Genomic DNA, 246,822 nt, shown 5'->3' on the forward strand with positions numbered 1-246,822 from the left:
CTGGGATAGCCCAGAGAGAGATGCAGTGGCTGGAGGATGTGCACAGGTATAAGAAAGAGCCCCTTCCCCTGCCCGGCGCTCCAGCCCTGTGATTGCCCAGAGCACCTGGAAGTGAGAAAAGCAGCAGTTGGGGAAGGCAAACAGGTGAAAAAAAGTGCCCCTTCCCCCTCGCAGCACTCTAGCCCTGCAAACAGCCAGAGCTCTGCACAGAGAGAAAAGCAGTGGCTAGGGGAAGCACAGGTGAAAGAAAGCACTCCTCCCCCTGCCCAGTGCTCCAGATCTGCTATCAGTCAAGGAATCACACAGAAAGAAAAGGAGTCAGTGGCTGGAGGTGGGGAGTTGCGCACTGTGCTGGGCCCAGAATACGCAGCACCTGATCCCCACCCAGTGGCAGCAGGTGGAAGCTGCAACCAGATTGTAACACTATGCGGAGGCAAAAATCCACGCAATTAAACAGTATGAAAAAATATATTAAATCCTCAGACCAGAAGGAAAGTGACAAGAATCAAGAAACCAGTCCCAAAGGCACAGAAATTCATAACCTAAATGACAAAGAATTCAAAGTAACTATCATTAAAAAACTCAACGAGTTACAAGAAAACACAGACAAATCAATGAATTCTGGAGCATCCTCACAAAAGAGACTGAAACTATAAAGGGGGTCAAACTGGAATTGTTGGAGATGAAAAACATAATGGATACAATAAATAAAAATCTGGATTCCCTAAACAACAGAGCTGACATTATGGAGTACCAAATCAGCAACTTAGAGGACAGAAATATAGAAATGTTTCAGATGGAGAGAACTAAGACTAAAAAGAAATGAAGAAACTCTCAGAGAAATATCTGACTCAACTAAGAAATGCAAAGTAAGGATTATAGGTATTCCAGAGGGGGAAGAGAAGGCGAATGGAGCAGAAAGCTTGTTCAAAGAAATAATATCTGAGAACTTCCCAAACCCAGGGAAAGAGCTGGATATAAAGTGAACGAAGCCAATAATTACATCAATGTAAAAAGACCCACTGCAAGGCATATAGTAGTAAAGCTGGCAAAAGTCAATGGCAAAGAAAAAATACTAAGGGCAGCAAGGAAGAAGAAAATAATTTACAAAGGAACCCCTATCAGGCTTTCAGTGAATTTCTCAGCAGAAACCTTACAGGCTAGGAGAGAGTGGAATGATATATTCAAAACTCTCAAAGACAGAAACTTTCATGTATGAATAGTCTACCCAGTGAAAATATCCTTCAGATATGACAGAGAAATAAAAACTTTCTCAGATAAATAAAAGCTGAGGGAGTTTATGCCACAAGACACTCACTACAAGAAATCCTCAAGAAGGTCCTCATACCTGAAAAAAAAAAAAATTGGAAAGAGGCTACAAAGCCCTGAGCAAGGAGATGAATAGGTAGGCAATAATCAGAAAATAGCAGCTCTCTATCAGATCAGGTTAGTAAACACTTAACTTTAACATTAAGGATAAAGAGAAGGAAAACACCAGAATGAAAATAATCTCATAATTTTAACCACAAACTCACAACACAAGATGGAACAAGATATGACCAAAATAACATAGAAGGAGAGGAAGAAAGGGACAGAGTGAGCATAGTCTAAGGAAAAAAGTGGCTATAAGAAAATGGACAATCTCATCTACGAGATCTTTTATACAAACCTAATGGTAACCACTAAACAATTAGAACAGAGACATATATGGTAAACAAGGAGAAAGTGAAGAAAACTATCATAGAAAACTACCTAACCAAATTGGTAGTCCAAAATACACAAGATGAGAAACAAAGGAAATGCAGAAGAACCAGAAAACAAGCAATAAGATAGCAGTATTAAGCCCTCATATATCTATAATCACTCTAAATGTAAATGGACTGAATTCTTCCATCAAAAGACACAGAGTGGCAGGATGGATTAAAGAACAAAACTCAACAATACGTTGCCACCAGGAAACAGACCTCAGCTCCAAAGGCTTAGAATGAAAGGACAGAAGAGAATACTCCAAGCTAACGACAAAGAAAAGAAAGCAGGTGTTGCTATACTTTATATCAGGCAAAATAGACTTCAAAATAAAACAGGTAAAGAGAGACAAGGAGGGGCAGTATATAATGATCAAAGGGACACTCCACCAAGAAGACATAACACTTGTAAACACATAAGCACCCAACACAGGAGCACCGAAGTACATAAAGCAACTATTATCAAACCTAAAAGGAGATATTAAAGACATCACATTAACAGTAGGGGACCTAAACATCCCACTTACATCAATGGATAGGTCATCCAGACAAAAATTCAACTAGGAAATAGTGGAATTAAATGAAAAACTAGACCAGATGGACTTAATAGATATATACAGAATACTCCATCCAAAAACAACAGAATATACATTCTTCTCAAGTGTGCATGGAACATTCTCAAGGATAGACCATACACTGGGAAACAAGGCAAGCCTCAATAAATTTAAGAAGAATGAAATCATATCTACTATCTTTACCAACCATAATGCTATGAAACTAGAAACCAACTACAAGAAAAAGCTGGGAAAGGAACAAAACTATGGACACTAAACAACATGCTACTGAACAACGAATGGATCATCAAAGAAATAAAGGGAGAAATAAAAAAAAAAATCTGGAGACAAATGAGAACTAAAACAGACCATACCAACTCACATGGGATACAGCAAAAGTGGTCCTAAGAGGAAAATTTATAGCAATACAAGCACACATTAACAAACAAGAAAAAGTTCAAATAAGCAATCTTAAACTACATGTAACCTAATTAGAAAAAGAACAAACAAAGCCCAAAGCCAGCAGAAGGAAAAATAATAAAAATCAGAGCAGAAATAATGAAATTGAAACAAAAAAGACTGTAGAAAGGATCAATGAAACAAAGAGCTGGTTCTTTGAGAAGATAAACAAAAATCGACAAACCCGCAGGGAGACTTACAAAGCAAAAAACAGAGAAAGCTCAGATAAATAAAATCAGAAATGAAAGAGGAGAAATAACAATGGATATCAGAGAAATACAAAGGATTATAAGAGAATACTATGTCCATTTTGTTGGCATATAGCTTTTCAATCTGGAAAAAATGGATAAATTCTTAGACTCTTACAACCTCCCAAAGTTGAATCAAGAAGAAATAGAGAATCTGAATAGACCAATCACAAGTAAAGAGATTGAAACAGTAATCAAAAGTATCCCAAAAAATAAAAGCCAAGGACCAGATGGCTTCCCTGGAGAATTCTACCAAACTTTCAGAGAGGATTTAATACCTATCCTTCTCAAGCTATCCCAAAATACTGAGGAAGACAGAAAAATTCTGAACACATTCTACAAGGCCAACATCATCCTGATACCAAAGCCAGAAAAGGGCAACACAAAGAAAGAAAATTGCAGGCCAATATTGCTGATGAATATAGATGTAAAAATTCTCAACAAGATATTGGCAAACCAAATACAGCAATACATTGAAAGGATCAACAACCATGATCAAGTGGGATTTATACGAGGGACACAGGGATGGTTCAACACCTGCAAATCAATCAATGTGATACACCACATTAACAAAATGAGGAAGAAACACCACATGATCTTCTCAAAAGATACAGAGAAAACATTTGAGAAGATTCACCATCCATTCATGATAAAACCCTCAACAACATGGGTATAGAAGGAAAGTGCCTCAACATAATAAAGGCTATATATGACAAACCCATAGCCAACATCATACTCAATGAGGAAAAACTGAAAGCCATCCCTCTGAGAAAAGGAGCAAGACAAGGGTGCCCGCTCTCACCACTCTTATTCAAAACAGTACTAGAGGTTTTGGACAGGGCAATTAGGCAAGAGAAAGAAATAAAAGTAATCTAAACAGGCAATGAAGAAGTGAAACTCTCACTGTTTTCAGATGACATGATTTTATATATAGAAAACCCTAAGGAATCCATCACAAAACTATTAGAAATAATCAACAACTATAGCAAAGTTGCAGGATACAAAGTCAACTTACAAAAACCAATGGCATTTCTATACTCTAATAACAAATTACCAGAAAGAGAACTCAAGAATACAATCCCACTTACAATCAGAACAAAAAGAATAAAATATCTAGAAATAAATTTAACCAAGGAGGTGAAAGACCTATACAAGGAAAACGAGAAGACATTACTGAAAGAAAGTGATAACAACATAAAGAAAAGGAGATATTCCATGCACATGTATTAGAAGATTAAACATTAGTTAAAACGTCTATAGATTCAATGCAACCCCAATCAGAATCCCAATGACATTCTTCACAGAAATAGAACAAAGAATCTTAAAAGTTGTATGGGGCAACAAAAGACCCCAAACAGCCAAAGCAATCCTGAGAAAGAAGAAGAAAGCTGGTGGCATCACAATCCCTGACTTCAAAATATATTACAAAGCTATAGTAATCAAAATAGCATGGTACTCGTACAAACATAGGCACACAGATCAATGGAACAAAACTGAAAGCCCAAAAATAAAACCACACATCTATGGACAGCTAATCTTTGACAAGGGAGCCAAGAACACATAATGGAGACAGGAAAGCCTCTTCAATAAATGGTGTTGGCAAAACTGGACAGCCACTTGCAAAAGAATGAAAGTAAACCATTATCTTCCTTCATATACAAAAACAGACTTGAAAAGGACCAAAGAGTTGAAGTTAAAACCCAAAACCATAAAACTTCTAGAAGAAAATACAGGCAGTACACTCTTAGACATCAGCCTTAAAAGGATCTTTTGGAATACCATGTCTATTCAGACAAGGGAAACAAAGGAAAAAATAAGTAAGTGGGACATCATCAGACTAAAGAGCTTCTGGAAGGCAAAGGAAACCAAGATCAAAATGAAAAAACAACCTACCAACTGTGAGAAAATATTTGCAAATCATACATACGACAAGGGGTTAATGGGGTTAATCTCCATAATATATAAAGAACTCACACAACTGAACAACAAAAAACAACCAACTCAATCAAAAAGTGGGCAGAGGATATGAACATTTTTCCAAAGAAGGGATACAGATGGCCAATAGGCACACGAAAAGATGCTTCACATCACTAATAATCAGGGAAACGCAAATCAAAATACACTTAGATATCACCTTATGCCCATTAGAATGGCTATAATCACCAAGACAAAAAATAACAAATGTTGGAGAGGTTGTGGAGAAAAGGGAACCCTCATTGCATGGTGTGAATGCAAACTGGTACAGCCACTATGGAAAACAGTATGGAGATTTCTCAAAAAATTAATAGAAATACCATATGACCCAGCTATCCCACTACTTGACAGTTATCCAAAGAACTTGAAAGCAACAATACAAAGAGACTTATGCACCCCTATGTTCACTGCAGCATTATTCACAATAGCCAAGATGTGGAAGTAACCCAAGTGTCCATCAACTGATGATTGGATAAAGAAGATATGGTGTATATATATATACAATGGAATACTACTCAGGCATAATAAAGACAAAATTGTCCCATTCGTAGCCACGTGGATGGACCTTGAGGGCATGATGTTAAGTGAAATAAGCCAGACAAAGACAAACACCATATGATTTCACTCATTTGTGGAAGATAAACAAACTTACAGACAAAGAGAACAGTTCAGTGGTTACCAGGGGGAACAGGGGTAGAGGGTGTGCACAAGGGGTGAAGGGGCATATTTATATGGTGTCTAACAAATAACAATCTACAACAAATTTCACAATGATGTAAACTATTATGAACTCAATAATAAACAAAAAAAGAAACAACAGCAAACCCTGGGGAGGGAGAAAAAAATGATTTCCAGAGTTATTGCATTATGATATTCAAAATGTCCAGTTTTCAACCAAGATTACAAGGCTTAACAAGAAACACTGGTAAAGGTAATGATATAAATAAATATTGGTTTGTAACTCCTGTTTTTGTTTATAAGCTTTAAGAGACAAATGCATAAAATAATTATAAATCTATTTTAATGGGGATATAATACAAAAAGATGTAATTTGTGACAACATAAAGTGGGAGAAAGGATAGAGCTTTATATGAACAGAATTTCTGTACGCTATTGAAACTAAATATCAATTCAAACAACACTGTTATAAATTTAGGATAATTATAATCACGAGGTTAACTACTAAGAAAAAAATTTAAAAATACAGAGAAAAGGATACAAGGAAAGAATTCAAATGGTACCTTAGCAAAATCAAACACAAAAGAAAACAGTAGTGGAAGAATTCAGGGAAAAAAGATGAAATTTATAGAAAACAAATAGAATAATGACTGAAGTAAATGCTTCCTAATCAGAAATCACTTTAAATGTAAAAGGATTAAACAAACCAGTTAAAAGAAAGATATTGGCAGAATGGATTATAAAAACATAATCCAATTATACACTATCTGCAAGTGACTCATTTTAGAGGCAAAGTGACAAACAGATTCAAAGTGAAAGGATGGAAAAATACATTTCATGCATAAATACTCTGGGAAACTGGCATGGCTACTAATCTCAGAAAATAGACTTTAAGTCAAAACTTGCTACAAAAGACAAAAAAAGACATTATATATTGATAAAAAGGTGAATTCATAAAAAAATACAACAATTATAAAGATATACACACCAAACAGCAAATATGTGAAGCAAACACTGACAGAATTGAAGAAAAAAACAGACCCACAATAACAGTTGGAGACCTCAATAACCCAATTTCAATAATGGATAGACAGAACATTAGACAGAAGAACAATAAGGAGGGACAGGACTTGAACAACACTATAAACCAACCAGACCTAATAGACATATACAGGACACTCCACCCAACAAAAGTAGAACACATGGAATATTCTCCAGGATAGACCATAAGTTAGGCCACCAAGCAAGTCTCAATAAATTGAAAAAAGACTGAAGTCTTACAAAGTTATCTTCTCCGACCAAAATGCAATGAAGCTAGAAAGCAATAAACAGAGAAAAGTGAAAAACTCCAAATACGGAAATTACACAACACACTCTTAAAACAGCCAAAAAGTCAAAAATGAAATCACAAGGGAAATCAGAAAATACTTTGAGGCAAATGAAAACAAAACACAACATACCAAAACTCAAAGAACGTAGCAAAAGCAATGGTCACACTTTAACAGCTACATTAAAAAAAGAATGACTGCAAATAAACAAACTAACTCTACACCTTAAGGAACCAGAAAAAGAGAGCAAACTAAACCCAAAGCTAGCAAACTAAGGAAAGAATAAAGATTAGAGCACAGCTTGTCAAAATAGAGTACAGGAAAACAATAGAGAATCAACAAAACCAAAAGTTATTCCTCTGAAGAGGTCAAGAAAATTAACACACCTTCTCCTAGACAGATTAAGAAAAAAAAGAGAATGCAAATAACTAATATCAGAAATGAAAGTGGGGACACTATCAATCTTACAGAAATAAAATGCCAACACATTAGATAATCTAATTGAAATGGACAAATTCCTAGAAACATATAAATTACCAAAAGGGATTCAAGGAGAAATAGAAAATCTGAACAGATCTGTAACAAGTAAAGAGATTCAATCAGTAATCAAAAACCTCCCAACAAAGAAATAGGCAGCAGATGGCTTCCCTGGTGAATTCTATAAAACATTTAAGAAGAATTAACACCAATCCTTCCCAAACTCTTCCAAAAAATATCAGAGAAGGCAAAACTTCCTAACTCATTCTACAAGACCAGGGTTACCCTGATACCAAGGCCAGACAGAGGCTCCATAAGAAAACTAGAGACCAATATCTATTATGAATACTGATGCAAAAATCCTCAACAAAATACAAACAAACATAATCCAAAGCATATTAAAAGGATTATTCACCATGGTCAAGTGGGATTTACCCCAGCAATGCAGGGGTGGTTCAATGTCTAAATATCCATCATTGTAATACACAACAGTAACAGACAAAGGAGAAAAATCAGAGCTGCACCTCCATACAAAAAAAAATGTTTGACAGAATTCCACACCATTTCATGATAAAAACACTCAGCAAATTAAGAACAGAAGGGAACTTCCTTGACATGATAAACGACATTTCTGGAAACCCACAGCTAACATCACATTCCATGATGAAAGATGAAAACTTTCCCCTTATGATCAGGAACAAGACAAGGATGCCCATTCTCAACACTGCTATTCAACATTGTCCTGGATGTTCTAGCCAGAGCAATTAGGCAAGAAAAAAGAAATAAAAGGCATTCAAATTGGAAAAGAAGAAGTACAACTACCTCTATTCATAGACGACATGATCCTATATATAGAAAATAACAAAGAATACCAAAAATAAGTACTAGAACAATAAATAAATTCAGCAAAGTTGCAGGAGAGAAGATCAACACACAAACTTGGTTGTGTTTTTGTACACCAGCAATGAACAATCTAAAAAGGAACTTAGGAAAAACAATTCCATTTACAATAGCATCCAAAGGAATAAAATATCTAGGAATAAATTTAACCAAGGAAACTGAAAAGTATAAACACTGACAACTAGCAAAAATTATAAAACATTGCTGAAAGAAATTAAAGACACAAATTAAAGGAAAGATATTCTGTGTTCATGAATTAGAAGATTTAATATTGTTAAGATGACAATACTACTCAAAACAATCTGCAGATTCAATGCAATCCCTATCAAAATTCCAATGGCTTTTGCTTTTCAAAAAGTCAAGCATTAAATTCTTCAATTTCTTACTGTTCAAAGCGAATAAGTGCAACCCCCATAGTTGTGTTTTCACTATAATACAAAGACAACATTCTGAAGTTCAAAAATATATATTTTACTAGAAGTTACAGGTCATCAGTTAATAAATAGTACTTCAAAAATTCTTGTAGGTTGATGACATAGTTTTTATTTCTTTTAGGAATAGTTTCAAAGTTTGTCTTTACTCTTTCCCCATGATTTGTTGTTTGCTATGTGCAGGCACTGTATTAGGTGGTGAGAGACAGTGATTTCGACATCGCCTCTGTCCTAAAGGAACTTGTGATAGACTTGTTTTTCAGTTTGATAAAATGCTCAAATTAATATTCATAAGGATGGATTCATTCAAGTCATCTTCATTGAGATTAATATGAACCTTCCTGGATTATTTTGGAGTTTAAAAACAAATGTTTATTTCATATGCAACATGAATATAATGTCAAAACCTGTTTACAATGTAAATATTATCATTCATATTTGTAAAACTTTTAAAAATAGCTGTACTGAACAAAAAATATATGAATAAGTCCAATACTACACAGTGCATTTTAAATTTACCTGTTATCTTTTACTAAAGCTTCACCGTCTCTTTCAGGCTTGTCTCACGTCCTTGGCACACAGTGTTAACAACGTACTCCAGCCACATTACTCTATCTCCCTAAGATGTGGTGTAAGGCGAAGAAAATGGCTCAGTCTGTTCTACTTCTGGGAAAAAACTCTCTGCTTGCCTTTGAACTCTTACATATCTGAAAATGTATGTGGTTTCTACCTTTAAAAACATTACAATGCTTAATAACTTAATAAAATGCTTAATGAAAGTATTCTTAATATTATCCATATTTCCTTATAATCAGTAGAGACATCTTCTTTTATTTCCTGTTTTCCAAACCAAGTATCTTTATTTAGCAAGAATCACAGGGTTGAAGTTTGGACCCAAAGTATGGGTCAGACATGCAGTCCCTAAGCATCCTGAGCAACTGTGCAAATGTCTTATGAATGCTGCATATGTTAACTGTTTTTATTGCACTCTCTTGGGTTTTGATGGAATTTTCAAGCCGACAGCTTTGAGACTGGACTCATACACACAGATATCTTGGAACAATGAACTTTTATTGATATGAAACATAGTCATTAAAAAACAGTTTCCCATAATATGGGGATCTAGTTAATGAATACATCCTGCATTATCAAGACTCAAGAGAAAATTATGGTTAATTAGTTGTTACAGAAAACAATATATTATAATCGGCTCAATTCCAAAGTAGGCTTGTTTTGATTGTTTTTGTGCTGCAGCAAAACATATTTACTAGATCATGTATGTGTATACTGGGTTTTCACACACATGATCACTTATTTTTCTTTAAAGATGCAGTTTCTTTGGTTGAATAGATACCATCTGCTGAGAACATAAGGTTTATTTTTAATGCCATAATGCAGTCAGTCTGTATTTATCAGAATAAATTTGTCAAGTAACATAATGAAATATAAGATGAACGTTTTGCTTTTGAAACTGTGTAAGAGCTATACACTACTTTGGGGAAAAACTCCAACGTTCCATATTTCAAGATTATTATTTCTCAAAATCATGCAAGAGTTTCCAAAAATAAATGTTTGAAATTTTCTTCTATTAAAAAGCTCAAAGCCAACCTGAAAACAGTACCAGGTGTGCGGAGGATTAGAGGAGGGGCAGAGATTCCGTGAATGAAAAGGAAGCCATTTTTGTATCCATTAATTTGATCTTGCTGTCTAAAATGCATGTTTCTCTCCAAATAAGGAATTCATTTCAAATAGAGATTTCCTTTATTTTCCTAGAACGGAAAGCTTAGTGCTATCCCTATTATAATACATGGAATTTCTGAAGTTATCCCTAATCTGGGATGCAAACCATTTTTATCTGTCTTCCTGTTGGGGATCAGAGTAATGAAAATAAGTGTTAAGACCAAGGTCTTTATCTCCTAAATACCTTCTAGTCTAGAAAACATACAATGTCAAAACTAGAAGAAAACAAAAGAAAAAAACCTACAAAAATATCCTAAAATATCAAACATAATCATTTTTAAATATAATAAGCCACAATCCTAGCTTTACTTATTGTTATTACTCCTGTGCTGCTAATATAATGTAACTTCATATCAGTTATGCTGTTGGCTTTACTCTCACGGAGTCTCAGTGATGAAGTCTCTGGGTGTTATTTCCAATGTGCCATGACCACCAAGGAGAACACTGCAGGGAATGCTCACACTTACACCATTTATTAAGATAGCTGGTTTATCTAAGTTGTAGCACTTGTAATATGCTATATTCTTGATTTAATACCTGTATAAGCCTGGATATTTATTTTTCTATTATGTCTATTATAACCCTAGCCTAATCTTTGATTATACCTAATCATTCATTCATACCAATATTCACCATGATCTTTATTAAACTCCTGCTAGAAGACTGTATCATTAAACAGATTTCTTTAGTGTGTCAAGAAAATCAGCTCACTGATTGCTGTACATAAAAGTTTAGAAGATTCTTTAAACACTTTCATGTTTTTTATCCACTGACTCTCACAGACCTCACATCCAGGGCTCCCATCCTATCCAAGTTCTGCCAAGGATGTTGGGGTCTGTTGCCTGGTCAATCAAGCACTTCACCTGAGCTTCTTCTGAAAGGTCACTCTCCAGTTCTTGGGCACGGATATTGTGATCTTCGCTTCCTCGTGCTACAGCCACATAATCTCCAAATGCAGCTACCTTCTCATGGCCCAGAAGTAACTCATCACTGGAAAAAATATTAAACAAATATGAAAACACAAACCATGCATCACTTTTCCTTTGTTGCCTCCGTTTCTAGCTGTCCTATCCAAATATTCCCTCTCATCACTTCTAGAATATTTTCTATTACTCATAATCTTGACGTCAAGAGATTTCATTTGTAGAAAAATAGAACATGAATAATGCTGCTATTAACATTTGTCTACAAGTTTTTGTGTAGACATATGCTTTCATTTCTATTGGGTGTTATACCTACGAATGGAACTGCTGGGTCAAATGGTAATTCCTTTTTTTTTTTTTTTAGATTTTTTAACTTTTATTTTTATTTTATTTTTTTGAGGAAGATTTGCCCTGAGCTAACATCTGTGGCCAATCCTTCTCTTTATGCTGAGGAAGACTGGCCTGAGCTAACATCCATGACCATCTTCCTCTACTTTATACGTGGGATGCCTACCACAGCATGGCTTGACAAGCAGTGCATAGGTCCGCACCCAAGATCCGAACGGGCGAACCCCAGGCCACAGAAGCGGACTGTGTGAACTTAACCGCTGTGTCACCCGGCCGGCCCCTCAAATGGTAATTCTGTGTTTAACTTTTTGAGGAATGGCCAGACTGTTTTCTACAGTATTTTACATTCCTACAAGCAACATATGAGGGCTCCAATTTCTCCACATCCTCACCAATACTTGTTATATTCCATTTTTTTATTACAGCAATATTAGTGGGTGTAAAGTGGTATCTCATTTGCATTTCTCTGATGACTAATAATATTAAGCATCTTTCCACGTGCTTGTCATTTGTGTATCTTCCTTAGAGAAATCCCTGCTCAAGTCCTTTCATCATTTTTTGAATTATTTGTAAGATATTATTGAGTTGTAACAGTTTTTTTTTTTTAATATATTCTAGATGCAAGTCCCTTATCAGCTATTATGACTTTCAAATTTTTCTCCCATTCTGTGGACTGTCTGTTTACTTTCTTGACGGTATCCTGTGAAGCACACACACGTTTTTAGTTTTTTGTTTTTTTTTTTCCTTTTTCTCCCCAAAGGCCCCCGGTACATAGTTGTGCACTCTTCGCTGTGGGTTCTTCTAGTTGTGGCATGTGGGACGCTGCCTCAGCGTGGTCTGATGAGCTGTGCCATGTCCGCGCCCAGGATTCGAACCAACGAAACACTGGGCCGCCTGCTGCGGAGTGCGCGAACTTAACCACTCGGCCACGGGGCCAGCCCCACACGTTTTTAGTTTTGATGAATTTAACTATTTTTTTCTTTTCTTGTTTGTAATTTTGCTGTTTCATTCCTTTGCCAGCACCATGTGTTGGAAAGACCATTGAATGCTCTCAACACACTTATCAAAAAACAAGTGACCAGATTTGTCATTTACTATTACTTAATTGTAAATTCCAACTTTTTTCCCTTCTAGTGAATCATTTTCCATAAATTTCTATTTGTTTTAGACCACAACAAGAAAAATTTTAAAAGCAAATCTGAAGGCTAAACCAATTTGGATTCTCATCTAACAAGCCCCTAATGTATTCTCCACACTTCAGTGCTGATACCCACCAAGGTCACCTTTTGTCCTAAAAAGGACAAAAGCAAATTTAAAACTTAAATCTTCTCATGTGTGTAAAAATATTTTTGTAATAGTCTAAGAATGCTCCTGCTGTTCCTCACACTGGTACAGGCTACTCCAGGTAATGACCTGAAGCCTGAAGACTGTGCCAAAAGGGCAAGGGTCAAGTACACAGATTTTAGAGAGAGAGACCTTGCCCAGCCTTGGAGAAGTCAACCTTAAGCCACGCTTTTTTCATTTGTAAAATGAGAATAATAAAGCTAACATCATAAGCTAAATGTAAAGTACTCAGCACTTTATATACCATTTAGTAATTTTTCAGTAAACTGTAGCATATTGGTGTTTTGTGTGTTTTTTCCACAAATAACAATCTTACCAAGTAATAACTGCTGGATTGGCACCAGCTAACTTTCTCTTAGCATAATGTATTTTCTGCCGGGGATACCAATTTTTTTCAGTTACATTTATTTCTTGAATCCATGATCCTCCTTTTTTTAGCATTTTCTGTTCAAAATTCTAAAGGAAAAGAACATGATTTTCTCTGCTTATTATAAAAGTACATATGATCACATTCAAACATTAAACAAGTAATGATTTTATTTATTTATTTTTTAATTAATTATTTTTTTTTAAGACTGGCACCTAGGCTAACAACTGTTGCCAACCTTCTTCTTTTTTTTAAATTCTTCTCCCCAAAGCCCTCTAGTACATAGTTGTATATTCTTAGTTGTAGGTCCTTCTGGTTGTGCTATGTAGGGCACCACCTCAGCATGGCCTGATGAGTGGTGACATGTCCTCGCCCAGGATCCGAATCAGCCTTGGCTGCTAAAGCGGAGCACGCAAACTTAACCACTTGGCCACGGGGCTAGCCCCAAACAAGTAATGATTTTAAAATAAACAAGTATATATAGCTGGGGAGAGCTCTATAGCTTCCTATACAAATTTTAACGGTAGTATACATAACAGTGACAGTGACCTTGAGGGACTGCACTTACTCCCTATAAAGGGTACCATCACTAAGTTTCATTCTTCTGGAGCTGTATTATGAAGAACCTTGAGATTTAGATACGCCATCTCTCTCTTTATGATCAAGGAAAACTTCATGTGGAACAGATTTTAAACTAAAAGCTGTCTCAGAAAGAAATTAGACCCACCATCACCAAGGGGTCCATATTTCCTCTCCTAGTTACGTCTTTTATCTGCTTTTCAGGCCAAATGATCTCAAATGTTAATTTCAGGAAATGCTGTACAAAACAATGTAACTACTTTAGTAAATACAGTTTGATGTATTTCCATTATATAATAGTAGATACCAGATCAATTACTGGTACATTGAAATAAAAGTGAAAAGTGCATATGAATAACCCTACTTTCCAGTCGAAGGAAGGCTCCTTTACAAACACGTCCATGGTGTTAGCAAGCAGGTTGGACTGTGAGCGGAAGGCTCTCAGTGCATGCACCATGATACTGTACATAACACCTGTTTCTTTCATTGGTAACATCAGATTGATAAATTGGCGAGTTAGACGAAAAGGCATCAACTCAGGGACCGGCAGAAACTAAAGAGAAAAAAAATATGTGAACATATGAACTAGAAATCTCAAATAACAGGCACAAACAGAACATTCTCCCATAGGTATTATTCACTTTTAGTGACAATATGCACTCCTCTTTTCTTGAAATCAGCTATACAGAAGTGAATTCCCTGTGCCCAAGAGTAATCAACATAATCATCCCTGCAATGCAAAACCTACGTGTGTAGGACTACACAGCCCGCAGAGATTTAGAAGTGCAATGTAAAACATTCATAGTTTAACGTCAGAGAAAAGATTGGAATCATATCTTGTGGAAGACATTTTGATTATGAGGCTTCATAATTTATAGGAACACATTTTACTCTTAGCTCTGATAATTCATCATCACAGCTTCCATAACCTGTCTGAACAAGGCCAAAATGAAGTTGAGATTATCCCTTTCTGCAAGACTGTCAAATTCAATGACCATGACAAAAGTGACCTAACTGAGATGTCATTTCTTCTTTAAAAATTGTATATTTCCAGAAGGTGGTACAAAGTGCTATGACAACTCTAAACTAGCTGAGAATAATGAGAGCAAGGTGAGCATACCTGAGTAGCTGATCCAAATGCATGTCCAAAGTCGATTCCAATCACTCCACCTGTCTCCATGCTTACCAGGAAATTGTTCAGATGTCTATCTCCAATGCCCAGAATCCAGTGACTAATGCATATCAAAGCGTGAGAGCGGGCAAAGTGTGAGCGGAGTGTCAGGAAGGCCTCAGGGCTGGTACTCATCTTCACAAAGGCCCGCCTAGGAGAGGGGAGACACAGCCTCTGAGGTCTCTGCTGCGCCACCAATGGGTTTGTAAAATCAGAAGTATACTTACTTTAAGAGATCGGCTGGCACCTTACTTTCTCTTTTTCTAAAAGATGTGACTGTTTCAGTACGACTAGCTCCCCTACGATTTAAAATAGGAAACGTCTGATTAGAACAAACTTCTTGTGACTTGAAATTTAAAATTCTTTGTTTACAGTGAAACTCAAATATCAAATAACTAGATTTTGATGATCTCTCTGAGAAAAAACTCTCTAAGAAACTAAAGTAAATACGCAACTTTGAGAAGAAGGAACTAGTCAGTAAGAAGGAAAATCAAAACAAAACTTACTTATACATTAGCATGTAAGCACCAACATCAGATTTCCCAGACATCTTTGTCAGCCAGTCTCTATATTCAAATGGTGGTGCTTTGGGATCGCTAATGAGTCAGAAAAAAGGAATCGGCATTAGGAACATATTTAGCATTATGTGATTTCAGAGGCAAAGATCACCGAGAATTCATTGAAAAACAGTGCAGAGGCGGGGAAAAATAAACATGACTTTAAAACATATTTAATATTTACACTGAAACCATGTTACTCTGGATCTAGAATTTCAATATATCATTATTCAATTTTAACTGCTCCTAAGAAACCAAAGTTATTTCCTATGTAAAAATTCAGGCACAAAACAATCAGATACAATAAATTTCTCAATTCATGCAGAGAGGAACAAGATGAGCTAAACAAGTGTTTACGATTTAGGCGTATGGTTCTAAAGATCTGGTCCCAGAAAAGAACTGTAACAACAGGATGACAGGACTACGTGCAACTTACTGAAAGTAGGCAAGAAAGGTAGTCATATCACTACTACAAACAAAATGCCCACAAATTATTTGTTGAAGACGATTGAGTCTGTTTTTTACATTATTTAAAACAGTGCCACATTCTTTCTTCAACATTTCTAGTATGCAGACACATATAAAATCCATATTAAGTACAATAAAGCATTTTCTTAAACGACAATGGATTTGAATTGAATTTGAGAAGCTGTTTTCAGTAATATTCATAGGCAAAAGGCAGTACTCAGGCAGTTGGAAACGATGTGATATTTGCCACTTTTGGGTTTGTGTCACAAGTTTTAACAAGTTTTCCTACAAAAGAATCTAAAGGGGGTCAGCCCCGTGGCCAAGTGGTTAAGTTTGCGTACTCCGCTTTGGTGGCCCAGGATTTCTTAGGTTCAGATCCTGGGTGCAAACATGGCACTGCTCATCAAGCCATGCTGAGGTGGTGTCCCAAACAGCACAACCAGAGGGACCTACAACTAGAATATACAACTATATACTGGGGGGCTTTGGGGAGAAGAAGAAGAAAAAAAAAGATTGGCAACAGATGTTAGTCCAGATGCCAATCTTAAAAAAAAAAAAGAATCTAAAGATAGAAGAATTTCACATATTACTTGGTAGTTCATTCACTTAAGGTGAATCTTTTCTGAGTTCCTAGGTTAATTTCACAAATAGATGACTCTATCTTCATCTAAATTCTCTCCTAGTTTCAAATGGGATGAAAATTTAGGTTGGAAAGGTGCAAGAAGTAAGTTAAGAAAAAAATAGCAATGATTTTAGTAATAGGGAGCTGGAAGCACCTTGTTTTAAAAAAACAATGGGAAGTAATTTATATAATTCCATATTTGAAAAGTACTTTAAACCCTATTGCTACCTATGTTCACCTTACGCATTTTACATTACTATCCGATATTACAAACAGAGGGATGGAAATAAGGGGAGGACGAGCCACTTGTTCAAGATTCCCGTGGGAGTCAGGATCACTGCTGAGTCAGCACCAGAACGAGATGTGGAATTTCCAACTCCAGGAAGTACTATTCATCAATTTCCCTGTCTTCCAGGGAAAGCAGAAACAATTCTAGGCAAAGGTCTCAAATGATTGGAATTAAAAGTTCATAAATACTGCCCTATTTAGCAACCATTACCCAGGAATAAGAGTTTGATAAGAATACGCCTAATTTCATAGAAATTGTCCCTGACTGATGACAATACTGCTCCTATGTAAACACTTTCAGGAAAGAACGAGAGTACAATGAAGAGAAATAGGCCTTGCACCTATTTATGACCATTTCCTCTTCCTTCATCCTATAGCTAGTCACCAAAACTTGTCAACTCCTCCTGCATAATGTCTCTCAATGTTGTCCTGTTTTGTCTTTATAGAAACAAAAAACACTAAAAAACGCTTCTGATTAAAATATACATGTTCATTGTAGAAAAGTTGGAAAATACATGCCGGGTGACCGAGGATAAGTGATTTAACCTCTCTTGGCCTCGGCTTACTCATCTGTACAGAGGTGATAATAAGACTCACCTTGTGGGTTTTTGTGAAAAATAAATGACTTCATACACATTAAGAACTAAGAATAGTGCCCACAGAAAATGTTTAATTAAACGTTAGCAGCTAATCTTACTATTATTTATTTCCTTCAAGATATTTCTTTTTTTTTCAAAGTTAATACTGTTTTTTTATTCTCCTAAAATACATGCAACTACTGGTTAGATTAGAACCTTCTACTCCATGTACTTGATTCACCCAGCCAGAGGCAGATTAAGGAATAGGCCAGGGTATGGCTGAGGGCTCCAATTAAAAGGGGCCCTAAAATGCCCTCAAGAAGCTTGAGGTGGAGGAACTGAATTTGAAACCACTCTCCTCAGAGGGATGTTGTGGCTGGGCAGCAGCAGGCTCGGGTGGGGCCACAGCTGGAGAAACAGTATTTAGATTCCATGTTACCTTGTACAAGCTGCTTTCTCCTCTTGTGACATGTTACTCAAAAGAAGTTCCTTCAAGGTAAAAGTATTTTCAATCCATTCAATTAGTCCTAATCTGTAAATGAGAATAAATAGTTTATGAACATAAATCCAAACTGCTCTTTCAACACTAGAAAAAAAAGTTATGTAGAATTAAATAAAGTAGATTTCTTGTCTATTCTTCACTTGCTTTCTCTACACTAAGATGAAAATGATAGGTTTAGAAATGTTGATCAGTTCTGTTTAGCTCTCTTTGTGAAATTTAAAACACTGAATTGTCAAGTGACCTATAACAGAATCTTGGTAAAATTAAACAAGACCTTGGCATAGAACTGGATCTTACATTCACATAAATCTACTCTAGAATGACAATGCGTACGTGGTCATACCTGGAGGTCATGGGTATGACCTGGTATGTCTTTAGCTGCATGCTTCTCTGACTACAGGCAGCATCTTGGGAAAGGATGACATTCATGACCTCGAAGAGCTGCTCGATGCGTTGGTCCTGCCTCAGATCTTCACCTCCCTTCACAAGGAAAGGGTACTCTCTCTCATCATGGCCTCGGATGATGATACGCTTTGGTTTTCTCATAGAAGCCATTACTTTTATCTTTAAAAATTTTTAAGAAAACATTTTTAAGTGAAGTCTTAGAAATTGAGAGAATAGCCCATCACATCATCATAAAAAGGGGAGAACTACAGCTGGTTGGTATGCATTCCTCAAAGAAAGACCTCTCCTCGAGGACAGAGTCAGGTGACAGAAAAAAGAAGAGAACCTAGGGCCAGCACAGTATTTGTTACCTGTTTATGCCCTACCGTTGTGCCACAGGAATTTCACATTACTGTTTATAAATAATTGCTTATAAGTGTGGATATCCTTAGTAACAAGCAACATACATGTTAACTTGTTACAATTACTTAATTTAATTCTACGTATATTTTATAATGGATACACATACACACATATATCCTTTTTTTTTTTTTGGAGGAAGATCAGCCCTGAGCTAACCACTGCCAACCCTCCTCTTTTTTTGCTGAGGAAGACCGGCCCTGAGCTAAGATCCATGCCATCTTCCTCTACTTTATATATGGGATGCCTACCACAGCATGGCTTTTTGCCAAGCAGTGCCATGTCCACACCCGGGATCCGAACCAGCGAACCCTGGGCCCTGAGAAGCAGAACGTGCGAACTTAACTGCTGCGCCACGAGGCCGGCCCCCATATATCCTTAAACATAACTGATGTTGAAACATTAGAAACATTATATTAAGAAATTCAGTAAATAACAGGATCAGAAAATTCTTAACGTTTGAGACCAACGTGGGAAGTTGTCTTTTCTTTAGTAAAGACAAATATACCATTCTCATATCTGAAGAACTAAATGCCACACACTAACAATCCTAACTACGGTGACTGGGGTTGAACACATTGGCACTTACCCGCTCATCAAACCCAGCAATTCGTGCATGGTATTCTGGCACTGGTTTTCCCTTGCCATCATACTGACCTAAAACAAACCACAGAAGCCTTACTTAGATATAGCTTGTTACAGAATCCTGTATTTTAAAATATATCTGTTGATGTAATAAAAAAAAAAAAGCTAATCTAACATGGAAACTTTTCGTAAAAAATTTTACTATCTAAAGAAAATGGACTTATTTTTTAATGCCATTATTTCTCAATCTGACTGACAAATGGAAGTTAGCTTCCTATTCTAATGGAGTAGACAAATTCCAAACAGGAAAAATAACGTCTTGAGCTAGAACACTGTATTATTTCAAGGAGAATCAAGCTGCTTATTAGGAGGCTTCGTTTTCAATGTTTTTCTTGAAACTGACTTATGTAAGGCACAGCTGTTAATAATAATAAAGAAGTGTTTCTCCAAATATGTTTTTTTTCTATCCACTGGGATGAGAATATGAGTAACCATATCAATATGTTTTTTTGTCTGGCAAATTCCAGGATGAAGAACATGGAATATACAAAGATCACCTTTGAAAAATCATGCTATGTTCACATCCAACCAACTTATGTGTCTCCATCATCAATATCACAATTCTTTTTCCTGAAGGTAAGTCATTTATCATTATCTCATCACTTTAAATGGGACCACCAAGTACATCCCAGGAAGTGATGTGCATCTATATCTGTATATTTCTGGAGAAAAGTTATTCAGGAGTAAAGCATGGGTATGTTCAGAGGGAATTACCAGTTACCATTATTATTAGATGGAAATCTGAATACTTGTCATAACCAGGAATTTAATAAAATTATAATCTAATTAGTTAGTAAAGTGTACTAATTCACAGTATTTACAGATTTTCCTAATGATGAAAAATATGGCGAAATTTTAAGTGCTTAAAAAAAAAAACTGTCAAGCTCCCAATATCATTATTTTAGAGATCAGAAATTCTTGCTACAGCACTATTCTCCTTAAAGAACAGTTTTGTCATCCCTGAGGGTTAACTCACCAGGAATCTCCAGTTCACTTCTCAAAAATTCTACTTTGAAGTCACTCATCCAGGGCGAGCATTCTTTCAGATTCCCAGGTGGCTTTGAGACTTTGCACATTTTTGAAAATAGTGAGTTGGTAATATCACTGAATTCACGGGGCTTCATTCCAGGTAGCTTAGAACCTCCTCTCCCAAAGTGTTTATCAAATTCTTTTCCAAAAGCCTGAAATTAATAATAATATACCTTAAATATTAATATTTAATTTGAGCTTTGGAAAAGGTTCTAGGCTTGTATGTTTATAAGAATCAAGCACCGAATTACAAAGGTTTTTTTCTGTGCTTTAAGATTTATAGTTCTGCCTTCCTTGAATGTTTCCATACACTAAAACACCTGAAGCCTGCTTTTGTTTGTTTCTTTGTGCCCACTCTCTAGTTACTGACCTAGATCATTATGGTAACAGGAGTAATTAGGAACAAAGTACAAAATAAAAGGAGTCATTCAATAAAAATGAACAGCCTGGGGCCGGCCCCGTGGCCAAGTGGTTAAGTTTGCATTCTGCTTCGGCAGCCCAGTTTCGCTGGTTCAAATCCTGGGCGCGGACATGGCACCACTCATCAAAGCCATGCTGAGGCGGTGTCCCACATACCACAGCTAGAACGACCCACAACTAAGAATATACAACTATGTATCAGGGGCCTTTGGGAGAAAAAGGAAAAATAAAATCTTTAAAAAAAAAAAAAGATAGGGGCTGGCCTGGTGGCATAGCAGTTAAGTGTGCACATTGCGCTTCGGCGGCCCGGGGTTCACTGGTTCAGATCCCGGGTGCGGACATGGCACTGCTTGGCAAACCATGCTGTGGTAGGCATCCCACACATAAAGTAGAGGAAGATGAGCAAGGATGTTAGCTCAGGGCCAGTCTTCCTCAGCAAAAAGAGGAGGATTGGCAGCAGATGTTAGCTCAGGGCTAATCTTCCTCAAAATAAATAAATAAATAAATAAATAAATAAATAAAAATGAACAGCCCATAATTCTTCATTAGGGCTGAAAAGAGAGATATAAGAATGCTGTACTTTCCTTAGTAGGGGTCTTTCAAGCCATTGTTTTAGATCATAAACCAGTATAAACACTATTTAAATAATTTATATTTCTAAAAGCAACTATTATTAGAAGTACTTTATATTGGAACATATCAAATAGTTCTTTGTATTAGTCTTTTCTCAAATATTTATTTAAATTATAATCCTGATGTAAAAAAAAAAACCCACAAAAAACAAAACTCAAATGTATTACTAACAATGACTTAATAGTCCTCAAGATTTACTTGATTGTCTTTAATTAGAAATGTTTTTACCAAATTCAGAACTAACTCCACAACATAAATCTGGTATAAATGAAATATATGCTCTATTTTAAGACAATCCACTATAGGAATATTGACACACATAAAACAAATTTCTTTCTTGATCTATAAGCAGATTAAAAATATAGAAACTATCTGCAATTCTTAGAATACATGGAAAGATTAACTATTTCCCAAACATAACCAGCACTAACAATATATCTGACTGGCATAATGCCCTTCAGGATCCTCTAAAGTAAAATCTGAGGCATTTCTGTTTTGGTAGACAATTACTATTTTAAATAATTAATGCAAATTACGTGTTGATCTGGTACTAAGTAGAAGTTTCTGCATTGATTTTCCAAGGTACTAGGAATTAACCTGAGGACAAATATCATGCCTGGCAGGAGGTGTATGTCTCCACTCTGACAGCATCCCTCAGTTAGGCTGGATGTGCTGTGCTCAGTGGTAGCTAGGAAGAGCTACCGTCTACATTAATAGATTTTCAGGGCAGAGTCTTATGGTATCCAGCATGCAGGGAAAGGAAGTGGCCAAGAGTTCAAAGGGATAACACGCAGTCTTGACTGGGGGCTGCCTAGAATTATTCCACACAAGGCAATGGAAAGGTTTCTGTAGACACTTTCATGCTGGTTTAGGAGACAGACAGATAGCAAACTATAGAGAAACACCCTCCCTCTGCCTGCAGTAGGGACCAGAGCAGACTGGAGCACAAGTTAGATTAGGGAAGGCTGCAAGAAAGAGGTCCTGCTGAAATGATTTCACAGGTGATGGACTACGGACTGGTCCTACTAAGCTGGGAGACCTGATTCTAGTTTCCATTCTGCCGCTCTCTCTGTTTGACAGGGGTCAAGTCACCCATTTTTCAGTTCTGGCTTCTTTGTTTAGAACACAATTTGGCAAATCATATCCAGCAAGTCAGATCCAGCCCACTCCCTGTCTTTATAAGTAAAATCTTATTGGAATCCTGCCAGCCATGCCTATCCATTTACATGTTGTCGAAGGCTGCTTTTGTGCTATAATGGCAGCTGTGGGTACTTGTGCCAGGAGACTAGTGTTGACTGCAAAGCTGAAAATCTGGACCTTTACAGAAAAAGTGTGTAGACCACTGGTTTAGGAAAAAACAAACACAATTTTCCAAATCTAGTATTCTATAATTTTATTAATGCTGGTCCATTAGTTTTAAGTCTGTTTATAGTACATCTATTTCCTGTTCTGAGACTCTTGCATATTCAATGTGTAGCAGTACTATGAGATAGATTTGATATGATGTGGAGCATAATATATGTCATAAAATGAAGTACAGAGGTTTATCTTTTTTCTCTTCACTTTTAGGATACATCCCTGGTCACATTTAGGCAATGGATAGCCCTGTACATTCCTATGTTCATGACTTTAAAACTATCCTAAGTAGGAATGACCTACCAAAATCTACCTCTACTTATCAAAACTATGCCATTCACCTAATTAAAGACGCCTGTCTCACAGGTAGTGGAGAGAAAAGATGAACAAGACAGAATCTCTGCCCACAAATCTAATTCAGGAGGCATAAATTAAAGGAAGAGTTCAAGATAAATATGGTTTTCAACTCCTGAGAATCTCCCCACAAGAACTTGTACCCAAATGTTTGCAGCAGCACTAGTCATAATAACCAAGAAGTGGAAACACCCCAAATGCCCATGAGCTGATTAAAGGATAAACAAAATGTGGGATATCCACACAGTGGAATAATATTCAGCAATAAAAAGGGATGAAGTATTGACACATGCTAAAATATGGATGAACTCTGAAACATTACGCCAACTGAAAGAAATCAGGTCACATATTGTATGAAATGTCCAGAACAGGCAAATCTATAGAGACAGGAAGTAGTTTAGTGGTTGCCTAGGGCTGGCAGGAGGGGAGAATGAGAAATAACTGCTAACAGGTATGAGGTTTCTTTTTGGAGTGATGAAAATATTTTAAAATTGATGTGGCAATGTTTGCACAACTCTGTGACTATAAAAAAGCTATGGTATTGTACACTTTAAACGAATGGATTGCAGGGTATGTGAATTATATCTTAATAAAGCAGTCACTAAAAAAACCCAAGAAGACACACAGATCCCCTTTGCACTAGAGACTGTAGAACTTGAGAACTCTGGTAAGATGAGTACCAGGACTATTTCTTTATGCTTTTAAACTTCTTGAGGTTTAATGAACAAAGACAGTTTGACCAAAATTGAAAAAAAAAAAAAGCAGTGTCATGATGCTAAGAGAGGTGTACATAAGGTGCTTTAGGCGACAGAGAGGAAGGAGTACCTAAGTCTTCTTGGGGACCATTACAAAAAGGAGGTTCAGGGAAGGCTCTAAAGGAGAAATGTCACATAAAGCCAAGTCTCCAAGGGTGTCCGGGGGAGACAAGGCAAACCCATGTAGAGGGAGCAACAAGTACAAGGCATGGCAGTGTGAAATCTGGACATTTGAAGGCTCATTTCAATCTCCACTTGCTCCAAGAGGTTTCTCCTGATTCCCTCAAAACTGAGGTGTCTTCTCTTCCTTTCAGCTCTAGAGCAACTTTAAGAAGAGATCTCGGGGGCTGGCCCTGTGGCTGAGTAGTTCAAGTTCCACATGCTCCACTTTGGCAGCCCAGGTTTGTGGGTTCTGATCTCAGGTACGGACCTACTCCACTCATCAAACATGCTGTGGAGGTATCCCACATATAAAGTAGAGGAAGACTGACACAGATGTTAGCTAGGGTGAATCTTCCTCACCGAAAAAAAAACAAAAAAGATCTCACATTTACCACATTTGCCATTATGCCAGAGTTCTGTATATATAGCATTTGTCAGACAATCTCTTTGAATTCAAGAACTAAGTCTGTCTTCTCTTTGTATCTCCTGTAGCACCCAGGAGTGTGCCTTGGACAGAGATAAGTGCTCAAAAATAGTTATCAACTTATATAAAATACAAGCATTTTCTTGAGCCAATACACAAATCATTCTGAGAATTAAAAATATTAACCTATATGTAAGCCTCATATCTAAGAATGTAAGCATGAAGAACAGAATGTAACAAAAACCCTGAGGCTTTACCTATTGCCCCACCTGCCACTATCTGACCTAAAAATATGCCATCAATAGCTCCTAGAAAGCATCAGATCTAAAGAAAGTTTACAGATTCAACAGACATTTTAAAACCAGAATTATTAACACATCAGCAAATATAAGTATTGATCTTCACAGTGATCCCATTATCATAAAGGCAGGCTGCTGCTCATCCATACCTGAATAAACCTTCTTCGAAAAGCCCCAAGACCTGGAGCCTGTGGGTCTCCCAAGGTTGCATACATCTTTTCATACATCTTTTCAATGTTTTTTCTATCTACAGGGTTTTTTTCTAGTCCAACTTTGATATCATCAGTCCAGTCCTGTGCAGAAAAAGAGAAAAATCAACCTAGATTGCAAGTAGGTTTTATCCAATTTCTACGTTTTATGTGCTAGAAGCTATTATAGTACCTTAAAGAGCATTTCAGGATGAGAGAGCTGTTCTAGGGCATTAATAAAATCTTGAATCACTCCTCCTTGATCCAACTTAATTTTAATCCTATAATAAAAAATTCCCAAGTTTAGCTAATCAAACATCTTCCAAAGATCAAGGCCTATAACTTATATATATATAATTATTTATATTTATATATAAAATTATATATAACCAACTACATAGTCTAGGGAAGGAGCAATTTTAAAATTCTGTCCAATATTAGATGAAGCACAAAGTCTGTCTTCTATCTAGAGATGAGGTTCTTAGACAAGGTAAAAGCAAATCTTTCTGCAAATGATGTCAATATTTTGATATATACAATTTGATACACAGAGTTTCCAAAATTATGAAAGAAAAGCCCACATTCTCGACCCACTTTCAAACCCTTTTCTTTCCTTTCTTTTTTAAAAAATTAACCATGTTGCAGCTGACTCTGTAAGGGGCTGTGGGGTGGGGAGGGCAGGTGCAGTGGCAGGTGGTGTGTGCACAACCAACAAACTGTGACAAAAGCTGTGTCTTCCTCTTCCTTGTCGTCTCAGAAACAAAACACTCTAAATAATGAGGCAAATCAGCTTGTGAGAAAAAAGCTCTTGACAGAGGATGTCAACTAAAATATCACACATTTACAAAGCATTCTTGTAAAAGTAACACACCATTGCTAGTTATGTCCATTAACTGTCTCCACTTACAAATCAACTGAAGAAGTGAGAAGGGGACAGCACTTCAGGGAGTTTACTGATTCCTAATTAAGAAGAGGAGCTTCCTGATACATGACAAACCCACAGCCAACATCATACTCAATGGGAAAAAATTGAAAGCCATCCCTCTGAGAATAGGAACAAGACAAGGATGCCCACTCTCACCACTCTTATTCAACATAGTACTAGTGGTTTTGGCAAAAGCAATTAGGTAGGAAAAGAAAATAAAAGGAATCCAAGTAGGCAATGAAGAAGTGAAACTCTCACTGTTTGCAGACGACATCATCCTATATACAGAAAACCCCCAAAAATCCCCAAAAATCCATCAGAAAGCTACTAGAAGAAATCAACAATTACAGCCAAGTTGCACGGTACAAAATCAACTTACTTAAATCAGTAGCATTTCAATACTCTAATAATGCACTAACAGAAAGAGAACTCAAGAACACAAATACCATTCACAACTGCTACAAAAAAAATAAAATATCTTGGAATAAATTTTTTTTTATTGCGTTATTGATAGGTTACAATCTTGTGAAATTTCAATTGTACATGAATGTTTGTCAGTCATGTTGTAGGTGCACCACTTCACCCTTTGTGCCCACCCCCAACCCCACCTTTCCCCTGGTATCCACTAAACTGTTCTTGGTCCATAGTTTTAAATTCCTCATATGAGTGGAGTCATACACAGATTATCTTTCTCTTGCTGGCTTATTTCACTTAACATAATTCTCTCAAGGTACATCCATGTTATGGCAAATGGAATGATTTTGTTCTGTTTTGCAGCTGAGTAGTATTCCATTGTATATATGTACCACATCTTCTTTATCCATTCGTCTGTTGATGGGCACTTAGGTTGCTTCCACGTCTTGGCTATTGTAAACAGTGCTGCAATAAACACTGGGGTGCACAGGACTTTTGGGATAGCTGACTTCAGGCTCTTTGGATAAATACCCAGTAGTGGGATAGCTGGATCGTATGGTAGTTCTATTTTTAGTTTTTTGAGGAATCTCCATACTGTTTTCCATAGTGGCTGCACCAGTCTGCATTCCCACTAGCAGTGTATGAGGGTTCCTTTTTCTCCGCAACCTCTCCAACATTTGTTGCTATTAGTTTTAGATATTTTTGTTATTCTAACGGGTGTAAGGTGATATCTTAGTGTAGTTTTGATTTGCATTTCCCTGATGATCAGCGATGATGAGCATCTTTTCATGTGCCTATTGGCCATCAGTATATCTTCTTTGGAGAAATGTCTGTTCATGTCTCCAGCCCATTTTTTGATTGGGTTGTTTGAGGTTTTGTGATTGAGTTGCGAAAGTTCTTTATATATTAAGGATATTAAGCCTTTGTCAGATATATGACTTGCAAATATTTTTTCCCAGTTAGTGGGTTGTTTTTTTGTTTCAATCCTGTTTTCATTTGCCTTGAAGAAGCTCTTTAATCTGATGAAGTACCATTTGTTTATTCTTTCTATTGTTTCCCTTCTCTGAGAAGGCATGGTGTCCGAAAAAATCCTTTTAATACTGATGTCAAAGAGTGTACTGCCTATGTTTTCTTCTAGAAGCCTTATGGTTTCAGGTCTCACCTTTAGGTCTTTAATCCATTTTGAGTTTATTTTGGTGAATGGTGAAAAAGAATGGTCAATTTTCATTCTTTTACATGTGGCTTTCCAGTTTTCCAAGCACCATTTGTTGAAGAGACTTTCTTTTCTCCATTGTAGGCCCTCAGCTCCTTTGTCGAAAATAAGCTGTCCATAGATGTGTGGTTTTATTTCTGGGCTTTCAATTTTGTTCCATTGATCTGTTTGCCTGTTTTTGTACCAGTACCATGCTGTTTTGATTACTGTAGCTTTGTAGTATGTTTTGAAGTCAGGGATTGTGATGCCTCCCGTTTTGTTCTTTTTTCTCAGGATTGCTTTAGCAATTCGGGGTCTTTTGTTGCCCCATATGAATTTTAGGATTCTTTGTTCTAATTCTGTAAAGAATGTCATTGGGATTCTGATTGGGATGGTGTTGAATCTGTAGATTGCTTTAGGTAGAATGGACATTTCAACTATGTTTATTCTTCCAATCCATGTACATGGAATGTCTTTCCATCTCCTTATGTCGTCATCCAATTCTCTCAGAAAGGCCTTGTAATTTTGATTATATAGGTCCTTCACTTCCTTAGTTAAATTTACCCCAAGGTATTTTATTCTTTTTGTTGCGATTGTGAATGGTATTGTATTCTTGAGTTCTTTTTCTGTTGGTTCATTACTGGAGTATAGAAATGCTACTGATTTATGCAAATTGATTTTATACCCTGCAACTTTGCTGTAGTTGTTGATTACTTGTAACAGTTTTCCAATGGATTCTTTGGGGTTTTCTATATATAAGATCATGTCGTCTGCAAACAGTGAGAGTTTCACTTCTTCCCTCCCTATTTGGATTCCTTTTATTCCTTTTTCTTGCCTGATTGCTCTGGCCAGGACCACCAGTACTATGTTAAATAAGAGTGGTGATAGAGGGCATCCTTGTCTTGTTACTGTTTTCAGGGGGATGGGGTTCAGTTTTTGCCCATTGAGTATGATGTTGGCTATGGGTTTGTCATATATGGCCTTTATTATGTGGAGGTAGTTTCCTTCTATGCCCATTTTGTTCAGAGTTTTTATCATAAATGGCTGTTGGATCTTGTCAAATGCCTCTCTGCATCTATTGAGATGATCATGTGGTTTTTATTCCTCAGTTTGTTGATGTGGTGTATCACGTTGAGTGATTTGTGGATGTTGAACCATCCCTGTGTCCCTGATGTGAATCCCACCTGATCCTGATGTATGATTCTTTTGATGAATTGCTGAATTCTGGTTGCCAAAATTTTGTTTAGAATTTTTGCATCTATGTTCATCAGTGATATTGGCCTGTAGTTCTCTTTTTTCGTGGTGTCCTTGTCAGGTTTTGGTATCAGCGTGATGTTGGCCTCATAGAATGTGTTAGGAAGTGTTCCATCTTCCCTAATTTTTTGGAATAGCTTGAAAAGGATAGGTATTAAGTCCTCTCTGAAAGTTTGGTAGAATTCCCTAGGAAAGCCATCTGGTCCTGGGGTTTTATTCTTTGGGATGTTTTTGATTGCTGTTTCAATCTCTTTCCGTGTGATTGGTCTGTTCAAATTGTCTGCCTCTTCTTGAGTGAGCTTTGGGAGATTGTAGGAGTCCAGGAATTTATCTATTTCCTCTAGGTTATCCATTCTGTTGGCATATAGTTTTTTGTAGTATTCTCTTATAATCTGTTGTATTTCTGCAGAGTCTGTTGTTATTTCTCCTTGCTCATTTCTGATTTTGTTTATTTGAGCTTTCTCCCTTTTTTTCTTTGTAAGTCTGGCTAGTGGTTTGTCAATTTTATTTATCTTCTCAAAAAACCAGCTCTTTGTCTCACTGATCCTTTCTACTGCCTTTTTCGTTTCAATAGTATTTATTTCTGCTCTGATTTTTATTATTTCTCTCCTTCTGCTGACTTTGGGCTTTATTTGTTCTTCTTTCTCTAGTTCAGTTAGGTGTGCTTTAAGGTTGCTTATTTGGGATTTTTCTTGTTCTTTAAGATGTGCCTGTATTGCAATGAATTTTCCTCTTAATACAGCTTTTGCTGTATCCCATATGAGTTGGTATGGCATGCTATCATTTTCATTTGTTTCCAGGTATTTTTTTATTTCTTCTTTAATTTCTTCAATGATCCATTGCTTGTTCAGTAATGTGTTGTTTAGTCTCCACATCTATGTGCCTTTCTCAGCTTTTTTCTTGTAATTAATTTCTAGCCTTATAGCACTACAATCTGAGAAGATGCTTGTTATTATTTCAATTTTTTAAATTTGTAGAGGCTTGTCTTGTTTCCCAACATATGGTCTATCCTAGAGAATGTTCCATGTGCACTTGAGAAGAATGTGTATTCAGCTCCTTCAGGGTGGAGTGATCTATATATGTCTATTAAGTCCAATTGTTTTAGTTTTTCATTCAGCTCCACTATTTCCTTGTTGATTTTCTGTCTGGATGATCTGTCCATTGATGTGAGTGGGGTGTTGAGGTCCCCTACTATTATTGTGTTGTTTTTAACATCTTCCTTTAGGTCTGTTAATAGTTGCTTTATGAATCTTGGTGCTCCTGTGTTGGGTGCATAGATATTTATAAGCGTTATTTCTTCTTGATGAAGTGTCCCTTTGATCATTATATATTGTCCCTCTGTGTCTCTCTTTACCTGTCTTATTTTGAAATCCACTTGGTTTGATATGAGAATTGCAACACCTGCCTTTTTCTCCTTGCTATTTGCTTGAAGTATTGTCCTCCACTCCTTTACCCTGAGTCTGTGTTTGTCCTTGGGGCTGAGGTGTGTTTCCTGGAGGCAACAAATTGTTGGATCTTGTTCTTTAATCCATTTTGCCACTCTGTGTCTTTTTATTGAAGAGTTCAATCCGTTCACATTGAGAGTGATTATTGATGCATGTGGACTTAATGCTGTCAATCTGTCACTCATTATCTTGTTTTCCTGTGTTTCTTTTCCTGTGTGCTTTAAACTACCCATTTAATACTGCAATTTCTTATGCTGGGTTTCTTAGATTTTTCCTTATCTATGATTTGTGACTCTGTTCTGTACTTTATTTTAGTGTCTACCTTGAAGTTTGTATTTAGAAACTCGTGTATAATATAATCTATTCTCTGGTGGTCTCTTACTTACTCGACCAATACTGATTTAGACCCTTTGCTCTTCCCCACCTAAGTAATTATTTTCATTTTTTATTCCAACTCGTCTTATTAATTTGTAGTTAGAGTGCTAAGATCATCCTTGTTTTGGTAGTTTCCTTATTTTTACCCTAATGCTATAGTTGAATATTTGCTATCCTGTTCTGGTTCTATCCATCGGTCTCCCTAGTCTGTGGATTGTGTCCCCTTTCTCCCTTTTTTCTTTTTTCAAGTATGAGAGCCTTCTTGAGGATTTCTTGTAATGGAGGGCTTTTAGTTACAAATTCCCTTAACTTTTGTTTGTCTGGAAAAGATTTAATTTCTCCCTCATATCTGAAGGAAATTCTTGCTGGATAGAGTATTCTTGGCTGAAGGTTTTTATCCTTTAAAGCTTTGAATATATCACTCCATTCTCTCCTAGCTTGTAGGGTTTCTGTAGAGAAATCCACTGACAGTCTGATAGGGGCTCCTTTATAGGTTATTCTCTTTTTTTTTCTTACTTCCCTGAGTATTCTTTCCTTATCATACCTATTTGCCAACTTTACTATTATGCGCCTTGCGGTGGGTCTTTTTACATTGACAAATCTAGGAGATCTAAAACCCACCTCTACACACATTTCTCCGTTGATCCCTAGATTTGGGAAGTTCTCTTCAATAATTTCGTTAAGCACACTTTCTGCTCCATTTTCCTTTTCCATATTCTCGGGAGTTCCTATGATCCTTATGTTCTTACTCCTCATTGAATCCATTATCTCTCGGAGATTTTCCTCATTTTTTAAAATTCTTAGTTCTCTGTCTTCCTCTGTCTGGCACCATTCAGCCTGTCTGTCCTCGATTATGCTGATTTGCTCCTCTATGTTGTCTACACGGGCATTCAGGGAATCCGTATTCTGTTTTATCTGGTCCATTGTGTTTTTCATCTCAAGTAATTCTGTTTGATTCTTCTTTATGATTTCAATCTCTTTTGTGAAGTAACTCCAGAACTCGGCTTGTTTCTCTATCTTTCTCTCTACCTCATTGAGTTTTTTGATTATAGCTGCTCTGAATTCATTATCACTTAGTTTACCTAATTCCAAGTCCTCAGGACTTAATTCTGTGTTTTTATTGTTTTCCTTCTGGTCTGGGGCTTTTATAAATTGCTGGATGGTAGAGGAGCGGTTTTTTCTCATGGTGGTAGAATTCAGTTGCAGTTACAGCCTGTCGCCACTAAATGGGGGTCGAAAGCGGCATGTTAGCTCTCCGTCTTCGGGGCAAGATGGCTGCACCCACTGGCTTTGTTAGGGGGCAGGGGCTGTTACTCACACGCGCCGGTCTGGGTTCAGATCAGTTCTGTTCTCTGGTCTCCCAAGGCCCTTGATTTATAGGGTCCCCACAGACGGAAGCTTTCCCCCCGTCAGCGGGTCTCCACTGAATCAGCAGCAGGAGTCCTGGATGATCCCCCGGTCGCGCACAGCCCCTCCCCCGCTCCTTCCCGACCCGCGCCGCAGCGATCGCAGACTCTAGGGGAGGGAGCGATGTTCTCTCCTACCGTTCCAGCGCCTCCAAAGGTGTAAAGCTAGGTTTATGAACTCCTCCTTCTTGGTATAGTAGGTCTCTAACGAGCTGGCATTATGTTTATTCTCTGAAACTCAGTTCTTCCAATCTTTTGTTGTATTTTGGAGGGGAGAGAATCCCGGGTCAGCTCACCCTGCCATTTTGCTCCGCCCACCCCTGGAAGAAATTTAACCAAGGAAGTGAAAGACCTATACAATGAAAAGTACAGGACTTTCCTGAAAGAAACTGATTATGACATAGAGAGATGGAAAGACATTCCATGCACATGGATAGGAAGAATACACATAGTTAAAATGTCTATACTACCTAAAGCAATCTACACATTCAATGCAATCCCAATCAGAATCCCAATGACATTCTTCACAGAAAAAGAACAAAGAATCCTAAAATTCATATGGGGCAACAAAAGACCCCGAACTGCTAAAGCAATCCTGAGAAAAAAGAACACAGCTGGAGGCATCACAATCCCTGACTTCAAAACATACTACAAAGCTACAATAATCAAAACAGCATGGTACTGGTACAAAAACAGGCAAACAGATCAATGGAACAGAATTGAAAGCCCAGAAATAAAACCACACATCTATGGACAGCTAATCTTTGACAAAGGAGCTGAGAACATACAATGGAGAAAAGAAAGTCTCTTCAACAAGTGGCATTGGGAAAACTGGAGAGCCACATGTAAAAGAATGAAAATATACCATTCTTTTACACCATTCACAAGAACAAACTCAAAATGGATCAAAGACTTAAAGGTAAGACCTCAAATCATAAGCCTTCTAGAAGAAAAGATAGGCAGTACACTCTTCGACATCAGTATTAAAAGGATCTTTTCAGACACCATGTCTTCTCAGACAAGGGAAACAATAGAAAAAACAAACAGATGGGTCTTCAACAGACTAAAGAGCTTCTACAAGGCAAGGGAAAACAGGATTGAAACAAAAACACAACCCAACAACTGGGAAAAAATATTTGCAAATCATATGTATCTGACAAAGAGTTAATCTCCATAATATATAAAGAACTCACACAACTCAACAACAAAAAATCAAACAACCTGAACAAAAAATGGACAAGGGATATGAACAGACATTTCTCCAAAGAAGATACACAGATGGCCAATAAGCACATGAAAAGATGCTCATAATCACTGATCATCAGGGAAATGCAAATCAAAACGACACTAAGATATCACCTTACATCCGTTAGAATGGCTAAAATAACTAAAACAAAAAAATAACAAATGTTGGAGAGGTTGTGGAGAAAAAGGAACCCTCATACACTGCTGGTGGGAATGCAAACTGGTGCAGCCACTGTGGAAAACATTACGGAGATTTCTCAAAAAATTAAAAATAGAAATATCATATGACTCAGCCATCCCACTACTGAGTATCTATCCAAAGAACTTGAAATCAGCAATTCAAAGAGACCCATGCACCCCTATGTTGATTGCAGCATTATTCACAATAGCCAAGATGTGGAAGCAACCTAAGTGCCCATCAACTGATGACTGGATAAAGAAGATATGGTATATATATATATGTATACACACAATGGAATACTACTCAGCCATAAAAAAGGATAAAATCATCCCAATCACAACAACATGGATGGACCTTGAGGGTATTAGGTTAAGCAAAATAAGCCAGATAGAAAAGACAATCTCTGTATGACTCCACTCATATGTGGAAGATAAACAAACACGTGGACGATTAGTGGTTAACAGGGAAAGGGGAAGTGGGGGGTGGGCACAAAGGATGAAGTGGTGCACCTATAATATGACTGACAAATAATAATGTACAATCGAAATTTCACGAGGTTGTAAATTATCATAACCTCAATAAAAAAAAACAAGAGGGGCTTCCTGGATATTTAAAATTAAAGAACAATTTCAGGAATTGATTTCAAAAAGCACCTCATATAGTCTATCTCAACCAACAGATAACTAACTATGAGCATAAGGGTAGAATGTTTCATGAATAAAATTCTAAGACAAAATGTATTTAAAAAAACGAAAGAAATCCTACAACAAATGACATACTCAGGGAGAGATGTCTAGCACATAGATGTCTAAAATTTTCCATTCTTCAATGACAGCTCTAATTAATTTGAAGACAAACATAAGCTTCCATGCGTTTGCTTTTACCATACACATTTTTTACAACCTGTGGTATTTGATCAACCTAATTTTTCTGTGATATCACCTTTCCACAAACTCCTTATTCTTATAACCAGTAGAAGTATCTTTGAAGGAATAGCTTTCACTGCTTATTATAAATGGGTAGACCATCGCCTGTGGATAGTTATCAGCAATCTCTTCCACTGTGCGATGGACAGCGACAGCTTCCTCTTTGTCCAGTAAGGCCACCATGTGGCTGATCCAGCCAATGAACTGCCAGCAAGGAATGGAAGAAATCTAAAACACAGAGAGCTGTAACTTAATAATGAACAAAACATTTAACATTGTTTTATTATAAAAGCAGTATGTGTCCAATATAAAAAGTATGTAGACATTTATACTCAAAAGTATAAAAAGACACAGAAGTATATACAAAATAAACTCTTCTTCCTCAGCCCTCTCAGTTCCTATTCTATGGAGGCAACCATTCAATTCTTTCAGATGTTTTCTATGCACGTGTACATGTATCCTTTGTTTGCAAGAATGGAATCAGATTAGACACACTATTGCTGGTTTTTCTTAAGATGGATAGATAGATTTATATCTCATTCCTTTCAACAGCTGTATAGTATTCCATTTTATTTAACTACTGCTCTATAATGAATTTTTAGGGTATTTTCCAATTTTTGCTATTACAGGTAATGCTACAATGGACACTCCAATATATTTATCTCTTTGTATGTGTGCTATATATCCATAGGGTAAATTCTTAGAAGTAAAATTCCTATGTGAACATTAACAATTGTAAAAAACATCGCTAGATTTCCTCCAAAAAGATTTTTCAAATTTTCACTTCTGGAAGTATAGTAGATTGATTACTTCCCAAAATCCTTTCTAACACTGGACACAATCACTTTTTCTAATTCACTGTCAACCTGAGAGGTGAAAAATATTTACCTTTTGTTTCCCCTCATTAGTGAGGCTGAAGAGTTTGGGTTTATTTGCCTTATATAACTTAAATCATGCATGCATTTCCTTTGACCATTTTCTACTGGTCTATTTATTTTGTACAGTGGAGACATCAGCTCTCTGTCTCTGTGTTGCAAATATTTTTCTCCCAGTTTTTTTTTAACTTTGTATATTCTTTTCTGCATATAAATATCAAGTTATTTTCTTTTATGGCTTCTGGTTTTTATCTCTTTACTTCAAGACCATTTTCAACATTTGGTCATGCTTTCCTGTAATGCTTATTAAGGTGTTAAATGTTAAGATAAAATCTGATGCACTTAGAATGTTGGCATAAGGAGTGAACTTCAGCAAGCTTCCTAAGCTCACCTGTAAAATGAGGAAAGAGCAGGGTATGTGAGGATAAAATGCACCAGTCCACAGGGATCACAGGGACCACTCAAGAAAAGTTAGATGGCCCATCTCAAATGTCTCCCCAAGTGTCAAAATAACATTGACTGAATACTCCATTTATTTCTTCACAAATTCAAAATGCTACTTTAATCATATATAAATAAAATATTACTTTGGAAAAAACTAAAATCATAGTTTAACTATTTCTCACTTATCTTTAAGAAAAACACATACATGCTGCATTTCTTAATTTAATCTCCTGAGACCTATTGACAAAAACTCCACTATTCCAAATCCAGGAGAAGGTCAGGCGGTGCAGTAAAGCCCTGTCAGGCGCCAAGTCTCCACAGCTCAGAGGCCAGTATTGTTTAAAAACTTACTATGTGAAACTAATAGAGTATGGCCACCTTTTTTGAACGATTACATTATCAACTCAAAGCTTGGCTGTATTTTCTAGTTAAACATCTACAGAAGTCATTAACAAGGCCTTTCAGATGGCCGTCCACTTTTTACAGATGTGGCCCAAATGACAGAAAGGCACCAGCCTTGTGTGGGGTGAGGCCAGCACGGGACATGCAAGCCAGTGAGCAGAGTGTGTGGGGGAGTGCAAGCTGCTTGGAGGCCTCAGGATCCCTGTGGAAAAGGTGCTCCTGGCAGGCACCACAGTCACCAGGGGTGGGATGCCAACTGAAACATATTCCTTCTCCCTGGGCTAAATAATAAACTGAGCATAAGGCACCAAGAGATGTTACAGACTACAGCTTAGTCTTTATGGGCAGCAGACTGTGCTACAGAAAATTCCTGTCTCTATCCCAAACACACTTCGTCCCCTGTTTCTTGGGGCCCTTGTTCAGACACAGCATTCTTACTAACATCGACAGAGAAAAATGGGTAAGCGTGAACACTCTTCTATACAGTTTTAAATTACTACCTATGTTCTTGGAATGAAGCAAACTTCAATGCTGGTTAGGAAAAGCTATAACATATGCATTGCACACATTAATGTGTTTGGATATAAACAGGAACACGTCTTTAAGTTCTGTAAAGTTCCTTTTCACTAGAATAAAGATACTAACCTCTTTGGTCATTAGGCTCAGGGTCTCCTCTGGATACTGTTCTATAATCTGCAGTAGTCTGGGAAACTTCAGCCTGGCTTCACTGGAATGCAGTCTTAAAGCTTTTAACATTTTGTCCACCACAAGGGCTGGATACATCTGCAGTTGTACAGACTCAGTAACTACCGAGGACAGGAAAGAAGAAAACAATGGTCAATACATCCACTTACACATCAACTATAAATTTAACAAATGATTACATTTTCTCTCCTTGGCTTATATTTTGCAGTATGTCCTTCTTCTCTTTTTCACCTACTTTAGATCAACAAACACGAGACACAGTTTTGGACGATATGTTAAAGTTTCTATCTTGTCCTATTAGATTACCCATTCTGCGTGAAGCACAGTTTTCTTCCTGGGCTGGGAACATAAGGGGAAGCTGCTGATTACTGAATTTACTCCAGGAGCAAGAGGCAGGCCACATAAGCCAATAATACCAAAGCTACAAGTAAAATATTAAAGTATAAATTAAGCAAATGGAAAGATGGAAGATAGCCTAACTCCATTTATATGCAGGTCATGTTGCTTAGAGATGTTATTCCCTCTTAAAAAGACAAGATTTCTCTCAGAATATTTATCATTAAAAAAAACCAAACAGTAAACCAAAAGTATCTACAAAATTTTTAAGACTTTATAGTAACATGAGTTGACAAACTTTTTTTTCTTTTGTGATTCACCTGATGAACTCTCTTCCTCCTTGCGGAGCTGCTGGTCACAGAAATCCACCAGTGTCATGTAAGCATCTATCACCCCAACTGCAGGTTCCTGGCCTCTAGTGAAAGGCTGGGCCTCCTCCTCTGCTATCCGCACGGCCTCAGAAAGGTGATGCAACACTCTCTGGTATAGACCTGCGATCACCTAGAATTCAGAGAGATCTCAGAAAAACTTAAGTGCATTTGAAGCTTTCTGGAAGAACTCTTTCTACTTGTGGTGACAAACAAGGAACACTTGTGATTAATTAGCCATAAAATAACACAGAAAGGTGGTTAAATGAAAAAAAGAGAGTCTGCCCTGATTGTGAAAGAGTAAGCAACTCTAGTAAGATCCTCAGCATGTAAAAACCAACCAAGCAAAAAAGAACAAGCCAAGTGTGGGCCAGAGAGTCAGACAGAGCTGCCACCAAAGATCAATGGGGGTCACGCAACTCTGTAAAGAATTTAAAGAGAGATGGAAGTCAGCGCCTCATGCTCAACGTCCTGCACAGATGCTGCTAACATCGTGGAGGAAGAAGACCAGGCTATACAACTAAAGAGAAGTAGGACATAGCGAGATGAGGAGAGGCTGGTAACTATTGAAAACACAAAATCATTTGGAAAAAAGCTAAGCAAAGCAGGTACCAAATGAAAAAATGAAAAAGGCTGATTTGTCTCAAAAGCTAGTGGGATATCTGAATGGCGAGTGGTGGTGAAATTCCATTAACAAGATTCATGGGAGAACCGTCCACATCAATCCAACACAAATTTCTCACTTTTAATATTAAAAAATTTGTATCATTCAAAAAAAACAGGAACACATGGAATATGTCAATTTTCCACATAAGAACCTTGGCTGTGCACAACTGTCAAATACATTCTAAAAGCACAAAGCAGTACCCTCATTATTTCTTTAGTGTAGCCAGAAGGTTGCCCATTAAAGACATACAACACACAAACATAAAAAGTTCACTCTTTCAGTCTTCAGTACCTCTTCTGCATTCTCTAAACTGGATCCAGACAGTTCCAAGATTCTTCTAGCCTTGCTTTCCCCAATTTCAGCAAGGCAAGTTGGATCACTGCTGAGAGCATTAGCTATGATCCTGTAAGTTGTACCCAAGAGAATGTTGTGGTCACGGGAAACTGGAATATTTTTGCTTAAGTAGCTTGATGTGTTCTCATCTGTTGGATTAAAAACACACACACACAAGTGATTTTTTCAGAAGTAAATGAATACTATAAACCATAAAGGAGAAATTCCTAGTGTTCAAAAGTTGTTTTCTGTTAAGAATTAATTAAATCTTGAAAGCATGACTTCAAACACTGGTTAGGGAATTTCTTGAACTCACATTAGTGAAAAATGTTCTTTGTCAGCAGTGACTGTATCAAACCCCACAGAGGCTAAGCAATTAAAACACTGGTTAATTTTTATTCAAGCACCATCATTCTGCATTTTGTCAAAGCACCTAATTCTACCTGTTAGAGAACAGAAAACGGCTCTTTTTCATGTGTTTGTACATATACCTTAATAACCCAAGAGTAGATTTTTAAATTGATCCTGTGACCTATTAGCTAATAAAGCAGCAGAGACTGCTGCATTCAAAGATATCATTCTGCATCTTACTGTGTGGCTCTGAGCAAGGAGTTCATCCAGCTCTGGTCAAGCGCCTGCAGCTTGCAGAGGTGTCAGAAGGGGGCACAAAAGAGAAAGGGCAGTCACCTAACAAGTCGCCTCAACCATACCGCCCTGCTCAGCCACAGGATGACAATTGTTTCAGAGTTCTCTCAGATAAATGATCATAATTGTGTTCTTTACATAGTGCTTATTTCACAAGACTGTTACAAACTATAACCATACCATAACTACTATAACTGTAGAATTATTATTATGATACTAATATTATCTTAATGTCAGCAAACTCCTCCTCCTCTCCCCCAACCCTCGCAAAAAATCCATAAAAACTATTTACGCAATCATAAGGATGATTTTCTGATCCTGGGATCAATATGGAAAGACTGCTTCTTCTATTTGTACTTTTACTGAGGCTGATACTCTGATATAATACCCTGTCCTGATGAGGAATGCATTTGGAAATATGGTGGGAGTATGTTCAACAGTAGTGCTACCATCATCTTTGGACACGGCAACAGAGTAGGCATACCAGATCCAAAACCCACATGAAGAAAGTTGTTTTCTCCTCAGTCTTTATTTTATTTTATTTAAGATTGGCACCTGAGCTAACAACTGTTGCTAATCTTCTTTTTTTTCCTGTTTTTTCTCCCCAAATCCCCCCAGTACATAGTTGTATAGTTTTTTAGTTGTGGGTCCTTCTAGTTGTAGCATGTGGGACGCCACCTCAGTACGGCCTTATGAGTGGTGTCTTGTCCACGCCCAGGATCTGAACCAGCGAAACCCTGGGCCGCCAAAGTAGAGCATGTGAACTTAACCAGGTGGCCATGGGGCCGGCCTCTCTCCTCAGTCTTAAAGCCTACATTATTATAAAAAGACAAGAACTGAGGAGGAAAAAAGCTTTTCATGTTTAATTTTTCACTAGGTAGTTCTTGTATGTAAGCACAGAGTTTTTAAATTAATTAAACTATTAGACCCATAATTTGGCTAAGTATTAAAGAGAAAAATTTTAATTTCAATTACATTTTATAGATAAAATAAAAGCTCCATATGTCATACTCAATAGCGTTACTAGGATACAAAGTATCTTGGCTCCAAATATTTAATAAAATTACTACAAAGAGATAATTCCCAAATGTCAGATAAAGCAGCACAAAGAATAGTTTGAGAGGACATGCAGACATAATATAAAGCAGCAGTTTTAAATTAATATAAATAAGAGCAGTCTAGTACCCAACAAAGAGACTGTTTTCAACACAGTAAGGATCTGCTCAGGACGATTCTGGGTCTGGCTCCGGCTGTGACTGAGTCGACAGTAGCTCTGCACCCATTTCACCAGCCAATCATCTCTTGTTTTTGACTCTTTATGAAGCTCCTTTAATAGTTTCATGGCTAGTGAAAAATTTTTCTATATAACAGAAGAAAAAGTATGATGGCATGTAAGTGATAATTTAGAAATAAAATTATTTTACAAACGAAGCTTTTATTGGCCTGCTTCCCTTTTTGCATGACACAATTCACCTTAAAGCAGCTAATCCATCTCCTTAGCTTCACTTATGTGGATGTCTTTTTATTTATCATAGGGATATAATTTTACAAAGTGTAAAATTCAGCGTCATTTAGTATATTCACAAAGTTGGACAACTATCTCCACTATCTAAATCCAGAACATTTTCATCCACCCAAAAAAAAAAAATCTTTGTCCATTAGCAGTCACTCCCCATTCCTCCTGGCCATTGGCAACAACTATGTCTCTATGGATTTGCCTATTTCTGGCCTTTTTTTATCAATGGAATCAGAAAACATGTGTGATTTTGTATCTGGCTTCTTTCACTTTGCATGGTATTTTCCAGGTTCATCCATATTATAGTGTATATCAGTACTTCATTCCTTTTTATGGCTGAATAATATTCTATTGTACAGATATACCACATTTTATTTATTCATTCATCTCTTGATAGACTCTCAGGCTGTTTCCATCTTTTGGCTATTTCAAATAATGCTACTGTGAACATCTGTGTACAAATTTCTGTGTGGACATATGCTTCATTTCTCTTCGGTGTATACTGAGGAGTGGAATTCCTGGGTCAAATGGTAACTCTATGTTTAACTTTTTGAGGAACTGTCAGACTGTTTTCCACAGTAGCTACACTATTTTACGATTCCACCAGAAGTATATGAGTGTTCCAATTTCTACACATCCTCACCAACACTTATCATTGCTTCTTTGGTTATAGTCATATTGGTGGATGTGAAGTGGTATCTTGGGTTTTGATTTACATTTTCCTAGTAACTAATGATGTTCAACACCTGTTCATGTGCTTGTTGGCCATCTGTATATCCTCTTTGGAGAAATGTCTATTCAGATCATTTGCTCATTTTTCAGTTGAGCTGTTTGACTTTCTATTGTTCAGTTGTAACTATTTCTCATGTATTCTGGATAGTAGACCCTTATCAGATACATGCTTTCCAAATATTTCCTCCCATTATATGGGTTGTCTCCTCACTTTCTTGAGTGTGTCATTTGAGGCATGGAAGTTTTTAATTTTGATGTATACTGTATCTATTTTTTTATTTGGTTAGTTGTTACATAAATGTCTTTTAAATCTATACTTCTAATTCTCTGCTAGGCTTCAAGACACTTTCATCAGAACTCTGCCTTCCTAATTACCACTTTTTCAACAATACGAGGTAAAAATCTGAGTCATCCTCAACTGCACTCTCTCCATCATTCATCATCTCTGGTCTTCGTATATCTACTTACTGAACGTCTCTTACATCGTTTTCATTCCCGCCACCGCTTCTCTAATTTGAGACTTCCATAGTCTCTCTCTTTTTTTTCCTTCAGCAGTCAGTCTTCCACATAGCTTCCAACTTAGCCAGCATGCTTGAAAAACCTTCAATGACTTCCTAAGTCCTACAGGATCAAGACTCCAGTCCTTAGTTCAGCACTAAAATGCTTTCATGACCCACCTCAAACCAGCCATCAAGAAACTCCCACAATCCCTCTGCTAAGAGCAGACTCTGTAATTCCCAGTTTCTCACTTGCACGATTTTGTTTGAATATATCTTACACTTATAATACCTTTCTCTCCTCTCCAAGTCCAAATCCTACCATTCCCATAAAGCCAAGTCCAAATGCCTCCTTTGACATGAAGCCTTCATATCCCAGGTAGACTTTCTCTTCTTCCCTGTGCTCTCCTAGCATTGTTGACATCTCTTTTCTTTGCCCACCTTATGCTATCATCAGTTATAAGAGCAGTTCTTGCTCTAGATAGTGATCATGAGGACAGGGACAGTATCATCACATCATATAATGATGGGTCCAGTTTGCTAGCTACACGGTGATCCCTGTCATTACTCAGAATTTCCTCACCACCAAATTCTTAAACTCAAATCATCCCATTCTGACCACAAACCTCCTTTTCTAGTCACCAAATTTCTGCTGTGAGTGCTTTATAACCTACTTAAGACCTCTGGTAACTTTACGTGCCTTTTTTCTGCTTTCACCTCCTTCCACATTCAAGCAAGCCAATTATTCCCATCATTCTCTTAGCAGTACACTCAGATCATCAGCCTTTATCTCTGTATCACACTCACTTGGCAAAACCACACTCTGGGTTCATCAAAGTGCATGCCTTCTCTGCTCCTACACTTACAGATCCACTGGAGACAATGCCAACCAGGTTCTCAATGCTGTCTGACAATCCTTTTCCAGTATGGGAGTCAGTTTTCTCTCACACAGTCCATAGTACTCTTAAAACTTCCACACTTTTCTCAATTCTCCTTCCTGATCACTGTCTACAGATGACTTTACCTCCCAACTCTCAGAGACAAGAGATGAGTTCTCCTACTCTTCCTCACATCTAAGCCCATTCTTCTTTCCTGCCCTCCATTCAGATAGAAGACTCACCTGTGCCCTGAATCCTGTCCCTGCCAACCTCCACAAAGAATCTTATTTTACCAGTGGTTCCTCCTCTATATATCCAGTCTTTCCTGATTAGTTCTTTCCATTAGGATTTAAACATCCCCAGTATCTTCCACCCTAAAAAAAAAAATCCTCCCTCACCCCACTTGCTCCTCCTTGCCATGGCTTCTTTTTTTTTTTTTTTTTTTAAAGATTGGCACCTGAGCTAACACTGTTGCCAATCTTTTTTGTTTTCTTCTTCTTCTCCTCCTCAAAGCCCCCAGTACATAGTTGTATATATTCTAGTTGTGAGTGCCTCTGGTTGTGCTACATGGGATGCCGCCTCAACATGGCCTGATGAGCAGTGCCATGTCCGCGCCCAGGATCCAAACCAGCGAAACCCAGGGCCACCAAAGTGGAGCATGCGAACTTAACCACTTGGCCACAGAGCTGACCCCTCATGGCTTCTTTAGGAGCAGCCTGTGGTCACTGTCCCCATAGCCTACTCTCATCCATTTCTCTAGCCACTATCATCTCACTTCTTTTCCTCCAGTGAAATAGTTCTCACCAAACTCAACACCAACCTCCTTTTAAATGCAAGGACACTTTTCACTCTTGATACCTTTGCTTTCTTTGGAAACTGACAACGGTGATTGTGGCCCCTCCCCTGGGGTCTCACAGTCTCTGTCTCCTCTAATCTCATCATTTAGGTTCAGCATCCCTGTAGTCGCCTCTTCCTTTGCTCATCCCATAACTGTTGATGTGTTCGGGGGATTGACTTCGGTTACCATATCCACTCCCATGGTCTCAGTGACGATCCACATGCTGATCACATTCAGACCTCTATCACTAACATAACTTTTTCTCCAGAGCTTCAGATTTCTTTTGTATAAATTATCTAATGGAAATCAAAACTTGCTCATCTTAAAGGCCTCACAAATTCAACACGTCTCAAACTGAACGTATCATCTTCCCCACAAACTGCTCTTCCTCCTACATTCCCATCCCCCAGCTACTCAGGTCTGAAAGCCAGCATACCATCTTTTCTCCTCCCAAACAGAAGTAGTCACCATGTCCTATCCAAGTGAACCTGTTCCTTTTTCTTGAATCTGTCCACTTATCTCCATTTCCTTGACCTCTAACCTAGATATGGCCACCATCATCTCTCACATAGATTAATAGAGAAGCTTGCTAATGATTTGCCCTTTCTCTGATCCTTTCTCATCATGACCACCAGGATGCTGTTCTAAAATTGTATATCTGACCACTTTGATCCAAGGGCTTTCTTGCACAAAAGTACACAGCCGTTTAGTAGGGGTTAAAATTCAACCTTCACACCATTCAGGAAACCACATGCCCTGGGTCATTCCTGGGTCTTATATGTTATCCCCTTTACTCTATTTCATCTGTCAGTTCCCAACTTAGACATTACCTACAATTTCCCACAAGGCTGGGTCAGGTGTTCTTCCCACATGATTGTCCTTTAATATTATCATATTATTATTGTCTGTCTACTTTTCTATATGCTGTTCAACACAGTATCTCTAGCACCTAATGAAGTACTTGGTAATGAAAAGAGGCAAAACTCAAATTTCAGTTCTGCCACTTCTGAAGAGTGTTGAAGAGTATCGGTAGGTAAATCAAAATACACTGAAGGTTTTTGTAAACTTCAGATATGTTTCTCTTTCTCTCCATCTCCAATATTACTGGTTTTGAGAGCTAACTGTAACCCACATGTATATGTGAATATATTGTTGAAAAATTGAAAAAAAGCCAATGTGCCATAGAAAGACTTTTAGCTATCTTGGGGATTTTCACATATTTCTAAATAACGTACTCATAATCCATTTCCTTCCTCCTCTTTCATCATGCCCCCCTCCCAGTTTGGAGGAGTTTGAGCAGTAGTAGGGAGCACCTGTTGTCTCTCCAGCTGGGATGAGCACCCTGACTTCCTGCTAAGAAGCCACATGAACCCATCCTCAGCTGTGTGCCTTGAATGACAGGCCCCCCTGCTGCAATAAGAGTATAGAGGAAGTAAGATATGAAACATCCATGGCCATTTCCAACTACAAAGGGCAAGCCTGGAGTTGCCAGAGAGATTCACTATGTAGAATCTGAGGACAAAATCAATATGGTGGAAGAGAGAATCGAGGGAGAGAAAGCAGGTCCTTGGTGATAGTATTTGAAAGCCAGCTCTTCTAGACTTTTCATTTATGGAAACTGATAAATTTCCTTTATTCACTAGGCTGCTCTGGGTTGGGTTTTCTGTTTCTTGTTGGTTTTTTTTCTGCTGAGGAAGATTCACCCTGAGCTAACATCTATTGCCAATCACCCTTTATTTTGTACGTGAGCTGCTGCCACAGCATGGCCACTGATGAGTGGTGTAGGTCCTTGCCCAGGAACCAAACCCAAGCCACCAAAGCAGAGTGTGCTGAACTTAACCACCAGGCCACCGGGGTTGCCCCAGGTTTTCTGTTTTTTGAAACATAAAAATTCCTAACTGATACAACACCCATCTGAAAGAAAAACCTATAAATGAGCATTTAAACTACAAAACAGAAATATTAGTTATTTCTACCAGAATAACATTCTTTGCTTTATGATAGCAATTAATGTAGGGTCATTAAGCGAGCAAGCTCCCCTACAATATTCAAATATGATTTAATTACATATAAAATATGATTTAATACATTTAAATAGTTTATATGCAACTTTTAAGCAAAGCATACTTACATCAAGAAAGGATCTTATTATCAAATGACAGATTTCCACAAACTAAATCTAAATATAATTTGTAACTATCTGGTGAGCACTCATTTTATTAAATAAGATCAAATCTGATATTAGGTTTAACTTCTTTTTAAATAACAGAAAACAATCATTTTGAAATGATTTTCAAGTATATAATAAACTTTAGAGGCTCTCCAGAAAATTTTAAGTAAGTGTTTCTTCAAGTTTACTTTCTTATAAAGAAGAAAAAATACTAACTACTTATCTTTAAGCTTCAGATTTTAAAGAACAGCGAAGTTTCAGAAAAAAAGCTAAGGGCCAGCCTGGATGGCCTAGTGATTAAGCTCAGCACACTCTACTTCGGTGGCCCAGGTTCAGTTCCTGGGCATGGATCTACACCAATCTGTTAGCAGCCATGCTGTGCTGGCGGCCCACATAAAAAATGAGAGGGAGACTGGCATGGATGTTAGCTCAGGGTGAATCTTCCTCAGCAAAAAAAAAAAAAAAAGCTAAATTAAGAAAATCTAGGATACAATAGAGGAAGAGAAATGTTGAGTACTCACCTGTTTCCTTGCACTTTCTATCATCTTCATTTTCATGGAAAACTTACAGCTCTTAATCAGAGAACAAATATCTTCCTCCTGCTCCTGCACTTTCATTCTGTCACTGGAATCTCCATCTCCATCTGTGTTCATACTATGATCATCTGGAGGAAGAGTCAGTTTTTCTTCTATTTTGCTGAGAAAGAAACATCTACACAAAATAAAGAAAAATGAGAACTAATACCAGAGACTCATGAAAGAAATCTTTGATATACAGGGAGCTATGGAATACCATTTAAGACAGAAATTCTACAGTTATTAAATTTTTGCTCATTTATAGACTGTGAATATGCACTTTAGGTACTGGATTTAATCTCCACTTTAATTAACCAACTATTCAAAGATCACCAAGGACATTTCAACAGAAATTTCCAGATATCATTTATTATTTTCACCCCCACAAAATAAAGCATTTAAACTTATAATTTCCTCTCTTAATGAATGGGCAACATATCCTGTGTTGGGCCAAAAGCCATTTTTCTCCCTGTATATCCCAATCTAAGGTCCTGCTCCCCAAAAGGTGAAAGATGTAAAGCAACTAACAGGTTATAATCATTGATAATATTAAAAGATATGGTTGTATTGCTATAAAATTATTTTTATTGGTATCATAATTTGCATATATGACTTTGTTCCAGTGATTTTACTTTCATTGTCAGTAACACTGACAAAGGATCTTAATATACAAAATTCACCCGGATCAATAATCAACTAACTGTCTGTTTATCCAGGGACTAATTCCAATTTTCTTAGAAACATGGTGGCCAGATAAACTAGCATGTCTCACATTATCCCTTTCTTTTGTTTTTTTGGTCATTCCCAAGATACAAGACTCTCTAGTCATCTCTCTGCTTCTGTGTTCCTCGCACCCTATCCAACACACAAGCACCACTTCCCTCCCAAGAGATGCTGCTGTTTTTTAAGCCTGTACTGTTTCTAATTATAAGAATAAACAAGTAAAAGTGGTATAAACTGGGTACTTGATAAGTACTTGAAAAAATATTTAATGAATGAAACATAAATGTTACACTACTAGTATGAATAAAATGCCCTGGGCTCACAGAAAGGGGAAGGAGGATAAGTAGGGGAGGTAGATAAGTTTTCACAAAATGAGACGGACTTTTTCCTGGAGTTAGAAGAATGCATTCAATTTCAAGCAGTAGAAGAGGTAAGGAAGTCCCAGGCAGAAGGAACAAGATAAACAAAGACAGAGAAGTGTTATGGTAAATGAAATGTTCTTGTATCAGATTGGGGAGGATAGAGCCAGGAAAAGAATGATCTGTTTAAAAATAACAGAGTTTTGGCTCTGGTATGGCAGTGTGAGCCCCCTGCTGTCTACCTTTCTGCTGATAACAACCACAAACTCTGGATAAGATGCAACATACAACCACTCAAGAACTCTGAGAGTAAATAGAAGACAGCAGACTGTTTGTACAAGGAAGTCAAAACTAGTAGAAGGTACTGCCATTGCAATGTTTCCTGTTTTTTTTCTTTCTTTTTCCAGTTTGGCCACAAGGATAACTATGGTTGCAGAGTGGTGTGGCAGCCCTAATGACTAAGATTCTGAAAGAAACGCTGTTTTATTGTGCCCAGAGAAACCTGGAAAGGAGTCCAGGTAGACCAAAGATTGTAGTGGGGATCCTGGAAGGTATAGAGCCAGAGAAGGGATCCTCTAATTCTGTTTATGAAGCCACACAGGTCACAGACTACCCCCTAAAGTATGCATGTGCAGAAGTGACTTGAAACAGTGAAGGAAAGACTTGAAAACTGAACTGAGATTTAAACCAACAGAAAGCAAGGCAGAGTCTACTATGCAATCTAACACGGCTGGCTGAAATCTTGCTAAAGCAAAATAATCTACGTTCTCCTAAGAACTATAAAAGAACTCTGAGTCTACACAAGATAATATTCACAATTTCTATGAAAGAATCCAAAATTAATTGATATTCTAACAACCAGAAAAACATCCATTCTTAATGGAAAAGACAGTCAACAGATGTCAACTGTAACATGACCCATATGTTGGAATGATCAAATAAGGACCTTAAAGTAGCTATTTTAACTATGCTCCAAGAGATCAAGGAAAATACACATGAAATAAATGAAAAGGTAGGTATCTCAGTAGAGAGAGAGTATAAAAAGAGCCAAATAGAAATTTTACAACTGAAAAATACAATACCTGAAATAAAACATTCACTAAACAGTCTTAAAGAGGAATGAAGACAACAGAGGAAAACGATAGTGAACTTGAAGACAGATCAATAGAAATGACATAAAGACAAAAAGGCTGAATAAAACGAACAGAGTTTCAGGGAACTGTGGGACAATGTCAAAAGGTCTAATATATGTGTAATTGGCATCCCACAGAGAGACAAATTGGGGCCAAAAAAAATTTGAAGAAACAATGACAGGAAGGCTCCCAAATCTAGTGACATAAATGTACAGATTCAAGAAGGTTAGTGAACCTCAAATAGTATAAATTCAAAGAATACCACACCTAGACACATCATAATCAAACTGCTGATAATCAAAGATAAATTTAAAAAAATCTTGAAACCAGCCCCAAAATATATTACATACAGGGAAACAACAATTTGAATAACCATGACTTTCTCTTCAGAAACATGGAGGCCAAATGATACTGTTGAGGAGGAAGGAGGATCCACCCAGAATTCTACATCCAGAGAAAACATTCTTCAAGAATGACATTAAAATAAAGATAACTTCAGATAAAGGAAAACTAAGAGAATTTATCACGGGCAGACCTGTACTACAAGAATTGCTAAAGGAAAATTTTCAGCTGAAGGGAAGTCGTATCAGAGGAAAATGTGGATCTTGAGGAGCATCATAAATGGTAAGTATAAAAAGACTTTTTTCCTCAAAAGTTCTTTTGAATATGTGTAAATGTTTAAAGAAAAATTATATTACCTATTAGTATTTTCACTATATATTACTTCATATATATGTAAAGTCCACACACACACACACGCATATATACATGTATCAGTATATCATTATTTCGACATAATGATAACAAGGACATTTCATCAGGAAGAAAGAGCAATTATCAATGTGTATGTGCCTAATAACAGAGTTCAAAATATAATAAATAGAAATAGACAGAATTAAAGAGAGAAATGGGCAATTCCACAATCATAGTAGAAGATTTTGAAATCCCTATCTCAGCAGCTGATAGGACGAGACCAAAAAAATCAGTAAAGACTAGAAGATCTGAAAAATACCATCAACCTCCTTGACCTAATTGAAATTTATAAACATTACATCCAAGAACTGCAGAAAATACAGGATTTTCAAGTACATGGGGAATATGTATTAAAATAGATCATATGCTGGGCCATAAAACAAATCTCAATAAATTTAAAAAGACTGAAACCATACAGAGTGTTTATGACCACAATGGATTAATTTAGAAATCAATAACAATAAGAGGAACAGAAAACTCACCTATTTGGAAATTAAACAAAACACTTCTAAGTATTTCATCAATCAAACAAGAAATCACATGAGAATTACAAAATATTTTGAACTAAATGATAATGCAAACACAACATACCAGAATTTGCAATATGTAGCTAAAGCAGTGCTTAGAGAAAGGCATAACTTTAAGCCTTTACATTAGGAAAAAAAAGTATAAAATCAATGATCAAAGTTTCTACCCTAAGAAACTAAAAAAAGAAGAGCAAAGTAAGTCTAAAGTAAGTAGAAAAAGAAAATACTAAAGATGAGACCAGAAATGAATGAAATAGAAAGCACATAAATAATAAAGAAAATTAGCAATGCCAAAAACTGGTCCTTTGTGAACATCAACAGAATTGACAAACGTCTAGCAGACTGATCAAGGAAAAGAATGAGAACACAAACCACCAGTATCAGAAATAAAAAAGCGGTTCCCATCACAAATTCTACAAATAAAAAAGATAAGAGAATAATATGAGCAACTTTATGCCAACAATTTGATAACAAGGTGAAACAGAAAAATTCACTGACAAATACAATTTAACAAAATTGACACAAAAAGAAACAGAAAATTTAAACAGCCCTACATCTACTGAAGAAATTACATACATTATCAAAAATCTTCCCCAAAGGAAAATTCCAGGCTCATATAGTTTCACTGGTGAATTCTATCAAATATTCAAGTAAGAAATAAGAAGGATCTTACATAAATTTTTTTCAAAGAAGAGAGAAACAAGTATGTCCCAACTCATTTTATGAGGCCAGCATAACTCTAATACCAAAACCCCACAAAGACACTACAAAAGAAAAAATTATAGACAGATATCCTGCTTTAACATAGACACTAAAATTCTTAACAGAACGTTAGCAAATTCAAGAATATATAAAAGGCATCATCATAACCACGCAGGGTTTACACCAAGAATCTGTTTCATATTCAACATTTGTTTCATATTAAAAAAGCAATCAATGTAACACACCATAAACACAATAAAGAAGGAGTGACATCATCAAGATGGTGACATAGGTCATTCTTTTTTTTTTTAAAGATTTTATTTTTTTCCTTTTTCTCCCCAAAGTCCCCCACCCCCAGTACATAGTTGTATATTCTTAGTTGTGGGTCCTTCTAGTTGTGCCATTGCATAGGTCATTCTTGATCTCAATACCCCCTCACAAGAGAATCAACTAACAACTATTCATGTATAAGACACCACTGTGAAAAATGTAGAAGAGAGGGGTAAGGCTGAAGCACCCCCCAGTGCCACAGAGACTGAGATGGACCACATTAAAAGGGTAAGAGGAGCAGTGACACATGGCCCCATCCCCAGGCCAACACAGCACTGCACCAAGAGCACCCCCTTGAGCCTACAGTTTCCTCAGTGGGGGGGGAAAAAAAGCCCAAGGTGAACATCCAATTACCCCAGTTTGTGCTTCACTAATCAGGAGGCCCACTTGGGTCTCACTTCACAGGGATTATGGATTATGGTAGAATCTGTGGGGCTTGATCACTGGGGATCAGATTGTGATAGAGAAGAGGGTGGGCCTACAGCAATCAGAGCTCAGTTCTTGGCAGACTGAGTTCCTACCAATAGTGGTAACCAAGTAGAAATCATAACCAGCAGCTTTGCTCATCTGCAGAGCCAAGACAATGGTCCAGTCTGACCAGAGAACTCAGCAGGGCACATGTCTGCCTGATTTGAGACCTCAAGCAACAAGCGTTTCCGGCCTTGGAGGGTGTTCTGCTGCTCTGTCAAGGCAGGGAAACTAATTCATAGCTCTGTCTACTGCTGAGTGTAGCTCCCAGTCTGGAGTGACTAGGAAGCCTGACTGGAGCACATGTGAAGCTGTCCAGCAGCACTCAAGCAGAGAGCCCAATCAGCAGCTCTGTCCATTTGCAGAGCCAAGCTGGTAGCCCCATCTGGCCAGAGAGCTTGGTGCACAGTTCTGCCAGATTTCCTTCTTCTCTGAAATATATGGTTAATATCCGCCTTACAGATCACCCAGGATTGTTATGGGGTGAGGAAAAGATGAGGATATGAAAACTATCTCAGACCTGATAATATATACAATTATGTAATAGAGTTGGGACACAGAGGGGGAGTGTCAAAAATCCAAGTTATAATAATAGAATAATAAAAAATCATTAAGCAATATCTTGTTTGCTGCCATTTCACTACCTAACAATCAGCTCCAAGGCAGACACAGATGGACCACTGCCCCCGCTGCTCCCCTGCCTTCTCTCATTGCCAGAAGCATGTTCATAACCAATCACTCAGCACAAGATGAATCCAATGTGAGTGGGCAGCAATTCCCCCACAGGGGACAAGTGGGGACAAAGGACACACTGCTGACACAGAGTTTTGTTAGAACAACTTAAATGGGAAACTGGCAAGATGCTAAACCATAGTTTGGGAGAAAAACCATTCTGGTAATGTCAGAAAATAATCTACACTCAACCCAAAAAGATGACATCTTACCGATTTGTGATGATGTCATCCCAGATGTTCATTGGGTCCATTTTAGCATCCGGATATCTGTTTGTCCAGGTTTTTAGAAGTCTCTTAAGGGGAATTTGAGATGATAAATTACCTAAAAATAATATTAGAGAATGACTATATCCACAGCTCAATGACAAGACCAACTTATAAAGTGAGCTCCTACAGTAAAGAGAAACTTAATTCAAATTTCTTGTCCAAATTAAAAAATTCTGTCTCCTTTTGCAACAGGAACACAAAGCTACCATATTAAAACTAATATATTCTGACATTAAAACTCAATTTCTTAAGGATATAGAGTAAAGATGTAGAAATAAATACACACAATTTTTACACTTAGCACAGGTCCACAATCCTTCACCCATAATACCAAAATCTAAAAAGCACTGAAAACTGAAAAGTTTTTTTCATAAGATTGCAGCCCATTTTCTCGTTGGCAAAATCTGATCTGAGTCGGCATTAGGGCTACTTACAGTCTTTGTTTATGCCATTCATATGAATGTTTATCACGTAAGCTGGAGACACATCATTGTGTTTAATTATGGAACACTACCCCAGACGCTGGTGAGTGCATAAGGTTACATCATCATAATAATATCCAAAACAATCTGGCCTCAAAGGTTTCAGAAAGGGGATTCATAATAATCCTCATGAAATTTACATTTCACATTGCTAATGTTTAAAGCTTTAGATTTCTCTTTCTGTGGTGGGAAAGCAGTGGGTAAGAACATAAGCTTAAATCAGAGAGTCTTGGGTTCAAACTCTGCATCTTTTACTAATAAGCTTAGGCAAGTTATTTAATCTCTCTCAGCCTCTATAAAATGAGGAGAAAGAATGTACATCTCATAAGGCTGTTTTAAAAGCTAGGTTATATAGAAAAGAGAGATTAACATAACTCCTCAAAGTAGAAAACACAATGAATGATATATCATTAATAATATGTCCTTGAAAAATAATTCTCCAAATTTAAAACTGGGAACAGTTAGGTTGATAGATATGAATACCAATTTTTATTAGTACTCTAAAAAGTGATTTTCGTAATTATTTTTAATTATTTAGGACAAAAACTGAAATTCAGATTTATAACTAAGATATGTTACTATTGCAAAGATGTAATATACTCTTTTCCCTTTGACTCTGGGGGGCTTCTCATAGGCACCAGGACAAAATCCACTCATTGGTGGCAAAAAGACCTTCAAGATCTGGGGACTGCTACCTGCAGCCTCACCTCCCCTCAGGCCAGGGCACCTGGCACCCAGTCACAGAACTTGGGGCACCTCAGGGACACTGCAGGCTTTCTGTCAGGCAGGCACTCTGTGAGCCCCTCTCTCTCTATTCCATGTTCAACTCAGGCCCTCCTCCAGTACTCCTGCATTCCTCAATCGAGGGCAGGTTCTGTGTTTCATCTGGGATCCTATGCACACCTCTGCCTCAGCAGGTATCATGGGTGTCGGAATACTTTTTTGAAGCTTCTCCAAGCTAGGCAATATGTTTTATTTGGCTTTGCATCTCCAGTGCCTAGAATAGTGCTTGACCATTTTAAACATTTATTTCAATGACCTTAAAGCATATACTTGTAGAATGAACTCAAGGTAGTTTCTAGTCCATACATTAAGAAACATGTACTAAGCAAAAAAATCAGATGCCAAAACTCTTCTATAATTATAAAAGAAAAAAATAATGGTAGGTTATAAAAATTACCTTGTTTGCTTATAAAGCTGATGAACTCCTGAATTTCTATTAAAGTTTGTAGAGATTGCAATTTGGTGAGTCTACTTCTCTCTAAAAGGACATCAATACTAGAATAGCTCTAGAAAAAAGACATTTAGTACTGTTTATAAATCAATATATTGCTTTAAATTTTAATATAGTTCTCTAAAACATGAAATATGGCAACTACCCAACAGAAACATCAATTGGTACACAATGTGTCTCAGAGTAGTTAATTAGTACATCATAGAAGCAATTAACAAATGGTTTAAATTTTTTAAAATAGTTTAGGTTTTAAATCACATTTTGGTCCAGCAAAATCAATATAATCAGGCTATCATTGCATCTATTTGACACCAATTTTTTAAAATCACAGCATCCTATAATGTAAACCTGCCAACTACAGAAGCCAATTCTTTCTTCTTCAATAAACTTCCTCTTGAGTGTACTAATCAACTTCAAAAAAGTTTAAAAAATAAAAATAAAGACAATGAAAGACTATGCTTCTATGGTCAATATATGCCAGTGACAAATGTTGTTAATAACACTCTACACAAGACATTGACTTTAAAAACAAACAAACATCAGAGGAAGATTCTCAGAAAAGCAAAAGGAAAGAAGGCATAATTGCAGAAAATGAACAGGGAAGATTAATCCATATTCTTCTCCAAAAAGCAACCAAACTTCTGTTCAGCTACTTCAAATAGAAAAGTCTGCTCTCAAGTGTTCTTTAACAGCGTGAGTAAGATAAAAACCTAAAGAAAAACAAAAACTGGAACTTTTTTTGGGGGGGGGTGGTTGGTGAAGAAGATTGGCCCTGAGTCAACATCTGTTGCCAGTCTTCTTTTCACTTGAGGAAGATTGTCGCTGGGCTAACATCTGTGCCAATCTTCCTCTGTTTTGTATGTGGGATGCTGCCACAGCATGGCTTGATGAGCAGTGTGTAGGTCCACACCTGGGATCCAAACCTGTGAACCCTGGGCCACTGAAGGAGAGCAAGTGAACTTAACCACTATGCCACGGGGCTGGCCCCAAAATAGAACTTTTTAAAACAGAAAAAAGTGATTAAAAAAGCATTAAGACAAAGGATAGAGTGGAGGTATCAGAAGAAACTCGAAGAATAGAAAGAAGGAAATAGGTAGTATCAAATAGTAAAGGAACATTTTTGCTTGTTGATTTTTTATTCATGAGTTTACTGACTTTAAAAAATACTATAGAAATGGTCTATTTCAGATTGGTATATCCATATTACCTGCATGAAAATCCGAATGCAATTTTCAATATAATATTTGGCTCTGTCGACATCATCTTGTAGGATGTAAAGGAGACTCAATTCCTGACTGTAATGAAGCTCTACAAGGACCTTCTGGAGCTCCTTGCTCACAGCTTCATCAATAAACGTCAGCAGGGACTGGTCTCCCTCACCTTGCAGAAGTAGCTTCAGCTTGCTGCGGATCATGTAAGGTAGATAGGTCTCCTAAGGAGAGAATCTGCTTGTAACCTCAGAAAACCAATTGAATTATGCCTAATTATTTTATTACTATAATATTGTTTGGTATAATTTTATAGGTCAAGATTTAGAGCCAAAGTGATGATGTTTCAAACCTAAAACTAAAACTTTTAAAACTAGTTCATTTAAAATTGATCATTTTGTAACCACAAAATATAGGAACACGTCCTACAGAAAAAAGGAACTACTTTTAGTTGAAAGACAACTGGATGATACATACAAAATGAGGAACCTATAAGGACAGCCAACACAGCAGCAGTGTGAGAGGGATCAGGAGAGCAGCCTCGCTCTAGGAGTTGGGTGACCCTGTGTGTGGGGAGCCGCCTTGCTCCAGGAGTTGGGGCATGCCCATGTGTAGCCGGTGATTCAATGCAGAGACAACAGGAAATATTCTTCCATGTAGTCATACCAGAGATGTTAATACATATTTTTAAATGCATCCCATTTGTTTTGAAGGTTAGCTAAAAGTGGTTAGAGAGTAAACAATACTATGGAGTTTGTGGGGGGAGTCAGGTTATATAAATATCCTAATGCTTCACAACTACCTTGTTTTTGAAAAGTTTTAAACAAACTTCATTAATTAGAGAACACCTGACTATCTAAAATATTTATTTCATTGACCTCAAAAATAATTCTACCCACCTGATAAAATGGTTCATTCCACATTTTATTTAAATCTGGAGGGTTCGCACTGTCAACACTGACTGTAGAACAGTATGCCAGTGATTTCCACTCAGCAAGTTGGTTATAACAGTCAAGGGATGCAAGTTCCCAAAAATCCTTCTCAGCTTCCATAGGCTCACCATCTACCCACTCTTGTTTATTGAGAGCCTGGCAAAGAAAAGTTCCTAAGATTGTTTTACAAAGTTGGAAAGAATACGATGAAAGCATCTGTATCATAAGTAGCGTAATATTTATACTAAGGATAATCATTTTCAGATTTATGACAAGGTGAGAGAAAATGGAAAATAGCATTAACAGTGAATAGAATAAAAAAACAAAAGGAACCTTAGAGTAATAAACAAATATAAAAGTCCTTACCAAGATGAAACTATTTCTCTGAGAAACTTACCAGTGAGGCCACTTAATAAACCGAGGACTTTAAATGATCCATAATTTGATTTAAATCAATACTGTGGGTTATTTACTACTTAAAAAGTTCTTAGAATAAAAATTAGAAAATAGGACATTTACAGAAAATTACAGAGGATTTTACAACCCGGATTGCTGAATCAAGAGTCTCATAGCTTACAGACCCTGAATGTCAACTATTTGCTGGACATCTACACTTGGATAGTCACTGGCAACTCAAAACACAAAGTGTACAAAAGTGAACTTATAGTTACCTTCCCCAAACCAATTCTTACCTACTTCTTTATAAATGTTTTACTTACTAAAGGAAAATAATCTACTCAAACAGAAATTATTTAATAATAGCAGATATTGAAATAACATCTTACAGTTCTATAGTACTTGGTAAGAAATGCTTTCTCTTTTATTCAACGATGTTTTCTTAAGAAGAGCAAGAAATACAACAAGAATTATTTCACATTTGGTTATTTTGAAACCATTCCTTTAATCTAAGGAATAAAGCTGAAATATTTTGAAGCTCTAAATCCTAAAGCTGACAGTTTGTCTATTTAGAGAACAAGTGGTTAAGAAACTGACATATTTGCCAGAGATCAATTTTACCTCATTATACTGCTTAACAGCTTCAGAATAATCATTTCTTGCTTCTGCTAATAATGCATTCTGAGTGACTTGCTTTGTTCCTATCTCACTATTAAAAATCCCACGGAGGATGTCATATTCTCCAATTGATCTATACAGTCTATAAAACAACAACAACAAAAGTCCAAATCAGTGAATGCTCCAATATTTTTGAAGTATTTATTCTAATGAAATGATACTAAATCAAGATGTCACACATTATGTTAACTAAAAAAGATATATGTTATTTTTGTTTTATAAAAATATAAAATCTTAAAAATTTTGAAGTTACCATTAGGTTTCATTACTTTGGTCATACAGAAGGCAGAAATTATTCTAAAGTGAATTTAAAGTGAAATCTGAAATTATCATAGGTCTACAATGTATAAATTGTCTCATTAAATAAATCTCTTCTGGTTTAATGCATTACAGGAACACTCCACATTACCTTGGGTGACAGCTTTGGAATCTCTGTCTAGCCCTAAAACCTAGAACGTAGACAAAAATCCAGAAGCAAGTAAAAAGTAATCCCAGTCCTACTGATGCCATGTTGTAATCCATGTTCTATGACCAGCTCAATTCTACTGACAAGTAATTTTATTCTAGATGTAATATTTGATAGAGCATTCATTCATCTCATCAGCACAATCTCCTTGACCCCATCAACAAAACTTCCCCTTTAAGATATGCTCAAGAAAGTTTGTTCCATGCCCCCTGGCAATTTTTTTCAATTTTTAAGTCTCAACATAAATATCATCTCTTCCTAAACCTATAGTCACTTGACGTGCTTCCTTCTTGGTTTTCCTGCAGTTTGGTCCCTTCCCGGGTATGAGATCTTTTATTACATCAAAAGGGCCCAGGGGCTCTTTCTCAGAGCCTACCGATTCCAAATGTAGGTAGAAATCTAACAGATATGGCTCTTATTGCCCTGCTCATAGAGGGCTAAAAGTAAGAAAGTAGAGACAGAGAGATGGGAGGTAGGATAACAACTCACAGCCCAAGAGCCCAAGAGGAAATGGGAGCTAGAAACATTTTCCAGAAATTCAGAAAAGAGATGAGTCTCATGTCCATCTGACACTGGCCTCAAGGTCCCTGGATTATGTACACTATAACATGGTCAAAATGATGATCATGATATATCAAGGAAAGGCTAAATTATGTTCTGAATATTGTTTGAAAGGAATACAAAAATATTATATACAAAAGTATGAGGAAGTATCAAATGAAGTTATAAAAAAAAGTTTAAAGTTTAGGCCCTTAAAAGTTGTGTGCTTCATTGACCCAGGAAAAACACATTATATGAGTTTCTCACTCCCTGGAAACACTATATATACACACAGTGTTACTTGCTGTTCTCTTGTACATCTGAAACAACAGGATAAAGATGGCTCTTGTGTGAATCAGTGTTAGCTAAGAGACAATCTCTGAACTGCCCCAGCATTTACCTTGCCTCTCAGAGAACTCACTACCTCGTACTTCATGTTATATGGTTAGTTAAGCATATAGGTATACATTTCCTACACAAAACATGGCTAGTTTCGTGAGTTTGTGAGAAATGTCTAATTCATATTTTAATTCTTCTCAGCACCTGAAACAACGCCCTCCTCACTCACAGCGCCAATTCAGAAAGGAAGAGAGAAATGACTATAAAAGAGAGAGAAGTGCAAGGATGCCTCACCCTCACCTTTACTCTTTTTTTCTCATAGAACCTGGAGATCTAAAAATCAGTGCTATAAAATCAAAGTTCAAATTAAATTTCAACCTAATCCAACATTCTCCTCAAAATCAGGCATTGGTTTTCTTATGACAAAACCACAGATAAGGGAAGAATCAAGACATAATGCAAACTGGCATAACCACAAAACGGAATTTGTTTTTCCCAAATAAACAAAATAATTGGATTAAATTGTTTCCAAAATTTTAAGTCCTGCTGAAAATAAGTCATTCTCTATTCGATTTAGCAAAGCAGCAAAAACATATAAAACACTAGGAACTGTAAGTTACAACCACACTATGTAGGAAAAAAAAGACTGTAGTACATTTGAAAGAAATTAAAAGGTTTAATTAATGTTCTCTTTCCTTGAGCAATACATTCCTCATCATGACAACTATCCTTGACTCAAGGAATGGTACTCAGGCTGAAAGATTTTTCAAAAAATTTCATAGACTGTTACTATCAACTTGATTTGTTCATTTTCTGCCAAAATAAAGCCAAGATTTTTCTGTATTACTTTGGTTAAATTCACTGTTTTCCCAACAATATCTGCATCACAGAGCTTACTTAGCAAGTTCCATCCATCTGACAAAATCAGGGTAGAGACAGGGTCTCCCTCGAACTCGCTTGGCAGGTGGCTCTTCAGGCAGCAGGTGGAGCAAGGCCTCCTCCAGAAGGCAGACGCCTACAGGCTGCTGCAGACTGGCCAGGCAGCTGGCACTGACAGAAGCTGGGTTGAGGCTCAGCAAGTCTGCGTGTTGGCAACTAATTTCCTGTGAAACCACAAACACATGTAGCTATTTAGCCTGTGGTACTTTGCCCATATCATCACAAGTGAATAAATCATTTTGCTAAACATAAAAGAAAGTTTTGATGTAAGTAGTGATACAACCAAAAGTTTCTCTGTGTAATTCTATTAACAAATTTTCCTTAACATTTGATTTGCTCAAAGGAGGAGATGACCTTTTATTTTTACACTTCTAATCCATGGATTAACTTAAAGCAAGGAAACCACTAGTAAAATATGAAGATTTTTATGTATATTCTATATATCCAAACAACAATTGCAGTTTCCAGGAATATTTAGCCTGAATAGATATGTTTTCAAAGCAGTTGAAACACAAAGATTTCATATCCAATCACCAAAAAGTAGGTACATTCACCTCTGTTATTCTATTCAACATCATTTTTTCCATCTTTTTCCACCCAGGGGCTAACTTATTTAATAATATTGAATACAGGATTTCAGGAACTATTATATTGACCTTTACTTTGTAACTCTCAATTTGAGAGTTCTCTAATTATGAAAATAATGAAAAATAAGCCCCACATCAATATTGAAAACAATATGAATAGTGTGACAACATTTGCACTAAATGGAAGAAATTTGCACTAGACTGGAAGAAAACATGGGCATTCAGGTCTTATGTATGTGTCTGTGCATGGACACACACGCAGATTTCTGGAAGACAGTCATCCCCATACATCCACACCAGCCTTTTCCTGCCATCCTTGCAGCTGTGTCATACAAGGACCCCTTGCTAAGTCTGACCAAGTTACTACCAAGCCAACCTGAGTTTTATATTATGGGTCTTGGAAGAATACAGATTCTCCAAAGTAAGCAAACAAACAAAAATGTTCCTCATTCAGAGAAGGAACTAGAGGTACAGGAAAGAAAATCCAAATAAAATTCTATTTCAATTAATAACATATGAAATTAAAAACAAAGCAATTAATAACATAGTTGAGGTGTCAGCTTTTGAGATAACACCATTCTAATTTGGACAGGGAAGCCCAGGATATTTTTAAAGTTGTCTTTTTTTTGTTGGGGAAGATTCACCCTGAGCTAACATCTCTTGCCAGTCTTCACCTATTTTGCATATGGACCACCACCACAGCATGGCCGCTGACGAGTTGTGTAGGTCCACGCCTGGGAACCAAATCTGGGCCACCAAAGCAGAGTGCATTGAACTTAACCACTAGGCCACCAGGGCTGGCCCAATATATATTTAATTTTCAAGTAATCCCTTCATTATACAAATATTAACTGAATGCCTTCTATACTTCAGACATTGTGGTAAACATGTTGTCCCTGACTGCATGCAGCTTAGGATTTATTCCTATTTGCCCAAGAGAAGTCTTTTGTGAAACGGTTTTAATAAATAAACAACTATTATTGGGATATCATTTCTCTCTATATAAATGTGTGCTCAAAATTTAAATGAGTCTGTAATTCTCTTTTCAAGAAGACTGACTGTTGTGTATAATCTTGCTGACAGTATCATTTTACTTTATAAAGAATGATTTGCTAAGCAAAAAAACTTCAGCCAACCAATTTTACTTCTTATAAATTCCAAAATAGAACAAAGTAATGAAGCCTAATTTTTAAAATGTTGACATCTAATGGAATTAGTAACAATACTCCTTGTTTGTACCTTTATCTCATTGTATTAGGTGAAGCCAGGGGTCATTTCTTCATTTCAAATATTCCATCGTTCTTAAATAGAGATTTGCATATAGAATACCCTCAACAAGTGTTTTTGTAAAGAAAATCAAAATTTTATATAAAGATCAAACAAGCAATGAATAGCATAAATGTAGGGTACCAAATTAATGTCTGTTTGCCAGTCACTAAACGCATCGTGGAAAAACAGCTGAATGGATTTTTCTTCCAATTGGAAGGTTAGAGTTAGGATAGTCTGACAAATACAGGATATACCACAGACAAAACTCATTTGGGGAAGTCATGGTAGGGCAGTGGTATCTCCAAGAGACAGTCATCCTTGCTAAACAAGAAGTCATACGAATGCTATGCCAAACACACTATGATGTCATGGAGAGAGAACATAGTTGTGGTTTCAGATATGAATCATAACTAGAAACTCACAGTAGCAAATGCTGCAGACTGCAGGCACTGACTTACATTCATGCTGCTTTCTTCATGGTCAGTGCCAAATAACAAGCTCCAGGGTGAGGAGAAGTTACTTACAGACTTAATGATGGTTCATGATTCTCCTACACAACAATGGAAAAACTAGTTTTTTAAATAAATATAGGGACAAAACTAGGAAGTGAGATTTTAAAAATCACTTCAGACTACAATGTAAAGAGAAACTTATTTTGAAATACTGGCCAATTCAACACAATTTCTCAAAACTTATCTTTAGTGTGGCTGAGAGAAAAACACTGAAGGAACTTTACTTGCAAATTACAAACCAATAAAAATAGAACTAATACATAATAAGAAACTATATTAATAGTTTCATGCTGCATCAAAAAGAAAAAAAAGAAAAACTAGTACTTCATCTCAGGGAATTATTATCCAATTAGTTGGCAAACCAAAGCTACTGGTAAGTTGTACTAAAGGATATAGTTTTTTAATTACTCCAGGGACATTACTAGTTACAAAAATACTAGAATGAATCAAAGAGATTTTCTATCAGGGACTTTGTAATGATCCATGTTTTGAATGGCAAAGAAATATTTCCAATATGAAAAAAGTACTGCCTAATTACAAAGGTCTTCTCTGATGACTCCATCTAAGTATCTGTAATGGTACATACACCTGACCCCGATCAACAGGCTGTCTCCTGAGCTGTTTCATTACTACCCTACATTACTTTAATACTTCTATATTACTCAAGTTCTATGACACTTACTACTACTTCATGTTATCTTCTGCATTTGTCTGTTTATTGTCTGCTACCCATCTGGACTGTAAGTTCTAGAAGGGTAGGAATTTGTGCCTCTTCATGACTGTGTCCTCATCATTGAGAACAGCAAAGCATGTGCTCAGTCAACATCTCTTGAAGGCAGTCAGGAGGCAGGATAGAATTTGGTGAAACACGACATAAGGAAAAACAGCTAAACAACATGCAGAGTTCAACCAAAATACCGAAGGGACTGGCTTATTAAAGATGAGAACATTTTTATACAAAATTTAATGTCTGATTATTCTGTCATATATAAGGGTTTAAAAAAAATACAGATAAATTACATCTACCCATCTGGGAAGAGGTAACCCAAATAGAGTACATCCATTCTGTTAAACACCTTGTGTTTGAACTTGTGAAACAAAGTTATTATGATGAGAAGGCATATTTTATGAAGCGCAACTTTTACCTGGATACAGGAGATGAAAGGTGGAAAGAAAGAGACAGTGGTGTTAAGAAAATTATTGAAGTCCTGGAGCAACTTCTGAGTAATGTTGTTTTTTTCAGACATGGTCTTATATTTATCCATCTCTTTTATAATTCCAGAAAACAAGCTGCCAAAGAGCTGCTTTGCAATTATTGGGTCTCTCTGTAAAATATTCAAAACAAAGACAAATTGAGATCTGAAGTAAAAATGCTATAATTCACCAATTACTTGAAAATACAAACTGTTGCAGACAATCTACTATACATCTCAATTCTATTTAGAAAGTTTTAACAGGCATTGACAAGGGTAGTATTTGGAATTTAACCAAATATATCCATTTGACACATGCCTTATAAAAGGTTTGATAGCATGGATTTTGACCCAGAAGTATGAATCTAAAAGCTGGCTTAATCACATACGTAACCCATAGCTTAACTCCCGAGTGAGTCCGGGCCTTCAGATTCCTCATCTTTAAAATGGGATAACAGGGGCCAGCCCTGTGGCTGAGTGGTTAAGTTCGCGTGCTCCACTTTGGTGGCCCAGGGTTTTGCTGGTTCAGATGCTGGGTGCAGACCTAGCACGCTCATCAAGCCATGCTGAGGTGGCGTCCCACATAGCACAACTAGAAGGACCACAACTAAAATACACAACTATGTACTGGGGGGCTTTGGGGAGAAGAAGAAGAAAAAAAAAGATTGGCAACAGATGTTAGCTAGGGCCAATCATTAAAAAAAGAAAAAAATTAAAATATAAAATGAGGATAGCAGAACATCTCACAGGGTTGTGGTGAAGATAATGCATGTCAAATGCTCAATGCAGTAATTGGTAAGACCTTGGAGACAAATTAAATTAGATTTTTAGGTATTACCCTCACATCTGCATCATAGTGAAGCTTAAGATAAGTAACTGATGAACTTAAATGCCAATTTTAATTTTCAAAGTTCCAGCATTATGACCCTTTAAACTGTTAAACCATCAGTAGCCATTCTGTGTTTTTCATGTTTGGGCCATTCAGCTGTAACAGCACACTACCTGCCGTATTACAGCTTTAACCCTCACACTCCATGATCATAGAAACATTATCTTTTATTTGTGTCTATGACACCAGGACTAACAACAGTTCACAGCATGCAGTGTCTATTTTTTAAATAAAGGTGTGAATGCATGAATAAACAAAATTTAAAATTATTTTGCTTGATAGAAGTGTCTGAATAAAAGTAAAACTGGATTTGTTCTTTATCAATTTAAAGTAACGTATTTGTCTTATAAAAAGCTATATAAAATTTTAGAAAATATGGATCACGAAAAAAGAAGAAAATATATATAACCTATACATACACTGCATGGAGGCAGTCACTGCCACAGGTTGGTCTTTTACTGACATGCACACTCTTTTATATGGTGTCTATTGTTTGGTAACCTGCTTTTTTCACTTAACATGTAGCAGACAGGCTTCCATATCTACAACTCACTGATTCTTGAGTTTTGTGTACAAATTCCTTCATTTCCCAGAGAGTTCCACATGTTCATTCTCTTCCAATAATGGCAGTGGTACTTAAGACAAATAACTTCTTCAGAGCAATGGGATGCTGCTGCAGGACAGGTCCTGTAATTGCTTGTTTACATGATCCTCTTTACTTCTCTTCACATGAGGCTCATGATGAAGAATGGCACCCCAGGACAGCAGAGGGGGCCTCACCTGTTTTGTCTAACGTGTACCCCTGTGCTTAGAACAGTCCCTAGCATACAAAAGGAGTTGCTCCATAGATAAACATTTGTTGAATAAATAAAGTATTGGAATTTGAAAAATATAAAGGAACACATTCCTGCTTAAAGAAAAGAAACAAATGTAGTCAGGCTTTTTCTTTTCTTTTTTTTTTTTGTAGTCATGCTTTTTCAAAACAATATACACCATCTTTATTTTTTCCAAGCACAAATGAGATGACTTGACTTGGACATAGGTCTCTCAACAGTCTCAGGCTTGCTAACCTGCTACCATCATTATATACCACATACCTCTCCAGCATGGACAGATGCAAATCATGCCTAGGAGTGAAGGTGGCAACATCATTTTTAAGGCAGTGATGTGAGTACATGTGTGCAAGGCACTAGAAAAACTGAGAAACAGTGGGAGCGCAGAAAAAGCACTGGACCAGGTATCAAAACACAGAGGGGTCTTGCCCTTGCTCCACACACAGTAAGACATATGGCTTTAGCCATATTAGCCATTCTTTGCTAACTTTTAATTCTTCATCTGTAAATGTGTCTAACAACTGCCTTTATGTCACAAAATTACTAGGAGAATCTAATGAGAGAAATGTGAAAGCACTCCCTAATAATCAAGGGCTGCACTGTGATGACAGTTAACATGAATTTCTATGTGGAATAAAACTGCACAGAGTCTCACACACACACATGAATGCAGAGAAAAATGATGAAACTGACCAAGGTCTGCAGTCTAGTTAACACTGTCATACTAATGTTAATATCTAGGTCTTAATAATATACTATGGTTATGTAAGATATCACCACTGGGGGAGGCTAGGTAAAGGGTGGGTGGGACTACAGACTATTTTTGCAAATTCCTGTCAAACTATAATTACTTATTTTTTTGTTTTTTATTTTTTTTTTGAGGAAGATGAGCCCTGAGCTAACTACTGCCAATCCTCCTCTTTTTGCTGAGGAAGACTGGTCCTAACATCCATGCCCATCTTCCTCCACTTTATACGTGGGACACCTACCACAGCATGGTTTTTGCCAAGCAGTGCCATGTCCGCACCCGGCATCCAAACCTGTGAACCCTGGGCCGCCGAGAGGCGGAACATGAGAACTTAACCGTTGCACCACTGGCTGGGCCCTATAATTACTTAGATTAAATAAAAAGCTTAAAAAATAGTAAAGGGCCATGCACATATAACCCATTATTATAATCAATATTATAATCCATATTTGTACTAGAAATTTAAGTACAATAAAATATAAAGCATTATATTTTAGTTGCCAGCATAATAATAATACACTATATATATATGTAATTACCATAATATAAAAATAATAATACTCAAATTTTAAAAATTACTTCAATAAAAGTCAAAAGAATCTTACTCAGGCTTTTGGAGGATAAATATCCTGTTTTTGTCAAAGAATTAAGCTAGAAAACTTCATTCACTCTCAATACTTTTATACCCTAATGATAGAAAAATATTTCCAGTCTTCTGCTATTAAGAGAATTAACAGAGAAGGAAGAATACCAACACCACTGATAAACTAATCCTCTCCTGATCCTCCCCCAAGAAAGGATTTTGTATAAGCAATGACTTAAGTGGCTTAGCACCTTAAAGTTTACAATGATGTTTCACACATTAATTTATTCTGACCAACATTATTAGTAAAAAAAAAAAAGATTTCACTCTCTGATTTTATGGATGAAGACACTGTGGCTCAGAGCATTAAGTGACTTGACAAGGACCCCAACTTCAGGGCTATCTATCTTGCAGATGAGTCTAAATCAGAGCCTCACCACATGAAAAGAAGTTTTGGAGCCAGGTAATGGGAGAGTGAAGACTTGGAACAAGATCTTTTAACCAAGTCCATTGTTTAGGACAAATCAACATCTCATTCATGATATAGTGTAGCCTCAATCATTTTACCTTACACACAGTAGGCCCCTGGAACTGTTAAACAGTTTTTATCTGTCAATAGAAAACACAGGTTCAAGAACCAACCTGGGCCACAGCTTGCAAGGGAGTGATCAGGCTGCTGTATTTAATCTGAATGTCAGGAAGGTCTCCTTGACGGTAACTTCTGTACAAAATGACTTGGGCATCGTGCTTCATTTTTAACTCACTCTTGATCTCCTATAATCATTAGAACCAGAGAAGGAAGATTAGAACTCTTATTTAAGAAAATCAATAGTGCATGAGCTAATAAAACTGTTAGTACCTATCTTCAATATAAACGTGAATCGATGACAATTTTTACCCAAACGGTTTAGTCATTACCAGTGTATGGTAGACGATAAATCCAAAATAAAAATCACTATGTCAGACAAGCAATGAAAAGACTATTTAAAGATTTATTAAAAACTAATAAATCTGAATATTTGTAAAATCAGAGAACTTGATTTAAAACTTTTTAAAGCCATAGATCAGAGGGCTATATTTCCTTTTAATTACTCTTAAAAGAAACCTTGGGTATAAGGCCCAGCATGATCACCATAGCCTCACCAACACCCTGCTCTTCCTGGCCCTGCTCATCCACTCACACTGGCTTTCCAGTGTGACTCACTGCTTCTTAGTCAATCCCCCAACTCTCCCCGACTCAGGTCCATGGGTGCTTGTTCATCTCTTTGCCTGGAATGGATTTCTACAGCTTTTCACTCATCGTTTGCTTCCCATCTCAGATCTCAGCTCTTCAAAGAGGCTTCCCTCACTACCTCCTTTAACAGGTCTTCCCCACACACGTTCGTCACTTGGTTAATTTCTGACACTGCACAGGTTATAATCTTAACTCATTCGTTCCTCTTCTCTGTTGTACACACTGGATTGTAGCTCCATGAGTGCTACTATTCCATTCACCTCTATATCACTAGCAAGAGGAATGCCTGACATTGAGCACAACAGTCCAACAAATAAACAACCACAGTGCATGGCCTTCTGATTATCTCCATGCCATTCTTAATGAGTGGTCAGTCACTCCAGACTAGAACACCTGTGTCAGAGGGAATGCATGGCCTCACACAGCAGGGCGTTTAACATTTATTCATCATAAAAAGACCTTCTTTGTATCAGGCCAAAATACCTCCCTGCGACTTCTATCCAACAATTCTGGTTTTACCTCTTCCTTTTGCTGACTAGGTATCATTTCTTCAGGCATGCCTTCTTAGGTTTCAGGTTTAATTAGGAACCCAGAGCTACTTCTCTGAGTGGGCAAAACAGAACACCCTCCAGGTGTGATGGGCAATGAGAAGGGGCATGGGATGACCTTAGGACACTGACTTTGGACCCTCATCTTCAAAAGAATAGTTGTAGTTACAGAGACAAGAAGAAGATGAAAAGTACATATTCTCCCCACAGAAGATACAGTGGAACCATTCAAGCACTTCATTCTCAGACTAGAAGTTAATTAAGTGGTTGAGGATTTAAAATGAATTAGAACAAAGACAGGGTCTTGTATTCATAACCTAGTCTTCCTTTCTTGAAACTTTTGTCATAATTACTGATTTATAAGTAATATTGAAGCTATGGCTAAACAAATTCTTCTATTACTTCCACATTTTGAGAAACGTTTACTATTAATTCATGACACACTTGTGTCTCAAATCACTGCCTGCAGTGGACAGCTCTGGACCATCTCTGCCCTGCCTGCCCTTTCCTCTGGGCTCACTATTTCCTCCACATCTAGGCACCTCCAGGAGAGTGGCTGGCTGTAATGTGGCCTCACCCCTCCGACCACAGTTTATTGGTCCCACAGTGGCGTCCAACCCAAGGTGGGTCAAGGCTCTGGGCTTAAGGTAGGGTGGGGCCAATCCCTTTCCGGCAGGTAAAGTTGTACGATGTAAAATTCAGGAATGATGGGTGGTCAAGTTCCCACCACATGGAGAAAGCCAGTCTGTACAGAGAGGAACAAAGCAAAGTTGCCATGACAGGCTGAGCCAAGTGGCAGAGATGGGGTCCTGGCAGTGCCTGTGAGACTCAGGGGACGGCCCACACAGGCTTCACTCCAAGATTTCCACAACTTCATCAGTGAGTCATGAACACCCTTTACATCTACATTAGTCAAAGGAGACTTTGGTCCATAAATAACTTTAACTCATAAGCACTGCTTCTGTAATTTTGGTTCGTAGACCAATACTGGAAGCAATATCTGAAAGGAAGCTTATTTCCTTACTATATATCTTTTGAAATAAAATAGGTATTTCTGACGAACTGAATTCTTGAAAAAGATACAAACCTTCTCTCGTTTTTGTTCAACAGCACCTTTTCTGGCATAAATCAAACTGAGCTTTTCTCGATCCTTTAAAAATCGTCTCCGTAATCTTAATATTTCTGCCCGATTGTCTGTACCTGAAGAATACAAAGCAGGTTCATCACACATGGCCTATTCAACCTTCACCTCCTTCCCAGAATCCTCTAAAATAGAAGTGAGAATGCTTATCTCCATTTTTTACTTTTATTTAGTTGTTTTTTTTTTAATGACATAAGCCTATGAAGAACAGAGAACAACAGAGGGGAGGCTAATCAGTTTTGGAAGCCAGAGAAGAGAAAGCTGTAAGAGCCTCAGCCCAATCCTAGTGTCGCAGTGGAGAGAATGGGGACAAAGCAATACCAGTGGAGAAGACTTGAAAGGCTTAGGGCCTGGCAGCACCAGGCACCTCCAGAGGAAAGGAGGAAGTGAGGCTGAAGCAGGAGGTGTGGTTTGTGCTCAAAGTGCAGAGCCTAGGGAGTGGACACAGGGCTCATGAGTGGAAAAGGCTAGCAGGATGGAGGCAGAGCCACTGCAGTGACCATAAGGACTTCTGGAACCTGGAGCTACCTCCTCCTACTGGGCCCCAGAGTGCTAGCACCCAGGCCTGGAGCCCGCAGGCAAGAAACTGGAGATTTTGCCTCTGGGTAATAAACCAGCACAAAAGACCAGACAAAGATATTGACACATCAGTGGTTTTATGTCCCGGTCTAGCCTCCCCTCTGCGATGGGAGGACACTCCTGATATGTAGCTATTCCACAGGCCCTTTTAGTGCCCCACCTGAGAATACAAGCAAAAGGCCAAAAATCATCAGACATTTTCAGGAAATGGTCAAATATGAAAGAGAGAAACCAAAATAAATAACAGGGAAAGAGTAATAGCTCAACACAGACCATTCAGGAGAAAAATTTAAAAATTATCATTTATCAGAAAGATAAGATAAACATTACAACCATTGATCAAGAGCTGAAGGGATGTTCAGAGAACAAAAAAGCTCATGGAAATTAAAAATATGACATCATAACTTAAAAGCAAGGATTAGAAGATAAGGTTGAAGAGATTTCCCAGAATATAGAGCAAAAGGAAAAATCAAGAAAATTAGAAGGATAATCCAGAAGGTCTGATATCCAAGCAAAAGGATTCCAAAAAGAGAAAAGTGAGATGAGGAAATCATCAACAAAATCACCCAAGAAAAACATTCCAGAACTGGAAAATATGAGTTAGCAGTCTGAAAGGGCCCACCTTATGCCCAGAAAAACAGATTAAAACAGACCTGCACCAAAGGACACTTCTGTGAAATTCCCTAAAACTGGTTTAAAAGAAAAGATCCTACGAGTGTCCAGAGAGAAAAGATCCAGTTCTTACAAAGGACCAACAAAGAGAACAACATCAGGTTTCTCAACTGCAACCATTGGGAGTAGGAACCCGGATGAGCTCACACTCAGAATCATACAGCTAAATGATCCTTTGGGGGTTAGTGCCAGCAAAAGCAACATACAGCCATCAAGGTATCAAAAAAACTTCCTGCTTCTGAGCCCTTTCCTCAAGAAGCTACTTGAGGAGTGCTCCACCAAAAACAAGGAATAAACCAAGGAAGAAGAATCAGATCCAGGAAGGTTAAACAGACCCTCAAGATAAGGAGGAAATCTCTAGATGACAGCTAAGCAGACACCTGGAACAAGGCAGCTCAGAGGCTCCAGGAGAAATTTCTTTAAGAAGATGAAACATTTATATGTTGGAACACAGTAAAAGACAACCATGCAACTCAGAGGAATTTTGGTGATAAATATGTAGAAATCTAAGCATCTACAGCAAACTAATTATTAATACCCAGGAAAAATTATTGCACGAGAAAGGAAAAATAATCATAGTAGCACCCATGGCTCAATCACAATAGTATTTATGTAGTCTAAATATGAGGAAACTGAATATTGATGAAACCAAGACTAAGACATAACTATATCAGAGGAAGACGGCACAGGCAGAACTCATCCTGAGTGTGTGTGTGACAGATGGGGGTAAGGGATAAAAGGGAGCCAAATCCTCAATATCCATATACAAAGCCAAAAGAGAATGACTCATATTGAAAGAAAAAAAGAGAGCAATACAAAAATACTGTTTAAAGATATGGAAGTAAATACCAAAAACCTGGCTAAAAGGGTGTGAGTGGTTGCATCTGGGATTTGGGAAATGGGTATGGATGGTTGCTGATTCTTCTAACAAGCTTTGGAGAAGTATTTGCCTTTTTAAACTACATGCATGAGCCACTCTGATATAAATAACTAAAGAAAATGGAACTAAAGAATTAAGCAAAATAATGGTTGAAAAGTGATATGTTAATTGTTTTAATTTCAAGTTTTTAAACTGTATTTCCTTTCAAAGACAAAAACAGTATCATAGTAAATGTTAATTCACCATATTTTATGAACTTCCACATGCTCAAGAAAATACACATGCCCCAAAGAAGACAGTATGTGAAATGTTTTAAATCTGCAAAGGTACATGGGAAAACCCAAATATATTAATTGAATTAAAACAGACAGCTATTAGCATTCCTTTTACCAACTAAATTTTATGACTGAGTTTTTTCAAATCTATATAGAAAACTTTTTAAGGAAAACATTAGTTTTCACCTGTTATCTTCCTTAATTTCTTTCCTTTGTTTTTTTTTTGAGGAAGATTAGCCCTGAGCAAACATCTGCCAATCCTCCTCTTTTTGCTGAGGAAGACCGGCCCTGAGCTAACATCCGTGCCCATCTTCCTCTACTTTACATGTGGCACACCTACCACAGCATGGCTCTTTCCCAAGCAGTGCCATGTCCACACCTGGGATCTGAAGTGGAGAGCCCTGGGCCGCCGAGAAGTGGAACATGCGAACTTAACCACTGTGCCACCGGGCCGGCCCCATTTAATTTCTAAACACAGTCCCCCAATTCTACCTACATCATCCATGACATTTTTTTCACTCTAAAAATGTAGAAAGGGAAAGATTATGGAACAATTTAAGTTGTAGATAATAACTGCTATCATCCTCAGCAATTTTCATTTGTTTCTGTGCCTCATCCCCATTCAGTAAAGAAACCAACTTGTCCAGTCAGTCACTAGCAATCACCATAAGTTAACTGAGCTGCACACCACCACAAAGGTACACCTCTCTTTAACAACTCCATGGGAGGCTGCACGTGCCAGCGGGGGAGGAAGGGGTTGAGATGAGCAGGTGTAAAGTGTGAGAGGGACAATTTATAAGCAATGGGAAGGTGATGGTCACTTTGGGACTTGATTTTAACTTGGTGCTTTTATAAGGATGGACACAGAAGGACAGAGAGCCAGGCACTCTTGGTGGATCACTGGTTTGAAGGAGAAGCGGTAGAGGAAGAAGAGTGTAAAAGAAAGAAGACTGGTGAGAAGGAGTCAAGTGTGGAAGAAGAGAGAGAGTGGGAGTGGGGTCATTAGCCCTCCTTCAAAGACTTCTGAACAAAAAGAAGGCTAATTTACCTCTCCATATTAAATTTAGTGAATTGTGTATAGCCATAGATTTGCGACATGAAAGTGTGAAAAGAGTGGTTGGGAGTACAGAAAGTATTTTCTGTGTGTTTTTAGTTCCTACAATTAAATAAAAAGGAACTTACCCTTGCTCCTAATTTTAATTCTATACATCTAAATTCACATGTTGTCATTACCCCAGGGTTCTGTCTTGGGACCTTGTCTCTCTTCGTATTTCCTTCCTCTAGGCTTTCACTCACTCTCAGAGCATTATTTCTCGTAAAGAGCTAATTTCCAAACTGACCTCTACCCCAGCCCTCTCAGCAGTTGGGTCTGTGAGCTCTGCCAGGACTTTTCACTCAGCCCTCTGGCATCTCACCCCACCTTCTTCCTGCCCTGACCTAGGGTCAGGTTATGGTTGCCTTGACCTCTGCCTGCCAGTCCTCCTCAGGCACTCCAAAGGAACCTCCCCAAGGGAAGGTCATTCAGAGACCTTGTGCCTATCTCTGCTCAGTTCATTACCTAAAGCTGTGGTTTCTTTCTAAAGCCACATCCCCATACCCTCAAGCCTGTCTTCTCAGCAGTCTTTGCCTTTGCCCCCAGCATGAGTAGACTGCCACAGGGCCCTGCTACCATAAATGTTGGTTGAGCTGATCTGAGTCCCTTCCAACTCCCAAATGCATCCCACACTTCTCCATCTCTGTCCTTGTCCATCCTCTCCCTTCCCGCATCCCAATCCCCCAAGTCTAGTCTCAAAGGCCACCTCCTCCACCAGGTCTTTTCTGATGATCTCTCCATTCTCTAACTGAATTTAAACTCTCTCTCTGAGACTTAGCTTATTAATTCTATCTCATCGCATGATCACCTAGCTATTGCCTTATCCATCCCAATTTTCCAGAAAGTCACTAAATGAATGGATTGAGTCCAATTTACTCAACAGCTTTTCTGGAGCACCTAAAATCATGATTTCAACATGGCAAGTGCCTAGACAACATTTACTAAATTAAATTTTAAGGGGCTTAATTACAGGTTACAAGGAAGTGTGAATACAGTCAGAAATGTGCTTTCTTCATCTAAGCTACTGCACTAATTTAGAGGGTAGGTCATTTTAAACACATTTCAGCAATCTTACTTTACCTTTTGCTTTGTTATCCACCTCATCCCCTGGAAGGCCCAGCCTTTTTTTCCCAAAATCAGGTCCTACTGACTTCAAGGGTACTCTCTGTGATTTTTCACTCCTCTTGTGAGCAAACAGCAAGGAGGAAGACAAAGAATCAGATGAGGAGGAGACCGTAAAATCCACCAGTGGGTCAATGCTGTTCCCAGTCAGCCAATTGAAAGAGCTTCTTCCATCTGCAAACAGGCATGACCAGAGCATGTCACAGCATGCCCAGCACTGCACAACACTGCCCAGCCCACACCCCATTGCTGCTGCACTTGGGGCAGCACCAACTGCCAGAACACTGCATGAGAGAAGGGGCACATCATCCTTGTGACATCTGGGGCCTCGAGTGCTCACCTGTGACAGTGACTGGGGACAGCTCGTCAAGGAGCTCACCTGTGACAGTGACTGGGGACAGCTCATCAAGGGAAACAGCCATGTCACAGCAGAAAGACACTTGGCTCCATGAGGTCACCAGTGAGTGACCCAAGGCAGCTCAGGCATCCAAACCCAAGCGTCCTCATTTGTAAAATGAAAACACATCCCCTGCTCCTTCAAGCCACTGTGATCATGACAGGAATAAAGCTTTGTATCTACCATAAGATTTCTACCATCAGTGTCATAAAATTTCCATTATAATTATTCAAGTTAGTCCTATTTCCAGAACCAACAGAACGTGAAAAAATTTATATACAGGAAAAATGCTGAAATGTTTATATAAAATGACAGATATTTTACTCTACACCTTGTAGTTTGATGATCAAAGGAAACAGTTGGTCCATTTGAGAAAGAAAAATTTAATAAACTATAAACATAGTAAATGAATTTGTCCTAGCTCTGCTTTGCTTTTGAGATAAGGGGTTTTAAATTTGATGCACTAAACAGATTTTTCTGGACAAAACCAAAACAAAACATACATGTACTCAAACTTTTCCTGTTTTGCCCAGTCAGAAATAATCCTTTTCTTTTTCTTTCATTGTGGTAAAATATATATAACATAAAATTGACGATTTTAACCATTTTTAAGTGTACGGTTCTGTGGCATCAAGTTCATTACCCTCATCCATCTTCAGAACTTCTGCATCTTCTCAAACTGAAACTCCGCATGATTAAACAGTAACTCCCCATTGCTCCCTTCGCAAGCCCCTGGCACCCACCCTTCTCCTATCTGTCTCTAAGAATTTGACTGCTCTAGGACCTCAATCCTTTTCCCTTTTGAGTGACATATCTTTTTGGTAGTTCATATCACTTTTTTCTATTATCCTTTGACTTCTCTTATAAACGATCAATGTTCTTGTAGTAGAGGATGCTTCTACAGGTGAAAGTGCCTGGTACACAGCAGGCAGGCATTTAGGTTGATAGTTACCTGTATTTTGTGTAGGTGTGAAATCATACTGCTGTTGTGTGGCCCGTATCTGCCCAGCCATTACCCCTCGAGCTGAGAGGGATCCTTCCTGGGTCCGGGTCTGCAGAGCACTTTGGGAGGCCTGAGTCTCAATAAACATTGGAGTGAGAACAGTACTTCGGAAACGCCAGTCAGAATCAATAGTATATTCCTGCATGTGAGAGAGTTTCAAAAGAAATAATGGGCTTTCTTTAGCAACACTGAAATATTTTACTTAAAATCCAACGGCACTATCAGCAAATACATACTATGATTTCATATTTCTCTATGGAAGCAGCTGAAGAACTTTTTGGAATTTAAAAGTTTTAACTAAATAATTATTTGCCAACTAGAAAAACTAATTAGAATTGGGGGAGAAAAACCATTTTTCTACTCCTTAACATTCTGCATTAAAAGGCTTAATGCCATACTCAATAATGGCACCACAACAGAACTGCAGCAAGTTAAATGACTCAACTCCTTCCTAAGTACTCACCAGGTGCCCAGCACTGTGAAAGATACTGAAAATACAGGTGGGAGCAGAACAGAGTCAGGCTCTGCTGCCCAGGAGCTCGGGCAGAACTGAAGCGAGCTCACTTGTCAATGTGTAAATCATCACAGTTGTTAAGCCTACCAGGAGAGGGTGCAAACTCAGCATCTACTGAGTGAATGGGAGCAGTGATGGAAAGGGAAGAAAGCATTATGGAGAAAGAAAATTTAAGTGGAGGCTGACAGGATGAGATGTGTGAGCCGTGTGAAGAGGAGAGTGAAACAAATGTGAAGGTTTCAGAAAGGAATGTGTGAGGATTCCAAGTAAAATAAGAAAAAGCCAGTATCACTAATCATCAGGAAAAGGCAAATCAAAGCCACAGTGGGATATCACCTCACACCTGTTGGAATGGCCATCATCAAACAGACAAGAAACAACAAGTTAGTGAGGATGTAGAGAAAAGGAACGCTCGTGCACCGTTGGTGGGAATGTAAATTGGTGAAGCCGCTATGGAAAATAGTGTGGAGGTTCCTCAAAAAATTAAAATAGATCTACCATATGACCCAGCAATTCCATTTCTGGGTATTTACCTGAAAGAAATGAAAATACTAATTTGAAACGATATGTGCAAACCAATGTTCACTGCAGCATTATTTACAACAGTCAAGTCATGGAAACAAACTAAGTGCCCATCGATGGATGAATGGATAAAGAACATGTGGTGTGTATAACGATATACTGTTCAGCCATAAAAAAGAATGAAATCTTACCATTTGCAACAATCTGGATGGACCTTGAGGGCATTATGCTAAGTGAAATGAGTCAGACAGACATAAGAGACAGACAGAGAGACAAATATGATCTCACTTATACATGGAATCTAAAAAGAAAAAAAGAACCCCAAACTCATAGATACAGAGGACAGATTGCAGACTGGTGGTTGCCAGAGGCGGGGGATAGGAGATGGGTGAAATAGGTGAAGGAGGGCAAAAGGTACAAACTTCCAGTCATAAAATAATTAAGTCATGGGGAAATAATGTGCAGCACGGTGACTATAGTTAATAATACTCTCTCATATATTTGAAAGTTCCTAAGAGAGTAAATCTTAAAAGTTCTCATCATAAGAAAAAAAAATTTGTAATTATGTGTAAGTCAATTAGACTTAGTGTGGTGATCATTTCACAATATATACAAATATTGAATCCTTATGTTGTATGTCTGAAACTACTATAATATGTCAAGTATAATTTTTTTAAAAAGCCAGTTTAACACTATTAGAAAATGTTTGTTGACGGGCAGGGAAAACTTGTAAATCTTACTATTACAGGGACAAACACTTTACCTGAAATTCGCATTCTGACAGAGGATGCTCAAACATAGGGTTTGAATAATCTGGGCTCACGCTGGTCATTTCAAGCAGAAAATCTGTTGCTAAACTTAAAAAGTGTGCTTCTATCTTAGGAGAATATAAGGAATTTAGTGCCAACAATCGATCCAAGGTATTTGAAGGTAACCTAGTTTCATGACTCCAGAAATTTCGAATAATTAATCTGAAAAGCAGAGAAGAAGGAAGCATATTGCTTAGATATTGGCAAATGAGAGGATGCTGTAAACTTGGCATCATGTGAAGAAGGTACAGTTTTTCCTCTAACCTAGAGGGAAACCACATTCAAAATTGTATAAAGAGTTTAATCTGAGTTAAGAACAATCACATGCATTAAAGGAAGGGAATATTCCAAAACTTAAGCATATTTAACAAGTGGTGAGAAATATTATTCTCATCTCTATTACCTGGGAAGTTTTCAGTGATGAGTACATAATATTAACTAATTTGAAACTTGAGAAAACATGTTAAGAAATTACATATAACCCTTCACTGCCTTGCTAAAACAATTTATTCCAAAATTAGTTCCACAAAATATTCAAAAATTCGTCAAAAACCAGATTAGGCTTTATAATTTATCAATGCTTATGAGATCAAAATACAATTTTTAAAAGCTCAATGAATTTAAAATTGCAGCAGAATGGGAAATTAATTGACATATAGACTCATACAAAAAGTTTATGCCCTTTCTTTTAGTACTTGATAAAATATTCATATAACTGAGATAGGGTAGGCATTTTAGAGGAGAACAATCACCATTCATACCATATACAAGTAATATAGTCTTCTCCTATTTCTAAGGTTTCAAACTTTTCATTCAATATTCATATGCATAGTGTTATCTCAACTATTTTAGTTGAGTGGGAAACATAATAATTGTCATTACAGATTCTCTTTTCATTTTCAAACACTTTAATTGCCTGTAATAGCGGAGAAAGCTTTATCCACACCACTTTTTCAAAAGAGTTTATATTAAAGTAACTTGTCAGGGTTTTAAAGTCTTAATATGATTTAAAATACATCTTTATTAAACATTATAAATGTAAGAGGCAGAGAAAATGCTAATACTGCAAATACATTTCTAAAACTGCTGAAAAATACTCTATGTTAGTCTAGAAAGAAATATCCCTAAATCTATTTGTCCTGGCCCAATTATTCCAGGAGGAGCACATACTGAAGCCCAGGGTTCTCATCGATCAATCCTTGAATCAACACATCTTTTGCCAACTTAAATATTTCCTGGGAGTCGTCATCTGCTTGACTTTCTGGATCTCTGAGAAAAATAACAAAATGACAAAACATAAACTCTATCACTTTTATTCAACCCTGATAATACTGTCCAGAGTTAAAGTAAAAAAAAATCTGGCTTCTCCCATGGAACTTTAACTTCCAAAATCATAGAAGAACCCACTGTCCCTCGTATGTACACTGACACTTTCTTTCGGTGCCTCTGCAAGCCCAAGTGAATATCATCACCCCCTCACAGTGTGATAGGGCTCACATGCATAGGAGAGAGGCGGTGGAAGGTGGGAGCAGGGCTGCAGAGGGCTCCCTGGGAGCGCTAAGAGGTCCTAGGATGGGCCTAGCCCCGGTGGGAAGTGGTATGATGGCAGTCCTGAAGAATGAAGACATCTAGGCAGAATTTATTTCCTTAATCTTGTCAGACCTCAAAAGAGATAACTATGAAAACATATTTTATAAAGCAGGACACTTACACACTTTTAGCTCAACCAATAATTTCACATTTTGAATACTTCCCACACATAGGTAAAATGAGTTAAAATAAGGATACATTTCGATATGCTAAAATAAACTCGTTTTAATTATTAGTTTAAAAATGTTTTATTTATTATAATCTGTTCCAGATTGCTAAAGGCAGCCAAAAGACCCCTTAATAAATTAATTTAAAATGTCAATGCAGAGCTTACCGATAATTGTCATGAATCCACATGAGAATGTTATACATTTGTTCCCTACACACTGGAGAAGGATGAGAAATGAATTCTACAACAGGATTCAGAAGTTCTCGAAGTTCTACTGGTTTCAATTTTGCCATCATCTTATAAATTATGTCCAAACACACTTTTTGTCTTTCATCATCTCTATAATGACATATTTTTTAAAAAACACAAATTTAACAATTTTTATTATTATACCTTCAGATCTGATATGTAACTTTTTCTTCTTTGTGTTGTTCTGTATTTTAAAATTTGTTATTATAGGTAATATTACACTTATTTAAAAATAACATTCTTAAAAATAATTATTATGGGCTAGATTATTAAAAATAAATTAATTCAATGTGGTGTCCTGAATTGGATCCTGGAATAGAAAAAGGACATATAAAGTCTAGTTTAGTTAACAGTAATATACTAATTTTAATTTCTTAGTTTTGACAACATACTATGATTATGTAAGATGGGAAATTCGATGAAGGGTATGTGGGAACTCTGTACTATCTTTTAACTTGTCTGTAAATATACAATTATTCAAAAATAAAAAGTTTATTATTTAAAAAAACTGAAAAGGTCAAACAAAATAAGCTAAACATAAAGGATTTCGTAACTTAAAAAAATTATTTCAAGTGTTAGGTCACCGTGTCACATAGCTGGGTTAAGTGTAGTCTGGGTCCCAAATGAGGTGCACAGCTATCTCCTTGTTTTGTGTACCTTTTTCTCCTTAAAGTGTCCAGCTTAATGCATTAAACATAGTAGATACTCAGTAAATGATTAATGAAGGATATCAGAACACAATGACATACTTTCTTTGTTACTGGACATTACACATTTATCAATAATTTATCACTATGTAAAAAATATGTATATGTACAAGACTAGGATAGAGTACAGAGAAATAAAAATATTACAAGGGGTCAATAGCATTCTCTTTAATATTTACTTTAACAGTATACTGCAATTCTGAAAATAAATGAATAATTTTCACAAATCATGGAAGCCTCTTACCTGGCAAAATAGATACAGAACTCAAAACCATGCATTTTAAATCTGAAAAGAGCCTTAGACAATCCCTGAGGTGTGGCCTCCCCAAGGTGCCAGGTCAGGGAAGGCAGGAGGGCCAGGCCCACCACCTTTTCTTCTCAGATTCAAACTTCACAAATACACATTTCACAAAAACCTACAAGTTCTTTCTGAGTTGGAGAGACAGCTGAACAAATGAACATTTTATGAGCCAGCTGCATCCAAGAACTTGGGGCTAGTTTTCCACTCACCTATGTCTCATGACTTGAATGAAATCCTTGCTCTTTAACTGTAAGTACAGATCTGTTATTTCCTCTGCACGACACAGCACCACCTCCAGACAGAGAGTCTTCATCACGCCATGAAATTTTGGCAGCAGGAAGAACACGGTGTTCATAAACCTAACCAGTAGGCATGGCCAGTGAGTGGGAGGACAGTCGCAGACCCTCTCCCGCCACAGGACGTTCACTACAACTGACATCCTACCTATCAGCAAGAGGAGGGAAGTTCTTCACAGCTTTGTTCAAGCACACAATAAATTTGTCCTCCATCGTATTCTGATGTTGCTTCAACTGTTTTATGACCAGTTCACACACAGACTCCTCCAGTATCTGAAAAATTAAGTTTCTTTTCAAATACCCAAAGGTGAAAACATGTTAAGTACTTAAAATAGGTTTACCTTGAATAGTTATATGAACCCAAGAAAGTGCTATCATTGACAACAGTGTTTACCAGGTGAAGTGCCAGGAGTGACCCTGGGTCTGTACTAACCACCGGACACCACTGGAGGCTCTGGGGCCTTGAGTTGAGGTGAGCCAGGCCATAACCATGCGTGTTTTGTGCTACTAGCTCTGGCAGAATCCAGTTCAAGCTTCCTTCTGACACCAAAACACTGCTAACAATCATTTGAGAAGCTGAACTAAAATCAGTGACTAAATATTGTTTAAGACACTTTAATGATGAAGTGTTCACATCTCTGATCAAATATTCACACAAACCAGAATCATATGCCCTCTTTAAATTAAAAGTGAGCACTGTATACAGTGGGAAAGAATAAAATACTAATAAATACAGAATGCCCACTTCGGCTTCTTATAGTATAGAGGATCTAAGTACCAAGTGTTATGATAAATCAAAAATGAAAAAGAATAATTTATTTAAGATTGTACAACACACTCACATTTTCTCTCTCAGTAATATATCGAAGAACAAGTCCTAGAACTTCTGCCGCTGCTGCATATACCTCTCTATATTTTACAAAGGACATATTATTGACCAAAGCTTGAAAGTATCTAAAACAAATATAGAAAATAAACATGCATTAAATAATCCATTCTATTTTTTGACACTAAAATATAATTTTACTCCTTATGCCATATTAATATCACATACTGAGAAAATACGAAATCTAAAACATGATGCAAATTATTTGTGTGAATACATATGTGAAGATGTATTTAAGGCTCTGACACTGACCAGGAAGGCATAGTAAATTCCATGTTTCAATTACACAGGACCTGCTGTAGTCAACGCAAAACACAATGCTAGATACTACAAAAACTGTAGTGAAAAAAGCTATCATACAAGATTAGGATTGACTGACTCCCTTTCAAAGCCATGTACTGTGACAAGAGAAGGACAATGAAATGATGAGAAAGAGTGAGCAGGAGCGCAGCGCTCACTGACTTTGCAGGCAGCACAATGTTAACTTTCAGCTCACAGTGGCTAAGATTGTCACTGGGGAAACCAAAGCTCCAAAAAGTAACCTGTCTAAAAGTAAACTGTTTCCCATTGAATCTGTGTTGAGCCACATGATGTCTATGAAACCAGGCAACTGGTATAACTGGTGACTGGGGAGGCTAACCGAGGAAGACCAACCAGATAGAGTAAGACACTTCCAAAGAAACGGGAAAAGCTAGCAAGGCACATGCTGAAATCCATTAAGTAACCATGATGTGAACACTGACTTTTCAAAAATCCTAAAACAACAATGAAGTGACTTTTTGTGATGTTACAAAATAATCTTACTGAAGGTCCTCTCCTTCATGGTAGCGCTGGCAGCCATGCCCACCTGTGAAGGGCCACAACAGAGGGGTAGTGCCACTGCAGTCAGGGCAGCAAGCAGAGGGACAGGCAGCACAGGTCTAGGAGGGTCCCCTATTCATGTTCATAGATTCTAGAGAGATTGGTCTCACAGAACTCATGTGCTTTCAGGGGAAATGCTGAAAATGTCAGTTTCGAAAAGAAAGAAAATAGCTAACACTTCTTATCTGCCAAATGTGCATGAGACAATTACACTAATTTTTAAAAACTTACTTTCTTCACTCACTCCATTAACATATTTCTTTGTCCAAATGACCTCTAAAACCCAACTATCTAAATTTAGGTAGAAATATTTTTAACATATTTTAACCTTAAATTTATCAAAACTAAACCATACTGTCAATCCATTTCAGGTATATTTTAACCTAAAAAAGAATCACAGCAAAAACTATGATACTTACTTTATGCTCTCTATGCCACATTTTGGGTCATAAGGAGGCAAGTTATTGGCCATTACAATGCCTAGTAATTGAATTCCTACTGAATTGTCTTTAGAATTAGGATCTGTACTGGAAAACTTTTCAAATATTAACCTGAAACATAAGCATAAAGGAAAAATATAGATTGCCACATAATAAAATAACCAAGAAGACAAATAAAATTTTCTACAGCCAATTTTCAGAGTAAGAAATACTTTTTCTTTTCCCACATCTAACATCCCTCTTTCTAATACCTTCTTTGTTTGCATCCAGGTTATCCTAGTTTTGGAACATAGGCAGTTTTTTCTTTCTTAATAATGTAATTACTTGCCCAAATTCTCCCTTAGTTGATAGTAAAACCTTTTGAAAGTTTTAGCTTGCCTTACGCTGAGCTATAAGAGAATCAAATAAAATTCCCACAGTTCACCCCTGGGCTGGGACAATAAAGGACAGAGCCACAGCCCACGTGCACAGTGTGGGGGAAAAGCCAAAGGTGAGCTGAGGGATGGAGCGGGGACTACCTGGAGGCAATGGCCTGCCTCGAGATGCTTCTAGGGTCAAACTTTGGAGGTTGTGATTTTATTAATAGCAGTATTATATCCTTATAAATAGATTCTATTTCAAATTATATTCCTCCTCCTATCATTTCAAATAATTAAATTTCATTGTCATCACTATTTACAACATGCTACATTTAAAAAATTTCTAAACAATATTGCAAAATATAGTAAATTTATACCTGTAAGGGATGGATAAACAATCCTTCCAGCATTCAACAAGGGTTTTTATAATTTCGAGGTTGTGTCTAAATACAGCTCTTTTTTGATGAAAAACATGTTTCATTAGGAAATGAAGCAATCGATTTGCTAACACTTCATCTTTAGGGACGCCCTAAAAAGGTATGGAAATTCTCTATTAATATGTAGCATTCCCTTCTGGAAAAGCATTTTTCAATCCAAAAGTCCATTTATGAAAGAAATCTGGCATTCTACTGAGGAGTCTGCTTCCTGACTGAAAACCTACCTGTGATTTTTCAGGTCCAAATACAGGCAATTACAAAGGCTTTACCTGACAGGCCCCAGGAGGAAGCTGCCCTCTCCACACCAGATTTGGAACACAGCCTGTACAATGAAGTCTCAAAAGGCAGTTGTAGTCACACACTCAGGCCCCGACTGGTCCTGCTCTTTCACATATTTGCATTCCTAGTCCAGGTGTCTTCATTCCTAGGCCTCTTTATCCTCCTCAGGTGCCTCTGCTGAGACCTCCTTAAGAGGGGGAGGAAGGGGAACTCTGAAGACACTGTACCTAACTCTGACTCAGTACCCAGTGCTTTTTGACTGCTAGCCCTTTCCTCTTGCAAGTCTCCCAACTCCAAGGTCCCATAAAACTGCTAGGGTCTTTAATTTGGGGCTCCCTCCACTGTGAGAGGAGCCTCAGATCTGTGCTGATCCACCTGACTCTCAACCAGTACATTCTACCATGGAGGAAAATGGAATAGGGGGAGTCAGCGCATTCTCTGGTTTTAGCCTCATGCTTACACCATTGCAATGAGTGATTAAAGCCTTCATTGTGTCTTTCATTTTGGCTTGCTGTTGGTTTAAGTGGCTATTCCATCAACTAGTGGTTTCAGTTCTCTGAAGCTCAGCTGAGATCCTGGCGTTTCAGTCAACTTTTTCCAATGGTTCCTAAATTAAACTAATCATTCTCTTAATTTTTTCATGTTATTAAGCAGACTACAAATTATTTTATCACAATAAAGCTAAGAAATTTAAATTTGGTTTACTTTGAAATGAGATTCCACATCCAGACACAAATATATGTAAAAGCTATATGTATATATATTATGTTTAATAAAGACTGTTCCTAGGATATCCTTCAATGAAAACTTTTGTACATTATTAGTGCTAATGTTTTTAAATGAAGGGGCAAAGCTCCAACACACACGAATCTTTACTGGTGGATGCCATAAGCTTGCTTCAGTACAACACAGTGTCATTCATCTGGCAGTCACTTTTTTAAGAATCTCTACCATTATAGATCACAGTCAATACTCTGGAAGCAGATAAGCTGGCCAAAGAAATGTCAAAAAATCCAGGGGCTTCAGTCACGGCAGAAGTTTTCAGAATCTCACATTCAGGGTCTATTGACATTTATTTTATACATAATTTTAAGAAACCAATTATCTAGGTTCCAAGCTCCTAGAAAGTAAAAGCAACAAATGAAACGAACATCTGATAGCAAGGTGATAAAATAAAAAGCAAGATGAGAGGAATTATCAAAAGCAGACAAAAGAAAACAGAACTAAAGCAGTACAAGGCCATTTAGTAGAGCACCAAAGCAATACGACAATTAATGCTAAAAATGATGACTCAAGACATGAAGAGGAGCCAGAATTATTTGTTGCATGCTCTATTTAAGTATCAGCAAAAGACTGATATATTACTACATAAAAGATGTATCCATCCTTACTATAGGAGTAGCTAATCCTGTCCATGAAAGAATAATAACCACTATCTCAACCACCATATAGTGAATTCCTTCTCCTCCGTTGTTTCCAGAAACAACCAGCTGCAGCAAGGGGCTAAGCCAGTATCTCGCGTAAGGACGAAAGACCTAGGAGAGAATTTAAAAATCAAAGAATTGTTTTGAATACCAATATCAATTCAGAAATATATCCTCCAGCAGCTAAAATTTTATATTATGACTTGACCTAAACCCAAAACAGATGTAAATCCCAACAATTATCCCACTTAATCAGACTAGATTCTCTGTTGAATTCTCTCCTCATGAGCCCCTGAAAGCACAATTCAATGGAAATGGATTTGTTATCGATCTCTTCTTTGCTTAAAACCTTTCCGATATAACTACGCATGTAGAAATAAAAATAAAAATATTCTGTATCAACCTTGCTCCATGTGCATAATATGCAGCTGTAGAGAATTCTACTTTTATTTTATGCAAACGCATAGGGTATATGAAGAATGAGAATCTAAAAATTAGTAGGTATATGTGGCTAATTTTTTTTCATTTCTTCCTACATTATAAAGTCATTCTGTTATAGACCTCATATGCCCAAGATCTCTGAAATCTAAATAAAATGTATCCATTTAATTTATTTTAGAAATTGCAAGAGAATGCCATTTTGATGCAAAAGAACAGATTAAAGTATAAGTCAAACTGTCTTCTTAACCATTGCCACCATTTTTTTTTTCAAATATGTTTTCTCAGAGATTTCTCATCTACTCTCACAGCTTAAATCTGTGTGGTCTCAAATCTTTTCTGATCATGCACTCCACAAGTAAAAAAGGTTGGAACAAGGGGCCAGCCGGTGGTGTAGTGGTTAGGTTCACATACTCTGCTTCAGTGGCCTGGGGTGCACAGGTTCGGATCCCAGGTGCAGACCTACATACTGCTCATTGAGCCATGCTGTAGTGGCATCCCCCATACAAAATAGAGGAAATGGGCACAGATGTTAGGTCAGGGACAATCTTCCTTAAGCAAAAAGAGGAAGACTGGCAATGGATGTTAGCTTAGGGCCAATCTTCCTCCCCCCCCCCAAAAAAAAGTTGGAAAACTCTCCATGTATGTCTTTTGGTTTATTTATAAAACATAAACATAAACTTCTTTCTTATATTATTAAACTATGAGAAACAGATAAATTAAAAGGCTGAAATTTTCAAAACAGATGTAAATACAGGTTCTAACATTTTCTTCCATAAGACAACAGACAGATTGTCTAAAACATCCCCTTTGGAAGCCACTACCCTGATCACTCCCGAGCTCCAGATATGTACACTGCTCCAGGGACATCTCTCAATGACGTCTCAGAGGCACCTGACATCCACATGTATGAACACAATTCAGCATGCTTCTTTGTCAACCCACCTACCCTCACCTAGCCAACCAAGAAATCATCCAAAAAACAAAGATACCAAAGATACCAGATACTTTTCTATCAAGTCAGTACTTACAGCAACATGAGCTAGAAATCACGCGACCCCTGAGTGTTACAGATTGAATTGTGCCCTGCAAAAGGATGTTGAAATCCTAATTCCTGGCATCTGTAAACGTGATCTTATTTAGAAACAGGGTATTTGAAGATTGTCAAGTTAAGAGAGGTAATTAGGGTTGGCCTTAATCCAATGACAGTGTCCTTATTAAAAGTGGAAATTTGTATCTATTGAGACAGATGCAGAGAGGGAAGACAAAGTGAAGGTTCCAGGAGAACATCACTGAGATGCCAAGAAATGCCTGAGGCCATCACAAGCTGGGAGAGGCCTGGAACAGATTCTCTGCCACGGCCCTGGGAAGGAACCAAACCTACTAACACCTTGATCGCAGACTTCTGGCTTTCAGAACCACGAGATAGTAAGTCTCTGTGGTTTAAGCCACCCATTTTGTGTTACTTTGTTATGGCAGCCCAAGGAGCTAGCAATCAAGTGTGATTCTAAGGAACACAGGCCTTGCTGTAGTCCCAGGTTAGCCCTCTCAACCATCTCACAACAGCCTCCCAGCCTTTGGCTCACATTTGCAGTGCTGCCTAGAAGGACTTTCTCTGGGGCAAAGTGGACTATGTCACTCCTCCACTTAGCACCCTTGACTGTTCCCTGCTCCTCAACAACTGAATCAGATCCTTTGTATCAACTCCAATGGCCTGGCCCAGGTCACCTGCCCTTGCACCTGTGGCCATGCCACTCACACCTCTCCTCTGGACCATGTGCCCATAGTCTGTGCAGTCAGTGAGTACGTGCTGGGCTTTCTCACGGGCTATCTCTGTTCACAGTGCTCCTTCTATGCAGAATGTCAACTCCCACTGTACTTCACAACACTTAGCTCAAGAGCTCTCTTGAAAATCTGCCCTAACTCGCACTGGTAGAAGAGGTTCCTCCCTGATGAGGTGCTGTATGTAGATCAATTGATAAATTCTGCAATTCTAAAAGAGTCAGCTATTTTTCATACAGAGTTAACAGAAATATTTTCACTACCTTCTTTGCTACTACAAACCAAGAAGGCTGGCAGCCATAGGAAAGGTACTATACAAAGATCACTTCTAACTCAATAGAAGCTAATTTACATGTTTTAAAAGAAATAATAAAAGAGTGATGTTGAACAAATAAATAAATATGGTTGGCTAATTTACTTAGAGAACAAAAATGTGATGTTCTGTCCCTTTACGTCTTTCTTTGTCGTGGTTTTCTTTTTAAGCATGCAATTATGCATATAATTGCAAAAAATTTTTAAAGAAATAATAAATTACTTACTTCTTCTGTATTAATAACAAGCTTGGCTAAGAAGAGACGGATATTTAATGATATTGATGGATTTCCTAGTTTGTCATGAAGAAATTTCATCCAAGGAGGAAGATTTCTTGGCACTGAACCCTGAAATGATACACTCAAAATTACCGTAAAAAGTAGACTAAAATAACTTCATAATTTGATATTATGAGACCACAATGACAAAGCAAGATATCAGCAACATTATGTTTACTTGATATGGATTTGCTTTAGTCTTCAATATTAAATGTTCAATCTTAACATGATACCAATAAATAGAATTAAGTTAGACAATATAAGATGAGCAGAAAAAGACCTCTTCTTCCTTAGGGAGGATCTGATTTCTCTGCATGTGCTTAATCAGAGCAGTCATAGTTGCCATACATTCGTGTTGATTGAGTTCATCCATCTCTAACTCCAGGATATCATCTTGGATCATGGACTCTTTATGTTTCTAGGAAAACGAAGAATCCAATGATACAGAGTGCACTGTTAAAATTACAGTGTACATAACATTCTGATTTTTTGGGCAATATCAGGAAACACACTTGGATAACAGTGATAATTTGGTGGTAATATCCAACACATTCGTTATGTTTTCTTATTAAACAACTAAAAACTAAACAGGACTCATGTCTTGCTTACATTCTAGGTATGTATTTCCCCTTTGACCCATCTGCATGGTCACTTCCTTGGGGTCACAATGAGGTCAAAGCATCCATGCAGACATGCTGCTTTATACAAACACCAAGCCCTTTCCATAAATGTGTGTGTCTTGGAGGCCCCAGAACCCTCAACACCTTGAGAGCAACAGTTTCTATGATTCTTAGTTGCCACGTTATGGAAAAGGCAGAGCGCTATTTAAGTATCATTAAAGGATAAATTTTTACCTAACTTTTTCTCAGTAATTTGAAAAACTCTGTAAAGTCCTTAATTTGCCTCGAAATTTTAACCAATAATAGAACAAAACTTTTAAACCATTCTTGACCCTACAATTCTGTGAAAATAAGCAGTGACAATGATTTCAGAAGTGTAATGCTGAACTGAGGTTTTATATACATATACAGTAAATTTTATACACACATATGTAGGGTTGAGTAATTTATCTGGGTATTTCCTAGTATAAATCACTTGCAAAAAAGAAAGACTTGACAAATCCTGAGAGGAAATTTTGGACAGCTAAAAGTCAACATGGAGACACTAAGTGCTTGTGGAGATCAAGTAGAAAGAGTAGTAAAAACGGCCCTAGATAAATTTTCTAATTCTGTCTGCCCCAGTGGCAGGAACTATTCCAAAATGTCACTTCCCAAGATGGACAGTATTTAGAAATGCAATTCCTCCCAAAGATAACAAATAATTTCCATAAATCGGGGATTTTAGAAATGATAGGAAGTGGTTTTATGTTTTAGTAACAGCAAGGCTAAACGTAAAATAGTAAATTTTGTATGCAAGCAGGATTATACGAGACAAGAGAAAAAAAAGACACATTCGGTGAGCCATAAAATCCATCAGAGCAATCTTAATGTCCCTTTTTCTATACACGTGGTAAGGTATCAAAGGAGTTAATCACAATATTTGACTGTATTCAGATCTACTTAACACATTTTTATCAGAATCATTGTATCTCAAGATGCTGCTCACAAGGACAAGAGATCTGAAACTGGAGACTCAGGTCATGCGATCAGATCAAAGGAATGAGGAGTGAACCCAAGATGCCTTGATGTAAAAGGCCTATTAATGAAAGATGAGTCTTACTAGACAATGTAACCGTAATAGAACATAGTCACACTTTTCTTACTACTCAGCACAAATGTATGACATAATTTCAGTGAAAGAATTAATGAATAGGATCCCCCTTGAAGCATTCATTAAAAAAAGAGAGAATTCAACCCCAGGGGCAACAAAAAGTACATAAAAAACATAATCAACTCCTAAACATAATCAAACTCAATTTCAAAAACATATCACTCCTACTTCTTCCCTTCTTAGGCAAAAGGCCATTGAGCAGACTGAAGTGAGCCAAGAGGGGCCTGGCAGTGTCGGGGGTCGGGGAGGTAGACAGAATAGGGTATCTGCCTGCAGTTCAGGGCCTACTCCAGGAGGGCATCAGTGTACGGAGGAGGGCAGAGGGGTCAAGGGGAAGAGGGAGTGAGTCAGTGCATGCCGCACTGGAAAAGGCAAAAGCTTGGGAATCAAACGTATCTGCGGGAACTTGTGTGTGTCTACCTACACGTTTCCTATTTCTGTCCATGAGGAGGCTTGCAAGGAGCTTCCTACCACTCTCCACCCACAGGAAGGAGGGCTCACTAGGGAGATGGCCCAGTCCAAAGCTGGGACGGGGAAGAATGAGACCACCTTCGCACGTTTTCTTGTGCTAGCAAGTAAGGAACTGCTCAAAGAATGACATGGATATGTCAAAAGAACACAGGCGCCTGCATGAAGGGATGCCCACTGGCCAAATCTGGGACAATCTGAGCATCAAAATAAATGATAACCCACTGAGCAAAATAAGAATCCAGGAGATCACAATGATAAAAATTAAAACAAAATAAATGGAGAAAAGAGAAAGCTCTTCATTGCAGTAGAAGGCCAACTAATAAATGAAGGAGCAGTGATAGAATTAGAAAATTATCATTCTGCAACCAGCATAGCAATAGTTAACTCAGGGAACAGACATCAAAGGATGTTAAAAACTAGTGGGTGAAAGTGATTTGAAGAAGAGATTTTACATAATCTCGAAAAATCTCCCCAGAAAATGAGGTCAACATCTCTCACAAGGAGAATACAGCATCATCCTGTCATATTCTTGCCAAAATTCCTGGTCTGCTTGAAAGGAAGCCTTGAACAAACACTAACCAAGAGTCATTCTAGTACAAGGACATGGTGGGTGGGTGCACCATGTGGTCCTGGACTGGATGCTCCTGCTATAAAAGACGTTATCAAGACAACAGGCAAATCCTGAGTGGGGTCTCTGAGTGAAGAACACACAGGAGTACTTTGTACTACTTATGCAACTCCTAAATTAGAAATTATTCCAAAATTCAAAAAAAGCATGTCACCTTACAAAATAAAGAATAGTAAGAAAAACAGAGGAAGGGCACACAAACGTTAACCAGTCCTACCTTCCTGCAATATCAAAACAGCTAATTGCAAAGAAGGCTAGAACAATCATGAAAGAAGGTCTGAGAATGATTTCCTATTGGGATGCAGACACGAAAGTCACATATGATAGAAAAAACTTTAAAACATACACAGACTCTGACAGTCTGGTACAGAGAGGTAGAGATGAGAGCCCAGAGAGAGAGAGAGATGGTGAGGGAGAGAAAGAACAGTAGAGGGGTACAAGGGAGGGGATACAAACACACAGCAGGTCTTCTCTCTGAAAGAATGGACAAGAGTGAGATTAATCCAAGTTAAAAAAAAGCTTGAGGTGCAGGACAACTGTACAAGCTGCTGGGACCCAAAAAGAAAAAGACTGAATTTTACCTCTAAAAATAATAATTAAAACCATTCCATACTCCACACCCTTGTCACCAAGAATTTACTCTTTAAGAATTAAGCTATCACTTGTGAACATGGATGCATTCAGTTATCTTAGTTTGATAAGATCAAATATTTGAACAGCTCCTTCATTCCCTCCAGAGAGAAATTGCAACAGTCATATCAGTACCAGCATCTGAGTCTCTATGGTTATTATCTCTCCCACTGGAAATCCTTAAGTGAGGTTCTGATTTAAAACACTAATCTTGGGGAGACTGGCTAATGTGAATCAGCCCTTGGAGAGAGCCTTCTTTCCTGTGCTGATAAAGTCAGATTGCTGAGTCTACAGGATGAAACGCTGGTGCTTAGATCTTGGAAAATTCTCCAAACTAACGCTATTTTCTGAGAACTACTGACAAACAAAGAAGTGGCTTCCCCTGGAACAAAGGAGCCCCCCTTCCTTTACAAATGCCAACGATATTCTCAAATACGTGAAATGTGATCACCTGTCTCCGAAAATGAGCAGTGGTAGATTTAGGGTCTTGGGAACTATATGAATAGCTCTGCACTCCAGTCGAGAAATCAAATTGACTCATTTCCTCACTCAGGCTACTGTCTGCCAAATATGACAAGGAAGATATATAACGAGGACAATCTGAAATATAAATAAGAAGATAATACATTTATTCAAATTAGTAAGAAATGTATTTTTCTAAGTTTCAAGTGATATTAAAATTAAAGAATACTTTTAACTAAGGCTTTCATAAATCCTGTGATTCTCAACTCATTATCCAGATTAACGAAGCAAAAAGGACATGCTCCTTTTGCTTTTGTCATTATTGAGCAGTTATTCTCTATTATCATGGGCAAAGAAATTAAGTTAAACTATTTCTAATTTTTAGATATGCTATTAATAGAATTTCTTTGCATTTAAAATTTTGATGACATACATTTTACCTATAAAGTCTAACATAAACGTGGGAAGAGATACTACTAAAGAACAACTAATCAAAAATATGTAAAGAATTTAGAAAACTGGTCCAAATTTTACTCTCAAATTTTAAAAGAAAGCTATAAAGAAAAATTAGCAAAAAATGGAAACAAGGGGCATGTAGAGGGAGATAGGGTGAATTTTACATAGAAAGGCAAAGGAGAACTTCCTTCAGAAGTTGACATTAAACAAAACCTCCTAAGCCATGCATCTGGGGCCAAGAGTATTCTAGTCTGAGGGAACATCATGAGCAAATGCCCTGGGGCAAACGTGAGCCTGATGCCTACAGGCACAGGCAGGGGGCCTGTGAGCAGGAAAGAGAGTGGCAGGGAGCTGGTTGGTAGCTCATGGGCTTTGGGCAGCTCCATCCTGAGGGAGGAGGGAGCTGACGGGAAGTTTGGAGCAGAAAAATGGCAGGATGGAACTTGTATTTTAACACAGATTTCTACATGTATCTAAATAACATACAAACACAATCTATATGCAAACTAATAAATATCAAGCCAATTTTCACTTTTTTAAAAAAAGCATACTATATCTGAGCCCCCACTGGCCACTTTGAGGTCTTTCTATGCAATTAAAGTTTAGCTAATTGCATTTCTTTAAAAATACAATTCCATTTGCGATCTTAAAAATAAAAATTTTTCAAACTCAATTTCAATGTTTTCAGATATTTAAAATATTTTACATTTACATAACCAATACCAACTACTAGAATCTTTCTCATCATTTTGAAAATGTCATACCTGAATCCCCACTTGCTGCTTCCCTGGCTTCTTTTCTAATTTCAAGGTACTTTTTCTTTCTTTCCATAGGAACCTAATTATTAGGCAAAATAAATACACAATTTAAAACTTTTTAGAATCATGGTCACACGTTTTCTATTTTAGTAGCAATTTGGCAAAAAAATATTAATTTTTAAACAAAACTTTTATCAAATTTAAAAGCATTCAAAAATATCCAGAAAGAAAGACAGGTGGGGGCCCTCAAGAAAAGTTTTCCCCACAGAGTCCCATAGAACCCCACAGAGGCACCTGCCTCCCCTCTGGGCTCTGGGACCTAGTGTGCTCTTAAAGCCACATGCCTGGATTACCAATAGTTTGTACTTGACCCATAAGCCTCAGTTTCCTCAACTATATGGTTATGACATATCAAAGTGCTGTTGTAAAGTTTAGAAGTAACCTATAGCAAGTGTCTGAATGCTTAATAAACTAATGCTATTATTTTTTTGTTTTTTAGTTCTTTGAACGCATGCCTAGGAAAAAGCTTCCAGTCTTGTTCCAGAAGGGCACAAGGCAGGTAGCAACCATTTACAAGAACCCATGCACCACTAAGACGTGGTGAAGTGAGCCCCTGGCCCAGCTCTGTTCTGCAAGGCCATGGTGTTTGAGCACTGGCACTCTGCCCAACTTCCCAATTCCACTGGGCTGTGAGAGAACGCAGTCACAACCTTCCCGCTAATTGCTGAGGCGGGCATGTCGAACTCGGCTTAGCTAACATCAGGCTCATCACCTTTGCCAGAGCGAGTTTTCCAATTATTACCATGATGTCTGCTCGTGGCACCTCCATTATCCTGCCAAATCACCTAGGCAAAGCCACAGGGTCCTAATTCTGTATCTGGATGGATCTCAATTTCATTGACCAGAGGAATTTACTCAGAAAACTTCCGGGATATGTTCAATAGCTCCTTTTATTGGCATTTTCTCTCCTTTACAAGTTAAGCGAGAGAAAAATTGTTATGATGAATTTTTTGTAGTTGCCTGAGATTGTACCTCAGGTTGAACTACATGAAACTGCCTGTTTTTGTAGTTCAAAGCAGAGTTGAATACTGGGAATCTAATATGTTCAGCATAATAAATGTCTTTCTCTAAAAGTACTTGGTAAGTTTTTTTAACTTAGAAACATCATTGAAAAATTTCACTCACCTCAACTTCTATAGGAAACGTGTAGCAGCGCTTCAAGTCTATCAGATTTTCAAAAATAAGCAAGTTCTGTAAATCCAAAGAATCATATAAAAATATCTAAATGGTAGAGATCCTTAATGCTGATGCTACTATAGAATTAATACTACTTAATAGCTCACGGAGAAGCACTTCAGCTTTAAAATATATATGTATATGCAGTACTAAAATAACTATATGTTTAATATCATAATAAGGTACAAATTATAACTTTAACTGATGTAATTTAACTTTTGAAATCCCACAATAACAGCAATAATGAACACTCCAGGAGAGGCCTACCTTTTCTGGTTTTTCAGTAAACAGAAAACCTTGGTAAAATTTTAATTCATTGAAGACACAGCAGACAACAGAAACGGCACAGTTGTATGCAGCACAATGGTAAAGTCTTCTCCTCTCCAGCAACTGATTCTCACCTGCCATGTTCTCTGTAAAGGCATCATAGCACAATCTGCAGAGTAGATTCAGGTTAAAAATTAATTCATATAGCAAGGAAACTGTTGCTCAAGCCCAACAATGCCAGACAACAGGATCTCAACTCAGTTCAGCCTTTTTTGGGTTAGGTTTGTGCCTCGCCTGGTACTAGGCACTGGGAATAGAAGTGCTCAATTAGAGAAGAGGCACCGTCTGTAGATTTCCCCAGACTGTGGGAAGCACAGTGACAGCAACAAGAACAGTAAGTTAAGAGATGGAAGCAAGGAGGATGGACAGTACGCCAGTCTAAGGAGCCAAGAAAAGTTTTAAGCAAAAATAAGTGAATTTTGAATTATACGTTAGCCAAAGGAAAAACATATGTGGGCACTACGAGCCAAGAGAAGAGAGATAAGCCTCATGGTGTGCTCAGAGCATCCCATTCATCAACGGGAAGCAGCAGTGGCTGGCAGCAAGTAAAAGGTGGATAGAGGTGCTTCCTTGAAGAGTTCACCTACCATACTAAGGAGCTGGACTTCATTCTGCAGGATGGGGTCATAAAATCACGCCCTTGTGACCAACTACTTTTGAAAATAGTTTTGCCAGAACATAGACATGCCCATTCATTTATGTATTGCTCACAGCTGCTTTTGAAGTACTGTGTAGCAGTTGCAACACAAAGCCAAAAATAGTGACCATTGGGCCCTTTACAGTGAAAGTTTGCTGACCCCTGCTACTGAAAATGAGGTTCCTTTGAAGGGTTTAGGCAGGGAAATGAAACAATTAGGTTCATATTACAAATGCATTATCATTCTGGCAGCTGTATGAACAGAAATGAGAGCGACACGCCTAGGAGCAGGGAGAGTAATTCTGAAGGAGATCGCTGCAGTGGTCCACTAAAGCACAAGGGATGTCACAGCAAGCCTATAGAAGGGAAATAAAATAAGGGCACTGGTTTCAGGAATACTGAGGACATAAAATCCACCAGATCAGGTGACTGACGAAGTGTGCAGAGAGGTTGGAGAGATGAAGATAAAGGAAAACCAAAATATGACTCCCAAGGCTCTTGTTTATGCCAACCAGTGGGTGGTGACGTCATTCTCTGAGGAGACAAAATAGGAATTAGGGTAGTACTGGTAAGTTTGTTTTGGATATGCAAATGAGACACGGCAATGTCTGTGTTCAATGTTTACTAAGAAGAAATTTCACTAGAAGGCTAGTTTTAGAGAAAACGTATTTGATTGCTTTATGTTTTATAGAACGCCTGCTTAAAAATATTTAACATTCCTTTAATTTCAAATGATATAAAAACAAAATACACTAAATCCCTTCTTACTGTAAATCATATCACTAAAAATATATATATATCAAACTACTGAGGGAGAAAAACGATAGGATAAAACAACAAAATAAAAAAAGTTTTTTTATTTATAAAAGATGTGTATAATAAGCAACCTCAAAAGACACCTAACAGAACTAGAAAAAGAAGAACAAACAAAGCCCAGAGTCAGTAGAAGGAGGGAAATAATAAAAACAAGAGCAGAAATAAACGATATTGTAACAAAAAAGACAATAGAAAGGATCAATGAAACAAAGAGTTGGTTCTTCGAAAGAATTAACAAAATTGACAAACCCCTAGCCAGACTCACCAAGAAAAGAAGAGAGAAATCGCAAATTAATAAAATTAGGAATGACAGAGGAGAATTCACAACAGATACCAATGAAATACAAGAGATCATAAGAGAATACTATGAAAAACTATATGCCAACAAATTGAACAACCTGGAAGAAATGGACAAATTCCTAGACTCCTACAATCTCCCCAAACTGAATCAGGAAGAAATGGGGAATCTGAATAGGCCAATCACAAGTAAGGAAATAGAAACTGTAATCAAAAACCTCCCCAAAAATAAGGGTCCAGGACCAGACGGCTTCTCTGGAGAATTCTACCAAACATTCAAAGAAGACTTAATACCTATTCTTCTCAAACTGTTCCAGAAAATTGAGAAAGATGGAGAACTCCCTAACACATTCTATGAAGCCAACAACACTCTGATCCCCAAACCTGACAAGGACAACACAAAGAAGGAGAACTACAGGCCGATATCACTGATGAACATAGATGCAAAAATCCTCAACAAAATTTTGGCAAACCGAATACAGCAATACATAAAAAGATTATACACCATGATCAAGTGGGATTTATACCAGGGACACAGGGATGGTTCAACATCCGCAAGTCAATCAACGTGATACACTACATCAGCAAAATGAAAAACAAAAACCACATGATCATCTCAATAGATACAGAGAAAGCATTCGACAAGATCCAACACCCATTTATGATAAAAACCCTCAGTAAAATGGGTATAGAAGGAAAGTACCTCAACATAATAAAGGCCATATATGAAAGACCCACAGCCAACATCATACTCAATGGACAAAAACTGAAAGCCATCCCTTTGAGGACAGGAACAAGAAAAGGGTGCCCACTTTCACCACTCCTATTCAACATAGTACTGGAGGTGCTGGCCAGAGCAATTCGGCAGGAAAAATAAATAAAAGGAATCCAAATAGGTAACGAAGAAGTAAAACTCTTGCTGTTTGCAGACGACATGATCTTATATATAGAAAACCCCAAAGAATCCATAGAAAAACTATTAGAAATAATCAACACCTACAGCAAAGTAGCAGGGTATAAAATTAACGTGCATAAATCAGTAGCATTTCTATACACTAACAATGAACTAACAGAAAAAGAACTCAAGAACTCAATCCCATTCACAATCGCAATGAAAAGAATAAAATACCTTGGGATAAATTTAACCAAGGAAGTGAAGGATCTATACAATGAAAACTACAAGACTTTCTTGAAAGAAATTGACGATGACATAAAGAGATGGAAAGACATTCCATGCACATGGATTGGAAGAATAAACATAGTTAAAATGTCCATACTACCTAAAGCAATATACAGATTCAATGCTATCCCAATCAGAATCCCAAGAATATTCTTCACAGAAATTGAACAAACAATCCTAAAATTCATATGGGGCAACAAAAGACCGCGAATTGCTAAAGCAATCCTGAGCAAGAAAAACAAAGCCGGCGGAATCACAATCCCCGATTTCAAAACATACTACAAAGCTACAGTGATCAAAACAGCATGGTACTGGTACAAAAACAGGTCCACAGATCAATGGAACAGAATTGAAAGCCCAGAGATAAAACCACACATCTATGGACAGCTAATCTTCGACAAAGGAGCAGAGGGCCTACAATGGAGAAAAGAAAGTCTCTTCAACAAATGGTGCTGGGAAAACTGGACAGCCACATGCAAAAGATTGAAAATTGACCATTCTTTTTCACCACACACCAAAATAAACTCAAAATGGATCAAAGACCTAAAGATTAGGCCTGAGACAATAAGTCTTTTGGAAGAGAGTATAGGCAGTACACTCTTTGACATCAGTTTCAAAAGAATCTTTTCGGACACTATAACTCCTCAGTTGAGGGAAACAATAGAAAGAATAAACAAATGGGACTTCATCAGACTAAAGAGCTTCTTCAAGGCAAAGGAAAACAGGATTGAAACAAAAAAACAGCTCACTAATTGGGAAAAAATATTTACAAGCCACTTATCCAACAAAGGGTTAATCTCCATAATATACAAAGAACTCACACTGCTTAACAACAAAAAAACAACCAACCTGATCAAAAAACGGGCAGAGGACATGAACAGACATTTCTCAAAAGAAGATATGAATATGGCCAATAGACACATGAAAAGATGTTCATCATCGCTAATCATCAGGGAAATGCAAATCAAAACTACACTAAGATATCACCTTACACCCGTTAGATTGGCAAAAACATCCAAAACCAAGAGGGACAAATGTTGGAGAGGTTGTGGAGAAAAAGGAACCCTCATACACTGTTGGTGGGAATGCAAACTGGTACAGCCACTATGGAAAACAGTATGGAGATTTCTCAACAAGTTAAAAATAGAAATACCCTATGACCCAGCCATCCCATTACTGGGTATCTATCCTAAGAACCTGAAATCAGAAATCTCAAGAGTCCGTTGCACCCCTATGTTCATCGCAGCATTATTTACAATAGCCAAGACGTGGAACCAGCCTACATGCCCAGAAACTGATGATTGGATAAAGAAGATGTGGTATATATACACAATGGAATACTACTCAGCCATAAAAAAAGACAAAATTGGCCCATTCACAACAACGTGGATGGACCTCGAGGGTATTATGTTAAGCGAAATAAGCCAGTCAGAGAAAGACGAACTCTATATGACTCCACTCATAGGTGGAAGTTAGTATATTGATAAGGAGATCAGATCGGTGGTTACCAGGGAAAAGTGGGGGTGGGGGGAGGGCACAAAGGGGGAAGTGGTGTACCCTCAACATGACTAACAAAAATGTACAACTGAAATCTCACAAGGTTGTAATCTATCATAACATTAATTAAAAAAAAAAAAAGATGTGTATAGAATAAAATGTTACCCAATAACATGCTAAATTAAAGTCCATCTAAGTAGTTTGTACATAAGAAAAAAAACTATAAAAATTCAGTATTTAACCAAACATTTATTCACATTAAATACTCCCATAAAAATATACACATAGTAAAAATTAACAAATCAAATACAATCCAAAATTAACTAAAATCTTACTTAATAAGTGTCTTTGTAAGTTCACTTCCTTCTGTAATACACGAGCCATGGAAAACTTGATTAATTTTAGATTCCTTAGAGTGAACATCATCTTTTGGAAGACGAGAATACATCACATCTAACATCTTATAGTAGCCCATCTTCTTGGTGATTTGAGTATCAAAGGCAGATTCATTCAGCTAAGAAAAAGTAACAAATGATTATCTTTGGTCTTATCAAACATGAAAAACATTTTATTGAACATATCAAATTTAATACTCAATGCCCTTTACATAGAAAATAATTTTAAAAAAGATGTTAAATCACTTCAATAAGAGACAAACCAGGATCTAAAATGTGTATATAAGTGTTGATGTATCACATTGAGTGTGGGCGGAAATAATGCATGACGTCCAACAGTGAGCTTAGGTTATGAGTATACGACTTTTGCTGAAAATCTTATTGAAGGCATGATAACAGCAGGTGAAAATGCAGTGTACTAAAAAACAAAATTTTCAATGATACTGAAGTCTACATTAACAATGTCCCATTTGGATATTTACAATGTTTCCCAAGGGGATTATTTTAGGGGCTGACTGATGCTCCCCACCCCCTAAAATAGATATCCACATCCTAATCCCTAGAACCTGTGAATATAACCTCATAAGGCAAAAAAAGGACTTTGCAGATGTGATTAAGGATACTGACTTGGGGAGGTCATTTTGGATTGATCATGTGGGCCCTAAATGAAACCACATGTAACCTTATAAATTATAAGAAGGACGCAGTGGGAGATTAGATAGACAGGAAAAGGCAATGTGACAACGGAGGCAGAGACTGGAGTGATGCAGCCACCAGAAGCTCGAAGAGGCAAGGAATGGATATTCGGTGTTGCTGGGGCAAGCGTGACCCTGGCAACACCTTGATTTCAGCTCACTGAAACTGATTTTGGACTTCTGGCCTCCAAAACTGTGAGAGAATAAATTTCTGTTGTTCTAAGCCAACAAGCTTATGGTAACTTATTACAGCAGATTCAAGAAACCAATACACATTTTGGTTCCAAGAGTTGGGGGCTACTGTAACGAAGTCCAAAAATATGAAGGTGGCTTTGGAATTAGATGATGGGTAGAGGCTGAAAGAATTCTGCCACACATGACAGAAAAAGCCTAGAATGCCTACCAGAGACTGTTGGTAGAAATATCAACACTAAAGGCATTGCTGTTGAGGGGGTGGCCCGGTGGCGCGGGGGTTAAGCGCGCACCTTCCGCTTCTCGGTGGCCCAGGGTTCGCCACTTCAGATCCCGGGTGCGGACATGGCACCACTTGGCACACCATGCTGTGGTGGGCGTCCCACATATAAAGTAGAGGAAGATGGGCATGGGTGTTAGCTCAGGGCTGGTCTTCCTCAGCAAAAAGAGGAGGAATGACAGCAATTAGCTCAGGGCTGATCTTCCTCAAAAAAAAAAAAAAAATTGTTAAGGATAATTAAATCCACACACACACACAAAGGCATTGGTATTGAGAGCTCAGAAGAAAGTGAAGAGCATGGGAGGGAAAGCCAATATTGTCTTAGAGAATATGTCAATCATCATAAACATATTTTTAGTAGAAATATGGACGCTAAAGCAGTTGCTGGTGAAGTCTGAGAAGGAAATCAGGAACACATGTTTGGAAACTAGAGGAAAGGGAATCCTTGTTATACAGCAGTAGGAAACTTAGCAGACAAGCCTTCTGTAGTTGTGGAGAAAGCAAAACTTGTAAGCTATGCACTTAAATATTTAGCTGAGAAGATTTCCAAACGAATTTGCTGAACGTACTGCCTGGTTTCTTCTTTGCTGCTTATAATAAAGTCTGAAGTGCAAGAGATAAAATGAGGTAATAATTGGGAATAAGAATTTGATGATTTGGGAAATTCTCAGTCTCTCCAGATTGTAAAAGGTACTAACATTAGGAGATTCACTGTTAGGAAGTGTGCTCTGGAGAGAAGACCAAGGTTGCGGCTGGACAATCTCTGACTAGTGCTGAAGAAATTAAGCATGTCACTCATGGATGCCCTCAACCATTTCAACAGAATCCAGCAATAGAGATAGAATTATCCAGCAAAGATCTGTGGAGCACCCTCTTATCTAACGGAGTAAGTCTCCAAGACACATGTAGGAAAGCCATAAGGTTTTTGAGAAACACCACCAGCTTGAACTTCCAGCTTCCAAAACTTTGAGAGAATAAATTACTGTTGTTCTAAGCCACGTCTGTGGTAATTTGTTATAGCAGCCCCAGTAAGCTAATGCAGATCCCATGTAACCACAGGTTGCTATCAAAATGTAGAGGTAATGCTCCTTGGGCAAGACAGAATACTTTACTGAACACACAGCAGTTTCTAATGACACTGATCAAGGAGATTTATCAATTCTTATTAATGCTTAATTTAACAATAGATGTATGATACCTTTATAAATCTGGACTTCAACACATTAATGGCTTCCACCACAATTTTGCTAAAAAATTCCCTCAAAGCATTCAAGCTACAGTGCCACAACAGAGTGAGCAGAGAACGGTCTACAAATGCTTGGCGAGTGATATTTGAAAGCAGGTCATCCCTCCTGAACATTCTATATACAGTTTCCAGAAGGCCTAATTGTGTGATACATGAACTCCTAAAAAAAAAAAAGAAAATTATATAAACATTCATAGTTTCAACAAATATTTTATGAGTGCCTACTACATAACAAGCAAAGTAAATACCAATGATTACAAACTAGAAAAATAACATTAAAGATTTTATATATATAAAAATCATGAAATACAAAAATCATTTGCATATGAACCATATTATTTACTCATTCCCAGAAATCTTCATGCCAAATTTAGGCATTAAAATGAAGATTTTTTTTCATTTAATTTCAAATCTGGTCTTGTTCAGAGAACATCTGGAAGGCTTTGGAAGAGTCTCAGGCTTAAAGATGATCACATTTCCAGCATTTGAAACTCATGAATTATGATTTAAAAATTCTCGTCTCTTCCTAGTAATGATCTGCCATTCCTATTTCCTACAAAGAAATACATTCATCTGGCTCTTTATTCTCTTTTTCTTTTTTTTTTTTTTGAGGAAGATTAGCCCTGAGCTAACTGCTGCCAATCCTCCTCTTTTTGCTGAGGAAGGCTGGCCCTGAGCTAACATCCATGCCCATCTTCCTCTACTTTATATGTGGGACTCCTACCACAGCATGGCTTGCTAAGCAGTGCCATGTCTACACCCAGGATCCAAACTGGCGAACCCAAACCGCCGAAGTGGAATGTGCGCACTTAACTGCTGCGCCACTAGGCCGGCCCCTGGCCCTTTATCTTCTCATCTGGGAAATAAGATATTTATCACCTATAGGGTTTTGTCTATAAATGTATAAATTAAGAATACAGGTTTAGGGGCCGGCCCAGCGGTGCAGCGGTTAAGTGCGCACGTTCTGCTTTGGCGACCCGGGGTTCGCCGGTTCGGATCCTAGGTGCGGACATAGCACCGCTTGGCAAGCATGCTGTGGCAGGCGTCCCACATATAAAGTAGAGGAAGATGGGCACAGACCTTAGCTCAGAGCCAGTCTTCCTCAGCAAAAAGAGGAGGATTGGCAGCAGATGTTAGCTCAGGGTTAGTCTTCCTCAAAAGAAAAGAATACAGGGTTAGTTTCCTCACCTATGAAAATAAGAGGTTAGGACTATGTGACCATTAAAAACCCTTTCAACTTCTGAAATCTCGATGCTCTGAACCAGGGTAAAAATATTAGATGCAGAATGTAATTCAGTCATAAAATTTTAAGGTTTCAGGACACTACTAGATGCTACATGGGCTTTTTATATACTCATTTGAGCACTGTCCTAGACTTAAATTCTCTTGAGGAGCTCCCTGCTATTGAGCATAGTAGGGATGCACAGCCCTAAAACATTCAGCTCTTATATAGAAAGATAAAAGAAGGAGGAGAAAAGCAAAAGAGCAAACATCTGATTTTAAAAATGGGCCAACAGATGGTTTACCAAAAAATAAATGCAAATGAGAATTAAATATCTGAATATATGTTCTATTTCACTCATAACAAAAGAAATACAAATTAAAGCAACACTCAGAGATCCTTTTTCACCTATAAAGTTAGAAAAACTCCAAATGTTTGATAATATATTCTATTGGCAAGACTGAGATGGAACATACGCTCTCATAATATAGCCCCAAAAGAAGGGATGTGGTGATTCTAGGAACATTACAAATGCATTTACCTTTTGGCTTACATTTAGGAATCCACTCCAAAGATACAGCGGCAAAATACAAGAGGATATAAACACAGCGCTATTCACTGTGGCATTATTTTTAGCAAAAGATTGAACCCAAAAGTCCATCACTAGGTAGTTACTTCAAAATATTATACTTCCACACAATGAATAATTATATAGTTGTTTAAAAAAAAAGGAATGAGGAAGGTCTCTGTGGAATGATCTGCAGAAGATATGAAGCAGAGAAAAAGGAAGGTGAAGAGGCAGAAGAGAAATAAAAGAGGGGACAGAGACAGAAGCAGGATCCTTAAATATGTCATTATATGCTGATGACTTTCGAATCATGTAAATACCTTACATATTCAAAAAGAAAGTTGTCAAACAAAAAGATACTCTCTAAAATTTGAAGATTAAGTAAAACAAGCATACCTAATTGGTATAATAACCACATATTGAAAAAAACTTGTATCAAGTGATTTTAGAACATAAAATTTGACTATATCTCCTCAGAGAGTATATTCTAAGTAAATTATAACTAAAATGAAAAATTTAAACTTCATCCAGTTGCCACTATTCTAATACTGGTATGGCTATTTTTGAAAATATTTTATGTATACTGTAGGATAAAGCAATTAAATAATGATGGAATGTTATTGAAAACAATGTAAAGGAAAAAAGAATAGGAAATAAAAAGAATAAAAGAAGTTAAATAATAACCCCACAATGTTAAAATTAAGAGGGAAATATTATGTTTTTTCTTTTCCTTTAAAAAAAACTACCCATTCCTTAGTTATGTCAATTGAAAAGGTATAACGGCAATGCAACCCCTAAGCAGCAATAAGTTCACCTAGGACCCAGACTGTGGTCTCTAAACATCATTCTCCATTTTAAAAGAACGAGGGCTCTCTGAAAAAATGGCTGATTTCAAGTCAAGATGAGCCTGAGATGATTTGTTGGGCCAGGAAGCAATAAAAGATATCAAAGATTAATGAAGTCATGTTAAAGTACATAAGAGCCAGCTTGCAGAGACTCCCACTGGCCACAGATGGGACAATTTGAACATCAAAAAGAATAATGACTGTAACTAACAAACATTTTTGTTTCATTTTTAAAAGTTCTAAAAATGAAAACAATTTCAAAACAAATTTAATTTTCACAGAGACAACTGTAGCTTTACAGTAAGTTTTAAAATTGGGATGTGAAATCCTCCAACTTTTTTTCTCTTTTTCAAAATTGTTTTGGCTCTTAAGGGTGTTTTGTATTTCCATATGAATATTAGAAACTGCTTGTCAATTTCTGCACACACAAAAAAAGGCTTGCTGGAATTTTGACAGTGATTGCCTTAAATCTATATATCGATTTGAACAGAACTGCAAAGTTAACAATACTAACAATACTTCCAATTCATGAACAGAGAATGAGTCTCCATTTATTTAAATCTTTAATTTTTTAATTTCCTTCAGCAATGGGTTGTTATTTGCAGTGTACAATTCTTGCACTTCTTTTGTTAAATATATTCATAAGTATTTTATTCTTTTTGATGCTATTATGAATTGAATTATATTCTTAATTATAGTTTCAAGTGTTCTCCGCTCATATAAATACAATAGATTTTTGAATATTGATTCTATATCCTACAAATTTTATATAATTGTTTATTAGCTCTAATAGTTTTTTATAGATCATTAGGCTTTTCTACATCATGCCAGCTGTGAATAAAGACAGTTTTACTTCTTTCTTTCCAATTTGGTTGCCTTTGATTTCTTTCTGTTGCCTGACTGCACTGGCTAGAACCACCAGTACTATGTTGAATGGAAAAGGGCAGACATCTTTGTCCTGTTCCCAAATTTAGGAGGAAAGCAGTCAGTCTTTCACTGTTAAATATTTTGCTGGCTGTTTGTTTTTAGCAGATGACCTTCTGTCAGTTTTACCACAAACGGGTGTTAGATTTTTGTCAAAAATTTACCTGCATCTACTGAAATGATAATGTGACTTTTGTCCTTTATCCTATTAACATGGTGTATGACATTAACTGATTTCTGGATGTTAAACCAGCCTTGGATTCCTAGGACAAATCCCAATCAATTATAGTGTATAATATTTTTTATATGTTGTTGGATTTAGTTTGTTAATATATGTTTGAAGATTTTTGTGTTTATATTCAGGAGGGATATTGGTCTATAATTTTCTTGTGATGTTTCTGTCTGGCTTTGGTATCAGGGTATTACTGGCCTCACAGAATGAGTTGGGAAGTGTTCTTTCCTCTTCTATTTCCTGAGGAGTTGATGATGTGTTGGTATTATTTCTTCTTTAAATATTTGATAAAAAATCACCAATGAAACTATGTGGTCTGGGCTTTCTTTTGTGGGAAGATTTTAAATTATAAATTCGATTTATTTACTTGTTAAAGGCATACTCAAATTTTATGTTTCTTCTTGAGTCATTTTAGGTAATTTGTGACTTTCTAGGAATTTGTCAATTTAGTTAAATTGCTGAATTTGTTGGCATAATGTTGTTTACAGTATTAGGGGATATTGTTAGGGAATAATCCCTATATTAGGGAATAATCTTTGTAATTTCTGAGAGGTCACTGGTAATGTCTCCTTTTTCACTCCTAATTTTCATGAAATATACTTTCTCTTTTATTCCTGGCTTGTCTAGCTAACCGTTTGTCAATTTCATTTACCTTTTCAAAGAACCAATTTTTGGTCTCACTGATTTTTCTCCATCATTTTTCTGATTTCTATTACATTAATTTTCACTCTAATCTTTATTAATCCCTTCCTTCTGCTTGCCGTCAGTTTAGTTTTCTTTTTCTAGATTTTAAGGTGAACGTACATTGATTTAGGATCTTTCTTATTTTCTAATATGGGCATTAAAAGATACAAATTTCCCTCTAAGCACTGCTTTAGCTGCATCTCATACATATGGATATGCTTTATTCTTATTTTACTCAGATTAAAATACTATCTTATTTCCCTCATAATTTCTTCTTTGATCCAAGGGTTACTTAAGAGTGTTGTTTAATTACTTAATTACTCAGAAATATTTTTGGATTCCTCAAATTTCCTTCTGTTGTTGATTTCTAATTTAACTTTATTGTGGTCAGAGAACACACAGTGAGATTTCAATCCTTTTAAATTTATTTAGACTTGTTTTATGGCCTAGCCTATGGTCTATCCTGAAGAATGCGTCATATGTGCTCAAAAAGAATGTGTATTCTCCTGTTGTTGTGTGAAATGTTCTACAGATGGTTAATTATGATATTTTTTAAAATGCAAATAAAAAGGAATGAACTTCTGATTCATGTTATATCATGGATGAACCTCAAAAACGTGCTAAACAAAGAAGCCCAACATAAGAGATCACATATTATATGACTCCATTTTTATGAAATGTCCAGAAAAGGCAAATTTATAAAGACCAAAAGTAGATTAGTGGTGGCCTGGGAATGATCATGTAGGATTTCATTGGGAGGATGAAATCATTTTATGGTGATGGCTGTACCCCTTGGTAAAGTTACTAAAAATCACGGAATTATATATTTAAAATAGGTGAATTTTATGATATGTAAAATAACTCCATAAGAAAAGTTAACATAGATATTTACATATTCAATATAAATAAATGCAAAAAAAAAAATCCTCACTGACCACAATTAAAAGTAGCCATGTCATCAAGCCCTTATTTTAAAAATTAATAATCAAATTTGTTACATCTTTTCCATGGTATTTTATCAAAATACCAAAACTGTATTTTAGGTAACCAAACAGCCCTAGTGATGAGGGCAAGTTTTCATTACAGTATAATTCTAGCTAGTAAATTTAGAATAAAAGAATTTAAAAATTACCATTTGCAACTCCTGATGAAATAACTGATTTGCGGCAACAATCATGAATGGATGTTAAAACCGTTAAGAAAAGGCTACAAAAAGACATGGCTGATAACCTTAGCATCAGCAGAATTGGAACCACCAGACACCATGCACCCTAAATGCCATGAACATGAAGTCTGGAGCTTCCACTATCAAGGAATCTTGCCAAAACTTGAACCTGGATCTAACTGAGCTTTTAGACTTCACTTTCCATTTATAGGAAACAGCAGCTGGAGTAACAAGATAAATGAAAAGAACAGGAAAAAATCAGATAAATCCACAATGTAAGATATTCCCCAAGTGTCCAGGTTTCTTCAACAACAAAAGAAAAATTAATAAAGGGAGGGACTGTTCTAGATGAAGACAGACTTAAGAGACACAATGGTGAAATGCCATGTAAGGATCTTGTTTGCATCAGAATTAAAATAATCCATCAATCTAGAGCATTTAAGACTACTGCAGAAATCTGAATATGGAATTAGTGATACTTTTCTTCAGTTGATCATGGTACTAAAGCTACTCGAGAAAATAGCCTATTTTAGAGATAATGGTGTCAGGAATTTGCTTCAAATTAAAATAACAGCAGCAGAAGAGAAAAAGCTAAAAGGGGTAATGAAGCTGTTAAATGTTGATGCTTGTTCAGTCTGGAGGCTCACTTAAAGTCTTACCTTTAGCTTTGAGTATATTTGAAACTTTCACAATAGAAGTCTTTTTTTTCTCAAAGAAAAACAAAAATACAAAGTAAAATTTAGTTGTAAGAGTTGAGTGCAATTGCCATTCAACTTTTTTTGGAAAAGAAGATAATTTCCCACAGAAATAAAATGTATATGGTTCCTGGGATCCCAGACTAGAAAAGGATGACTTACTTTCTGGCAATCTTTTTGAAAGTAGATTGAAATAATTCTTCCATAACATGTTGCTGTTCACGACAAAGAATTTCTGTCATCAACTGCAACAACATAGGGCTTTCAGATAATTCCAATGCATCTAGAAACTAGAAAAAAAAATATAATAACAATAATGATAATAGTAATTTTGATCTTTTTTTGTTTGTTTGTTTTTACCAGTTCTAATTAAAAATAGAGAGAAAACTATAAAAGAATTTCATAGAGAATTAACAAATGCTAATATTTTTGCAGATACAATGAATGCCTGGCATAAATATTTGAGTTTTGATTCTTTTAAGGTTTTGCAAATATATTTTCCCTCTTACACCTTTTAGGATCTTCTCTTTACCCCCAAGTCCTGCAATTTCACACTGAAATGCTTTCACTGAGGTCTTTGCCTTCACCATTCCCAGCACTCTGTGGGCCTTCGTACTCTGGAGATATGTATCTTTTCCACACCACTTCGTTGTATGGCAGAGGTTCTAGGCTGCTCATCTAATGTTCTCATCTTTACTCTCCCGTTTTCCACCTCAACGTCTGTTTGTTCCACTTTCTAGAAGATATTCTCAATTTTATCTTCTGTTCTGTGAAGTCTTTTTTTAAATTTTGCTTTTATATATTTAATTTCCAAGAGCCCTTATTTGTTCTCTTTCATGGACACAGCACCTTCTCTCATCTCTGAAGCTACTCTGCAGTTTCTTTGACGTGTTCTTATCTCCCTTTGTTGACTCAGTCCCATCTGAGTTCCACTTTCCAGTTGGTTTACATCTTTCTTAAGCTGGAAGCTTTCTTCAAATGTTCAGCGAATGTTTGCACTTAATTTTACATTAATGCATTTACATTAAGAGAAAGCACTAAAGATGCACTTAGAATCTTTGTGGATGTTAACACCCCTAGGGGACAGATTGTTGGGGAACAGGATACTTAGATGCACCAACATGACAGTGTCACCCCATCGATTACTTGCTAATTGCAGAAGAAAACATACCATTCAACAGAGAGATGTGCAGTCACCACCTTAACCAGACTTGAGGTCACTAACAATGGGACAGTGACACTATTTGCTCCTGCTATGCTATTGTTGCCAAAAAGATGAGCATAAGTCTCATGACCAAGCTTTAAACCTAACTTCCAGTACAGAGGAAATACAGAGGATGCAGGAGAAGTTAAAGAACATCTCAAGGAAACAATCAGACAAATAGGGGACTACATCCAAGAGAAGTACTCTGGTTTCTTCCAAAAGCTCAATGTCATAGAAAAATAAAAGGGATATAGGGGTGAACTAGTTCTAGATTAAAACTAGAGACGTGGCAATACAATGCAATCATTAATTTGATCCTGATTTGAAAAAAACAAGCTAAACATGGGGATCTTTGGAGAAATGTACTGTGGACTACATAACACATGGTATTAAAGGAGTGTTAATTTTCTTAGGTATGACAACAGTATTGTGCCTATTCTTAGGACATGTATGCTGAAGTATTTACAGGTAAAGTATCATGAGTCCAAAACTAAGTTGCAAATGGTTCAGCCAAAACACACACACACATACATACATATGCAGATAAAGAAAATAAATCCAAATGTTAACTACTGAATGTAGGAGATGGTCATATGGATGTTTGTTTTACTATTCTTTCAGCTTTCTGTATGCTTGGAAAAAATAATTTAAAAAGGATGGGGAGGAGAGAATCTGTGTGGATGGGTGGTATTTGTAAACTGGCCTTTCCATGTGGCTGCTTGGCTTTCTTATAGGATGGTGACTGGATCCCACAAACAAGAGACTCAGGAAAGAGAAAGCCAGGAGGAAGCTGTAAGACTTTTATGTCTAGTCTTGGAAGTCATGTAGCATCACTTTCACTGCATCCTTTTTGTTATGAGTGAATCTTTAAGGCCAATCTATACCCAACAGGAGGGAAATCAGACTTTGTCTATCAATGGAAAAGTCACAGTGTAAGAAGGACGTGTGGGACAGGGTATATCAGTACAGCCATCTTTGGAAAATATCATCTGCCACACATACACCATGTGTTTATCTTTACTCTAGCATTTATTACAGTGTATTTTAATCATCTGTTTCTTTCTGTTTCTGTTTACTTCCTTGCTTTACCAGAACCTCCCTGAAAACAAAGACAATGTCTTCATTATTTTTGAGTATTCAGACATTAGCCAGGGCTTAGTCCATCACAAGTATGGTAGATGACTACCCATCTTTTAATGGTCACTCTCTTATTTTTTATTTAGTGGTTGAACCCCCGAGTTTTAGCTGATTATACTGTTGCCCAAAGCAAGAACATTCATAGCCTTGCTTGCAGATGTATGTGGCGAATAGGATGTCAGCATAATTGATTTGTACAGTTCTGGATTAAACCTTTACAGGGAAGGGATATGTTCCCTACTTCCCTTTCCTCCCTCTTGTTGGCTGGAAAGGAACAAGACGGCAGGAGCTGAAACAGACAGACTGGACAAGACAGAAGCTATGTACAGAAGATGACAGAGAAAAAGGGAAAAGGAGAAAAGGTCCCTGTTGACTATGGAGCTACCCTAGGTCGCCAATCTAGAATCGTACAGAGGAGACAAATAATCTGTCACCTTGTTTAAGCCAATGGAATTTTAGAGACCTTCAGCAGTACATTAAATAATATAGGTGATAATGACCAAATCTTTCTCAAATAACCACTACTTAATTAAATTTTAGTAAGTGAACTATATTGGTAATATTCTATTTCTTCTCTCTTTTGGGAATTATTCTTCAAAACTCATACGTTATGCATAAAAATATTTTTATGCATAAAGAATTTCACAATTTAAAAATGGGCAAAAAATGAATTACAAAGGATTCAGATATACATCTGCCTCCACAGCAACCGGCTTTCAAAATGAATTAAACTGATTCTTAAAGTTAGAACACTTCTCAGACTCTAAATATTTCACTTCTTCTCATCAAGAAATACAACAGAAAAACACCTAATGTTTTGATTTTACTTGGTACTACTAAAAACTAACCTTCTTCATGCAGTCCACATAATTACTGTACTGCAGAGTTCCTGGGGGAAATTCTTCAGATTTCATAGGAAAATTAGAAACGATGAGGTTTTCAAGAACAACCTTAAGGTCCTCAAGGCTGCCTCCAGTAAGACTGGTGAAGAATGGAAGAAGAATTATAGCTTGGCCCTGTGGAGTGATGCAGACATATGAAATTGTACTAGTTGTAGCTTATGAATCTTACAGAATCAATTACATTACTGCTTTCTAAAGACCTTGCAGACAAAGCACTGTGTGGATTCAATGAGAACACCTTCTGGATTACATCAAAAACCAACCTGAATGCAATTCTATACCTCAGCTTCTACTCTAGAGGTCAGTGGGCCAACTCAGGGCGATGTACATGTACATAAATAGGACACTCTGTGATGATTCTGTATGGGATTTCTCCTTCTGTAAACAAAGATTCTAGTAGAAATATACTGGATAAGTTTTGTGTGGAAAGAACATCTTGAATAACCTATGGGGTAATTTACAAATATTCCTTGAAGAACTCGCCCAGAACTTCACACTGAGCTTAAAAGGAACTAGGTGTTGTTTCCTATCTCCTTTGTTTGGCAGGTGAGTTCCAAGACTCCCTCATATTGAGAAATGAGAAATTTGATTAATCACATACAGCACAAAATTCCATAGAAATATTCTCATGATCTAGAAAAAAGACAGCTTTCATTAAAGCCACATTTTATTAGAGTATAAAATCTAATTATTATAGGACTTTAAAATGACAATATTTATTCAGTTCTTGAACCTAAAAATTACCAAGATATTTGTATTATTTACTAATAGAAAAATGAGTAATAGATTAGATTGTGTCATTCTTTAATACAGCGATTCTCAAAAAAGCTAATTTAAATCATATATATGCAAAGATAAGTGTTACTTCTTCTAAGTATAGTAATCCCATTGCAGTTATAGTTATCTTTTGGAGAGACATACTAAAGTAGGTACAGATCAGATAACACGATGCCAGGGGTTTCCTTCAAGGTGATGGGTGGGAGTGACTGCATAGTTGGAACAAACATGCCCACAGACAGATGGCTATTGAGTCTGCGTGATAGGTACACAGGGGTTTATTGTGCTAGTCCCTCTGATTTTGAGTATGTTTGAAATTTTCCATAATAAAAAGTAGAAAATATCACAAATATGCAAAAATATAAACTGGGAAAGTAACGGAGAATGTAATCTGAAAAAAAATCTTTTTTAATCACTTGCCTTTAAATGCAGATCCAACTTTGAATCAGCAAGTAGACTAACATATGTTGTAAAGACTTCAGGGAACATGCAGTGATTTGTATTAAAACATACAGATGAATCAATCTAAAAGAGAAGAAATAAAAACGATACATTTCTATACTATGCCTCTAATTTCCTTTAACATATTTTTCAAATTTTTAAATTTCAGAAATGACCTATAAATTTGTTCTTGGCCTTCAACAATATTTCAACAATTCTTGTTCTGAAATATTTTTAAACTATCTGATAAGACAAGCATAAAGGCACACTAAAAAGACAAAGTATAAGAAATGATAATGAGTATAAATGATCACAATGTAAAATCATGGAAAAAGTGTAAAATTTAAAGTAATCAGCAATTACTCAGTTAAAATATCGTTTTTTTTATCAAACCAATGTTTTTTTCAGGAAACCTCCATCAAATTTTTAAAGATCCAAGTTACAGAGTCCAAAATAACAAACACAATTGCATTTTTAATATCTCTCAAAATACCTGCAAAATTTTTGCCAACAAGGTAAGCACTGCCATTTTACTTTCAGGAGCAGAATCTTTGGCCCACCATGAATCACACTTCTTCCAGTTTTGCAGAATTATAGTTGCAAGTTTCAGTCCTTGGTGTTTCTCACTGGTTCGATCCCTGAAGCTCTGATCTAACATACCATTCAAAACATTGCTCACCTGAAGCAATTGGGTGGTGATTAAAGAAAAACTCTTAATATCAAGACTGACAAATATCTAACAGAATTTACTTTCATTTCATATGCTATTCTTGAAAACGGAAGATGCTGTTTCTATAAGAGTTGTTTACTTCACAACTCCTCAAACTTGAGAACAGCCCTTTAAACGTACAAATTTTCCCATAAAAGTATGAGATGTCTCATTTATGAAATCACGCTCAACCTGCTATTTCTTGTTTTCTTAGTTGGGAGAAACAACTGACTCTCTTCTGTCACCATCACCACCATATGCCCATGTGCACATGTAGACATACACACATTCACACACCCACACATCTGCACAAAGGCATACACATACATGCTTGTGTGCACAAATGTCCTGTCCCACCACATTTCCAACAGAGATATCCTAATTTTGGTGAGATTTATACCCAATGTTCCTATCATTATGACAATGTAAACATTTTTCACAGATGATCCAAGTCATATGCTACCCATACTTTTCCTTTCTTGCATAACATTTTGATCTCACTAAAGTTAATACTCATCTGCTTTCTTTGCTGTTTCCAATGTGCCTATCATTATTTGTCATCAAAAGTTCCCAAATTAATTAAATCTCCTCAAGACATCTAAAACATCAGGAAGTCTATCAGCTCCATCTCTCATAAGCTCCATCTCTAATAACTCCTGCTCTGGAATGGCAGTGACTGCTGCCCCCTGGGTCTCATTTCAGCACCTTCTGGGAGACTCGTCCACTTCTCTGTGTTCGGGCTGACTTCCCAGATCCAACATCTTCCTCTTTCTTGGCTGACTGCCTTATTTCGGTAAAGTATTTACTCCAGTAGCTTCCTGACGAGAAGTGCACGTGAGATAGATTCCTTTGAGATCTGGCATGTCTGAAATATCTGCATTCAACTCTCACACATAATTGATAATCTGGCTAGAGTCAGAACTCTAGCTTGGAAATCTTTCCTGAATTGTGAAGAAAATTTGGCTCACACTCTTCCACCATTTACAATGCTGTTGCAAAGACAAACATCATCCAATTTCTACATCCTTTTAAATGTAATCAGCTTTTCTCCTGTAGAAATTTTTCAGGATCTTTTCTCATGGTGAATCCCCAGGGTTCTGAATTTTCAAGAAATTTGCTCCATGGGGAGCTGTTTTCATATACTGTGCTGGTCACTCAACAGCCTTTTTCCATCTGGAAACTCAAGGCCTTCATTTCTGAGAGATTCTCTTAAGGTGTATTATCCATGAAGGCCTCTCCTTGGGCCTATCTTCCCTCTGCCGTGGAGGCCCTGGTGCTGCACCTTGTAGATGGATCCCAAGTTCCTCCTCTTTTCTCTGCCATTTTCTAGTTTGTCTTTTTACTCTCTTCTCTGTGAGAGTTTCTGAATTTTATCTTTCAACCTATTTATTTCATTTTTAATTTCTGATGCCTATGCTTAATTCCCAAGGATGCTTTTTTGTTCTCTGATATTCTTTTTCAGTAGCAATTCTTATTTCAGTATCTTCTCTCATCTCTCTGAAGTTTCTTGTTTTTTCTTTTTACATTTCCATCTCACTGGACAGTCTCTGCTTCAAGTGGTTTTGACCCTGTCAGAGGCCCTTTCCGCGGGTGCTTCATGCTCCTTGGTTGTTGGTACATAACGAGGAACTGAGTCAAAGCACTGTACAGTGGGCAGGGATCGCTGGCAGTGAGGATCACTGTAAGCTGATCTGACTGGGCAGTGATGACAGCATCTTTATTTTCTCTTAGGCTTGTCAAAATATCCTGATATCCTGCCTGGGGATACATACCTGGCTGACTGTATTCTGGGAGTCAAATTAGGGGAAAGTGGCTAAAAGTCTCAAAGTTCATAATTTAGGCACACTTTCACTTAACTTCCCTGTATTTAGGAAAGTATCCTCACACCACAGAAATACAAAGGATCACAAGAGACTATTATGAACAATTATATACCAACAAGTTCGACAACCTAGAAGAAATGGATAGATTCCTAGAAACACACAACTTACCAACACTGAACCATGAAGAAATAGATAATCTGAACAGATCAATTACTAGTAAAGAGATTGAATCAGTAACAAACAAACAAAAGTCCAGGACTAGATGGCTTCACAGGTGAATTCTACAAAATATTGAAAGAAGAACTAATATGAATTCTTCTGAAATTCTTCCAAAATTTAGAAGAGGAGGGAATACTTTCAAAATCACTTTATGAGATCAGCATTACCCTGATAACAAAACCAGACAAGGAAAACTACAAGAAAACAAAATTGCACAGGAATATCCCTGATGAATATAGATGCAAAAATCCTCAACTAAATATTAGCAAACCAAATTCAACAATAAATTAAAAGGATCATACACCATGATCAAGTAGGGTTAATTGCAGGGATGCAAGGATGGTTCAACACACACAAATCACTCAATGTGATAAACCACATTGAGTAAAATATCTAGGAATAAATTTAACAAAGGAGGTCAAAAGACCTTTACACTGAAAACTGTACAACATTAATGAAAGAAATGAAGACACAACTAAACGAAAAGATATCCCATGTTCATGGAATACAAGCATTAATAACGTTAAAATGTCCAGGGACTGGCCCTGTGGGTCAGTGGTTAAGGTCATGCGCTGTGCTTCAGTGGCCCAGGATTTTGCTGGTTCGGATATCTGGGTGCGGACATGGCACCGCTCAACAGGTCATGCTGAGGCGGTGTCTCACATGACACAACTGAAGGACTTACAACTAGAATACTATGTACTGGGGGGCTGCTTTGAGGAGAAAGAAAGAAAAAAAAAAGATTGGTAACACATGTTAGCTCAGGTGCCAGTCTTTAAAATAACAAAATAATGTCCAGACTACTCAAAGCAATCTAAGGATTCAATGCAACCACACCAAAATTCCAACGGCTTTTTTCACAGAAATAGAACAAACAAATCCTAAAATTTGTATGGTATCACAAAAGACCCCAAATAGCCAAAGTAATCTTCAGAAAGAAGAACAAAGCTGGAGACATCACACTCTCTGAAGTTAAAGGTTAAAGAAAATACTGGGGTGGAGAAGGCCTTTCTAAGTATGACATGAAAGACAAAAACAATTAAAAAAAAGAAGATTGGTAAATTTCACAATAAAAAATTAAGTACTTCTGTATGGAATAAACATTCCAACAGATTGAAAGAAAAAGGGCCAGTGGGAAAAAGTACTTTCTGCATACATGACAGACGGCTACAATTCTTTTTTTTTAAATTATTTTTTATTGAGTTAATGATAGGTTACAATCTTGTGAAATTTCAGTTGTACATTATTGTCTGTCAGTCGTATTGTAGGTGCACCCCTTCACCCTTTGGGCCCACCCCACACCCCACGTTTCCCCTCCTGGCCACTAATTTGTTCTCTTTGTCCACATGTTTAAATTCCTCACATGAGTGGTGCCATACAGAGATTGTCCTCTATTTGGCTTACTTCACTTAACATAATTCCCTCAAGGTCCATCAATGTTGTTGCAAATGGGATGATTTTGTTCTTTTTTATGGCTGAGTAGTATTCCATTGTATATATACACCATGTCTTCTTTATCCAATCATCAGTTGATGGGCACTTAGGTTGCTTCCACGTGTTGGCTATTGTAGATAATGCTGCAATGAACATTGGGGTGCATGAGACTTCTGGAATTGCTGACTTCAAGGTCTTTGGATAGACACCCAGTACTGGGATAGCTGGATTGTATGGTAGTTCTATTTTGAATTTTTTGAGGAATCTCCAGACCATTTTCCATAGAGGCTGCACCAGTTTGCACTGCCACCTGCAGTGTATGAGGGTTCCTTTTTCTCCACAAACTCTCCAACATTTGTTGCTATTTGTTTGTTATTTTTGTCATTCTAATGGGTGTAAGGTTATATCTTAGTGTAGTTTTGATTTGCATTTCCCTGATGATCAGCAATGATGAACATCTTTTCAAGTGCCTATTGGCCATCCATATATCTTCTTTGGAGAAATGCCTGTTCATGTCTGCTGCCAATTTTTTGATCAGGTTGTTTGATTTTTTTGTTGTTGAGTTGTGTGAGTTCTTTATATATTATGGAGATTAACTCTGTCAGATATATGCCTCGCAAATATTTTTTCCCAATTAGTGGGTTTTCTGTTTCAATCCTGTTTTAGCTTGCCTTTAGGTCTTTGATCCATTTTGAGTTTATTTTGGTAAATGGTGAAAAAGAATGGTCAATTTTCATTCTTTTACATGTGGCTCTCTGGTTTTCCCAACACCATTTGTTGAAAAGACTTTCTTTTCTCCATTGTATGCACTCAGCTCCTTCATCGAAGATTAGCTGTCCATAGATGTGTGGCTTCATTTCTCGGCTTTCGATACTGTTCCATTGATCTGTTTGCCTGTTTTTGTACCAGTACCATGCTGTTTTGCTTATTGTAGTTTGTAGTATGTTTTGAAGTCAGGGACTGTGATGCCTCCAGCTGTGTTCTTTTTTCTCAGGATTGCTTTAGTGATTCGAGGTCTTTTGTTGCCCCATATGAATTTTAGGATTCTCTGTTCTATTTTTGTAAAGAATGCCATTGGGGTTCTGATTGGGATGGTGCTGAATCTGTAGATTGCTTTAGGTAGAATAGACATTTTAACTATGTTTCTTCTTCCAATCCATGTACATGGAATGTCCTTCCAACTGTTTATGTTGTCATCCATTTCTTTCAGAAAAGCCTTGTAATTTTCATTGTATAAGCCTTTCACTTCCTTACTTAAATTCACCCCGAGGTATTTTATTCTTTCTTGCGATTGTGAATGGTACTGTTATCTTGAGTTATTTTTGGGTTAGTTTGTTATTAGAGTATAGAAATGCTACTGATTTATGTAAATAGATTTCATCCCTGAAACTTTGCTGTAGTTGTTGATTACTTCTAAAAGTTTTCCAATGGATTCTTTAGGGTCTTCTATACATAAGATCATGTCGTCTGCAAACAGCGAGAGTTTTGCTTCTTCCCTCCCTATTTGGATTCCTTTTATTCCTTTTCCTTGCCTAATTGCTCTGGCCAAAACCTCCAGTACTATGTTAAAGAAGAGTGGTGAGAGAGAGTATCCTTGTCTTGCTCCTGTTTTCAGGGGGATGGCACTGGTTCTGCCCATTGAGTGTGATGTTGGCTGTGGGTTTCTCATATATGGCCTTTATTATGTTGAGGTAGTTCCCTTCTATCCCCATTTTGTTCAGAGTTTTCATCATAAATGGCTGTTGGATCTTGTCAAATGCTTTCTCTGCATCTATTGAGATGATCATGTGATTTTTATTCCTCATTTTGTTGATGTGGTTTATCATGTTGATTGACTGACTGATTTGCAGATGTTGAACGATCCATGTGTCCTGGTATGAACCCCACTTGATCATGATGAATGATCCTTTTGATGAATTGCTGAATTCGGGTTGCCAAAATTTTGTTGAGAATTGTTGCATCTACGTTCATCAGTGATATTGGCCTTTAGATCTCCTTTTTTGTGCTGTCCTTTTCAGGCTTTGGTATCAGTGTGATGTTGGCCTCGTAGAATGTGTTAGAAAGTGTTCCATCCTCCCTAATTTTTTGGAATAGCTTGAGAAGGATAGGTATTAAATCCTGTCTGAAAGTTTGGTAGAATGTCCCAGGAAAGCCATCTGGTCCTGGGGTTTTATTCTTTGGGATGCATTTGATTGCTCTTTCAATCTTTTTCCTTGTGATTGGTCTGTTCAAATTGTCTGCTTCTTGACTAAGCTTTGGGAGATTGCAGGAGTCCAAGAATTTATCCATTTCCTCTAGGTTATCCATTTTGTTGGCATACAGTTTTTTGTAGTATTCTCTTATAATCCGTTGTATTTCCGTGGAGTCTGTTGTTATTTCTCCTCTTCCATTTCTGATTTTATTTAATTGAGCTTTCTCTCTTTTTTTCTTTGTAAGTCTGGCTAGGGGTTTGTCAATTTTATCTATCTTCTCAAAGAAACAGCTCTTTGTCTCATTGACCCTTTCTATTGCCGTTTTTGTTTCAATAGCATTTACTTCTGCTCTGATGTTTATTATTTCTCTCCGGCTGACTTTGGGCTTTGTTTGTTCTTCTTTCTCTCATTCAGTTAGGTGTAGTTTAAGATTGCTTATTTGGGATTTTTCTTCTTTGTTAAGGTGTGCCTGTATTGCAATGAATTTTCCTCTTAACACAGTTTTTGCTATATCCCATATGAGTTGGTATGCCATGTTATCGTTTTCATTTGCCTCCAGGTATTTTTTGATTTCTTCTTTAATTTCTTTAATGATCCATTGCTTGTTCAATGGCATATTGTTTAGTGTCCACATCCTTGTGCCTTTCTCAACTTTTTTCTTGTAATTAATTTCTAGCTTTATAGCATTATGATCAGAGAAGATGCTTGTTATTATTTCAAGTTTTTTAAATTTATAGAGGATTGCTTTGTTTCCCAACATATGGTCTATCCGTGAGAATGTTCCATGCGCACTTGAGAAGAATGTGTATTTTGCTGTTTTCGGATGGAGTGTTCTATATATGTCTATTAAGCCCAAGCAGTTTAGCTTTTCGTTTAGTTCCACTGTTTGTTGATTTTCTGATTGGATGATCTGTCCATTGATGTGAGTGGGGTGTTGCAGTCCCCTACTATTATTGTGTTATTTTTGATATCTTCTTTTAGGTTTGTTAATAGGTGCTTAATGAACTTTGGTGCTTGTGTGTTGTGTGCATAGATATTTGTAAGCATTATTTCTTCTTGATCAAGTGTCCCTTTGATCATTATGCATTGGTCCCCTATGTCTCTCTTTATTTGTTTTATCTTGAAGTCTGTTTGGTCTGATATAAGTATTGTGACACCTGCTTTCTTTTGTTTGCTATTAGCTTGGAGTATTGTCTTCCACCCCTTCATTCTGAGCCTGTGTTTGTCCTTGGAGCTGAGGTGTATTTCTGGAGGCAACAAATTGTTGGATCTTGTTCTTTAATACATTTTGCCACTGTGTGTCTTTTTATTGGAGAGTTCAATCTGTTTACATTGAGGGCGAGTACTGATGCATGAGGGCTTAATGCTGTCATTCCATTGCTCATTTTCTGGTTTTCCTGTGTTTCGTTTCTTGTCCTGTGTGTTTTAGCCTACCCATTGACTTCCGCAATTTCTTATGCTGGGTTTCTTAGATTTTTCCTTATTTATGTTTTGTGCGTCTGTTCTGTTTTTTAGTGTAGTGGCTACCCTGAAGTTTGTATTCAGAATTTCGCATATAACATAGTCCATTTTCTGGTGGTCTCTTACTTCCTTAGCCTTGACTGTTTCAGTCCCTTTCCTCCTTCCCTCCTAAATTATTATTTTCATCTCTTATTCCAACTTGTGTTGTCAGTTTGTGGTTAGAGTGATAAGATTGTCTTTGCTTTGTTGATTTACTTCCCTTTATCCTAATGCTACAGTTGAATATTTGCTATCCTATTCTGATTCTATCTCTTTGTCTCCCTACACTGTGTTTTGTGACCCGTTTCTCACTTTTTTTCTGTTTTCAGATATGAGAGCCGTCTTGAGGATTTCTTGTAGTGGAGGTCTTGTGACTATGAAGTCCCTTATCTTTGTCTGGAAAAGATTTAATTTCTCCCTCATATCTGAAGGATATTTTTGCTGGATAGAGTATTCTTGGCTGAAGACTTTAACCCTTTAAAGTTTTGAATATGTCACTCCAATCGCTCCTAGCTTCTAAGGTTTGTGTAGAGAAATTAGCTAGAAGTCTGATAGTGGTTCCTTTGTAGGTTATTTTTTTCTGCCCTGCTTCCCCGAGTATTCTTTCTTTGTCATTCATTTTTGCCATTTTTACTACTATATGCTTTGCAGTAGGTCTTTTTGCATTGACAAATCTAGGGGATCTGAAAGCTTCCTCCACACACATTTCTCTCTCAGTCCCCAGATTTGGGAAGTTCTCTGGTATTATTTCGTTGAGCACACTTTCTGCTCCATTTTCCTTTTCCATGCTCTCAGGAATTCCGACTATTCTTAAGTTGCATTTTCTCATTGAGTCAGCTATTTCTCAGAGATTTTCTTCAGTTTTTTTAATTCTTAGTTCTCTTTCTTCCTCTGTCTGGAGCCATTCAGCCTGTCTAACTTTGATTATGCTAATTTTCTCCTCTATGGTGTCTACACGGGCATTCAGGGAATCTGTATTCTGTTTTATCTGATCCATTGTATTTTTCATCTCTAGTAAAATTTCTGATTGATTCTTCTTCATAGTTTCAATCTCTTTTGTGAATTAACTCCAGAACTTGTTGACTTGTTTCTCTATATTTCCCTTTCCCTCACTGAGTATTTTGATGATAGCTATTTTGAACTCATTTTCACTTAGTTTACCTATTTCCAAGTCCTCAGGACATACTTCCGTGTTTTTATTGTTTTCCTTTTGGACAGGAGCTTTTATAAATTGCTGGATGGTAGAGGAGCGGTTTTTGCACTTGATGCTATTATTCGGTTGCAGCTACAGCCTGTCGCCACTAGATGGGGGTCGAGAGCTGCGTGTTCTGAGCCCTCTGCCTTCAGCTGCAATGGCAGCACACAGCGTGGGTTGGGTGAGGAGGAGGGGCACTTTCTCTTGCCTGCCGACCTGGACTCGGATCAGCTCTCGCTCTTTGGTCTCCTGGGGCCCTGGCTTGCTGGGGTTCCCCCATGTGAAAGCTTTCCCCCGTTAGAGAGTTTCCACTGCACGGGTGGTGGGAGTCCTGGATGATCCCCAGACACACGGCCCCTCCCCTGCTCCTTCCCTCACCTGTGGCAGCAATCCCAGTCTCTAGGGGAGGGAACAAAGTTCTCTCTTACCCTGGTTCCTGCTCCTCCAAGGGCGGCTCCAGCCTCTCCGCCCTCCATCGTTTGGCTGCTGTGGGTCTCTGACAATTTCTATTAGGGTTTTTTTTTTTTGGTTGGAAAGCAGTTGCTCTTTTTGGTTGTAATTTGGAGGGGAGAGAGTCCCAGGTGAGCTCATGCCGCTATGTTGCTGACGTCACTCCCAGAGGTCTACTATTCTTAATATACAAAAACCTCTTACAAATTACTAAGAATGGACACCCCAACAGAAAAATTCTCACTAGTGGAATAATAAAATGCTTTTGTTATGGTGCTGAGTATTTCAAACTTTACTATGTTGCTTAAAGAAATACTTGTGTTATATACTGAATGTGATTCCAATCTTCACTAAATGTCTTTCCTTAAAAAAAAAAAAAAGAATGCTACCCTTACATTCAAGTATGCCTAGGGTCCGCCAGTGCAGAGACAGTTCTCCTTTCTGGAGAATGAGTCGCCTCCAGTCTCCTCAAGTTGGGAAGGATCAGTCCCCTGATAACATGATGAGGCCAGGTGACCTGGCAGGGAATGGCTAATCTTCAACTAATCTTCAATCTCTCTGCAGACTCTCCTTCACACCCTGCTCTCTGTACTCCAAAAGCCTGGGGTCTCCATTGTCTGACCCCTTTCTGAGTTCTGTAGCACAAACTGGCTGCCCATCTCCCCATTGCTATGTCACATCACAGCTTTACTGGACTCTGAAGTCTATCACCCCTTGTCCTTTTGCTTTCCAGTTTCCAAAATGTTGTCACTCTTCTCTTTTCTCCTTAATCTGTGTTCTTTAAGATTGTTTCTTTTTTTTTAAACCCTGTTTCTGTCATTTTAGAGGGATCTGAGGGGGAAAGGGAGGTGAATGCATATGGTTTTTATCTATCACCTTTACCAGAAGATTGAATAGTTTAAAAAGCTCAAAATGCTATATTTCCTGAGTGTCATAGGTCTACTACAATTCTATTTCTAACTTTAAAAAACACAAATTCATAGTGCAATCTACCATAAAATATTTCCCTAAAGTAGACAACAAGCACTGTTTGGAATAAAAGCTTAACTCAGTAGGAAATTATGCACTGTCTCTTAAAATGGTCATTCCAACAGTTAACAGTTTCTAATTGTCTATAGACCAGGATAATTTTGAAAAGTTTTTAAGTTTAGCAAACCAAAGTCAACTATGTATTAAATATATTCATGTCCAAAGTTTCAATGTGAGGGGGGAAAGTGGGCTACAGCAGGAACATGCTCTCAGTATGAAGACATGAAAGAACCATGACCACAGAAAGGACCACCAGAATGCACAGGATCAGCTCAAAGCTGGTGGAAAAGCAAAGGCAGGCACAGGCCTCAGGACAGGTTATGAACTCCAATGCCAAGTCTTGGCAAAAGTCAATATTCTACACAGCTGTGCCTCATATTAGGCCTAGAGATTTTGGGGGAGTGAGGGATTGGGGGAAAAAAAAACAATGTTTCAACACCCATTAACATTATTAACTATTCATAAAGGCTGTGTTTTGTTTCCTTTGGTTTTGTTTTTAAACACTGGCAAGAGCTTTAAATATTCCAGGAAGAGATCTTTTTTGTTTTAATGATCTATTTCAGGAATATAGCAATCCTTTAATGAGCACTATATAAGAAAATATTTACTGAAAGGAAAATTTCAATACCATTTTGGGATTATCCACAGATGATTTCATGAGCTCCAATACAGCAAGATCTAGATTTTTCAACAATTCTGTGTTGATCGTTTCTGAGAACAAGCTATAAAAATACTCTCCATGAGAGAAGCTGATGATGTTTTTCTGGGACCCTCCTCTGGATGGCATAGACAACACTGTCGTGTCCAGGAGAAGACTCACAAGGTGCTCACACTGTGAAGAAGAAAGAAGTGTGATGACAGGAGTAGAAGTCTTATGTGTTACAGAAAGACTCCTGGGATAGCTGTGAACCTGGAAAGTGGACAATCAGAGTAAGGTCTAAAGGTGCCTGATATCTGAAAGCCTGGTTCAAGCCTGGGTTCCAGTTTAAATTGTAAACATTTCAATTAGCCTCCATTTTCTAGGTTTCATTTTGGGAAAGAAATCTTCCCTAACTCACGTTTCTCCCAAATTTCCAGAAAATCATCCTCTTGTTGCTTTGAGAGGGGAGTCTAATAAGGGTGAGTATTTTTAGACAATTTAAATATGTAATCTTCTTTCATTAAGTGGACAAACAGGTAAAGAAGAACTTTCTGCTACACGAGAAGAGAAGGTGGGTGAAACGGACTGAACACACAGGACCGGCTGGTCGCTCTCAGCTAGCAGAGACTGCTTGAGGCCAGCACTACACAGTTCAAAAAGCCATGAAGATATTGTTTCGTGGTGCCTCTGGATTTCTCCTCCACAGATCAGCCACTGGAAGAATCAGGAAAGACAGAGGGAGAAGATACCACTGTCAACACAGTCCAGCTTTTTATTCACAAAATGTTCTCTGCCTAAAGTCCTTTTGGAAACAAAGTGGGATAGACAAAAATCTCAATTTAAGAAGACTGCTGTTCTATTTATTTTATTAAAAAAAAAAAACTTTTAGAGAAAAAGTCAGCTCATATCAATTATAGTACTTGTGCAGTGAAGAACTTACCCCACTAAATTCCTGTTTTTAGAGACACACTGCAAATGAGTTATATATTTACATCATTAAGACAGCATAAAATATAACTGTTTTTCCTACCAGTCCTCCAAAAGCAAAGGCCAACTCCAGAAGTCCACTGGCCAATCGCTTACAATTGGGATCTAGTGAAGGAAGGCACTGTTGTTCATCTCCAGGTGCAATGCTTTTATAAACCAACGAAAGAAGTTTTGTGCCAATAGAATGATGCTGATCTGCAGACTAAAATAAAGTCAACACTGAATTATCCAGCAATAACATATTTTATAGGAAAATACAATTTGACACCTTTCATTAATTAAAACATCCAGGTTAGCTAACACAACTGCCTTCCAACTGACAGGAAAATTTTCATTCCACTTTGCTTTCTATGCTATATTTTTCATTTATGTTGCCTAGCTACAAAGGCACAGCAGCAGTTAGCCCTTCCAGAAGACTGCTGGAAATATTCAAATGCCTTTTATTTTCATTTTATATTTATAAAAATATTTATAATTTTTATATTTACTTTCATATTTATATTCTACATGTCTGGAGAAAGTATTTCTATAATTCCCATTTCAAGCCTGGTCTGTACATAAAGGATGTCTAACAAAGAATATAAATAAAATAGACTGGCATAATAAAGCTAAGAGAAACGTAAAAATAAATTGGCTATGGTTACCTGAGATGGTATTATAACACACAAAAACCCCGCTCTATGAAGTTGTTTACAAGCTGACACGACAGAAGCCAGCCTGGCCCTGTCCACGCAAGCATCAGGGCAATACAAGTCAACTGCACAGAGCTCTTCAATGCTGGCCATGCGAGAAAAACAAAAAGAAAACCAGATGAGAGCTGATCTTGTTAAATTATCAGGACACACTGAAAACATGTGTGTGTTCTGTTATAAATGTATTTACTAACTACCTGGCACTCAATTTCATTACATAGCCTTAGAAAGCAAACACAGGCTAACACCAAACAATGGTCCCACGCCCTTATGCGGCCGTGGAAACGAGGGCTGCTCACCCAAAGGCCTAGGGGAGCCATATGCTAACCAGAAAATTTTCAAACAGTTGATGAGAATCTCTGCACCAAACACCCCACTAATTAGATCCTTTATGGAAGAAATGGCTACAGCAGCCATGCAAGCAGCTGCCAGAGCACAGGACACACTACGACCTTAAATTCCATAATGCTGCCCTGGGCACAATCTAAATGCCCACCTCTGTGCTGTTATCTTTTCCTTGAGGTGCATCTCCAGGATGTCTTTGTATGGGGACTTCTTCAGTGCTTTCATCAGGTTGGTACAAACATTGGGAAGACAGTTCATAACTGCGACATCACCGATGTTGAAACCTATGCTTGAGGGCTCACACAGGGTTTTCACTAAGAGTTTCATAAGGTTTGTGTTACACACATCCTTCTCAAGCAGCTGTAAAAGATGATTTGAATAAAAACACATTTATTAGCCAGCACTTAAATTTTCACTAGAGTGTTAGGTCCACGAGGTTGGGAATTTCTGCCTGGCTAGGGCAGGCGTTGGCAAACTTTCTCGGTAAAGAGTCAGACAAATATTTTAGGCTTTGTGGGCCATATGTCCCTGCTACAACTACTTAATTAACTGCCATTATACTGTGAAAGCAGCCATGGATAATGTGTGAAAAAATGGGCCTGGATGTGTTCCAATAAAACCTTCTTTACAAAAGCAGGCGGCAGGCGGGATCTGGCCTGTGGACCACAGTTCTCCAGCCTCTGGCTTAGGTCAATGCTGTATCCCCAGGACAGGGCCTGGTGTACAGTAGGTGCTTAGTATATATTAACTGAATGAATTCTTTGGAGTTCGTTTATATAATAAGCCTCAGAGATACATTTACAAATATTTGCTAATGTATAAACATACATTAAGGCAGATGTTTGCTTATCATATAAAATGCAATATCTAATAAAACTTTTAGAAAAACTATTTTGTACTTTATTCACACAATGAAAATCTGAAGTACATGCAAAGTTTTATTATTTTCAGGAAGAGATAACTCCTACAGTAATGGAAAGTTCTAGGAAAGTTAAAATCACTTCTCACAGGTACTTAATAAGTATTTCCAAATGCCAAGTACTGACTTAAAATAAACAGAGCAGCAGGAGTGAACCCACCTTCCAGCCTTCTGGGGAGGTGCTGAGGAGCGTTGTGGTAAATTCCATAATCCGGACCACAATTGTACATTTGCTATAATTATATCTTTCTCCTTCTTGTGGGCTGGGTCTGTTACCTGTTGCCCCAGTGCCAAAGTACTTTCCTGCTGCCATAATATCATGCATAGCAATGCTTTCTAAAAAGAAAGCCACCGCTTTCCAAAGTGAAGACTGTGTTTCAGTACCTAGAAAAAAATTACATTAAAATATTACCATATGCATCCTTATAACCCCACTAAAATTAATGTGAAATTCCTTAAGTATAGGCATGATATACTTTTAGTCAAAATTAAAAATTAAAAAAAAGTTAAAGCTGAATAAAATGGTAGCTATTTCTTCTCATTTCAAAATTAATATGACTCAAACAGAATTCAACTTTAGAGTCATACAATAAGAACACATTTATGAGAGGTTAGGTCTTGATTCTCAAACACTACCTGTGAGAATATAAATTATTATGATCTTTTTGAAGGGCAATTTGGAAAACCATACCAAAAGCTTTAAAAATTGTGCATGCCTATCAAATGTCAAAAACCTCAGTGTTGAACCAGCATTGAAATTTTATCCTAATGAAATAACAGCAGAAATGGAAAGATGTTGTGACTGTGATTTATAGTAAGAAATATATACGGGCGTCTATCCCCAGTTTCTGACCCAGAACTCCTAAAACCCTTGTAAATTCCTAAGTGATAAGAACACTAGGAGCATCTTTTATTCTAATATTGGGACTTTGACCCTGGTCCTAACACAGAGCCCCTGAAACCCTTTAATTTCCTGGGGGATAAGAGTGTCTTTTGTTCTAATGAGGTAACTCTGGGTGGGCTCTTGGATGGCTCCTGAATGAGGCTGGTTACTAGAAAGACCAACCTGTGATTAGCAGCTTGGAATTTTCAGACTCACCCCCCATTCTCTTGAGAAGGGAAAACGGCCGAAAACGAAGTTAATGATCAATCATGCCTATGTGATGAACCTTCCAAAAGTAAGGGGTCTGGAGAGCTTCCAGGCTGGTGAACACATGGAGATGCTGGGAGAGTGGAGCACCCGGAGAGGGCATGGAAGCTTCATGCCCCTCCCCATAGACCTCACCCCATGCATCTCTTCCATTTGGATGTTATTCTTATATCCTTTATCATATCCTTTTGTAACAAACTTGTAAACAAAAGTAAATGTTTCCCTGAGTTCTTTGAGTCGCTGTAGCAAATTAATCGAATCCAAAGGTAGAGGAGGTCATGGGAACTTCCAATTTGTACCTAAGTCTGACAGAAGTTGTGGGTAACTGAGGGACCTACTACTTGTGACTGGAATATGAAGTTGGGGGAGGCAATCTCATGGGACTGAGCCCTTAACCTGTAGGACCTGAGGTTATCTCCTGATAGACAGTGTCAGAACTGAGTTAAATTGTAGCACACCCAGCTGGTGTCAGAGAATTGCCTGGTGGGGGAAAAACCTCCACACATTTGGTGACCAGAAGTGTCAGAAGTGAAGCGTTCTGTGTAAAAAGTAAAGGAAACACACAGGAGAAAAACAAAATAGGAAAGAACTGGGTTTTCCCACAGAGGAGGTAGATTGAACTGAGGTTTTCCATTACAGATGCGTTTGTAAGAATGTTTATTTTAGCACTGTTTTTAATAATCAAAGAATAGAAACAACCTAAATGTCCTTCAAAGGAGCAAGGGAGAGACAAATTATGGCAGTTGTTTTCAAACAGGTGTGTATGGGTACTGGTCATTTTATGGAATCAATTTCAGATCAACTCCCCAGTGACTTTTTCATAAAACTCATCTGTCTGAAAACATGCCTGTGCTAGTTCTCCCGTCCCATTTCTACTCCTTTCATGATTACCCTTCTCCTGCTTAACAAAAGAAGACAGCTACACCTTTCTCCTTTCCTCAGTCTCACTGTAGTTTACTATGCCAGTGTATAAAGATCTTCAGAACCCCAAACAAAGGGACAATTTAAAATAGTGGTGCACATGTTGAAAGAGTGAGTAAAGGTAATGACTAAGAAACTCTTTGTAAGTCTGATGGTTTCCAATTATTTGTTTTCATAAAATTTAAGGGAAGTTAATCAAACTACCAACTGACAGATGATTAAAAATAATTTTGATGACAGGTCACTATGTATTCAAAGAAGGGAGACAAAATAGATTAAGAATTACATTCTCAAACACCAAATATCCTTGACTCCAACGACCATGGGCTGTATGACAATTCTGATCACAGATACGTTGAAATGTGGAAACAATGTGCATTTTAGAATTATTCAAATATAGCACTTTTTTATGTGAACCAGTTTTTTTAGTACTAAAATCCATATGAAACAATAGAATTCTAATCACATAATTTTACTTTTTATATATAATAATTATTTATCAAAAATTTTATTATATTTATGTTGTGGTGGTGGTAATAAATGTAATGGACACTAATAACGCATATATTGACAGCAAAGAAGAAACTTTAAACACATAGACCCTATTTTTCCAAAGATGGTTATAAGTAAAGACATAAGCAAAAAAGGAGAAAAAAATGTGGGGCTTATGGAATGGTAGCAATAATTCAGAGACTTGCAAAATTTCCAGTAAAGAAACTGTATTTTAAAGCTGATGATGTTGAAAATGAAACTACTATAGTATTTAGGTTCCAATGAATACATTTTCTTCAAATAATGTCAACAGCTTTATATTAAAGTGTCAACATTTACAACACAACAGAAATTATAACTTTTTCAATTATTTGAAGCTATAAATAGGAAAATTTATTCAGTCAACTTTAAAGTTTGAAAGAAGGTACCTTGTTTTTAATGTCTTCCTCCCCTTAGAGGGTAAATGAATAAAGTAGTTTGAAGACTATTTAATTGCAATACATTTACATAGTTTGGCAATATGTGGTCATTTAGATCAGATCAAGATAAATATACTAACATAAAAAGATGTCTAATATGTTAAGTTTCTTTTTAAAAAACAAATTACAGTAAAGCATGAATAACGATCCCATTAACTAAAAAATTAAAATTTAAAAAATAAATATATATTATATGTATAGAAAAAGTTTAGCAAGGTAAATACTAAACTGTTATAATGTTTACCATTAGGGAATGTGATTAGGGGAGAAGGTTTTGCATATTTCCTATGCTTTTTTCCTTGTTTAAATTTTCAAAATGAGGACATATGAGATCTTTTAAAACAATAAATTTAAGGTACTATTTGTAATTGAGTGGCTATTACTTCTGTTTCTAAAGTTTCACAACTTTTTTGACCTATCCTTCTGAGAATCTCATGCTGGAATCCTGCAGAATCCCATGCTCGAGAGTCAGATTTTCTCAGAACAGTATAAACTCTTGTTTTTCTGAACCCTAGCATGTGCACACACACATTACCTTCTCCCCACTATGCCTGACTCTACCATCCTCAAACTAGAAGGAAGATAGCTTCTAGGGAGGAAGGTTCTTTTCTCCCCAATTCCCATAATACAGACTTCATCTCTGACAGAATAAGAGAGAGAGAATGGTAGTTCCTTCAGTCAGCAACCACCTCCACTAAAGAGGATGCAGCATTTATATTAAAAATCATTTAGGGCCAGCCCAGTGGCACAGGGGTTAAGTTCACATGTTCTGCTTCTGCAGGCCAGGGTTCGCCGGTTTGGATCCTGGGTATGGACCTATGCACCACTTGTCAAACCCTGCTGACATGCTTGGGCAGGCTTCCCACATATAAAGCATGTGGGCAGGAGTCCCACATATAAAGTAGAGGAAGATGGGCATGGATGTTAGCCCAGGGCCAGTCTTCCTCAGTAAAAAGAGGAGGATCAGCAGCAGATGTTATCTCAGGACTAATCTTCTGCAAAAAAAGGAAAAAATCATTTAAATAATAGAACATGTCCTGAGTAGCAAGTCTGCACAGCTCAGCCCATGAGAGAGGATTTAGGTGAAACCCCAGAAGACTGAAAATATGCCTGTTCAGACAACCTTGAAGGAGAGAGCGTATCAGTCAGCTGACAGCTCCAGACGCTCTATCCTTAGAGAGACACACCTCTCAAGAGCCATGCCCTGCCTTTACAGGTCCCATTCAGGTCACTAGAAGGACAGAGTCTGCCTTCTTCCCAGCATGGGCTGAGGACAACACAAAACATTCCACCTTTTGCAGACAGAACATTCTGTCCTCTGCAAACACTGTTATTACCATACATAAAAACTCTTAAGGAATAGGAAAGTGTAAGAAAAAAAAGAAATGCTACAGAGAAACAGGGAATAAGATTATAGAGCCTTATATCAGGAAGAACTCTTTTAATATACTTCATGCAAACAAAAATCTCAAAAGGTTATTTTATAAAAAGGTCATCAAGAACCTGTGAACAGGGCAGAAAAGAAATATGGAAATTTGGACAGGTTTTTGTAGCCTTGGTTGCATATCAAGTCCTTCTCCCACCCTCACTGTGAGACTGATTAAAAGTACTTCACACAGTACTAAATGAACATGCTCTGTTATCACCATTGCTATGGTTATTTTCAGACAGCAGTGAACTGTGCAATCAAAAACTTCACTAATCTTTTCCCCAGAATGACTCCAGGCAGATCGGGACAATACTAACTTGGGGAATAAGTTTTACCTACCTAGGACCTTGGGTGCTTCCAGGGTTTTCTCTTCAATGAATGTGTTGTAGCACTCCAGTGCTGCCAGAAGCATGTCCATCCACTGCAGGGCAGCTCTGAGACTGAATGGCCCTTGCAAATGGAAGAGGGTTGGCTGAGCAAGGATGCCTGACGGCCGATCACAACCTCTTCCCCCCCCCTCAAATGTGTTTATGAGAAAGGAAATATCTTCTTTCTTGATAATATCTTTCAGCCATAAAAAAGGGGATTTGTTGCCTTAAAAAAGAAAAAAGATTAAAACACACATATAAATAACTTTCATATAATTAAAGTTATTTAACCTAATCACTGTGACTGATTAAAAATAGCATCGTCCAATAATAAACAAAAAAACCTAAAAGTCTGATCTGTTAAAAACATGTAAGATCAGAACAAGACTGGCACTATCACAATATTTCAAATATAGTTTTCCATAAAAGTCCCACATAAACCACCTACCAGAGCAGTAAAATTTCAAAATGGTACAGGATAATCTTTTTTTTAACTTAAGCACTCGCAATTTGTTTCACTACAAATTACTGCCAAGGAGGTATTTCCACCAAAAGCCATTCTCTTCAGTTTCTTTAAACATTATAAAAATAGTTGGACATCATTTGAATAACTATAAATTTCATACTCTTTCCCTTGCTTTTTGTCTTGAAAATTATTATTCCTTTTTTAAAGCAATAAACACAAAAAGAGCACTGTGACTCTTAAGCTTCTGTCCTGGCTGTGCAACCTCCTCACTGCAGGGATCTGGCCTTGTGTCTCAGTGTCTTCATCTGTAAATGAGAATCATAACAGTGTCTACCTCTGAGGTTGTTACAAAGATTAAATGAATTAAAGTTAATATTTGAAAAAGTACTTAAAATAGAATCTACCGCACAAGTGCAGTGTTTATTAAATAAGAGTCAAATGACCTTTTTAAAAGATATTTTTCTTCTGGATATTAATCATTTTCTATATTAAAGAAAAAACATTAAATTGTATTTTGTATGCTCTAAAATCAGTGGCTCTGAAAAGGTCAAGTCATTCTGACTCTAATGAAGTTAGTGAAGGATCTAAAACAGTAAATTTGTGATATATTAAGAAGAAGAAATCGTTTTTCTATTGTGTCAAAAAATACCTATCACAAGCTATATAAGTAAAAGAGTAGTATGTTTTCAGAGTTTGTTTTATAAAGAAATATTAAACATGCTACAATTTTCACTAAGAATGGACAAAGAAAACTATAATAATGAGTGAAAAATAATAAGATATTTAAATTCTGCATCAGACAGATATCAGCTAAGAGTGATAGAAGTGTAAGTATTGAAAGAAAGAAGTGTAAGTATTGAAAGAAGTACAGACGCCAGATCTAGAGGAAGAACAAAACAAGGGAAGATGAGTAAGAAGAGAGACAGGGCTGAGATGGTAGAAAATCACATTATTTCTCTCTTGCTCGCCTCCTCATGACTGTGGTGTTCTGTCACTCTGGCTTTCTGTCCAATATGTTCCCATTCACTGAGTCTCAGTACTCAGACGCCCCTGACATGTCATACGGACATTCCTGCACCTGTTGTTATGTCCCAACGATCTGGATGTTGATGTGCTCGGCACACCCACTGCATAGTACACTCCTTCAGGATCTAAAGATATGTCTAACACTGTCCCTTTAAAGCCAGTGAGGGTAATGATAAAGAAGAAAGAGAGAAGCAGATGTACTGTTGGAGGATGCAGAAGAGCTAAGTCAAGGAATGCTCATTAATTGTACACAAATTATATGTTGGTAGCAGGTAGAGCTCTGAGGTAGAGCTCTATTTATTTCATTGAAAATATATGAGGTCCTTAGTATAGGCAATTGAGAAGAAGAGCAATAGAAATGTCTGGGATCAGTCAAGTTGACATCATTGGAAATCTTTGTGTGGGCTACAGGAGAGCCCAGCCAGCCCTGGTAGTCTAGTGGTTAAGCTTCAGCACTCTTATCACAGCAGCCTGGGTTCGTTTCCCAGTCGGGGCACCACACCACCCATCTGTTGGGTGTCATACTGTGACAGCTGAGTGTTGCTGTGATGCTGAAAGCTATACCACCAGCATTTCAAGGGTCACCCATGGTGGGCAGGTTTCAGTGGAGCTTCAGACTAAAACGGACTAGGAAGAAGGACCTGGCCACCCACTTCCAAAAAAGGTGGTCGGGAACAGCAGTGGGCATTGCCTGATACAGCACTGGAAGGTGAGAGGATGGTGCAAAAAAGAGAGGGCAGGGTTCCGTTCTGCTGTAACACAGGGTTGCCAGGAGTCAGAACTGACTTCAAGGCACTAACAATAAAATAGGAGAGCCAGAGACCCAAATGTGAGGTACAGTACGCTAATAAGTAGTTCCACCTATGTAATGACTGGGCCTCAGCTTCTTTTAAAAATAAGGAAAACATACTTCACCCCTCTACCCCATCCACTCTTCACTGACTTTATCAGACTGTGGTAAGAATGACTTAACATATAAACAAACTTTGTTAACTAAAAACAGTAAACAATATAAAATACTAAGAAGGTTTTTCAAACAATTCTTTAAATTAAAAATACAAATATAAATTTCTACTATATACATAAAATTATAGTATATTAGATAACTATATACTATAGAAATATAAATTTATATAGTACATATAATATATAGTATGAATACAATTATGATATGTAGTATATAACATTATAATATATTCCATAGTATGACATAGAAGCCTTCTAAGTTTTAGCATTACATGGAGAAATTTTCACTTCTCGTTCCATGACGAAAAAACCCCAAAGTAGCACTCCATCCTCTTTTCTAAAGAGAACTGGCTCTCTCTCTCTCTCTCTCGTGATTTGTAGTACAATGTCACCTTCCTCACCCAGATGCACATGCCACAGCATGTCTTGGTTCTGGACCAGTGCACAGTGCACTTGACAGTGGGAGGCCTGGGCCTGAGTCTGTCCTGAGGCACAGCCTCCCCATGCCTAAGCTACCAAAGCTAGGTTAGACTTACTGCAGAAAGTAGAACAATACATTTATGTCTGAGAATCAAGTCTATAAGTACTAAATTTACTTCCTCTGTATCATTTGACTAACATCAAAATAGCATTTTTTTCTTTCCTTATTTATTAATCTTTAAGAAATGTACAGCCATAATTTATCGCTTGTCATACAAATGATCTGTAATGATTACTGAACATACTTTTTTTTTTTTTTGAGAAAGATCAGCCTGAGCTAACATCTGCCAATCCTCCTCTTTTTGCCAAGGAAGACTGGCCCTGAGCTAACATCCATGCCCACTTTCCTCTACTTTATATGGTGGATGCCTGCCACAGCATGGCTTGATGAGTGGTGCCTGGGATCTGACCAGCGGGCCCCCAGGCCACCAAAGCAGAACATGTGCACTTAACTGCTGTGCCACCAGGCCAGCCCCTGAACATACTTATTTTTTGTACTTATTAGACACATATTATTTGTTACTTCCATCTAAATAATGGAAGGATCACGTTTTCAATAAGTGCACATCTCTAAACTACTGGTAAAAGCAAAACCCACCATTTACAGAACATACCTGGCAATAAAGTAACAAATTTATAAAAGAGTTCTATGGATTTGTGTCGACATTCCGTCTGGGGTCTCCCACAATTGGCTAAAAGCCACTGGACCACATCCAATAAACACAGTGATGTCGCAGGTGGAAAGCCTCTATACGGAGAGAATAAAGTATATTTAATATACAGCCCAGTGTTTAGCATTTAGCTGACCCAAGAATCTAGAAATCGTAAACTCGATTTTGCCACACTGATACATGTAGAGATCTTACTAAAAGACATTCAATTTATTTTTAATATATTATCATTAGAATACAATCAAAATGTCACAGGTTAAATGGGTTCTGCTTACCTTCATTTTTTTTAAAGGGAAGATTAAAAGGTATTTCTTAAAAGAATAGCATCAAGTATTTTCATGTTCCCTTTTCAATGTACCTTAAAACAAAAGGGGGTTTAAGATCTACAGCAGTGTTTCTCAAATTGTGGTCCACGGACCAGCTGCATTAGTATTATCTGTAAATTTGGCAGAAATGTAAATTCTCAGCCCCACCCCAGACCTACTAAAACAGATTCTGAGGACAGGGCCCAGCAATCTGTGTTTTAACTAGACCTCCAGGTAATTCTAATGCATGCTCAAGTTTGAGAATCAGTGATAGAAAGCATAAGTTAATGGTAGAATTTGAAAGACTCAATTTTAAAACAGAGAAAATATTAATATCTAGTACATGGGCCAATGCTTCTGCACAGTGGTGGCCACCAGCAGACATCAGAGTCCCTCAGACACTCTGCACAGATCTGGAAGGGTTGATGCATGGCACACCCTATCCTGTCTGAGAACAAGACCTTGCTGGAATGGGGATGAGAGCAAAGACTGGAAACCACTGGTCAGTAAACCAGCCCTGGTTTTAAGCATCATCATTCCATAATTCTATAATTCTGTATCTGTCAAAATCCTACTATCTCAATATTTCAGTTCTTATACTGAAAATTCACTCCAAAATAGTTTGTATATATTAAAGTCAAATAATTCTACATTAAATTTGTATCCAAAATTAGTGCAGGTAAAACAAATGTCTCAGTTACAAAACTAATTTTCAAATTTTATCCACTATCCCAATCAAAATTAAACTTATACCTTTCAGACATAAAGCTTTTCAACATCTTTGGAAAACTGACTCTTCACACTTCCACACATTCCTTGTTTAGAAAATTAATTCTTTATACTTCCACACATTCCTCCCAGATTCTCCTTTATTAACTATTAGTTTTACGTTAGGATAAAAACAGGGAAAATGAAGCAATACCACCCACCGTGGCAAACGTCGTTTTTTTGCTTTGTTTAAAGAAACATGCTTCTTCTCAATGATAAGACTGAGATGATCAATGGCATCACAACATTGTTGAATTGTACCTGTTCTCAAGTACAAAAATATATTTCCAAAGAAGATATATAGTTGATTATTATTAATAAATTAGTAATATAGGTTTATTGGCCTAGTTTTTTAATTAAAAAGGCAATTTTATAGTAGAGTTAATATCTTTTCACCTCTCAGAAAATTTAAATAAATGACTTACATTGCATGTCCAAAACCAAAACAAAATCCATATTTAAGACTGCAAGATAGCATGGTGTACATATGTGTGCACAGTCACACACACAGCAATACCACACCTAATGAGAAACTGATCCACCAGCCCATCAACCAGCCAAAGAACAGCCTCACATAATGGATTTGAGCTGGAAGAGACTCTGAAGGTATCATGAAACCCACACACCAGGTCAGAGCCTGTGAATCTCAATTTAAGGCCTTTATTTAGGGAGTGTAAGTTCCTTGACCTCCTCTTCTTCTTATGCAGGTTAAACTATACTATAGGTTAAAAATACAGCCACTGTAGAGGGAGAACAGAAATAAAATAGTAAAACCAACCACAGATGTCTAGGGTAATTAAAGAACGGAGCCTTACACCACTTATTTTGACCTCTGTTACCAGGAAAAAGTGTTCTTTCTATGCTTTTTAAATATGGTGGTGATTTTTAAAAGAGTAAAGTTTCACTCATTGAGATAAATAAAGCAATCCTAAGCTATCTGACGGCAAGGACTAAATTTTAAGCATTTCTGCCCATAGCAGGCTATCAACACAAAGAAGAATAGAGCTCAACTTGTCTTTTAAAAAAAAGAAACAGAAACAAAATCTGGATAAGTAAAAGAGATGTTCTGCCACCACACAGCTCCGTGACCTAGATCAGTCACCTACATTCTCTGGCCCCCGTGCCCTGACTAGTATGGAGACTGAACAACGAGATTGCTAAGAAGTCTTCTAGTTCAAAAACTCTATCATGTTCCCAATAGCTTCTGGAAAGAATTTAATTTTAAAGACTATTATTTATCACTCTCTTAGCTACTTTAGCCCATTTCTAACTTAATATCTTTTTATTATTTCTTTAATTATGGTCAAAATAGCTTTATCACAATCTTGTAATGAGACCTATTTCCTACTTTCTAAATTGTCATTAGTGAGTTCAGAGACACTGATCACATCTCACTGGTTATTACGTCCAGCTTTCTTTGTGCAATCTGCACATTTTTTTTTTCTGCTTTATTTCCCCAAATCCCCCCAGTACATAGCTATATATCTTAGTTGCAGGTCCTTCTAGTTGTGGCATGTGGGATGCCACCTCAGCATTGCCTAACGAGCAGTGCCATGTCCCTGCCCAGGATCCGAACCGGCAAAACGCTGGGCCGCTACAGCGGAGCACGTGAACTTAACCACTTGGCCACGGGGCCGGCCCCTGTACATTTTCATATTTTCTGTCACGATAGTAACTGGCTGGCTTCATTAGAGCTACCATATAAAACTGTCCCACCTGCCCTGAGAAGGATCTCTGACCAGGGGTCACGTTCACTGGCCACCTGAGCCCAGGGAACACAGTGAGTCTTTGAGGAGGAGGACATGGAAGACTCTTTTACAAACTAAATTTGTGACACTGGAAGGGGATATTTCCCCTTCACATTTATCACCCTAAATGGGAGATGTGAGAAAAGAAAACACTACCTTATGAGAGAATTATCTGAGGCTTAACCCAAGTGGAAAAGCTCTTAAAGACTGGTAAGGAAAACAGAACTGTCATGCAAACAGAGAGCTTGGATAAGACCTACCTAAGGATTTCTCATCTGTATGTGCTAAGGCCAGACTTTCCATATACGTTACCAAGGCTTCAAACACAAACTGTTCTACCAGAGACTCTTCTTCCCTGTAAAATAAAACAACATTGAGCCTCATCTAAGAAAACAGTGAAGCAGAAACAAGGAAAAAAAGTAATGCTATTAAAGAAGACACACATTAATTAAATTTGCTTTTTAAAAAATGGCTCAAATGCTTTAAAACATAAAACAACCTAAAATACTTCTCAAAGAAGAAAATTTCCTCAAGAGCAGAGCAGAGACTACATAAACTGGAAGAGGCAACATGGGCTTTTTGTCTGTCAACAAGTAGTCTTCCTCTTCCACCTGTGGAACTGCTCATAGCACATGGAACCACAGAACCACTGTTCTGATCATACTTCCACACACCTTATTAAAATTAAACATAGGTGAAAAGAAGAGCTGATACCACATCCACATTCTTTTAAAATAAAGGAATTTTAAAAGTTCTCAAACTATCCAAAAATAAGTCAACACCAATAGTAAATGCTAAGACTTTTACAAGCCTATCCAGTACATGTGAATGATTAATTCAATCAACAATGTCTGTGGACCATCTATTGATAGTATAGAGTGAACTCTGGGTGGGCCAAGGGCAGAGGCCAGATCTCTCACTGGAAAAATCTGTTCCTTAATAACACAGGACAGTAAATGATTAAGTACAAAACGACAGGCACCAAGCCTCATAGCAATTCAAAGAAAACCAAGAGCTGGAGCTTCTAGTTGTGAGATGAAGTGCTGGGTCACTGCCCAACCCCTGGGAAGGAGCACTTTCCCAGAACAAACAGAACTGGAGTGAGGTGTTGGAGGATAGGGAGGACTGCAAGCAAGAACTGCAAACTCGTGTTTGCCTTAGCAGGAATATTATCCTAATTTTTTTTTTTTTAATTTGAATCCCAGTAGGGACAGGGCCTCTCAGGGTTCCACAAGCTCCACACCTCTCCCAGTGCTGCACCCCCCAGATCTCATACTGAAAATAAAAGATATTACCAATAAATGTATGGTGTGAACAGTAAGGGAGGCAAGGCAAAAAACACAGTGTCAGCAAGAAAATTGGCAAAGCTAGAAGAAAAGGTTCATTTGAAAGAGTAACTTCTGATAAGACTGCAAAAGTTGGAGTTTTAAATGTAGAGATCTTGGAAGGCCAGGCTAAGTATAACAGTTTTCATCTTAGGTGCCAAAACCAATTAAAGTAGCTAAGTAGAGAAATGACATGACAAAATGATACTCTAAAACTGTGCTCTCCAAAGAAAGGTGTGCAAAACAGTTCATTAGGATGCAGAAAGGAAACATTAAAACTTGGATTTATATTATCCAACACTCAGGATCTCAAGAAGTTCATCTTCCATGCACTTTTTCTCAAAAAGCCACTTGGAATGTGGTCCAACAAATGATAGTATTCAAGAAGGAAGATGAGAGGAAAAGGAAATAGAAGAGCAAGCACAGGAAAGAAGTAAAAGGAAAGTCTGAGAGGAGTGTCGAAGAGACCCAGAAACGGCAGGCAAGCAGGGACAGCTGTTTCCACAAGGATGCAACAGTATGGGCTTCCAAACTACACAGAAGACCCAGGTTAGCCGGGTCCAAATTCCTCTTAACCTGGCCTACCATGACCATGTGCTTGAAGTTCTTCTCCTGTCCATGTTCAGCCTGGACCACCTGACAGTGTTCATTTATCCCACAAGAAGATTTTGTTTGTCCTGCTCCTGTTAGATGGAGGTACGTCACTGGGAAGCACAAGGAAAAATTAAACGGCAGTCCACACCCTCTGACAACGTTTCTCCCAGATGTCAGTTGCTGGTCTACTTCACACGATTTCTGAAGAGCTCTGCTTCCCAGGACTAAGGATGGACCCTGTCAATCCAATTCCTTGGACTGGGCTCCTGTAGTCTCTCAGGGAAGGTGAAGCCAGTCTCCATTCAGCAGATTCTCCCAGAATCCTTCACCTGAGAGTGAAAACACTGACCCATCCTCACAGAGCCATGTCTACGCTTACCATCCACTTTCCAAAATGCAAGAGTACACCGTTTAGGGTGTACACATAGATAATGAAACAAAAGAGAAGAGCAAAAGAACAAGTAACATAAATGTCAGGAGAAGGATTAACAGGGCAAAGGAGGTTCTAAAATATAACCTAGGTGGGAAGTATGCAGCAACTTGTCTTATTATTATTCTACAAACTTTACACGTTTTTTGTGTGTTTTCTTTTAGTTAAGTATAATTGACATTTAACATACATTAGTTTCGGTGTGCAACATAACGATTTGATATTTGTATATATCATGAAATGAGCACCTCAATTAACTCCAGTTAATATTCATCACCATACAAAGTTACACATTTTTTTTCTTGTGATAAGAACTTTTAATATCTATCCTCTTGGCAACTTTCAAAAATGCAATACAGTATTATTGACTGCAGTTGCCATGCGGTACCTTACTTCTCCATGTCTTATTTATTTTCTAACTGGAAGTTTGTACCTTTTGACTTCCTTCACCCACTTCACCCACCCTCCCGCCCCTCATCTCTGGCAACCACTGATCTAAGAGCTTAAGTTTTTTTTAGATTCCACATATAAATTAGATCATATGGTATTTGTCTTTCTCTGTCTGACTTATTTAACTTAGTATAATGCCCTCAAGGTCCATCCATGTTGTTGCAAATGGTAAGATTTCATTCTTTTTTATGGCTGAATAATATTTCATTATATATTTACTTTTACACAACACATCTTCTTTATCCAGTCATCCATTGATGGACACTCAGGTTGTTTCCATGTCTTGGCTATTGTAAATAATGCTGCAATGAACATGGGGGTGCAGATGTCTTTTCAAGTTAGTGTTTTTGTTTCCTTCAGATAAATACTCAGAAGTAGAATTGCTGGATCATGATACTTTATTTATAATCTTTTGAGGAACCTCCATACTGTTTTCCATGGTGGCTGCACCCATTTACATCCCACCAATGGAGTACAAGGGTTTCCTTTTCTCCACATCCTCACAACACTTATCTTTTGCCTTTTTATAACAGCCATTCTAACAGGTGTGAGATTATAGCTCACTGTTGTTTGGATTTGCATTTCCCTGATGATTAGTGATGTTGAGCATCTTTTCATGTGCCTGTTGGTCCATTTGTATGTCTTCTTTGGAAAAATGTCTATTCAGTTCATCTGCTCATTTTTTAATGAAGACTTTTTGTTTTTCGCTGACTTGCATGTGCTTTTTGTATTTTGGATATTAATCCTTTATCAGATACATAATTTGCAAATATTTCCTCCCATTCCTTAGGCTGCCTTTTCATTTTGCTGATGGTTTCCTTTGCTGTGCAGAAGCTTTTTTTAGTTTGATGTAGTCCCACTTGTTCATTTTTGCTTCTGTTTCCCTGGCTTTTGGAGTTAGTGCCAAAAAATCATCACCAAGACTGATGCCAAGTAGCTTACCGTCTATGTTTTCTTCTAGTAGTTTTACAGTTTCAGGTCTTACATTCAAGTCTTTAATCCATTTTGAGTTAAGTTTTGTATATGGTGTAAGAGAGAAGTCTAGTTTCATTCTTTAGCATGTGGCTGTCCAGTTTCCCCAACACCATTTATTGAAGATATTATCCTTTCCCCATTGTATATTCTTGGTTTCTTTGTCATAAATTAATTGACCATATATGTCTCGTTTTATTTCTGGGCTCTCTATTCTGTTCCACCAATCTATGCATCTGTTTTTATGCCAATATCATACCGTTTTAATTACTATAGCTTTGTAATATAGTTTGAAATCAGGAAGCAAGATACCTCCAGCTTTGTTCTTCTTTCTCAAGATTGTTTTGGCCATTTGGGGCCTTCCATGGTTCGATACAAATTTTAAGATTCTTTGTTCTATTTCCGTGAAACATGCTATTGGACTTTTGATAGGTAGTGCATTGAATCTGTAGATTGCTTCAGGTAACACGGACATTTTAACAACGTTAATTATTCCAATTCAAAAGCACAGAATATCTTTCCATTTATTTGCATCTTCTTCCAACGTCTTACAGTTTTCATGTACAGGTGTTTCACCTCCTTAGTTAAATTTATTCCTAGATATTTTCTTCTTTATGATACAATTGTAAATGGGATTGTTTTCTTAACTTCTCTTTCAGACAGTTTGTTATTACCATATAGAAATACAACAGATTTTGTATATTGATTTTGTATCTTGCAACTTTATTGAATTCACTGATTACTTCTAACAGTTTTTAGGTAGAGTCTTTAGGGTTTTCTAGGAAACCCTATTTATAAGGTTTTCTACATATAGTTTTCCTATATATATATAAAAAACCCTATCATGTCATCTACAAATAGTGACAGTTTTACACATTTTAAAACTCTCTCTTTTAAAACAGTCGTTTTAAAAACAAATAGGTTTCATAATTTAAAAAGCTAAAAACAAATACCGTAGTGGCTTCAAACTGCAGTCAATTTTCATACGAACATGCAAATGCACACACAGATTCCTATCTATCCATCCATCATCCATCACCCATCTATCTATCACCTAGCTAGCTAGCTAGCTAGCTAGCTATCAGCTATCTTATCTTTATAATTGCTCCCCTCATATCTATCCCAACTGCCATTTCCTGAGAAACTATTCTAACCAAACGAGGTCAGGTTCCTCATTATAAGATTCCTTAGTAATCAGGTATCACTACTGAAAGCACTAATTTCAGCTATAAATTTTATATTTATCTATATGACTAATTAATGCTTATCTCTCTTTCTTAAATGCAACCCTCATGAAGGGCTATATCTTTCTATTTCTGGCATTTGGCAGTGCCTGGCATATAATATTCTTAATAAGTAATGCTAACTTAATAATAAAAAAAAAAAAACGAACAAACACCACTACATCCTTAGGTCAGGGATGAATTATCTCTTTCTTGGACTTTTGAAACAGCCCCTTTGCTGGCGTCCTGGTCCTCAGTCTTGACCCCTTCAGATCTACTTTCCATATGGAAAGCTATTGGAAGGTCAATTTTAGGGGGAAATCTAACCATTCTGCTCCCTGCTCCCACTACTCCAGGGACTCGTTGTCACTAGAGGTGACCTACATTTCTTAACTCAACAGACAAAGGCTCCTGACTAGTCTCACTATGCTCTCTTCCAAACCTAAAACTCCACAGTCAAGGAATATAAAATGTCTTTATCTCCTTATATACCATGCTATTTCTTATCTCTATCCTACCTCTTTGATCTGAGATGCTTTGGCTGATCTCCATTAGTCCTTTTAGTTTCAGCTCAAGTATACATGTTATAGGAAGCCTTCCCTACCCTACTCAAACTAGGTTACATACTCTTCTGTGCTCCAAAAGACACTGTATTATGTCTTCTGTTGCATTTACAAGACTGCTGTGGTATTATGTTTGTAAGTATTTCTCAGAAGTTTCTGAGCTTCTTGCATTTCTTGAAAACTGCACACTTTAATTCATTTTTTAATGCCCAGAAAATAGTACAACATCCAGCACATAATTACCAATGCTTGATCTAAGAATACATGGATACATAAACACCAAGTCACTTTTCAAAATGACTACTAAAAATTTAAAGAAATTCTTTTACCCTCGCCCCTACCATGTTGCTTACTTACCTGAATTCCCTGTAGATATTATTAAAAGCAAGTGATGCTCCCAGCCTCTTGAAGGCATTCGGATGAAGTGCAAAGCTATACAGTCGCTTGAAAAGCGATTTGGTATTTACTGGACTTTTTTCCTGCTGCTGTGGTGTCGTCTGCTTAATGGACCATTTAAGGAATTCTTGAATACACTGACCACAAAAATCTCTCAAAGTACTGTCAACAGGGTCCACAATTCCATCCTGAAACAAAGCATAAAATGACAACTGAATACCCTGGTCTGCTTCTGAGCCTAACCAGAGTACGCCATGAAAATTAATTTAGAGCACCATTCAAGAAAAAAAAACAATAATAAAACCAATCTGATTGTCTAGAACCTAGACTCTAATAACAATTTCCTTTTGACATAATGAAAGCACTTTCTTTTCAACAAATTAAAAAACTAAAAAAAAAACTATAAAAAAAAGAGAGAGACTATTTTAATTAACAACAAAGTAGTCTTTCCTTTCCCTGAAGAAACACAATAGCTACATCCTAAGAATTTTTGTTGTTGACTTCACCTCCTAACAGTATCTGAAATGCTTTATTTATTGAGGTTAATGAGAATAAGACCCTTGAAAATTCCAAGGAAATCGTACTGCTACACAGAGAAAAATCATATGTAGATGTGGTTCTGAACATACACCTTTCTGTAAGAGGAGTCTCTATAAAGGCAGTCACTAAGCACCTGAAGTAAACAGCTAAGGGAATTTGAGTGCTTTTGTGTCCCTTTAGACATTATTCCGTCCTCTTAGATCTGTATAAAAAAAGTTTAACTGGAAATAGTACACTGAACACTGAAATAAGGGAGTTCCTTCTGCCTAACATTTGCAGTTATTTGCTACATGCAAAATCTTTGATTACAGTTGTAATCAGAATTCAAGAAGGTAATAAATCGTGGAAATGTAAAGAGGTGGTACTCATTGCTTTTCAGAGCAGAGATAAATAACGTGTGTGTTAACACTAGGGAATCAGCACTTCTTTTTGGGAAACTGATGGCCACTCTCACTTGAGTGCTCTACAAACTTCACCTTTCCTCCTCTCCCTTTTCTTTCCTTAACTCTCTCATTTTACGTTATCATCTTACTCAATTTCTTTCTAAAGCTCTTCCTTACACTACCTTCAAGGATCAAAAGGAGAAAAGAAACAGCTAAGATAGAAACTTCAGAACAGAAACATGAGAATAAATCCATCTGAATGCAAATAAGCCACAAATTAAATTTAATTAAATGTATTTACTATGGGCAGGATTCACTGGTAGACACTTCAGGGAATTAAACCACAGATATGTCACCATCTTAATTAAAAATGTTCAGTAACTCCCACTGCCCACAATGTGGAATCCACTGAGGGTAACTCTTGACAGTGAATGGAGGGCTCTTCATAATTAATACACAACAGGACAGTCCTGGCAAAGCGGAACACACAGCCACTCTGCGTGCCGTGTTCTGCTATCCTGCCCTAACACACATTCTCAGCCCTGGCTCACACAACACTCCCATGCAAGCAAAACTCCAAACAGACCAAATTCTTCACAAACACACCAAGCACCTGATGCCTTTATTTCCTCTGCCTGGAAAAGATATTTGCAAAACACATGGAATTAAAGGACATTTGTTTGGACAAATTTGCGAAGTGTTGAACTCGGGTCTCTGATTCCAAAGTCAGTATATGACAAAAGAAAATTATAGCCTGAAATAGGAAGTAAAATCAAATAAGATGACATTTAAAGGGATCAAATGTAATGTTATCTGCAGAAGTTGAGAAAATTATAATAAAGTGTCAAAAGACACTAAGGCTTTAGCGAACCTCATTTATTCTGCCCTCAGTGAACCAGTGACCAAATCCTAACGATTCTACCTCCACAGTCTCAGGATAGTTCTATGAAAATGGTGAGCTACTGTTTCTAGGGTCCTTTCATTGTTGAATCTGAATGCAGGAGAAAACTGGATAAGCTCAAAAAATTCCTTTTACTTTCAAGTTAACTATCGTACTTTAGATATTAAAAAAACAAAAAAAAGAGGATACTGCAACTCTGATAAAAGTTCAAGGAGATTCTTATTCATTCCTTCCTCCCTCAACACACACACACAGAGCCTTAATGTGAATATTTGCTTGCAGATGTTTAAAAGTATCACTTAAGTAAATAAATATGGCATCCTGATCAATAAAATACCACTTCACCAATTCTCTAAAACAAAAGAAAAAGACAGTATGATCTAGCTAGATGCTACACTTTGATTCTTGATAGGTAATTTTTTTTTTTTTTTTGAGGAAGATTAGCCCTGAGCTAACATCTGCTGCCAATCCTCCTCTTTATGCTGAGGAAGACTGGCCCTGAGCTAACATCCATGCCCATCTTCCTCTGCTTTATATATGGGAATCCCACCACAGCATGGCTTTTGCCAAGTGGTGCCATGTCTGCACCGGGGATCTGAACCAGTGAACCCTGGGCCGCCGAGAAGGGGAACATGTGAACTTAACTGCTGTGCCAGCGGGCCGGTCCCGATAGGTAACTTTTCTTAAAGTTCTAAATATAGATCAACTATAACTAGTCAATGGGAACAGCAGGAAAAGAATCAACCATTACTCACCAATATCGTTTCTAGTAAGGCGACAGTGTCCTGACTTTCAAATTTCTTGTTGTTAGTGAACCAGTGAATCAGTTGCATAACTAGTGGCTCATACAGTTGCCTTGTCACCTGATGACAAAATACGATTAAAGTTTACTATTCTCATGTTAAAGTCATTTTATATTGGAAAGAGTTCCAATGGCAGGGGCAGAATTAAGTGATAATACTACTATGGTTTTATTAGTTTTCTTTTCTAGTTAAATTCTATGATGAACATGTTCTTTCTAACTACTCCTCTCCTTCCTCAAAGTCCAGCAAATAAAAAATATGCATACTAAAACTCACAGTTCCTCTAATTAGGATGACAATTTCGGGTAGATACTATTGGTTTTTTAATATTTATTGTTATTAATTGGATCTTGAGCACGCACATGATGTATTCTGGATCAGAGACTATCATTATTCAATTAAAAAGCAAATAATGACCATGTGGTACCTTACACCCTGATTCACACCCTTTCAGTAAAAAAACAAAAGCCAGATCAATGCCCTACGCATGCAAACTTTGAAGCCTGCATCATAGGAGAAGATATACCAGAGAAACAGGTGGCTGCCAAAAGGAGGAAGAAAAATCTTGACGCCTTGAAGATGGGATGGAAAGGATCCTGAGTTCTCACCCTAACCTTCTAGAACTCCAAGGGCCAGACAGCCCTGTGGTCTCTGGCTATTACAACCCCCTCCCAGGCCTAGGCTCCTCCCTCCTGAAAGGAAATACCCAAGGAGACAGTGTTTATCGTCCTGGAACCTGGGAGCTTAACCTTGTGGCCTAGTCTGGTGTGATTTATGATCATCTTGGGGAGATAAGTTTTATTATCCTTTCGGATCAGAGCAATTACCTAGACAAACGGTTACAGATCTAATCCGCAATATATATGAAGAGTAAAATGTTTGTAGTGAAAGTGAAGGTAAACATTCCCTATCTTTATATCTTATACATTTCTGTGTCTCACAGGTAGGGCTCCTACAGGAGCACTGAGAAATCCAGGGTAGCTTTATTTCCCAACTGATACGGAGCTCAATAATAAAGCACTCTGTTATGTATACCACCTCAAAAACCAAATGTCTCACAACTCAAAGCAAACAACACAGAGTCCTCTTACACTTGGATATTTTTCTCCAAAAGAATATCGTTCTAACTGTTAAAGCAATTCTTAAGATTAACCAAAATAAAAGGGTCTTACCTTTCAGTTTGGAAGTTTAAACTAGTCTTAAAGCATCACTTTTTTTAAAAAAAGAATTATACTGTTTTATTTTTAGTATGTAAGTTATAGATATGTGTGTATACATACACGCATCCCTTATAGAAATTGCAGGAAATCTAGAAAATCATCTACCTACAATCCTACATCCCAAGGGTAACCACTGTTAACATTCAAAATCAGTTAACTTTCCAAATACTTTATTTATACACATTTAAATGTATATATACATATGTGTAAAAATAAATACACATTTTTGTAATGACTTTTCCTGTTAATTTTGATTATTTTCCATATAAATATAAGTTATATCATTATTTTTATTAGCTACCTGCTATCTCATGTATGGATATACCATGATCCAGTTACCTAAATCCTGTTGTGAGAAATGCAAGTATTTCTAATTTATGACTAATATAAAGAAATCACAAGAAAAGTCTTATACACACTACTCTGAGCAACATCTCTACTAAGGATACTGCTGGACAAGGGCTGCAGGTCACCAAGCCTTTTGCTCTGCCCGCAGACAGCCTATGTCAATCCATACTTCCATCAGCCATGACTCGCAGGGCGCTATCCCTACACGCTTCGCAATACCAACATTGTCAATTTTTTAAATATTTGACAATAGCTGCAAACAATATCATTTTAATTTGAATTTCCTTGCTTTCTAAAAAGGTTGACTGTTTAAAAATATATTTCATTGACTGTATACATTTCTTCATTTATAAACTGCCTATTTTTGTTCTTTATCCATTTGCACATTTTTAGATCTTATACCTTCAATAGAAAGTTGCAAAAAATGCTTTGCCACGTTTGTATATGTTAAAATTGTGGGTTTTGTGCCATTCAGTGGTTTTAAATACTCATAAAGTCATAAGCATCAATACATTCATGTTTTCCTACCCTCAATATCTTAGAGGAAAAATCTCCTTTTCTATGCAAACATTATGGAAAGACATGGGAGGAGGCCTATAATATAATAATCACAAAATACATCTAAGTAGCAGAAATCACATTTTGTATATAAAAGAAAGTGTTTTTGAATGCTGTAATCCTACTTTAATAAATAAAACAAAATATACATGCACATTTGTAAAAATGTGTTTTTACAAAGAACTGGGAATCTATTCACCAAGCTTTCTGCAGAGGATAAAGCAGCTTTTCCTGGGGAATGAGAACAGGAAAGGGACGAGGACGTGAAGGTTCCTCTTAGCTTCACAGGTTTCTAGATTAGTTAATGTTTTTATCAATGAAAAAGACTCCCAATCCAAAGATATACCCAGACAGATAGACATGCTATATAATTCATTACATTTTCCCGTAATATAGTCTGTTTCTCCATCAAAATCTCTTTAATTTGAAATTAATTTTTCATGTTACTCAGTTAGCCTAACAGGATTTATTAAATGATCCATTTCCCACTAACTTAAAATACCCCTTCTACCATATGTACAATTTTTATGCAGATGCCTGCATCCACTTCCCAACTACCAGACTGTACCACCAATCTGTGTACTAGTTCGACATTTAACTAATGTGGTTTCTTTTTAACATCTGTTACGGCAAGACTCCCTTCAGTACTCGACTCTTTCAAAATTTTTCTTGATTTGGCTCAAGTAATCATTCTTTCAGATTACTTTTTAGGTTCAAAATGAAACCAATTCGGGGCTTTTGCTATAATGATACCAAATGCATTGATTGATTTGAGGAGAGCTGGCATTTTTGCAATAGTGATTCTTCTAACTCAGGTACATACCATATTCATTTTATATTCATAAAATATATGTTTGTCTGGCATATTGAAGTTTATTCTCAGACATTTTATATATATTTTTTGAAACTTTGATGAACGGAATGCTGTAGACATATTTTCCAAGTGGTCAATACTGATATATGAGATACGTGAGAATACTGATAGATGAGAATTCTATTTTGTAATTCATCAGCTTCCTTTATTAATTCTCAGAGTTTATCAGTTGATATTATTGGGCTTTCAAGATTAAAAAAGTATATATTCAAAATAATAATCTTTTCTCCTTCCTTTATAATGTCCCTGTCCTTAGAATCCACAGCCTGTTGAGAGGCCCAGATACTAACCACTGCAAAGAACTAACTACATACAAGTAACCTATACTGAGCAACCACACCAAGCAACAGGCACCACTCCAGGTAGGTGCTGAAGGTGCCTGTGAAGAGGCCAGCTGTGTGTCACCAAGGGCTTCAGTCCTGGCCAAAGCACAAGGCAGTTAATGCTTCACGACTGGGGATGATTTGACTGTGACATTCAGGTAGTCATTCTTTATCACGTTAAATATAATATTGACGTGTCTTGTCAAGATGGTGGTGTAGGCGGTCTCTGAATTTACCTCCTCCCATGAACACAAGGAGGTTACAACTATTCTTGGAAAAATTATCCATGAGAACGAAGCGAACAAGGGATAAAAAGAACCCCCACAACAAGGGACAGTCCTGACTGTGGTGGAAGAAGCAGAAATTCCTTTCTGGATAGAAAAAAGCCACCTTCACAAGCCATTAGCATCACAGCTGACCAAGCAGGAGCAATTCTAAGGTAGACAGCCTTCCCTGGAGGAGTGGGGACCTGAGGAGTGGCACGTTACTGCGATAAGCATACTTTGGACTCAGCACAACTGAGACAAGTGTCATGATATCTGGCTTTGCTGTCTATTAACTACGATGAGGAATATCCGCAGAAAAGTTACTGGACATAAGTGGAAAAACCCAGCTCTTAAAGAGCCCACACAGATTCACCCATCTCAGAAAGCAAACAAAAATCACCAGAAAGAAAGGCGTACAGTCCTGTGGTGAAAAACACTTACTTGGTAGACTCTGGGTGCATCTCAGTGAGAGGTGAAACCTCTCCAGGAACTTAGACATTGGTGGCATCCATTATTGTGACCTAGTACAGGCATGCTGACACAGATGCTGGCAGATGTCACCGGAGTTCTTCCCCTGTGCTGATAGCCCAGGGTGTGCCCCACCCACTAGAGCACAGATTTAATCTAGCTCAGCCAGGGCAGGCAGCCTGCCCTAGGGACTGGCCCCACCCAACAGAAAGCACTCAGGCTACTTGTAGGCCTGCACAGACTAGGTGCCTTGATCCTCTGCAGGCAGGTGAGTGGGTCCACCACTGTGGGGCAGGGCCTGTGTAACAAGCAGGTGGAGTAGGGGGAGCATTGGCAGAGAGTGTGGGGGCCACTGCATTGGGCCAACTAGGTATACTCCACGGAGTCAGGACGTGTGCATGGGCCAGGACTGCGTTGACTGTGTGTGTGGACCTGTGGGGCTTGGGGCTTATCAGCAGCAGAAGACCTCAGCCTCAGAGCTATGGGTCCCACCTTCCAAAGCCTGAAACAATTCGGTGATCCCATGTCTGAGGCCAGCCCCACTCAGCTGCAATCCTAAGAGAGCTGACAATAGCCTTGTAGGCCTGAGGCCTATAGCAATTGTAAGCCCCTGAGCCTAGCAACCAGCCACGCGTGGGGCCCACTGACTTAACAGAAAAACTGCAACAGGAGTGTGCCATTAGACCTCGCAGCCAACTTGCTCAGGTTCCCCAAAGCCAATTTACAAACAGCTGGCCAGGTGGGAAAGCCTAGACTCCCTGGGTACCTGCAGTAAGAGCAATCCTGCCACAGCAGAAGGACACATGTACCCTACACAAGGGTCACTCCTGGAACATCTGGACTGGTGACAAGGGAAACAAGTGCTGGGCTTCAAAAAGGTGTCTCTTACATAAGGCCGCTTCGCCAAGATCACAAGACATAGCTGACTCACCTAATACATGGATATAAGAACAGAGAAAGAGGAAAAAGGAGGAGGCAAATGAAAACATCCCAAGCAAGGGAACAGGACAAAACCCCAGAAGAACTAAATGAAACAGAAATAAACAATCTACCTGACAAAGAGTTCAAACATACAGTCATAAAGATGCTCACTGATCTTGGGAGAAGAACAGATGAACTCAGTGAGAACGTCAACAAAGAACTGGAAAATATAAGAAACAAACAATCAGAAATGAAGAATATAATACTGGAAATAAAAACTCACTAGAGGGACCCAATAGCAGAGTAGATGATATAGAAGAATGCATCACTGAGCTAGATGAAAGACTAGAAGAAATCACCCAAGTTGAACAGATGAAAAAAAAAAAAAAAGGATTAAAAAGAACAAGAACAGTCTAAGGGAACTCTGGGACAACAGCAATGCACTAACATTCATATTATAGGTGTCCCAGAAGAAGAAGAGAGTACAAAGGAGAAGAGACTCTAATTGAAGAAATAAAAGCTCAAAACTTTCCTAACCTAAGGAAGGAAACAGACATACAAATACAGGAAGCACAGAGAGGACCAAACAAGATAAACCCAAAGGGGCCCACACAAAGAAACATTATAATTAAAATATCAAGAATTAAAGATAAAGAGACAATCCTAACAGCTGCAAGAGAAAGGCAACAAGTGACATACAAAGGAAATCCCATAAGGCTATCAGCTGACTTCTCAGCCAAAACCCTACAGCCTACAAGAGAGTGGCATGATATATTTGAAGTGCTGTAAAGAAAAAACCTACAGTCATGAATACTCTACACAGCAAGCTTATCATTCAGAATGGAGTGAGAGATAAAGAGTTTCCCAGATAAGCAAAGACTAAAGGAGTTTATCACCAAAAGTATAGTTCTACAAGAAATGCTAAAGGGACTTATTTAAGTGGGAAACAGAAGACCACAAATAGGACTAAGGAAATTATTAAAAGAAAAAAAAAAGGAAAAAGGGCAATAAATCACTAGCAAAGGCAAAAATACAGTAAAGGTAGCAGATCAACTACCTATAAAGATAATCTGAAGGTTAAAAGACAAAAGTAGTAAAATTACCTATTTCAGTCATAAGAGGGTAATGGATACAAACACACAAGATAAGAGGTTAGATATGATACCAAAAACATAAATGTTGGAGGAGGGGAGTAAAAGAGTAAAGCTTTTAGAAAGAGGTCAAACTAAAGTGATGATCAACTCAAGAGAGATTAATGAATACATAGATTATTATATATGAACCTCATGGTAATGACAAACCAGAAACCTATAATAAATACAAAACTAAGAGAAAGGAAGTCAAACATATTACTAAAGAAAGCCATCAAACCACAAGGGAAGAAAGGAAGAGAAGAAGAAAGGAACACAGAAGAACTACTAAAACACCCAGAAAAAAAAGTAACAAAATGGCAATAAATACATATTTGTCAACATCTACTGTAAATGTCAATCGACTAAATGCTCCAATCAAAAGGCGCAGGGTGGCCAACTGGACAAAAAAACAAGACCCATATACATGCTGCATATGAGAGACACACTTCACACCTAAAGACACTTGCAAACTGAAAGTGAAGGGATGGAAAAAGATTCTCCATGAAAATGGCAAAGAAACGAAAGCTGGAGTAGCAATGCTTATATCAGACAAAATAGACTTTAAAACAAAAAATGTAACAAGAGACAAAGATGGGCACTACATGATAAAGAGAACAATCCAACAATACGATATGATACTTGTAAATATCTATGCACCCAACATAGGCGCACCTAAATATATAAAGCAATTATTAACAGACATAAAAGGAGAAATAGAAAGTAACACAAGAACAGTAGGGGACTTGAACACTCTACTTACACCAATGGATAGATCATCCAATCAGAAGATCAATAAGGAAACATTGCCCTTAAACAAAACATTTGACCAGACTGATTTAATAGACATATATAGAACATTTCATCCAAAAACGACGAATACACATTCTTTTCAGATGCTCACGGAACATTCTCCAGGATTGATCACATATCAGGCCACAAAACAAGCCTCAATAAGTATAAGAAAATCAAACTAATACCAAGCAGTTTTTCTGACCACAAACATATGAAACTAGAGATCAATATCAGGAAGAAAACCAGAAAAACCACAAGTATGTGGACATTAAACAAAATGCTACTGAATAAAGACTGGGTCAATGAAGAAATCAAAAGAGAAATTAAAAAATACTTGGAGACAAATGGAAATGAAAATACATTATGCCAACATCTATGGGATACAGCAAAAAGAGTTCTAAGAGGGAAGTTTATAGCAATTCAGGCCTACCTCAACAAAGAAGAAAGATCGCAAACAAACAATCTAACAGTACACCTAAAGGAACTGGAAAATGAAGAACAAGCAAACCACCAAATCAGGAGAAGGAAGGAAATAATAAAAATCAGAGCAGAAACCCACAACTAGAAGGACCTGCAACTAAGATATACAACTATGTAAGGGGGGTTTGGGAAGATAAAGCAGAAAACAAAAAAACAAAATCAGAGCAGAAATAAATGAAACGGAGACTAAAAAATAGAAAAAAAATCAATGAACCCAAGAGGTGGAACTTTGAAAAGAAAAACAAAATTGACACATCTTTAGCTAGAGTCACCAAGAAAAAAAGAGAGAAGCCTCAAGTGAATAAAATCAGAAACAAAAGAGGAGAAATTACAACAGACACCTCAGAAATACAAAAGATTATAGGGAAATACTATGAAAAGCTATATGTCAACAAACTGGATATCTACAAGAAATGGATAAGTTTTCAGAATCCTACAACCTTCCAAAGCTTGATCAAGAAGAAAGAGAATCTGAATACACTAATCACCAGTAAGGGGATCAAAACTAATCAAAAGCCTCCCAAAAAATAAAAGTCCAGGACCAGATGGCTTCCCTGGTAAATTCTACCAAACATTCAAAGAAGACTTAATAGCTATTCTTCTCAAACTCTTCCAAAAAGTGGAAGAGGTGGGGAAGCTTCCTAACTCATTCTACAGAGCCAACATTACCCTGACACCAAACCCAGACAAGGACAACACAAAAAAAGAAAATTACAGGCCAATATCAGTGATGAACATCAATGCAAATATCCTCAACAAAATACTAGTAAATTGAATAGAACAATACATTAAAAAAATCATACACTATGATCAAGTGCGATTCACTCCAGGCATTCAGGGATGATTCAACATCTGCAAATAAATCAATGTAATAAACCACATTAACAAAATGAAGAATGAAAATCACATGAGCATCTTAATAGGTGCAGAGAAAGCATTTTACAATATATAGCATCCATTTATGATAAAAACTCTAAATAAAATGGGCTTATAGAAGGAAAATACCTCAACATAATAAAGGCCATACATGACAAACCCATAGCTAATATCATTCTCAATGGAGAAAAACTGACAGCTATCCCTCTAAGAACAGGAATCAGACAAGGATGCCGACTTCCAGCACTCTTATTTAACGTAGTATTGGAGTCTTAGCCAGAGCAATCAGGCAAGAAAAAGACATAAAAGGGATCCGAATTAGAAAAGAAGAAGTGAAACTGTCGCTGTGTGCAGATAACATGATTTTATACATAGAAAACCCCAAAGAATCCACTAAAAATTTTTAGAAATAATTAACCAATCCTGCTACAATAAAGTTGCAGGATACCAAATCAACATACAAAAATCAGTTACATTTCCATACACTAAAAATTAAGTGGCAGAAAGAGAAATTAAGAATAGCGACATTTAAAGGCGGAGCAAAATGGTGGGGTGAGCTGACCCGGGACTATCTCCCCTCCAAAGCACAACAAAGAATGGAAAAAAAAAAAAAAAAAAACCCTGAATTTCAGCTAATGAACCTAATGCCAGGACTCAGAGACCTAGAGTATCAAAAGACAGAAGATGGAGACCCTACTGCCCACCTCGGAGGAGCTGGAATGGGGTAAGAGAGAACATCGCTCCATCCCCTAGAAACTGGGATCGCGCGCGGGTCCGGGAAGGAGCAGGGGAGGGGCCGCGCAACCAGGGGATTGTCTAGGACTCCCGCTGCCAGTACAGTGGAAACCCGCTGACCGCGGAAAGCTTCCCTGCGCGGGGACCCCATAAACGCAGGGCCCCAGGAGACCAGAGAACAGAAGTGATCGAATCCAGATCGGTGCGCGAGAGAGACTGCCCACGCCCCCACCCCGGCAAGGCGCACTGGGCACCGACATCTTGCCCAAAGGCGGAGAGCTCAGAACACGCGGCTCTCGACCCCATCTAGTGGCGACAGGCGGTAACTGCAAGCAAATTCTACCACCACCTGAGAAGACCACTCCTCTACCATCCCGCAATTTATAAAAGCCCCAGACCAGAAGGAAAACAATAAAAACATAGAATTAAGTCCTGAGGACTTGGAACTAGGTAAACTAAATGAAAATGAGTTCAGAGCAGCTATAATCAAAACACTCAATGAGGTAGAGAGAAAGAGAAACAAGCCGAGTTCTAGAGTTACTTCACAAAAGAGATTGAAATTATAAAGAAGAATCAAACAGAATTACTAGAGATGAAAAACACAATGGACCAGATAAAACAGAATACGGATTCCCTGAATGCCCGGGTAGACTCCATAGAAGAGCAAATTAGCATAATTGAAGATAGACAGGCTGAATGGCTCTAGACAGAGGAAGAAAGAGAACTACGGATTAAAAAGAATGAGGAAAGTATTAGAGAGACAGCAGATTCAATGAGGAGAAAGAATTTAAGGATCATAGGAATTCCTGAGAACGCAGAAAAGGAAAATGGAGCAGAAAGTGTGCTTAATGAAATTATAGAAGAGAACTTCCCAAATCTAGGGATTGAGGGAGAGATGTGTGTAGAGGAAGCTTTCAGATCTCCTAGATTTGTCAATGTAAAAAGGCCTACTGCAAAGCATATAGTAGTACAAATGGCAAAAAGGAATGACAAAGAAAGAATACTCAGGGCTGCACAACAAAAGAGAATTACCTACAAGGGAGCCCCTATCAGACTTTCAGCAGATTTCTCTGCAGAAACCTTACAAGCTAGGAGAGAATGGACTGACATATTCAAAGCTTTAAAAGAGAAAAATCTTCAGCCAAGAATACTCCATCCAGCAAGAATATCCTTCAGATATGAGGGAGAAATTAAATCTTTTCCAGACAAACAAAAGTTAAGGGAATTTGTAACCAAAAGTCCTCCACTACAAGAAATCCTCAAGAAGGCTCTCATACCTGAGAAAATAAAAAAGGGAGACAGGGATCACAAACCACAGAGTAGGGAGACAGATAAACAGAACCAGAACAGGATAGCAAATATTCAACTACAGCATTAGGATAAAGGTAAGGAAACTACCAAAGCAAAGACGATCTTATCACTCTAACTACAAACTCATAACACAAGTTGGAACAAGAAGTGAAAATAATAATTTAGGAGGAGAAGAGCAAAGGGACTAAATTAGTCTAGGCCAAGTAAGTAAGAGACCAGCAGAGAAAAGACTATATATAATACACGAGATTCTAAATACAAACTTCAGGGCAGACACTAAACTAAAGAACAGAACAGAGACACAAAACATAAATAAGCAAAAATCTAAGAAGCCAAGCATAAAAATTGCAGTATCAAATAGGTAGGATAAAGCACACAGGAAGAGAAAAGCAGGAAAGCCAGATAATGAGCAACAGATTGACAGTTTTAAGTCCACATGCATCAATAATCACTCTCAATGTAAATGGATTGAATGCTCCAGTAAAAAGACACAAAGTGGCAAAATGGATTAAATAACAAGATCCAACAATTTGTTGCCTCCAGGAAACATACCTCAGCCCCAAGAACAAACAGTGGCTCAGAGTGAAGGGGTGGAGGACAGTACTTCAAGCTACTAGCACGGAAAAAAAAGCAGGTGTTGCAATTCTTATATCAGACAATGTGGATTTCAAAATAAGACAGGTAAAGAGAGACACAGAGGGACAATATATAATGATCAAAGGGACACTTCATCAAGAAGAAATAACGCTTATAAATATCTATGCACCCAACATAGGAGCACCAAGGTTCATAAAGCAACTATTAACAGACCTAAAGGAAGATGTTAAAAACAACACAATAATAGTAGAGGACGTCAATACCCCACTCACATCAATGGACAGATCATCCAGACACAAAATCAACAAAGAAACAGTGGAGCTAAACGAAAAACTAAAACAATTGGACTTAATAGACATATATAGATCACTTCATCCTGAAAAAGCAGAATACACATTCTTCTCAAGTGCACATGGAACATTCTCAAGGATAGACCATATGTTGGGAAACAAGACAAGCCTCTACAAATTTAAAAAAATTGAAATAATGACAAGCATCTTCTCTGATCAAAATGCTATAAGGCTAGAAATTAATTACAAGAAAAAAGCTGAGAAAGGCACAAAGATGTGGAGACTAAACAATACACTACTGAACAAGCAATGGATCATTGAAGAAATTAAAGTAGAAATCAAAAAATACCTAGAAACTAATGAAAATGGTAACATGCCATACCAACTCATATGGGATACAGCAAAAGCTGTATTAAGAGGAAAATTCATCGCAATACAGGTACATCTTAACAAACAAGAAAAATCCCAAATAAGCAATCTTAAACTACACCTAACTGAACTAGAGAAAGAAGAACAAATAAAGCCCAAAGTCAGCAGAAGGAGAGAGAAATAAAAATCACAGCAGAAATAAATACTATTGAAACAAAAAAGGCGGTAGAAAGGATCAGTGAAACAAAGAGCTGGTTCTTTGAGAAGATAAATAAAATTGACAGACCCCTAGCCAGACTTACAAAGAAAAAAAGGGAGAAAGCTCAAATAAACAAAATCAGAAATGAAAGAGGAGAAATAACAACAGACTCTGCAGAAATACAATGGATTATATGAGAATACTACGAAAAACTCTATGCTAACAGAATGGATAACCTAGAGGAAATGGAGAAATTCTTGGACTCCTACAATCTCTGAAAGCTCACTCAAGAAGAAGCAGACAATTTAAACAGACCAATCAGAAGGAAAGAGATTGAAACAGCAATCAAAAGCATCCCAAAGAATAAAACCCCAGGACCAGATGGCTTTCCTGGGGAATTCCACCAAACTTTCAGAGAGGATTTAATACCTATCCTTTTCAAGCTATTCCAAAAAATTAGGGAGGATGGAACACTTCCTAACATATTCTGTGAGGCCAACATCAGGCTGATACCAAAGCCAGACAAGGACGCCACGAAAAAAGAGAACTACAGGCCAATATCACTGATGAACACAGATGTAAAAATTCTAAACAAAATTTTGGCCACCAGAATTCAGCAATTCATCCAAAGGATCATTCATCATGATCAAGTGGGATTCATACCAGGGACACAGGGATGGTTCAACATCCGCAAATCAATCAACGTGATACACCACATCAACAAACTGAGGAATAAAAACCACATGATCATCTCAATAGATGCAGAGAAAGCATTTGACAAGATCCAACAGCCATTTATGATAAAAACTCTAAACAAAATGGTCATAGAAGGGAACTACCTCAACATAATAAAGGCCATATATGATAGACCCACAGCCAGCATCATACTCAATGGGCAACAACTGAGTGCCATCCCCTTGAAAACAGGAACGAGACAAGGATGCCCTCTATCACCACTCTTATTTAACATAGTACTGGAGGTCCTGGCCAGAGCAATCAGGCAAGATAAAGGAACAAAAGGAATCCAAATAGGGAGGGAAGAAGTGAAACTCTCGCTGTTTGCAGACAACATGATCTTATATATAGAAAACCCCAAAGAATCCATTGGAAAACTCTTAGAAGTAATCAACAACTACAGCAAAGTTGCAGGGTATAAAATCAATTTGCATAAATCAGTAGCATTTCTATATTCTAACAACAAACTAACAGAAAAAGAAATCAAGAACACAATACCATTCACAATCGCAACAAAAGGAATAAAATACCTTGGGGTAAATTTAACTAAGGAAGTGAAAGACATATATAATGAAAATTACAAGGCCTTTCTGAAAGAACTGGATGACGGCATAAGGAGATGGAAAGATATTCCATGTACATGGATTGGAAGAATAAACATAATTAAAATGTCCGTTCTACCTAACGCAATCTACAGATTCAACGCTATCCCAATCAGAATCCCAGTGACATTCTTTACAGAATTAGAACAAAGAATCCTAAAATTTATATGGGGCAACAAAAGACCCCGAACTGCTAAAGCAATCCTGAGAAAAAAAACAAAACGGGAGGCATTACAATCCTTGACTTCAAAACTTACTACAAAACTACAGTAATCAAAACAGCATGGTACTGGGACAAAAACAGGTGCACAGATCAATGGAACAGAATTGAAAGCCCAGAAACAACACCACACATCTATGGACAGCTTATCTTTGACAAGGGGCTGAGAACATACAATGGAGAAAAGAAAGTCTTTTCAACAAATGGTGCTGGGAAAACTGGAAAGCCACATGTAAAAGAATGAAAAGTGACTATTCTTTTTCACTATTAACAAAAATAAACTCAAAATGGATCAAAGACCTAAAGGTGAGACCTGAAACCATAAGGCTTCTAGAAGAAAATATAGGCAGTACACTCTTTGACATCAGTATTAAAAGGACCTTTTCAGACACCATGTCTTCTCAGAGAAGGGAAACAATAGAAAGACTAAACAAATGGGACTTCATCAGACTAAAAAGTTTCTTCAAGGCAAATGAAAACAGGATTGAAACAAAAAAACAACCCCTTAACTGGGAAAAAATATTTGCAAGTCATATATCTGACAAAGGCTTAATATCCATAATATATAAAGAACTCTCACAACTCAACAACAAAAAAATCAAACAACCCGATCAAAAAATGGGCTGGAGACATGAACAGACATTTCTTCAAAGAAGATATATGGATGGCTAATAGGCACATGAAAAGATGCTCATCATCCACGATCATCAGGGAAATGCAAATCAAAACTACACTAAGATATCACCTTGCACCCATTAGAATGACAAAAATATCTAAATCTAATAGTAACAAATGTTGGAGAGGTTGTGGAGAGAATGGAACCCTCATACACTGCTGGTGGGAATGCAAACTAGTGCAGTCACTATGGAAAACAGTATGGAGATTCCTCAAAAAATTAAAAATAGAACTACCATACGATCCAGCCATTCCACTACTGGGTATCTATCCAAAGAGCTTGAAGTCAGCAATTCCACAAGTCCTATACACCCCAATGTTCACTGCAGCATTATTTACAATAGCCAAGACATGGAAGCAACCTAAGTGCCCATCAACAGATGAATGGATAAAGAAGTTGTGGTATATATATACAATGGCATACTACTCAGCTGCAAAACAGAACAAAATGATCCCATTTGCAAAAACATGGATGGACCTTGAGGGAATTACGTTAAGTGAAATAAGCCAGTTAGAGAAAGATAATCTCTGTATGACTCCACTCATATGAGGAATTTAAAAATATGGACAAAAAGAACATATTAGTGGCTACCGGGGGAAAGGTGGGGTGGGAGTGGGCACAAAGGGTGAAATGGTGCACCTACAACACAAATGACAAACATTAATGTACAACTGAAATCACACAAGATTGTAACCTATCATTAACTCAATAAAATAAAAAACTACGCAAATTTGAAAGAAAAAAAAGAATAGTGACATTTAGAATTGCAACAAAAAAATTAAATACCTAGGAATAAACTTAAGCAAAGAGCTGAAAGATCTCTGTGCTGAAAACTATAAAACACTGTTGAAAGAAACTGAAGAATACAAAGAAATGGAAAGATATTCCATGCTCTTGGATTGGAAGAATTAACATAGTTAAAATATGCATACTTGCTAAAGCAATCTACAGATTCAATGCAATCCCTATCAATGTCGCAACAACATTTTTCACAGAAATAGAACAAAGAATCCTAAAATTTATACAGAACAACAAAAGACCCTGAATAGCCAAAGAAATACTGAGAAAAAAGAACACAGCTGGAGGTATCACATTCCCTGATTTCAAAATATGCTACAAAGATACAGTAATCAAAACAGCACGGTACTGGCACAAAAACAGACACACAGATCAATGGAACAGAATTGAGAGCCCAGAAATAAACCGACACATATATGGACAAAAGACACATATATGGACAACCAATTTTCGACAAGGGAGCCAAGAACACACAATAGAGAAAGGAAAGTCTCTTTAATAAATGGTGTTGGGAAAACTGGACAGCCACATGCAAAAGAATGACAGTAGACCATTATCTTACACCATGCACAAAAATCAACTCAAAATGGATTAAAGACTTGAATGTAAGATCTGAAACCACTAAACTTCTAGAAGAAAACATAGGCAGCATGCTCTTTGACATCGATCTTAGCAGGATTTTTTCAAATACCATGTCTCATCGGGGAGGGAAACAAAAGAAAAAATAAACAAATGGGACTACAGGAAACTAAAAAGCTTCTGCACAGCAAAGGAAACCATCAACAAAACAAAAAGATAACCTAACAATTGGGAGAAGATATTTGCAAACCATAGTTCAGATAAGAGATTAATATTCAAAATATACAAAGAGCTCATACATCTCAACAACAAAACAACTAACAACCCAATTAAAACATGGGCAAAAGATCTGAACAGACATTTCTCTAATGAAGATATAAAGATGGAAAACAGGCACATAAAAAGATGTTCAACCTCATTAACTATCAAGGAAACGTAAATCAAAACTACAATGAGATATCATCTCGCTCCCGACAAAATGGCTATAATTAACAAGACAGGAAACAATGAGTGTTGGAGAGGACATGGAATGAAAGGGACCCTTGTACACTGCTGGTGGGAGTGCAAACTGGTGCAGCCACTATGGGAAACAGTATGGAGATTCAACAGAAAATTAAGAATAGATCTACCATATAATCCAGCTATTCCACTGCCAGCTATTTATCCAAAGAAATTGAAAACACAAATGCATAAAGATACATTCACCCCTATGTTCAGTGCAGCCTTATTCACAATAGCCAAGACTTGGAAGCAACCTAGGTGCCCATCAAGGCACAAATGAATAAAGAAATGTGGTATATATACATAATGGAATACCACTCAGCCATAAGAAATGATGAAATCCGTCCATTTGTGACAACATGGATGGACCTTGAGGGTATTATGCTAAGTGAAATAAATCAGAGAGAGAAAGTCAAATACCTTATGATCTCACTCATAAGTAGAAGATAAAAATGACAAACAAACACATAGCAACAGAGATTGGATTGCTGGTTACCAGAGGGGAACTGGGGCCAGAGAGGGGCGAAAGGGGTGGTTAGGCACATGTGTGTGGTGATGGATTGTAATTAGTCTTTGGATGGTGAACATGATGTAATCTACACAGTATTCAAAATATATTACAATGTACACCTCAAATTTATATAACATTATAAACCAATGTTATTGCAATAGAAAATTTTTTTTAAATACAAATTAAATAAATAAATAAATAAATAAATAAAGATAATATTGAACTACTCCTAGTTTACCAGGACAAATGCCTTTTAGGCTTCTACAGAAAGAATCACTGAGTCTGAAATCTATTTCTAAGGAAAATTTCCAGTTTTAACCAAAAATCCTATTTAATCGTGGTGCGTCTTAATACATTGCTGGATTGTTTTCATTCAGATATACTGAAGAATTTTCCATCTATATTTATAAATGAGTTTTTCATTTAGTATTCTTTTGTAATGTGCGCACTCTGGTATCAGAGTTGTGTTAGCTTTATAAAATGAATTGAGACTCTCTTTTTTTCTGCTTCATGGCAGCAATGGAAAGCTTGCTCATAAAGTCACCAGTAATAGGCCATTTGCCAAGATTTACAATCTCTCCCATGAATACTGGCCATAGTTACTTATCTCTTCTTCACTCTTTCAAAGAGTGTAAGTCCCTACATGAAAGGGGCGAAAGCTAATTCAGCTTTAGATGCCTAGACTCTCAGTAACCATTTACTAGCATAGTGATTCTCAAACATTGTCCACATTAAAAATCACCAGGAGAGCTTTTGAAAGTCCCAATGCCCAGGTCATATCCCTGAGGAATTAAATCAGAGTCTGAGGGTAACAGCCAGGTAGCAGTATTTTTTTTAAAGATCCCCAGGTGATTCCACTGCGAAGCAAGCTTTGATGACCACTGAAGTAGAACATTTCTTTTAATTTTGCAGAACTGTTTTTTAAATTTTACATTTGAAACTTTGTTTCAGATTCAAAATCATTCATTTACCTGATCTACATCACATGCAAGTCGAAGTAAAACAGGAAAAGTTCGCTTATAGAGCTGGTACATGGGTGGGGAACCCTGACCATCTTCAGGCATCTGAGTGGCTTTTCCCAACATAAACATAACCATGCTATGTAAAAATTCACAAGCTGCAACCTAAAACAGGCAAGGAGTTCAGCAAAGTTTAAGTTTTCATATTTACAAGAAATGTTACTCAGCCCTTTAAAAAGAAAAACTTCGTAGCAGATAGCTATCATACCCAAATATAAAATAACTGGCAGTAGCACTTCTTGTCGTATAACATTAATGCGTCTGTTCACTTTGATCTTTATGCAAGAGTTAAGAATTGAAATTTAAAAGTTTTAAATATTGGGTCTAATACATTCATAAGAAATATATTTCAACGCTGCCATATTACAGAACTGTGCTTCATTTGTTGGCACTATTTTCAACCTATCACTACTTTTAATAAAAATATTTTTGAAGCACTTTGGATATTTATGAATTAACATAAAAACTTGAGATTGTTTCTAATCTCCTAGGTTGAAGAGATAATCAAGCATAGACTGAAAATCACTTTTAAATGTCCTCTGTACTGCATTTTCTATTATGAAGAGTTTCTGATATATTAATGTTTTGCCAGGTTATTATCTATTAAGATGACTTATGATTAACTTTCATTTATCAATGACATGTGTTTCTGATAAATGAGTAGCTTTCTAATTACCATATTACAGAAAATACAAAATTAGTGATATTGGAATGGCTGAAGTATATTATCTATTTCCTAACGAATATGTCTCAAAACAATAGACTCTAAATAATGAGGAATGAAAAATAAAAGTACTTTAGTCTGCCTGTCACTAGCTGAAAGAGCTAACTCGGTGACCCGAGGCAGGAATAGATCCAGATAAATGACAGGCTTCATCTCCATAAATGGTACTGCAAAACGGAGTCTTTTTTCTCTGTCCCATGCCACACACTTCTTCATCATTTCATCTGATGATGCAGCTGTTAAAGAAGATTAAGAGTGTTTTTTCATTCAAAATCTTAGTTTTAATACCAATGGCTCTACAATTCATTAGTGAACACAGAATGCAGTTATACTTTTCAGTTAAGCACTTCACTAACCTTTCCCTTTTTGTTTTGTTTTACCTCAGACATGTAATTACAACACTGGAAATCACTGATATACTATTTCTAAATTTGATTTAAAGTAAAAGTATTTTTAAACAAGTCTAACAGTCTGGAATGTTTAATTTTTAATTTCACTAAGAGTTACTAAATGTATTCTGTGGAAAAGTGAAAAATGAACATTTTTATTAAAAAATTCCTCTTTTACAGGGCCAGCCCTGTGGCCAAGTGGTTAATTTCACTCAATCCACCTCGGCAGCCCAGGGTTTTGCTGGTTCGGATCCTAAGCACAGACATGGCACTGCTTGTCAAGCCATGCTGAGGCGGCATCCCACATGCCACAACCAGAAGGACTCACAACTAAAAATATGCAACTATGTACCGGGGGCTTTGGGGAGAAAACGGAAAATAAAAATCTTTAAAAAAAAATTTTTAACACTTTTTTCCCAATTATAGGCTCTAATTTCCTAAATAAGCAAAAGTCACCAGTATATTTAATGTAAAACTCCACAAGTAAAAATACAGATGGAATTTTTACTAATCAAAAACATTAATTCTTATCAAAAACAACCTAAAAATATCCAAATATAAAGAATATCAGGTTTAAAAAAGATTAACTTTGAATACCTGACACAATGTTTAATATAGAAAAGAATGTCAACTTAAATTCTATTTCAAAGTGGAAAACATTCTTCACCAATCAAACTAGAATATTTTTCCTGCTAGTGTATTGAATTATTCAGATTGCATGAGGACAAGAAAAGTATTTCATTAAGTAAACATTATTCTTTGTAATCTTACTTGAAAATATATACATCATATATAGGAGCAAATGTATGTGATTATCATGATATCAGAATATACCATGATCTATATACAGCCAAATTAAAGTACAAACATACATACCAAGGTTCATTTATGTTAAGGAAAGTTTACCTGTTACGAGATTCTTGTTTATTTGTCCTCCTAGAGAGCCAAGTATCCGTACTACTCTAATCCTCACTTCTTCTAAGGACAGTGCTTCGTTCTGCAAATGTGAACAACTGTATTACATGTGATGATAACTGAGTTAAAAATTAAAGAGAATTATCACAGCAAAGAAAAACTATTTTAAACCCTCTCCATTGTGTTAATGTCGCCCAATGTTCATCATATCCTACATAGTACTGCTGTAATTTTATTGCAAATTTGTGAAGAGAAGTCAGATCTCTTCCAATTTTGCAGTTAGATTCCATTTCCTAGGCCAGCAGTTCCAAAGTTTTGGCAGGGCTTTTTGGACCCATAAAAATACTGTGGATCCCCAAAGAGCTTTTGCTTATTTGGGTCATATTTATCAATATTTATTATATTAGAAGTTAAAGCTTAGAAATTATTTAAATGTTTATTATTTTACTTAAAAATACTAACCCATTACAAATTAACAAGTAAGATATTTTAGGAACAGTGACTGTATTTTCCAAATAAACAAACAGAAAACTTCACGTAAGTGGCACTGTTTTACATACATAAAAATCTCTCTATTTTTTAGTTTACTATAAGACAGCTCCAGTAATACGTTGTTAGGACTGTAGTTGGAAAAGGGAGGAGCATTTTAATAGTCTTTTTAGATAATCATGCTTATTCTTTGATACACTCCAAAAGTGAACATGTAGTAGTTTCTTAAAGGTTAGTTACAATGTGGAATCGGAAACCTTATCAATGAATTTTATGTAGTCTATTAGATTATAAAATACCATGGTTTATCATTAACTTTGAGTGGATTTTTAATCCATCCATGATTTGGTAACATAATATATTGCTCATCTGAAAATATTGTTTCCCTGGGTTATGCAGATCTTCCAAATGTTGGCACGTTTCATTTTATATGCAAAAATCACATTTATTAATATCACCACCAATCTCATCAGAAAAATCTTTAAGTACTGAGAAGTCATCAAGCTCATGGTGATGGTTACAAGTTTTCCAAAATTTTAATTTTCACTTAACTGCTTGAATTTTACCACTGACAACACTCTCACACATTTTCTTTGAAATGACAGGCTCACTCTCTTTATTTTAGAGAAAATGTCTGCCAAATACTGAATAGCTAGTTTGTCTGTCACTTGTTCTTTCAAGTAAATATGGTATTCATGAAAAAAGTTGCTATGTTAACTCACAGCTCAAAGCATGATACAAGTGCTTTTCCTGAAGACAACTGTCATATTTCACTATGCAGCAGACTGCTTTATGTCTACCTCCTGTTTCATCACACAGAATACCAAAAAACATGTGCTCAAAGGTCAAGGTTTAATAAAGTGCTAAGGAACCAAGAGTGTTACCCATTACTACACCATACTACAAATGTCAATGAGTAAAAGTAGTTTTGCCTTGCACCAGGAGCCCCCAGGCGTTCGCACTTCGAACTGCTCTCCTAGGGAATAGGGGTCATGTATCTGTAGAGAAATTTTATTCGAAAACTAGAGAAATGCTCAAGTAATTTCACCTTGCTTTACTTATATGTCATAATACAATAAAACAATTTTAGACAACCATTTCTATTTCATTCAAGTCTCTCAATCGAAAACTGTCAAAAAAATGACACAGGAAAAAGTTACCCTGGTTTGCTTTATCAGTTCTAGACATTAAAAGTGTTTCAAATTTTAGTTTTCACTTCATATATAAAATAGATATTTTCCTTACACTAATTCAGTTTTCTCTATTTACATTATTTTTTCCTATTACATTTTATGCCACATCTAAAAAAACTGGTCTGAAGAAATTATCACTGAAAAAAACACAAAAATTGGCATGAATCGAACTTGACAAAATGATATGCTTAAGATCTAATCATTAAATGAGTCAATCTTACATATCCAAAATATCAGTATTCCAGCTGCCTATTGAATACAAACTGTATTACTTATTATCCACTAAATACATTTGAAGGTTGAGATGAACAGAAAAACAAGATCAAGACAATAGTTAATAAAGTTTACATTTTTACTGCTAAAAATATATTGAAATTATTTCTATATTGTACTCGAATTTATATGTAAGAATAACTAACATTTTAAATGAAGATTTTTACTTTGCACAAGCATTAGAATCTGATCTCTGCATTATTTAAGGTAAAGAAAATGCAAGGAATTTCTTACTGATGAAATGCTCTTTGTCTTTGTCAGATGTTTTAGCACAACTTTATTAAATCCTTTCTGGGCAGCCCGAGAAAGTGCTGACACTTGCCAGCTATTCTTGGTCTCATCTGCCAAAAGGAAACAAAAATCATTTGTAAACAGTATTCATGGGGCCAGCTCTGTGACCAAGTGGTTGGGTTCATGTGCTCCGCTTCAGCAGCCCAGGGTTTCGCCAGTTCAGATGCTTGGCACAGACATGGCAACACTCATCACCCTTATTGAGGTGGTGCCCCATCTAGCACATCCAGAAGGACCTACAGCTATGTACTGGGGAGCTTTGGGGAGAAGAAGAAGAAAAAGAAAAAAAAAGGTTAAAAAAAACCTATCAAAAAAATTTTAAAAATAAATAGCATCCATTCATTTATTTGATGAATACTAGGGAGAACACACTACATTGCCAAATAGAGACATTAAAATCTTAATTTTAATTACAATTAAAAAATCAAGTTTCTAGGGGCCGGCCCCATGGCCAGGTGGTTAAGTTCGTGTGCTCTACTTCAGCAGCCCAGGGTTTCGCCAGTTCAGATCCTGGGCGCAGACCTAGCATGGCTCATCAAGCCCTGCTAAGTGGCATCCCACATAGCACAACCATAAGGACCTACAACTAGGATATACAACTATGTACTGGGGGACTTTGGGGAGAAGTAAAAAAAAGACTGGAAACAGACTTTAGCTCAGGGCCAATCTTTAAAAAAAAAACAAATTATGTTTCTAGAACAAAAAATATTAACAGTGGTTTTCTTGCTTTTAAATACCCTAGTCTACTAAAAGAAGCATGGTTCCTTGGAGAACTGGCTAATTCGAGATTGGGCAGACTTGTACTTATAAGAAGAGCCTGAATCATCTGTGTTGCCAGGAAGTAAGAAATTGCTCAAATAAAATAAGCCTGCTCCCACTTCTTAGACACAAGCCAAATCTCAGACAATCTGAGCACCAAAGTCAGTAATAACAGTAAAAGATCAGACCCAGGGGGCCGGCCCCGTGGCCAAGTGGTTAAGTTTGCACGCTCTACTTCGGTGGCCCAGGGTTTCACCAGATCGAATCCTGGGCATGGACATGACACCGCTCAACAAGCCATGCTGAGGTGGCAACCACATGCCACAACTAGAAGGACCCACAACTAAAAATACACAACTATGTACCAGGGGGCTTTCAGGAGAAAAAAGAAACATAAAATCTTTAAAAGATTAGACCCACAGAAAAAATAAGAATACACAAGTCCCAACTGATATAAATAAATAAATAGGTGAGAAAATAAAGTTATTTCTTACACCTGAATGCCAACCAGTATAAAAGGAATGATGGAGTTTGAAAATCACCGTTTTGCAACTATCATTGTAACAAGTGACTCAGGAAGAATCATCAATGGATACTAAATCTGCTATGGTGAAAGCTCAATGAGGAACAGAATATTTAGTTGTGAGTACCTTCCTATAAATTATTTTTTGAAAACAATCATAAACTTATAGAAAATCTGAAAGTATACACAAAACTTTCCTTTTCTGAATCACTTAAGGGTAAGTTACCAACCTGATACCCCATCACCTCTGAAAACTTCAGTGTGTATTTCCTACAAGGACATTCTCCTACATAACCAGCATGCAACTATCCAGATCAGGACAGTGACCTTGACACACTACCCACATTTAATCCTCAGCCCCATTCAGGTTCCAGCATTGATCCTAATAATATCTTTAGCCCAGAACCACAAGTTACATTTAGTTGTTCTATCATTTAGTCTCCTTGAAACTGAAAGAGTTCTTCAGTCTTTCCTTGAATTTCATGATTTGGACATTTCAAAAGTCATATGCCAGAATTTTGTACACTGTCCCTCTATCTGGGTTTGTCTGTCTTCTCGTGATTAGATTCAGGTTATAGGAACTAGGTGTAACATCTTACTAGTTCCTTTATTAACTATAACGTTAAATAAAATCTTTGATACATGTTCATTTTATATCAGTGTAGAGTCATAACTTATAGCTATGAAGTTATTTTTCACTAGTTCTGGAAATGCCTAGAAAAGTAAGCTGCATTGCTGAAGGACACCTCACAGGTAGTTTAATCCCAGCATGGCTTTTCTTGCCTCCCAGAAATGAACCCCAAATGACAATAAAACCTCACCTCTGCTTTCTGGTTCTCTAGCTCTCCTTTCTAAGATTTTGTGTTTTTGGTTTACTTATGCCCAATAAGCTAATCCCCATGGGTGGCAGCAATGACTGAGAATTTTGGTTTATGGTCTGCTGACCATTTGGTGACCTTCTGTGGGCAGATGTTACAGATCTACTCTTTGATGGGCCAAAGATGAAAGGAGGACCTGGTTTTTAGCCTTTTTAAAATTTTTTGGAGTCCAAGTTAGTTAAGAATTTTGTACACTGGGAAAAACGCTCTTACTATCTGGACTGGTCAGTGTTGTGTCTGTGTGCCTCTTGAGCTATGATTCAAATTGCAGAACTGAAGCTATAAGCTCTCCAGGTGTCTGTGTATCTATGTGCCTGAATTGAGAAAGGCCTTTACTTCTTATGTGTGTAATGTTATCTTATATTTAAAGGGTACTAATAAATTAGATTATAAAGCCTCTTAAATTAAAGGAGCTCTGTTCTGACTTATTTATACAAATAACTAAGTACACAAAATGAATGTTCCTAAAATTCTCTGAAAATAAGGAAATTGCACTGAAAATGCTTTAAATATGCCAGATTTTTTTTAAAAACTTACAGAAACTAACTAGGGAGGATTTCAGGAATCAATATTCACATAATTAAGGCAGATGTTTCATAAATGAGAAGTTTAATAATTTTGGTTTAGATAAAAGAAATGTGTTTTTTCTATCAGTGTTAACTATAATACAAGTGTACATCTTATTCCACTTGGGTTTGTTTTTCCTATACTTATTCAGGCTCACTAAGCCAATAAGCTAACATTATCTTTCATAACATTTTTTTATTGTGCTATAAGACACATAATACAAAATGTATTCTTTTAACCATTTTTAAGTATACAATTAAGAGGTATTAATTACATTCCCAATGTTGTGCAACCATCACCACCATCAATCTCCAGAACATTTCATCATTACAAACAGTCCTACATAACTTTTAAGATTATGAAAAATGTAGTAATTTTATGTGAACTAAACTGAATCATTATGTCAACAAACTTTTTATCTCCCCAGTAATTATATTTTTTAGCATATCGCTAGATGGTAACTTCCAAGGTATGCAGGTAACTAGAAACCTTGGACTGACAGATTGAATTAATGGATAATCATTGGATGTCCAGATATTTTCTAAGTAAAAGAGAATACTAGAACACTGATTACTAAGAACCATTTTAAGTTTATGTTCTTTTCTTGTTTTTATGGGCCACAACGAGGCTGGAATATGGGGTCATGTAAATGAACGTGTGCGTGTTGTCACTGGAGCTGTACAGGGATGGATGTGGTACAGACAGTGGTATCTACTGTGTGTGCTCAGGGCTCTGTGAATCTGGAAACTCCACGTGTATGGCACACAATTCTCAATTATCCACTCTAAGGTTTCTCTGTGAAAGAGATGTTTGGTAATAAGTAATACTAATGAGTGGTGGAGGCTATCATAGAAGTAATAGTGCAGAAATACAATTGTGGGTGTGCTTTTGACTTTCAAGGGAGTAGTGTAGTCTTTTCATAAAGCAGTGAGTCTTGGGCTTTTGGTGTCTGGATCTCTTTGTACAACTCTGATTTACTAAGGACCCCACAGATCTTTGTTTATGTGGGTTAGAACTAGCAACAGTTGCCATAATGGAAACAAAAGCTACATTTTAAAGACTTACAGATTTATTTGAAGGTCACATGTGAACATGTATAACCTCTGAGTATTACTTTGAAAACAGTTTGATCTCATGGACCTCTCAGAGAGAACTGCTGTTTTAAACTTCTTTCAGTTTGTTCCAGAATATGAAAGAGCATAATCAAGGACACAACTTGGAAAGGGAATATCTGAGTCTGAAAAGAAGCTATGAAGTAAGTTATATTTTTAGCAAAACTCACTCAATCTTAAAGGATGCACTTTTACGGTTTACTAATCAATGCCTTTGTCACTAATATGAAAAGTTATTCTCTACTTTCTCTGTAATCTGTCAAGATAACAAAAATTCAGTGTCTTATGAGAATAACTTTCTGAGCTTTATGCTGACTTCATTACCTAAAACAGAAGATTCAGGTCTTGCATCTTTGGCAGAAGTGGCACAGAGTACCGCTGCATCCTTCTCAGCAAATCATATCAGGAGGCATGTGTTATCAATTGGTCCCACGACTGACCAATAGGCTGAGGAGGTGTCTGCCAGGTGTCTCCAATGTTAAGTTGCTACTTTTACCCTTGATAATTAACACACGTTGTGGGGTGAGGTACTTTACTGTGTATACAGTAGGCAGAATTTTAAGACAGCCCTATGACCTCCCCCCTGGTGTTACCCTACAATTGTGTACTGTTATATAACAAAAGGGAGGTTATCCAGTTGGGCCTAACTAACCACACGAACTCCTTAAGAGCACAGGGTTTTCTCAAGATCACAGAAGAGGAAGTCAGAGAGATTCAAAGCATTAGAAGGATTTAAAGTGCATTGCTGGCTTTAAAGATGAAGGAGGCAATATGCAAGGACCAAGGAGAGGCCTTCAGGAGCTGAGAAAAAGCCCTGAACATCAGCGAGCAAGGAAATGGGAACCTCAGATCCTGCCAACAACCTGAATGAGCCTGGCAGAAAATTCTTACCCAGAGTTTCCAGACAAGAGCCCAGCCCAGCCAACACATTGATTTCAGCCTTATGAGACCTTGAGTAGAGGAAGGCTGGGCCCACCTGGACTTCTGACCCACAAAACTGTGCAATAACAGATGGATGTTGTTTCAAGCTAATACATCTGTGGTAACTTACTGCATACCATGGAAAAACACTATGAATCTTCCAATTTACTCATTTCATTTATTTATATTTGTACACACTGAAAATTTCCTATTTAAAAATCAGAAATGGAAGAGGAGAAATTATAATGGACACCACAGAAATACAAAGGATTATAAAAGAAAATCATGAAAAGCTATACACCAACAAATTGCATAATCTAGACGAAATGTATAATTATTAGAATCATATAACTTTCCAAAACTGAATTAATAATAGGGGATCTGAATTAACAATAAATGGGGAATCTGAATAGACCAATCATTATTCATGATTGACATGATTTCCTATATAGAAACCATAAAGAATGCACCAAAAAACTATTAGAAATAATTAATCAATATGGTAAAGTTGCAGGGTGCAAAATCAACAAACAAAACTCAGTGGTATTTCTATACACTAACAACAAACTAATACAAAGAGAAATCTAGAAAACAGTCTCTTTTACAATCACAACAAAAATAATAAAATACCTAGGAATAAATTTAACCAAAGAAGTGAAAGATCTATACACTGCAAACTATAGGACTCAGTTGAAAGAGATCAAAGATGACACAATGAAAGGGAAAGATAGCCCATGCTCATGGATTGGAAGAATTAACACAGTCAAAATATTCACCTTAACTAAAGCAGTCTACAGGTTCAATGCAAGCCCAATCAGTATCCCAATGATATTTTTCACAGAAATAGAACAAAGGATACTAAAACTTATGCACAACAGAAAAAGACCCCAAAGAACCAGAGCAATCCTGAGAAAAAGGAACAAAGCTGTAGGTATCACACTACCTGATTTGAAAATACACCACAAAGCTATAGTAATCAGAAAACCATGGTACTGGCAGAAAACCACATACACAGATCAATGGAACAGAATTTAGGCCCAGGAATAAAACAACACATTTATGGACATACAAGGGAGAAAGAAAAGTCTCTTCAGTAAACAGTGTTGGGAAAACTGGACAGCCACATCAAAAGAAAGAAAGTACACTATTCTCTGACACCATAGAAAAAAATTAACTCTAGGAGTGACGTTAGCGTCATGGCAGAGTGAGCTTGCCCAGGACTCCCTCTCCACCAACATACAACAAAAAGGAGCAACCATATTCCAACAAAAAATATCCCAATAGCACAGGAATCCTAGGAGACCAAAGGCAGCCAAACAACGGAGGGTGGAGAGGCTGGAGCGCACCTCGGAGAAACTGGAACCGGGTAAGAGAGGACTTTGCTCCCTCCCCTAAAGACTGGGATTGCTGCCATGGGAGGCTCCTTGAGTGAAGGAGTAGGGGAGGGGTCGTGCATCTGCAGGATCACCCAGGACTCCCTAGCACCCTTGCAGCCTAGAGGGAAGCCCCCTAACAGGGCCAAAGCTTTCGGGTGCAATGACCTCATCAATCCAACACCTCAGGGGACCACACAGAGAGAGGTGATCGAGAAACCCGGCTCTGCATGCAAGAGAAAGTGCTCCCCGCAACACACGCTGTGCTGTGCCATCTCAACTGAAGGCGGAGGGATCAGAATATGCGGCTCTCGACCCCCATCTAGTGGTTATAGGCTGTAACTTCAAGCAAATAATATCACTATGCAGAGAAGTTGTTCTTCCAGCATCAAACAATTCATAAAAGCTCCAGACAAGGAAAACAATAAATACACAGAATTATGTCCTGAGGACGTGGAAATAAGTAAACAACAATTAATTCAGAATAGCTATCGTCAAGAAACTCAGTGAGATAAAAGAAAATATAGAGAAAGAATTCAGAAAGTTCTGGAATTACTTCACAAAACGGATTGAAACTATAAAGAAGAATCAATCAGGAATACTAGAGATGAAAAATAGAATGGATCAGATAAAACAAAATACAAATTCCCTGAATGCTCATGTGGACACCATAGAGTAGCAAATCAGCACAATCGAAGATAGACAGGTTGAATGGCTCCAGACAGAGGAAGAGAGAGAACTGAGATTAAAACGAAATAAAGAAAATCTCTAAGAAATAGCCAACACGATGAGGAAACGCAACATAAAGAATTATAGGTATCCAAGCAGGTGAAGAAAAGGAGAATGGAGCAGAAAGTGTGCTCAAAGAAATAATAGCAGGGAACTTCCCAAACCTAGGAAATGAGAGAGAGATGTGTGCAGGAAGCTTTCAGATCTCCTAGATATGTCAATGTAAAAAGACCTACTGAAAGGTATATAGTAGTAAAACTGGCAAAAATGAATGACAAAGAAATAATACTCAGGGCAGCAGGGCAGAAGAAAATAACCTACAAAGGAACCCCTATCAGACTTTCAGCAGGTTTCTCTGCAGAAACCTTACAAGCTAGGACAGATTGGAATGACATTCAAAATTCTACAAGATAAAAATCGTTAGCCAAGAACACTCTATCCAGCAAAAATATCCTTCAGATACGCGGGACACATTAAGTCCTTCCCAGACAAACAAAAGCTAAGGGACTTCCTAGCCACGAGCCCACCCACAACAAGAAATCCTCAAGAAGGCCCTCATACCTGAAAAAAGAAAAAGAGGGAGAAAGGGGTCACAAAACACAGAGTAAGGAGACAAATAGAATCAGAATAAGACAGCAAATACTCAACTATAGCATTAGGATAAAGAGAAGGAAAACACCAAAAACAAAGAAAATCTTGTCACTTTCACCACAAACTCACAATGCAAGTTGGAATAAGACATGAAAAGAATAACTTAGGAGGGGAGGAGGAAACGGAGTGATTCAGTTTAGGCTAAGGAAATAAGAGGCCACCAGAAAATGGACCATGTTATGCATGAGATTCTGAATATAAACTTCATGGTAGCCACTAAACTAAAAAAGCAAAACAGAGACACAAAAAACGAGTAAGGAAAAATCTAAGAAACACAGCATAAGAAACTGCAGAAGTCAATGCATAGACCAAAACACAAAGGACAAGAAACAAAGGAAATGCAGGAAAACTGGAAGATGAGTAACAGAATAACAGCATTAAGCCCTCATACATCAAAAATCACCCTCAATGTAAATGGACTGAACTCTCCAATACAGAGACACAGAGTGGCAAGATGGATTAAAGAACAAGATCCAACAATTCTGTGCCTCCAGGAAACACACCTCAGCTCCAATGTGAAATACAGGCTCAGAGTGAAGGGGTGGGAGATGATACTCCCAACTAATGGCAAACAAAAGTAAGCATGTATCACAATAGTTATATCAAACAAAGTAGTTTTCAAGCTAAGGCATGTAAAGACAGACAAAGAGGGTGAGTATATAATGATCAAAGGGACGATACATCAAGAAGAAATAACACTTATAAATATCGATGCACCCAACACAACAGCACCAAAGTTCATAAAGCAACTATTAACAAACCTAAAAGAAGATATCAAAAATAACACAATAGTAGGGGACCACAACACGCCACTCACATCATCCAGAAAGAAAATCAGCAAGACAACAGTGAAATGAAACGAAAAGCTAAAACAGTTGGACATAACACACATATATAGAACACTCCATCCAAAAACAGCAGAATACACATTGTTCTCAAATGTGCACAGAACATTCTCAAGGATAGACCATATATTGGGAAAGAAGGCAAGCCTCTATAAATTTAAAAAAATGAAATAATAACAAGCATCTTCTCAGATCATAGCTATAAAAAATTAATTAAAATAAAAAAGCTGAGAAAGGGACACAGATGTGGAGACGAAACAACACGCTATTGAACAAGGAATGGATCACTGAAGAAATTAAAGAAGAAATCAAAAGATATCTGGAGACAAATGAAAACGATAACATGCCATACCAACTCATATGGGATACAGCAAAAGCTGTACTAAGAGGGAAATTCATCGCAATACGGGCACATCTAAACAGACAAGAAAAATCCCAAATAAGCAATGTGAAATTACAGCTAACTGAATGAGAAAAACAAGAACAAACAAAGCCCAAAGTCAGCAGTAGGAGAGAAATAATAAAAATGAGTGGAAATAGATGCTATTGAAACAAAAAAGGCAGTAGAAAGGGTCCATGAAACAAAGAGCTGGTTCTTTGAAAAGATAAATAAAATTGACAAAGCCCTAGCCAGACTTACAAAGAAAAAGAGAGAAAGCTCAAATAAACAAAATCAGAAAGGAAAGAGGAGAAATAACAACAGACTCCACAGAAATACAACAGATTATAAGAGAATACTATGAAAAACTATATGCCAACAAAATGGATAACCTAGAGGAAATGGAGAAAATCTTGGACTCCTACAATCTCTCAAGGCTTAGTCAAGAAGAAGCAGACAATTTGAACAGACGAATCACAAGGAAAAAGATTGAAACAGCAATCAAAAGCATCCCAAAGAATAAAACTCCAGGAACAGCCAGCTTTCCTGGGGAGTTCTACCAAACTTTCAGACAGGATTTAATACTTATACTTTTCAAGCTATTCCAAAAAACTAGGAAGGATGGAACAATTCCTAACACATTCTACGAGGCCAACATCACACTGATACCAAAGCCTAACAAGGACAGCACAAAAAAGGAGAACTACAAGCCAATATCACAGATGAACACAATGCAAAAATCCTCAACAAAATTTTGGCAATCAAATTCAGCAATACATCAAAAGGATCATACATCATGATCAATGGGGATTCATCCCAGGGACACAGGGATGGTAAAACATCCGCAAATCAATCAATGTGATACACCACATCAACAAACGGAGGAATAAAAAGCACATGATCATCTCAATAGATGCAGAGAAAGCATGTGACAAGACCCAACAGCAATTTATGATAAAAACTCTGAACAAAATGGGGATAGAAGGAAATTACGTCAACATAATAAAGGCCATATATGACAAACTCACAGCCAACACCATACTTAATGGCGCAAAAGTAATCACCATTCCCCTAAGAAAAGGAACAAGACTAGGATGCCCTCTATCACCACTCTTATTCAACGTACTACTGGAGGTTTTGGACACAGCAATTAAGCAAGAGAAAGGAATAAAAGGAATCCAAATGGGGACAGAAGATTTGAAACTCGCTGTGTGCAGACGACATGATCTTATACATAGAAAACCCCAAAGAATCCATCGTAAAACTTTTAGAAATAATCAACAGCTACAGCAAAGTTGCAGGGTATAAGACCAACTTACGTAAATCAGTAGCATATCTATACTCCAATAATGAAGTAACGGAGAAAGAACTCAAGAACACAGTACAATTCACAATCGCAACAGAAAGAATAGAACACCTTGGGGTGAATTTAACTAAGGAAGTGGAAGACATATATAATGAAAACTAAAAGGCTTTCCTGAAAGAAACTGATAATAACATATAGAGATAGAAAGGCATTCCATGCACATGGATTGGAAGAATAAACACAGTTAAAATGTCCACACTATCTAAAGCAATCTACAGATTCAATGCCATCCCAATCAGAATCCCAATGACATTCTTTACACAAATAGTACAAAGAATCCTAAAATTCATATGGGGCAACAAAAGACCCCGAATTGCTCAAGCAATCCTGAGAAAGAAGAACAAAGCTGGAGGCATCACAATCCCTGACTTCAAAACATACTACAAAGCTACAGTAATCAAAACAGCATGGGACTGGTACAAAAACAGGTGCACAGATCAATGGAACAGCATTGAAAGCCCAGAAACAAAGCCACACATCTATGGACATCTAATCTTCAACAAAGTAGCTGAGTGCATACAATGGAGAAAAGAAAGTCTTTTCAACAAATGGTGCTGGGAAAACTGGAAAGCCACATGTAAAAGAATGAAAATTGACCATGCCTTTTCGTCATTCACCAAAATAAACTAAAAATGGATCAAAGATCTAAAGGTAAGGCCTGAAACCATAAGGCTTCTAGAAGAAAAGATAGGCAGTGCACTCTTTGACATCAGTATTAAAAAGATCTTTTCAGACACTATGTCTTCTTAGACAAGGGAAACAACAGAAAGAATAAACAAATGGGGCTTCATCAGACTCAAGAGCTTCTTCAAGGCAAAGGAAAACAGGATTGAAACAAAAAAAACCCACTAATTGGGAAAAAATATTTGCAAGTCACATATCTGACAAAGGGTTAATCTCCATACTAGATAAATAACTCACACAACTCAACAACAAAAAACATTAAACAACCCAATCAAAAAATGGGCAGGGGACATGAACAGACATTTCTCCAAAGAAGGTATACATATGGCCTATAGGCATATGAAAAGATGTCCATCATCACAGATCATCAGGGAAATGCAAATCAAAACTACACTAAGATATCACCTTACACCCATTAGAATGGCAAAAATAACCAAAACAGAAAGTAACAAATGTTGGAGAGGTTGTGGAGAAGGAACCCTCATACACTGCTGGTGGGAATGCAAACTGGTGCAGCCACTATGGAAAACAGTATGGAGATTTCTCAAAAAATTAAAAACAGAGGAGAAGATCCAAGATGGCGCCGTGAGTAGTCCTCTTTGTCTCTCCCCCTTCGACTCTACAATTATTTGGACACTTATCGCTTGACAAAGGATATCCAGACAGCATCTCAGGACGTCTGAGAAACCCACGCGACTATACATCGGAAGGCGGACAGACTTTCCTCCGGGAGGATGTGGAAATAGGTGAAAACTCTCCGACCTCGACCGAGCAGCCTACTACCCGCAAGCGGCTTTCTTCCAACGGACGCCCACAGAGGATCTACACACATCTAGGGCAGGAGCGAGCACACAACAGAGGAGCGACGGTGGAAACAGGTGACCAGAACCCTACCTAAACCCCCCGCAATTACTCCTAAACGCAGAGGGAAACTTTGGAGTTGCACACCTGAGCCCGCGGGGAGAGTCTCTCCCCGCCATTGGCGGGGAGACCCCGCCTGGTGTTCGCGGTGCCCGGAGGGTCCCAGAGAGAGTCGCTGAGGGTACGGAGGTCTCCCAGCTGCCGTTGCCCGCCCCGTGGGACTAGGGATTGCCGGAGATCTCGGAGAGGACTGGGGCTGGGGGAAGTTCCATAGGCCCGCTCTGCGCCCCGGAGGGGACGTTACAGAATTCTGCCCAGGCAGCAGACAAAACTCTCTGTCTGCCATTAGTGAAGGGGCCACGCCCAGCACTCAACTCCGGGAAAGCCCCGGAGAGAATCCCAGAGGGCGGGGCGACCCCCAGCTGCCATTGCCTGCCCCGTGGGACTAGGGATTGCCGGAGATCTTGGAGAGGACTGGGGCTGGGGGAAGTTTCAAAGGCCGGCTCTGCGACCCGGAGGGGAAGCTCCAGAGTTCTGCCCCGGCAGCAGACAAAACTCTCTGTCTGCCATTAGCAGAGGGGCCACGTCCAGCATTCACAGCTCCGGGAGAGTCCCGGAGAGAATCCCAGAGGTCGGGGCGACCCCCAGCTGCCGTTGCCCGCCCCGTGGGACTAGGGATAGCCAGAGATCTTGGAGAGGACTGGGGCTGGGGGGAGTTCCAGAGACCCAGCTCCGTAGCCTAGGGGGAAACCCTACAGGCTCACAGCAGCCTTAGGGAAAGCCTCTGCACAGCACCAGTAGAAGGCACCCAGCCGGCAGCCACAAGGCTGGAAGACCCCAGGGCAAAAGCAGCATAGCTAGGTGAACTAACCACAGACTGTAGAAGATGCCAATAGCTCTCCTGCGACCCATAGAGGACAAGAGAGATTTTGTGGGTGCCGACAGCAACGGAGCAACAAATGTAAGTGATCCCACCCCTGGCCGCTGGAAAAGCCCATAACACCGTTGCAGACCCCAAGGAGGGAGCACATCTAGGTGGGCTGCAACAGTAGGCACCAGCAGCCTGAAGCCCCCCTGTGACGGCCCCCACGGCAGAGGAGAGAATCCAAAGGACCACTGTGGCTACGAGGAGGGGCCCAGGCCCAGTTAGCAACTGCGGACAGGGTTCCTGGTTGGTGCAGTATAAACAGCTGTTCTCCCACCGCAGCAGCTGAAACAAGTGAAAGGAGCAACTAAACTCTATCTCCATGCAGAGGCACAAATCAACAACATCAAGCAATATAAAAAATACATTAAGTTTCCAGAACAGAAAGAAAGTAACAAATACACAGAAAACAATCCCAAAGAAAATGAGATATATAACCTAAATGACGATGACTTCAAAACAGCCATCATTAAAATACTCAATGAGTTAAGAGAGAATTCTGACCGACAACTCAACGAGTTCAGGAGCTATGTCACAAAAGAGTTTGATACGATAAAGAAGAACCAAACAGAAATATTGGAAATGAAGAACACAATAGAGGAGATTAAGAAAAATCTAGATGCTCTGAACAGTAGGGCCGATAATATGGAGGAAAGAATTAGCAATTTGGAAGACGGCAATATAGAATTGCTGCAGGCAGAGGAGGAGAGAGAAGCAAGACTTAAAAGAAATGAAGAAACTCTCCGAGAATTATCAGACACAATTAGGAGATGCAACGTAAGGATTATAGGTATACCAGAGGGAGAAGAGAAGGAGAAAGGGGCAGAAAGCCTATTCAAAGAAATAATGGCTGAGAACTTCCCAAATCTGGTGAGAGAGATGCATCTTCAGGTGACAGAAGCCAATAGATCTCCAAACTTTGTCAATGCAAGAAGACCAACTCCACGGCATATAGTAGTGAAGCTAGCAAAAGTCAACGACAAGGAGAAAATACTAAGGACAGCCAGGCAAAAGAAACTAACCTACAAAGGAACCCCCATCAGGCTATCAGCAGAACTCTCAGCAGAAACTTTACAGGCTAGAAGAGAGTGGAATGATATATTCAAAAATCTGAAGGACAAAAGTCTACAGCCGAGAATTCTATACCCAGCGAAAATATCCTTCAAATACGATGGAGAAATAAAAACTTTCCCAGATAAACAAAAATTAAGGGAGTTCATTGCCACAAAACCTCCTCTTCAGGAAATCCTCAGGAAAACCCTCATTCCTGAAAAATCCAAAAAAGGAAAGGGGCTACAAAACCAAGAGCAGAGGAGATAAGTAGAAGGACAACAACAGAGAGTAGCAGCTCTACATCAGAACAGATTACACCATGGGACGAGAAACAAAGGAAATTGAAGAAAACCGGAAAACAAGACACAAAATGGTAGTGGTAGGCCCCCACATCTCAATAATCACTCTAAATGTAAATGGATTGAACTCCCCAATCAAAAGACACAGAGTGGCAGGATGGATCAAAGAACAAGATCCAACAATATGCTGCCTCCAGGAAACACACCTCAGCCCCAAAGACAAACACAAAGTCAGAGTGAAGGGATGGAGAACAATACTGCAAGCTAATAATGAACAAAAGAAAGCAGGTGTCGCTATACTAATATCAGACAAGGTAGATTTCAAAGCAAAACAGATAAAGAAAGATAAAGACGGACAGTATATAATGATAAAAGGGACTCTCCACCAAGAAGACATAACACTTATAAATATATACGCACCCAACACAGGAGCACCAAAATTTGTAAAGCAACTCTTAATAGACCTAAAACAAGACATCAACAACAATACAATAATAGTAGGGGACCTCAACACACCATTAACACCAATGGACAGAACATCCAGACAGAAAATCCACAAGGAAATAATAGAATTAAATGAAAAATTAGACCAGATGGACTTAATAGATATATATAGAACACTTCACCCAAAAACAGCAGGTTACACATTTTTCTCAAGTGCACATGGAACATTCTCAAGGATTGACCATATTTTGGGAACCAAAGCAAACATCAATAAATACAAGAGAGTTGAAATAATATCAAGCATCTTTTCTGATGATAATGCTATGAAACTAGAAATCAACTACAAGAAAAAAGCAGAGAAAGGTGCAAAAATGTGGAGACTAAACAACACGCTTCTCAACAAACAATGGATCATTGAAGAAATTAAAGAAGAAATCAAATATTATCTGGAGACAAATGAAAATGAGAACACGACATACCAAATCATTTGGGATGCAGCAAAAGCAGTCCTAAGAGGGAAATTCATCGCAATACAGGCTCACCTCACTAAACAAGAAAAAGCTCACATAAGCAACCTCAAACGACAAGTAACAGAACTAGAAAAAGAAGAACAAACAAAGCCCAGAGTCAGTAGAAGGAGGGAAATAATAAAAATAAGAGCAGAAATAAACGATATTGAAACAAAAAAGACAATAGAAAGGATCAATGAAACAAAGAGTTGGTTCTTCGAAAGAATTAGCAAAATTGACAAACCCCTAGCCAGACTCACCAAGAAAAGAAGAGAGAAATCGCAAATTAATAAAATTAGGAACGACAGAGGAGAAATCACAACAGATACCAATGAAATACAAGGGATCATAAGAGAATACTATGAAAAACCATATGCCAACAAATTGAACAACCTGGAAGAAACGGACAAATTCCTAGACTCCTACAATCTGCCCAAACTGAATCAGGAAGAAATGGAGAATCTGAATGGGCCAATCACAAGTAAGGAAATAGAAACGGTAATCAAAAACCTCCCCAAAAATAAGAGTCCAGGACCAGACGGCTTCTCTGGAGAATTCCACCAAACATTCAAAGAAGACTTAATACCTATTCTCCTCAAACTGTTCCAGAAAATTGAGAAAGATGGAGAACTCCCTAACACATTCTATGAAGCCAACATCACTCTGATCCCCAAACCTGACAAGGACAACACAAAGAAGGAGAACTACAGGCCGATATCACTGATGAACATAGATGCAAAAATCCTCAACAAAATTTTGGCAAACCGAATACAGCAATACATAAAAAGATTATACACCATGATCAAGTGGGATTTATACCAGGGACACAGGGATGGTTCAACATCCGCAAGTCAATCAACGTGATACACTACATCAGCAAAATGAAAAACAAAAACCACATGATCATCTCAATAGATGCAGAGAAAGCATTCGACAAGATCCAACACCCATTTATGATAAAAACCCTCAGTAAAATGGGCATAGAAGGAAAGTACCTCAACATAATAAAGGCCATATATGATAGACCCACAGCCAACATCATACTCAATGGACAAAAACTGAAAGCCATCCCTCTGAGGACAGGAACAAGACAAGGGTGCCCACTTTCACCACTCCTATTCAACATAGTACTGGAGGTGCTGGCCAGAGCAATTCGGCAGGAAAAATAAATAAAAGGAATCCAAATAGGTAACGAAGAAGTAAAACTCTCACTGTTTGCAGACGACATGATCTTATATATAGAAAACCCCAAAGAATCCATAGAAAAACTATTAGAAATAATCAACAACTACAGCAAAGTAGCAGGGTATAAAATTAACGTGCATAAATCAGTAGCATTTCTATACACTAACAATGAACTAACAGAAAAAGAACTCAAGAACCCAATCCCATTCACAATCGCAACGAAAAGAATAAAATACCTTGGGATAAACTTAACCAAGGAAGTGAAGGATCTATACAATGAAAACTACAAGACTTTCTTGAAAGAAATTGACGATGACATAAAGAGATGGAAAGACATTCCTTGCACATGGATTGGAAGAATAAACATAGTTAAAATGTCCATACTACCTAAAGCAATCTACAGATTCACTGCAATCCAAATCAGAATCCCAATGACATTCTTTACAGAAACAGAAGAAAGAATCCTAAAATTCATGTGGGGCAACAAAAGACCACGAATTGCTAACCAATACTGAGCAAGAAAAACAAAGCCGGCGGAATCACAATCCCCTATTTCAAAACATACTACATAGCTACAGTGATCAAAACAGCATGGTACTGGTACAAAAACAGGTCCACAGATCAATGGAACAGAATTGAAAGCCCAGAGATAAAACCACACATCTATGGACAGCTAATCTTTGACAAAGGAGCAGAGAGCCTACAATGGAGAAAAGAAAGTTTCTTCAACAAATCGTGCTGGGAAAACTGGACAGCCACATGCAAAAGATTGAAAATTGACCATTCTTTTTCACCATTTACTAAAATAAACTCAAAATGGATCAAAGATCTAAAGATTAGGCCCGAAACAATAAGTCTTTTGGAAGAGAATATAGGCAGTACACTCTTTGACATCAGTTTCAAAAGAATCTTTTCGGACACTGTAACTCCTCAGTTGAGGGAAACAATAGAAAGAATAAACAAATGGGACTTCATCAGACTAAAGAGCTTCTTCAAGGCAAGGGAAAACAGGATTGAAACAAAAAAACAGCTCACTAATTGGGAAAAAATATTTACAAGCCACTTATCTGACAAAGGGTTAATCTCCATAATATACAAAGAACTCACACTGATTAGCAACAAAGAAACAAACAACCTGATCAAAAAACGGGCAGAGGACATGAACAGACATTTCTCAAAAGAAGATATGAATATGGCCAATAGACACATGAAAAGATGTTCATCATCGCTAATCATCAGGGAAATGCAAATCAAAACTACACTAAGATATCACCTTACACCCGTTAGATTGGCAAAAACATTCAAAACCAAGAGTGACAAAAGTTGGAGAGGATGTGGAGAAAAAGGAACCCTCATACACTGTTGGTGGGAATGCAAACTGGTACAGCCACTATGGAAAACAGTATGGAGATTTCTCAACAAGTTAAAAATAGAAATACCCTATGACCCAGCCATCCCATTACTTGGTATCTATCCTAAGAACCTGATATCAGAAATCTCAAGAGTCCGTTGCACCCCTATGTTCATCGCAGCATTATTTACAATAGCCAAGACGTGGAACCAGCCTACATGCCCAGAAACTGATGATTGGATAAAGAAGATGTGGTATATATACACAATGGAATACTACTCAGCCATAAAAAAAGACAAAATTGGCCCATTCACAACAACGTGGATGGACCTCGAGGGTATTATGTTAAGCGAAATAAGCCAGTCAGAGAAAGACGAACTCGATATGACTCCACTGATAGGTGGAAGTTAGTATATTGATAAGGAGATCTGATCGGTGGTTACCAGGGAAAAGGGGGGGTGGGGGGAGGGCACAGAGGGGGAAGTGGTGTACCCACAACATGACTAACAAAAATGTACAACTGAAATCTCACAAGGTTGTAATCTATCATAACATTAACAAAAAAATAAAAAATAAAATAAAATAAAATAAAAGTTTAAAAAAAAAAAAAAATTAAAAACAGAAATACCATATGACCCAGCCATCCCACTACTGGGTATGTGTCCAAAGAACTTGAAATCAGCAATTCCAAAAGTCCCATGCACCCCTATGTTCATTGCAGCATTTTTTACAATAGCCAAGATGTGGAAGGAACCTAAGTGCCCAACAAGTGATGATTGGATAAAGAAGATATGGTATAATATATATGAAATGGAATACTACTCAGCCATAAAAAGGACAAAAGCATCCCATTTACAACAATGTGGCTGGACCTTGAGGGTATTATGTTAAGTGAAATAAGCCAGACAGAGGAAGACAATCTCTGTATGACTGCACTCATATGAGGAAGTTAAACATGTAGACAAAAAGAACAGATCAGTGGGTACCAGGGGAAAGGGGGGTGGGGGGCGGGGAAGGGTGAAGGGGTGCACCTGCAACACGAGTGACAAACAATAATGTACAACAGAAATTTCACAAGACTCTACACTATCATAAACAATAAAAACTACCTGAAAAAAAATTAACTCTAAATGGATTAAAGACTTAAAGGTAAGACCTGAAACCATGAAACTCCTAGAACAAAACATAGGCAGTATGCTCTCTGACATCAGACTTAGCAATATCTTTTTAAATATGTCTCCTCAGGAAAGTGAAACAAAAGAAAAAAATAAAGAAATGGGACTACATCAGACTAAAAAGCTTCTGCATGGCAAAGGAAACCAACAACAAAATAAAAGGGTAACCTTCAAAATGGGAGAAGATATTTTCAAATCATTTCTCTGATAAAGGGTTACTATCGAAAATATACAAAGAACTCATACAACTCAACAGCAGCAAACAAATAATCTAATTAAAAAAGGGGAAGAGAATCTGAACAGACATTTTTCCAAAGAAGATATACAACAGGTACATGAAAACAGGCTCAATATCACTAATTATTCAGGAAACATAAATCAAAACCAGAATGAGATATCAACTCATGCCCATCAGAATGCTATTATTAAAAAGACATGCGGGCTGGCCCCATGGCCAAGTGGCTAAGTTTGCACGCTCCAGTTCGGCAGCCCAGGTTTTCGCCAGGTAGGATGCTGCGCACAGATATGGAGCCGCTCATCAGGCCATGCTGAGGCAGTGTCCCACATGCCGCAACCAGAAGGATCCACAACTAAAACATACAACTATGTACTGGGGGATTTGGGGAGAAAAATCAAAAAAAAAAAAAAAAAGGGCATGAAAGAAGGGCCAGCCCAGTGCCCTGGCAATAAGTTCATGTGCTCCACTTCAGTGGCCCAGGGTTCACTGGTTCAGATCCTGGGCATGGACCTACAGACCACTCATCAAGCCATGCAGTGGTGACATCCCACATGGAAGAATTAGAAGGACTTACGAGGATATAAAACTATGTACTGGGGCTTTGAGGAGGAAAAAAAAAAAGAGGATTATTGGCAATAGATGTTTATCTCAGGGCCAATTCTTCTCACCAAAGAAAAACATTAAAAAGACATGAAAGAAAAAGGCCCAGGGGGTGACATCAGCATCGTGGCAGACTGAGCTCTTCTCTTAGTCTCTCCCCACTAGGATACAATGAAAAGGATACTCATAAACCAAAGAAGGCCATTCACACAACACAACAGACATCTCAGAGTTCCACACAGCCAGACATCAGAGATTGGGGGTGTTGGACACCTGAGGAGTGAGTAGAAGGAGGTAAGTAGATCTTCTGTCACTCCAGAGAGGAAGTGATCTAGGGCACAGGACAGCATGCAGCAGCTGGCATGCAACTCTGAGAGACAAGGGAAAAGGTAGCCCTCTTCAGGAACTCTTTCACTCTTGGAGTAGCCTCCCAGCCCATAAAAATGCTCCACACTGAGGCAGCTTAGTCATCATGGGGGCGCCCCACCAGGCTGAGCAGCCCAGGAGGACAGGCAGTGAATGCAGAGTGGGAGCACATGGGACTGTGAGCACAAAAGAAAGGGCCCCAACCCCCGGCCAGGCACACCAGCTCAGCTGGCTGGCCAAAACAGGGGACACCCACCAGAGCTACTGCGCCTATGTGTGGAAAGCAGCAGCAGCCTGAGGGCAAACAAAGATAGGTCCTGTTGGCAGAGCTTCCGACAAACAGGCAAACTGCCAGGGATCACAGTGGGCTCAGAAAACACAGCTCCTGCCTCCCTAGTGATGGCAGATGGAATCGGCAACCAGATACTACTACTATGGGACAGCAAAAGTACACCCCATCTAATAGCATGAAGAAGTATATTAATACTCCAGACCAGGAGGAAAATGACAAGTACCCATAAATCAAACCTGAAGTCACAGAAATTTAAAATCTAAATGACAGAAATTTCAAAATAGTTATCATGAAGAAACTCAAGGAGTTATAAGAAAACTCAGAAAGACAGATCAATTAACTCAGGAATAAAATTTCTGAACATAGGGAATTCTTCATATAAAGAGATTGAGACTATAAAAAAAGAATCAGAAATGCTGGAGATGAAGGACACAATGATTGAGAAAAATCTGGAATCCTTAAAAAACAGAGCTGATATTAGAGGACAGAACTGGCAATTTAGAGGACATAAATAATGAAATGCTTCAGAGGGAGGAGAGGGAACTAAGACTAAAAAGAAATGAATAAATTCTCGGAGAAATATCTGACTCAATCAGGAAACGCAACATAAGGATTATAGGTATTCCACAGGGAGAAGGGAAGGAGAAAGGAGCAGAAACCTTGTTCAAAGACATGATAGCTGAGAATTTTCCAAACCTGGGGAAGGAGCTGGAATTACAAGTAAATGAAGCTAACAGAGCTCCTTTCTATATTTCTTTTTTTAAATCCATTACTTTAGTGTGAAAAGACCTTCTCCAAGACATATATTAGTAAAAGTGGCAAAAGTCAATGGCAAAGGAAAAATGTTAAGGGCAGCAAGGCAGAAAAAAATAACCTAGAAAGGAAGCCAATCAGGCTTTCAGCAGCTTTCTCAGCAGAAACCTTACAGGCAAGGAGAGAGTGGAATGATATATCCAAAATACTGAAAGACAAGAACTTTCACCCAAGAATACTCTATCCAGAAAAACTATCACTCAGATATGATAGAGAAGTAAAAACTTTCTCAGACAAATAAAAGCTGAGGGTGTTCTTCACCACAAGGCCCCTCCTACAAGAAATGATCAAGAAAGCCCTCATACCTGAAAAAAAAAAAAAAAGAAAGGGTTTACAAAGCCTTGAGCAAGAAGATTATCAATAGACAGACAAAATGAGAAAATTGCAGCTCTCTATCAGAAAACATTAGCTAACAATTATAACATTAAAGATAAAGGGAAGGAAAACATCAAAAATAACCGTAACTTCATTTTACTCACAAACTCACAATCCAAAATGGAATAAGTTCTCACAACAATAACTTAGATGGGGAAGATGAAAGGGATGTAACCTGCTTAGACCAAGGAAATAAGAGGCTATCAGAAAATGGAGTATCTCATCTATGAGATCTTTTACACAAACCTCATGGTAACCATTAAACAAAAACTCAGAACAGAGAAACAAACGATAAATGAAGACAAAACTGTGAAAAGCATCATAGAAAATCTCCACACTAAATTGGCAGTAGGAAATACATGGGACGAGACCCAAACAAAATACAGAACAAATGGAAAACAAGGGATAAAATGGCACTATTAAGCCCTCATATATCAATAATCACTCTAGATGTAAATGGATTAAGTTCCCTAATCAAAAGACACAGAGTGGCTGGATGGATTTAAAAAAAGAAATATAGAAAACCCAAAAGAATCCATAGAAAACCTATTAGAAACAATCAACAACTACAGCAAAGTTGCAGGGTATAAAATCAACATACATAAATCAGTAGCATTTCTATACGCTAACAATGAACTAACAGAAAAAGATCTCAAGAACTCAATCCCATTCACAATTGCAACAAAAAGAATAAAATACCTTGGGATAAATTTAAAGGAGGAAGTGAAAGATCTATACAATGAAAAGTACAAGACCTTCTTGAAAGAAATCCACGACGACATAAAGAGATGGAAAGACATTCCACACACATGGATTGGAAGAATAAACATAGTTAAAATGGCCACACTACCTAAAGCAATCTACAGAATCAACGCTATCCCAATCAGAATTCCAATGTCATTCTTTACAGAAATTGAACAAAGAATCCTAAAATTCATATGGGGCAACAAAAGACCCCGAATTGCTAAAGCAATCCTGAGAAAGAAGAACAAAGCTGGAGGCATCACAATCCCTGACTTCAAAACATACTACAAAGCTACAGTAATCAAAACAGCATGGGACTGGTACAAAAACAGATGCACAGATCAATGGAACAGAATTGAAAGCCCAGAAATAAAGCCACACATCTATGGACAGCTAATCTTTGACAAAGGAGCTGAGGGCCTACAATGGAGGAAAGAAAGTCTCTTCAACAAATGGTGCTGGGAAAACTGGACAGCCACATGTAGAAGAATGAAAATCAACCATTCTTTTTCACCATTTACTAAAATAAACTCAAAATAGATCAAACACCTAAAGATTAGGCCCGAAACAATAAGTCTTCTAGAAGAGAATATCGGCAGTACGCTCTTTGACATCAGCTTCAAAAGAATCTTTTCGGACACCATAACCCCTCACATGAGGGAAACAATAGAAAGAATAAACAAATGGGACTTCATCAGACTCAAGAGCTTCTTCAAGGCAAGGGAAAACAGGATTGAAACAAAAAAACAGCCCACTAATTGAGAAAAAATATTCACAAGTTATTTATCTGACAAAGGGTTAATCTCCATAATATACAAAGAACTCACACAACTCAACAATAAAAAAATCAAACAACCCAATTACAAAACGGGCAGGGGACATGAACAGACATTTCTCCAAAGAAGATATACGGATGGCCAATAGACACATGAAAAGATGCTCATCATCCCTAATCATCAGGGAAATGCAAATCAAAACTACACTAAGATATCACCCTACACCTGTTAGAATGGCAAAAATATCCAAAACCAACAGTGACAAATGTTGGAGAGGCTGTGGAGAAAAAGGAACCCTCATACACTGTTGGTGGGAATGCAAACTGGTGCAGCCACTATGGAAAACAGTATGGAGATTCCTCAAAAAGTTAAGAACAGAAATACCTTATGACCCAGCCATCCTACTACTGGGTATCTATCCTAAGAACCTGAAATCAGCAATTCCAAAAGTCCCATGCACCCCTATGTTCATCACAGCATTATTCACAATAGCCAAGTCATGGAACCAACCTAAGTGCCCAGCAACTGATGATTGGATAAAGAAGATGTGGTATATATATACAATGGAATACTACTCAGCCATAAAAAAGGACAAAGTCGTCCCATTCACAATAACATGGATAGACCTTGAGGGTATTATGTTGAGTGAAATAAGCCAGACAGAGAAAGACGAACTCTGTATGACTCCACTCATAGGTGGTAGTTAACATATGGACAAAGAGAACTGATCGGTGGTTGCCAGGGGAATGGGGGGTGGGGGGAGGGCACTAGGGGTGAGGTGGTGTACCTACAACATGACTAATAATGATGTACAACTGTAATTTCACAAGGTTGTTAACTATCATAACCTTAATTAAAAAAAAAGACCCAACAACATGCTGCCTCTAAGAAATACATCTCAGCTCTAAAGACAAACATAGGCTCGCAGTGAAGGGATAGAAGACAACATTCCAAGCAAATGGCAAGCAAAAGAAAGCAGCTGTTGCTGAACGTATATCAAACAAAGTAGACTCCAAGATTAAAAGGACAATGAGACACAAAGAGGGGTAGTATATAATAACAAAATGGACACTCACTAAGATGACATAACACTTATAAATATATACGCACCTAATGCAAGAAGACCAAAGTACATAAAGCAACTATTAACAGACTTAAAGGGAGAAATTAACAGTAATACAATAATAGTAGGGGACCTCAGCATCCCACTTACATCAATAGAGAGAGCATCCAGACAGAAACTCAACAAGGAAATGGTTCAATTAAATGAAACATTAGACCAGGTGGACTTAATAGATACATACAGAATACTCGATCCAAAAACAACAGAATACACATTCTTCTCAAGTGCACAGGGAACATTCTCAAAGATAGACCATATGTTGGGAAATAAGCCAAGTCTCAATAAATTTAAGATTGAAATCATATCAAGTATCTTTTACAATCATAATGCTGTGAAACTAGAAATCAACTAGAAGAAAAAACCTGGGAAAGTGACAACCATGAGGAGGCTAAACAACATGCTAGAGAACACTCAATGGATCAATGAAGAAATTAAAGCAGAAATAAAAAAATATCCGGAGGCAAGGGGCTGGCCCTTTGGCTGAGTGGTTAAGTTCACACGCTCCACTGCAGGAGGCCTGGTGTTTCATTGGTTTGCATCCTGGGCGCAGACATGGCACTACTCATCAAGACATGCTGAGGCAGCATCCCACATGCCACAACTAGAAGGACCCATAACGAAGAATATACAACTATGCACCAGGGGGTTTGGGGAGAAAAAGGAAAAAAATGAAATCTTTAAAAAAATATATATATATCTAGAGGCAAATCAAAATGAAAATACACCATACCAACTCTGACAGGGAATCTGAATAGACCAATCACAAGAAAAGAGATTGAAACAGGGGCTGGCCCCATGGCTGAGTGGTTAAGTTTGTGTGCTCCGCTGCGGCAGCCCAGGGTTTCTCCGGTTTGGATCCTTGGCGTGGACATGGCACCACCTGTCAGGCCCCACTGAGGTGGCATCCCACATGCCACAACTAGAAGGACCCACAACTAAAATATGCAACTACGTACTAGGGGGATTTGGGGAGAAAAAGGAATTAAAAAAAAAAAGAAGATTGGCAACAGTTGTTAGCTCAGGTGCCAATCTTAAAGGAAAAAAAAAGAGAGAGATTGAAACAGTGATCAAAAACCTCCCCAAAAACAAAAGTCCTGTACCTGATGGCTCCTCTGGAGAATTCTCCCAAACATTCAAAGAAGATTTAATACCTATCCTTCTGAAACTATTCCAAAAAACGGAAGAAGGCAGAATACTTCCTAACACATTCTATGAGGTCAACATCACCCTGATCCCAAAGCCAGACAAGGACAACACAGAGAAGGAAAATTACAGGCCAATATCACTGATAAACATCAATGCAAATATTCTCAACAAAATACTGGCAAACCAAATACAGAAATACATTAAAAGGATCATATGCCATGATCAAGTGGGATTTACACCAGTGATGCAGGGATGGTTCAAGATCCGCAAACCAATCAATGTGATATACCACATTAACAAACTGAGGAATAAAAACCATATGATCATCTCAATAGATGCAGAGAAAGCAGTGCAAATAGGCAAGATCCAAAATCCATTTATGGCAAAAAGTCTCAATAAAATGGGTGTAGAAGGAAAGTACCTCAACCTATAAAGGCCATATACACAAACCGACAGCCAACATCATACTCCATGGGGAAAAACTGAAAGCCATCTCTCTCTGACAACATGAACAAGACAAGGATGCCCACTCTCACCACTCTTATTCAAAATAGTAGTAGAGGTCTTGGACAGAGCAATTAGTCAAGAAAACTACCAAGACAAAAAAGAACGAATGTTGCAGAGGATGTAAAGAAAAGGGAACCCTCATACACTGCTGGTGGGAATGCAAACAGGTGCAGCCACTATGGAAAACAGTATGGAGACTTCCCAAAAAATTAAAAATAGAAATATCATACAACCCAGCTATCCACAGTAGCTATACCACTACTGGGTATTTATCCAAAGAACATGAAATCAACAACTCAAAGAGACTTACCCCTATGTTCACTGCAGTATTATTCACAATAGCCAAGACATGGAAGCAACCCAAGTACCCATCAACTGATGACTGGATAAAAAAGATGTGATATATACACAATGGAATACTACTCATTCATAAAAAAAGACAAAATCGTCCTATTTGCAACCACATGGATGGACCTTGAGGGTATTATGTTAAATGAAATAAGCTAGACAGAGAAAGAGAAACACAACATGATTTCACTCATATATAGAAGATATACAAACACATGGACAAACAGAACAAATTAGTGGTTACCAGAAGGGAAGGGGGTTGGCAGTGTCCATAAGTGGTAAAAGGGCACATATATATGGTGACTGACAAATAATAATGTACAAGTGAATTTTCCCAATGCTATAACGTATTATGACCTCAGTAAAAAAAAGATGAAATAGCACATGTTAGAAAGGATGCAGAGAAAAGGGAACCCTTGTACACTGATGGTGAGAACATAAATTGGTGGGGCCACTATGGAAAACAGTATGAAGATTTTTCAAAAAATTGAAAATAGAACTACCATATGATCCAGCTATTCCACTTGTGGTACTTATCCAAAGAACAGGAAAACACTAACTTGAAAATATATATGCCCCTCTATGTTCATTGCAGCATTATTCACAATAGCCAAGACCTGGAAACAACTTAAGTGTCCATCAATGGGATGAATGCATAAAGAAGATACAGTGTGTTTGTGTGTATACACACACATACACACACATACACACACACAACAGAATACTACTCAGCTGTAAAAAAAAAATGAAATCTTGCCATTTGCAACCGCGTGGATAGACCCTGTGGGTATAATGCTAAGTAAAATAAGTCAGACAGAGACACACATATATTGTATGATTTCACTCATAAGTGGAAGATAAACAAACAAATGAGCACACAGATAGAGAATAGATTGGTAGTTACCAGATAGGAAGTGGGGTGAGGGAGGATCAAATGGGTAAAGGGCCACACTGTACGATGACAGATGGAAACCAGACTTTCGGTAGTCAACACTATGTAGCCTATACAGAAGTCGAAATATAATGATGTACAACTAAAATTTATATAATGTTATAAACCAATATTACCTCAATAAAAACAAATTGATTTTAAAAAACACAAAATTCCTGGGGCTGGCCCAGTGGCGTAGTGGTTAAGGCCACATGCTCCGCTTTGGTAGCCCAGGGTTCGGAGGTTTGGATCCTGGGCACAGATCTAGCACCACTTGTCAAGTCATGCAGTGGTGGCATCCCACATAAAATAGAGGAAGACTGGCACAGAGGTTAGCTCAGAGACAATCCTCCTCAAGCAAAAAGAGGAAGATTGGCAACAGATGTTAGCTCACGGCCAACATTCCTCACAAAAAGCAAAACAAAAATTCTTGGGAGCCAGCCCAGTGGTGTAGTGGTTAAGTTCACTCACTCTGCTTTGGGGGTGCAGGGTTTGTGGGTTTGGATCCCAGGTGCGGACCTATAAACCATGATGTGGCAGCATCCCACATACAAAATAGAGGAAGACTGACACAGATGTTAGCTCAGCGACAATCTTCCCCAAGAAAAAGAAGAAGACTGGCAACAGATGTTAGCTCAGGGCCAATCTTCTTACCAAAAAGCAAAAAAAAATTCCTATTTTATTCAATACAGTATAATCTCTTTCTAGAATAATTTATTGTGATGCTCAAATTATCCCAAATTTTGCCTGTGACACTTGCCCATCATACTCACTTCCTTGATTTATGTTTCAGAAAATACAATATTCTAGGTTCATCTTGTATTTTCTGTATCCCAGGCTGGAATCAGTCATTTTCCCAAGGGGTTCTGGTTCCTTCTAGTGGAAAATGACATTTAGAAACCATGATCTGGGCACTAGGTCTGCTCATTACTGTTAAGGTATCACTACTTCTAGGCAGGCCCTTTCAATGGATAGAACTAGAATATGTCTGTGCTACACACACAAGCTTTCATCTTTATTTCTACATTTATTTACCCACATATGTATGCATATATAATTGTGCATGTCTATTTGTGTGTGTGAGTGAGTGAGTGAGAAAGCCAGAGAGAGGGGGAAGGAGAGAGACAGGGAAGGAGAAAGACAGGGAAGGAGGAAGGATCATGAGTTCACACTGACATATCCACCTCCTATCCAACACCATAGGTTCACTTTAGTTTTTTCTTTCTCTTTTTGTAACTTCCTTTTCTAATAGTGAAAAACCTAGCTTCTATTATCCTTACTCTATTTATTTATTTGATCATCCCTCATGTATTTCCCTCTTTACCCTGCCTGGATCCCCATACCCCACAAGGCTGCCCCAACATGTGGGTACCCCCATCCTGCTCCAGCTCTGACCCCCATGCCAGGCCACCCCTCCAGGCTGCCTTCCTCATGTTCCTCAGGAGTACCACAGCTACCACAACACCTACCTCCCTCGGCACCACCTAAAGGCCTGAGGACTGAACACTTCAGGAAGAGGAGAGGAAGAGGACCTCAGATGACTAACTCACACAAAAGGAAAAATAGTCACTCCACAATTTTGAAAAGATGGAGCAGATACTTGCTAATCAAATGGTCAAAATGAACACAACTGGCAATGGCACCAACTGCCATCATGATGCTATGAGGAAGACACGGCATCAGTTCTGGTGTTTCTGCCAAAAAGGTATAAGCTGAATCTCACCATGAGAAAACATTAGTCAAACCCACATTGAATGACATTCTACAAATAAATGGCCTGTAATCAAAAACATCAATGTCGTGAGAACTAAGAAAGGTTAAAGAACTATCCCACATTAAAAGAGGATAAAGAGTTGTGACAATTAAACCCAACACATGGTCTTAGACTGAATTCTGGACCAGGAAAAGTACAGCTATAAACATGGCTATACAAGAAATTAATGGGACAACTGAAAAATTTATAGGTGGACTGTAGATTAGAGAAGAGTAACGTATCTATGTTATTTTTCCTGATTTTGATAATGATGCTGTGGTTATATAAAAGAATGTCCTTGCTCTGAAGAAACATATGTTGCAGTATTTAGGCATAAATATCCATGATGCCTGCAACTTACTCACAAAGGGTTCAGGAAAAAAAGTCATGCATAAATATACACACATATATATAATTATCACACAATATATATAGAGAAAGTACATGCAATAATACTACAAATGACAAAATCTTAATAACTGGTGACTCTGGATAAAGAGTATATAGGAGTTCTTTTTACCATTAATGCAATGGTTCTGGAAGTTTGATATGATCACATAAAACGTTACTAAAAATAGTGGTTGTCTTAAAGATTACGGACTTTCTTTTGTTACTTAATTTCACTTACTCTCTGCTTTTCCCTATCTTCTAATCATCTAGAGTACACATATTTATCAATGGATAAATCCTTTCCTTAAAAGAATCACAGTAATTTCCCTTATTAATTTTAAAATGGACACAAATCTTTTCAATGAGCTGATAGAATTAAATTCAAAAATACAAATAGAAGTACCAAAAAGATATTTGCTACTAGATACATTTTTTAACTAAATCCATGTATTTTTAATGACCTACTCAAATAGCAGGACTTCTTATGTAACGTGAATTTTAAAAGCCTGCACAAGCTGTAAACGTTAATTAGTTTGTATTTTTTATCTCTAAACAATATTTGTTATTACTATCATCTACAGAAAAATCTCCCAAAATTGTGACTCTTTCTTCATGAACTCTGAATACATATCAAGGGTGTAACAAAAACCAGACATAATGAATGAAATTTGTACATACCTTTCACTTAATGTTTCCAAACCAACAATATTTAAATTGAACAATAAAGTAATGATTTACATAGATGAAACTTTACAAAATAATACTTGATTTTCTACATTGATAGTCAAGTTTAAATTCTTACCAATACTTCAACATCTGTCTCCAAAGTGAATCTTTCTTTTGATTCCATCTGATAACAATGTTCCTTCTCATTCTGGTTCAAGTAAATCTGGTCCCCTTAAGTTCAGGTACTACTTTTCTTGACTAGTAATACTTTCGCCTGGCCAGATGAATTTTTCTTTGAACCATTTCCCAAACCTACTTCTTCTGTGACAATTATTCTCAACTGGCTAACATTAGTGCTTCATCAGTTGTATTTGAAAAACCAGTGAAAATCAAGTGAGCTTAGGTCAAAATATAAAATTACTATTGAGTTTTCCTACAGTTTTAATTTCCGTTTGATTTATTCAACAAAAGTTTTTTGCAAGGCAGTGTATTAGGAGGTATAAGGAGTTCAAGATATCTAAGATAGAGACTTGCCCTTGAAGATTTTATAAATCCTGGTAGGATATAAGTGAATAAAATTAAAAACAGATTTAATGCCTCAGTTATAGTTCCTATGTCCCAATTAAGCTGAAATAAATTGGGGAGATTATAAAAATACTGATCAAACACATTTTGAATATGTTGGGTTCAAATTTCAGAAGTTGCAAAAATACAAATAGCACTGTCATTTTATTTCAGATATACATCATAATTCTCCTAAACCATACCTGATAAGACTGAAGTTTTCAGATATCCATCAAGGCTGGGTAGAATGTCCTTATAATAGGGCTGAATTACATGTTTGCAGATGTAACCTGACCATTCTTCTAGAGCATTCAGGCCTACTTCCGCCAATGGAGTATAGCTCAGGCCCAGTTTAAAAGCCATCTATATGTTAATACAAACAAGGTAAACTGAAACGGAGAATTTAAGATTTAAAGAAAAAAACACCAATTAATTGTGGTTTCTAATGAATAAACCTTTGTACTGCCAGAGCACCAGACACTGCTGGAGGCAAGGTCATTATTAGGAAAACAAGCACTACCAATCTACATGGTTGGTATTACACTGCAGACTTTCAACATATGCAAGGTTTAATCCTCCCATCTACCTGTAAGGGAAGCTCAGAGAGGCCAAGCCAGGTGTCCCAAGTCCCAAAGCTACTAAGTGGCAGAAGCAGAACTTGAACCAGACCAGGGGTGTCTGATGGGCAAGCACCTGCTGTGATTGCCAGAGCAAGACCTTGATTTTTCCATGTTTTCTAGGAAGCATAACATTGTGTGAAGAAATGGATTTGCTCAAGACAACGCTTCTACCTGCAATGCAGGAACGTAGGCTCTAACATCAAGTTCAATGATGTCATGAGGCAGGGACAGAATAAAGGTCAAACAGGAGGCCAAAAGTTCATCTTTGTATTGCTTCATTTTAATTGATACCTTAACAAGAAAGAAGAAGAGAAAGATAGCACTGTGTACCTGAATAGAGTCTACAATTTGAAAATCAACTAAAAAATATTTACCATATTCTCAAGTATGAAAAATGATCATGTAGCCTTTATATGATATGGACATGTTCATTTACAAATGAAGCACTGATCTCCAGGAAAAGTTCATTTGTTGAAGCAATTAATTCCCATTATATGAAAAAGCTAAAGAATCTATTAATTTTGAGTTGTCATCACTCAAATTATTTTAAGAAAACTCAAGGGATTTTTGAAGCATAAGGATTTCCCTTGTTAGTGTTTTTTAATCCCTTAATTCCAATCTGGATTAAACAAACCAATTTTTAAGTAATTACATTATTTATGATCACTAGGATTTTATTTTCAACATACATTCATTTTTAAATAACCCATGATAAATCATTTAAAAATTACCTCTTTACTAAATTTTGCAACCAAAGCAAAGCAAGAATACTTTTCTAGGTCCTCAGGAGACTGTTTCTGACTCTTTGGACCAACTCCCTGTTGAATAAAACAGTAAATTAGTACAGTGAACAATAATCAGGTAATTCTGTGTCCTAATCCAGCAGTTCCCAGCCTTTCTTCCAAGGGGTGAATCAGCGTTCACTTTGCCAAGCTCTTGTGCAGAGGGGAAGGAATATTGGCTCTGAAAACAATTCAGGCAGAGGCCAGCGAAAAACAGAGCATGAAGTGGGAAGTAGATGGCTAGTCAAAAGCCACAGGCCTGGCTAAGTCCATTCCCCCTTCCTCAGATTCCATTACATACACCTATGAGAGGAGAGATCTGCTCACCCTGTATTAACCAGTCAGACTGCTCAAGACTGACTGGAACCTTAGGTACACTAATCTAGCTATTCCCAAACTTCACTAGCCACAGAGCACCTGGGTGGCCTGTTAGCACAGACTACTGAACCTTGCCCAGAACCTGAACCCAGAGTTTCTGATTAGATAAGTCTGGAGAGGGCATGAGATCTCCCAAGTAATGCTGGTGCTGCTAGTCCTAGGACCACACTTTGAGAATCTCAGTTAATCTAACATAATTAGCCAGGTACTTGTAAATCAGAACAGAAAATGCTAGTAGTTAACTTTTTAAGAGTGTCATTGAATTGCCATTCACATTATCAGTTTTTAAAAATACAGATAAAATTAGATCTTAAAATTGCAATATGCTATAATCTCCTATTTTATAATGTACTTATACATGCTCACGCAATCTAAAAAAAACAGGAATATTCAATCCTCCAAAAAACACTTACTTCAAAATACTTCATTTTCTTGGCATTTCTCACAGCAACAGAAAGCAATTTGTAAAAACCACTGATGAGTGGTAACCGTGTAGACTGCAAAATTAATTCATATGCAAATGAGTAAACCCATGGCTCAAAAAATTCTACATGTTTCTCAGGAAGAATCTCTCTGTAAAAACAAATTAAAAGCTTAATGCAGAAACTTTTATCATATTAATATTTTTATTCAGCTATGAAATTATGAGAGACATAATCAAACAGGTCTACTATTCCATTACATAACATTTTCAGGTACATCTATATTCCTTTTATTCCATACCTGAGGATATTTTAAATATAAAAATAATGATAATTTTAAGTTGGTACATTTAGATATACTTTAGGTTCATGAAAGCGATAGCTAAGTCTTTTGCTATTTCATTTCTTACGTATATTTAAGTGATTTTCCTATATTATAGGAATATAACAGCCAACAATTGATAATTTTCACTCTTAAATAAGAATTTTTTTTTAAATACCTGCAAAATTCCACCAGGTTAATGAAAGCTGAAAAATCTTTAGGTTTAGCAGGGTGCAAGTTAGCCGCTGGATCTGAAGTCGGGATCACCCAAACACCAGTAGCTTCAGTTTCATCCTTAAAAATTAATTGTACCAAAACAAACAGTATACGATTCAATCACACAGTCATTCAACAAATAACTGACTAACTGACTTCACAGTCAAGGCCTGATGCTATGAGGAAGAAACGCAAAAGTGAGAAAAGAACAGATGGGTCCTCAAGAGCTTACAGTTTGATAAAAATGATGGAAAATAAGAGAACACATGGGAAGTGAAAAAAGAATAGTACAAACACATGGGGGGGGGGGCATCATTTCTTGAAGGAGCTAGCAATGACGCCTTGACAGAGGTAGGATTTCAAAACATAGAAAGTATCAATAGCGACTTGGAGTTTTCACAGTAAGAAACAGAAGAATAACAGTTCTATGTAATATTAACAATATTAACATATTAAGTTGGTGTTATCAAATACAGAGAGAAATGTTAAGCAAGTAGTTAGAAATACAGACTAGAAGCTGTAAAGGAGGATAGGGCTGGAGACTGGCTTTATTTGGCAAGTGCTAACAGAGCTGACAGTTGACCTGTTGGAATTAAGCAAGAAGGGCAGGAAACAAAAGAGAACAGAAAACAAGAGAAAGAAAATGCAAGGGAAGCCCCTGAAAACAAGAAAATGATAAAGACATGTGTTCTCAGAAGCAGGTTTGTTGGCTGACATAGTTCCAGTAAGTCTCTTTTGGCAAGTTTTTTAATGAAGTTATTCTAGACATACACAAAGCATAAAAAGCAATAAAACATACATTGGTGTTCCCATTAACCAGCAGAAAACATTGAACATTACGAATGCAATAAAGTGATGTGACAAATGGCCTTTTCCTGTTTCCTTTATCCTCTGCATATCCTCCCCATTATTTCTTGTCTAACTCCACAGTATTGCAGTAGAAGTACCTATGCACTAACTCTAACAAGCATAACCTAGTCTAAAAAAAAAAATCATGAGGCTCAAAAGTAAACTAGATGTTTCCCAGTGGAACTCAAGCTCTTCGACATTAGTTCTATTATCATAGTGTTTTTTATCAAAACTCCTCAGACAAGAGTAGAACACTTTCTAGCTGGCAGCCTTAAGCTATGATTTATCTTTCACCCAGGCCAGGAAAACTGGGTACAGAAAAAAGGGAGGATGTGTTATTCCTTTTCTGTCTCTTGTCTATATTCTACTATCTCAAGAACACATTTAATACTTTTCACCCAGAGTTAGAGTTTCCTTAGCTTTCCCTATCCTACTGCAAAAAGTCACCTCCACACAAAATAAGATTTGAGTCTTTACTATTGCTAAGGAATGAGTAGCAAGGCTAGTAAACAGTAAATAACTTTTCAAAAAGGCTGTTTTAACATATTAAACATATAAATTACTTTTTGAATAATCTAGTGATAACATTTTCTACACATTAGGCTATTCAAATGGAAAACTATCAACAACACATATTAACGGTGAAGAAACCAATTTCCTGCAATATGCCACAAATGTACTATTTTAACCTGAATATTTATATGCAAAGAGAGACGGTATAAAAATGATGAAAACTTATTATTGACAAAAACTTCTAACCTCTTGCTCCCCAACATTCTGTTTTTCTAGTGTAAGATCCAATTTCTCAACAATCTTCAAAACTGATTTTACAAATTCATCATACAGCAAACGATTCAGACTATGAAGGGAGGAATTCACAAAGAGAAATGCTTCATCTGCTAAAAGAGAATCCTTTAAATAAAGCAAAACAATAAACTTCAAACTTTGTACAAAAAAGTATCAGTATGAGTATTAAATAAGCATCAGATGCACAAAGATGTACATGCATATTTAGATACTATGGAAACTTTTACGTAAACTATAGCAGACTTACGTGGAAGTTTTCAAGCTGCAAAATGTAGACACCGTCCTAAATTATTAGGACAATATCTTTTCAGTCAGATACGACTTATCCAATCATGTAACAAATACTTCACTAAGTACACAGTAGTGAATGAGAAGATGTAGGCTAATGCTTGTCAAATGATTTTCCCCAATTAATTTGTATATGTGTACACCCACATATCTATGCTATACACACACATATGTATTATGTTGTGCATACAAACATATATACATAAATGCATACATACATATGGATGAATTTCTATCTACCCTCAAGATGCATTTAAAAGTATCAATATCATTTCTTTAAAAGTGAAACTATTCCACCAGTCTAAAACTATATACCAATTACTTGGCCTTTACTTAGTCAAATACTCTATGGAACTTAACCTGAAAATATACAGATACCTAACATCATACATAAGAAAGAGATATTTTAGGTAAAGTTACTAATACTGCTATACTATCTTACCTCAACAAAAAAGAACTAAAAACTCCTAAGATTTTTCACGGGACAGGAATTATCTGACAAAAATTGCTTTTCCTAGACTATTAACGTTTTGTCAAAGTCTATTTTAAAATAGTGGCCAGCACCTGGCTTCAAGTAGACATTAAAGAAACATGTGATAGAAATATGTCAGGCAGAGGCACTATCCTAATCATAAACGATGTAAATAATAGCTGTGCACCAATCTTCTTCATACCTATTAAATCAATTGGATTTATCTTCATCTTTAACAAGTAAAAAGAGAATAGCTCTTCCATGGTGATAATACTACTATGTTTTTGTTACCTAAGAGGCTGGATCTCTTAGAACAACTTAGCATCAACTATACTGCACTGAGACACTTCAAGCTAAGATAAGGACGCAGCTACAGCACTTAATTAATTTTAAATGACTTCTATGATTTTGCTCCTTTTAATCGTTTTTTTCCTAGTCTCAACTTTAACTATCTTAACTTACACTTTTTAAATTTTTTATTACTTGAAGTACTTTAAACAATTATTAAAAGTTAGTAAAACATAATTCTGAAATAAGTAAGTCTTAACTGTAAAACTATGGTGACTAATAAAGAGGAACTAGGGTACTTTTATGGCTTTAAAATTGTCATTTTTACCATCATCTGGTCACAGCTCAGGAGATATCTAAAAAGATCCAAATAGTCTTTGTATGTGGGCATTTTCCATTTGCCAGTTCTAGCTTCTTCTGATGTATGATAGTCTTCGGATTCAGACCCAGCACCCTAGGCAGGAAGACAACATACCAATATTTACTGATGGATTTATAAACTAAACACTGATGCTAGAAATTTCTGATTTTCAGAATTTTTAAGCTATAAGAGCCACCAGTAGGAGACTGTAATTTGATTGAAGAAGATAGTATATTATGAAAGCATAATAAAAAAGCAAGCTAAAAAAAAGTCATGACATTTCTAATTGGGACTAAAACAGTAATGCACTAACAAATATTTCAAAACAATACAAAAGGAATGTGTTATAAATCATTTATCTCACTTTCTTACACAGGTCAATCTCTCATCTCATGCTATTTCCTGAAACTTCAAGTAACTCCTGTAATACATCTAAGTATTTTGTCCTAGAGTTTCAAGAGAGAAAATGTTGTTTTTGTAAAAATGTGTACACAATAGTAAAGTTATGTTTAAAGATGTTTCATAACTTAGGGGAAGGTTTTTCATCTGGAAAAATATAGAGGTATTACTTCCTACATTTTTCAAAATGTCACAGCTAAAAACATGACTAACAACTAAAAAGGCCACTTTTGCATATTTACAAACTAAAAAGCCCAGCAACATTTCTAACTCACAGTGACAAAAGATTAATTTTCAAATAACTAGATTCAGAATTTACCTTTTGAAAGACGACTGGTTTAGAACATATTCTAATTAAACCTTGATGCACTGAAAAAAGAAAATGAAAACAAAAATGTAGGAAACACTGAAAAATACAACCACTCAACAAAAATGACAGCCATTATTTTTTTTAATATAACTTTACCTCTCAATTTTTTCTCTAATTTGTTAATATCTTTGGTTTTAAATTTTGAACTATTAAGATTCAGACGCAAAAGAAAGAGAAGAAAGCATGGAAAAGGGAGATTTGGGTCCATCAAAAAATTAGTTCTCCAAAATGCATCAAAAGATACAGAAGAATTTGGCAACCAGATGTTCTTTATCTGCATCAAACAACATGTTAAGAATTCATTATTCATCACCATAGAAACAAGAGTGAATTCCAGACTTACCCACAGTACTAATGCAATTCCAGAGAACTGGTCCCTTTTCTGCTAAGGCTAGGAAAACTTTCACTATGGCTCTACAACACACCGGCTGCATTTTTGGACTATACTGTGGGAAGCTGTCTATCTGTACCACCATGAGATGTTCCAGAACCGGAGTATACACCTCAGGAATCTACGAGAAATGGAGAGCAAACTAAAGTTAGGGGAAGAAATAAATAAATATAGGAATAATAAGAATACTTAAAGTAACTACAAGTCGATTAGATACATATTAGATAGATGAAAAAACTAATCTGCTAATCAGTTTAACATTTATTATTGTGACTGTATTAAAAAAATCAGAATAAAAATGTCTGACTGAGTGGGCTGGCCCTGTGGCTAAGTGGTTAAAGTTCTGCACTCTCCACTTCGGTGGCCCAAGTTGGCAGGTTTGGATCCCAGGAGCCAGGAGACCTACTCCACTCATTGGCCATGCTGTGGAGGCATCCCACATACAAAGTAGAGGAAGATTGGCACAAATGTTAGCTCAGGGCTAATCTTCCTCAAGAAAAAAGAGGAAGATTGGCAACAGACGTTAGCTCAGAGCAAGTCTTCCTCACCAAATAAATAAATAAATAATAAATTCTTATTTAAAAAAAAAAATGTCTGAATGATACCTAAGGTGTAATTCTACCCCAGGCAGCAATCTTAATCTTTTAGAAAGACAGAGTAACAAATAATTTTTCCTGCTTTGGGTAACAAAAATTCAAGTTTCAAGACAACAATTCTATTGACACAAAACACTAACTAAAAATGTCACCCAGGGGCCAGCCTGATGGCACAGCAGTTAAGTTCACATGTTCTGCTTCAGCGGCCTGGGGTTCTGCGGTTCGGATCCCAGGTGCGGACATGGCATGGCTTACAAGCCATGCTGTGGCACATGTCCCACTTATAAAGTAGAGGAAGATGGGCATGGATGTTAGCTCAGGGCCAGTCTTCCTCAGCAAAAAGAGGATTGGCAGCAGATGTTAGCTCAGGGCTAATCTTCCTCAAAAAATAAATAAAAATAAATTAAAAAATGTGACCCAGATCACAATGGTGCCTGTACTGAATGCATACAACTCATATGACCCCATTAAGTTATTTGAAGAACTGAGATTAAATAGTTTAAATTGTGCTCAGTGTAATTAACCATTTCACTTACTGTATCAAGGTAAAGCAAGACACTTGCAACAGATTGGAGGAAACTGGGCATCTGGTAAATATGGTCATCAACAGTATCTGTCTGGGTGAGGAACAGCTGCTTGCAGCGCTGAATGAGCTCTACGTACATGAAGTCAACATCTTTTGCATTTATAACCTTGCAAGGCTTTAGGAAAGGTAAAACAAAAGTCTTTATCAATCTTATCAATGTCAAAATAATGATATTTAAGGTGTTGTGTTAAGCCACACAATTATAAATTGAATATTAACAAGCTTTTTAATGGAAAAGAAATACAGATATAAAATACAGCATATCTTATAAAGATGCTTTTTAAAATAATCTGTAATTACATTCTAAATATTTATTCATACCCAAAACATCTACTGATCATCAGCTATATTGTAGGCACTATTTAGACAGTAGGTATCAAAGACAAATGAGACGTAGTCCCTGCCCCAACGAGGCTAGCTGCGCAGAGGAAGAGACTGAGAACTCAACTCAGTTGGAATCCACTAGTACACCACGTTGCACCCTACACCCAGAGACACCTTTATAACTCACATATCTGATAAAGCTACTACCCAACTTCAGATTCCCCAAAGGTTTCTTCAGGCTTCAGATGTAGTCTAGCCTCCTCGAGGATCTGACTGCTTTATCATTTTAGAGTCCTCTCCCTTCTTCCTTTTCTGTCACACTCTAGCTACACTGCGGACTTATCTAACCACAGTGAACAAGGTGAAGTTGGTTAGACCATACTAGTATATAAAGTTGAAAAGTCCAGGCTCTCATTTACCTCTGAGCCTTCTCACATACTGTTTCTTCTGCCCTAAGTATATTTAAAGGTGTCAAAAGAGACGCATGGAGATGAAGATTTAAAAAAAAACAAGGGAAAGGGAGAATTTGGAAACAAATGCGTAAATATCGGAGGTGGAATGAGTAGTAAGAGTGGAAGGCTGGAAAGAGGGACTCTCTTTCCCTGAAACAGGGGAGTAGACATTGATGGGCAGATTTGCAGAAAGAGAGGTGGCAAGTGATAGTCTCTGTAAAGTAGAAGTCATAGAGATCCATTAAAAGGGAAATAACAAATGCTATTCTCAATATTTTTAAATATACCTGTCAAAAGAATTCTTTTTAACATGTGGAGTGATATCAACTACAATTTTATCTCATAAGATAAGCATAAGGGACAGCATAGCAGAGTAGAAAAACAAAGTATTTCTACACTTCAGACTTGAATTTACGTTTTGGTTCTGTCAGTTATTAACTATGTGTCCTTTGAGAAGTTACCTAATTTCTCCAGGTCTCAGTTTCCTCATCTGTAAAGTGAAATAATACTCCTAAAAGCACTTAAGAGAGTTATGACGATTTGAGATAATACACATACAGAATTACAGTAAATAGTAAGCACTGAAAAAACAAGTTGAGAGCAAATAACAATATTCTCAGAAGTGTAAGATACTATTTAAAAATGCGATAAATTATGTTCCTTTAAACACTCAAATGAAATTAAAAAGATAAGAGTAAACTAAGGAGTCATACGCCTGCAAAAAGTCCATATCCACGAATTGCAATTGATAAATCCTTGCTATTTGAATCCATGTTCCTGATGATTCCATAGAATTGCTCCATAAAGTACTGCAGCTTATTCTTATGCCTTTCTGCATCTTTTGCCACCATAAAAGAAACCTGCAATTGCATAATATTTACTTTTTAGAAACAAAAGCAAATGTTTACTTTTTGGAAAACAAAGAAATCTATACAAATGTGAGAAGGCTAGAATTGCTTAATTAAATATTATCAACATGTTGTTATAATTCCATACAATTGCTTTTAGTCATAAAGAACCATTGTTTCGATCTGCTGAGTTTCCATCAAGTTCAAAAGAGACATTCTCTTAAATGAGACTTTATTATATGTGATGTGTCTTTCCCAGAGATAGGGACTGAAAGAGACCAGGACAATGCAGGAAAACATATGCACAAAAGAGGTTTTTTGTTTCTTGAGTTTTTTTCAAAGATTTTATTTTTCCTTTTTCTCCCCAAAGCCCCCCAGTACCTACTGAATAAAAAAATAAAAGTTTCTTTCCCAAAGGAGTAATGTTTAAATTAAAAAATACACATACAATAGTCAAAACAATAATGGCAAAGAAGAAAGAAGCTGGAGGACATCCACCACCTAATTTCAAGATTTTAATAAGCTAGAGGAGTCAATGAGTGAGGTACTGATATAAGGACAGACACAAAGGTGAATGGAACAAGGAGTCCACAAACAAACCCACACTCATATGGCCCACTGATTTTTAACAAAGGTACCAAGGTCAATGGGGACAAAAAAGTCTTCAGCTAATGGTGGTCAAACCAAAAGCTGGGGGGAAAATATCAACTTCAATTCCTACTTCACACCATACACAAAAACTGATTCAAAATGGATTATAGACCAAAGGGCTGGTCCGGTGATGTAGTGGTTAAGGTTGCACACTCCGCTTTGGCAGCCCAGGGTTCACAGGTTCGGATCCTGGGCGCAGACTTACATACCACTCATCAAGCCATGCTGTGGAGGCATCCCACATACAAAAGAGAGGAAGACTGGCACAGATGTTCGCTCAGGGACAATCTTCCTCAAGCAAAAAGAGGAAGACTGGCAACAGATGTTAGCTCAGGGCCAATCTTCTTCACCAAAAAAAAAAAAAAAAAAAGGATTATAGACCTAAATGTAAATGCTCAAACTATAAACTACAAAACTCCTTGAAGAAAACTAAGAAGAAACCTCTGCAATCTAGGATAGGCAAACAATTGTCAAGGAGGACACAGAAAGGAAGAGCCAGGTAGAAAACTGGTAAAATGCACTTATCAAACTTTAAAACCTCTGCTCTTTGGAAGAGTCTGCTAAGAAAATGAAACGGCAAGCCACAGAAGAAAATTATTTGCATTATCTATAGAAAAGAACTTATATCCAAATTATATAGAGAACTCTTACAACTCATTAATAAAAGACATATAACCTAATTTTTTTAAAGATTTTTATTTTTTTCCTTTTTCTCCCCAAAGCCCCCTGGTACATAGTTGTATATTCTGTTGTGGGTCCTTCTAGTTGTGGCATGTGGGACACTGCCTCAGCGTGGCTTGATGAGCAGTGCCATGTCTGTGCCCAGGATTCAAACTAACGAAACACTGGGCCACCTGCAGCAGAGCGCGCGAACTTAACCACTCGGCCAGGGGCCAGCCCCCCATATAATCTAATTTTAAAATAAGCAAAATATCTGAATGAATACATCACAAAACAGATATAAGAATGGCTAATAACCACAGGGGAAAAAGATCATCATCCATACTCCTAGGGAAATTCAAATTAAAACCACAGTAGGGTAACAATATACACCGATTAGAAGGGCTACAATTAAAAAGACCAACAACAGTAGTGTTGATGTGGGTAGGGGTGACTGGAACTCTTATGCATTGCTAGTGGGAATGGAAAATGGTGCAACAAGTTTGGAAAGGGGTTAGCAGTGTCTTGTAAAGTTAATATATATCTACCTCGTGACCCAACAATTCTACTCCTAGGTTTCTATCAAGGGAAATGAAAACATATGCCCACAAAAATACTTGCTCATGAATGTTCTTAGCTGTTTTATTTAAAACAGCTCAAAACTGGAAATAACCCAAATGTCCATAAACAAACCATGGCATATCCTTATAATGAAATACTATCTGCACCACAGTTCAGATAGGTCTTCATGGACTACCATGGGAATGTAATCACCGTTTACTTATAACACTGCTTCAGATAAAACTTCTGTTGTGACTCTTCAGTATTTTCGGGTCTTTGAGGACTAGCTTCTGAATTTAACCACCATTTCTAACACTGCTCTAGACAAAACTTTTGTTGTGAATCTTCAGTATTTTCCATCATAGCCAACCCAAAGAGTCTGATTCCATAACACCTAGCCTGAACAGCAGGAATTTCCAGATACCTTTGGACGCTCAGAACTACAATCACAAGCACATTCTCCTTAGCTAATTGATAACACGTTTTCAAACTTACACGTTCAAATTCTGCAACCACACCCCATCTAGATGGAAAAAACACAGGGGAAACAGGCTCTCTTTGCTCTTGATGTAACAGGAAACACAAGTATCTTATCTTAACATGCCAGCTGATCCTTAGCTCCCAGGAGATGAGTGCCCTCACCTCCACCAGGCTGCCCCCAAAGCAAAGGAGCCCTGGCCTCTCAGCTCTCCTTTCCTTCCATCTCCTCATTGCTACTTCTTCTGTCCATTAGACTTGCCCCAATCTTGGCTCTGAGGCCCTGATCACATCTGGCATCTTCCTAGCTTTCTTCTAGTTGTGCTGCTACCCATGCAGCTGATCAAGAAACAAGCTTCTTTCTTTAAATACTACAAAAGCTAATGAATCAACTTTTATTCATTTCCCAAATGTGCATGCAAAAGACTGGAATTTAATTTTTTGCATGGAAAAAATACTTTTAAATGCAAGTTGAATTTGTAGTACCTGTTTCAGAAAAGACTCCAGAGCTGAATGTGCGGCTTTTTTCAATTCTATGTTTGTATGGCCACACCATTTTGACAGCACTTCAAACAAAGAAACGTAGTTCTCCAAAAGGCAGGTGCTAAATTGAGATGCATGCAGGGTAAATAAGCATAAACCAGCTGCAATTGCAAAAATTGTTATATTTACAATAGGAAAACAAAAGGCAGAACAAAGAACTATGTTAAATTTAAACTATGTTAAAATTAAAACTGGTGATGAAGATCCAGTATCATTACACAACAAGGATCTAGGGACCCTGTAAGAGCTCTGATGCCACCAACTTCCATTTGAATTAACAGGCCCACGATTTGGCCACTAACCCCCAAAACAAAGCTCAGAAGAAGGATCAGGATTTATTTAGATAAAGTCAGAATCAAATAATCTGGATCCCCTGAAAGATGCTCTAAAGTAATTTTTTGTTAAATCATGTAATCTAAGTGTGCCCATCTCAACCAGGGTTTGTGTGCAAAAAGTGCAAAGTTTCCAAAAGCCTCCTTATAAATAATTGCACATGAATCACAGATGTTATCACGCTTACTTTCATTTGTAATTTAAGCAAAAGTTTACGTAAGACTTTAATAATCTGAAATATTCTATCTCATTAAACATAGAATCTCACCTAAGGGCACCGCATATCTCTTCAGATCAATCTATTTAAAAAAAAAAAATTTACCATCAATGTTTGACAATCACAAGTCTCAACTATAAAAGAATTAGAGTGATATCAATCCTACCTGAGGACGAATTGCCTTTAACGCAAAATCAAAAATCTCCCTTGAAGTCTGGGGATCTGGGAAAAAACCAAAAAGAAGCCTCTGTTACAAATCATAACAGTATCATCTAACAAACTTCACAAAGGACATTATAACTAACAGCTTTATTTCAGACAGCTTGACATCTATATTGACCCAACAGTCTCCTGTGAATTAAGGAGTAACATCTTCTGTCTTTTTTCTTTACTGAGGAAGATTGTCCGTGAGCTAACATCTGTGCCAATCTTCCTCTATTTTGTACGTGGGTCGCTGCTACAGAGTGGCTGCCGACAAGTAGTATTAGTCCATACCCAGGGACCAAACCCGGGCCATGAAAGCGGAGCATGCTGAACTTAACTACTAGGCTAAGGGCCTGCCCAAGGAGTAACATCTTCTATCACTGGATTCAGCTAGAGAACTGCAAGTTATTACTGCTGCACAGTTATTACCGCAATAAAGCAGAAAGAAAATCTGGAACAACAAAGACATGGGGGTAAATCCCAACTCATCACTTACAAGCACTGTTCGATAATCTCTCAGAGCCTCAGTTCTCTTATCTGTAAAAAGGGACACTACATACCTTTTTTTTAGAGTTGTTTGGAGGATTAAACAAGGCCAAACACATTAGCTTCCCAATACGCCCAGGCATTTATTCAACAGAGTATATGCTAAATTATTATGGGAATATGATTCTCAACCTTAGTAAATTTATTACCTAAAACGGAAGATAAAACAAGTGCACAACTATAATCTGAGGCTGTCATCTTGGCCTGACTGACATCACGATTATTTGTGTCTCCCAGCAGTGTTCACCACAGCTGTCCAGATATCATACTTTCTTCATCACCCAGTTCTCTGCCCTTGAAACAGTGACTTGCAAATAGCAGAGGCTCAAGCACTGATTGCTTTGATTGCCAGGACTGATACATTTGAAAAAGAGGCCAGATGTGACAGAAGATAGAAGGAGAAGGGGTCAGAGAGGGCTTAAGACAAGAGAACTATCAGCATGTTTATAGGATAAGGCCATAAAAGAGATGCAAAAAAAGCTACTTTGGAATTCAATACAAGGAGACATTTCTTCTGGCTGTGACTATTTAAGACAGGCTTTACAGACAAGGTAGCACTTGAGCAGGGCCTAAAAGAATAGGTATTAGCTGGGGAAAAGGTCATTCTGATACAAAGTGCCAGTGTCAACACAGGTGTGTGGACAAGGGTACCAGGCACTTGTCAGTACGCAGCTGGTCAGCAATGAGTGGACTTGGTGAACAGTGAGGCCCAGGGATTCAAGGGCCTGAGCTCTCACTAGTGGAAATGGACACTATCCTGGCCTTCATGCCTTCCCCAGGCTCTGTCTCCCACTATCCACTCTCCTGTGTCCATGTCTCCTTTCTAGTGGACCACTCCCTCTACAAGCATGCTCTTTTACCTATTTTTTCACTGTGGTAATTATGACAAAATATTTATCATTTTAACTTTGTGGAAGTGTACAATTAATTCACTGGCATTAAATACATTCAAATTGTTGTGTAATCATCACCACTATCTATACCCAAAACATTTTCATCACCCCAACAGAAAGGCTGTACTCATTAAACACTAACTCCCCCTCCCCCCAGCCCCTGGTAATCTCAATTCTACTTTCCATCTCTATGAATGTGCCTAGTCTTACTACCTAATAAGTGGAATCCTACAGTATTTGCAGTTTTGTGACTGGCTTATCTCACTTAGCATAATGTCCTCAAGGTTCATCCATGTCATAGCATGTGTCAGAATTTCCTCCCTTTTTTTTTCCTTCTTCCCAAAGCCCCCCAGTACATAGCTGCATATTCTAGTTGTAGGTCCTTCTAGTTCTGCTATATGGAATGCCGCCTCAGCATGGCCTGATGAACAGAGCTAGGTCTGCAGCCAGGATCCAAACTGGCGAAACCCTGGGCCACCAAAGTGGAGTGTGCAAACTTTACCACTTGGCCATGGGGCCAGACCCAGAATTTCCTTCCTTTTTTAAGGCTGAATAATATTCTGTTCTGTGTGTGTGTGTGTGTGTGTGTATACACACCACATTGTTTATCCATTCATGTGTTGACGAATACTTGGGTTGTTTCTACCTTTTAGCTATTGTGGATAGTGCTACTAGGAACATAAGTGTACAAATTTTTCTACCTGTTTTAAAAACCCTCTTTTATCCACACATCTCCCATCAGCTATACCACATTTCTTTGCTCTCCTCTGTTGTAAGATTTCTCTAAAGGGTTTTCTATAGATGGCCTCCACTTCCTTCCTTTCATTCACCTTGTCTTCACCATACTGCTTCACCTTCAACCGCTCTGTCTGGTTTCTCCTCTGACACTCAATTGAAGCTGCACTTGTTGAGTTGGACCTACTCTGCTGCTCTGTTCTCTCTACATTCAGACTTCCCCCAGAGAAGGCAGCACCACATTCCCTCCCCTAGACTCCCTCCTTCCATCCTTGCCCTAGTCTCTCTGTCTGTGCCCCCTGGCTAATCTTGCTCACGTTCATAGCTTTACATATTATCTCTATGCTGAAGACTTCCAAATTTATATCTTGGGGTCTAATTTCTCCTACAAGATCCAGTCTCACATATGCAACTGCACACTTAACATCTAAGCTTGGGTGTTCCATAGTGTCTACAGTTAAACATGCCCAAAACAAAAAGCCAGGTTTCCGCCTGAAATCTGGTCCTCCTCCATCCCACTCAGCTTAATAATCAGTGCATAGACTTTAGTTGCTCACTCTCACACTCAAGAGCAAAGTCTCTCAGCCCTACACTAAAACATATCTAACAGCAGTCAAGCTATAAAACATCAATTGACCCATACTCATTCCTTATAGAAAAACTATGGCTCCCCATTCCATTTGGAATGAAATCCCAGCTCAGGAGCCCCTCACACACTGACCCCACACCCTGGCCAATCTCATCCCAGGCCCTCTCTTCGTGCCACTGAGCTCCAGACACGCTAGCTCTCTTGAACCCCTATGATCACCACATGCTGCCCAGGCTTGAGGCCTGGGTACTTGCAGGTCCCTCTGCCTAGAGAATGCTCTTCTCAGGTCTTCCCCAGCTAGTTCTTTGCCGTCCTGCAGGCCTTAGCTTCTTGTTTCCTCCTTAGAAAAAACCAGCGGGCTGTGTGCATCCTCCATCTCTCCACACTCCAATATTCCTATTCACTGTACCCAACTTGTTCACAATTGAACCCTGAAACCTGTAATAGCTTATTCATCTGCTTATTGTCTGTCTCCTCCACTAGACTCAGCTCAAGATGGTAGGAACTTGGTGATTCCGGTCACTGAATCCAACACCTAATTAATCACTCATTAGATAGAAGGCACCCAGGAAATAAATACTGTACAAATGAATGGATCAGTATAGTATTTAATGCTTGAAGTCGCATGATCCTGGCATGACAGAAAAACTAGAAATTTTAGCCTCAGACCAAGGCTTAAGTCCCAGTCTTGCCACTTATTGGTTATATTAGTTTCCTATTGTTGCTATAACAAATTATCACAAACTTTGTGGCTTAAAACAATCCAAATTTATTACCATACAGTGGTGGAGGTGAGAAATCTGAAATGGGTCTCAGTGAGCTGGAATCAGGGTGTGAGCATGGCTGTGTTCCTTCCTAAAGGCCCTAAGCGCTGTCTTTTCCAGCTTCTAGAAGACACTCACATTCTTTGATTCATGGCCCGCTTCCATCTTCAAAGCCAGTATGGGAGGTCAAGTCTTTCTTGCATTGCATCACTCCGACATTGACTCCTCTGCCTCCCTCTTCCACATTTAAGGACCCTGTGATCACATGGCCCACCTGGATAATCTCCTTATCTCAAGGTCAGCTCACTAGCAACCTTAATTCTATTGGCAACTTTGATTCCCATCTGCCATGTGATCTAACATATTCACAGTTTCTGAGGATTAGAATGAGGACGTCTTTGGAAGCCATTATTCTGCCTACCACACTAGTTGTGTGACTTTGGGCGAGTTACTTAACTTGTCTTAGTTCTAGCTTTCTAAGCTATAAAACAGAGATATTATTACTTATCTTAGAGAGTTATTACAGAAATCTTCCTTGCAACATGTCTCAAATAATCTTTAGCACATGGTAAATGAGCAACAGTGCTATTGTTTTTCTTGAACTATACATGTTCACTGAATGTCAATTAATATGCCAAGCAAATACAAAGACAAATTATTACTGGCCAGCAGGGTCAAGTAACAGAAATAAACATATAACCTGGTAAATTAAAAATACGTTGTAGAAAGAGCTGTAACGGAAGGGAATACAGGAGCTAGAGGAAGTGACTCAGCTCAGGGGAATCACGAAGCCTTCATAAAATGGGTGATCTTTGAGCAAGAACCTGACAGAGTGGGAGGTCAGCAACAGGATAAGGAAGAAATGAGAGAGAAGACAGAGGAAGTGAAATCACACAGAGCTACTCCAATATTCTTAGTAAGAAGCAACAAAGAAGGGGTGAGGAGAAATATTAGGTTGAAACATATGAAATTGCTGTTTTTGAGGGCAAAAATCATTGGATGCTGGCAATTTCTTATGTTTCAACCTAATAAAAGCAAACTCACAGAGGAGGTAAAAAATATTTGTCAATAACTTCAACAAAAATGGTAAGAGAGCAAATAGAGTTTTTTTAAAAAAGAATCTTTCAGGGTTAAAAGTTTTATTTACCTTTTAAAAAGAGATGTATTTCCTAATGCTTATAATGTTCTCATAGCCAGATTATCCTCTAAATCTTTAATTTTGAGATAATATAGCAGAACACTCTTGATAGCTCTGAAGAAAAGTATATTAGACTTTAAAACTGATAGGCAAGGATCTGTATCCTAGGAATAACAAAATGCTGATGAAAGAAATCAAAGACGACTTAAATAAATGGAGAGATATACTGTGCTCATGGATTGGAAAACTCATCATTGTAAAGACGTCAATTCTCCTCAAATATACAGGATTACTGCAGTGACTTTGAAAATCCAAGCAAGGTTTTCTTCAGACACAGACAAACTTATTCCAAAATTTACACAGAAAATCAAAGGCCTTATAATACTGAAAGAATTTTGAAAAAAAAGAATAAAATTGGAAGATTTAACTCTACATGATATTAAGCCTCATGATATAGTTGCAGTTAAAAACACAGTATACTGTTAGCAGGGGGATAGAGACACTGACCAATGGAACAGAGCAGAGAACTCAGAAATAGACCCACACATATATACCCAACTAATTTTTCACAAAGGCGCAAAAACAATTCAGCAGTGATTTGGCAGTGATTTCATGGATATGATACCAAGAGTACAAGCAACAAAAGAAAAAACAGATAAATTCAACTTCATCAAAATAAAGAACTTATGTGCATCAAGGGACACAAAAGAGCAAAAAGGTAACCTATGGAAAGGGAGAAAATATTTGCAAATGATCTATGTGATAAGGAATTGATATCCAGAATATATAAAGAACTTCTATAATTCAACAACAAAAAGGTCAAACAATCTGATTAAAAAATGGGCAAAGGACTTGAATAGACATCTCTCCCAAGATGATATACAAATAGCCAATAAGCACATGAAAAGACATTCAACATCACCAGTCATAAGGGAAAGGCAAATCAAAACCACAATGAGATACCATTTCACACCTCTTAGGATGCCCATTATCAAAAAATAGAAAATAACAAATATTGGTAGGGATGTGGAGAAATTGGAACCCTTGAGCATCGCTGGTAGAATGTAAAATAGTACAGTCGCTGTGGAAAACAGCATGGCAATTCCTCAAAAAATTAAAAGTAGCTTTACCACATAATCTAGCAATTCCACTTCTAGGTGTATACCCGAATAAATGAAAGCAAGGACTTCAACACATATTTGCACACCAATTTTCCAGCAGCATTATTCACAATAGTCAAAAAGTAGAAGCAACCCAGGTGTCCACTGAGAGATGAATGGATAAACAAAATGTAGTATATCCATACAATGGAATAGTATTCGACCTTAAAAAGGAAATTTTGACGTGTCACAACATGGATGAACCCTGAAGACATTATGCTAAGTGAAATAAGCCAGTCATGAAGTTACACAGTATGAGTCCATTTATACAACCTTGAAATTACAAAGTTTGAGAGGGAGATAGATCAATAGTGGTTGTGGGAGGAGGGGGGCAAGGAAGAGGTGGCTGTGGCTATGAAACAGTAGCCCGAGGAATCTTCGTGGTAATGGACTATTCAGTGGCTTGACTGTGGTGGTGCACACACAAATTTACATGTGATAAAACTGCACAGAAATAAATACACACATGCAAATTCACACACATAAAACTAGTGAAACCTGGGGCCAGCCCAGCGGCTGAATGGTTAAGTTTGCACACTTCAAATCGGCAGCCTGGGGTTTCGCCGGCTCGGATCCCGGGCGCAAACATGGCACCGCTCATCAAGCCATGCTGAGATGGCATCCCACATAGCACAACCAGAAGGACCTACAACCGGAATATACAACTACGTACTGGGGGGCTTTGGGAAGAAAAAGAAAAAGGGAAAAAAGAAAAGGATTGGCTACAGATGTTAGTTCAGGTGCCAATCTTTAAAAAAAAAACTAGTGAAATCTGAATAAGGTCAGTAGACTTTATCAGTCTCATCGCTAGGAGAAAATGGGTGAAGAACATATGGAATCTCTCTGAATTACTTCCCAACACTGCATGTGAATCCAAAATTGGTTTAAAAGTTCAAAAAAATAAACAGGCTGTTCATTTTAGACCTATAGTTTTTGAATAAAGAAAGAAAATCAAGTCAAGTCAAGCAATACCTTCTTCCATGGACTTAGTGAAGTTACACATAAGTGATGACAATCCCTTCAGACACCCTGCCAGAACAGGTAGTTTGGGCTCTCTTACTGTTGATGTCATCTAAAAGAAAAGTTTTAAGAAGATGTCATTAAAACAGAAAAAAAAACCAAATCCATGGAAGCAGAATATCATAAAGTTTATCATACCTGGGACTTAAGTTCACCCAGAAAAGCCCGGAACAGTTGTTCTGAATTACTTATCATCTCACTAGGATGAACTTCACCTAATACTCCTAGGAGCTCATATATTTTTTCTAAAACTGCAAAATAAATTTTAGATAAATGAAGGCCTAAAATTTCATTTAAGTAAAATGACCAAACAAAAATACATGAATAAGAAAATGAGAAGACGCTTAGTTGAAAAGTAATTTCACGATAAGACACACAAAATATCTAGTTTTATGTACTGGAATCTTTTCTGTAAGTTTTACACAAATCTATTCTTATAAACTAAATTACATTTGACATGTGTTGTGAGTTTTCTAGTTAAATAAATCATTTGTAAAGATTAAAATTTTTATAAGCAGAGTCTTTAGACTTTTTTTTGTTTCCACTTTGGTTTATTTTCAGCTAAAAAGATTCATCTGTAAAACATATAAATACCTTGGAAGAGAAAATCTAGGTTTTACACTGATAATTTTTCAAAATTTATTTGTTAAAATATTTTTAAAAACATTTAATGCCTCTCACCTGTATCTGGTATTTTTGTTTTCAAGGCAAGTTCTCCATAGAATTTGGTAAATAATTCTCCAACTCTAAATTCATCCATGAGTCTAGAACTTCTCAAAGTCTGAAGTAACTAAAAGAATGCAAATTAGCATTGACTAAAGAAGAAAATAATGAAAAGTCTTCATCTACCTCAGTGTGTTTGTAACAGCAAAGTTCCAGAACCATGTGTCTCCAGGGGATTTACACTTGTCCTCTCAGAATTCTTATCTAGCCAGATTATCTGGGAGGTAGAGGTTGAGGTGAGTAGTGGAAAAACACAGGGGTTACAAACGGGAAGACAGGGTAGACTTAATTTTACCTTCCCAAGAAACCAAGACCATGACTAGAACCATTCTCTTGGAGGCACTTAAGACAAGGACCAACAAGATCCAAACGAATTCTAAAACAGAAACGCATCTGAGAGAGAGACACAAGTGAGAGTGAGCTCCAGTGACCACTTAAATACAACATAGAGACCTATTTGTACTGCAAGGTTTTAGGAAAAAAATAAGAGACACAATGTAGTGAATTTTGGCAATTCCTCGTAGCAGCAGGTTTTAAGAATAAGGGTAATGAGGACAGTGGAGGAGCAGTAAATTCCTTAGCTATTTTTCCCCTTAATTCCCCTCACAACCCAAAATTCTTCCTTTGCTACCTAGAAGGGTCTGAGAGGAAAACAGCAAGGTATTGTTGGGTGATGGTTGGAAAACGTGAATCTTACCCATCCATCAATATGATTCAAGCCTCTCCTCCAACATCCCTCACCCAAAATATAATCCCAAACTCCAACTGTGTTTTTTAAGTTATACTTTTAATATAAAACACTTGTACTTAGAAATGTAACATTACCTTAATAAGAAGATCTAGGGCCGGAATTTTACATTTGGCAGCTTTATCTTTTGTGTAAACACTGGTACAAGTATTCTAGGTTTAAGAGGAAAGATACCAAAATCATCAATAAGACATAAGAATTAAGACTTAACAATAGCTAAAACTGTATCTCTGAGAGGAGCAACCCCAAGATAGGACATAATACAATATTTAGCTCTTAAAAGTCAAACATTAGAGTATACAGATATATAGATTAAAAACTACTGAAAACATTGATAGAATATGCTATGGTGATAATATCAACAATTATCAGAAACACAAAGTACATGGAGACCTCAGCAGGATTAAAAAATGTTACTCCTCAAAAGAAAGTCTCTTCAACAAATGGTGCTGGGAAAACTGGACAGCCACATGAAAAAGAATGAAAATGGGCCATTCTTTTTCACCATTCACAAAAATAAACTCAAAATGGATCAAAGACCTAAAGGTAAGGCCTGAAACCATAAGGCTTCTAGAAGAAAAGATAGGCAGTACACTCTTTGACATCAGTATTAAAAGGATCTTTTCAGACACCATGTCTTCTCAGACAAGGGAAACAATAGAAAGAACAAATGGGACTTCATCAGACTCAAGAGCTTCTTCAAGGCAAATGAAAACAGGACTGAAACAAAAAAAAACAACCCACTAATTGGGAAAAAATATTTGCAAGTCATATATCCAACAAAGAGTTAATCTCCATACTATATAAAGAACTCATACAACTCAACAACAAAAAATCAAACAACCCAATCAAAAAATGGACAGGGGACATGAACAGACATTTCTCCAAAGAAAATATACAGATGGCCAATAGGCATATGAAAAGATGTTCAACATCACTAATCATCACGGAATTGCAAATCAAAACTACACTAAGATATCACCTTACACCTGTTAGAATGGCAAAAATATCCAAAACAAAAAGTAACAAATGTTGGAAAGGTTGTGGAGAAGAAGGAACCCTCATACACTGCTGGTGGGAATGCAAACTGGTGCAGCCACTATGGAAAACAGTATGGAGATTTCTCAAAAAATTAAAAACAGAAATACCATATGACCCAGCCATCCTGCTACTGGGTATCTATCCAAAGAACTTGAAATCAGCAATTCCAAAAGTCCCATGCACCCCTAAGTTCATTGCAGCATCACTTACAATAGCCAAGACGTGGAAACAACCTAAGTGTCCATCAACTGATGATTGGATAAAGAAGATATGGTGTATATATATACAATGGAATACTACTCAGCCATAAAAAAGGATAAAAGCATCCCATTCACAACAACGTGGCTGGACCTTGAGGGTATTATGCTAAGTGAAATAAGCCAGATAGAGAAAGACAATCTCTGTATGACTCCACTCATATGTGGAAGTTAAACACATAGACAAAGAGAACAGATTAGTGGCTACCCGGGGAAAGGGGGGGTGGGAGAGGGCACAAAGGGTGAAGTGGTGCACCTACAACATGACTGACAATAATGTACAAGTGAAATTTCACAAGGTTGTAAACTATCATAATCTCAATAAAAAGTTAAAAATAAATAAATAAATAAATGAAAAAAAAAAATGTTACTCCTCCTTATATACTTCCCATAGCACTTGTTGCCATATATCAAGAAAGAAAGAGGGGCCAGCCCCGGGCCAAGTGGTGAAGTTTGCACACTCTTCTTTGGCGGCCCAGGATTTCACCGGTTCAGATCCTGGGCATGGACATGGGAGCACTCATCAAGCCAAGATGAGGCAGCACCCCACATAGCACAACCAGAAGGACCTACAACTATAATATACAACAACGTACTAGGGGCTTTGGGGAGAAGAAGGAAAAAAAACCACAAAAAAGAAGACTGGCAACAGATGTTGGCTCAGGTGCCAATCTCTAAAAAGAAAAGAAAGAACGAAGAATAAAAAAGGTAAGTAAAGCAATTCAGAGCAGAATGGCTGAGACTCTACTGGAAAACAATGCAGTGTAATGAAACAAGCAGGCACTCTGGAAGGAGGCAACTTGGCTCTAAGATTTGGGTGAGTCTCAGCTTCTAAGTATCATTTGTAAGCTAGAGAAATTAAGAATATCTACCTCACAGAAGAGTTCTGGTAAAAATTAAATAAGACAAAGTGTATATTAAGGAACTTTGTATGGTATGAAGCACTCTACAAATGTTAGTTACTCCTACTATTGAGAGAGTTTTCTAGAATATTAACATTCCAATCAAGAAAGACTAGAAGTCAAAAGAGAAGGAAATCAAAATCTGTTAAAAAAAAAAAAGACTGATAATCACTAAAAATATTTTACATATTAGAGCTAGTTACAATTTATAAAATAACTTCTTATAAATTACCTCAGATTCAATATGTATTCTTCAACCACTCTTAGCATCCAAGAACTAGCAGCAGATTTAGGACGAGCAGAGAAAACTTACCTTGAGATGTGGCCCTTGTTGAAAGCATAAGTCTGAGAAAGAACTACTTAAGTTATGATTACTAGTTCCATAGAAAATTATAAGGAAACCTGGGAAAGGCAGGTCAGGAGAGAATGGGAGGCACCAGAGAGGCAAACTTTTCAGACTGTTGTCCAAGAGAACGCATGAACTACAAGAAATGTGAACCTTACCCACTGGGAGAATGCTTTAAAGTTGTTTTTTTCAAGTGTTCTGAAATCTCCCCACAATTCAAAAAATACAATTTATTCTGTCTTTTTATAAAAGGCATTATTCTATGTGCAAAAAGTTACCAAAATAGTTTCTGACAAGGGCCTTAGCTTACTAAATCAAAACAAAAGAACAGCCCACTTCATTTCTAACACAATCAAGCAGAAATAGGTAAACTCCCCAATGACCAAGGCAGAAATAAAATAAAAACCCAAGTTTAACTGACACCATAAGTTAAAGTAGACATTGGTATATAATGAAGTATGTTTTTTCCTCCTTACCTTAATATCAAGAGAATAAGGTGTGATCTTCTGGCCAATTTTTTCTAAGAAAATATATAAAAATTTTAGGATTTCTTCTCTACAATCACGAAACTATAAAAAAAGAAATAGACATCATAGTAAATATAGGTACAAGAGTCATGCCAACATAAAGGAATATACGAGAAAAGCAAAATGAAAATTTTCAACTTACTTCATCAATACTAAGTGATTTCCGAACAAATACAAGTAAACCAAAATCTTTGGAAAAAACCAAGGAAGTCTGTAACGCTGGACAAAGAAAAAAAAAAGTAAGGTGAGAACTGCCAAGAAGCACTCCATAACCCACCATAAAGGGATTGCATGTTTCTCATTTCACCCTTAAAAGTGATAAAACACTAACTTAAGGCTGCTGTATTTAGACAAGGAAAACAGAAAACTCCAAATGATTTCCCACAGTGATGTAGTAGGGAGGATAATGGCCCCAAAGATGCCCAAACTCTAATCCCTGATGTGACACTTCTGAATACACTAACTTTACATGGCAAACGGAAATTAAGGTTGCAAATGGAATTAAGGTTGCCAATCAGTTGACTTTAAATGAGATTATCCTGGATTACCCCTCGGGCCCAATGTAATCACATGGGCCCTTACAAGTGGAGGAGGGAGGAATAAGAGAGATGGGAAGACAGCAGAGCAGGAGAGATTCCAAGCATGAGTTACTGGACTCACTGTTGCTAGCTTTGAACATGGAGGAAGGGAGCCTTGATCATGATCAAGCAAATGTGGGTGGCTTCTAGAAGCAAAGAATTTCAGTGAGGAAAAAGGAAACTCAGTCCTGTAACTGAAGGAACTGAATTCTGCTGACAACATGAATGAAAAAGGAAATGAAGTCTCCCCCAGAGCATTCTGAAAGGAAAGCAGCCCTGCCTGATACCTGGGTTTCAGCTTGGTGAAACCTTGTGTTGGGCTTCTCACTACAGAATTTTAAGATTAACAACTTGGGTTTTTTTTTGTTTTTTTGAGGAAGATGAGCCCTGAGCTAACTACTGCCAGTCCTCCTCTTTTTGCTGATGAAGACTGGCCCTGAGCTAACATCCGTGCCCATCTTCCTCCACTTTATATGTGGGATGCCTGCCACAGCATGGCTCGACAAGCAGTGCATAGGTCTGCACCCTGGGATCTGAACTGGCAAACCCTGGGCACCTAAGCAGAACCTCCAAACTTAACTGCTGTGCCACCAGGCTGGCCCCCTTGTATTGTTTTAAACCACTAAACTGTAGTTTTGGTTACACCAGCAACAGAAAACTAATACACTCCTCCATAATCTCTCAAATGAAAAAACATATTTTGAAAACTCAGAGTAAACATGCCACTGCTTTATAAACAAATTATTAAAGGGACAAAAAGGAACTCTAATTTAGAAACTCTGAGACTAGAAAGCATTTACATCATGTTGTTAGTTTCTTCATCTTTTTCCCCATTAACACATCCTTGACAACATATAGGTAATATATAGCATCTTGCTTAAGGTGTTTACATTACTTCTCCACTATATTTAGCAGTGACCACTTAGAAAGAAAATCGCACCTATCCTTTTTAATTACGAGAAGACACAATGGAGAAGGTCCACATATTTGTCTTTTACAGAAAAAGGAATATCGGAGATCTCACACAATGATATATTTCAAAAGTGCTAAAAAGAGGCACGTTTACTACAAAGGGAAAAAAGTTCTCATTCAGGCATTACTAAAAAGTTAAAAGAACAGCATAACTTTCCAGTTAGAATTCTGAAATGCTTCTCAAGAGTAGGAACAGCAAAAACAAGGGTTTGGAAAACGTACTGGTGGGTTTAGGGGAGACTAAGGGGAAAGAAAATACTTTCCCCTTATTCTCTCTCCCCCATTTGTGTAGCAATGACTGCCCAACTTAAATCATTTTCACCAACTTTGGTCTCAAAAGTCTTCCTCTGCTGTTAGGAAAAAAGCAGCACAACAAATCTCTTTTTATACACGTCCACAGAAATTCCGAGGACGCATAATCAAACGGCAGGACTTCAAACTACTGTTTCCTATCCCCAGGGCGGGAGGAACGCCGGGCCTTCTCCGGCACACGTGTGGAACCCCGAAGCGCGCGCGGCCGGCGGGGACCGTACGCACCCAGCACAGCGGGGCCGGTGCTCAGCATGCACTCCTGCCCCAGGCCCCGGATCAGATGGTAACCGGCCATCGCGGCGCTGCAGCGGTCCGCGGCGGACAAGGACTCCTGCAGCTGCATCAAAAAGCCCTGTAGGCCAGAGCCGGAGTGCGCCATGGCGCCCACCCACACACAGAGCCTGGCGTCCGCACACCCAAGCCGGACCCGGAAACACCACTGCTCCAAAGGCGGGGCTAGCGATACGGGGGCGGGATTTCCGGGGCGGGGGAGGCAGGACCTTCCACGAGACCCTAGCGGGAGGGTGTTCCCTGTAGGAACAGCTGCTTAGACGAGAATTAAGATGTTGGCAGGTTTATGAATGTGTTGCGCCCGATACACTTAGCATGCATGCATCGAAACTTTGGGAGAAGCAGGAATCCAACAGTTTGACCTCCGGAAATAGACGGGGAGCATAGTTGGTGAATTGGAGTTGACTAAATACCAGAGGCAGAAAAAAACAAGCGAGGGTCTTGGGCAAGATCTACAAGTTTGTCCCTTGATAAAGAGTAAAAAATGCATTTGGAATGTTTCTAGAAATGAAAATGTTTAGGGATAAATAAGGATATTCCCCTTGGCCAACGCTTCAGTGAGGATCAACACCCCCGTGAACATGGTCTAGTTGGACTCCCCAGATTTCCCGCGAAACCGCGGTCCAGCAGGGGGTCAGACCACCTGACTGGAGGGGGATCCCGAGCGAGGACTGCCTCTGCCATTCGCCGGGCGCCCGAGCAGGCTGTTCAGCACGCCCCTGTCGGTGCGCAGTGGCGCCTCCTGGAGGCGGAGCCATGCGAGAGCACTGCTATGATTGGCGGGGCGCCGCCGAGGGCGGTGACGTCGGGCTGCCCGCGGGAAACCTTGGCCCGGCTGGTGCATTCCGGGAGCGCGAACCCCCCTAGTGCCCCTCGGATCTCCGCGCGGAGGCACCGCTGTCCCCGGTAATGGCGCCGGCGGGGTGGGCTCGGCCTCGAGCCTGGCAGGGGGTGCTCTTCTCGAGGCGGGGGCAGTCGGGCGGGCGTGCCGCGAGCCTGTCCTCCTTGTCGCGCAGGTACCCCGAGCAGCATGTCGTCCCCGGCGTCGACCCCGAGCCGGCGCGGTAGCCGGCGCGGGCGGGCCACTCCAGCGCAGATGCGTAAGTCCCCTCGCCAGTCAGCCCCAAATCCTGCTCTTCTCCCCCCACCCCCAGCTTCCGCATGTCTCTAGCCTTTTCCCGCCACTGCTGAGAGACCGTGGCCGTGCGGCAGGCCCTGCGGGTGTCCGGCCCGGGCGGTGCCTCCAAGTCCCGGAAGGAGGAGGAAGAGGAGATGTGTGGCTGCGAGCCCGCGCTCGCGCTCTGCCAGCTCTAGTATGCACAGACCTTCCTTGGGAGGCGGCAGCGCCGGATGCTCACGTCCACCCTTGCCAGGCTCTTCCTAAGTTTTGACTGGTTAAACACGTCAGTGCCCATGTGCCCCCGTTCTGTTTGGTTTGTATTTGTTCAGTAATGAATCAAACCGTCCCAAGAGACAGACAAATCTAGGAAGACCCAACATAAGCATTGATGGCTGTCTTTTCTGTTTTGTATGTCGCAAGCTCGAAGTGAGGATTCCAGGTCATCTCCGTCTCAGAGACGTCGAGGCGAGGATTCCACCTCTACAGGAGAACTGCAGCCGATGCCCACCTCCCCTGGAGCAGACCTGCAGAGCCCTGCAGCGCCGGACACACTGTTTTCCAGCCCTCCTCAGATGCATTCTTCAAGTGTGTTTCTGAACATCTACGTTATATGTGGTTAATATACCCACAATGCTTCAGCTCATTAGATTTGCTGGTTTGCTAAGGGTTAGCTAAAGTGACGCTGTGCATGAGCTAGTATGTTCACCAAAAGAGTGCAGAGATAGTACATGTTAGAGCTTAGTGAGCAAAAAAAGAAACTTTTGGTGGCTTTTTATAGAACGTTTAATAGTCCCCAGAATCTTCACCACAGGTACAATAAACTTTCAGTTTGCTATTGGTGTAGATGACTTAGATCAACAGATGACATACTGTAGGTTTAGGTTTTATATGCTACCAGAATTTGATTATAAATTTCAAAATTTTGTTTTTATAGCTATTCCTCTTGATTTTGATGTTAGTTCACCACTGACATATGGCACTCCCAGCTCTCGGGTAGAGGGAACCCCCAGAAGTGGTGTTAGGGGCACACCTGTGAGGCAGAGGCCTGACCTGGGGTCTGCTCGGAAGGGCCTGCAGGTGGATTTGCAGTCCGATGGGGTGAGTACACAGTACAGTCTTCTCATAGCATCATGTCAGGAACATAAAATGAGTCATTCCCCATTAACGTGGTTTTGTCATATTTTTCTGTGTAGCCAGCAACAGAAGATATAGTGGCAAGTGAGCAGTCTCTAGGCCAAAAACTTGTGATTTGGGGAACAGATGTAAATGTGGCAACGTGCAAAGAAAATTTTCAGGTGAGCTATATGTGTTAAAATTCATATTCTTAGGGCTCTGAAGATCCTGGGAAAAAGTATTTATAACCTATATGTATGTAGCCATAATACTTAGGGATAGGTTTCTAGGTGTCTTAGAGTTATGGATGTTTTTCTAGTTTTTAAGAAGAAAAAAACACTATGATTCCAAATAGTGACATACTCAAAATTTTTGGTATTTTGAATAGTTATTTATTCCTAAATGCATTATGCTTAATGTTTTTCTCTCCACATCAAGAGATTTCTTCAGCGTTTTATTGACCCTCTGGCTAAAGAAGAAGAAAGTGTTGGCATAGATATTACTGAACCTCTGTACATGCAACGACTTGGGGAGGTAATCAAACATTCATATGCATTCAGATTATACATGGTAAAACAAAATTAGAGTATGACTTGTTTGTTTTATCTTACAGATTAATGTTATTGGGGAGCCATTTTTAAATGTTAATTGTGAACACATAAAATCATTTGACAAAAATCTGTACAGACAGCTCATCTGTTACCCACAGGTAAGAATTTAGCTTTAACCATGATGAATTATGGTAAACATCTAGAACATCAGGAGAGTTTCTAAAGAGCAAAATTTCCTTGGTGGTGATGGAATATGCCTCCACAGCACAGGAACTTCTTTGGGAAACCATGTTTCATCTCCTTGAAGATGAACATTTTTTCACACTAACATTTCTGAAATTGGGGTGTGTATTACTGTGAATGGCATGTCATAGTTTAATAGGCACTGTTTCTTAATAGTATACAAAGTACTGATGAGTCTTACAATTGATAACTTCTTGAGTTTGGTGAATTGAATTATCTTAAGTGGAAATATTTTATAAATGTATTGAAGAGTTCTGCCATCTCTAACAATATATTAACTGTATTGTAGCCTTTTTCTTCTAGGCTTAAGGGCAGGTATTATTAATGACGTATCAGCTATATTGATTCTAGCTATAGGCTTTGAAGGCAAGCAGACTTGGTTTTAAATCTTGATTTTGCTGCTTAATAGCTGTGTAATCTTGGTCAAGTTCCTTAGCCCCCAAGGCTGTTTCCTCATCTGCAAAATGGGGAACAAATGTTAACAAATTTGAATAAGATAATTATGCTTTTTGTTTTCCTTTTGCTGTGGAAGATTCACCCTGAGCTAACATATGCACCAGTCTTCCTCTATTTTGTATGTGGGTTGCTGCCACAGCATGACTGCCGATGGGTGGTATAGGTCCACGCCCAGGAACCAAACCCTGGGCCACCAAAGCAGAGCACGTGAAATTTAACCACTAGGCCACAGGGCCGGTCCCAGATAATTATGATTTAATTTATTTTGGTATCATTTTATCGTGGAGAAAATGTAAGACATGAAGGTGTGAGCTCAAGATCCTTTCTGTTACTAATTAAAAGCCTAAAATATGCCAGTAATTGCAAAGGCACTTACATATATAATCACATTTAACCGATGAGAACATACAGCGGTAAGATAGTTCACTCTGCCCAGGGTTTGTAAATGTGTGTGTGTGATTATATACGGTAAATGATTTTGGAATATGCTATGTGTTTTTGCTTTTGTACTTTGGGACCTGAGCTAACATCTGTTGCCAATCTTCTTCTCCCCAAAGCCCCTCAGTACATAGTTGTATATTCTAGTTGTAGGTCCTTCTGGTTGTGCTATGTGGGAAACCACCTCACCATGGCCTGATGAGCAGTGCCACGTCCATGCCCAGGATCTGAACCAGCAAACTTAACCACTAGGCCACGGAGCCAGCCCCAGAAATGCTTTATTTCTTATATGTAACCCTAAGATAGAAATACAAACACAGCTTGCATCCTTGTATTAATTTTTACAGGAGGTTATTCCAACTTTTGACATGGCTGTCAACGAGATCTTCTTTGATCATTACCCTGACTCAATTTTAGAACATCAGATTCAAGTAAGACCATTCAACGCACTGAAGACTAAGAATATGAGAAACCTGAACCCAGAAGGTGATATTTTTAATAGAAAAATACTTTACATGGAAATAAACAAAACATTATTTCATCAAGGAGGTTTAAAAGCATTGGTGGTCATAGTGGTGATGATGGATTATAAGTCGACAAAATAATAGCAGATTCATTTACTCTATATGCTTATGAACCCAGCATACCTTTTTTTAACCTAAGTGAAATTGCGTAAAGGATGTTGTAACTATTGAAAACTATCTTAAGTTGAACTCACCCAAATATAATAATTTTACCATAATTTTATTAGGTAGGCATTTTCTCAGAATCACTGTAGGAAATAAATACAAAATATGATTCCTGCTCTGGAGCATAAGAAAGAAATCTAGTTTGGAAAGTAAGTAAAAGAAAAGGTGGAATAATAGAAGAACAGTGCAGGAGATGTCTCAGCTGAGGGAGAGAAGAGAGCCCTGGCTAAGTGAGAAGAGTCCGTGTGGAAGGGAAATTTGGATTACAGTAAGGGTTTAGAAAGCAGACGTGAAGGAATTCACGCTAAACAGAGGAAAGAAGAGATATGGGCAGAAGTGAAACAGCAATCTGTGGACAATAAGTAATGGCTGAAACAGGGTGTTTGGGAGGGAATATTTTTGCATGGGGGTTGGAAAGTCTAGGCCCTGAAGAGCTTTGAATTCTAACTTAATCTAGGTTTTATTCTGAAGTCAACAGGGAGCCATTGATACTTTTTGAGGAGAAAGATTTTGCTGCTCTTGAGAAGTATGTCTAGTGTGCAAGGTATGTCAAAGTTCAGTTAGGAGACTTCAGCAGTAGCTCAAATATGGAGCAGCAGTGTCCTGAGCTGGACAGTGGTCGTAAGAGTGAGACACAGGACAAACGTGATGTTTGCCGTATACAAAGATTGAGGTGTAAAAGCTATTGAGAATTGATAGAAAAGTGGAGCCAAACAGGAGGCAGATGAGAAGGGAGGTGGTAGTTGCCTATTGGACAGGAGGCCCTGAGGAAGAAAGGGTCAGAGGTGCATGGAGGTTGAGAAGAAGACAGACTGGACACAGGAATGACATCCTAGGCCAGACCTGAGGGTTCCCAATGAGATGTTCATGACCCACCTGTGGCCCCAGTAATCCCCAGGTGCCTCTGCACTGCTGGGTAAGATTTTCCTGGGCTTAATGGCAGGAGTTCAGCCCGGGAAGTGACTACATCTGGCTGGGCTGTGGGCAGTGGCTAATGGACAAGCCGACCTCTCTCTCCCCTTGCAGACATCGACCAACTTATCGCCATCAGTGGCATGGTAATCAGGACATCCCAGCTGATTCCAGAGATGCAGGAGGCCTTCTTTCAGTGCCAGGTGTGCGCCCACACAGTGCGGGTGGAGATGGACCGTGGCCGCATTGCTGAGCCCTGTGTGTGCGAGCGCTGCCACACCACCCACAGCATGGCGCTAATCCACAATCGCTCTGTGTTCTCTGACAAGCAGATGGTACGTGGCCTCCTGGGGACGCTGGGCAGCTTCCCTATGGCATATTTTGCCTTTGTTCTGCCTCTCTGGAGCCTCAGAAAGCCAAATTTAACTTGTCCACTCTTGAGGTCCTAAAACCTTGCTTCCTGAATGGCATCCAACTACTCCATTCCTTCTCTGGCAGTATAGGTTTTGTCAAAGAATTGCAGGCTGATACTTGGAGTACTCTGAGTCTTCAGCTTTGGGATGTCAGTATCCTTGTTTTGTTGCTGTAAGTACCAGGTCATTATTTGTAGTCTACATTGTCATGGCCTATAATATTTTGTAACAAGAGAAGGAATGCATTCTTCTACAATAAACATCTTAAGTTTAATGTCATTTGTAAGTTAACAGATCAAATTAGCCTACTATTACTTACTAAATCAAATTTAACATGAGATGCTTCGTTGGGAAATATTTAAAATCATATAAATTTAGTATGTCAGAAAGAGTATATAAAACATTTGAGATTAGTAAAAATTATTTGGCTAAGTTCTGTCCTTTTGCAACTGTTCTATTGGTAATGAATGGGTTGAGAAATTTTTCCAAAGGTTTTCTCACAAATTTTATTATGTAGGAAGTTTTGCCTTGTATCTCTTTAACCATGAAAATTTTAAGCTGAACTTATTAAAATGCTGTAGAATAAGTGAAGAAAGGCAGAAATTTATTTACTATGATGTAGTGTTATAAAAGTATGCACAAGGGCTTAATTTTTTTTATTTTCTGACAATGTTTAAGCAGGTTTTTTAATGTTAAGTAGACAAAATGTGTTCTAAATACTACAAAAGGTAATTCTCTTACTGGGTGTCAATTGAAAAAAATACTACCACATGTGAAGAAAGAGTTCAAGTTTATTGTTAATCAAAGAATTGAAAAGTAAATTAAGGTATAAGTTTTCATGTAACATTGGTGTAAATTATTGGGGTAAGTGTACCTCAGTGCACGCCAGCATGGTGCTGAGAACTGGAGATACAAAGGTGGAGCCCTGTTCCCAAGGACCTTGTAGTGTAGTATTCTTAGAATGTTTCAAAGACTCCCAAACTGACTTGGAATAAAACCTAGTGTCTTAGAGTAGCCTCCAAGCCTACATGGCTTGGCATCACCCACAACACACCTTTGTACCTACGGAACTTGCTGACGTTGTCTCCACCATTCCCTTTTTTCTTGGCTCCTCAGTCAAGCACAAGCCTGCCTCAGGACCTTTGTACTTGCTCTTCTTTCCATTGAGAACACATGGCTTCTTCCCTAATATCCTTAGACCTCTGCCCAGAGGTCACGTGATTTGAGAAAGGCCTTCACTAACCTTGTTTTGCAAAATGTGTCTCCTCCATCCCCACCGTCTGTGCTCCTTACCCTGTTTTTTCTTCTGTCCATTGCATTTGTAACTGTCCGATCTGTTATGTGCTTACTTGTGTGTTCATGTATTGTTTGTCCCCACTCCACTGGGTGAGGGGAAAGACTTCATTGACTGCAGAATCTGCAACAGAACAATGTCTGGCATGTAGCAGATGCTCAGCAGATACTTGTTAGATGAGTTGATATAATTAGGTAATAGGTAAGTATTTGTGAAGTGCACAGTGACTAGAAGAGATGCACAGAACTGCTTAACTATGAACCTTAAAAGTGGCTACTCAACTGAAGAAATCTGCTAGAAATAGCTTCTAAAGAAAATCTTTAGAAATGTACACAAACATTTATGCAAAGAGGTATCCACTAAAACCTTAAAATGGCACAGAAACAGAGTCACCTAAATCGCCGCCCCCTCTCCCAAAGAGAGGCGTGCTTAAATAAACAATATCCTCACAAAATGTGTGTTTGTTTTACATTAAACAAACTTTAATATGTGTGTACTTTTTTCCCCCCTGAGGAAGATTAGCCCTGAGCTAACATCTATGCCAGTCTTCCTCTACTTTGTATGTGAGTTGCCACCACACCATGGCTGATGAGTGGTGTAGATCCATGCCCAGGATCCAAACCCGCAAACCCAGGCCACTGAAGCAGAGCACACTGAACTTAACCGCAGCACCACTGGGCTGGCCCCCTAACTGTGCTTTTTTAAAAACTTAACGATGCAGAGTAAAACAAAGAATGATGTTTTAAAAAGAAGATGCCAGGCATCAAAAATAGTTACCTCTAAGTTGTACAAAGACTCACATGTTTTGTCTCCATTATGCTTTCTTTGTTTCCTGAGTTTTCTGTTTTCACTGCTCTTCTTTCAGATCAAACTTCAAGAGTCTCCTGAAGATATGCCTGCAGGGCAGACGCCTCACACTGTCATCCTCTTTGCTCACAATGACCTTGTTGACAAGGTTCAACCTGGGGACAGAGTGAATGTTACAGGTAAGAATGTAGGTTGTACTAACAAGATGAGAAGTCTGTTTTCCTTCCATGACACTTTTTAGTCACTCTTCTGACTTGGTCATGAATTCACTGGTCTGGGGCTTGGTCCTGCCTCCACCTGTCATTCAGGTCTTCACAAGATGAGATGTGTGCTTTAACCTAGCAGGATGGGACCTTTCAATGCCTTGTCTTTGCTGTCACTTGCTTCTTGCCATCTCAGGTGTCCCAGAGCCGTGTGTTTATCTGTCTTGTTAGTATTGGTGTCTTGAAAAAACAGCTCCAGACAGGGCTGGTTTTGGTAAGATCTGAGCTATGCCATCAGCTCCAGGAAGCATCACTCTCCAACTCTACAGTTTTAAGTAATTTTCTACTTATTTCCCAAATGCACAGCCAAGGTTTAAAATTTATTTATTTCAGAGAAGAATGGGTCAGAGTCCCTTATTTCCATGTTAGGAGTTGTATTAGGGTATTTTTAGAGCCGAGGACACTGAGATTCAGAAAAGTGTACGTCACTGTAGCTAAGATTCTGCTTTAAATTGTGGTGCCAGGACTCCATTCCTCTTCCTGCCAAAGAAGTGCTCTTTCTGCTGCACCACATGAATATGCCAGTCTGCCTTTCCATGCTTCAGAGCAGCGTGGCCACCTGGTCTCTCAAGGCGGGTGTCTTTGTGTTTCTGTTTGTGGCAGGCATAGTTCATTATTGAGGGCAGTCTGGGAATTGAGTCCAGGAGGTGGCTGAAGCTCCTGAGGCAGTCTATCTGTTCTGCTCAGGGAGTCAGGACTCTCATCCTGTGTCTACCCCAGGATGAAGTCCAGCAGTTGTCACTAGCAATCTTAAGTTATAAAAGTAAGTGTAGTAGTTAAAAATTTGAAAGAATGTATCATCTCTAGTGAAGAGATGTGCATTCCCAGTTCTGCCACCTTACTGTTCTGAAACCCTGGATAAAGTATCTAATCCACTATTTTCATTTCCTCAACTGCAAAGTGGAATTAATGGGATGGTACATGTGAAAGTATTTGGGGGGGGGAGCCATTGTGGAAAACACCTTCAGATGTAAAATAAGTATTTTCAGTGCTGTTCTGTGAAGATGAAGCATTGCAGGCACCAGTAAAGATAACTAAGCCACTCTAATCATGGTAAACATGATCATCCATCCCTGATCTTCTTAGCATGTGGAATAGTGTGTGTTCTAAGAATGTTATATATAAACTGGTTTTTATGTTTTAGAAAAGAATTAAATTGACCTGTTAAATAAACAAAAGGACAGGTGACCTGTGGTGGCATGTTGTGAAAGCTTTGAGAGAGAGATCGGATATTTTCTCCTCAGAAAGCAACATGAAACTGAATTGTCCTGGAGTTCAGGGGTTCTCGTTGGAAATTCAAAAAAGATAACCATCAGACTTATTAGTTTTGGAACTTTTTCTTCTTGGAGAATGAATGAGTTGGTATGATTGAAGGGTTGATTGTTCATCTACTTCTTTTAATGTTCTTAAATTAAATTCTTTAGAAAGGGGGTGAGGCACAACCAACCATTCACCTAGAAACACCTCCTGTTATTAACAAAGTATAGTCATTTTTTCTTCACCATATTTTCCCCTTTGACTCATTAGACTATCTTACTGTCTGTAAAATAATTTGTGAGCAATTTTAAAAGATTTGAGTTTTTAGGATTTCCTTTCTTTCAGGTTTTTGGTATAGGATTTTAGTATTCCAGTGAAATAATTAGTGAGCAGATTTTGTACACTTAGCTTAAGGGAATTGAAAGTACTATTTCAAAATATGGGTCGTCGAACACAGCCAGGAGCCAGGCATTGTGCTGGAAGCAAAGTACTTTATGTGCAGTGTGGAAATGCTCATATAGGTGTCCAGGCTTGCAGAGCTAACAAGTGGTCACAGATGGACACATTTTTAGGTTTGCCATTTTCAGAAACCTGTGTTCTTTCCAACTTGCCCCGCCCGCTTCAGCATCGAGGTTTGCAATACATGCCTTGAGTCCTAGGCTCTGGGAGGGCCAAGAAGGCAGTGTGCCTGGAAGCTCCCCTCCTCCGTTGCCAGCCCTCAGCTCTCCTCAGTGCTACCTGTTGTCTGCACTGGTTTACTGAGCCCGTTACTGGAAGGTAAAAGCATGTCTCACGGTTGTCCTCAGGCATCTATCGAGCTGTTCCTATTCGAGTCAATCCAAGAGTGAGTAATGTGAAGTCTGTCTACAAAACCCACATTGATGTCATTCATTATCGGAAAACTGATGCAAAACGTCTGCATGGCCTTGATGAAGAAGCAGAACAGAAACTTTTTTCAGAGAAGCGTGTGGAATTGCTTAAGGAACTTTCCAAAAAACCAGACATTTATGAGAGGCTTGCTTCAGCCTTGGCTCCAAGCATTTATGAACATGAAGATATAAAGAAGGTAATGCTGGAATTTTAACTTGTGGTTGGGATTTATAGTTCTTTGGGATTAAATAGTATAAACATCGATTCAATCCCCCAACCCCCCCGACCCCCAAAGGATAGGAGCTGAGCTGTTGCCTGTCTGGCAAAGCATGGTACCTACGACCTGACTTGGTTAGTTCTTGAGAAGAATTAAAGCATCATTGTCTATTTCTTCATCTCTAAACCAAACTTACATGTCTCTAAATGTAAGAAAAGCCACAGAGGGTCAGAATAGGGATTTACATGGCCATCATTCTGGCATCATGGTGTGTGGTTATGTGTAAATTGGTTAGTGATAACTTAAAGCATTGTCACATACATTTTTTATACCTTCCTTTAATTTCTTAATTGTAATTCTTCATCCATGGGGTTGAAAAACACCTCTAATGTTTAAACTTTATCGCAGTTACTACTCTCTAGTGAATGAAAGTTTAGGCATGTTTGTTTGTTTAGGGAATCTTGCTTCAGCTCTTCGGAGGAACAAGGAAAGATTTTAGTCACACAGGAAGGGGCAAATTTCGCGCTGAGATCAACATCCTGCTGTGCGGTGACCCTGGGACCAGTAAGTCCCAGCTGCTGCAGTACGTGTACAACCTGGTCCCCAGGGGCCAGTACACATCCGGGAAGGGCTCCAGTGCAGTTGGCCTCACTGCGTATGTCATGAAAGACCCTGAGACGAGGCAGCTTGTCCTGCAGACTGGTGCCCTTGTCCTCAGTGACAATGGCATCTGCTGTATTGATGAGTTTGACAAGATGAATGAAAGTACAAGATCAGTATTGCATGAAGTCATGGAACAGCAGACTCTTTCCATTGCAAAGGTGAGTCACATTCTCCATTTGTAAACACAGACTTGTTCAAAGTGTGTGGACACTTGAAATAAAGCATCTATGGAACTGTATAGTATAACCTTGGTTCTAACTTTGCAAAACTGGTAAATACTTTTCCTATTAAATTTCAGCTAAATCTCTGAGTATTTTTTACAGGATCCTCTTTCATCATTTTTGCTCTACTAACCCACTGACGTATGATTTTTGTAGAACTTGAGTTTGCCTAAATCTCATGCAAGGGGTTTAGTTTCTGAGAAAGATGCAGTTATTTATAGCATACATTTATCTAAAACTGGGTCCTTGGGCCAGCCTGGTGACACAGCAGTTAAGTTCGCATGCTCCACTTTAGTGGCCTGGGGTTCGCCAATTCAGATCCCAGGTACAGACCTACGCACCACTTATCAAGCCATGCTGTGGCAGATGTCCCACCTATAAAGTAGAAGAAGATGAGCACAGATGTTAGCTTAGGGCCACTGTTCCTAAGCAAAAAAAAAAAGGCTTGGCAGCAGATGTTAGCTCAGGGCTAATCTTCCTCAAAAAAAAAAATAATAAAGTGAAATAAAATGAATTTTAAAAAATTTTTTTAAAAATTAAAACTTATTCCTTGGCATGAATCTGGAGATAGGGTGTTCTCCCAAGTGGAACCACTGAATCACCTTTGCAAGGTGATGTGGCTCTTGGTGGCAGTGGAGACATGGCAGATGGCATGCCAGGGTAAGATGACTCACACAGTTTCTGCCAGTGTCAAGGTAAGGTTCCTAATGGCACTGTTTTCCCTGATAGGCTGGGATTATTTGTCAGCTCAATGCACGCACCTCTATCCTGGCAGCAGCAAATCCTATCGAGTCTCAATGGAATCCAAAAAAAACTACCATTGAAAATATCCAGCTTCCTCACACGTTACTATCAAGGTATGGAAACATTTTATAAAACAGGTGTTCTTACTTTGCTCATGTGTAGAACTTTCAGAGTGAGTTTAAGAAAAGGAAATAATAATATTCAACAGCTGCTGATTTCATAAAGTGTTCACTCTAATGGAAAAGTTTTTAAATTTGATTGGTCAAAGGTTTTCATGACAAGAACTGTGTATCTCTCCACTCAACTGTGGGTAGCACCTTAACATTTATTCATCTTTTCAAGCAATTAGGACATTTCACCTTGTCATCCTTTTCAGAAGCCTGTCGCTCACTACTCTTATCTCAGTCTTAAGGCCACTACAGAGGATCAACACAGTGCAAAGAACAGCTTCACACTGTAGATAAGGTTCTGAAAAATTAAATTTGTTAAAGCAGAGTCATATAACCCTCACTTTTTCTCAACCCACTACTCCAAATATTGATGGATTTTAAATTTTAATTACTTGACTTTTTTTACCAAATAGTTCTTTTTGCCCAAAACAGCTGAATGTATTTTCATTCAAATCTTCCAGTCTTCAAAATTATTATAACATTTACCTCCGGGGAATCTTACTTTGACTCACCTGTTTGGTGGCCGGCTGTTTCCTGGACAGACACAAGGGCTAGGAGAGCAGGCACCTGCTGAGGACAGAGCAGGGTGAACTGGATTGATCTGAGGCTCTTTAGGCAGCCTGGACAGAAGATAGTTCCTCTCCCTCAGCAGCCCTCACTAAACGCACGTTCACTGTACATGCCTAGGTGACTTCAGGACAATTTTTAAATTAGGTTTATAGGTTTGTTGGTGTCCGAACTAGGAAAACTATGTTTTCACATTTTCTCAGGTTCGATTTGATATTCCTCATGCTGGACCCTCAGGACGAAGCCTACGACAGACGTCTGGCTCACCACCTTGTTGCTCTGTACTACCAGAGCCAGGAGCAAGTGGAAGAGGTGTTCATGGACATGGCAGTGCTGAAGGACTATATTGCTTATGCTCACAGCACAGTCATGCCTCGCCTGAGCCAGGAAGCCAGTCAGGCTCTTATCGAGGTAACTCATGTTTAAAGCCTAAAAAAATATTTTGCTGAGCCTGTGGCCAAAAGCATTAGTGTAGCTAGCTGGTTATTGCCTTTAAAATATTAATTATTCTGTCAAGAATAATATGCTGTTTTCCTCCTGTGTTGCAAAGTTGACTTTTCCAAATGTAAAAAGCAGAAAAAGGTTAATTTATGTACGTTATACACACTGTTTTTATATTTAAACACTTGTAAGCGCAGTGAATTTAAGATCAGAACACCTAAGTTGAAATATAGGTGATGCTACGTAGTTTGTACTTTGTAACTCTGGACAAGTCATCCAATTTCTCTGAACTTCCATTTGCTTGTTTCTAAAAAATAAGATGAATAAGTAATTTATGAAATTTATGAAAAGGACACTTTTCAGTATCCTTTTACATGGGCAGCAGTGCACAGTGCTATATATTAGGTTATTCAAATGTTGTGATATTAGGAAGGTTCCTCGTGCTCTGATGGGCTTTACATCCTTACTAAGCCCCTGAAAATGTTCAAATGAAAGTTACAAGTGATGTGTAATTTTCCATTTGTATCAAATTCTTGAGAGTTGTTCAAAAAGAAATAAAATTATGTCATCTAGGTAAGTTTAATATAACTTACCTTTGTAACGTTATCCTAGTGAACCTTTGCTGCATTCCTCGTTAAATGAATCCTCAGCAGAAGTGTAAACCAGAATCGGTGCCTGAGCATCTCTTTCAGATGGACAACCCAACCTTCCTTTTACCCAGCACACTGTGTCCTCTGAGTGCCAGGCCTCACACGTTCTTCTCTGCCCATTCTCATTCTCTGTTCTTCAAAGCCACATCACATAGCACCTTCCTGATGAGCTTCGAGGTCCAAGGTTAGATCTGACTTTTAATTCCCCTCCAGACCTGCACATGGCAGCCAGGCAGGAGTCCACTTTATGTAATGGAATCCTAACTGTTCAATTCAAAGTTCAGCCACAAAACTAAGGTTATTGTTACTGAGGAGTTTTGATTTTTTTTCCTATGTGTGTACACTAGGCTTATGTAGACATGAGGAAGATTGGTAGTAGCCGAGGAATGGTTTCCGCATACCCTCGGCAGCTGGAATCGTTAATTCGTTTAGCAGAAGCCCACGCAAAAGTACGGTTTTCAAACAAAGTCGAAGCAATTGATGTTGAAGAAGCCAAACGCCTCCATCGGGAGGCTCTAAAGCAGTCTGCAACTGATCCCCGGACTGGAATTGTGGACATATCTATTCTTACTACAGGTTTGTTATTTGCATTGAACATAAAAGCACATGAAATTTAATATATAAGTGATTGATATTTCACATTTAAGCTAACAATTAAATCATTTGAAGCAGATTTAGATTGTTGCCCCTTTGAGAATCTAATAAAAGTTGTGAGAAAAATATACACTAACTTCTCCTGAGGAAAATAAACACTACTGCACACAGTTTTATATGTAATTTCAAAGGAATTCTGTCTCCTCTTCTGCTGTCTCAGCACTCGTGTTAGCCCATTTTAAAGAAGTAATTCATTTCTTTTTATTTTTCTTTTTAAAGATTGGCACTTGAGCTAACAACTGTTGCCAATGTGTTTTTTTTTTCCCTGCTTTTTCTCCCCAAATCCCCCTGGTACATAGTTGTATATTTCAGTTGTAGGTCCTTCTAGTTGTGGCATGTGGGCCGCCGCCTCAACATAGCCTGATGAGTGGTGCCATGTCTGTGCCCGGGATCCCAACCAGCGAAACCCCCGGCTGCCAAAGCAGATCGCGTGAACTTAACCACTTGGCCATGGTGCCAGCCCCAAAACTCATGATTTTGAATGTATTTTGGCATTCAGCCACTGTCCCCTAATCTTTTTTGGGAACACTACTAAAGAAATATTTATGGAAACTTGAAATATTTCACTTCCTTATAGCAGAAATATATTCATTAATTTCTTTTAAATCAGGAATGAGTGCCACCACTCGTAAACGGAAAGAAGAGTTAGCTGAAGCACTGAAAAAACTTATTTTATCCAAAGGCAAAATACCAGCTCTAAAATACCAGCAGCTTTTTGAAGATATTCGAGGACAGTCTGACATAGTAAGTGTTTATATGTATTTTTTGTTTGACTTTTTCTTTTTTTTTTCTTTTTTTCCCTTAATCCTGCTTTCAAGTTTTTTTATTTTTCCTTCATTTATTGTTTAATAATATTTAAGTAATAAATATAGGTAAAGATAAAGAAGAAATGAAAGATCACTCATAAATCCATCATCAAGAAGTAATCATGATTAAAATTTCATTGTATTCCTTTCATGGTTTTTCTATGTGTATATGTACATGTGGACTTTTCTTTGAAAAATAAACATAGTCAATTATAGTTGCACTGTTTTGTAACTTGCTGTTTCTTTTTAATTAACAATATACTATTAACGTCATCTTTGGTGGTAAACAGACTTCATAACATTAGTCATAATTGTTGGGTAACATTTTATTATAGCATGCATATTCCATCATTTACTTAACCACTTGTTGGACATGTAGGATGTTTGCAGTTTTTTGTTATTGTAAATAGTGTTATAATCACACATCTTAATTTAGCAGCTATCAAATTGATTATATAAATTTGTTTGGGGGATGAAATACTCAGGTGCCCTTTTGTGACTAAGTAAAGTTGAGTTGTTCGGTGGAAAGAACTCTGCAGGCCAAATCCAGCCCTTCACCTACTTCATAACGCCCCTTCACTTAGATATCATCTGTGGCTACACTGGCACCGGGGGGCAAAGCTGAGTAGTTGCAACAGACCATACAGGTGCCAAGTCTGTGATATTTGCCATCTGGCTCTTCACAGGATATGTTTGCCACTCCTGAGTTAGAGCATAAGAAATGTATACAACCACCAGAAAGGAAAAGACTATGGTGGTTTTTTAACATTGAAGTCATTGTATCTTTTAAGAGGTAAGGGAGTACTTGTTGTATAAAGTATTTGTTTCCTCCTCTTCCCCAAAGGCGATTACCAAAGATATGTTTGAAGAAGCACTGCGTGCCTTGGCTGACGATGACTTCTTGACAGTAACTGGAAAAACCGTTCGATTGCTCTGAAGCTCTTGTGAGCAGTGCTGTGGGTATGCAGGCCAATCAGCTGCCACCATGGAAATAGACTCTTAAAGTCATTATTTGACTCCATAAAAATTTTCTAACCTAGGTTCAATTTTCGTAGTAAAGTGTGTAATTTTCATTTTTTTTAACGTTTTAAGTAAAAATACCTTGCCAATTTACAAACATACAGTAGAGATTATTTTCTTGAAGTGCCGTTCTGTATATGCAGATAGCAGGATGTGGGTCTTTTTTGAAGATGGCAGTCTAGGTCGTGGTTTTTGTGCTAGACTTTCTAATGACAATCACCCTTATGCTTGAGGTTTTTGTAATATGAGATAGGACTTAGCCAGGGCATATCATTCCATGTGAAGTAATGAAGGACCAGACCATTTGTCCCTGTTTCAACTCTCAAGTGTAATTCCTTCTAGAGGCTTATTCTCATGGTTTGTATAAGATGAAAAATGGGTGGTTGAAATGATTAGGCTAACTTCTACTCCTTTATCCTAATATGTAAAACTTTTTCCTAAATAAATGATAGAATAAGTAATACTTGGTTATCTGGCATTATTCTTCATTAAGAAAAAAGCTTTAATGAACACTACATTCATAGACATTTATGATGGTAAGTATAAATCATAAAAAAAAATTGTAATGGATTTCATTTTATTCAAAAATTACTTCAATCCTAGCAGTCATTATTCTTGAAAAACATCCATAGGCTGAAATCTTATATGGAAACACTACTGTAGTAAGTCTCTGAAACATTTAAGTCACTGTTTTAGTTTTTATAACTCAGAATCAACATTCATTAATAAAGAATCTGTAGAAAATGATATATCTAATTGAATTTTTAAATAGCATTAAGATGTTATGAAATGGGGGCCATCCCCATGGCTGAGTGGTTGAGCTTGCTCACTCTGCTTCGGTCGCCCAGGGTTTCACTGCTTCGGATCCTGGGCACAGACCTAGCACCACTCATCAAGCCGTGCTGAGGCAGTGTCCCACATAGCACAACTAGAAGGACCTACAACTAGAATATACAACTATGTAGTGGGGGGCTTTGGGGAGATGAATATAAATTTAAAAAATAAAAAACAAAAAGATTGGCAACAGATGTTAGCACAGGTGCCAATCTTTATAAAAGAAAAAGAAAGTATGAAATATTTAGACCAAACTCTTTGATTTCATGAATCATCATTCTTATCTCAGCTTTCCTTGGCAGGTTTGGGGAAGGCTTCCTATTTTGCAGGAGGCACTGGTTAGGTTTGGGCATTGACAAATAGAAATGGCAAGCAATAGGATATATTGGAGTATACGAGGAAGCCATTTGGTCTAAACCTAATTCGGCCTGACCTTGTTTTTCCAAAAGGGCCTGACCGTGGCCGTTGAGCATGCATTGTATATCTGCTTTAGACATTCCCTCTGGCAAGAACAAAGGCCCTTGAGATAAAGGTGCAACTTCCCTCCCCCTCCCGATGTTGGCATTTCCTTAAAGATTAAGCATCTTTCCTTAGGCTAGGAACTGATTGCTGCAGTCACCTGTGACCACCCAGTTCAAGATAACAGACTTGCTTCCTGCTGTGCCGTGAACATAGCAGACCCACTACCTGCTGTGTCCATCAAACACTGTGCCTTGTGACTATTGTAAGAGGGACATTTCAATCATATGTGAAACATCCTCTTTGAGGGTATATAACCACCCTGTACACCCCCGCTTCTTTGGAGTGCTCCGTTCCTTTGTGGAAGGACTCTCCCAGGCCATGGTCCTCACATTCTAGCTCAGAATAAACTCACCCAAATTTTTATTTATAGATTGGTTATGAATTATTTTTGTCAACAGCATCATCAAAAGATGCAAGCCCAACTGCCCACCAAGAGGCTTTACCAGTGAGGTTTTCTCAATGAACTCACTGTGTAGGAATTCTTTTATATGTAATCCTCAGCCACTCTGTAGAATCAAGACTTTTCTTTTTACAGATGAAGGAAGCAAGAGATGAAACTGGAATTAAAAGAGTTGAGTCTTCTGAATTTAGAACTTAACTTTATATCACTCTCAGGATGTAACTCAGGTTTTTAACTCTTTTCACTGCTTTTGGACATGCTGCTTACACTTCCAAAAATCACCCAGAGGAGGTTCCCTGGTGCCTGTCATGTGGTGCATACTTTGTGAATGTTCCGTTGAGGAAATAAGTCTGAATGTGTTGAACTGTGTTCTCACAACTACGTGTTTTTCAGACTAGAAGTAAGTGCTATTCACAGCTCTCAAGTTACTCAAAGATAACTGACTCCTTGGCTGTATTTGAGCTTTCCCTGACAACGTATGAATAGCACTCACTATCATGGGAATCACACATTATGAAGGTTTTGTGAGGCAAAGTTACCTGATAGTAATTGGAAAATGTCCTATGGCCACAGTGAGAAAGCTGTCCTGACTTTTCCCCTAAATCGCTTAGTCAATAAGGTCACAAAAAGAGTGCTTTCTTGTACAATTATAAGCTTAAAAAAAGAGTATTGCTACGACTAGGCAGCTGGAAGTCAAGGTGTCATAAAGTTCTAGGGTTGATTCCTTTACACAGTTCTGTAGAGCTGTAGAATTGATACAGGAAATAAAGACAGGCTCTTTCTCACATTAAATTCTTAGCCTGCAGTAATGGCTAAAATATTGGAAGCTGTATTTGAAATTAAACAGTGTGTATGCACAGTCCCTGAAACTGCTTGGGAAATAGAATATGCTCAATAGATACTTGTTGACTAAGATGTTTTCCTCCTGAAGTTTATACATTAGTAATATTTTTCTAAACCTTGTAATTCAATACCAAAATGGAAGTTATATACAACTGCAAATGAAGTGTATATATAGTTTGATTTTAAGGGAATTTTAGTTGAAGGAAAATAATGGGGCTGTCCTGTTGCTGGCAGGTTTCATAGTAAATCTAAGTTTATTGAATTCAGTGACTTTACTCTTCACATCTGTGACTTCCCCAGTGGTCTGTAGGTCTCTGAAAGCAAGGATGGTCCTCTCCTCCCAGTGCAGTGCCTGGCGATAGACGCGTGTTACATGTTTGTAGAGAGGATTGACTCCTATGAAGAGAGAGTGAGGTATGAAAATTATCTGAGAATGTTCTTGAAATTAGTGAAATCTCAGGATTGTGGAGTGGAAGAATAAGAGGATGTGTTTGTAGGGAAGGGAGATAAATCCTCTACCCTCTGGGTCCTTCTGACTGGGCTATGAATTAAATTGACAGAATACAGGAGAAAATGGAACAAAGCTTTCTAACATGTATACATGGGAGAGATTTAGGAAAACTGAGCAACTCGTGAAAATGGTGGAGGCTGTTCCCTTAAATACCATCGTCAACTAAAGACAAAGGAGGATGTCGGCGGTAGTGGTTTGGGGCTTCAAAGGGGAGGAAGGCAATTTACATGGAAATGGAAAAGCAAATGTTTGGTAGATAAGAATGGGCTTAGCAAGGACCCTCACAGTCTACCTATACCCAGAGTTATCTATGGTGATGGCTTGTCTTGGGGACAGGCCTTTTATCTTAAATTCTTTCAGGCAGTTGGGGGAAGGTCAAAGTTTCTTTCAGAGTCTGTTGTTCTTAGAAATAATCAAGCCAAAGGACATATTTTGAGGTGGCCAATTCTGATTCCCCACATGTTCAAATTAGGCCTCTGCCCCCTAAGTTCCAACTGATGCTCTCTTAGAGGGTGTGCCACATGACTCGGTGGAGTGCTCCATACCCCTCAGGAGTGTTGGGGCAGGAAAGAACAGGAGCCACTGCCTTAGGCTGAAGAGCATCTTCCCCATTTGTATAAGGTGGTTTACAAGAGCACAGGTGTGGGCTGCCCAGGCTCAAATCCTTGCTCACTACTTACTCCCCAGGTACAATGCTTAGGACCCTGGCATGCTGTAAGTGCTCAATAAATATTGTTGCTGTGAGCAAAATAAGGAGAATCTGGGTTTTTCTTAGTAAAACAATACAATTTCATCTCCTATGAATATATATTTTTAAAAACACTGCAATATAATGTAATTCCATTTGAATTTTTCCCTGAAAATTTTCCCTTTTTGACCCTGAAAGATACCCAAACTTGCTAGTTAGAATAGCTTTATTTGATTTACACGAATAAACACATGCCATTCTTTTTCCAGTAGCCGTCATAAATATAACCAATTCCATCCAAAGGAGTCAAAAATTAGCAAGAAGATTGAAGAAACCCAAAATTTAATGGCTCACTCTTAGCACACATGTTAGGAAATATTTAAGAAAATGCTGTTACTTATTAAATCTAAGGTAATTTCTTAAAATACTCTGCAGTTCAATTTTGAAGAATATTTTTTTTAATTTGGAACTTACAAAAAAGTTGTAAAAATAATATGAAATGATGCAGGGTCGGTGAGCCGAGGAGTCGAAAGAAAGATTTCTTAGACTCTCAAGATGTGGCAGTAGTGCTCTTTTATTTAGAGAATAGTGTGGAATAGCATGGGGACAGGACCCATGGGCAGGCAGAGCTGGTGCGTGGGGACAGGACCCACGGGCGGTCAGAGTTCCTGCTGCTGCCCCCGCTGGCATGGGGACAGGACCCATGGGCAGGCAGAGCTGGTG

At 37.9% G+C, this 246,822-nt stretch overlaps 2 protein-coding genes across 2 annotated transcripts; one reads left to right on the forward strand and one right to left on the reverse strand.

Annotated features, from left to right (window-relative positions):
* Positions 1-9,846: 9,846 nt before the first annotated feature.
* On the reverse strand, positions 9,847-225,835 carry PRKDC (protein kinase, DNA-activated, catalytic subunit). The gene is made up of 86 exons (XM_046641859.1): positions 225,657-225,835; positions 223,712-223,788; positions 223,519-223,611; positions 220,574-220,648; positions 219,707-219,815; positions 219,164-219,276; positions 218,978-219,077; positions 212,143-212,198; positions 212,028-212,058; positions 211,370-211,527; positions 208,400-208,546; positions 206,861-207,025; positions 205,681-205,849; positions 205,287-205,336; positions 204,536-204,661; positions 203,112-203,264; positions 201,466-201,581; positions 200,957-201,116; positions 200,115-200,201; positions 199,555-199,674; positions 198,967-199,126; positions 168,486-168,592; positions 166,288-166,378; positions 165,065-165,228; positions 164,221-164,373; positions 146,820-146,927; positions 144,202-144,428; positions 138,548-138,642; positions 136,701-136,800; positions 135,410-135,543; positions 131,829-132,083; positions 127,179-127,402; positions 126,251-126,459; positions 125,707-125,839; positions 125,106-125,264; positions 124,064-124,267; positions 113,378-113,563; positions 112,864-112,968; positions 111,613-111,780; positions 108,586-108,713; positions 102,041-102,248; positions 99,616-99,794; positions 94,794-94,962; positions 94,476-94,541; positions 93,297-93,369; positions 92,066-92,214; positions 88,396-88,533; positions 88,065-88,184; positions 85,273-85,416; positions 83,543-83,694; positions 82,786-82,917; positions 81,462-81,573; positions 80,768-80,892; positions 80,533-80,682; positions 79,232-79,405; positions 78,478-78,576; positions 77,262-77,469; positions 75,412-75,601; positions 74,021-74,236; positions 69,388-69,500; positions 67,161-67,292; positions 63,418-63,597; positions 59,863-60,068; positions 57,564-57,702; positions 56,514-56,702; positions 55,614-55,838; positions 54,353-54,461; positions 52,634-52,745; positions 46,641-46,830; positions 40,674-40,848; positions 38,802-38,992; positions 37,796-37,976; positions 37,080-37,240; positions 34,730-34,941; positions 25,544-25,631; positions 25,312-25,455; positions 20,707-20,911; positions 19,675-19,742; positions 18,625-18,845; positions 18,219-18,311; positions 15,773-15,862; positions 15,494-15,565; positions 15,216-15,417; positions 14,460-14,648; positions 13,466-13,605; positions 9,847-11,524 (listed from the first exon to the last, which is right to left on the reverse strand). The coding sequence occupies exons 1-86, from the start codon at positions 225,808-225,810 to the stop codon at positions 11,320-11,322; spliced, it is 12,405 nt and encodes a 4,134-aa protein (XP_046497815.1). The 5' UTR covers positions 225,811-225,835; the 3' UTR covers positions 9,847-11,319.
* Positions 225,836-226,531: 696 nt separating this feature from the next.
* Positions 226,532-242,749, forward strand: MCM4 (minichromosome maintenance complex component 4). The gene is made up of 17 exons (XM_046642646.1): positions 226,532-226,628; positions 226,739-226,822; positions 227,263-227,427; positions 227,777-227,940; positions 228,036-228,137; positions 228,394-228,489; positions 228,569-228,664; positions 229,991-230,129; positions 231,359-231,579; positions 233,817-233,937; positions 236,085-236,344; positions 236,821-237,186; positions 237,979-238,106; positions 238,934-239,141; positions 240,169-240,397; positions 241,086-241,219; positions 242,126-242,749. The coding sequence occupies exons 2-17, from the start codon at positions 226,753-226,755 to the stop codon at positions 242,216-242,218; spliced, it is 2,592 nt and encodes an 863-aa protein (XP_046498602.1). The 5' UTR covers positions 226,532-226,628; positions 226,739-226,752; the 3' UTR covers positions 242,219-242,749.
* Positions 242,750-246,822: the final 4,073 nt, after the last annotated feature.

This window comes from Equus quagga, chromosome 16, assembly GCF_021613505.1.
Source record: "Equus quagga isolate Etosha38 chromosome 16, UCLA_HA_Equagga_1.0, whole genome shotgun sequence".
NCBI lineage: Eukaryota > Metazoa > Chordata > Mammalia > Perissodactyla > Equidae > Equus > Equus quagga.

Coding starts and splice junctions, on each gene's coding strand:
- PRKDC (XM_046641859.1), bottom strand. CDS start 225,810: ATGGCGCACTCCGGCTCTGGCCTACAGGGCTTTTTGATGCAGCTGCAG. Junction 166,379..168,485: donor AGACAAAGAGCATTTCATCA/GTAAGAAATTCC, acceptor TCACATTTGCAG/AACGAAGCACTGTCCTTAGA. Junction 18,846..19,674: donor TTGCTGGGTTTGATGAGCGG/GTAAGTGCCAAT, acceptor AAATTTTTAAAG/ATAAAAGTAATGGCTTCTAT.
- MCM4 (XM_046642646.1), top strand. CDS start 226,753: ATGTCGTCCCCGGCGTCGACCCCGAGCCGGCGCGGTAGCCGGCGCGGG. Junction 226,823..227,262: donor GGCCACTCCAGCGCAGATGC/GTAAGTCCCCTC, acceptor GTATGTCGCAAG/CTCGAAGTGAGGATTCCAGG. Junction 239,142..240,168: donor CCAGTCAGGCTCTTATCGAG/GTAACTCATGTT, acceptor TGTGTACACTAG/GCTTATGTAGACATGAGGAA.